This window comes from Bombus impatiens, unplaced genomic scaffold (assembly GCF_000188095.3).
Source record: "Bombus impatiens unplaced genomic scaffold, BIMP_2.2 scf_0089, whole genome shotgun sequence".
Lineage (NCBI taxonomy): Eukaryota > Metazoa > Arthropoda > Insecta > Hymenoptera > Apidae > Bombus > Bombus impatiens.
In genome coordinates, this window is record NT_176508.1 from 124,975 (window position 1) to 339,926 (window position 214,952).

At 36.5% G+C, this 214,952-nt stretch overlaps 22 protein-coding genes, 3 long non-coding RNA genes and 1 other non-coding gene across 53 annotated transcripts in view; 14 read left to right on the forward strand and 12 right to left on the reverse strand.

The window, feature by feature from the left end:
* The window catches only part of LOC112214129, a 136,345-nt gene extending 105,971 nt beyond the window's left edge, over window positions 1-30,374 (reverse strand). Inside the window, exon 1 of the long non-coding RNA XR_002948045.2 lies at window positions 30,230-30,374. This is a non-coding gene — a long non-coding RNA (uncharacterized LOC112214129). The remainder of the gene's footprint in view (window positions 1-30,229) is intronic.
* Window positions 30,375-45,168: 14,794 nt separating this feature from the next.
* On the forward strand, window positions 45,169-47,498 carry LOC112214132. 9 transcript variants are annotated; one of them, XR_002948050.2, is made up of 4 exons: window positions 45,177-46,006; window positions 46,083-46,161; window positions 47,042-47,182; window positions 47,281-47,498. XR_002948050.2 is itself a non-coding variant. In XM_033324982.1 (2 exons), exons 1-2 carry the CDS (start codon window positions 45,701-45,703, stop codon window positions 47,314-47,316), a joined length of 309 nt encoding a protein of 102 aa, XP_033180873.1. In that variant the 5' UTR covers window positions 45,169-45,700; the 3' UTR covers window positions 47,317-47,498. The 9 variants fall into 9 exon arrangements, 2 of the variants coding, with proteins under 2 accessions (XP_033180873.1, XP_024228418.1); XR_002948051.2 differs by having other exon boundaries at window positions 45,169-46,161; window positions 47,042-47,132; XR_004463011.1 differs by lacking the exon at window positions 47,042-47,182 and having other exon boundaries at window positions 45,169-46,006.
* On the forward strand, window positions 46,419-46,500 carry TRNAL-AAG. The gene has a single exon. It is a non-coding gene; the product is annotated as a tRNA-Leu (tRNA).
* A 1,777-nt stretch (window positions 47,499-49,275) lies between the features above and the next one.
* Window positions 49,276-51,622, forward strand: LOC100749277 (epoxide hydrolase 4). Its single transcript, XM_003485918.4, has 6 exons — window positions 49,276-49,523; window positions 50,006-50,130; window positions 50,212-50,487; window positions 50,569-50,726; window positions 50,806-51,060; window positions 51,122-51,622. The coding sequence occupies exons 1-6, from the start codon at window positions 49,311-49,313 to the stop codon at window positions 51,298-51,300; spliced, it is 1,206 nt and encodes a 401-aa protein (XP_003485966.1). The 5' UTR covers window positions 49,276-49,310; the 3' UTR covers window positions 51,301-51,622.
* A 305-nt stretch (window positions 51,623-51,927) lies between these two features.
* On the reverse strand, window positions 51,928-56,304 carry LOC105682133 (organic cation transporter protein). Of its 2 annotated transcripts, none has more exons than XM_012394491.2 (9): window positions 56,009-56,163; window positions 53,928-54,211; window positions 53,749-53,852; window positions 53,525-53,679; window positions 53,274-53,442; window positions 52,832-53,157; window positions 52,458-52,762; window positions 52,230-52,366; window positions 51,928-52,117 (listed from the first exon to the last, which is right to left on the reverse strand). In XM_012394491.2, exons 1-9 carry the CDS (start codon window positions 56,028-56,030, stop codon window positions 52,087-52,089), a joined length of 1,533 nt encoding a protein of 510 aa, XP_012249914.1. In that variant the 5' UTR covers window positions 56,031-56,163; the 3' UTR covers window positions 51,928-52,086. The 2 variants fall into 2 exon arrangements, with proteins under 2 accessions (XP_012249914.1, XP_024228436.1); XM_024372668.2 differs by having other exon boundaries at window positions 51,932-52,145; window positions 56,009-56,304.
* On the forward strand, window positions 54,209-55,995 carry LOC117151126. The gene is made up of 2 exons (XR_004460812.1): window positions 54,209-54,832; window positions 55,580-55,995. It is a non-coding gene; the product is annotated as an uncharacterized LOC117151126 (long non-coding RNA).
* Window positions 56,305-56,463: 159 nt separating the features above from the next.
* On the reverse strand, window positions 56,464-60,816 carry LOC100742169 (WD repeat and HMG-box DNA-binding protein 1). Of its 3 annotated transcripts, XM_033318352.1 has the most exons (16): window positions 60,675-60,816; window positions 60,536-60,600; window positions 60,402-60,438; window positions 60,034-60,148; window positions 59,788-59,939; window positions 59,608-59,716; window positions 59,295-59,537; window positions 59,007-59,222; window positions 58,638-58,931; window positions 58,330-58,546; window positions 58,029-58,253; window positions 57,741-57,961; window positions 57,439-57,681; window positions 56,985-57,357; window positions 56,522-56,899; window positions 56,464-56,489 (listed from the first exon to the last, which is right to left on the reverse strand). In XM_033318352.1, exons 4-15 carry the CDS (start codon window positions 60,091-60,093, stop codon window positions 56,544-56,546), a joined length of 2,709 nt encoding a protein of 902 aa, XP_033174243.1. In that variant the 5' UTR covers window positions 60,094-60,148; window positions 60,402-60,438; window positions 60,536-60,600; window positions 60,675-60,816; the 3' UTR covers window positions 56,464-56,489; window positions 56,522-56,543. The 3 variants fall into 3 exon arrangements, with proteins under 3 accessions (XP_033174243.1, XP_024228435.1, XP_012249890.1); XM_024372667.2 differs by having other exon boundaries at window positions 60,402-60,758; XM_012394467.3 differs by lacking the exon at window positions 56,464-56,489 and having other exon boundaries at window positions 56,544-56,899; window positions 60,402-60,600.
* A 32-nt stretch (window positions 60,817-60,848) lies between these two features.
* On the forward strand, window positions 60,849-62,781 carry LOC100743583 (mitochondrial import receptor subunit TOM20 homolog). Its single transcript, XM_003485871.4, has 4 exons — window positions 60,849-61,083; window positions 61,406-61,497; window positions 61,579-61,752; window positions 61,825-62,781. The coding sequence occupies exons 1-4, from the start codon at window positions 60,957-60,959 to the stop codon at window positions 61,867-61,869; spliced, it is 438 nt and encodes a 145-aa protein (XP_003485919.1). The 5' UTR covers window positions 60,849-60,956; the 3' UTR covers window positions 61,870-62,781.
* Window positions 62,782-63,677: 896 nt separating this feature from the next.
* Window positions 63,678-67,174, reverse strand: LOC100744759 (porphobilinogen deaminase). Its single transcript, XM_003485881.4, has 6 exons — window positions 66,487-67,174; window positions 65,918-65,990; window positions 65,380-65,563; window positions 64,693-64,963; window positions 64,257-64,573; window positions 63,678-64,178 (listed from the first exon to the last, which is right to left on the reverse strand). Exons 1-6 carry the CDS (start codon window positions 66,538-66,540, stop codon window positions 64,004-64,006), a joined length of 1,074 nt encoding a protein of 357 aa, XP_003485929.1. The 5' UTR covers window positions 66,541-67,174; the 3' UTR covers window positions 63,678-64,003.
* An 853-nt stretch (window positions 67,175-68,027) lies between these two features.
* LOC100745844 (BRO1 domain-containing protein BROX) lies at window positions 68,028-70,176 on the reverse strand. Its single transcript, XM_003485890.4, has 7 exons — window positions 70,037-70,176; window positions 69,650-69,880; window positions 69,485-69,580; window positions 69,225-69,403; window positions 68,953-69,128; window positions 68,653-68,885; window positions 68,028-68,482 (listed from the first exon to the last, which is right to left on the reverse strand). The coding sequence occupies exons 1-7, from the start codon at window positions 70,135-70,137 to the stop codon at window positions 68,236-68,238; spliced, it is 1,263 nt and encodes a 420-aa protein (XP_003485938.1). The 5' UTR covers window positions 70,138-70,176; the 3' UTR covers window positions 68,028-68,235.
* A 55-nt stretch (window positions 70,177-70,231) lies between these two features.
* LOC105682132 (lactoylglutathione lyase) lies at window positions 70,232-72,591 on the forward strand. 2 transcript variants are annotated; one of them, XM_012394489.3, is made up of 4 exons: window positions 70,232-70,370; window positions 71,585-71,880; window positions 71,956-72,023; window positions 72,113-72,591. In XM_012394489.3, exons 1-4 carry the CDS (start codon window positions 70,272-70,274, stop codon window positions 72,298-72,300), a joined length of 651 nt encoding a protein of 216 aa, XP_012249912.1. In that variant the 5' UTR covers window positions 70,232-70,271; the 3' UTR covers window positions 72,301-72,591. The 2 variants fall into 2 exon arrangements, with proteins under 2 accessions (XP_012249912.1, XP_012249911.1); XM_012394488.2 differs by lacking the exon at window positions 70,232-70,370 and adding an exon at window positions 70,866-71,269.
* Window positions 72,592-72,785: 194 nt separating this feature from the next.
* Window positions 72,786-75,589, forward strand: LOC100745720 (tubulin-specific chaperone E). Of its 3 annotated transcripts, none has more exons than XM_012394475.3 (8): window positions 72,786-72,897; window positions 73,188-73,370; window positions 73,445-73,834; window positions 73,915-74,196; window positions 74,306-74,435; window positions 74,503-74,791; window positions 74,874-75,091; window positions 75,405-75,589. In XM_012394475.3, exons 2-8 carry the CDS (start codon window positions 73,189-73,191, stop codon window positions 75,495-75,497), a joined length of 1,584 nt encoding a protein of 527 aa, XP_012249898.1. In that variant the 5' UTR covers window positions 72,786-72,897; window position 73,188; the 3' UTR covers window positions 75,498-75,589. The 3 variants fall into 3 exon arrangements, with proteins under 3 accessions (XP_012249898.1, XP_012249899.1, XP_012249900.1); XM_012394476.3 differs by having other exon boundaries at window positions 72,810-73,024; XM_012394477.2 differs by having other exon boundaries at window positions 72,810-72,828.
* Window positions 75,590-75,682: 93 nt separating this feature from the next.
* On the reverse strand, window positions 75,683-79,127 carry LOC100743697 (general transcription and DNA repair factor IIH helicase subunit XPD). The gene is made up of 13 exons (XM_012394474.2): window positions 78,975-79,127; window positions 78,799-78,898; window positions 78,475-78,729; window positions 78,163-78,396; window positions 77,964-78,087; window positions 77,797-77,893; window positions 77,592-77,725; window positions 76,997-77,526; window positions 76,761-76,936; window positions 76,415-76,694; window positions 76,222-76,332; window positions 76,054-76,152; window positions 75,683-75,991 (listed from the first exon to the last, which is right to left on the reverse strand). The coding sequence occupies exons 1-13, from the start codon at window positions 78,977-78,979 to the stop codon at window positions 75,857-75,859; spliced, it is 2,280 nt and encodes a 759-aa protein (XP_012249897.1). The 5' UTR covers window positions 78,980-79,127; the 3' UTR covers window positions 75,683-75,856.
* A 697-nt stretch (window positions 79,128-79,824) lies between these two features.
* Window positions 79,825-82,103, forward strand: LOC100745964 (rRNA 2'-O-methyltransferase fibrillarin). 2 transcript variants are annotated; one of them, XM_003485891.4, is made up of 5 exons: window positions 79,825-79,961; window positions 80,421-80,758; window positions 80,834-81,007; window positions 81,287-81,532; window positions 81,626-82,103. In XM_003485891.4, exons 1-5 carry the CDS (start codon window positions 79,949-79,951, stop codon window positions 81,794-81,796), a joined length of 942 nt encoding a protein of 313 aa, XP_003485939.1. In that variant the 5' UTR covers window positions 79,825-79,948; the 3' UTR covers window positions 81,797-82,103. The 2 variants fall into 2 exon arrangements, with proteins under 2 accessions (XP_003485939.1, XP_033180878.1); XM_033324987.1 differs by lacking the exon at window positions 79,825-79,961 and adding an exon at window positions 80,042-80,136.
* Window positions 82,104-82,148: 45 nt separating this feature from the next.
* Window positions 82,149-84,692, forward strand: LOC100743818. Its single transcript, XM_024372659.2, has 7 exons — window positions 82,149-82,377; window positions 82,435-82,723; window positions 82,846-82,948; window positions 83,203-83,370; window positions 83,433-83,696; window positions 83,787-83,977; window positions 84,215-84,692. Exons 1-7 carry the CDS (start codon window positions 82,344-82,346, stop codon window positions 84,531-84,533), a joined length of 1,368 nt encoding a protein of 455 aa, XP_024228427.1. The 5' UTR covers window positions 82,149-82,343; the 3' UTR covers window positions 84,534-84,692.
* Window positions 84,693-85,075: 383 nt separating this feature from the next.
* Window positions 85,076-101,337, reverse strand: LOC105682126 (GTP cyclohydrolase 1). Of its 3 annotated transcripts, none has more exons than XM_012394431.3 (6): window positions 97,485-98,103; window positions 96,285-96,530; window positions 92,576-92,785; window positions 89,370-89,535; window positions 87,357-87,473; window positions 85,076-86,407 (listed from the first exon to the last, which is right to left on the reverse strand). In XM_012394431.3, the coding sequence occupies exons 2-6, from the start codon at window positions 96,469-96,471 to the stop codon at window positions 86,278-86,280; spliced, it is 810 nt and encodes a 269-aa protein (XP_012249854.1). In that variant the 5' UTR covers window positions 96,472-96,530; window positions 97,485-98,103; the 3' UTR covers window positions 85,076-86,277. The 3 variants fall into 3 exon arrangements, with proteins under 3 accessions (XP_012249854.1, XP_024228428.1, XP_012249855.1); XM_024372660.2 differs by having other exon boundaries at window positions 96,285-96,575; window positions 97,485-98,099; XM_012394432.3 differs by lacking the exons at window positions 96,285-96,530; window positions 97,485-98,103 and adding an exon at window positions 101,202-101,337.
* On the reverse strand, window positions 91,467-123,533 carry LOC100746205 (chromodomain-helicase-DNA-binding protein 1). 4 transcript variants are annotated; one of them, XM_024372658.2, is made up of 21 exons: window positions 122,329-123,533; window positions 119,673-119,785; window positions 118,506-118,787; window positions 117,129-117,317; window positions 116,819-116,988; window positions 116,079-116,715; window positions 115,796-116,003; window positions 115,403-115,680; window positions 114,598-115,324; window positions 114,274-114,519; window positions 114,018-114,185; window positions 113,801-113,927; window positions 113,573-113,730; window positions 113,141-113,499; window positions 112,818-113,052; window positions 110,080-110,199; window positions 109,750-109,977; window positions 109,332-109,658; window positions 108,778-109,256; window positions 108,583-108,696; window positions 106,872-108,512 (listed from the first exon to the last, which is right to left on the reverse strand). In XM_024372658.2, exons 1-21 carry the CDS (start codon window positions 122,335-122,337, stop codon window positions 108,293-108,295), a joined length of 5,394 nt encoding a protein of 1,797 aa, XP_024228426.1. In that variant the 5' UTR covers window positions 122,338-123,533; the 3' UTR covers window positions 106,872-108,292. The 4 variants fall into 4 exon arrangements, with proteins under 4 accessions (XP_033180876.1, XP_033180875.1, XP_024228426.1 ...); XM_033324983.1 differs by having other exon boundaries at window positions 108,583-108,711; XM_033324985.1 differs by lacking the exons at window positions 106,872-108,512; window positions 108,583-108,696; window positions 108,778-109,256 and adding exons at window positions 91,467-91,477; window positions 106,219-106,232.
* LOC105682127 lies at window positions 98,288-100,586 on the forward strand. Of its 4 annotated transcripts, none has more exons than XR_004460809.1 (3): window positions 98,288-98,435; window positions 98,582-98,712; window positions 98,774-100,586. It is a non-coding gene; the product is annotated as an uncharacterized LOC105682127 (long non-coding RNA). The 4 variants fall into 4 exon arrangements; XR_004460810.1 differs by having other exon boundaries at window positions 98,903-100,586; XR_004460811.1 differs by having other exon boundaries at window positions 98,582-99,466; window positions 99,632-100,583.
* LOC100743929 (hsp90 co-chaperone Cdc37) lies at window positions 101,343-127,307 on the reverse strand. 4 transcript variants are annotated; one of them, XR_004463013.1, is made up of 6 exons: window positions 127,014-127,307; window positions 126,501-126,634; window positions 125,959-126,400; window positions 125,570-125,875; window positions 125,131-125,491; window positions 101,343-101,382 (listed from the first exon to the last, which is right to left on the reverse strand). XR_004463013.1 is itself a non-coding variant. In XM_003485874.4 (5 exons), exons 1-5 carry the CDS (start codon window positions 127,044-127,046, stop codon window positions 125,198-125,200), a joined length of 1,209 nt encoding a protein of 402 aa, XP_003485922.1. In that variant the 5' UTR covers window positions 127,047-127,307; the 3' UTR covers window positions 125,013-125,197. The 4 variants fall into 4 exon arrangements, 1 of the variants encoding a protein (XP_003485922.1); XR_004463014.1 differs by lacking the exon at window positions 101,343-101,382 and adding an exon at window positions 102,044-102,303 and having other exon boundaries at window positions 125,133-125,491; XR_004463012.1 differs by lacking the exon at window positions 101,343-101,382 and adding an exon at window positions 102,044-102,311.
* Window positions 102,488-105,826, reverse strand: LOC100746084 (saccharopine dehydrogenase-like oxidoreductase). Of its 2 annotated transcripts, none has more exons than XM_012394429.3 (8): window positions 105,684-105,826; window positions 104,510-104,692; window positions 104,265-104,437; window positions 103,834-104,150; window positions 103,570-103,716; window positions 103,377-103,467; window positions 103,012-103,274; window positions 102,488-102,934 (listed from the first exon to the last, which is right to left on the reverse strand). In XM_012394429.3, exons 2-8 carry the CDS (start codon window positions 104,679-104,681, stop codon window positions 102,829-102,831), a joined length of 1,269 nt encoding a protein of 422 aa, XP_012249852.1. In that variant the 5' UTR covers window positions 104,682-104,692; window positions 105,684-105,826; the 3' UTR covers window positions 102,488-102,828. The 2 variants fall into 2 exon arrangements, with proteins under 2 accessions (XP_012249852.1, XP_012249851.1); XM_012394428.3 differs by having other exon boundaries at window positions 104,265-104,440; window positions 105,684-105,825.
* On the forward strand, window positions 111,181-112,177 carry LOC117151125. The gene has a single exon (XM_033318351.1). It carries the CDS (start codon window positions 111,591-111,593, stop codon window positions 112,020-112,022), a length of 432 nt encoding a protein of 143 aa, XP_033174242.1. The 5' UTR covers window positions 111,181-111,590; the 3' UTR covers window positions 112,023-112,177.
* Window positions 127,308-127,477: 170 nt separating the features above from the next.
* Window positions 127,478-131,617, forward strand: LOC100746441 (integrator complex subunit 7). The gene is made up of 13 exons (XM_012394480.3): window positions 127,478-127,798; window positions 127,874-128,193; window positions 128,279-128,503; window positions 128,573-128,822; window positions 128,892-128,965; window positions 129,056-129,201; window positions 129,304-129,649; window positions 129,721-129,980; window positions 130,049-130,249; window positions 130,325-130,418; window positions 130,491-130,594; window positions 130,674-131,169; window positions 131,257-131,617. The coding sequence occupies exons 1-13, from the start codon at window positions 127,708-127,710 to the stop codon at window positions 131,533-131,535; spliced, it is 2,886 nt and encodes a 961-aa protein (XP_012249903.1). The 5' UTR covers window positions 127,478-127,707; the 3' UTR covers window positions 131,536-131,617.
* A 139-nt stretch (window positions 131,618-131,756) lies between these two features.
* On the forward strand, window positions 131,757-156,841 carry LOC100746564 (lachesin-like). Its single transcript, XM_003485895.4, has 9 exons — window positions 131,757-132,042; window positions 146,502-146,592; window positions 147,652-147,773; window positions 150,842-151,027; window positions 151,684-151,876; window positions 153,577-153,705; window positions 153,791-153,910; window positions 154,582-154,752; window positions 155,598-156,841. The coding sequence occupies exons 2-9, from the start codon at window positions 146,514-146,516 to the stop codon at window positions 155,969-155,971; spliced, it is 1,374 nt and encodes a 457-aa protein (XP_003485943.1). The 5' UTR covers window positions 131,757-132,042; window positions 146,502-146,513; the 3' UTR covers window positions 155,972-156,841.
* Window positions 156,842-157,573: 732 nt separating this feature from the next.
* On the forward strand, window positions 157,574-160,262 carry LOC100744048 (toll-like receptor 3). Its single transcript, XM_012394499.2, has 3 exons — window positions 157,574-157,864; window positions 158,745-159,107; window positions 159,546-160,262. Exons 1-3 carry the CDS (start codon window positions 157,656-157,658, stop codon window positions 159,922-159,924), a joined length of 951 nt encoding a protein of 316 aa, XP_012249922.1. The 5' UTR covers window positions 157,574-157,655; the 3' UTR covers window positions 159,925-160,262.
* Window positions 160,263-160,682: 420 nt separating this feature from the next.
* LOC100746687 (APOBEC1 complementation factor-like) lies at window positions 160,683-163,624 on the reverse strand. The gene is made up of 5 exons (XM_003485896.4): window positions 162,779-163,624; window positions 162,472-162,646; window positions 162,071-162,393; window positions 161,832-161,961; window positions 160,683-161,433 (listed from the first exon to the last, which is right to left on the reverse strand). The coding sequence occupies exons 1-5, from the start codon at window positions 163,472-163,474 to the stop codon at window positions 161,333-161,335; spliced, it is 1,425 nt and encodes a 474-aa protein (XP_003485944.2). The 5' UTR covers window positions 163,475-163,624; the 3' UTR covers window positions 160,683-161,332.
* Window positions 163,625-171,374: 7,750 nt separating this feature from the next.
* LOC100744164 (neurotrimin) overlaps window positions 171,375-214,952 on the reverse strand; it is a 69,022-nt gene continuing 25,444 nt past the window's right edge. The window contains exons 2-10 of the mRNA XM_012394481.3: window positions 176,209-176,412; window positions 175,241-175,611; window positions 174,315-174,462; window positions 173,924-174,199; window positions 173,519-173,625; window positions 173,235-173,424; window positions 173,120-173,146; window positions 172,921-173,036; window positions 171,375-172,636 (exon numbers count right to left, since the gene is read on the reverse strand). Of these exons, the coding sequence (XP_012249904.1) occupies window positions 172,948-173,036; window positions 173,120-173,146; window positions 173,235-173,424; window positions 173,519-173,625; window positions 173,924-174,199; window positions 174,315-174,462; window positions 175,241-175,611; window positions 176,209-176,412 (1,412 nt within the window). The 3' untranslated portion in view covers window positions 171,375-172,636; window positions 172,921-172,947. The remainder of the gene's footprint in view (window positions 172,637-172,920; window positions 173,037-173,119; window positions 173,147-173,234; window positions 173,425-173,518; window positions 173,626-173,923; window positions 174,200-174,314; window positions 174,463-175,240; window positions 175,612-176,208; window positions 176,413-214,952) is intronic.

The window sequence follows — 214,952 nt, forward strand, 5'->3', positions numbered from 1 at the left end:
CCCCCTCTCTCTCTCTCTCTCTGTGCACGTATTTCCGCTATCGGTACTCGTGGAACGTTCGTTAACGACACGTATGTACGTTTCCACGAACAATTACCGAGCAACGTCATTAATTTCATTCGAAGTGAAAATATCTACTTGGTTGCAGGGTAGAATCAAAGTTTCCCTTCGTCGCGTGGCTTCGTGGCAAGAGTAAGAGATAAAGAGGTAGGCGAGACGTTGCTCTAGGAAACCGTTCGATCGCCAATCCAAACGAAATCGCAGGAAAGAAACGTGACGAGAGGAGGATTCCTAATTCAACGTACGTGACTTGTGCTTCTACGTCGACAGCTTTTTAACCCTTTTCCCCTGCCTGCGCGGCGGCGAAAAAGTTTAAGTATCCCCGGGTTGACTTAAATACAGACAGCGAGATGTGGTTAATGCAACCGCGAAATAAAGGGCGTGGTTTTAACGCGCAGCCGAGGATTGGCTGTTGAACTTGGCTACCCGGTCGATACTGGCCGACTATATCTGCTCGACCTGTATACTTGATACTTATCCGGCAAGCGTGTATGTACATCTGATCTCTCACCGCTGCTGAAGAGGTGTTGGTATCCCCAGGCCAGGATCGACACGGCAAGATTCAGCGGTAGAAGGTAGACGAGCAAACTGCGAATCTTCGTTTCGCTGTGTCTATCGACCGCTTCAACGTGAAACTATTGCCCAATGGTAACATTCGTAAGAACGGTCTCATTGATGGCGAACAATCGAATTTCTTAACATATACGCATAATGGTAGCAAAAGGAAGAATATAATTTCGTGGATAATCCGGTAGCGACACACTGATAACGATCTGACAGATTTTACGAGATTCTCGGAAGACAACGATTTCGTTTTTACGTATAATTATCATAGGAAGATAGTAAGAGAAAATAACGATCTACAGGTAAATAATTGAAAGTAAATTTGAAATAATAATATTCGGAATATCGTCGCTTTCTTTTGTTCTTGCAAGTATAAAGTTGATCGTACGGTAGGATGGTAAAGTGGCTTCTTCGCGGCTCGTATAATCGCGATCCTAATTAATTTCTATTGGTATAAGCCTGGACGTTCCGTGAAAGTGATCGAGTATTCTTTTATTACACGGCTATTATTGTATCGCGTGGTCGTTTATATTAATCTTACTAGCGAGCGTTCGTTGTGTTAACGACGATTAGTCCTCAAACTATTATATCCCCTCGGTGCAAACGCGTTCCATCGCGTCGAGACAGAGAAAGACGTTTTGTATCATCGGATGAAGCAATCTCGGCCGCGTTATACTAATATAGAGTATGAAAAAAGAGATCTACGGAAGGCTGAACGAGCCCGAGCAGACGATCAATCTTGATTTCTTAATGCGACATTAATAGGCGGTGATTAAAATCTTCTTAATGATACCGCGACTTTCGTCATACGGATTGCAGATTAAATCACGCGATTGCCTGCAATTTTCAACAGTAAGCGAAGATTCGTCTCTTAATAATGCCGCTGTACCAGCGGATTATTTCGTCGAAGGGAAAGTACGTATCTCCCGGCGATCATGCGATTGCTTATGGGTCAAGTGCTAGGTTAATCATAATAATCGAGTAATATGTTTTTGCACACGTAATTTTATACAATATCTTAGACGTTATCTAATTGCGATAGTTGTACTTATTTTCAAATTCCAACGAAATTACCCGTAATTACGTAGAAATTACAATACGGCAGTCGTAAGATAGCGAGAAAATGTCGTTGACTTGTTCTGCGTGGATTTATACAGATTTATAAAGACGACGTTAATCGGAAGTCTAATGAATTGGACGAATTTTTATTACTATAAATCATAAAAATGTTATATCAGCTATGATATTCATTTTTCATCAAATCATACAACGAAATCGTAATTATGTTTATATGATATATATAAGTGTAATAATATGATATAATAATGATATATATAGGTACGTTTAAAATCACTATTATTTCCCATTTTATCTTTTCTTCGAAATTACACATTACCCACGAGGTCCTTTTCATAAACCACAACTTTTCCAACTTCTCCTTTACTCTATTAACATTAGGACTTTATTAACGTTACTTTGAAAATCCCGGTTTTACTCGAATTTCCTGAAATTCTATAAAGCGTGTACCTAATTATTTTGAGAATGTAAATGTGTTTAGAAAATATTGTCCGATTATCGAATAATTAATTCCTATGTATCTTCGATGGATCTATCGCTATAAAAGCGATCTCGGTGACGTTCACCGATGCTGCCCCTATGGTCAGTCGACGAACAACCGACCGGAAAACTTATATCGCCGCACAAAAGCGAGTAGGTTAGTATAATAACGCGATATCCATAATAAACGCGACCGGTATCCTCTCATTGAGGGCAACAATGCCTCTGATAGATGAGTTAATCGGTAAGTTCCTCCCCGGTGGGGCGAGGAGCCCGACTCGACGTTTCATGTTTCATTGTGAGGCATCGTTGTTCGAGGACGTCGACGACGTCGCCGTCGACGATGTCGACCGTTTTTACACGGTGCGCTCTACCATCGAACGGCGTGAAAAACGCACAGCATGTCCAAGAGGATGTATATTCAACGAGGAAAGAGTAAACTCGACGTGATTCTAATCAGTGACACTGCGTGATTTTTAACCTTGATTCATGGCTTTTAGAGAGTATCGATCGGGCGATTTGAAAAAAAAAGGATTCCAAGTTTAAGATGAATAATGATAATTCTCATTTAGACAAATAGTTTCGATTCTTTGCGTCAGTCGATATAACGGATACGAACAAAAGCAAAGTAATGTAAAAAGCTGGAAAATTTTAAGTGTTGCAAACAAGATATTAAAAATAATTAATAATTGTTACATAGATGGAGGTAATTTTGATCTTCCGCCTCGATTCGTAAATACATCATGGTCGAACAAAATCAACAAAATTGGGTAATTACGAATTGGTAATTTAAAAATTTTCCTGATATTAAAAACTAATTCTTCTCTAAATAGATAATTTCGATTCTTGCTGCATCGAACACGGATAAAACCAGGTATTGCGCGTAAATATTTCCAGAGTAAAATATACACTCTCCATTTTGTATTTGTACATTGTACGGGCACAAGGAAGTGTGCGGAACATTGCCTCGAAGGATTCAGGACTCCTATTATCCGGATCAGTATTTGCCAGTGGTTCCCAATGTAACTTCCAATCGAATATTTTTCCTTGTCGATATCTAGCGATCGAAGGGAGGAACAGTTGGGAACTACTGATCGCCAGAGGAGTAATTCATCAGAGAGGATGCTGGGACTGGCGGACCTCCGCCTCCCTCTTCTTCTTCTTCGAGGTTTTCTATCGTTTCTCATTTTCTATCCTCGTTTCTCTCGTCGTATCCCTGTTGTATTCTAACTTCGACGACGACCAACGAGGTCAAGCCGCCGCAGTCTGTGGTTAATTTGTCGCTTCTTTCGTTCTTATCCTGGCGTTAAACGTCGTTGGTCACCTCGTTTCGAACGTTTATAAAACGAAATCGATGGCCGACCTATCGCTGACTGAGGAAGATCGTCGACCGATAACGAGCTTAAATCCAACGTGTCGTGGTTTCAAGGAAATTCGAGCGACGTTCGAAGATAGTTTGGCATTTCTTTTCTTCCTCTTTTAAATCACTTAAAATCCGGGAGAATTCAATAATGGCAGACGTTCGCTCTCATCAACGTAACTGCACGCAAGCCACGACTGACTGCAACCTAAACGACAAGAGGGGAGGCAGGCTATATTAAGGATTGATTGACAAACAGGCTGACCCACATTTGCGAACGAACGCGAACCAGCACACGCGTTCATAACCAAGTCCTTAAAAGATACATTTCGTGCGGATAATTATACGGCAACTGTTCGAGGAAGCAGAAACGGCACGTGTCCGGTTAATTTCTGAATTTCAGGCTTGCAAAAAGGAGTGAAATTGTTCTTGGAAAATGGCCGTCTCTTTTTTTGCCAAATTACTCGGTCGCGTGAACGAAAGACAAGCACGGAGGCTTGTTAAAACGATGATTAAACGATGCGATCCTCGCGCGATTCCTTTCCACCTACCGGGAAGAAGAATATACGCGTATATCTTTATCGTCGATATCGACGCCAACTAAAGCAATACTGCGGCTTTTAAAATCGTCCAACAGCGAATGGTTTCTCTAATGGATTCCGAGAACCGTCAGACGTCGTTGCTTTTCTTTCTTTTTCTCCCCTTTTTCTCCCCTTTTCTCTTTCTTTTTTCTTTTTCTTTATTTCATTTTACCGTCGAACCGAGCGAATAAATCTCAACCTCGATGATCCTGCCAGCCACTCGATTTCCTGTGTACATGTAAATCCACTTGAGAAATAAACTTTCCCGATAAATCGGTCCTTCGAAGCATCCAGGTTATCCTGTAATCAATTATAACGCTCTTCCCGAACCGGTGAAACGAATCCAAACGATTCCGAGGAGCGAAAGGGTTCATGATTGCGGAAGTTGCAGCAGCAGGTCCTTCTCACCGCGAGGCCTCTCGCCTCTCTTTCCCTTACCATCCGTGGAGGCAGAGCAAATTGCCTCATTCCGCACGAAGAAACGGAACGTTTTGTCCTGGCAGGCGTCTCTAGTCGATATTAACTCGAGCCACGGACGATCTGGCGCGTCCTGATGATTTCATCAGGCCCGTCTCCGCAGGATCATCATACTTTGTAACCGCGCGGCAAAAAGCAACTGCTCGGGCCAGGACACGCCAGGAAATATATGCCCGTAATACGGCGTGGATTCAACGCGTCCGCGCGCAACGGGTGACGTATGATGATAGTGTAGCCCAGGAGAATCAAGATGGCCGTAATAATATCATTATCCCAGTGGTCTCCATCGGTCGTTCGGGGCCTCGAGTAAGACATTTACCGTAACGACCGGCCATTCGTTATCGAGTCCCCGGCTTGCCTAACCTCTGTAGGAACCGCGACACCGACAGAATTCTCAACAGAGAGAAGGTCGTAGATACCATCAACCCGTTGATGCCTCTCTCGATCTCTTTCGATGCCCGCTAACGTTTGCTTCGAGACTCAGACACTTGGAATTCGGGTAAATGACGAACGAACCACGAACTATATACGCCTATATAGAAAGTTCGTCGTATTATAGTAAGTTCGATAACTACCGTTCGTTGGCGAGCCTGATCTACCAATTACCAAGAGAACCTGATTCTTCCACCAGTGGTCGACGCGACGAACGCAAGGCAAACATTTGCTTTGCTACATAGATTATAACGTGATTTTTATTCCCAGCTACGAGACATCTTCCGCTTGGCGGATAAAATTATTGAATCCATGAACGCGTCTGTACCACGGACCGATAACTCGAATTGATCGCTTCGACTCAGCAATCAGTCAAGCGAGGCTGCGTCAACAGGCTTAACCGAGCGCTACAGAGGCTTGCCTATACTTCATCCGTTTCCACACATGCTCCAGCGTCAGTTTTTCTGAAGACCCATAAAGCCTCTATCACCATCATCATTATCGCCATTACTGTGCATCCGCTAACAGTCAGCTGGATTCGAGAGCCACGCGTTGGCACGCAGGTAGTCGGGAAAGAGAGTTGTTTCTTTTAGAGTCGTAGAGAGGAGAAACGCGGGTACCTATGTCGATAGCGTTCGAAGCGTCATAAACGAGCGACATTTGTTTAGCGAATTTCACGGTGCATGCTGCATTCATCTCTCGGCTTGGCCACACGATCATCTCGTCAGGTCGTTTCATTGTCGGCTTAGAGGTTAGGTTTAACATGGCCGAATGACGGTGTATGGCTTCATTAAGGCTTTCCACGGTACACCGTTGGTGGCGCTAGTGATGTATATTAGCGATATCTCATAAGCGGGAACGGGAATTAAAAAACAAGGGATACGAATAAGAGGAAGAAAGGCAAAAAGGCTAATGACGTCAGCGTCAGGGCAGCTGCCTCGGTTATTAATTAAGAATACGGACAGACGAACGGACCAAGTGATCGTACCAGCCTGAAATTTGCCCAGGGGACCCCGGGAAATTAATCGTGCACGATGGATTCTGAACTTAGGAGACCGACCGGGCCGAGATATGGATACCTCTAGGCTACGACTACGCGTGCTAGCAACACCAAAACTTAATTACCGTCGAACGCACGGCATGGAACCCACAGAAGCTTACGGGATAGACAGAGAAGCAGGAAAAAGTGTTTTACGGCTGCTAATTAATACGAAACCGTCTAATGGTGAAATTCATCAAAGAATCATCACCGATAAACTTGATGCGGCTACCTTCGCAGACGAATCGTTTTCGAACGACCTTACGACTCGAACGTTCGAGTTTCGTGCTTGATCCTTCGGATTGGAAAATTTACGATTATACAATTTTTATAACGTCGAATGCCAATTTAATTTCTCTCGACCGACCAGATTTTAACGAGCTCTAACAGCGTGCTCGGAGCGCATTAAAAAAAAAAGAATTCAAATACCAAGCGATACAAACTTTATTCCGCCACGCGATAATTAACGACATGGCAATATCATCGGACACGGCGGCTGAAAACCAGCAGGGAAACAAGGGAAATCAACGAGTCACAATGAACGTAATCACGGGAAACGTTGAAGTTTATTTCTGCCGGATAATTCATAGGATAAATTAGAATTCTAGCCTGATGAAGCGGTAAAGAGCGCGGAGCGGTGGCGACCGCTGTAGCAGACGCGCGCGGCATCCTTTTAGCGGCAATCCCACCTCCGCCCGGTGGCGATGGTGCTGGAAGTTGAGCGCGGCTCAAACTGGAAAGCGCCGCCGTTGCTTCTCCAAGAATTATAATAACGAATGCTTAAATCAGCTTAGCCACACTAACTTCGCTTTTGCGACTACCTCCCATGTAAATATGGAAGTAGCTCTCTACAAAGTGGAAGAGTGGGAGCCCCGTCGGCCGATTGGGTAAACCGGGTAAGCTGGTAGGGAGTAGTAGTACCACGGCGTCGCTGGTGAATGAGGAGGTAGCAAAAGAGGTGGCGGAGGTGGAGGGCGGCAGAAGTGCGACGCGTGGAAGAGTCAGAGGGATTCATGAATCGCAGATGCGGTGGATTAGACCGTCTTTGCCGTATTTCTGTTTTCGAGGAAGACGGCAACGGGCGGCAGCCAGATTATTGCGAAAGTAGCGCCGTCGGCGAAGCTGCAGCCACGGTTGGATTAGGAATTAAATAGCCATTAAGTACCCTTAACGGACCCTATACATACTGGTTGGAACGTGCAAGTACACGAGTTTTCTCAGCGGAAGTGAGTTCGATGTGCAAGTGCACCTGGGCAAATTGATCCCGAAGCAGACCGGTCGAGTCTCCTTCTTAAAGGATAATCGATATTATCGTAACATATTCGTTTAATTTAACTTAAAACTATGATCGGAGTGAATGCTCTCTGCGACGTGTTTCTGCGACAAACTGTCGTTTTCATAGATAAGGTAGTTGGAGAACAATGTAGCTATTCGCGTATGAATCTGGATATGAAGTCACCGTTTAGAAGTCACATCGTCGATCGACTCCATAGATTGGAAAATGGAGAAAAATAATGTTACGAATGTTATGTTTTAAATTGACTTTGCCACTTATCGTTGTCTGCGCCATTTCCTTGTACCGTAGTAAGTCGACGTACAGAAGTAAATCATCCGTTTCTTCAGAACTGGACACTGATCGTGTTATCTGCGTAACGAAATTGAGAAATTTGCAAAAGATGAACTTCAAAACGTTAATTCCTCAGAGAACATATTCGCTCTAACCATAGCGCGATTCGTTTAACCGCGGACAGCTTTTTTCTTTTTTCTTGTTCGTTTGTAACGCGTTTCACGCATGCGAGTGTACGTTCGTTGGTGAATATTTGTTTTCCTTTTTAACAACAGGAGCGTAATACGTCTGAACATAACGTGCGATCGCGAGTGGCCGATGAATTTTTTAATACGATAGGAGCAAAATCTTGGATCTATCGATATTTCACTATACAGTTATCGGATTCCATTTGAGCACCTCTGATACGACGGGTTCAGCTATAGAGAGCTCTAAACCGAATCCAATCCTGATTGACGTGAGGGAAAGAAGAGGGGAAACTATCGCGAGGATTATCTTTGGCGCCACTAACACCACCTACGGACGCCCACCAGATCTAGACGAAGTCTTCTCATATTATATTCTAACAAGGGATGGTGAGACGGTGGTCCGAGAAACCTTCTCGGTCATCATCATCATCCATCGAGTAAAACAAAAGGCCAGCTGTCAAAATGGATCTCGAGGGTATCGCTGGATCTCTCTCTCTCGTTGCATGGATACACTGATCCGCATTAAACAGTTCGTCCAGAACGATGTTGCGCCTACGCTTATCGAAGTATGACACGTATAATCTGTAAAGAGCCCCTAATAATGGATGAGTTGATCGTATGGTTAGCTACCTTCGAAGGGATCTGATCCATGCTTATCTCACAAAATACACCGAGTTCTTCTGCTTTAACGTCTACAAATAGTCTCGGCCAGAATCTGGTTTAGTTGTTCAGATTCGGTGATTTAATAATCGAAAGATAATTCGATGATCGTCGGAACAGATTGGACTGCTGCACGTGGGAAAATGCGTTTGTTCGAAGACGTCTACGTTCGGCTAACTTGCTTCGACTGTGTCGTAGACAAGGACGCAACGATGGGAAGGATCGAAGTGGAAGGATCGTAGGAGAGGGAGGAAATGCTTATAAGAGACGTAGCTTATGTTGAAGTGGATTGTTTGTAGGCAAACACGACTGACTCTTCGCTCAAGATCTCGGTGTGTTAGTCGAAATGTGGTTGATACGTGTATGGCCAACGCTCAGGTACGATGTAGCCAGAATGACGCTGACTGCGACCGAGGCGAAGTAGGACCACGAAGATGATGATGATGGCGATGGCAACGAAGGTAGTGGCTCGTAAAATAAAAAAGGAAAGAGAAGGAGGCACCACGCCAGGGATGAAATTACCAAGTCGCAAGTCACTGCTGTAACACGTTAACCCGAGACTCGTCCAGGCTCTGGTATTATAAGTAAGACGTCCTGGGAGAAGGTGGGTTCCAGATATCCGATCGCTGGAATGTACGTAAGCTGGTGCTGTTTCTTGTGCTCGTTTCCAGTTCTCGTGTTACCTAAGTTACCTGCTGCTGTGCTATCTTGCATTATCAAGAACAAGACGCGATTGATCGATGCAAAACGCATTAACTCCGCGAGCTTTTTTTACGAAACCCTCTGTTTCTTCTTTGTTTTTTCGTAATGAAAAGTACCTTCGCCAGACTGGGTTATAATTAAAGCTAAATATACACCTATATTTCATCGCGCTTTATCTAGAAGTTTATAGAACGCTCAGCTGCATCAGGACACGTATCAACGTTAAAACGTAATCGAGTCAGCTTTACTATACACGGAACAACTATGTCAATGTCGCGGATTTGTAAACATCGTTAACTCGTTTGCAACCAACGGTGGTCTGATTATCGAAAGGCCGAGGTTTTTTCCACACCGACCAATATTTGAGTTGAATCGTCGATTAAACACCTCTCTTAAACAGTCCGAACAGAAGTTCCGCAATACCTGCATTCATAAACGTCACAAGCAGGCGCAACCGCACTTGCTATCGTCGCTAGAGTTGTTCTTTCGCGGTGTCGAAAGACAAATAGGGGACCATAGGGTATAGGGACCGAAAAGAGAGCGAAAGAGATGAAAGACGACGAGCACAATGGTAGCAGAAGGTGAGTGACGAAGAGAGCGTAAGAGCGGGTTGGAGCGAGAACAGGACTGGGAGATGCACGGTTAGTTAGGGCTCGTGTTTGCCGAGCGAGTTACCCTAACCCAACTCAGGCGGTTGGCGGAATTAAACGTTCGACGGAGGCTCGTTAACGTCATGAATATGTACCCTCCTACTCTGGCACTCGCTACTCCAACGTGGTCCACTCTCACCACGCTCTGGCTACGCTTCATTCCAACAGCAGACTCTGGCCAGCGCTGTTTGCTGGTTAATATTCATCGGTTACTGCCATACACCCAGTCAGATCCGGGGATGATTTTCGATGGGTTCTGATTACAATCGATTTGATCGCTAGTCGGCCAAGATCTTAACACGAACCAGAGGAATAATCGTACGCGATTCAGGCAATCCCAGGATGTCTTTTTCCACTAACGGGATTCAGACACGTATCGTGTCCTTCCCCCTCCGCCCCTGCCCCCAAAAGGAAATTTTCGATACAGGTCTACGTACATCGACGAAAACGAAAACGAAAACGAAAAGGAACAAGCCAATTCCTCCGTGAATGAAAAGTAAATGGGGTTAACCAAGCTCGCTGGTTCAGCGGCCTATTATTTCCAGGGTAGATACACACAATGAAGACACGAATCTTTCGCGCATCTTCGCGGAAAGAAACGTAAAGAGGAGTTTTGTATGGGTTACTCGTAGCTCGTGGATTTGATATTCGGGTAGCGGTACCTATATATATATATATTAGAGTATCGTCAAAGATTCGAAAGGAATGAATAGAAGAGAAATTGTGTGCGGTAGAATGCTGAAAGAGGAAGAAACAAATTTATAACCACTTAAACACAGCTGGATTTTTGTATGCTTTTTATTCCTGCTAATTAACCGAGAGGTGAACGATGAAAAGCAGAATGCGATTCTTGAGCCACCGGTAGCCCGCGAATCCAACGTGACAAGTTATGGCGCTTTTAAACAGGAAGACGTCTCTTGAAAAGCGTGACGAGTCAACAATGAATACCATAGTCGGATCCGTCCACAATATCGCTTGAGCATACGAGTAACCAGTTATCGATTCACGGCACCGGTAACTGTGATATATTTCTATTAAAGGAATGATTGCTTCCAAAACATTAAACGATTATCCATATTATTTCCTATGTAAAAAAGAAAGAATAATTGAAAAAACCAATATCACGGTAACAAAGGTATAAATTGAATTCTAGGTGGATTGAAAATAATGCAGGGGAGAAAAAGAAACCGGTTGAAAACTGAATCTCGACATTAACCATAACACAACCGTTCCCTTCCACAATTAATTTATCATCGAGTCGACACGTTAGCGGAGCATTCAACTTGGCAATAGGCTTGCGTTAGTCTTCGGCTGCTGCGAGTTATGCGTTGGTCATTTATATAAATAAGAAGCAGAAGCGATACCTGACTACCATCCACAGGGTGACTCCACACTTTGCATTATTCCCGAACGGCCACGTTCGGCCAAGAATCAGACACCGCGACCGGGGGGATTACGAATACAGAAGAGAGCGCGAACCGAGTATTCAGAACACGTTCACGAGCGGTATCGTTAGCGTATTTTTCTTCGAGCAACGAGCAGACTCGTATATACGCTTTTAATGAACGGCTACTGTCCCGTGCACGTCGACGATTATAATTGATGAAAGGAATTTTCACGATTGAAACGTCTTCATTTCCAGTCCCAATCTATACCTATCCCTTTCCATGATACGAACATCGAGAACATAGGCCAACTCGACAACCAAGTCGTATCTTTTTAATTTAATAGCCCAAATCGAGACAAAATTTAGGTAATTGATATTACGACTTCCAAAATTATCGAAACATCCGACTTTTACTTTCCGTAGAAATGGTGTAGATTCACAAAGGTTCCAACGAAGGAATCGTTTAAAGGATTTCCTATGATTTTTTAAAAGTAAATAATTATACCTTTCGTTCGAATTTCTTTGATATTAATTTTTACGCCGTGATCGTGCCAAATAATTTCGCTTGTCGCAAAATTTGAACAATTTCGTCAAACTAGGAAAAGAAAGATTTGAATACTCTATTATTCCATTATGAGCAAACTGTGCAGCTTAACGTAGATTACCAACTAGACGGACCAGAATTGGGAAGTCGACATTTTTTTCGACAGATTTGTCTTGGAGAAACGTGAGATTTTTTTCAGAAAGACCGCCAGAATAGCTGAAAGACGTCCGTTGTGCTCACGAAACATATGCGACGAAGAGAAACCGGGGACGGTAACAGGTCGTCATAACATTAGTCGAAGGCCTGACAAAAGATCCCTAAGCAAATAAACATTCTAACGAACCAGTTACTTAACCACTGTGCTGACCATCGTCCATCGTATAGCAGCAGAGGGGAAGGAAGCAAAGAAAAACAGAGGAGCAAAGACAAACTGGTCCAGGAACCTGATGCAGAACCATCTCATTACCGGATGCTGTCGCAAGCTGCGGAAACACTGAATTCATTGGGTGGATGAACCAGTCTCAAGGACGCTAAAATTCGACTACTGATCACAATTAACGGTTTCTGATGACCCGAAAAGGTTCAACTAGGGTCCAGTTCAAGAGGATTTTTAGCTTTCTTTTTAGCTTCGGATAGAATGAAATATTCATGTTGTTATTACAGCTTTCTCGTACAGACAACGAGGTAGAACAGGCTGTTCTATCTGTTGGAATATTCTCCTTAAAAAGCGTAAATACGTTCGGCCGACCATTATACTAACAGAGATACAAAGATAACAGATAACGCTGAATTGACAACAAACATAAAAAAAGAAAGTGGCAATGGTCGTTCTGGTTTTCCAAGCGATGAAACGTGACACAAAGACGTGTATACTATGTGAGCGCAATTCGTCATCGCATTCACGTTGTTCCGTGAAAGGCCTTTGTATCTAAGGGCTAGTTCGACTCTCAATTAACCCATCAGCTACCGAATGGCTCCCGCGTTTAAGTTACCACGAAATCTCCACGTGAAAAAAAGAAGAGAACGAATACGAGAAGTCGACGCGAAGTGAAGCACCGAGGAGGAGCAGGAGGAGGAAGTAAAGAAAAGAAAAAGAGAAAGAGAGAGAAATAAGAGGGCGGAGGATAAAGCGATGGAACGAGAAAGAGAAACGATTGAAAGTCTAGTCCGAAACCGCTTAATTAATTCAGATTTATCCGAGGCATGACGGGCCAAAATTTTATTCAATTCTCCCTTTTATGCCAGCTTCCTTTTTCTCTGTGTCCCGAGGAGACAGGAACCTCCGCCGGTTGTGCGAAGCACGTAGCCAACGTGACAACTTCGTGATTATTATTCCCGCAATTAAGAAGTAACCAGAAGGAGGAAAGAAAATACGAGCTCGCGCGACGAATGGTCGCGAACTAAAATGCTCGCCGCGTCACGTCGACCGTCTTACTTTTCCACACCTTTTTTCCCCCTTTCTCTTCTTTTTTCTCTCTCCTCCCTCTCCCTCCCTCTCCCCCTCTCTCTGTCTGTCTCTTTCTCTCTGTCGCTGTTGAAAAGAACACGTTTGTTTTATTATCCGGCGTAACCATCACTCTGGAGGAAATCACTGATACACAAAGCGTAGCCGGTTGCGCGGTGAATTTCTCACGATCCGCTGGACGTTCTTTTAGTGGAAAAATGAAAATACATACAATGGTGCAGGGAACGGTGGCTCGTAAAATATGTGAGAAGACGACAAAGATCTTTCGTAAAAACTTACAGTTTCTTACGATACGTGTTACTTCACTGAACAACGGTTTAGAGGATTTCATTTCTATCAAGTACGTTCGCGACACGCACGAACGATCTTTAAATCCAGACCTCTTCATCAAACTATCCAATCTGTCTCAGTAACTATACCCGCGATGTATAATATGTCTACGGTGTATAATACGCTTTTTCTCCATTCAGTTTTATACAAAACGCTCCTTTAAGACGCGCTGCGAGTCTTATTTTCTTCCATCCACTCGGCCGGTTAAAGTCGACTACCAATAGTAGTCGTAATTTTACGGTTACGCATGGCTCGCGTAGCCATCGATGAGCATCGGTTTCTGACTTCTAGACGTGGCTGCTGAATATATCGCATCCTTCTCGAATAAAAGTTGAATTACTACCGTTTGACGTGCGAGAGAAGTCGTCTCTCGTGTCAGGTGGCTGGCGTTCTCGTTCCCGTCCGTCCGTTTCTACGAGTCACACCTTGCAGGAAACACTTCAGGCTTAATTGCTCCTTCAGGACCCTCCCCCGGCGGCCCGTGAAACGCAGAATCAGCATCGAAGCCAAGGATATATCCAAACGAGTTCTTAGCATTCCACCTGCACGAAACCGAGTTTCCAGCCAAGATAAAGCGAAATTCTCAACCATACGCGTTATCACGGAGGTAAACGGTGTAAAATGTGAAAAGCGGTAGGAAGAAGTTTGTCGAGAACGTTTTGTAACTTCGATATCATGGAAATGAAAATTCCATCGTGGATGGCTAGTTATTGAATGCCGAACTTTTACGCTACATCATTTTGGTAGCGAGCGAAGAAGAGTTTAAAATGCGCGCGAAGGGATTTGTCTGTACCATGACAAGAACGTGTACTGTGCATCCAACGTCTCTAACGTTAAAACTACGGAGTTAGTTAAAATGATAATTCCGTAATATTTCACAGAAACTTTCCGGTTTGCGTTACGGTGAATTTTTGAGATACTTCAGATGGAAGCTTGTTTTTCCCTTACATTAGATACTTTTCCACGTTTTATTTCAATTCTTTCCCGACTTATTTCCAAGTAAAAGCTTCCTATAAAGCTGCTATCCTCGCTTACTTTCTAATTACTCTTACCACGCTAATCGTTTCTAATAAGTAAGTGTAAAAATCTATTTGCAACCCAACATACTTACAACATTCCCCGTTATTCAATCCAACGATCGAAACATCTGCAAGTACAATATCCACGGAAGGAGATCGGCAATAGCTTCCATCTAGATCTAGCGAAGCTGGCACACGTGATAAGTCCAGAGAATTAATCCGCCCTTCAGGAAGATTACGGATTTCGGGGAAAGTAAGGATTTCCGTAGGATGGAAGGGTGGTGGTTGCAACGCAGAAACGGCAATCTTCTGAAGTGTTTGCTCTGTGTGTCCAACAACGCTTACCCTCCCCATACCCTTAACTCTCCCATCTACCAACTCTCTCTCTCTCTCTCTCTCTTTATCCAACTCTCTCTATCCAACTCTACCCCGAAGTTTCCTCAAGTTTATCACGCGTCACTGTCGCTTCTATCTAGGAGAACGCGTGCTCCCGTCTTCGTTCATCCTGGCTGTGGAAAGCTCACGCGTTCGAATCTCACTCGACACGGGCCATCGTTCATCTCCGAATCGTCGATAGGTGGATTCGTTGGGTGAATTTCGCGAAAATCGCCGAGGGCGAGTGGCCCGATGTGGCGGCGATGTTTGCCGCCTACACGTCGAGTATTGTTGAATCACGGCCAGCCCCGTAAGGAAAAGGGAACAAATAAAGGGTTATTGTATTTACACCGAAGCTTCGGGCGATGGCTCTGACACGTGTGTACGCTATGGGAAACGCTTGTTCTTATTCACACGGACAAATCTGTATGATCTTCGAATTTGATATTTGTATCGTAATCGAAGATTTTCAATCGTCCGTTTCTTGGCGATGAATTACGCTGACCAATAGATAACCTTTAATATTCTTGGTTTGGAGAATTAGAGCGATAGAAGAATAGTAAACAGTCTTAATTGATCTTATATAACTTTATAACCACCTAGCACATTATTTGATCTGCACTTGATATTTACTCTTAGATATACGTAGCTATCCTGTTTTTATTACAACTCTCTTTTAGATTCTTGAATAGCTAACCTATTGTACGTTCAAATACACCATAGAGATACGAATCATTTATACCTGATAGAAGAGCGTAAGAGGAGGAGAACCTTGAATCTTAAAATGTAAAAGACTCTTGTAAATTAATATATCGAATTTCTTCATATCTATGCATCCTGCGAAAAGTAGCACGTTGTGCGTTTCTAGGATCTGGTATTTCAGATTGCATGCTGCATTTTTTAACGTACTACAGAGAAATAAATAATCGGAAATTAACTCCGTAAGTATCGGTCAGGCTACCAACTACAATTCCAATAAAATTTCAATAAAACAAGAAGCTTTAAATAGACAAATTTAGCAGCATCGTGAACATCGTCGATGAATCCTCGGTTTGTCTCGTGCTATCGTCTGACACGGTAAACGCCTGCGAAGCTTCTCGCATTAGCATTTCACACGGCGTAATGGCGAGCACGGCTGGACAACGTTGTTCCTCATGGTCAGGGGGCGTTGGTACGCGGAAGCGGTGCGACAAGGACGAGGAGGTAGCTGGTGGTGGATAGCCAGGGGTGGTGGGTTACACAGCACCAGGAACGAGCCATCATGCCTTGTGATTACCGGTAACCCCTGGTACGGGGCAAGAGGCGGGTGCTGGGTGCAGAGAACATAGCCTCTCATTAGGACTCGCGTGGCGCGATGCGAAATAAGGGTGTATCGCCAGTCGGGAAAATTGTAAGTGTCGCGAGATCAAAGCCGGCTCTAGTAACGCGATATCGCCCCCGCATGATAGGGCACGACTTACCCTCTCCCACTCCCCCCTTTTATCCCGACACCCAGCGTAGGCGACCGTGTCAAACGACCATCCCTTTCACGGGACCGAGAGAGAACGAGCACTTGCTCTGCTTACAAGCCGATGGGTGGGGCACGTAAGGAAATATAGCCTCGCAGAAGGTGTCAACTGCAGCACGACGAACACGAGTAATCGTGTATCAGCCATTAAGAGTAGGGAGAGCGTTGGTCGCTTAATGTTAAAGAGAAGTTCGTAGTTGAACGAAATCGAGTAAGAAACCTTTCCTTCGGTCCTTATTTCATCTTTAGGAAGTAGGAAGATGAATATCGCTGGAACGGCAGAAATTTTACACAGAGACAAACTTCTTAACGAACGACAAACTCTTTTTCACGCAGGATAAACGAGATACTTTAATTTTAAATTTGCAAATCAGGAAATTAATTAGATGAATGATCTATGCTGTTATACGTAAGTATAAGATCCGCGTGGGATATGAAACACAGTGTCAACAGGGCGTTCTGCGACGTGGGAAATTCATCGGTTATTCGCGAACGATATCGTTTGACGAATCGACGATTGGAATTCGACGAAAGATTTCTAAAAGCACAGTATCGAAACGAAGAGTCGCTGTTCCACGTCATCCGTTTAAGTTGGTCGAACTTGTGGTATTCGTCGGACACGTTCTTTGAACACGGCCAAAGAAACTGGCGTGCAACTGTATCAAGACAAAAATCGATACCGCGTTCCCCGTCGGCTATCTACGAAGCATTCGTCCAACCTGGCAGCGCAATACGTAAATTAAACCGCTACGGAGCTATCAAGAGGATTAAACGCGAATGATCAAAACCGTCTCCCTTTCGATCTGTCTTCGATTCAACGTATTAGATTAGATTAGATTTTATAAAGTCCCGTCCGGTAATATCCGTTCGATTACGCGAGTCCAACCGCCAGTCCATTACCTTATCGAACTCGTAAACAACGGCGACGCTGGACAGAAGAGCAATAGGTAGCTAGAGGAACGGGCCGATATCGCCAAAGGGCTATTTATACTTTGCTAGACAGGCTAGCATTCAGGATCGTACATTAAACGTGCGAGCTCCGATTTTCTCTGAAAAGGAGGCCACCGCTATCGGAATGAGAATCGATACGGGAACGTTTTACAGAGTAGCCATGTATGCGTGTCGCGGCACCGTAGAGAACCGTGCCAGGTAGCCGTTTTGCTTCCCGCGGGAGCACAAATCACACGTTTCGAGCCGGTGGGCCTCTTGCCCGCAATTATAACCGCGTACAAGTTGTAATAACCGTGCACGAGCACCGTTTGTAATATATCCAAGCCACCCTGAGAGGCGACTGCACACCCAAGAGAACGACGTTAGAGTGGTCAGGAGGGACCTGTTCCTCCGACGTTCGGCCAACCCCGTTTTAGAGGCGACTCGGCACATAGCACCTATATCATCGAAAGACTGCGGAACACGAGGGGGGATGAAACCGGCCGAAGGACCGATAGGATCGGGCTGCCGTGCGCCCCGCGACGTTATTTACGATCGATAATTAGCGGTATCTATCGCTGGCGGCGCCAACTTCACGCCGTACTCCGCCCAACCCGAGCCAATGATATAGGTACCATACGCGAGGCCAGAGAGTGTCAGAACTCTTCTGTGTCTCTACGTTGCTGCCGCGGTTTTGCTGTCGTTGCTGTTGGCCAGTCCGAGTTATGATCGACGCCCAGGACCGCTCCGAGCTCGTGCTTCGACTCCAGACCGGATGGAAATTACTCGCGGGGTTAATTACTCATATCTGCGTCAGCAAAAGTAAAAGTTCGCGTTCCATGGATAAGTGGAAGAGACTTTTAGACGCAGAGTTGGCACAGTTGTGGCTGATATATGAACGTAGAGCGCGTATTTCTCTATTTAATTGCGTCTGGCGAGGGAAACTGGTTCGTTTTCATACGATCATTTTTTCCTCGTACGATCATAATGATAGAGCACGTGCATTTTTCGCTATCGATCGCAACTGTTTCATCTACGAATCGCAACGTAGATAACAGCTGAGATCAGAATTATATAGCCGCGACTATAGAGATGCCAGAATGGTCAAAATGACCAATTCGATAGCCTTTCGTTTCACTGGATTTTTAGGAATTTTAACGATCTATCGTGAAACGCACGGCCCAAAGTTAGTTTCTTCTCTCGAATTATTATCTTTCCACATGCTGCTCACTCTGATTTCTTTGGTACGTATTTCATAGTACATGATCGTTGCCTACTCTAATATTAGACTCCTTCAGCGTGACGAACTGAACTTCTTCGTTCACATCGTCGCTCCTAAGCTAGGGTTCTTCATGAATTTTTCAGCAAGTTTTCAGCGATTTCTCGGTTTTTTTCACGGATCTTGCTATGTAATTTACCAAGATCATATTTGTGATGAAATAACGAACACGGAGGACGAGATTCGCGTAAGGATGATGTTAGAGATATCAAACGGGTTAACGGAATTCGCTTAGGTAAAATTCAATTAAGAATTGATAATGAGGTGCGAAGTGGATGCATGTGTGTACAAAAGGTAGCGAGGTTGCCTCGATAAGATTACCGAACATCTACCAAGCATGGCGTTACAACGCGAATTTGAATAATTAACAATATTGCAATGTGTCGAGTCACTTGGCGGAACAGATGGCGATTAGCAGCGTACAAACCGTTGGCATTCGCCGCCCTGTGAGCGTTCGAGCTCGCGCGCGCGCGCGCACCAGCGACCGCGAGTTTGTACGTGTACGAAACAATCAACACCTGAGCCACCATTGGAGCCTTCCATTTTTCAGAACACGTTCGTTAGTTTGACACTTCTCGGCACACAGCTTTCGAGGTCCGAAACGTAGAACGAACACTTGAGAAAAATTAATTAAGTTAATGGACGTGAGAGGGCGGTAGAAACTGATAAATTGGTGAGGAAAATGGCCGGAAGGACGAGCCGTAAATGGAAAAAGAAAAATAAATAACGCTGTATAACGGACGACTGCTTCGAAATAATTGCAGAAATTATATTCGAATTAATAACTACGAAGCGTCTCGCGGGACGTTGATTGCTGATCGTCATTTTCAAAGTAACGAAAAGCTAAAATTATACGACGATCGTCGACGATGCTGCATCGTGAAAGATTTACAGACGATGCGTAAAGCGAGTCTCGACGAATCGATGGAATTTGGCAAAATGGAAAATTGGGAATTCGTGCATGACGAATACAAGGAACGTTCCTCACGAGGGAGACCAGCGACAGACGACAGCGTGGTGTAAACACATTTACGCGGTCAGAAACGGAACGAAGTCAAGAGCGCTCGACGGAAACGGAAGTGCCTGTCATAGCTGGATACATAAACACGCCACGCTATTATATATTCACGCAACGGGTGCCGCGAATAATCTCTTAGTCGCCTTGAATTTCCTAGCGGGATGCCTGAACAAATATCGTTTCCTACCTCGCAAAGCCGATGTAACCGTGGCGAGGTAAACACACCGGCGCGCAACGTACAGATTTTCCTCCCCGTCGAAACGCCATTTCTCTATTGTCTTTAAAATTGCCACAGAGAGATACAACGTGAAGCATTTGCGAAGATTATCGCGTTGTTCGTTAATGTTCATTGCACAGACGAAACAATGAAATTAATAATAAATTATTTGGTGTTTGGCTATGTTTCGGCTATGGTTAAATCTTTCGGTTAGCCTGCGGAAACGCAGTACGCAAGCACGCACATTATTCAGGGCCGTATCTGTGCCATGTGGTCAGCAGGGCTCTTGGCAATATTTATGCCGGCGTAACTGTCCGCCTACCAGTAAAGGGGTTCCTAAACGCATCAATTTCACGCCGCGGCGCGAAAAGGGCGTGAATATTTGAAACGGATATCCATCTTCGGTTACTTTGTTATTTGGCCGGCGCGATCGTGGAAAGGACCTTCATTTCCTATTATTATTTTTTCAGTCGGCTTTTCGTGACCCATCGATATCAGTTTCCTGAGTTTCGCGTTTGAAATTTTACCCTTTGACCCTCGTGTCGTAGCCACGTCGAACGTAACGTCACGTTCGTAAGTGTATTCGCTCGTATCTACACGGTCGTAATAAAAGATCGTGATATTAAAGAATATAGAAGATACTCGATGTAAAAAATGTTCGTTGCAATGTTCAAAGGGCGAAACAAATTCCATTGAGAAAAATATAAATTTGCCTATACAACCGCGTTCCATGGCATTTCGTAATTATAAATGTGGAAACGCAATGTGGTAGCGAAATCGACGCAGTCTCGACATCGAGTCGCATTCGTAATCGATTCGTACGTACGGCTACGTCGTTCCCCGGGAACACGAATTTGCCTTACGGACGATTTGTTTTCTATTCATGGACAATTTGACGAGGCTGCTGCCGTTGCAGCGGCGCCAGCTTTGTTCGCAATTCGGTATAATGTCGCATGTATTTGGATCACGTTCCACGATATGTCAATATAAAGGAGTTACTCGTGGGTCTCTGCATACCAATTCAGGGGCGGAGCAGCTTGTTATCCTAAATACACGAAATCCTTTGGAGATGCTGGGTCCGCCTTTGCTCCCACCCCTCCCTCCTTTCCTTAGTTCGCCACCCCTCTACAATTCGACCCTCCATCCTTTCCTTACGTTCTGGATAATGCTAGACAAATTGACGATTCAGTCGAACACTAAAGGACACACTGCGTCAATGCCAGCGTCGCCTAAAGGATCAATTTAAGCGTATTATAGAAATTGACGATCCAGAATATCGTGCGTTACAGCGACGACGAAAGGGGATCTTCAAACTTGGAATATTCTAACGTCATTAAGAATTTCAAGAAACGATAGACGGGAAAGAAATATACTCGTCGAATTGATACACCTGCTTCTTCTTCGAGATCGGTGTAAGAAGCGACGACACGGTTTCGTATCATTCTACTAACAGCGATTATCCTACAATGAGAGTACCGGACGAGTCTCGTATTTCTTCCACGCGTCTATTCGCAGGACGACTAGACCCCACTGTCTCAACTAAATCTCGACATGTAAAACACAAGCTAAAACGCTTGTCCCCGGTATATCCAGTCGAGCAGAAGGTATCGCGATTTTTTAGTTCCGACGAAACTCATCCTACGATTGATCCAAACTAAACGAAGAACGTAGTGAAGCTAAGCTTACGTTGTCATAATAGTATCATCGACTTCGTTTCACGCAGACGTGCACGGTAAGAAGAAAGAGATTCCATCTCCGTGGTTCCCGTTTCCATCTTTCAGTCAACTTCGCGGCAAGCACGGAAACAGGGGCGAAGAGGGTGAAGAGAGGCCGCGCGACCTATCTAATTTTTAACGCCGATCGTTTCACGTCGGAATATCGACGACTCGAGAGGACAAGGAAGAGCCGACAGTGGATATAAAACAAGCGAGTTGAAAAGTAAATCGGGGAGAGCCAGTGAAAAGAGAGATTCCTCTTTCTATTTTCTTTCTCTTCCTCCCCTGTCGTTTCCCGCCGCCTACGGAGCGAGGTCGGAGCCAGGGGGTTCGGTCGAGGACAGAGATTGGAAGACAGGAAAAAGGAACTCGCGCTTTATTCGAGGCCTTTTTTTACATCGATTCCGGCAGCATCTCGCCTCCTTCAGATTCTTGCTCGAGTCGTCACCGAGGGCTCGTCTATAAAATATTTGCTTTGGTAATGAGGCCATGGTTGAGCAAGGGGGTTTGTGCCGTTGCACCCCTGTCGAAAGGACTCAAACGGCAAATAGAAGAGTGCCGAGTTTGAGTTCCAGTAACACCTTCGAATACTCCGCGAATCTCGCCGACAGATCTACCCGATAGTCTTTGCCAAGAAACTCCTTCGCCACTTTTTTCGCAAACAAGACGTATACACCTTCGACACTGACCTTTATCGAATGAGTACTATTATAATACCAGCCTTTTTATACGAGAAATTCCACGGAGTAATCTTATCGAACGTAAACTTAATCGTCCTGATCTTTTGAAAAGGAAAAGGTAATTATGTATAGGTAAATGAGCGATTAGTTAAATATTTGTAGAATAAACTCGACTCAGTTCGTGATAGCTATTTTCATTCGTTTCGTTGTTCTAGATTCAATTTGGTTAAGAAAAGAAAACTAGCAGACATCGTGAAACACTTGAAAGAAGAACAGAAAAGCTTGCGATGTTGTTATACGCGTTTTCAAGATATTTAAATATTTAGAGTTAATAGAAAAAATGTACGCTTTTCCGGGGCTGTCGTCGCCTTTCTAATAATTAATTGGTTCCCACGCACGTATTAACCACAGGATTATTTTCCCTCGACGAACCCGCACGATCCAATTAAACATTTACATCGGCCACGAACCACAGCTTCCATCCCCCTATTTGCATATGGTGGCTCGAAATCAATTACTCCGCGTCTTCGACAACGAATCGAAGGCTCGTAAAGTCTCGCTCGGCCGCGTTTCGAGTGAAATGACGATCGGGCAGGGCCCAGGGTTCGTGGCAACGCGTTAACGCACAATACCGTAACGAGCTAATCACGATATCAAATTCTTTGCCTGTCAGCGCGGCATTTCGATGCTAAGATATCCGGGCGTAGAGACAGCGGGGGGTATGCTCCGTAGAAAAACGTTGGATGACCGATTATGATGAAGCGATTCTCCCAGTGTGGACCAAGAAGACAACGGGAAGAGAAGGATGGAAGCAATCCCAATATACCTCGGAGCGAGCCTTCTCATAATTGAAACACGCAATCTTGTACTTACGATAATGCATTTTGCCCGGGCGAGGGCCGTGCTCTCGCGTTAGCGAGAACACCGCGTGTGTCGCGGTTCGTTTCGTCATTTTTCTAATTAACACGTCTCACGTTCTCGCTCGCGTTTTTGTCGCGGCACCACGTATGGACGACGAGACCGACCGACCAAGTAGACCGCAGGGGAACAAGCGGGGGATAATTGAAGCTCTCTGAAAAGGTGTCATTAACGTAGGATGAAACCAATTTCGGTCTATCAACGTTATCGAACGATCAGCAACAACCGTGGAAATTCACGAAACGATTCCTCCAAGGTCTAATTATCCCAGGACGCGCACACGCGAGCAAACACGCTTCACGGCCTTGCAACCGAGACACGATCGTTAGGTACAAGATCCTTTGGATTTCCATTGTAAACGCGTGACGATGCGTGGTTTGCAATATCGACAAACGGTTCGCGAACAAAGATGGAAAGAGGATCCAAGGCGAAGGGTTGCTGAACGAATCGAAGTACCAGGTACGTGCGACCAGACCACGGTGCCCCCACTACGTGTCAGATCAATCATACACCGTGCATTCAGACATCCCGCTGCGATACAGGACAACTAGCCCCGCAATTCGTTTCTTCTCTGTGGCTGCTGGCCTGAAAGAACGTGCCCGCAGCCCTCTCTCCTTCGGAACCTGGCCCCCAACTGGTATCCACGTTCGATATGTTACAATAAAACCACTATCCTAGCGCCGACACGTGATGACTCTATCGGACGGGCCGAAGGCAGACCTGGCCTTTTCTGAGAATCACGCGTCTCTCGTTCGCGTCTCTCGAGCAGGATGCACCAGTCATCGTCGAGACGTCGTCGACACGTTACATGCCCCCTTCTATGGCCCCTCCACCATCGGCTGTTTCATCATGGAAATGGTACGAGCAATCGTTGCGTCGCGGCGAAAGGATGAGAAAGAGGTAAAAAGAGGAAGAAAAAGGAAGGGACGAAACACTTCCCCTCTAACTAGTTACGAGTCCTTACGGCACTGCTGTGCCCTCCGGGAAGATCGAGCAGGCGCGAAATGGATCTGGCATTTCGAATGGATTGGACCCCTCTCTTCTTTGAATTTATCGATAGTATCGGGATGATCCCGGCGCCCTCGTGTTTGCTTGCTTGCCTCGACAACGTTAGGCGTTATAATTTAAACGAATCACGGCCTGAGATTCTCTTCCGTAAGAATTATTGTCAGAGAACCGATTCCGATCTAGTCGCGCGAGAATTACGTGTTACGAATATTCGATGAGTGAGAATTATTTTTATATTCTTCGTTCAACAGGACGATATCTTTCCCCCTTGTCGTTCATCGTATTCGATACTAAGATGATTCTAGTAATTATCGATGTACTATTAATGGAATAACCGAAGACCGAAAGAAGAACACGATACGCGGTTGTCCTTTTCTTTGATTTCACGACGATCTAAGAAAATACGTCCTTTTAACTAAATACATTCTTTCCTCGCGAATATTTTAAGCATGCTCCATTAGCGCAACGTTAAATATCTATTTTAATCTCGTCTTTAATAATATTTAAATCTCGGCTATATCTTATCTTTAAACCTAACAGACCGTATTAAAATACTATTTATGTCACATTGAAATACTTTCTGCTAATCGTGAAGTAAAATCAAACTCGCAGAATCGATTCAAGAGGAATGAACTCCTTTCGGAAAAATGAAATTCGGAACGGTTTGTTCCAGCAAGCGTACAAACGGATTAAAGCCGTATCAAGCGAACGGGAGAACGAAATAATCAAAATGGCAGAAAGCCGGCATTATACCGGCATCTAATTCAACGAGCTCGAAACGAAATGCAGTCATGACGAGAACTTTTTTCCCCCGCGGGAAGTTTCCACGGCGGAACTCCGTGCTTAAGTGGGTTCCGCGTTCGATCGCATGCAAATTAGATTTGGCGAATTGCACTCGTGAGTGCCGCTCGATTCCCTCGAATCTTATATTCCAGGGACTTTCACGTAGCTCCGTGGATCCGTGGCAGGTAAGGGCAAATAAATTTTTTCACCATCAATCGTATTACACCGGTTCGTTGTGTAACGTTATTACAAGCTCGTACTACATTCCTATTAGATACTTATCGCTCGAACCTCCTACGGTTGAGCCGGCTGCTATCGACTGGTTCGCTCTCCCGTTTTCTACTCTCCGACCATTTTTCCCCCCTTCTGTTGTCGTTATTGCACGTGGCCGAGATTACAGGGTTCGCCACCCTTGCCAGATCGACTTTCGTCTGAAGATTATTCAAATTTCGCGTGTCTCGAATTTAACCTCGAAGATTTTCACCTTCTCACCCCAACTCGTTGCCAAATTACCGAAGAGCTTTGTTTCGACGTTCGGATCGTTACGTGACCGACATGTTTCGCGTCTTTCTCTCGTAATTGCGTCGAAACAGTCAGCGAATAAGTAATTTTATAACACGGGTGATAATCGACGAAGGTCTCCGATATTTCTCTTCCGTTCGAAAAGGTAATATTCTACACGATCTGATGCAACCACGTTACATAATTGACACGAGGTTCCATATTATGCGGTTACTAACTGGAAACAATGCAAAGATGTTCCATTTACGATCCAATCACGCATCCGCGAATCTCGTTCGAATTATGCAACGTCCAGTTATTAGTGCAAAAGAAACATCGGTCGATGCGACGTCCTTTAAAGACGCGCATTAAATTGTCCACCGCAAGACCGCAGGAATAACCGACGATTTCATCAATCTGCCGTCTCGTAACAGCGGCGTTAAACGAAGCACCGTCGTCTGTTTGCTCGAATCGTTCCCAAGAACCATGGAAAATCGTCACCGTGTATCTCGTGTACATGAACTGATCGAACGTCGCGCACAGGGAACACTCGATTTCTCCAGCGAGAATCCTTAATTCCCACCAGCCAGTGCCCATTTACTTTGCGGTCGGCATATGCAATTGCATCGGCCGTGCAAGTGAGTCCCTGATGCGTCCTGCGGTCAAACATCATCACCGTAGCTCACGCGCCCTGACGCAGGATGCACCTACCCTGCGGGACCTTCTAATATACGAAATTGCTCGTCCTGGCATGTTTATTTGACGTCGGGGCTGCCGTACTCGACCCGTACTTCCAATTTACCGGCTGACATTTTTCAACTTCCTCCGCCGCATCGCGACGTTTCTACTTTTCTTTCTTTTCTCTTCCTCCCTCTTCTTTTTTTTTTTCTATTTTCGTCAGCGTCCCTATTTCACCCATTTCTCTTTTACAGTCGTGCTTCTCTCGCTTCTTCGTCGTTCTTTTTCGTACGCCTTTTCGGTCTTTTACGCTTCTTCGCGGCGATTTTTCGTTGGTCGAAGCCAACAACTAACGGTTTCACAGAGGCAAAGAGGCAAGGCTCGATGAACGGTTAGGCCGATGGTTAAAAGCGTGCTAACGTCCCCCAGCAAACTCACGTGCGCGTGAAGCTTGAAACGTTTAATTCGCCGATTTGCAACGGGAATAAGGTGGTGTTTTAACAAGAATTCTTGTCTCTTTGGCAAACTCCTCGATAGTATACTTGAACATCTAATCTAGTTCGTGTTGGAAAATAGGAACAGCTGCGATACACAGAAGATTCGAAGTTTATCGAATTCTGATCAAATTAATCAGCTATTCGTCGGTATTTTCTAGCCGTCGCTTTAAGAAACATTTTCGTGGCTCTTTAAACAAGGAAATTCTTTACGCGCTGTAACAAACAGTATCTATCCATTTGCCGAATTTGTTATTAAACAATTAGAGGATATCGTGTTACGGTAGCTGTCTACATATTAACTTTACATTATTTACAAGACGTACGTATTTGTTTGCTTGATTAGTTAACTAAACACACTTATAATACTAATCCTATCGAATGTGTCTTTTCATATTTAAATCTGATCCGTAAACCTCCTCACGAGCCCCGCAATGTGAAAGGTTAACGGGACAATAACTTAACTATTCACGACACATTTATCTTTAGCTTTGTAGTATTCGAGATATCGATTCGAATTTAATGTATTATACAGGGTGATTGGTAACTGGTGGTACAAGCGGAAAGGGGGTGATTCTACGCGAAAAATGAAGTTGAAAATACAGAACAAACATTTTTTTTTTTAATTTTTCCATCGAGACAACGATCTACAGTGAGATCCGTTATAACGAGACGCGATAAAGTGCACGCGTACCGATCGAAAATTCAAAGTCGATTTTCTCGAAAACAAAGCCTCGAACGAAAAATTGTTATTCTATATTTTCGACTTCTTTTTTCGCGTAGAATCACCCCCTTTTCGCTTGTACCACCAGTTACCTACCACCCTGTATGTAACGAAATACGAGTTGACGAATTTTTCAATCGAAAATGCGACGAAGAATGCAAGAAAGTGACTTTGCGAACTCGCAAACACGACGCATTATGCAGCGTGCACAACAGTGCGTATCCGTTCAAACGTCCGCCGGCGATAAATCGGATAATGCACGGAGGCGCGTCGCACGATGTATCGGCGAACATATAATTAACACGGACCGGCGTTCTACACAATCATTCGCATTATCGTGCTGATTATCGTCTTCGGCTTGCATCATCACCTCTGGCCGAGCGGCAACCGCTAAATCGCTCGATACTAGGCCTGATTCAAAGGAAAATGCTACCCCGATAATTACTGCGGCTAATCTCCGCTCTAACTGCGAATGTAGCTGCCGAAATATACTTACTCCGTGAGAAACAACTATCCAATTATCTTATCCCATCGATTTTCCCGCGTTTTGCACTCTATACAATATTCCTAAGATATTGTCAGATAATTGGTCTTGTCGTAACGAACGATTTATTATTACTTCGAATTATTATTGCCGCTTCTTGCCGAACGACGTGCGAATACGACGAAGCTGTAAAAGTATCGCCCATTTAATAGCACAGAATAGCATCAGACTAGCATCGACATATTCATACTATCGTAAATTGTTATAAACGTCTTACTCATTTTCATGGCACAAACACATACACCATCTTCACAGGTGACGTGTATTGTTATGCAAATGTTAAAATTTGATTATCTAGATATTATTTCAACAGCGATGAACGACGTATCACGAAGAATAAACGTTATCCGGTTCGTGCTGAAATGCTAGAATTCGAAGGATCGGTTAATCGGAATTTAATAAAGTTCCTCAATTGCAATGCATCGTATGAAACAAACTCGGGATGATACCGTTGCGGATAGACGAAAGTACCAGTTATATTATTACTTCGTTTATTCAGTTACATTCAATCTATATTTTACACGCCCATAAACGTAACATCGAAGCCAGATATTTTATACAACTATGAATCAAGCTTAACCTAACATGTTTCACCTCAATAACTATCTATCTATCTATCTCTTCTATTTAACTTTCAAAAACTGAATTTTTCATTTTCATACATGTTAACGAATAAAGATAATTTGAACAGTGGCGAAAAGAAGTTTCGTACAAAACAAAAAAAAAAAAAAAAAAAAAACAGAACGGTAAAACGTGAAACGAGCACATTCGAGTGAAGTGTTTTCCCGTTTCGCGTTGTAACGAGGATCGAGTCGATTAAACGGAACACAGGCCGAACGACAGCTTGTATAATACATTTTTAATTCCGACGGACGCATTGTTGAGCCACGCTCGATATCGCTGACGGATCTGTGACGAGATATCGTATAGGTGCATCTTGGTCATTAAGCCCCGCGCTTTTTGCGAGACGAGCAACGATCCCTATCAGTACAAATGAGTGTCATTTGTACCCCGGACCCAGCAATAGGATACAAAAGTATGGACGCGTCTCTACAAGTGTCGTCATTTTTTTATATTCTCTTTTTTCCACCTAACACTATGTTTTACTACGCTCGCGTCTTTCTCTGCTTTTCTTTCTTTCCATTTCTCTCCCTCCCGCTTTCTCTAGCTGGATGTTCTATACACGCACACGCACGCCTTGTATCGACGCTTCGTGCGTTCATACACGAGACAATAAGCGAATGCGCTCGGCTATACAAAATGGGATATTGTCCGCGAAAATAGAAAATATTAATTTCGATTCGACCACGTGACACGCTTTCTTTCAACGCTGCACAATGCAACGCAATATACCGCGGCAAGCACCAGACAATTAAAAGTCCGTTGTGGAAAATATTGGCACTCTTGGCCAGCCAACTGTATCGATTAACGACGAAAACACGTTTCGTCTGGAAGCCGCGGCCACGTCGAACATTATCGGGCGAATATCAATATTAAATAAGCTTTTTGAAAACTACGATTAAACACGCGTTTCGAAAATCCTATATTTCGAATACTTTCCAGTCTTTCTTTTTCTGACTAAACTTGATCCGAACGTTATATAGATACAAATGGGAGAATAATATTATATAAATTTAGATCGTTTAAAAAGTTGCAAGAAAAATATATAAAATACGAAGAAGTTATTCGAATGTTATTATACAATAAGATAAAAATAGATCGATGTAGATATAAAGTATGTTTGCATAACCTCTCGTTTATTTACATCGTTAGACAGTTCTCGCAAAGTAACGCCAAAATTCTTGAATATCTTATGTAAACACCTGTTTCTAAACATTTTCTTTACGTGTACGCGTAATCAACGATATCGATGTAATTACATGTTGCATGTAATTTCGGAATAGAACGAACGTATAATACGTTCGATTCCAATATGGCCGATCTGCGGGCATTAATTTCTGAACGTACGATTCTGAGGACTGCGGAAGCTGTCTGTCACGATTGGTCGTTCCGATATGTTCCGAGAATCCATTTCGTTGAGGTTAAAATATCCCTATGCGCGGTACAGAGTTAGTCCCGAAATGTGCCTGTATTAACCACGACTCGGCAATTTGCGCTTATTAATTCGAATTATCGCTGCCAAGTGGGTGTCCAACACAGGATATTAAAACCTCTGACCTTTGACAGGATGAATCGTGCCGAAGTTCACTCGGCTCCGCTTTCTGACATGGCGTATTTCTTTCAGCTGGATCGACACGCATGCGAAATTCACTTACCCGTTAAGGACACTGGGCTCCCACGATCAACAGGCAGCAGATCGAAGCCTCGACGTCGATAAATTACGACGCTGTAAACTCTACCGAATACTCTCTCTCTCTCTCTCTCTCTCTCTCTCTCTCTCTCTCTCTCTCTCTCTCTCTCTCTCTCTCTCTCTCTCTCTCTCTCTCTCTCTCTCTCTCTCTCTCTCTCTCTCTCTCTCTCTCTCTCTCTCTCTCTCTCTCTCTCTCTCTCTCTCTCTCTCTCTCTCTCTCTCTCTCTCTCTCTCTCTCTCTCTCTCTCTCTCTCTCTCTCTCTCTCTCTCTCTCTCTCTCTCTCTCTCTCTCTCTCTCTCTCTCTCTCTCTCTCTCTCTCTCTCTCTCTCTCTCTCTCTCTCTCTCTCTCTCTCTCTCTCTCTCTCTCTCTCTCTCTCTCTCTCTCTCTCTCTCTCTCTCTCTCTCTCTCTCTCTCTCTCTCTCTCTCTCTCTCTCTCTCTCTCTCTCTCTCTCTCTCTCTCTCTCTCTCTCTCTCTCTCTCTCTCTCTCTCTCTCTCTCTCTCTCTCTCTCTCTCTCTCTCTCTCTCTCTCTCTCTCTTCCTTTCTCTCGCTCTCTCCCAGGGCCACGTGAAATTAGATGCCATTAAACGATCCGCACGAGAACACTAAAAGCGATTAACGTCATTCAACGAACCCCGAGCGCGTTGTTCCTCTCCGTTTTTTAAAAATATGCCCGTCAACGCGACCAACGTGATCGCGACGTTCGACGAAAATTGCATTTACCACGGAACTTTCAGCCACTTCAGTACTCTAAACGCACTCGAATTTACTCGCGCGATACTTCAGCCCGACATAGACCAGGGATAAAACGGCCGGTTTCGCTAATTCGTTGTAATTTTTATCGTTGTAAAACAAGAGCACGTCACCGTGCACCGCCGTTTTGTAACAACTACGAGTTACATAGATGGCGAGATGACCGTTAATTTTTTGACATAACCGCGGGAAACATCGTCATGAAAATTTCCATAAATGGACGTTTACATATGTGTATTTAATATTCGAATAACGACTATAATGAGAAACGTGATGTATTTTTCTAAAGATTGAATTAACATCTTACAGTATTAATATCTACGTATTTTACATACGTATCGTTATATGCGTATTATTCTACAGACGTATTAATGCAACGTTAATCGAAAGTAAAATGTCCTATCCCCTTATAAACGCGATAAACTCATTATTCTCGTCAATCTGCCACAGTAATTTTATCTTACAAGAGATTTCAATCTTCGATAAAATCTACTTTTAATATCAAAATAATTAATAATCCATTAATATCAATATCGTTATAGATTATAAACATGTTTCTATCAAACGCCAACAAACATGTAACTATCGCCACCTAGCAGGTAGTGGCGGAAGCGCCACATAGGAGTGGCGTTACCGACGTTGCGGGTTCGGCCGGAAACTCATAAAGGTGTACGTCCAACGAACCACGATGATAATAATAATAATGATGACAACAGCGACAGATGTAGGACGCGTTTGAATCCCCGCCCAGGAACGCCCTCGAGGAGACTATTGGCCCGATAACCCTAGTCCGGGAAAAGGCTGCCATGGCCGGCAGTACCTGGCGAACGATCCAATCAGAATTCGTGTCGGCCAAAACAAAAGGCACGCACAGTCCTCGAGAGGGTTGCAAGTTTGAACAAATGAATACCGTGGTACCCCCAGGGGTGTCGCGACGGTAAGGAGGACCGAGAGGGTAGACGATGGATTCCCGAGTTTTTGATGTATTAAACCGTGGGCTCTACGTGACACCGAATGCTAAGTAGACCTTTGAAATAACCACACGGCGTATTCGAATAGCAGAGAGTGGCCCTCCACTGGCTCTTTATTATTACGACCGGCACCGTTATTATTATCGTCATCGTCATCATCGACCGCCCTTGTTCGTTCCGCAGCGTCGAAACCCGTGCCGTGAGTTATTATCGTCACGCTCGATAAATTAAACAGCCAACTCGAGTGTGACCCACAGCGTCTATGATCGCCATCGCCGATAAGATTTCGATCGACCCTTAAATGTGGCCAACTTTATCTAGATACCATTTTCAATCGTTCCTCGAACCTAGTCGAATCCCATTGTGAACGCCTTTGACCCGCCAAATCGTTGGCACCGTTTCGGTCAGAATGTTTCATGTATATATAGCTACGTACACCGATATGTGGATATTGATTTAATTCGACAAATGAAGTTATCAAAATTTTGATTGCACAAACAGAAGAGTGAATTTATTTGAAATCGTTAAATAACGTGCGAGTTTGTAGATATAGCCTCTTCTGTTACGTGTTCTTCCTTTGCCGGAACTCGAAATTATTATCGTTTGTTTATAGTCTAGCGTTCGACTAATAATCGTTATCCTTTCCCTGAGACCTATAATTTACCACTCGATTGACTGGCAACGTTGGTCAATTAGAAAGGAAAGGAAGCAGAAACAGCGGTGCGACGGTTGCACTTACGCTCCTCGATCTTCATTCTCCAACATATATTCCAAAAGTGATCCGTCACGTCCTGTGCTCGAGCCTTATATTCTGGCTACCGTTTCTAGTTCTACCAGCCATTTACGTGCAACATCTATAGAGAAAAATACACGTTGCCCATGATCCGTTCTGAACAGTGAAATGACCTGGACCCGAAGGATGCTTATTTGCCAGAAATCAGCGAATACCATCTAACGTAATCTTTCTGGCTCGAAGTACGCTTAAAGGCCAGGCTCAGCAACTAAAAATGTTATCTTAGTTTGCTTTTTTTTTTTTGAAAAATACGATTACAATCTGACATTGATAATTACGATAATACCATGCCATTTAGCGTTATTAACAGTATCGACGTTTCAGAAAATTTGACTAAGATCTTGATCGTTTCAACATATGTACTTATTTCGAAACATACTTTAAGGATCACTTTCAAACACTATATACAGGGTGGTTGGTAACTGGTGGTACAAGCGGAATTCTACGCGAAAAAAGAAGTTGAAAATATAAAACAAACATTTTTTTTTTTTTTTTAATTTGTCCATCGAGACAACGATCTACAGTGAGGTCCGTTATAACGAGACGAGATAAAGTGCACGCGTACCGATCGAAAATTCAAAGTCGATTTTCTCGAAAACAAAGCATCAAAAGAAAAATTTTTATTCTATATTTTCGACTTCTTTTTTCGCGTAGTACCACCAGTTACCAACCATCTTTGTTTCATTTAATGGTTAATTAAATTGTTGATTGTGTATATATTGTTGAATTAAAAAGGAAAGAGTACATATTTTTATAGTTCGATGTGTGTGTATAGGTAGAATTTTTTCCAATTTAGATAATTACAGTTCTTCTGTCTTCTTCTTAAAAATTCGATTACGGTCTCGTGTTGATGATAATAACGGTATAACGAGATTGGAAAGACAATCACGCCTCGATGGGAGTAAAAAAAAATTTGTCAATGTTCTCGTTATTTGCCAACGATGTTGCATTACCCAACGTCCGGCAAACGTGACGAAATAAACGTGTTGGTAAGGACGCAGAGTGTGGAAATCAATTTGATAGACGAGTGTACGCGTGCCGAATTACCTCTACGTGATGTCGGACCGTTTCACCATTTTCGTCATTATATTAACGACGAGACGAACACGCCAGTCTCGACTTCCCAGTCCCGCAATGGTTACACGCGTATCGCAATGTTACCATGACGAACAATGGTAACATCGCGATCCAGGGCACGTTTCCACCCCGTGGTGAGGCAAATCGCGGAGGCGGCGGTGGCGGTAGAGGCACAGGCACACTGTACCTCGTTAATTGAAGTCCGGCGGAAGACGACCATTTTCCAAATTTCATACTTTAGGTGCTCGTCTTTCTGCGACGCGCGATAACGTTGCGTAAAAAATGGAATTTTTTTGATTGAATAATTGCCAGCACGGAATTGTAGAATTTTCACGAACCTAAATGCTTCCGTTTCTCGGTTCGTTCCGCGATCGAACAACGATTTATTTAAATTACGCATCGAATTGCGCCGGTGGATACGTGCGTCGATTTAACCGATGAATTAAGAAGGAGGAAAAGCAAGCATCTCTCGACGATATCGAACGAGAATTGTTCATCTTGCTGATTATTGCTTTTGTCGATAATAAACACCGACACCGATTCTTTGCGTTTTACGCGAACGCGGAATGGTCCCAGGGGTAACTTCATTAAAAGTATGGTGGCAGCCTGCTAAACTAGAAATATCGATTAATCTTTTTTTTCGCGCTCGATATAATCCTTGACGGAACAAGGCACTAATCCGGGCTCCTGTCATCCGTCCTGGGGTCCTGCTGCTCTATCCGACGGATGAGACGGATTACAGCTCGTACCAAATTAACCTTTGTCTCCGCTTTGCCCCGCTTCACCACCCCGGCAGAGCTGATATGTCGAGTTTACACGAAAACTCACTCAACCGGTCGCGATAACGCGAAACTAAAACTATCCTTGGTGACACAACAGGTGTCCATAGAAGCCGCGATATGGATCGACAAATCTTCCGGTTTACACGGTACGCTCCGTCGAATCCATTTGCCGCGATCAGTCCTGTCGTTTCAGCACTTCGAGCCGTGAAAGCGAATCCTTCCAGATGATCTTGGACGATTCGAGGAAGACACAAGCTCCGGTTATAGCAGTCCTTTCTCTTCTCTCGTCGTAGCTAATAGATATAGAAAGATAATAGCGAAAATGATTCCCTGGAACGTTTAAAACGACTCGATCTTAACGAACTCTTACGGACCAAGGTACTTAAGATTCCTTAGATCCTTCCGGAATATAAAAGACGAAGCAACGACGGTTGCCGTTCGAACGCAAGTAAAGATATTTCGAGAGATCTTGACTTCGATAAAGTCCACACATCGACGACCACGAAGGCCTGAAACCTCGAATAGAAAAATGTCCGTCCGACGTTCATGCTGAACATACAAAATGGCGTTTCTACCCTCGAGGGGTGGTAACGCGTGTATATTCCAACCCTCGGTTCCAGCCCCTTCAGATCCATGGGGTAACAAGCACGTAACGTTATGTAACCGTATACATGCCTAAGATCCTGGAGGGTTGGCAGAAAATCGGGCTTTGTCGCCTGGCCATGTGTCCCTAATGCGACTCCCGTGGGGGGTCATTTCTATTCTATTTCCCTTTCATGGGGTGTGTCGACGGTTCCCTAACCCATCCCGTACCGCCCTTATCGCGTATGGTAAATGCATCACGGAGACCCCACAAGGGTGCTCTCCACAGATTGACGTAAAATCAATGAACGAAGTCAATGGGTCTCTCGTTCGGTTATCCAAAGAGCAAGGAATGGAGAATGGAGCAGTATTGTATAGGGTTGCAACACGTCCTATACCCTGGATAATACGCTTGTTAATTACTTAGTATCACGGATCGAAAACATCGATGAATGGCAGGTATAAAGAAGTTCTCTCGGTAGATTTCCATGATTATCGTGAAACTTTAGAGATTACGTTTCCTTTTAACGAGTTCTGAAGCACACCTATACATCCGATATTCGAATTAATATAAAAATTGTAATTTGCAATTTTGCGTGACATTATCAGAAATTTTCTTTGATAATTATTATCCATGAGCGATACGAAGAAAGTGTCCGCAATTATCACGAGAATTTAAAGATCATATTTCTGTTTCTTTCTCTCGAAGAAGTCGTGAAAACGGTGCGAAAGTGGATGCGTTAAACGTTTAATTTTAACGAGTTCTGAAGTACACCCATACATCCGATATTCGAATTAATATAAAAATTGTAATTTGGAATTTTGCGTGACATTATCAGAAATTTTCTTTGATAATTATTATCCATGAGCGATACGAAGAAAGTGTCCGCAATTATCACGAGAATTTAAAGATCATATTTCTGTTTCTTTCTCTCGAAGAAGTCGTGAAAACGATGCGAAAGCGGATGCGTCAAAATAAAACTGGTATTTATAATTTTCTATACTTGGAAAATTGATCACTTTCCGATTCCATTCGTTGATCGTTTCGAGCCAATGAAACTAAAATAATTGTTTAACAGCACAGATTTCCACTGTAGGTGGATCTCATTAACGAAAATCGCAACTGTGAATGTAGGAACATATGTTTTATTTTAATTAAAATAGTAATTTAAAAAATTACGATAATTACGAATGTAGCTGCAGAAGCTTTTATCGTAGCCAAACGTTTCGATGGAACGGAAAAAACATTTGTGTAACTGACGGAAATCGTCGGGCGAAAGTAAGTCTCTCGTTCAATTAAATGTACGAATAAAGACAGCTCGTTATTCGAAAACTTTGTCGGTAGTTAAAAATAAACAACTCTCCGCTCCTAGATAAATTCCATTGGTGGAGAAAAGTTTGCACGATCTCGTTTGGAATCGTGTAACGATTGTGAACGAGGTAAAACAGACGTAAAAAATAATTACTTAATGGTCGTATTAGAATCGAATTCCTTCCCTTACTAGCGCGAACGAACGAGACAAGCGATATAATTAAAGTGGAAATCATTGCACAAGCGTCTATTTAAAATTGTGACTGTCAGCGACGAGAAAGAAACTGACGGCTAATCCAAGATCGTATATGTGAAAGAAACGCTCCATAAACTAATTTCTACGCGGGTTTATTTATAACCACGGCGTGTGTAATCGACACTCGGCTACCGTGAGACGAAAAGGAATAGTTTCGAAGCGTAGCCGTTCGGATCTAAAAAGTGGAAGAGTCATCGTTGCTAACGAGACGACGACGGCCAACCGTAGTCATTATTGACGTTCTTCCTTCGAGAATACCTTCGTTCTTAGCGACAGATATTATCGCCATTGTTAAGATCCCATGATGCAGATCACCAACGTTATAATACAGCGCGATCATTACCGTTAAATTGCTCGGCCGCGAAACCTTTTTAAATATATGGTTGACACGTTGCTATCACGCGAACCTGCTCGAAGTGAAATAATAATATAGTTGGTACTCTGTAACTGAAATAATATTTTTTTCATTAATATGTAATTCACAAAATATACTAAATCGCACAATCTTTCATTCCGTATCACGTGTTTCGGATCTTGCACTTCTATTTTCTATACGGATACACATATCTATCCTTTGGACGTCGCTTTGGTACTCGATGTATACTCGCTGCTAACATCCTTTTACTTACATCTAAACTTATATCTAAACTTACTTATTAGATCCTGATAGTCTAAACCCTTTCGAAACTAATCTACTCCGATCTATGAACCTGTAACTGAAAAAATATTGGTATATCGTATAAGAAGTATCAGTAGCTAAGATTTGAGAGTTCTACGAGTGAACATTCATAAGAAATTTCTTTTTATTTCCACGATTACGAAATTCTCGAGCCTAATAACGTCTTTATTTTATTATCTATTGTATATTAGTTATCTATTTATGGGAAAAAGGGAGTATCTCGCTGGTCACATTGCAATCGATCAGCTACTTCCTTTGTTCCATTCACAGCAACGTATTTCGTAAAGATATCACGCTGTTTGTAATATTAATACTATTCTTTACGCTTAACGATATCGAACGACCTTGCCGGGAACATTTTCTTTCCTCGTCTCTTCTTGCATCGTTCTTATCCCATCTTCGGATGTCCGTGTAACGTAGAACCTCTTGTAAAAAGTGTAAAACCCTTGCTACAAATATAGGAACTCGTTCCTACCAATGTTATTCCGTGCTACCAATATTTCCTTCGGTCGAAGACGTATCAAACGAGATAACCGCGCGCAAACAGCCTGAGCTGCGACGACGAGTGTCACGATCGTATCTCTTGACGATTTACATTTAGATAAAAAATCTATCAAAGTTTTACGAGATCAGGAAAATGCACATTCCGCGACATTTCCTCAATCTCCCGAGAACCGATGGCATCGCTCGATCGGCTCGATCGTGGCAAGGATCCGCCAGAGGATGTTCCGCCGCGCCGGTCGGCGAGTTTTCCGCGGAAATGAAATAAAAATGAGGACGAAATGCTCTCTTCCGAACAGGTAATTCCCGATATTTCACTCTCTCTCCCTCCTACCTACCTACACAAGCTTCGTCGCGGTCGGCCCCATCGCGTCATCCCTCTATTCCTCCACCGTAGGCAACAACAACGGTTGTCCCCCATCAACCTACCAACCGTACCACCCCCTCGATGCTTTTCGCGCTTGCTCGCCCGTCGCTGCCGGATTGCTTTTTGTTTCGCGCTTTGTGCCTCGTCCTTTGTTTCCGCGAGTCGCCGCGAGGAAATGACAAACAAATGAGCGCCGCACTCTATAACGTCTACGCTCGTCGCCATGGCGATGGGACGCGGCCGATCGGCATTTTTAACTCGAGAGACGCCACCGTGAAACGCTTCGAACACCATCGACGAGGATCGTGATTGGAAAATTTATTTCTTCGAGAAAAGTTGTTACAAAGAAATGTCCAGCACCTACGTCGATGAATTCTAATTACTGTGAACTGTTTCTTCATCGATGGATTTAAATAAATGCACTTGTGTCGTATATATTTAGCGTTCTTCTATTTAGTTACAATTGGAAGAGATCGTTTCGTTGAATTTACAAATGTTGGTACGTATGTAAGTCGGAACCTCGATGAGTCAGCCGTCTCTGACGGGGATGTGAATGTTTGAATGGAATGGTCCTTCGTTCGGAGAACAGCTTCTTGGCAAGCTTTACGTAAATTGGAAGAACCGATACAGATGTGTACGTAAGTAGCAGATACTCGGGGAATGAAATACGAAATGAATATTTAATTACTATGGTATATAAATATAATAATTCTTCGATCGAAGTTGAATGATAATGGAGATTCTTATTGAAAAATCATTGTGATTAATATTTTCGTATCGAATGCTTTCGTATCGAAAACAAAATGGTGAACAGGACAAAGCTACTCGCGCAACGATAATGCTTCTATTGCAATTCTAGCGCAACCGTAGGGGGAATTGCTTCGACCATGGGGGTGGCTCCGTGTGTGCCATTCAAAGTCGACGAGTAGATGAGCCATGAATTTTTCTCTCGGTGGTCTCTGTAACTATCGATTGTGTTTCAAAGTCGATTGTGTTTCCATTATGTTGGCAACCGAGAGAGGAATAAAGCGAGAGAAAGTAGAGAAGAGCCGGGTGCTCGAGAAGCAGAAACTGGATGGGGGAGAGAAAGGAGAGAGAGAGAGAGAAAGAGAAAGGAAGAACCCCAAAGTACGGAACGTCCAATTGACTCCGCCATATTGAGTTTGGTTCTATGGGCTCTCGAGTATACAGGGCTCTTGGAATCGAGACACGTTATACGATGGTCCGCCCGTAGAAGGAGCTTCTAGGCTAACTTCGTTATGGGGTTTCTACGTGACCAAAATCCGGCTGGATATGGAACTAGCGTACGATACGCGCTACAAAAATGTACATTGCCAGAAGTATCGGATAATGTATTCCTTAAGTTCGCTTCTTTTTCAAGATAAACAAGAGAGGAACATATAAATTTTCAGGAACGTACGCTTGCTATCTCAAAGTTATCGCTTTTAATATGTTACACTGAGTTACGTTAAATTACACAGAACACACATAATACGCAGAAAGATATAAAATATCCTGGAGACTGGAGAACATTTAGCAGAACTGAAAGCAATAATAGAGAAGAGACGGACAAACGACAAGAAGGAGGCACAGCAAGGAGGCTAAAGACCAAAGTTGCAATAGTTTTTGGTCATTAGTGGCTAATTTATAGTTCCCAATTTTTAGTGTTTACAGGTAGAATAAGTAAGGTAGTGCAATAGAATAGAGTGGAAAAGAGGGGAGGTAGACATATAAGAAGAGAAATAGACATAAGAGATGTAAAACCGAAAGTTCGTCCAAAGCCAAGAGGCACGGACTAAGCAATAATAATAATAATAATAATAATAATAATAATAATAATAATAATAATAATAATAATATAAGATATCCAAAGAACACGTTGTAATTTTTAGTGGATGAAACAAATCTCTCCTTAGGCCCCATTTCTTTGGTCGTAATCGTAAAAACACGAATTCGCAAGAAAGCATATTTTTAAAGCAAACATCCACGGTTTAGTAACAAAATGTACCTACGATGTAGCGTTAATAGAATTTGACCAAATAAAGGTATACGTCAATGAATGCGTATTGTAAGTAAATCTTTTTTAAGAACCGCAGCATCTGATCAAGATTACCGTATACCGCAACTATCGTATACCGAAGACGTATCGCCACGAATTTACCACCGGAAACTTAGGAGAATCCCGGAGGGACCATTGTGACACCCTGTTCGCGATATGTATCAAATTATCCTTATAATAGAAAATGGCGGCAACGTTACACCTACCAGGTGTTGTGCTAGGCGCCAAAGAACGGTCCACACTGTAAGAACACAATGAATTATAATGCACTCCGTGTCGCGCACAATAATATCTTCACAATGCCGTTTCTGGCTACAAAAGGTGTTGCTTTAATGGGAATCTGGTTACACCGAAACCTTTTAACCAACGTCGTCGCTTTTCCCGCGCGTGTAAACAGTCACAGCGACCACTGATCGAATCTTTTCCCCTGGAAAACACATTTTTGCCAGTTAGGTCGGGAATATGATATTCGATGCTGCAGGGTAAAACGACGGTTTTCGATATTTCTGTATCGTCTTTATCTGCGCTGATTTCGAAATATGCTCCAGCTACTTAAAGTGGAATAGGATTACACAAGAAAAATGTAGGATAGGTCGTTCCTTGGGGATCTCGTAAGAATATGAAAAACACAATTCGTATCTCAACGTCGGTCACGAAGAACGTGGATTGTAATTGATCGTTACGAATTAATGACGGTTTCCGATATTTCTGAACAGTTTTCACCAGCAACTATTCATCCTCGAGTCTAAACACGCGTCAGCCAAGTACTTGAGCCTGCTACGATCTTCGAATTTTTCAATCTTTTTAAATAAACACGAAGGATTTTTAATATTTTAAGGTGTTTAAACACAGAATTTTGTTGAAACTGAATACGTTTTTTTTTTTAACGTTAGAAACATATAATTCGATCAAAGATGACTGAAAGAACGTAGCAAAGTTAGAGTAAGTAGAATAGAATTACGCGGAAAAAATTTCGGATAACTCGTTTTTAAAAAATCTCGTGAAAGTTTGACAAACACGATCCGTGTCTTTACCTGGCTACCAAAAATAAAGATTGTAATTGTAGGTAGAAGAACTTGACTTGGCCACCAGAGATGCAGATTATAGTTGCAGATAAAAGGACTCGACCTGGCTACGAAAAATACAGATCGTAATTATAGGTAAAAGGAGGAAATTCGGATTGAAACAGAAGCTACGCGTTAGTTTGGCGATACATTTTTCTTTCCGTCGGATGAGCGCTTGTGCTATTGGATAACTACGGGCGTAAAACATTAACGAGCGCTCGTCTCTCTTCGCCAGTTTAATTACGAAAATTCGTTTCGTTTCTCCGATCAATTAACTTAATGCTTCTCAAACGTGAAATCTACCGTATTATTACAAAGTGGCGTGCAGTTCGTTGCACGAGCAAGAATGGGGCAAGTCAGTCCGAGAAAGATAAAAGAGTGACCGTTGTAGTAATGTTCGTTGGTTTGTGTGAACTTGCACTTTAAGGAAGCACAGTGAAGCACAAATCAAAATGCAGTCGCTACCGGAAGAGTACTCGAGCAGTTGAAGAGCCCTTCGCTATTACTGTGGAGGACTTCGCAGTGCTTGACGAATCACTCACTAATTGCGTTCGTGACATGGCCCAGAACTAACAAATGGTTTCTTCGCTTGGAAAGTGTCGATTATTTTTTCTTTTCTTTTTTTTTTCGCAATCTCTTTCACCGTATTTTTCCAGCCGTATACACATCCGTGAATTGTACGCGAAGGTTGCGAAACTTTGTGAAAAAAATGCGGAAAATGCAAAAAATTGAGTGAACTGTTAAATATTATTAATAGTATGAAATCTGTCGATACAGGGAGAGGAAAAGTTGATGTTTTGCAATTCGATTTTGGAAGTAAAATTACGTTACTTTTCGAATGAAACGCCCGCTAGACTGGCTTACTATTATTCTCTCTATTGTCCTAATGGGGGATAATCATAAGATTCTCCTTGAGAGTCTCATTACGAATCAAGGACCCCTTAATGGCTCCTATGAAACTCATTGGCCATTTAACGGCGAGGACGCGCCGATAAACGCCGAAGGATTGACGAGCTCGAGTGCGAATTTTCTCGTCAATCATTCTCTTCTCCTTTGCGACATTTTCTACTCGCAAACTCGCAAATTACGCGAAAAGATTATAATTACGAATTCAGAAGCTGGTTTAATCCGTGGTTTCTTCTGCTTTACGAATAATCGTGGGAAAGGAGCAACTGTAACATTTAGGGGAAGATAATAGAAACAAAATTAAAAATATACCTATTAGAGTTAGGTATGTACACGAAGATGAGACACGTCGCGTACGTTATGCTCGCAACTGTATCGTATTTTCATTATCATCAAATTGGACACGTAGTACAGCCACGAATTTTAACAATGGTAGCCTCACCATACTTGCCTACGTACGCCCGACACCCTTTATACGTTCCCCTTGCGGAAACGCGACGTCTCCATGGTTACAACATTGAAACCCCGCTAGGGGATGACAAAATGGAGAGGCGCAATACTCGGTCTGACAAAAGCGAAGTAGAATCGAAGAAGTTCTTCGGCTACGTGTAACTTGTACCTGAAAAGTCGAAATCTATATAGAAGCAAATAAGCAAACTCGCAAAGTTTCGCGCTAATGCATCCGCCCGATGATTAAAATTCTTTTAAACGAATTCGAAAAAGGAAAACATCTCTTGCTACAGGTAGAAATGGTCGATATCTTTACGAAAGTATCGACGATAATTATTAACAGTCTAATATGCCCGATAGATTAAACCATAAGTAACAGTTTAACGACTACGATAGAACTTTGGTCGCGTGAACACCATTTATATAAATGAAATTTTAATTAGCGAACTACCGATTCGATCCACTTACTTCGACGTAACTTTCTATTATATGAATTTCAGCTAATACGAACAGGTGCGGATAATTGGAATTCTATGTATATTCCAAATTTATAAAATTACAAATATATCGTACGAAGATATATTCTAATGATCGTTGTATGATTTACTAAACTCTGTAGGAATTAAATGCGATATATATTTTACTAGCGCAACCAGTTTCTTTTGACGACAAAGGGAAACAGAATTACGATCGCGTCATGTCCACGCGATTTGCGTTAACGTCGTTCAATAATAGCGCCCGCATCGACGCTATCTGTCATCGGAGACCATTCAACCCATGCGTACCCACGACAGAGCATTTGACGATGTTCAACCTGAAAAAGAAACCCGAAGATCTTATCTTCGCGGTTCCTGCTGAATGGCAGACTATCTTTTTGTCATCTAAGTCTGATAGACTTCCAATGATTCCAATACGACACTTAATCTGATTACGTACGATATACAATATGAGGAGAAATAGAGTTCGAGAATAGAATAAGTGAAAGCATAAATAATATCGAAGTGTCGATAAATTTTACATAATGCTGCAATTTAAAAGAGCGACGCATTCGTATCTAATAATACGCGACAATTTATCAATATACGGCCCTAAATCAACTTACAACTTGCAACCTTAAGATATCCTCAGGTAATGTATAATATCGTCGATATTTCAAGATTCTCAACGTCATTGTATAATATTGAATATTGACGATATCGTATCAACAATACATACTGATTTTTCTACTTGAGAACATTAAAATACAACAGTCCAAGAGGATATCGCTCTTGCATTTCAGTCAAAATCAGACTCTAATCGAACACTGCTGTATGTATACACTGCCAACTATATTTACCGATTGTAGAATTTTTCTCTCTCGTTACGTGGATTAATAAAGTTCGGTAGGATAAGATAAGATAAGGTAAAGTAAAGTAAAGCAAACAAAAGGTAAGATCTATAAACAAAAGAGGATCATCGAGTAAAATGGCGACCTGATACACAAGCGTCTAATCCCGGATGAGACGACGGATGTGACGGTGGCAGCAAAGGATGACGGTGACGAAGGTGGTAGCGGGAGGCGACGCAGACGCATCTCTCGGATTACGTCTTAACAAGCTCCACGACGTTCATTTGTCTTATCCGCTCTCGCTAATGCGACAGCAGCTGTTGAAATGATTAATTCACCACGAGGATGTTCCTACGCCTTATTCAGACTCGTACACGCGGTCGAGCTTGCGCTACCACTGCTACACTCCGACTTTCCATTATGATTCCCATCTCGATTAATCAACCGCCTTATCGTTACTATAAATACCATCGAATGTTTAATTAAACATCGTTCACCATGACGGTCGTTTGATATGAACGCGTCACACGTACTATATTTAGAATAGAGATAAAAGTAACATCGTGTACGTGTTCTTTGGGCGAAGAACGGTTCAAATTATAAAATGTCCTTTTGATTTAGATCGGCTAGAAAAATATATTTATAAATTTGTATATTACATTTAAAATCTAAAAGATGAAAATATGTACGTGGTACGTATCATCGGAGTAATATTTACGGTATTTTGTCGCGTGGTGGTTCCTCAACTCGGTTTCAAACGATCATTTCATTGCTTTACTTTTTGTGATACACTGACACGTTGACGAAAGTGTTCGAACACGTGTAAACAGCTCTTATGATTACATCTACCTCGTTATGTGTGCCGGGTTAGCGTTAAATGGTAGATAGCAACGCATACAATCATGACAATCATGTCTCGTTACAGTGCTGATAAAATTTTATAATATTTCGTGTAACATAGATGTAGTATGTAATACAATATGGCCATAAAAGTTTTCTATGGTAAGTATACAAATACCTTCATGACCGACGCTTTCATTATTGAGCTAGTGTACGTCAAAATATTTGTAGATCCTTCGTACTTTTTATCTTTCAAGTAGCTAGAGCTATATTACACAAGCTATTTATTATGAAATAACATCGGTGTTTCAAATAGATTGAAGGAGAAACGAAAATAGCACAATTATAAAACTTCAGTTGTCTCCAGTTTTGAAATGGTAAGAAGAGCAGTATGTACATTAAGAAACCTTATTACAACTGTTTATACTTTGTCAAAACAACGTTCGATCGTTGCGATCTGAATGGATTAACTTTCAATTTCCATAACTTATCTGTTGCGAAGGAAGACGAGGGATCGGTTATTGTTACCGATCGATGACTAATCCGCTCTGGAATCGTTAGTATTCGCTACGTAAGGGCGCTAACTGACTCGATTATGGTTCAGGGCCCGCGAGAACAAAGGACCACCAACGTGACAATTGAGCTTCATCGCGCTGATATAAAGTTACAGATGCGAAGGGAGAAAATGAGAGGCGAATATTAAGTCGGCATACAAAATGGCCGTCGCGAAGTGTGGAAAAAATAGGGATGCGTTAGCTCCTCTCGCTTCTGTGTACCACATGCTGGTTCACAGAATGCAATGCGCGTGGGGGACGAAAGACGTGACGCGCATGCGTCAACTACACGGATCGAAAGCTCCGCCCGGTGACTGCCTTTGTTTAATCCATGGTACCTACGCCCACGACATGTGGCCAACAAACTACGAATTTGTCTCTCGACGGGATCCTAATCTTGGATTGCAATACGCCACAGATGCTAAAAAGCATGACGTGAGTGGGAATTCGATGGCGCGAAATATGCCAGTAAGCTCAGGACATTTTTTGTCGTGCTAACCTCAATTAAGGTTAGATAATAATGTTTTATTTACACGTTCTACAGACGTTTATGAGTGTGTTGTTGTTCTTTTTTTAATAATAAAGAATATATATAATGATGAGAATGTACATTAAACGAAAAGGTAATAAGAAATTGTAATTACAGAGATTAGTAAATATGTAATAATTATGTATATATCGGGAATTTATAAGCTAGATTGAAACGAAGCATAAGGCTTTAGAAGACTCAAACATAAATTTAGATAAATTTACACTCGTATTATTTTACTTTTAATAAATATGGAAATATATGAAAAATATCGTACATATTAACTGCTTATAGCTATTTAATTCTGTAAGTTGAACGAAATTATTAGTTATAAAAAATTATTCGGCATGTGGTAGCGTGGCCGAGCGGTCTAAGGCGCTGGTTTAAGGCACCAGTCTCATCTGGGGCGTGGGTTCGAATCCCACCGCTGCCAAATTTTTTTTATATGTCAATAATTTAAAACATTTTTTAATTGCCAATAGAAAATATACATATTATAAAATTAACGCAGTTGAAATGAAAATAAAATAATAACCATAGTAGTTAATTGAGTCATTCTAACCAGATATATTAGAAATAACTTTAATATTAATAGTGAAAGTACTAGAATAATTGTATATTTATTATACAATTAATGTAGAATTACTATGTACGTATATAAATAAAATAATAGAGATAATAATAGAAGTTCTGCTTTACCGATAAATATATAGATATTATCTAGCATCAATAAGGAAGCAATCTGTAATAGCATTTACAGAAATGCTAAATTACAGACAGATATACAGTCATCGACCAAGAATAGGATAGACTTCTCATGTAATGTAAAAATGTGTCACACGATCCGAGGGCTACGTAGCTGCTCATGCCATTTTACTGTCACATACGACATTATCGATTCAGTATAAGATAAGATAACGGCACTATTGGAACAGTATGAATTACAATTAAATTAATGTTCGATATAATTACAGTAGAGAAGAAATTTTCCCTCTAATTACAATCGGAATCGATCTATGTTTTACATAAATCATTCAGTTTCACCTTAAATTCTTCACCTTCTAGGTTAGTATCCCATCCAATGTACAAATCACTGGAGATAACGTGCTTTTAATGTAATTCATTTTTCATTCAATTTTGTAGTTCATAGAAATTAATCATTGTATTATTAATTCTGAAGAACAATACCATTTTCATTTTCCATCCACTGCAGACTGCAGCAAAGTTTCGTCATTACTTGAAAGCATAATTAGCAGAAAGGAAGTATAAATGCAAATCAATCAGTAAATCAAAACATTGCTCATGTCGGAAATATGAAACTCTCTGTAAACAGAAATGCCCGTGCACCCTGGAAATCTGCAGCAGACGCAATGCATAAACATGTAACCTGGTAATTGAAATGAAAATATATGATGAAATGACAAAAGAAAATATTTTCTTCTGTCGTTTATTATCGTATAAAATTATTTTATGATCTAATATTGTTATGCAGTTAATTTTAACTGAACCCTGATATTTTATTAAAAAAATATGAATCTGAAAAGAAACTAAAGTAATTTAAATTATATTTTTATAACTTCATCTATATAATTATGTGTTACTAAAATCTTATTTTTTGTGTTCAAATAAGATGGTGATGTCAATTTCTACACTTTATGATCAAAATATTTTAGAAATTAACTCTAAAAAATTTTCTTTATTTTTTATTATTTCTTTATTTATTATAACAATTGTTTTATTTACATAAATTTTATGTTATGACCAACGAGGAACAACCTGAAGAGTCCAAAAAAGTCCATTTTTATAAAAAAAGTAATTCTGTAACTACTAACAGTGTGTTCAAAACCAGTTGAAATTGATTCAGAGTAGCTATGAAAAATTTAGCAGGTCTTTTAAATTAACATAAAAGATAGTAAGAGCAACCGAAGACAAAAGTTGATGAAGTAAAGTAGATGGAAATGGGAAACACAAGTATTTGCTGATTTTATGTTCTGTGCTATTTTTGTGTAGAAATAAACAAGGGACTTTGTTTGCTCAGATGCACACTCTGTACAAAAAGGTTCAAGATATATTTGATTAAATTAAATGAGATGGTAAGTATTGATATTGAAATATAAATTTCATTTTACAGACATTGTTATTGTAAAAAAATGGTCTAAGATATAAAAGTGAGTTATAACATTTATATACTATATATTTATTTATAATTCACAGTCATTTATGTAATATACATATTACTTTTGTATAGAAATGAGTATTCTATTCTTAGTCAATGGTTCATCTAAATCATTTCTGTTTTCCAATTTATTCAAAAGTGAAATAAATGTTTCCTTACAGATATTTTGTCATTATGAAACATGTATCTAAAACTTTATTTATCTTAGATAAGGAAAATTATAACAGTCGAATATTAACAAAATATAAACCACTTCTGATCCTACTAAACAATATATATGTACATATATTAGTTAATATTAGCCATCTTGTGAAACATATGATTAATTTCTTTGGATGTACTTTTGTTTTAACAAAATCAATATAAAAATGTTCATAGATTTCATTATCTATTATGAAAGAAAATGAAATCAAAGTAAACCTAATATGTACATATGTATTTAAAATCAGACTTAAAATAATTGTTTGACCGGAAAAATTTTAATAAATAATATTTTAGAGAAATATATTTAATATTATAAGATAATTTTGTACGATCGCGTATTTTAGACATTGTATTACTGTAATATCTGACAAAACATTAAAGTGCAAACTCATAGCTTTTCGTAAATATGTCACGTAAGCATTTTTAGAAGATATAATTTCTAGGAACATTTGATTGTAGGCTTTAGTAAAATTCATTTTGACGTTGAACACAGATCCGATAAGGAGTTATACTTCGCTTCTCATGATGACCTCTACTCTCATCTATATGGAGATGAAAACTTTCGTCAGTAATACATTGTCAACTTCACTGAAAGCGCGGAATTTTATGTATGACTAACGTCATAAACGATATCGATTTATATCTTTAAATTAAACTTAAGAATTATTTGATTATCTTCTTCGGTTTGACTAGCACAACACATATATTTTTAAAACGTACATTTGTACGTAAATATGTATACACACATATATACAAAAATTTAAAAGCCAAATCTGTTTTAGTGCATAATTGGAATAAAATTAACACGTACAAATTAAAAAAAAATTTTCTACGTATATTATTAATCATTATTATTAATAATCATGATTACAAATGATAAAATTGTTTATCTATCAGTTTTTGAGATAATTAAATTACATTTTCTCTCTTTTGTGTATGGCTTATATTTAATAGTGAAAAGATTTCCTAAGTGGGTCTGGGATCCTAAGAAGTTTTTTATGATGCAACAGCGAGATAAACCTCCACCTTGTCTTGTGGACAATAATTTAGGAACTCATTCTTACGTAAAAATCAAGGTAATTATGTATATAATTATAAAGTCTATTATAATCTAATAGGGTAACTACATAACGTAAAATCGAATTTCGATTGTAAACGTTCAAAAGTGTATTATGGTCGACCTCTGATAACACTTGACAATCTAATAGTCTGATGCACATCCGATTTTGATTGATAGATACGATTATAATACATATATTTTTAACGGATGTCGAAAACAGCTGTGTCAATTTCTTTTAGAACACAGTCCAATTTATCTCGTATCAATCTTTTTCTTATCGTTGTTTGTTTTTATTTATCATTAATTTTTTTATTGCTCACATCTATACATGAAAACTTAAAACTTCTTCTTGTCAAACGAAATGCATCTATTTCTAATTTAATAATACTAAAATATCTTTAAATAGTAATAATTGATTGAATAATAAAATAATAGAAAGATAGGAAGCAATAGAAACAAGAATTTGTTCTAAGAGGAAAATTTTCATTTCTTTTACAGGGTGTAAAGTTCCATTATGTAGAAGCTGGAAATAAAAATGATCCACTTATATTACTTTTACATGGATTTCCTGATTGTTGGTTATCTTGGAGAAAACAAATACCATGTCTTACTCAACATTATAGGTTTAAAATTCATTCTTTTTAATATTTTAATAAAATCATAAGATTACTTTTTTTATATTAATTATGTCTTTATTCATCCAGAGTAATAGCAATAGATTTGAAGGGGTTTGGAGATAGTGATAAACCAGCAGCTAAAAGTTGTTACAGAATACAAGTACTAATTGAGGAATTGAAACAATTTATTTTAACTCTTGGAGTAAAGCAATGCAGTATAATCGGTCATGATTTAGGAGGACTTTTAGGATGGTATATGGTAGCCCTATATGGGGACATGATTCATAAATTTGTTGCAATTTCATGCCCACATCCTAATTTGTATTGGAATGGGAGACCTGGAGATTCTATTTTTGATTTAAAGTAAATCTATTATATCTATAAGTTTTCTAACGTATTTTATTTCTAAGATATATATGTTCATTTTTTTACGTTAATGTTTAGATGGATACATTTCAGTAGATTACCATTTTTGCCTGAAATTGATGCTCTTAAAGAAGACTTATCAATAATAAATGATGCATTTCAACATCTTCAACTGAATAATGCAAACAATGAGAAGGATTATGTAGAAGCATATAAATATGCATTTAGTAGGAAAGGTAAATAAACTCAAAAAAATTTAAATAATGCCTGTTATGTGTATATAAAAGATGACAAAATTAAAATGGTTAATTACAGAGGACTGGACAGGTGCAATCAATTATTATAGAAACCTTCCTTTAATAAGACTTAATACAGATACTCGTGATCAAATTTCTACTCGAACCTTGCTTATAATTGGAAATATGGATCCAATTGTAACGATAGAAAGTGTTGTACAAAGTTCTGAATATGTTGAGAAATTTAATGTGAAAGTAATCTCTGAAGCTCAACATTTTCCACACCAACAAAAACCAGATACAGTAAATGAAGCAATCTTGAAGTTTTTTATGGGTAAGTCATTTTATAAACTTTTGCAAATACTAAGTTATGCAATGAATAAATCGTGTTCTAGGTGCGATAAATCATGTAGAAAAACCATCATCCAAAAACATTATGTCTTCATGGTTTGGATCTCTTGGTAATACTGTCAAGTATGGTAACCATATGTTTGATGCTGTCCATAAAAAGACCAGTGGAGTAGTTAGTGCTTTACCCAGTAAAGTATTTTATTTAGGTCAAACTACAAATTGAATTATATTTTTATCTATATTAAAATATAGGACTTATCAGAGCCTGAATTTTTCTACTTTCTTTATTTAAGTTTTAGGCTCTCAGTGCAACAAAAAATATCTAGTTACTTTTCATCACAAAACAGAAAAGACTACAAAATATGTTGCCATATATATAATAATTAAATGTTTTTATAGCTTAACTATAGCATTACATATATACTATAATTTAATTACTACAGAACAACTCAAATGAACCTCTTTATCTTAATGACTGTCTGTATCAACAAATGTAAAAAAGGCTGATTTATTTTAACATGTTTTGTCTAATATTATTTACATTTTAACGAATGAGATAGTTTTAAGTAAAAAATTTTATCACTTTTTTAATAAACATGTATACATATTTTTTTCATTTAATAACGTAAATATACATATATATACATAAATTTTAAATATAGTATTAGATAACATGAAAAATCTGTTTTTTCATAAAGTAAGTGTATATTATAAAGCTAGTATAAAAAGATATATTCAGACATTCACATTATATTAAATACTATATTAATAATTGTTAAAATTATTTTTGATAAAATATTTATATATTTACTAAAATAATTTAATATAATGTAAAGAATAAATTAAATTGTTAATTATAAAGCATTATATATTTATTATAATAAAAAAAAGTATATATATACAGTTACAGTTTTTAATATAAAATTTGTAAATTTATTGTTTTAAGAGGCAGGATCTGTTTCATTATCTTATTGTGGGCTTCCCTCTTATTGTTAATTTTAAATAAATATTATTTTGTCGCAGCTTTTTTAGTCTGTTTTCTGTAATAACGATCGAAATTTGTAATAGCTATTTAAAAATAAAGAAATTAATACATATTATTTAAAATCATTTTACTTTATACCAGAGAATTTCCTCTCTGTATATACTTACTTCCCAAAATTTTCACCATCTTCAATAGTTTCTGGTAATTCACAGTTCATTGTTTCTGGTAATAGAAAACATAATAAAGCACCAAGTAATGGTCCAGTTCCAAATATTAATGGTGGTAACCATGGTGCAACTTTTCCCTAAATATACATACAATTCAATAAAGAGTTATTATACTACAGTCATAAAATACATATGGATTAAGCATATAATATGAAAAAAAAATATTACCATTGTTGCAATATATGGAGCAATCATACTCCCAACCCTTGCACAAACACTTCCTAAACCAACACCAACATTTCTAATTACAGTTGGAAATACCTCACTGCTATACAGATATATTGTTGGAAAACTAAGTGACATTCCTGCAAGACCTAATGTAGCCAAAAGTACTGTGAAATTTGAATTTGATATCACAGCTAGTAATAGCAAACTTGCAGCAGATAGAAGATTTCCACTTATTAGAATTCTTAAACGTGATACACGTGATATTAAAAATAAAACTACTATAGTTCCAGGCAGTTCAACAGCAGCTGAAAATATTATATCAAATTTTAAATATGTATCTTTGTTGAATGAAAATAGGTATTATATAGACTTACCTGATACAGCAACATTTACAAAAATGTTACCATCAATATAACCCATATACTGTGCTAATCCAAAAAAGCAAGTACCACACACAAACCAATTAAAACATACACAAATAGTTTTTAATCTTAAATTGGGAGTTCTAAACAAGTGTGTTATATTATATTTTTCTTTGCTTTGCTTATGACGAAATCCAATATTGCTTTCATATGTTTCAATTGCTATTTTAACATTTTCTATTGGTATTTTATTTCTGCCAGCTGCTTTGACTAAAATTTGTTCTGCTTTCGATAGCTTGCCAACAGCAAGTAACCACCTTGGTGATTCAGGTATAATCCTACAATATATAAAAATGTGTTTAAACTCTATTCCAACTTAATGACACATAAATGTTTAATATTAATAATGTTCCTAAATTAATATCGTTAGTGTTCAATGATTAATATTACGTACCAATAATATGATAATAAAAAAAGGGATGGTATGGAAACTGCCATTTGAAAACCATCCCACGTATGTGTTAAATATGAAATTAAAGGATTCATTAGGTGACCCAGTAAGAATGGCACATGGAAAAGGACTGACATAATTGAACGCCATTCTATTCCTACAATCTCCATAACTATAATTTATTACGTATTAAATTATATTCTTTCATAAATCTATATATTATGTTACTTATATAATTTATCAGTTATACTTACGTAAAACAAAACTAACAAGCATAGTACCACCTGTAGCTACAGCAGAAATAAATTTAAATATCACAAATAATTCAAACCACGGAACAAATGCACTTATAAATCCAGTTAACGATTGTAATCCTATGGCAATCATCAAAGGCTTTTTTCTACCAATTCTGAAAAAGGAACAAAGATTATTTTTATTATTTATGCTTTTTATTACATCGTAATAATATTTAGCATACCGATCGGCCATTATACTGAATACTAAGTTACCAATAAGAACTCCAAACATTATACAAGATTGTACAAAATTTGCTAATTGTTCTCTATCACAGACCAGGTCCCACTGAAAATAATTATGTGCAGTAATTTGTAAACTCATTTCTTGGAAGTACGATAATAAATTGAAAGTTCAATTTACTTGAGTTATTATACTCTCTTTAAATGTGCGCCTATCATATTTAAAACTTGTACACTTCTCCATTGTACCATTCCCTACATCTATATAACATTTCATTATTGTGGATACATTAGTGGCTGAGATTGGAGCAGCACATGTAAAATTAGTTGGAGGTGCAAGAAATACAATGGAAAGTTGATGCCAAGCAACCGGAAATTTTACAAGAGACAATGCCACAGCAATAACAATGTGCCATGGGCCCATCACACCCATAGCATTTTGTATAACATCTAATGGTGCATGTTCTGAAACAGAGCATTCTTAATTATCAATTATTACATGTAAATAATTCTACATCTTAGTACATAATTCCATAATAATAAAATTGAAATTAGAATGATAACAATTAAATTAGATTGAAATAAAAGAAATACTACTATCATACATATGTAAGTGCACACGTATAATTTAAATTATGATTGCCGCCAATCATTTCTACATTATCGACGGATGGAAAATATTAATACTTTTGCGTTATATATAATGTCTATGGTAAAACTAGTATTTATTTTTAACTCATGTATATACATATTTATTAATTTTTACTACGAGACTCAATAATATTAATGAAAAACTGATATTATTAATAACGTTAAAAGCGTTACTACATGTAAAAGTTATTAACAAGTATAAAACAATTTGCAAACATATTACAAAACTACAGAAAAGCTATCGTAACTTATCATTATTAAACACACTTATAACTGAATAATTGTAACATACAACTTTCCAAGTATAATAACGATATTTATATGACATATATATTACTCAGGTTACAGCAACCTGAGTAATATAATATTTGAAATCCGAGAAAAATTTATCCGAGTTAGTAACATATTTATCGAAGTACAGTGTCTAATTATATCGTAAGTAAATATTATTTTTATACAGTAATATTAAAACGTTATAATCTTTAGAAAATCATGACAGAAATATATATATGTACATTTAAATTTCTAATACGCAAATTACGTACGCGTCTAAAATAAAATTCAAAAGGATTTGATTAAATATGTATAAATAGATAGAAGGAAAATAACAGCAAATTTTATGAATATATTGTTAAATATTTGCAATTCAAAAAAATTCTTTTTTAATTCTTTTTTTTCTAATCACGTCGATTCTAATGTATTCCGAAGTATGTATTATTTGTAAATTAGTCAAGTAAGTCTTTACATAAAAATAATTCGTGTCATTAAGAAATAAAATTCTATCTGTTAATAAATACGTATTTTTCCTATTCTAATATATTTCGATCAGTTTGAAGATTTAGAAATCTGTTTAATTGCATAAAAAATATATAACTAGTAGCATAGGTCATTTATTAATAGATCATTGATAAAGCATTTCAAAACAAACAGAATTTTTATATTAACTGCATTCCTATAATTTATACGTTATGCTTCTAAATTTCCATACAAAAAATATTAAAATGCAGAATGTTGAAATTTAATTGAACGGTTGAAGATTAAAATTGAAATTTTCATGTAGTGATAAATGTATCATTTCTTAACAAATTTTTATCCTTTTTATTTTCTCAACAAAGAAATGTTATCTTTCGATTTCTAAATTATATTTTCTAGGGTAAAAAACATATATTTTATTTTATTTAGATAAACAAATGACAAGTACATATCACAGAAAAGATTTTAGTTTATCAAAATCTAGAACATTAAAGAATTTCGCTGTGATTTTAAAACCCATATATTTCATTATTAATTATTATTCATAAGTGGAAACTGTAAAAAGGAAAAAGATATTCGCTCTTTGGAATTAAGTAAGTAAATCTCTATATTTCTCTATATTACGATATTAGATTATATGAATAAAACATATGTCCAAAAATTGTCTCTGATTACTGATTTTTTATCTTTGTAGATTCGGCATAATTAATTTTTCAAGTACACATGTCGATGATGTAATTGCAGACGTGCGGATTATACCACAAAATTGAATGTATATTTAGACTCATGTTGTGTTTCAAATGTTAACAGGAATAAATATAGTAGATGTAACCGTGCTAAATATATATATTGCCTTACCTTTTATCGCTTTTTCAAGCATTGTATTTTAAAATTTCTGTCAATTTTATGTTAAAATTCTATTTCAATTTATACAATTACTATCTACACAATACCACGCGTGTCTAAATGTTTGAAAGCCTCAACTTTTGTTGAGTGGCTGAGGCAAACTGAAAGAGCCTAGACCCTGTTCTTTATCTGTTTTATCGATGTAGATCACAAGCAAAGCTATCAAGTTAATAAATATCTACCTTATCGATACTTTTGATCGTTATGTTATCACCATACCTCTGTATTGTATCTAACAGTAAGTAATGATTGTAATGATTACTACAATGATTGGGGTTAGGTTAATCTAACATTGTACTACAAATATTAGTAGATATAAATAAATAAGCTCTTTTTAAAACAGAATATTTTTACGTTCATTTTGTATAACATAATAAAAAATATTGATGGAAGATAATAAATATTAATTGTATAAAATTATAAAATTATATTTTTTTACATTTTACATTTAAAACAAATTATAATTTTTTACATTTTAAATAGGTATTCATTTGTCAAATGCAAACGAGCTAAGTATTTTACTTGAGGAACGTTTTGGTTCGTTATGTTGTTCATTCTCCAGACTTAATTTTCTTTTTTTCGATTCCGAGGTCTCCGAAGTATTATTGTTTTGTGAACCTGTACTCTCTTCTTTGTATCTTGCCAAGGCAGTTTTTGTTAAATCTGCAGCACTCAACTCGGGAAATTCCTCCTGCAAACTTTTTTTATTTCTAGCATACCAACTGATAAACGTTTCTTTCTTTGGTCCATCTTTTGCCTCTTTTGTTTTCGACTTTAAAGGTATAGGTGTTAGTGCTGTTAACTTCTGTGGTTTTTCTGGAGTTATTTCTAACCCAGCTAATCCTATTTTACATTAAAAATAAAATTTGAAAATATAATTAAACTAAGATAACTCTCCCCATTTCACCCCCCATTTTAGTAATAATACCTTTCGTCGCCGGAGAATTTCCACTTTTTAAAAAAGGATTACTTCTTCTTATTGATAATGATTCAGTCATAGATAACGGTTTAATTTCTATATCTGGCTTTTTCGTAATAGTTAATGAAGGTGTGGGCTCTTCAATATCATTATTCGATTCTTCATCGTCACTTTTATTGACATTTTCATCATTGTTGTCATTATTTTCTATGTCCTCCTTCTTTTCTTCTACCTTTATATCAGCAATCGACTCCAATTTATTGGATAAAGCTATTCGATTTATTCTTCGTGCATATTTAATTGCCAATTCTATAACTTTTTCTGAAGCGATTTGTTCGCATAATTCTACCGCTCGATACTCCAAATTACTTCGGCAAGCAAGCTAATTAAATAAAATTAATAAATACGTAGAAAGATACATCAATAATATATAAATTTAATAAACCACAAATATTAAATTTACCGCAATAAGAGACAGCACTGCTTCGTTCTCTTCTGGAGGACTGGTTCCTAACTTCCATAATTTTAGTTCTTTTTCCGTTTTCTCAGTTTCAGGTTCACAAAGCGGCAGACGTAACGATACTTCTGTTATTACTGGGCGAGGTGTAGTTGGCGGATAATGACTTCCCTTGCATAAAATGCAACGAGCGATACTTTGTTGTTCGTTTATCCCAATTATAAAATAATGATCTGCTTTACCCTTAGACTGTTCCAAATTTATTAATGTAATATAACGGATGTAATGTAGTGAAATATATTTCTTACTTGTTCACTCATATCACTGGCCACTTTCCATAAAGAAGACTTTTTATTATATACTCTTATAACATCATCAGCATCCATTGTTACGGGGGATCCAAAATCGGTAATTCCTAACCACATTAATTCTGATGATGATGACAAAGGGAGACATAGTGTTCGACTAATTAAATTTACTCCCCGAATTTGAATTGACAGTAAATTCATACACTGATCTCCTGACGCCCCTATTTAAATATCTCATTTTTTAACAAAAACTTGTTAAAAAATAAAAAGTAAAAATGATCAAAATACCTGTTCCAGTATGATAAGCAAGTACTAAATTATTTTTCAGTCCATTCATTGCTACTACAGGACCCGGCAGAGCTACAATTTCACGCTGGGTGCCTCCTACAGTAAAAATTCTTAAATGTCTCCTGGATGTTGCAAGTGCTACAAAATTATCACCAGCTGCAATACAATGTCCTTCTTCATCTTCAGGAAGATCTAATGACCATTCTTTATTTCCAGAACCCCAACCTATTTTTCATTTAATTATACTTTTTAAATAAATTGAATAAATCTGGTTCAAGCAATAATTATGTATAGTATTAACCTTGTAATGCTATTACAACAAGTTTGCTTCGTGTATCACTACTTGATGGACAATTTAATGCAAATGCTTCTGGTGATAAAGCAGCTATTGTGTGTCTTAAGTAATTATTGATATGCATACTACGATGTACTGCCGCATCATGAAATTCTACTTCAATACTAGATTCGTCTCCATCTTCAGATGTAAAGCATCTTACCATACCCGTATCATTCCACACCTATATATTATGAAAACTAACATTTTAATATATGTATGTATATATTTGTACATATATAATGATTCATATTAAAATTTACAAAAAATTTTACCATAAATCGAGATAACAAATGTACTGGTGATGAACCAGGTTGAAATGGTGGTTGTAAATGAATTTCAGGTATAAAAACATTTGCACCATGTTGTGATTTTTCAGAATCTACTACATCAGAATGACTTTTTTGGTCATCTTCAAGTTCTATTGATGCTTTAATTTTGTTTAAAGATATAACATTTTCGCCGTCATCATCGTCATCATCATCTTCTGGAATATCAACATTACTATCTTCGACATCTCCATTTGTTTCTAAAGGTAATTCATTACTTGTTGTTCTATTGGGAATTATCTAAACATATAAAAATGATATATTTATTTTTAAAGTTTTAAAAATAATATATATGTTTTACATATATGTACCTACAACATCAATACATCCCAATTGGCCTAAAGAGTCACAGAATGCAATTTCATCTGATTTATCAATATTCCAAGATAATGCAGTAATTTTAGCATTCTGTTGATGCCCAATATAGCCAATTAATTCTTTACTTTTTACATCCCAAACAACTATTTCTCCTTGTACTGAACTAGCAGCTAATAACGTGCCACATTCGGAAAACTTACATATATTAATTTCCTTAAATGAAGATAATAATATAATAGAATACATATTATATTAAATAAAATATTTAGATAAAAAACAGCATACAGTTTTCATATTAATACATTTTAAACGGAACAATTCCTTCCAAGAAGATCTTTCAACTATAACTACATCTTTTGCACAAGGATATGCAAGGTAACTTCCATCCTTAGGATGAAATGAAGGCACATTATACATTTTAGCTGTAAAAAATGAATTACATTTGGGCACAACATTGGCCCAAATATTTGCAACACGTTTTTCTTTAATATTCCATACTCGTATTGTACCATCTGCACTTGATGATGCCTACATAAATCAAATATTATAAAAGGTATCATTACATAAAAACAGAAAACACATCGAGTATATATTTTACCACAAACTCTTCTTTTGGATCCAAAGACAAACCTAGTATAGGAGCTTCATGACCTATTAGTTCTATGTTATCTGATGTATTAATATCCGTAACTTGTATTCTCATATCACTACAATGTAATATGTATTAAATATATATTAATTAAAAATTATTAAAATGCTTTATGCATATTTTACATACCACCCTCCTGAGACTATAATATTACTATTTTTTGTCGTTGCTAATGCTGAAACAGGTGCTGAAAATCTAGTAACTATTCCTTCTTTTTCAAGATCTGGATAACTAAGAACTTGAATTGTATTATTATCATTGCCAACAAATATTTTTCCATTCTGAAATCATTGAAAGATTTTTTAAAAAATTATGAATATCAGTAAGTATATAAAAATAGATTTCATAATTAATATTTTCATTTAATATTTCTACCTTTGATACAACTGATATAGCTTGTTCTGAGACACAACATGCACTTGGATCATCATCCATTAGATTTAACCAGGATCGAACATCTCCATCAGATCCACAAGTAACAAGCCCTCCTCTAAAAATATAAATATTATTTTTCTAATTACATGTTTTCTTGTATTCTTAAAAGATTGCTTTGAATGCATTGAGCTTTCCTTTAATGTTTCCTTTTATATCACTAAAAAGTTCTAAACAAAGGAAATAGTTAAAAAATGTGCAAAAATTGCAAACATACTTATGTAATAAAATATATTTATATTAAAAGTGTTAGCAAAAAATATCATAAAGTGTATGAAAAAATGTTGATTAGTATTTATATCTTTACTTACTTTTCACCAGTAAAATAACAAACATCTGTGTGTCCCTCTGGATGTGCATAACGCATAGGTTTTTTTATTAATGGCATTTTTCAATAGATTAATTAATAACTTTACATATAGTTGAATATAATATATTAACTAACTTTCTAAAATCTTTCATTAGAAAATTGTGATCCTCTACACCCGTATTTTGGCGCGCATTCTCCAACTGTACACGTTGTACCTCTTTGATTAGAAATTTTACAAATGTAAATTTAAATATTATTTACATTAATCACTTACATTAACCTTACACTAATATTACTTTACTTAATTTAATTTAATATATATACAAAATAATATGTAAAGCTAGAATAAAGGCTGGTGAAGGTTTTCATAGGAAGTATTTATGGACTTAGGGAATTTTTTTATATTAATGTATCAGTCTGGAACCTATGTTAAGATGCTGTTTCTGCAGCTAAATTCTATACGTTTGATAGCAGACGCAGCCTTTTCTAGACTGGCCTATGTTCAGCAAGGAGTTTGTAAATTTCGTCATTGTAAGATATAAATTTCTCTATTAGGATGACCATGATTTCAAAGGCTGCAGTGGGTATTGCTGTTGGCATAGCTGGAATTTTTGTTGGATATTGCTTTTATTTCGATCAAAAGCGTCGTAGTGATCCAGATTTCAAAAAGAAATTGCGTGAACGTAAGTCAAGCTATTAGGTAGTTTTTCCAAACCATGTGATACATAGCTTATTCATGCTATTTATGATTCTGTATAAAAAACACTTGTAATATTTGTCAATTATTTTAATGACATAATAATAAATTCATAAAGATAATTCATTATTTTCAGAAAATTATATTTTTTTATTTTATTAAATTTCATATCATTGTTAATATTTTAGAGTCTCTTATCAATATACTTTAAGATTTGGAAATAGTATTTCAATATATAAATTACTTGGTATATTGGTATTATATATACTAGATATATAAAGCTTAATATTATTATTTCATGCTTGTAGGTAGAAAAGCAAAGAAACAAGCCCAGAGTTCTACTTCAAAAATACAAGATTTGAAAGACCATGAAGTAGTACAAAGATTTTTCTTACAAGAGGTAATATTATATTTGTTAACTGTTTATCAAATATTAGACGATTAGTTTTCTTTTATTATATTACCATAATATGTTTTAAAGGTCCAACTAGGAGAAGAAATGCTTACTTGTGGTGATGTAGAAGGAGGAATTGAACACTTAGGAAATGCAGTTGCAGTTTGTGGACAACCTGCACAGTTGTTACAAGTTCTTCAAAAGACACTGCCACCACAAATTTTTCACCTTTTATTACAACGATTACAACCTATTAGTCAGGTATGCAACAAAACTAATCTTTTAATAGGGACAATGAAAGGGGAAAATTTGGTTTCTCACTTATTGTTACAGAAACTATCAACTCAAATTGCAATGGCTGAGGAAGATGTTGAGTGAAATACTATACAAATTGCGTTGAATATTCCAAAAAATAAAATCAAACCATTAGTAGAAAGTGTATGTTTTTTTGCTGAAGTAGACATTTGTGTGTCTTTAATCTGGTCAAGCTTTTTAATTATATGTTTTGTTCTCCTTAACTAAACTTCCATATTCCTCAATTGTATATTATTAACTAAAAACGTGATTACTTATATGCATTTAAATTATAAATGGAAGAAATTCTTGTATTCATTTCTAAATACAATCTCTATTTAAAAATTTTCATTAGCTATTTTTAAAATTGTGACTGCCACAATAATGATTTATAGTGTGCAGACCAAGTATGTATTAATTAAAATGGCAGAAGATACGTATATATATCACACAGACTCTAGAAAGATCTCTAGTCACACAAGATTTTCTTTATACGATATGAATATAATAAATTGTTCATATTTGTTAAATGTTTCACAATTTTAAGAGTGAGCAGAAGTATAAAAGTAATTAAGGAGTGCATTGATCTTATTATAAAAGCTAATATAATTAGTGCTATAGAAGTTTCAGAATAATTTTATGTATTGGTTGTTGTAACATGTTGAAATATTATACTCCCTTAAAAAGGAATTCATGTGAAATGTGATCCTAAATAACATGTTATTTCCTAGAAGCATTTACAAATGGCTAAAAGAATACTATTATGACTATATATTCATAATGAATATATTTTATAAAATTTGCACAAATTTATCCAAATATATATTCTACCTTGTGAATATAAAATTAATATCCTTGTAATAGATGTATCATTATAAGCATATGTACATGACATTATTTTCAACGGTACTCACTAGCATACTAAACACTTTATAATTATTTTTTGTATAAAAAAATGTTCTATTCTTATAAAGTAAAGGCAATAATAAGAAAGAATCTGTTTATATCTTAGTATTTAGCAAAAACTGTTTTTCTTAAAAAACTGTATCATGCGGAATTAAATAAATGTTATTAATAAAAAAAGGAATACGTTCAGTAATACCTTCTGCATTAAAAAATTTTAATGAATATAATGTAATTTATGTAATTATTTAAAAAGAGAGATGGAATATCAAAATTAAGATTTGAAAGTATTTTTTATAAAGAAATTATCAAACATATTTTTTTTTAATAAAACAAAATATAATATAATATGTTATGTCCTTTAATTCCCCTCAACATAACTACATTATACAATGTTTTACAAATATTATTTCTATTAACTATAGAGTTATCTGATCAGTCACTACCGCTATACAGTTAGCTCCCAATCAATATACAAATGTACAATTTCGTCTCTCAGACAGCAAAATGAATGAACACATGCCCTTGATATAACGGATAAAAGTAAAAGGAAGCAAAAAAAATATCAAAACAGTGCCCACAGTAAGAATAAAAAACGAGAAATACATATGTATAGGTGTAATGATCAAATGTTTGAATCGAGATAAATCGTCTTACAATGCTTTGCAATGATAAATTAACTCGTTATCATCGTTATAATCATTTAACAAATTAAAATATGAACGCTAGATTTTTAGATATTTTAGATATTTTTCATGATATAATATTCTGTAAACATATTTCATCCTAATACCTATGTTAATATAATTAGTTTTCTTGATAATGATATTTGTATTAAAAAAATAGGCAATATTTACATGTATATATAAAGTTTCCAAATATAGCTCCTTTGTATTTATAACTTTATTTCAACATGTTAAATGGTGCATATTATTATAAATAATGCAGTAACATTTTGCATAATTTGAAAATTATAATACGGCAGTGTATAGCTTTTACTTAAATTGTATTTAATATTATAATCAGTTCTGTACAATTCTTTTTACATTTACAAAGCGACAAACGAGATACAATTTGAGCAATTAAATATAGTTATCACAATGAACATTGTGAAATATATGATATATGATAAACCTTCTTAATCATTTTAAATTATGATAAAGTGTACAATAATATACTATGAAACTTTTATAAGTTAGGTTTTATATCTTTCTAAATTAATGGAATATCAGAATTAAAATTTTTGAATTCCGTACTTTTTTAATTTGTTTTCATCATCAAGAAAAACTAATTTTTATATCGCAGTTTAGGAGCGCTACTTTGAGTTTAAAATTTCATTCCTTGCTTCCGCCATAACATCCAGAGCGTTTTTTTGTATAAGAATTTTCCCAAGATCTTTACCGAGCTCTTCAGCACCCAAAAGACTTAAATTGCTTACTTTACCAGGTGCAACACTACAGTACAGTTTTGGTTCTCGATATGGACATTTTCTATCATGCAACAAATGAAAATTTTATGAATAACATATATATTCATTATAATATAATCTATTTAACTTATTTGCTTACTTTGAAGGTTCTCCATCATCATCAGGTATATAAAGCTTACTTTCAGAAGTACATTTGACAATTTTCTGCCCATCTAAAGACCACACAGCACCAGTAAGCATAAGAGTTTTGTCTTTTAAATTTGAAGAAACAGCAACTGGTGCTGAACATCCACCACCTAATGTCTTTAGAAAAGAACGTTCACATACACATCTTAAAGTTGTTTCCACATCATATAATGGCTCTAAAAGAGACAATATTTTCCAATCTGTCTCTCGACATTCAACCCCTAATGCACCTTGTCCAACAGCATACAATGCTTCTTCTGGTTCCAGTATCTATCAGAATAAAATGTAATAAAAAATGCAAAAATTTTTATTATGAAATTATTATAATTTCAATATATAATGAAAAATAAAATTATTATAATTTCATACAAAACTGTAGTAAAACTCACCTGATTTATTCTATTCTCCCAATTCAACCTTTTTAAACCAGCAACTGCCAAAATAATTGCTGCAAAAGGTCCATTTTCATCATCTAGTTTTCTTAATCTAGTATTTAAATTGCCACGAATATTTTCCACTTTTAAGTGTGGCATATTTCTAGCTAACTGGGCTGTTCTACGCAATGAACTAGTACCAATCACACTACCTTTTGGTAAAGTAGATAATGTTTCATTTTTGTACTTCTTAGACATAACAACTGCATCACGTGGATCTTCACGTCTATAAAAATATTTACTTAAAATTTCAAAACCTTTACTTTATCGAATATAAACTTAATGAAATGTATAAAATATACACAGTAAAATTATAAGATTATAAATTATAAGAGTATTTTGAAAACATATTATATATTGTCAGATATTATAGTAACATTTTTTGCCATTAAACATAAACACAAGAAAGAGATATTAAAGTTAAATAATATATATGAAAGTGCTCCACTTAATAAAATTTAACCAGAATGATCTACATAGACTATAGACAATACGTATTTTACATATGTAGTACGTGCCTTTCATGAATATGATAATTTTATTACAAATTTAAATTCTAAATAAACCACCATTTTGAAGTAGCAGAACATGAATAGAATATTACATTTGCTTGCAATATCATTAACTTTATTTTATACTCACTTTAATATGGCACCTAATGCCATTCCTTCTGGTAATGATGTTGGTAAATCTTTTAATGAATGTACCACAAAATCAACACGACCACTTTCAAGGGCAAGTTCTAATTCCTCTGTAAATAAAGATTTTTCCCCAATTTTAGGTAAAGATTTATCTAAGATTTTATCTCCTTTGGTCACCATTGTAACTGTAAATAAAATGTACAGTTTGTCATTCGAAAGTTCATTAAAAAATTCCATAGAAACAAATTATCTACAGATAAATACATATACAAAAAGTCATATAGGTATTTCTTATATAAGTTTGTATATAATGTTTACTATGATTTATATATTATATAAGAGTTTTAATCTTAATGTGTATGTGTGTATGTCTGTGTATGTGCGTAGTGATTATTTATTAACAATGACAATATAAAAACATTTAAAAACATATATATACATGCTACGTATATTATAATAAATAAATGTTTAATAAATTATTAATAAACAAATTTTAGAATTTTAAATAAATAAAAATTTGTATATATAATTTTACTTACTTATTTTAAATTCTTTTGTTGGATGATATTCTTTTAAACATTCTATTACATATTTTGTTTGTTTCAAAGCCAACTGAAATAATTATAATGATATTTAAAATTTAGTATAAAATATGCAGTTATACTTGTACTATATATATTTGATAAGGCATACTGCATACTACAGATTCAAAATACATAGTATGAAATAAATACTAAATATTTTCCAATACATAAAGCATCAGGATACAATATTAAAAACTGCTGACTAATGTACATTCAAGAACAATAATTATCTTATGACATGTTATAAATCATATATTATGTCATTTGTGTGTCAAGTATAATTTATAACTTTTTAAAATGGATGAGAAGAGCTATTTTAAGATAAAGCTATGGAAAGAATATTGTTTTTTATCCTTTTTACATTCTGAAGAATAATAACAGAGCGTATTTATCTAATTATTATTATTATTTCCAACCATATAAAATTTTGCAAATTACAGCAGTAATTAATGGCAAGCTATAAGAATTAACAAAATCATACTTTTTTCTTTTCTTATAAAAAATTAACGTATTTCTACATTTACCTCGCTTTTCCGAGACCCAACTCGGATTACGTCACGTGCGTCCGCATTCGTCATTATGGCAACTCAAATTTCTGTTCTTTTCGTATGTTAATTACCATATAATATTATTAACAATAATTATTATATAACAAGCTTATTTTATTTTGGAATGTTGCAAATGTACATTTATGCCCAAGGGACATAAGAAATTGAATTAGGTCAAAGATACGAACAACTTTCACTATACTTGCAAGTAATGTCTGACGCGGACATATAGCAACTTTAATATTTAAAAGAAAGAGTTGTATATTTCAGAATTCTCATGGCTATTACGTAAATGTTTGGAGTTTATTTCACAGTTACTGACACTGCAGCAGAAGGTGAATATAATTAAAAATATATATATGGAAGAAACTACATCCTTATGCACGTCATACTTCTACTACATAAAGACACTACAGAATGTGAATAATATGACTTAAGTGGAAGCGACGATACACGACCGACAACTGACAATGAGTAGAAGCAGTGTTACCAGATTCGAGTTAGGTTTGGGTTAGGTTCGGGTTAGGTTCGGGTTAGGTTCGGGTTAGGTTCGGGTTAAGTGTGGAAGTGGAATCCATTTATCAATAGTAGTGTAGAATCGTGAAGTAGAATGCTTCTTAATGCGTATAACAAATGTAACATTCGATAAAGATAGCGCAATATTTGAAAAGTTTATTTCATAAAATTAAATATTTTGACTTTTAAATAAAAATATTTTTAATTTACATTTTTATTTCTGATATGTATTTATGAAAGATTAACCGGAAATCACAACACTGTTTTGGTAAATAGCATTATATATTTTACGAATTTTAATTCATAATATTTAAAAAATAAATTTAGTTTACATGTAAAAACAAACATATATACATAATTAGGTACATTGATAAAATTTTAATTAACGATATATATGTATACATAATTATATACATGTATATATGAAAATTAGAAATAAATATTTTATATATAACATAATTGCACTTTTCTATATAGTTTTAATAAATATAAAACATAATTTCACAAAGTATTTATCATTATGTACAATATTAATATTATATTGTAGATACATAAGATACTTTTTTGGAAAAATAGATTTCATAAAAAATATTTTATGGAAAACAACTATATTTTCTTATTAATTATATTTCCATGAAACGTAGTTTTTGTTACTATATTATTATGCTCTAACCTGCCGAACATTGACTAGCTTCATAGGGATGTAAAAATTAAAAAAAAGAAAAATAATTTTATCTCTAATATGTCTAATTTTTTATACAAATAAAATGATATGAATATCTTATGTATTCAATATGAAAACGGGACAATTACATTACATGTATAATATTTTCGTATTTTAAATTGCACAAATGTAAATTATAATTAATTAATATTAGTAAAATAAAATAAGGATATTAGAAATATATAAAGATGTATTTCTTTTTATGGATGTGAAAATATTTTTGCTTATGTTAATATGTAACTTAGTTCGTGCAGAAATTTTTAATTAAGACTAGTTATATATATATGTAATATTCAATGCATAAGCAAAACCAATTAAGTTTTAAATGCTAGTTGAATACTATATTGTCAGCTTGCACTTTACTAAACGCATAAGCGAATTTTTAAATATAAATTAATAGATTAATTTCATGATAACATTGTATGTTTCAATGATAAAAAAAGCGCTAAACTTAATTTACCACCTGTATTTTTGCATTAAACAATTTATTGCAATAAACATCCACTTGTATTCTTTGGATCTTTGGTAGTTTGATGAATTGAATCTTCTTTAACAGGAGGTAAATTTTGTTCTTTTTCTAGTTTAGCAGGGTTTAATCCAGACAATGTTCTATATACATCCAAGTTCCATATAGGATGATGCGATTGCATTTGAAAATCAATTGGACTCACTAAACCAAAAGTAGCTTTTGTATCCAATGTTGGAACCTCCCCTGGTATTGTATGATGATAACTTTTAAAGTACAAATTATTAAAATTAAATTTTATTCAGAAGTTGCTTCCTTTAATCTGAGAGAGTGAGAGAGAGGGAGAGTGAGAGAGAGAGAGGGAGAGTGAGAGAGAGAGAGAGAGAGAGAGAGAGAGAGAGACAGTGAGTGTGTGTGAGAGAGATATGATACTTACATTAAACCATTTTCACGGTTACATTTATCAAGAGTAAGTTTTACTATAGGTGTTAGGCGTTTAAATACAGCATGTTGATCTGGCTTTACTCTAGGTGCTGGTCCATTTATTTTTCCATACTCCTGACATAATGTCTTTGCTTTCTTTAAACACGCTTCACTTTCCTGTAAGGCTTTAATTGCTTCTCCACACTTATCCATAGATAATAAATTCTCACCACAATAATTATAAGCCTATAAAGTTTAATTGTGTAAGAAATTTGTATTTTTTCATATTTATATTTTTTAATAATTTGTTTACATAGGATTGATAAAATGCTGCCTTGAGTTCCAGATATTTAATCCACTGTGCTGATATCTCTGCTTTAAATGGACGTAAGGTATTAGCAGCATCCAGAAATAATTTACTTGTTTCATTAGCTAGTGCTGATATTAAATTAGCATTATGTTTTAGTTCCACTGCTCTGGCTACTGTCACTATAACATAATGTGAGTAGAAAAATATACATTCATTAACATCTGAATAATGACAAATGATGTTGCATAATATTATGAATTTATTCATTGTTCAACCTTCCTGTGCTTCCGCTGTACATTGATTCACATATGCATTTATTATTCTTGGATCTAGATCACTTCCTAATGGTGGAGGATTTGCCAATTGTGGTAAAAATTCTGTTTGTACAAAAGTAAATATTCCTGCAGCCCGTCTTAGCATAGTATGTACATCTTTTGCTTCATTCATATTTATACTAAATTGTAGTGATGGTACTTCTTGTAATATTACTTATTTTACATTTCTGGTTATTTTATATCTTATTGCTTATACTTACTCATCCTTGGCAGCAATCATTGCAGCATGTTTCATGAACCAAAGTCCTACATTCATGCTCATATTAGCTGCTTCATAAACAGAATCAGCACTAGAACTATAATAGATATTTTAAATTATATGGTAAAACTATTTTGGATTAAATAAATGTAAAAGAATATATTACTAGGTACTTGATCCCAGTAAAGTATGTGTCCACTTATATACAATAACATTTCTAAGTTTGCTAGGATTAGGTCTGCCAACATGTTCAGATTGTTCTGCAGCAGAATTTATTTCCCATATAAATCCATACACTAAGCTTAAATAGCTATGAAAGGCTGGTTCTATAGTATCACTTGAATTATTTGCATTTTTTATTAACTCTAAAAGACGACTTCTTGATAATCTTAGATCACTATAATGAACAATATAATACAATGTAACATTGATAATATTATATTTTATTATTTGAAATAAATTTTTTATAATATAATGAGAATATTTGAAATATTCATCAAGCATATGTAGAATTAAATGCGTTTAATTTAATTTCTTCATAAATATAGCTAACCTGCATAGTTTTCTTGTAGCATCAGTAGGATCAGTTATTTTTAATTCGAATTTTTGATTTGTCGTGGCTTTTAGCACGTTACGATGAAACCAATGTGCCATTTTACTAACAATTTAAATTAACGTGTTCTCTTTGATATTCTCAGAGTACTTATAACCAATCTCTTCGATTTGACAGATAAAGGAAATCGAAGTAAAGCAGACAGCACAACACGACTACATAAACGTTATACTCAATGAAAGATATTCCACTTTTTGCGCAAATCTTCGCACACTTCCGCTCTGTGTGTCAGCGTGTAACCAAGAGTCGGCCGTCATATTTATTTTCTAAAAAGGTAAAAAATATATCAAAAAACAATGTATGTATAGCAGTAGATAATATTTTAGATACATAATAATATATGTCGTATCTCATTATTGGTATGATAATTGTGTCTTAACAAAATTCACACATTTGTTATTTAACCTATACAATTTTGGTGAAATATATAACATATACAGTGGCTCGCGAAAGTATTCGAACATTTACACTTGCAAATTTCAATTAACAAAATGAGGTACTAAACTAATTTGTTAAAACAATTTGGTATCTATAGTGACGGGAAAGTCTCAAGATTACATCAGTAAAATTTGAAAACGATTCAATATAGACAGGAGTTGTGATAGATTTGTTAGAAACATTCATGATAAGTGTCTCACAAAAGTATTCGAACATTGTAACGTTGTTGATAGTTTTTCATCTTCCTTTGCACCGAATGTAAACATCGTTGCTAAATGAAAATATTGGTCATTCACTTGATGTTAGGATATCGTTTCAGTAACAGGAACGTAAAAGTGTGCACAATGGTATTTAAAATGAATACCAAAAAATCTGAAACAAAAAAGTGTGAAAGAAAAAAAAAATATTCCGATTACATGAAAACAGCAAATCATATAACGAGATTGCCGGAATTGTGAGCAGAAGTCTACAATGCATTATATAATAAAAAAGTCAAAGAATGAGGGAACACTTGAAAACAAAGATCGATCAGGTCGGCAAAAGAAATTGACTGGAAGAAAGGAGAAAGTTATTATTCGCGAATTAAAAAAAAATCCTACTAAATCCGCTCCTCAACTCGCAAGTATGGTAGCTAGTATATTTCATAAAAAAGTTTACCCGGAATTATGTCAACGAATCTTACGAAACAATGGTTTTCATAGCAGAGTACCGCGAAAGAAGTCATATATTAATGCGGTAAATCATAAAAAAGATTGACTTTTGTAAAAACCTATATTAATAAAGATATCAAATTTTTATTTATTAGGATAGTTTTTCTCGTTTTTAAATTAGTTATATTTTAATTTTCTTATCAACTTTTCGATCTTTTGTAAAAATATTCTTACAATATGTGATGTCCTTGAAATCTAATGATATTTTATCTACAGGCTGATAAAATTGAGAGATATCACAAAGAAATGTAACTGCAGAGTTTCTTTTATATAAATTTATTATTATCATTAATCATGATGTAATACTTAAATAAATCTGTTATTATTTTTCTTTTTTTAGATGGGTGAACACACAGGCTTAACAAACTGTGAGGCTCGGGAACTTTGCAAAAAGCCTGACCCAGCGACAAATGGTTATATAATGCAACAAACAATGTATCGTATTAAAGATCCAAGAAAATCATTACCTTTTTATACTGAAGTACTCGGTATGCAGTTATTACAGAAACTTGACTTTCCTGAAATGAAATTCTCTCTGTACTTTTTGGGATATGAAGATCCAAAAGACATACCTACTGATAAGAGAGAAAGTATTGAATGGACATTTAGTCGCAAAGCTACTTTAGAACTTACTCAGTATGTTTAAAAATATATATAGTCTAACATATTAACTTAAATTTATTAGAATTAATTTTGGCTGCTTTTTTGTAGTAATTGGGGTACAGAAACTGACCCTGATCCCAAGTACCATAATGGGAATACTGAACCTAGAGGATTTGGTAATATACTCTTTAACTATTATATAATTGTTGAGATACAAAATAAAAAATTATTATATACATGTACAACATATTCCCTTAATTTGTAGGTCACATTGGAATCACAGTACCTGATGTAGAAAAAGCATGTGAAAGATTTGAAAAGTTAAATGTGGAATTTGTAAAGAAGCCTAATGATGGTAACATGAAAGGAATTGCTTTTATCAAAGATCCAGATGGTTATTGGATTGAAATTTTAAATCCAGTAAATATTGCAAATTTAATACCAAATCAATAAAGGATTTGGTATAATGTAATTCTTTTGAATACTCACAAATGTATAAATTTCATTAAACAAAACAATCAGAACTAAACCAAACCATTTTTATGCATATGTATATTTAATTTTATATGTACATGTACATGTGCATAGTAAAATTGTAAGATTGTAATTATTCATATTTATGTATATTTTATAGCACCTGTACATTATTATATTACATTGTGTTATATGTATAATTTATGTATAATGTAACATCTAATTATTCTTTAGTAAATAAAATCAAAATATTTATTTTTAAACAATCAACTTTTTTTAAAAATAGGTTCACATAAATTTTCCCCCGTTTTATATATAAGTATATATAGTTTTAAATATGATTTCATTCTATTTGACTATCGTTCATGCATGAAATCGAGTGAATGGAAAGTATAGAAAATTACTATTGGTTCATCTATGTATAGTAACATGTCAACATATACACACATGCATAAAGGTAATACTATTTGAGTGGAGTATCTTACGCTACAGAGTTCCTAGTCCTAGGTATCTTAGCTGTATACAACAGAGAAATGTCATATTACCGTATATGACTTTTAATTTTGATTAAATCATGTCTGTATAGCCACTTATATTTGACCTAAGTATTATTTGCAATAGTATCCTGTGATAATCTTTTCTCGTTTATATCATTAATATTTTGTTAGTCTCATAATTTTCAATGATCATCTATTACATTGAGGTTAGGTTTTGAACCGCAACATGATATACATCAGTATTTATTATTAAAAATTATATCGTAAAGAAATTAGAATGATATTTTTCGAATTGTGTCTTTGAAATAAAAAGGATGTACAATTCAAATATATTTTATGATTAATATCATTCAAATTTTTCTCTTTTAGTATGGTAGAAGATAAAAAATATGAAATTGACAGCCGAATTGAGTGTGATGGACATCAAGGTACATTAAAGTACGTTGGTCCTGTTGGTAAAACTAAAGGTTTGTGGCTTGGTATAGATTGGGATGATCCAACACGTGGAAAACACAATGGTACATATGAAGGAGTAAAATATTTTAAAGCTAGGTAAAACCATACAAAAATATAATTATATAATTAATTTAGTTATATATAAATAACATATTTTTGTTTTGTAATAGGCATCCTACATCAGGTTCATTTATACGACCAGGTAAAGCAAAATTTGGGATTTCTTGTCCTGAAGCTATTAAAATTCGTTATGGCCTTATCAATGATGAATTAGCTGGCATTGATAGAGACACCTTAACAAGCTTACAGAAAGAAATTAATGCACCTTTTTTGGAAGTTGTTGGTTTTTCCAAAGTAAATAAGAAGCAAAGCAAATTTGATCAATTAAAAATTGTGTGGTTAAGAGAACAATGTGTTAGTACTACTGGTAATCCTGGAGAATTAAAAGAATTATGTCCAAATTTGGAAGAATTAGATTTATCTAAAAATTTAATAAATAGTTGGCAAATTATAGCAGATATCTGTTGTCAACTTGACTGTCTTGTTCGGCTTAATCTGAGGTAGATTACCAAAATCTTATTTAAATATGTTAATAATAAGTAATTGCCATTGTTAATATCTATTTTTATTATTTATTTAGCGAAAATTATTTACCAACTGAAGAAAATATGGAAATATTAAAAGATTCATTTTTTATGCTTAAATATTTAACTATAGCAAGAATGAACTATAATTGGTTTGACATTCAACGATGTATGAGTATGTTTCCATCTTTGCAAGAACTTTCAGTTTCTTTCAACATTGTGAACATCATACACAAGCCAATAAAAGATGAAAATTTAATGAAAATATGTAAATTAACTCTTGAAGGAAATTTGATATCTAATTGGGATGATATTCTTAAATTGGGATCGCTTCCACGGCAAGTTAATAACATTAATTTTGTGTGTGTGTGTGTGTGTACCATTGATTATAATTTGTATTAATATATTATTTATTAGTAAGATATTTATATTGAAGATTTTTTACAGTTTAGAGTACCTTAATTTAAATTCCAATAAGATAGACAAAATAAGGTTCCTAACTGTTGAACCAACAGCAAAAACCACAGCCTTTTTTAATCTGCGGCAATTACATATATCGCAAAACAACATATCAGAGGTAAAATAAATATTTATATGATATAGATAAATTATAAAGTAAAATAATTTGATAATATAATTTATAGTGGCAATCTGTATCAGAATTAGAAAAGCTAAATAATTTGGAAGATTTGAAATTTAGAGAAAATCCTATTTTGAAAAATGAAAATTTAGAAACTGCACGTCAGTTAATCATAGCGAGAATTTCAAAATTAAAATCATTAAATGGCACTGAAATCTTACAAGATGAAAGACGTGGTGCTGAGTATGATTATTTGAAATTATTTCTATCGAAATGGACCGAAACGGAAAATGATGCAGACAAGAGAAATAGGTTCATAATAGAACACCCTCGATATCCAACATTAGTTGCAAGTAAATAAAAAATACAATGAATACGTTTAAAAGTTAGTACTTCTTTAACTTTTAATCATGATATATTGTTCAAAATTTTTAGAATGTGGAATTTCTGATATTCCATCACCTAAAGTGAAAGTGGAAATGGTTTCTAACGTCATAACAGTAGAGTTTGTATGCCCAGATCATCCAAATCAACCTAGAGGAATTAAAAGAAAACTATTAAAAGATATGGAAGTTCAAAAAGTTATAGGACTTGCACAACGACTTTTTAGAACTGGAGGAAAAATTCCAAGACTTTCATTTATACAACAAAATGTAATTATAACATTTTACAATTTATATATGTATATTGGGGTATACTTGAGCGAAATAACAAGTTTGCGTTATCGTGTACTTTTTACGTGGAAGAAATCTTTTAAAGACACCCTACTCGGGGAGGGAAGACGGAGTAGTGTGGGATATTTATCCATTACGGTGGCCGCCGTCGGGTGCGACAGGATAACGTCGCAAACTCATATCGTGCACCTAAATGTATTTACGTGATCATAAACTTACGGGACTCATACACCCTCAATATATATTTGGATTTATTATATATTTTTTATACTACTTTTATGTAATTTTTTAGCTTTCGAAAGATGAAATACTTCTTGATAAACCGCTTCAGGAACTCCGATACTATTCAATACAAGATGGAGACCAAGTTATTGTAAGATGGTGATATTAAATGAATTTCATAGATGTAATTGTATTTTGTACACTGTTAAGATTTCATCACCATACTTTGTTATTAAACTTTTTTAATTGCATAGATATATTTTCTGTACCCTTAGTGATTTGCTGTACTTTGTTAATTTTTACTGTTAGTTGTGATTAAATTTTTAAATATTAATTCTATTAATTTATAAAAATCGTATATTATTGGAAAAAATATTTTTCATTGCAAAAATTAATACATTTTATATGTACTATAATATAAATACTATACAAAACACAAGTTGCAGTATGTTTTTATACACTATACGTTATCATATTTGTTAAAAATGGCACAAACTTTGTTATAAATGTCATATTAAATATCTAATTTTGTTGCGCCTTCTGTTCAATTTTGCCATATTCTTCTTTTTCAAGTTGTTCTCGTGTCAATAGGGATAATCCCAATTGATTTTCACGTGTAAATGGTTGGGCCATTTGTCGTAACCAACGTTTACTTATCTAAAAGTTACGATTAATAATTACTAATATTTATTTTAGGCGTTCTAAATTTTGAGTTTTACCTGCACAGCTTCCTCGGTTGATAAATTACATAAACTATCAGTTAAATGTTCTTGTATCCATTTTGGTAACTTACTTCGTTTATCCATTCTCGAAAATCTCTAAAAAAATAAATATCGTCAAAGAAATGATTGTAAAAAACTAGAATTATTTGTCATAATTTTTGTTACCTTGTCTGCAAATACCATTATACCATAATCAGTTTTTCCTCTAATTGCTCTTCCAACACATTGTGCTGCGTGTCTCATTGCATCAAAAGTTAAAAAATCATTTTCTCTGATCTGTGAGAAGAAAGAAATGGTCATATTATTGATACTATTAATATAAATATTTATAAATCTACAATTTTGTTTAATAACCTACTTGAAATTGATCACGAAGATATTCTAGTCGTGCTTTTAAAATACGCGATTGTGTATACACATAAGGAATTCCAAACATCAAAACAGCTCTTCCCAAATGATGATCAAAATCAACTCCTTCTGATACTTTACCACGTGCCACAGAAAGGAGAACAGCACCTCTTCCATTTTCACATGCTCGTATGTAATTTATAAGAGCTAAACTCGTTTCTGCGGAATCCTGAGTTTCAATAAATAGTAATTTGTGTCTTTGAAGTTGATCTACCACACCTTGATCATACCTATAAAAATAAACTATAATTATATTATTATAATGATATTATCAGTATAAATTAATTGAAACAAACCATGCAGCAACGACAGATTCCATGTATAAGTAGGAGGTAAAAAAACAGACTAAACCATCAGGAACAGTAGCTGCAAATTCAACTAATAGTTGACCATAATTTCTTATAACAGCAACATCTTCTCTTGTTTCATACTTTGACGAAATTGCAACTTGGTCATTACCTTTCGCTACAATCTGACATTATTTTTGAATTAATTTTTTAGTAATTAATATTCTAAACAATATCACACTTACCATTGGTAAGAGACAAGGTCTGGCTAATGTCATAGTAAAAGATGACATTATGACTGGATGAAAATTTAAAATTTTAGGATACATGTCTAATGGAGACAATGTTCCTGAAGTAATTACTACTGACTGAAATCTATCAAATATAGGTTTTATTGCAATAGACGAATCTAAACAAACAAAATGAAGAATTGGATTTAAAACATTAGGTGTTTTGTCATCAAATGGCTCCACAATAATTGTAAATCCTTTTGTATATGTAGATACTAATGTTGCCAGATGTGTCACTAATATAACTGGTGAAAAATCGGTTAAATCGGTTATCTCCATAGTACGTAAAAGAGAAGCTAGTCGTTCTGCACAAAATCTTAATGGTTTACGTTCTATTGAAACTTTTGTTTGAACATCTCTCAGAAACGCAGCAGGTGATTCTTGAACTACGTGTTGCACACGTAGACGCGTTTTTAAATATTCTACAAATCGTCTTAAAAAACCGACAAAATGTTCTGCATTCCTAATATTACCAGGAACCACCTCTATAACAAATATATATAAATTAAATTCATAATTATTCTAAACAGATATAGAATTAAGAATTTACCTTGCAAAATTTCATCTGGTAAGACAGGATTAGCTAAGATAATATCTGTTTCTCTTGCAACATGTGCATCTTTTAATCCTTCTACTAATCTCTCATATTCTTCTTTTAATTTATTTACATCATCCTCTCTCATCCTAAATCACAAATATTTATAATGGCTTTATAATTATATATTAGTCAATATAACATTTAAAACATAACTTACTCAGCCACTGTTTTTTCAAGAAGTTGTATATTGGCTGAACTTTTTTCTAAAGTTCTTCTATTAATTTTTACACTCATTGAATCAATGCATACATTATCTAAAATTAATTAAGTAGTTAGACTTTATTTAATTTTTGCCACATAACTAATGTATTAGCTGCATTGTACCTATATTGTGAGCTTCATCAAATACTACTACAGAACTTTTGCTTAATTCTTTTGACACAGTTTCTGCAATCTTGGGATCTAATAAATAATGATAACTGTACACTACAATCTGGGCATGTAAAATCTAGAATTACATGATAAAAAACATTAGTGCTTTATATTGTCTTAAAATAAACAATCTGCTTACTGAAATGCTTACTGTAAACCTTGCAAGAAAATATGGACACCAATTGCGGTCTCTTCCATATTCTTTCAAATCATCAATAGAATATATGCCTGGTGGCATAAATTGTTCTTTACCTTCCATATCAAATCCTTCATAAAAATTACAAATTGGTGTTGATTCATCATAGTTATGTCTCTCACGAACATATGATGCTGTGAGAGAATGACAACGACCATCAACAATTTTGCCTTCACGTTCTCTGCTTACCTAATTTAAATCTATTGTTAATATACTCATTCATATAAGGTACATTTATTAAAAGCAATTAAGTTTGAAATTAATTACCTCTGGATGAATACACATATTTTTTCGTGAACTAAGAACTAAGCCAACAATTTTAGGTTTACTTTCTGTTTCTTTTTCATAATAATCCATAAGCTTTTTTAATTCTTCTATGACTTTTTCTATTTCTGGTACAGTACGGGAACAATAAATTAATTTTGTCACATCCAATGGATTTTCCAACATATATGCTACAATTAATGATAACAAAGTTATAGTTTTTCCAGTGCCTGATGGCATTTCCAATAAACAGTGCCCCTAAAATTATAAATAAAATTTAAATGTTAATTAGTAATCATATGACACAAAAGTGTTGAAAATACATACTTTAGCATCCAGGCCACGTTTGAGCTCGAGCATATATGCATATTGTTCTGGATAAATGTAATCGTAAGGAAAATATACAAGTAAGCCGTCAACGCTGATTCTGTAAATGTAAACATATAGTTAAACTTTATACTTTAAATAACTAAGAATATTGTTAAATGGAAATTTATGATTACTTCATATTTCTATATTTGTTATTAAATAAATAACAATATTATACACAACAAATATCATTTATTTATTAATATAAAAATCATTAAGTTTCAAACAACGGATAAGGTTATATATATAACGTTATTTGAACTGGTTATTGCACAGGAAAACGAATACATTACGTTTATACGCTTCATAGATCAACTACGAAACTTGTGTTCGTAAAACAATGAATATGTAACAAGAAATTTTTAATGTTCTAAAAGAATAATTGTTTAATTTATTTCAATACAAAACATTCTATATTTCAATATATGCATTCAATATGTTGTATAATTGATATTGTATTATTATAATATAGTAATATAAGACTTGGTATATAAGTTACAAAAATTACATTGAAACACTGCAATATATTACAATTTTGAGATTTTTAATTATATATATTACATAATTTATATTTTATAATTTTATAATCGTTGTTTTGTACTAAACCGGAAGAGAAATAAACCATAACAAATAACGAGCACTACAATATAGATATAGGTAACACATTAAAAAGCTAACGAAATCCTACTAATGTGCACTTATGTAAGTAAAGATCATACTAGAATTAATAAGGTTTAGTTATATTAGGTTTAATTTATATTATGCGTAAGATAGAAAAAAGTATATAAATTTTTTTATGTACTCTAAAAATAATCAATATTTGAAATAATTATAATCATATTGTAATCGTAATATGTAAATAATTTTAAATTTCAATAATATTTGAAGATTTTATACTAAATTATTCGTAAATTTTTAATATTTTCGAAGTGTGAATCGATCTTTACGTATCGATATATATTTAAATCGATATGCTGGTCTAAACCGGAAGATGTTCGCTACTTAATGTCGTTTCCGTGAGGATTTAGCGTCTGTACTGCTACACGTGCATGGACAGTCATAACTTAAAATAAATTAGGAACGTAAATTTACATACCTAATTTTTAAAATGGGAAAGCCAGGTAAATAGTAATCGTTTAAAAATATTATTCTTATATTTAATATCTTACAAAATGAAGGTTTTTTGACTACAACACGATTTCTACAATATAACTTAACTACAATAATAACTTATTTTATACTCATGGAGTATAAGACTATTTAATTTATAAAATATATACATGGATCTATTTGAACGTAATTAATCATTTTTTATACGAATATGTTGGGCATTCAGTCAGATAAACTATAATTTTTGTATTTGTGTGATAGTATGTTACATTAACCTATATTTGTATATTTAAGATGTTTTTGAATTTATTTTCTGCTTCAAATGGTTTACGTACTGAAACAATTAAACCAATATAAGTTTTTATAACAATGCTCTCGTATATATATGTTATTTAATATCATGTATCGTATCAATATTTTATATCAATGCTACTGTATCCACTGTTGTTACAAAATTTATTTCATTACAGGATTTTCACCAGGTGGTGGTGGATTTAGAGGAGGTCGAGGAGGTGGACGAGGAGGAGGTGGACGAGGAGGTGGTGGTGGACGTGGTGGAGGCAGAGGAGGAGGAGGAGGAGGAGGTGGTCGAGGTGGTGGTAGAGGTGGAGGTACTCCACGGGGACGTGGAGGTAGAGGTGGAAGAGGAGGACGTGGTGGAGGCAGTTTTAAAGGTGGCAAAACTGTAGTCATAGAACCACATCGTCACGAAGGTGTCTTTATAGCAAGAGGAAAAGAGGATGCATTAGTTACTTTAAATTTGGTACCAGGTTCAGAAGTATATGGTGAAAAGAGAATAAGCGTGGAGGTACATAAGCAAGTTACTATAATTTGTTATGTTAATATGGAAAATATAATAATTACTCATATATGAATATTACAGGGAGAGAATGGTGAAAAAATTGAATATAGAGTTTGGAACCCTTTTAGATCAAAGTTAGCTGCAGCTATACTTGGAGGAGTGGATCAAATTCACATGCCTCCTGGAAGCAAAGTTTTATATTTAGGTGCTGCATCTGGGACTACAGTATCACATGTAGCAGATGTTGTTGGTCCAGTGAGTTTATATAAGTATTTTGTTTAATATGTATAAATTGCATACATTAGAGCCACTTTAGTATATTATTGCTAATTTGGTGTCGGAGTTATGCTACAGAAATCACATTGCCGTTTTTCTGATTGAGTAAGATAAGTTATATCTTGCTCCAAAAAGACGTTTGTACAAAATTAACAGTTTACCTTTTTATTTAATCTATGAATTGCAATTAGACCTACATTATGCCTACAAATCATTTGTAATACACGATGATAAATTTATTCCTTCTTCTTATTTTAGGAAGGATTAGTATATGCTGTAGAATTTTCTCACAGATCTGGTAGAGATCTTATAAATGTTGCTAAGAAACGAACAAATATTATTCCCATAATTGAAGACGCGAGGCATCCTCACAAGTATAGAATGCTTATTGGAATGGTAGATACAATATTCGCTGATGTGGCGCAACCTGATCAAGCTAGGATAGTAGCTTTGAATGCCCAATATTTCCTGAAGAACGGAGGTCATTTTGTTATTTCTATTAAGGCAAGTATATTAATTAGTATTTTAATAGATTTCAAATATTGTATTATTTTTTATTTGTATCTTTAAGTTTATATAGTCATTATTTTGATTTAGGCGAGCTGTATAGATTCTACAGCTCAACCTGAAGCAGTATTTGCTTTGGAAGTAAAAAAATTAATTGCTGATAAACTGAAACCACAGGAGCAAATCACATTGGAACCATATGAAAGAGATCATGCTGTTGTAGTTGGAGTTTATAGGCCGCCACCTAAAAAAGCTACCTAAAATTATGCATATGTATATATGTTTTATTTAATTGTTAAGATAACATTATAATGACTACGAATATATGCGATAAATTTTAATTACGAATGAAGATATGAAAATAATCTGTAATATAATGTAAAGTAGACAGTTATTCAGATGATTCGAACATTTTCTACAAACAGAATTTATTTCATTATTGTACCTGTGTATTTTGTATACAGAAAAAGACATACACGTACGAATGTTTAATACAAAATTTATATTTTAAATATCATATGATCAGTTCACTTATACTTTCATACAAATAAACGAATTTTAAAAGCCATATAGTATATTTAATTGTATACAGCATTTATTTTTATTTTAAATGTTACCCAACTTTAAGAGATATGCTTTATATGTTTTTAGTACTGCAAAAACAAATGAAAATTACAATTACATCTTATAAATTCTTTTATTCAGATAAACTCTTCAAAACTAAATTTTTCAACTTATGTAAAAATTATTTAAATTAGTTTGTATTATATTCTCACATTTCATTATGTTACACATGAACTAAACAAAAATGACTCGTCCACCATTAAATACATCCAAAAGCGGTAAGATGCTTTCATGAATAATTATAACCATAAGTAACGGTAGAAAATTATTTTTAGGAAATGTTATCGATGAAAATCGTAGACCATCAAATAAAGCGCTCAAATTTAAAAAGTCGATAACTACAGCAAGCCGTAAATTTAATTCAACTGTGAAAACTCTAGATCGTTTAGTAGGAGGAGCAGATGTTCCCGAAGAAAGCGGAGACGTATCGAAACCATCGGAAGAAACTGTAGAGCAAACTGTTGTAGTGGAATCAACATCTAGTGTGAAAACTGAAGATGGAAAACTTATTCGTACAGCTGGACCATGCTGTACTTGTATGTCACAAGTACCAGGATCAACCGGGTATAAATATTATTTTTTACATCCAATTTTTAAAAGGGAGTGAATTTATATTGGAGGAACGTTTAGACGAATCGAAACGTTAAGAAATCATGTTTATACAAAATATTGTCTTGTAAATGCAGAGATAAGAAGGTGGATGAAATGATCGACTATGTGCATCAAAATTTACAAGAAGCGGGTAAAGCACTGGCTACCTTAGGCGAGAACTTTGAGCACGATTCAAAGGTTGAGCCCTGTACGCAAGTAGAACCGTCATGAAATTGGGAAAATGGGGGTACAATAAATAAATAAAGTTTCTTTATAAGATTGAATATGCGAATAAATAAAAATGAATGAATTGGACTGTCCTTTAAAACTCCCAATTTCGTAATACGAATAAACTCGTAATCCGTTATTTAAAGAAAATTTAGCCCTGTAATATTATAAAACATAAATATATATAAGGTAATACACGCAAATTGAATTTATTTTTACAAAAGTTAATGTTCGCTGACATATTTGGTCGAATACAACAATGGATTGGTTTGGTTCAAAATAAATTGGACATTTGTAAGAACGAGATCGAATCATTGCGTAAAGAATTGATAGCACGAGCTTGTGAAATCGACAATCTGAGAAGACTATTGGCAGAATGCGAGGAACGAGAGGCAAGTTTATTAATTAAAATCTTTATTTCTCTGTAATTTTTAACATAATAATATTATTATAGAAATCAGTGGCAACTACTCAAACGGTTGAACCTAAAATAAATCTCGGATCACCTGAAGTTCCAGTTCCAGAAGTAGTGACAATGGCAAATCCAGCCTATGAATCTGTTACTGAGGGAATACCAGCAGGAAATACTGAAAGAGAGCCTACCGTAATAAAGGAGTCTGTCGCAATGAAAGAACCTGAAAACATCGAAATTATTTGTACCGACGTAGCTATACAATCAATTTTGAAAGACAAAGACAGAATGAGACGAGAAATTGAAGTAAATTAATAATCTTAATCTTTTACATTTATCCTCGAGTTTGAACGAAATATATTCTTTTATTAAAATGTGAAAATTCAATTGTAATAGCTGGAAGCTGAGATAGCAAGGCTTCGCAAAGAAAATGAGCGTATAATAAAAGAACGTGCCGAATATGAGAATGCCATACAACGAGCATTGTTACGAGGTGTTTCCTCATTGAATGTCGAAGCATTGAGAGTTATGCGTTGTCCACCAATTCCATGTTGTACTCCTTGTGCACCTTGTCCTGCTTCCGCTATGTAAGATTTTATATTTCATATTCTACAATTAAATTAATAATTGGGAATCGAAGGATACAAACGAGAAAATTAATTTCAAAGGCATTAAGCAAAAAATGTTCTACGATGATAATCTGTATGCCACGCTTGAATACTTTTTAAACACTTGCGATCCTTTCACTTCGAAATAAAGAAAAAACATTTATTGATCTATATCTAAGCAAGGTCAATCTTGACTCATTCAAGTTTCACTCTCAGGGAACCGATTGTGTCTTGTAAGAAGGAAGGCGCGTCGGCTGCGATCGCCAAAGGTTGCGTCACTCAACGTAGTGGCACTTGTGGAAAGACTGCTGTTCGCGAACAAGGTTGTTATACTGTAAAACGACCTTGTGCCAGTCCTTGTTGTTCTGTTGGAAAAAGTCGAAAATCTGCATCAAACAATAGCATGGTTTTTCTTCTTCATCAGGGAGACACAGAGAATATTTGTGACTCGAATAACACGCCAATGTCTCGAGTTTGCGGTTCACCGGTCATGAAAAAGATTGAAATACCACCGTGTCCTAGATTCATTATATAATAACGTTCATAGTATATAATAGTAATAAGCACTTGCTTCTTGGGACTTGATGAAAGTCCCCCAAATTGTTTGAAATAAAACAGACGAACCACTTAAATTTAAAGTTATTGATGATTTTTCAGTTTATGATGTGGAAATAATAAAGAAACATGATATTGAAAGTATAAATATAACTTTATATAATATCGTCAGAAAATATTATAAATATTAAACATCCATTCTCATAAATAACATTAAGATATTTTCCATTATTCAATGTAAGATAGAATTGGAGGACATAGCAAAGGTTGCGTGATATCGTATCGAACCTCGAACATCATCGACACATCGCAATCCAATTCCAATGATTTAAATACGAAGTTAGTTTGATTACTTAAAGCAATTAATTCGATAAGATGAAACTATATCAAACGACGACAAAAGTGAATGTGTTAAAACATTTCGAAGTTGTGCATTAATAATAATCATACATAATTCATTGAAAAAATTTCGCAATTTTTTCTATCGATTCTTTTAGATTCTTAAACGTTTTTCGGCACACATTGTATGGCTGAAAAATTGTGCGTCGAAACCACTGCTTTCTTTTACGAAATTTTTTATACATTCTTAATAAAGATTACAGAGATATAAATGTCAATCGAGTATTAAAATTCGTTAAGTAACGAGTAGTTGCACTTCTTTGATAAGACACTCAAAAATAGTAGAAGGAATCACGATAACAGAATGTAAAGACAAGTACGAAACTTTTTAAAACGTTTCGTGTTGTAAGACGTATGGCTGTTAACGTTTTACAAGCTGGAAACGGAAACGAAATCGGAGGAATTTATTATTTGTTCGCCGTGAGCATTTGCTTTCAAGATATAATAGGGCTAATCTGTGTTTCTCGATCAGCATGCTGCATCACGATGCGAACATTTTTTTACACAGAATCGCTAGTATAGAATCTAAAATACGTATTGTCACGAGTCACGAGGCCATTGGTTGAAAGCGTCCTGGCAATCGTTCAGTTCATGCCGATCGAAAAGCCTCGATTTCGGTATTTCATAAGTGCATTTTCATATTTGACGCAGTTGCATTACCGAAGGACGCCGAATCGAATGTTATTCGCCTATTTCCTGAATACATCAATAACATTACAAAAATATTTGCAAAGTATAACATTAATCGAACGGATAATTACAGCTGATCCAGCAGCATGGTAATGTTATTAATATGTTTTTAGTGAAGTTTCGGGTTCCCTTAAGGAAAATATCACACGCTTTCTCAAGCATATGCGTTGTCGTTTTGCGAAACGATCTGTAAGTTCCTTTTTTCTCTCACGTACTAGAAGTATTACCAGCAGTTTGTAGAACTTACGTAAAGTTTCGGTATGTAACTACCATATTGTCTCTGTGTCATTCGATCAGCAGTTTAAGAACGCCTTGTTCAAAGACGTCTTAGACAACATCGTCCAATCTGTGTTATTAGTCGTTCCGTTACGATAACTATGGTCGACAGTTAATCCTGTTAATTTTTTATAACGTTGGCGCATACAAAATAATGTTTTCCTTAAAAAAATAAAAGGAATGTTACAAAGAAGCTTGCCGTCAAATCAACAATTGTCTTTTCTTTTTTGGACGACTTTTGTAGTGAGGTAGCAGTATGACAAAAACGTTTGAACAAGAATCGTATCGGGGCCATTCTAGACTGGTCCCTTGGCCAATAACGAAAAAGATATATGCTTCGACGGTCCGATGAAAGAAGTTTATTTGTTGTGGATCAAATTAAGGAATTCCTCGCGAGTCTTTGGATCGTCCCGGAACACGCCGAGCATCGTTGACGTAACCGTCTTGCTGTTTATTTTCTGAACTCCTCTCATTACCATACACATGTGCCTGTAACGTAAACAAAGTATTTTTAAGTTATTCACTGCTGCTATATATCGAATAATTATTCATGTCTCACCGTTAAAATTGACAGTAATTAATACACTATGTATATATTAAACGGAATTTGAAATTTCGCTATAATCTATGTTAACAAAGATACTGTTATCTAATGGGCAAGAAATAAAATAAATACTATAATCAAGATACGTTACGTTGTACATTTTAAACACAATCTACGTTCGTTCTAATGTACATACTTAATCTCGGAGTTGCGAAAAAAGTATTGGTACTAAAACCGGTTGGTAATCTTTTTATTAGTTTCCTCATTTTTGTAAGCTCTCAAGGCGACGCTTAACATTTAATCGACATAGTTTTTTAATTACCAATTATTCAAGCACCATCGCTCTCTTTTTCCCTCCCACTGAACCTGTTTTTCCTCTTTTGTTGCACGCAAGTTAGGTAATTCGTTCGCAATTTATGATTACGTTGATTATGTATAACACAAATTATGATATTTGAATTATTGAACATTCGGTATACGTAATTTAGATGATCATTAACGATTGCAACTCCTTATTTCATATTACAGATACATCCTGTTCACAAGAATCTTAATTGATTTGTTCGCAGCTAGTACACGATCGAATCGTTACGTGAACGATTTATACATAATTATTAAACGCCTTTATGTATACGTTCTTAAGTATGGAATGAAGCGTTTTCTATTGAGTGATAGCACCTTGTTAGTACAAGGTCGTATTCCTATATACGATTAATCCTTGCGAAAACTATTGCTCAAGATCCGAGCGTATTGGAACGAAACCGAAGGCAATATAAAAATACGAAGAAAATATCTTGCCAGCCTACGTCTATCATATTTCTTTGCTCTGTTCAATTGTAAGTTTATTATAAGAATAGCGAATGAATTTTTTTCGTTAAATTAAAAAATACGTACACTCCTTCGACGACCACAGCCACTCCCGCTGGTTGCACCGCTTTCGTTACAGCTAATGCAATTTGTTTGGTAAGACGTTCTTGAACCTGAAGTCGTCGGCTGAAGACCTCTACGATTCTGTAAGAAATCAGACAGGAAAACAGAGATGAATATAGTAGAAAAGATTTGGCTATTAAAAAGGGAAAAGGAAAGAATAAAGATATAAAGAAGACGACTTTACATAGAACGTAATATGGAATAAAGGATAGGTAACGAAAAGTGAAAGTTCCTGCTACGACCCTGGCTCGAATGTCTGAAAATCTACTAGTTGCTTACCGTTTGAAGGCTAATGTTAAGTTCATAACATTTAACAAGTAAGTGGACACCGGTCGATTAAGTCTAGCAATGCGTGAAAGTGGTCGGCGTGCCAACGATCGGCGTATTCTTTTCTTCTCGCTTTAATATTCCTCTAATCAAGGCCGATAACTATTGCCGGCTATTACCGCCGATGCAATTTGTTATCGCGAAATTGTGAAATGCGATATCACAGTATTGCTTATTATTTTAATTAAGTTTTATCTATCAACATTTTAACGAATCTTTTTGCACCATGATCATGACCACGTAAAAATATCGAACTAAATTCGATAACGAAACTGTTTATACCGAATAAAATAATTTTTATTATTTTTAATAGTTATTTTAATGATCTACGAGAATCGATCTAAGAGCGAATCCGTCTAATCGCGTTTAAGCGAGAACAGTGCAGTATCTCATAACGGCTCGAAGTTATTGAAAAAACTCAGCACGTTTCCTTCCTTTTATTTCATGGGGTTTGTTGCGTGCTATGATTGTCGTGAAAAACCCGCGGAATTCCCGTGCAGGCCCTCACAGGTCGCTCCGTACTCTCAAGTGCCGGTAACGTAGGGGTGATCAGAATAATTTTCACAAATCATATTCTTCAGCTTCTTACAAGCTCAAATGCATAAACAACCGATTCGTGTGCTCCTCCCCTCTCAACAACCCTCGTATGAGGGACTATGAAAACCTCATCTCGAGTAGTTTAGATTTAGCGTACATCGATACCTCCACGTTATCGGAGTGGATCATATCAGACCATCGGACTATCATTTGAGGGAAAAGTCCTGAGTCTCTGCTCACTGACAGGCAGCTACTAATGACGAGGTAAATGCTTCATGGCTTCATAAAGTTAGAATTTCTTAGATTTATAAACATAAACGTGTACAGACATACAGAAGACATAAACGTTAGAAACTATAAATGAGTACAAGAATAATAACATAAATTTTGAATATAGGATGAGCATAAGGAGAAATTCTGACTTGGTATCTAAAATGTTACATATGATAAAACGTGCGTAACAAAAAACAAAGAAAGACCCGAAGCGGTATTCTTGTGTCTACGTTGTCTTGATGTATCATACGTTACAACGTAAACGTGTAGGGAATGCCGAGATGAATATCGATTAATATATCAAAAAATATATGGTTCTATTCAAAAAAGTGGAATTGAGCTTAAAATCTGCCCTGTAAAAAAATGATTTGCGCCATAATATGTCATCCTTCGAATCGATCGACTTTCGTTAAAACAGTTTTTTTAATAACTTCAACTCCTTATGAGATATTCCACTGTTCTCACTTAAGCGAAACAGACTGTAGAATACAGCATGTAATAATTCCTATATGAAGTTAATTATGTCGACTATGATCAAGTTCGTTAATCTCTGAAGGAGGCTCGCTTTAATTACGTCAAAAATAAATCAGTACGTATCGGTTAATAGCGTTAATAAAACGTCGCGCAATGATGACAGTTCAATCAACGCGATTTAATTGATCGCTGGTACAAATAATCTAGCATCAATTAATCTCCATTTCCGCGAGACAAGATATTAGCTGTCTTAATCTGACGAACGATTCAGCTGCTCTCACGGGATTCAATTGCACCAGCACGATGTCTCGTGTTAATTCAATTTACGATAAACGCTGCCTTCTAGTAAAGAAAATTCCTCGTTACCTGGCCAATTTGCTCAGCCCAAGGATCTTCTTGCATGGTAGGTAGCCGATCGAGACTTTTCCGTAGAACGGTACCAAGTGATGCTCGCACATGGAGAACATCTCGATATCCTTCACTACAACCATCTCGTCGTGATCTTCATCGTATATCGCGTCGTTTATAACGTCTGGAATAAATATGTAAATATTATAAAAAGATCACAGGAAAGAAACATGATAAATATATATTCCGTAGCACTTGGGTGAAGTAATTACAACGTTATGTTACGATTAAGCAAAATTAGAATTATAACGTCATACAATTGAATATTAAAATAACCTGTTGATTCCAAAGGTGTAAATTCTTTAAAAACAGTTGACCAGTGATAAGTTCCGTGAAACTGGATGATAATACTAGGACGAACAACGTTTTTATATTTAGTTTCAAAAACCAAATAAAAGGATAGCTTTGATAACACGCGATTGATTGATAACGCAATGGATTGCAAACCTGTTCTTTCGTGATTTATCGCGTTGACTTATCCTCCCGCAGCCTTCGTATGTATATAAAAAAAAAAAAAAAAAAAAAAAAAAAAAAAAGATATTGCATGAAAAAATCTTGTATATATATTTATTTATATATTTCGTTTACTGAGATCGCGTGATCGTTACACAATTTTAATGACTCCGTTGGCGCAAAAAACAACCAACCTTGTACAAAGGTGGGAAAATGGTTGTCGTTTAAATTGTTCTGCGAAAGAACATCTTGCACGTGGGTTAAGGTCCTCGCGATCCTAGCTGTGATTTACTCGATATTGACCTACTTACTACAACATTCGTACTAGTGATGGTGTATAGGTATGAATCGGTGGTTGGTAGGTGTCGGTGGGAAATGGAGGGTGCTCTCCACGGTTTCCACGGCAACCTTAACAAGAAACACCTTCACAATGACCGGCAATGATGAAACGAATTCGCGCCCCGGTTAACCAAGTGTATTTTTCCATACGTAATAAGATGCTCCTGTCCGCTGTAAAGAAAGATATTGCATGAAAAAATCTTGTATATATATTTATTTATATATTTCGTTTACTGAGATCGCGTGATCGTTACACAATTTTAATGACTCCGTTGGCGCAAAAAACAACCAACCTTGTACAAAGGTGGGAAAATGGTTGTCGTTTAAATTGTTCTGCGAAAGAACATCTTGCACGTGGGTTAAGGTCCTCGCGATCCTAGCTGTGATTTACTCGATATTGACCTACTTACTACAACATTCGTACTAGTGATGGTGTATAGGTATGAATCGGTGGTTGGTAGGTGTCGGTGGGAAATGGAGGGTGCTCTCCACGGTTTCCACGGCAACCTTAACAAGAAACACCTTCACAATGACCGGCAATGATGAAACGAATTCGCGCCCCGGTTAACCAAGTGTATTTTTCCATACGTAATAAGATGCTCCTGTCCGCTGTAAATAAATGACCCCTCGAAACCTTTTAACGTGACGAAACAATGATATATAAATTCCAAACGCTTTGGCGGTGGAAATTCATTTCAACGAGCTTTTACGTGCACACCTCCATTTCTATACTAGACTAAACTCGAGCAATTTCCTCTCTTCTATACGAGCTACCTTTGAAGGAGATGCTGAAAGCGTACAGTTTAATTTTTCCACCTGGTGATCTGACGCGATCAACCTTCGACCGAGATTTGTGTTATCGATCAAAACAACTATGCAGAATATTATTAACCAAATGGAGCATCATCGATCCGATAGTTTTTATATATTTTTTTTTATTGGCAACCTTTATCTGACAACAGTGGAATCATCGAAAAAGGGAAAGTGCAATCGCAAACATATGGCACAGAAACGTCAGACAACAGGCTATATCGATTTTGACATTGTATTTGTAGAACCATGTGTTATATGCAATATCTTTTGCGTGGTATAATCTAGAATTAACTATCACGTTAATTATCGTTAATTAGAGTATCAGTGCATTAAAACAGGTAGTAGCACTTAAACATGATTTTGACTCGATCGTTGCTCACGATCCTACAAAAATAAATCAACGAAGAACAGAGGATTAATGGTTTCATGGAATGTATACTATAGATATACCACTATATGTCCTGATACATTATCGATAAGAATGGAAGGTAAAGGGAACTTATTATAGGGGAATGGTTCCGTAGGAGTTGGTGGTGGGTGACTAAAAGAGAGCGTGGGTTGAGCTTTCGTAGGAAAGTGCTCTGGACTCGTTTCAAATTCACTGGGGCGAGTAGAACTGCCGTTAACCAGGCTTATCTCGAGGGCAGTTGCACTCTAGGTGGATGGAGAGCTAAGTCGAAATGAATTAAAGGGACACCACCACCTGTAGCTGCTGTTTCACCTACATCAACGTTGTGTTAGATCGTACTATTTATCGAGAGCCATTTCGTACAAGCGAAAGTAAAATATAAAAACGGATTATATAGCGCATCAATTAGATCAATTCGACGGATTCTCGACATGACTAACAAATTGTTTCTTAATTAAGATTCTAATATAAATTATAAGTTATATACGTATATCCGAATAATACAATATTATGTGGAGGAAATAAATTGAAATTTAGATATCGAATTAAAGCGGTATATCAGGGCATCTTTAATGGGCATGTCGCTTTTACTTTACTTGGCTATTCGTGGAATCATAATTACCGGGGAGCAGCAGCATTTCTACGCGATACGCGACAAATGGAAGAGAAAGATGAAAGGTATTTTCTTCGAGTCGCTGTACGTTCCTGAGACCCATTTATATCACGAGCTTTACGCCTTCTTTTTTTCGAATTGTACTTAAGACTTCCTCTCTTTTCCCCTGTGACGGATCTCGAGTAACTCGAAGGAGGGAGGAAAGAAATGGACGGCACTTTCCTCGAGTGGGTATATTCATGGTTTTATCTGTTCTATCGACCCTATACCTTAAGAGAATCATGATTAAATGGCCGTATTATTTTCAGTAAGATAAAAGATCTTTTATGATTAGAAAATCGGACGACTTCTTATCTGATTTATGGAAAATTACGTTATATTATATTCTCTTATCTTTACCTAGTTATTTTATTTTTCGTTCCTATTGTACGATATCTTTTTATTCTTAATTATTTAATTATTTTCGTTCAACTTATTTCCTCGTACATTTCTTATACAAGGTAATAAAAACGTGATAGCCAATGATAAGTGACTTACCATCGATGCTTTGATCGTAACCTTTGGTGAAAAACAGCATGGCTTTCGCAGCACGTTCCGGAGTCTTTAAAAGACCTGGTCGATCAGGATCCTCGCCAAGTGAGCTCAAAAGTAGCTTGTAACTCCGTGACATTTCCGGAAGTAGAGCCTCGCGCGTGGGTGGCCTATGGTCTAGCTCCAAATCGTGATGAAAGGTACATTTTTCATGTCCTGGTAAAGCAAACACTTTAAAGTATCTCTATCAACTGTTCATCGTACTTTTCAATGTTTATTAAATTCACTGAACTCTATTTAAATTTAATTTTATCTCGCATATACGTAAACGTCAATGTTTACTAGATCCTGTTCTTGGCGATTATGAAACCTGATTTCATTTTTTTAAACATCATCGTTATCGTTGGCAATGACCCGCGCTGACGGAAGACTCACGATTCGATAGGTTTGCTCGCGTGTGATAACGAAGAACAAATTTGTTGCCTTCCTATGAGAAGCACATATTCGATATTGATAACAAGTACAAGCACGTATTTGCTATTTTTAATACATGCTACGATAAGTCTGCCAGCAAACACCTGTTCGCAAATTTTGACGAACAAAGATTTTTCTAATGCGTCTTTTGTCTCTCGATACTCTTTGCAAAGTATAGAAGAAGGTGCGCAATAAGATTTCTAGACAAAGACACGATCGATCGGCAAACAAAGTTGAATCACGAGTTTCACGGATACAAGTTTAATAAAAGTAGATGTCTAACAAAGTGACACGATTTTAATTGGCAAGTGGAACAAATCAAAGGAACAACATAAAAGGAATTAATAACGTAATAACGAAACGTAACGTAAGGCAACCTTAATCCGTGCTTATTACTTTGGACCAGTTCTTTTTTTCTTCTTCCTCGCTTCCTTTAACGGGTACGAAACATTGTATATTCATAAACGTTAAATGTTTCCATTCACGATTAGCATAACGCTTTAATTCACATTCGCAAATGTAGATCGATCGATGGATCGATCGTCCGGCGAGGGTCCCACGCTACTCTTCGAACGATGCCTGTAATATTCCAAAGTGTTCTGATCCACGACGAGGTTTGTCGTTGACGGTCGTCTTGCATGCATTGCCGAACTTATTGCATAACGATTAACGATGGCGTTACATCAAGCAGAAGGCGAGATTTCTATCGATAGCCATAATTTATCACTTGTATAACGCTTCATTCGCGAGCAATCTAGAACGTATTAAATTAAAGAGAATCAGTTCTCGGGACTTCTCTCGGCATAGATTTGTTCTTGCAAGCGCGGTAGATAGAATCTAACACTGGAATTGACGTATTCAAGATGGAAAACTAAGTTAAACCATGCTCTTGCTAATGAACGGTATCGCGTAATTCAATCGAGTAACGGCACTGCTCCAATACGCTGTATCAATATGCACGCATATTGTACGCATTCCTGGAAATTGGTAGCCAGGTTCAACTTTATTACACGTACGTGATATAGTTACGTTAGTTATCATGAATCGCATGATTTTTGTTTTATAGAAGGCTAAATATCGATTCGATAACTATACGCTGAATTACGAGGGCAGACTGAGAAGTTTCCAGAATGACAATGACAGTAAGACAAATAAAGCAAATCTTAGCGCGGATGCCGCAAACTTTTCAATCTGCTCCTGTAAATAGACGAACGTTAATGTTTCCAAATTCGGTAAATTGAGTTAATTATTAACGCTTTGGTTCTATTTGATTTAATCAACATTTTTCGTAATCTTAAGACCTTTTCCCGAGAAAGGAAATTAAAGAAGGTTTAACAAGAAAGAGATATTATTACGAAACATAGCACACGTTGCTTTGCACTCTACAGCAGAGGTGGCCAACTTCATTATATAATACATGACGACTATTTTTCTTAAAAATGTGTTCGCGATCTACCTATTAAAATCTTCACGTTTAACACATTCGAACATGTGCCTTGTGTACTAATAAATGAAAAAGAGAGAAGAGGTATTAAACGAACATGGCATTTTATTAATATTAATATTTACTAACAAGTCGACCGACCGATCGTGGTCCACTTGTTGGCCATTCCTACAGCACGTACGACACTTCGTTATTATGTAAATATTGATCTCTTCAATATTTACGATTATGTGGAAAGATCGCACGTGCAAAAACCCATCGATTCTTCGTAATCTATTTTAGCGAGCAAAGATATTATATTTGGAAGAAATCGAAGAAGCAGGAAAGCAAATACACGAAAGCAGCGATTGAAAGATCATCGACGCACGTTTTATTCAAAACGATGAAGTCATTCTTGTTTCTAAAGTTATAAATTCGTGGCGAATGAAAGTGTACGAAATTATGTCAACCTTTTTCACCGAAAAATAAAAGATGCTCTCCGTTCCTTCAGAAAGTTGATAGTCGCGTTACGAGGGATCGTACATTCGTAACATTACAGTTATGAGTTACGTTCCATCATAACTGTACCCCAACAGTTCCCAGGGTCTTTTATCATTTTACGATCAGCAGGTTACAGTTGACCTGGAAACGGGAACTATGACCACAGTGCTCTCCAAATCTTTGTCACGGATCACGGTTTGATCAATGACAGCGACGCTGCCCGAAATAAAATTAAAAGTCGGTGAGATGACCGAGATTAGACTAACAACAATGGAGAGTGGAGAATAAAACGAGCATCAGGTGTATGAATGTTTTGTCACGGTCCTTAATACGTAAATGATACCGTAACGTAATTCCCTCTTTTTCTTCCTTCTTCTTTTTACGGAAAGTGCAACAGGCTACGGTTACTTATGTTCGTGCAATCGATTAGGCACGCAATTAACGGCAGAAGATTCCGTCGTTTTGAGAAAATTGAAATAATTGTTCTTCGAATTTGCAGATAAAGCGCATAACAGAGTTAATAACGATCAATGTTACAGAAAAATTTAATGGCGCGTTGCTGCAATTTACGGAGCGTAGATAATATCAAAACCTGAATGGAAATTGTTCAATTATCACAAATATCCAAGTCAACAAAGTAGCTGCCACTTGTTGTAACAAGTATATCTAATAGCTCGATGGAAAAAGAAGCATTCCAAATTTTCCAATCAAAAAACGTCTGATCCGGCAAAGTTGTAAAGTCTCGAATCTGGGACCCTTTGCACGATCAACGTTGCGAATGAAATTTAACGAATCAGGTGTTACAGATTCTTGCTACTAAAGCAGTGTTACACAGTAACAGGTTTTATTGGCAATGAAGTAGAACTTTTATAAATCGCAAACCCTACGCGACATAAAAATGTATCTAATGTCGAAGAAGATAAATCTATAGCCTATCAGTTAACTATAACGCAAGTAGACTATAATGCAAGGTGGCCCTGGAGAAACGATTTTGTGTATCTATCTAATTTATACAACTTTCAAACGATTATTTATCGTATGAACATTCCCGTTCCATCTATTACGCAAAGTACCAGCACGAGAACTGCCTTTCAGCTAATAGGTTTCGCTATGTAATAATAACGTATATATGTTATATTATTTAACTCGAAAATTTGTAAATTCAAATGAACTTCGTAGCCGACTAATCGTGGTAACACGATAACATTCGTCGCATTCCACGGTTCGTTACTTGTTTTTAATCTCGGAAATTTCCTGTGACGCGAACGTGGCAAAATCCCTAATCGGAGGACTGCTAATCATACATGGAAACGATACCTGGCGTGGTGGAAGTTCGTGGAGTTCTGGGCGTCCCCGGTACATCCAAATTGCTCTCCTCGACGCTCTCCGACCAGGAAACAGTTCTTATTGGTCCCGGCTTTTTTATTTTCATCTTGTGGTCGTCTTCGTCGTCGTATATACTTAGGTCCTTGATTTTCGCGCACTGATTGGAAATCCCGTTCATGACTGCGTCTTCCGATCCTGTTCGCCACTCGAACTATAGTAGCAATAGTAAGACGGCCTCTTCTCAATCCGATAGATGATCGATCAATGAGGAACACAAACGCTCTATCAAAATTGGTTGAAGGTGTTTTTCAAACGAATGGCACACAGCAAGCAGAAAGTAAACGTAATAAACGGTAGAGAATCGAAGCGATTGACGCTAAACGTGCCGAGTTTATAATAATAATTGTATTATTAAATTATTTACTAATACACATACACATCGCCGCAATAGTGGTTTAAATTCGTCGAATCGTGGTAAAAAGAGAATCTGTTCCATTTTTAATTCTGGAATGTTGATAATTGATACTTCGTTAATTGGCCACCGTTACCCCCACCAGTTCTTGGAACTGACTTGGAAGAGCCTCTGATATTACGTATGTAAAATAAATAGATGTGTCAGGTATATATACCGGGTAATTATTGCGACGGTGAATGAGTATTGCCACTTTCTATTGTAGGAATACTTTTGTTGACGAGGAAATATCGTTCTGTCGTTTGACAAGAGACTCCTTCTTTAAGGATTGTGGAACCACGTAACAAATGACGCGCGATTTTCTCTTAATGCCTCTAAGTATTTCAATATGAATTTCGAAGCAATTTGAAACTTCTAAAATATCAAATATGATTTTATGTTTAAAATTTTTTAGTCCCGATGATTTTTAAATCTTGTGTCTTGACAGAGTTCGAGTCTGTTTTACATTTTCGTGACTCATATAAAATATCGAAGATAGAACACACTGTACAGATAAAATATAATATATATTAAGATGTATTAAGATTTATACAAGTACAGAGACTTTCAAGATTTATCAAGTTTCTCAAAAGCTTTAAATATCAAATCATATTGAAAGCGATTCAAAGTGTTTCAGCACATCCTCTACCACGTGATTCACGAACAATACGCGTGTTATGTGTATAGTACTCGGCAAGTTTCAGCGAATCGGGTTCTACCATCAAACTGATGAAACTTACTCGCAGTCGGATTGACTCTGTCGGTTCACGTGCACCCCTTGGATGTTCGTCGAACACCGGTACGAAAAAAGTGAAACGTCGTTAAAAACGTCCGACGTCGCTTTCCCAAGATTAAACGTTCGTACTCATGAGAGAACAATCGCGAATATTATTATATTCTTTAGACAAAATGAACGAAAACGAAAGGGGAAATAAAGGAATGAGACAGGTTTGAAACACGGGAGAAGACAGAAATAAGAAAATAAAAAAGAGAGTGGTCAACGAGTCCGAAAGGAAAGAGAAACGACCGCGAACTCGCTCGGTTAAGTGACGCAGTGTGACTGAACCGACGGAACTGTGGAGAGTACGAATGTTCCCTATGGTTCTTCCGTCTCTATCTCTTTCCCCCTCTGTCTTTGTTCCGCCCTAATCGCACCGTGTCTCCGTCTCTCTTTTTCCCAACAAGTACTTTTTTCCCTCTCGTTTTTTTTTTTTAACCTTTATTTCGTTTTATGTAGAAAACTGTAGTGACCGTAGCCGTTGAAGCGTGGTATCACTACTCGACCCCCAAAAAGCAAATTCTCGCGACTGATGAGCAAAATCTCGCGTCACGTTCAGTATATATCGGGAGAATGCAAGTACTGCACGGTGAGAGTGACATAGAAGTGAGAATACCTCCCTCCAAGCGAACGATCCTCCCGCTACAGCGTTCGAGAGGGAAATACCCAACTTTGCCCGGACTACACACTGCGAGATGTGCAGTGTCGAGTGACAAGTAGCGCCTCGCCATAGGAAAGTGTCGAGATATCCGTAACTTGCGATTGCGAGGTCGACATGGCACACGGTTACGCTTTTAGCGTGCAAAGATACCGTGAGAATTATCGTTTCTAGATACATATAATTAAGATTCACAATGAAACATACTAAATGAAAATGATATAGAGCTGCAATGATATTAGTGAAACAGTAAAGGTAACCCCTTCCATTGTCAAGCATATAATTTTCCAAGATATTTTTGCACAGATTAAGAACCTCGAGTCATTTTCAGAGCCATCAATATCAATTTGGAATTATGTATTTCTTTCGAGAGTACGAATTCTAATCTTTAACAATTACAGGTCAACTTTTACTAATTATCGTTTGAGCAGAGGGGACTTAATACCGCAGGAATATAAATTTATTAAATAACTTCCATTAATATGTATAGCTTCTTAACTCTAAAATAACCAGCTTTTATAGTGAAGATAAAGTAGGTATATTTTCCGATCTTAATAAAAATCAACACTAATTTGCTTATATAATGTTCTTAGTTATTGCAAGATAAAAAAGAAAAGTAAAATCCATCGCCACAAGCATTTTGATTTTTCTATGGTTTAATTTATGATTGCACGATACATAGATACATATATTGTACTCATCTAATATCGGAGTAACCACAGATTGATTACAAGGAAAATTTATGATAGAGCAACAGGAAAGCACAGAAGGAAAGGAAACACTATCCTTTATGGGTTTTCAGAACGCGAGTCAGAATTTACGTCATTGTGATTTCCAAGAGACCGGTTCCTCGGTACTGATCTTTCTTAGTACACGTTTTACGCGTACGTCAAACACCAATTTCGCGAGATCATACTTAATTTTGACTTTTATACATTCTATCTTCTCTACGTAAGCATCATGAAAGATGCACAACTCGAAGAAACCTATATATTTTTATTTCCTATTTATCAAGACATTCCTAAAACGCTATGGAAATATAGTAGAGTTATTATGAAAACACACGTATAATCGTCATTTTCAGATGCAAGCGATGACCTTGAAAACAGCGACATAACAAGATCTCGATAGCCCTATAAGTACTGTTGGTAATTAATAGCGACAATGATAAAAGCGATGGTGGTCGCATGCAACTGGCCATTCCCTGTTTCAGTAATTAAGTTTCAACGTCGATGAGGTTATCATGATATTCCGGCTAGGCTATTAGTCTACAAGGGGACCTGAAGGTGGAATGAGTAAAGTTACTATACGTCTATTATAGTTTGTGATAATATATTAGAATCCGTTAACTGACTAGCAAGTTACATATGACTTACACTTACTTATTGCCTCCTACTCGTTACTTGTTCTATTCTCCTACTATTTCTGTTAATTGTACAATACTTTTACAGGACTGCCTTTCGAACTACGCTTTTTTAAAATAAGGAACTATGACAAAAATAAATTATGATTAATAAGTTAGTCAATTCAAGCTGCAATGACATTGTACCTATATATATATATATATATGTATCGAAAAGTATACTTTAAACGAGTCTTTGCAGTTTGCATTACTGAATGAATAAAGCATAAATCTTTGTTTTATCTAAACGATCTACGCGAAAAAATAATGCGTTGGCTCATATTATTTTCTATACGACGATAGCGTATCTATCGAACTGTACAAAAGCGCGCAAAGTTACATTTCTCGTCCGTATTCATAGTTGCACTACTGAAACTCGTCTGATTGTGAGATCAATTGACCTTCACTACTTGCAATCAATACAAAGCTGCTGTTGGTACATCGCGAAGTATCTGACATCCCAAAAACCTCGCTGAATATGTTCAACGAAACGATAAAATTTCGCCTTGTTACAAGAGTCTACTTGAAATCCATGAAGAAGGAAAATACTCTCGACGTTCCATTGTGCGGATTTTATTAACGTTCGTCTAACGATTTAACGAGCGTGAAGCTTTTTGCACCGGTTTAGAGGTTGCGTTATAAAGAGGGAAAAACTAAAGGAAAGGCGACGTATAGAAAACTAAAGTGTATCGGTGAAGAATTCGAGGTCATTCTCATGTAACAACAACAGCGAATCAATGCCAGAGGAATGTACGATGATAGGCACGCGAAGAATGGATCTACCCCGAATCATTTAAGCATAGAGTCATAAAAGCGAGAGCTCTCTAGCAAAAATCACTGTTCCATCATAATTTACTTCTTTATGTAATAGCAATAGATAGGAGATAATCAATACAATATCTTTCTTTTAATAATTATTTTAATTATTTAAAAATCGATCTCGGAGATAGTAAGATTTCATTTCTACAAATGATAATTTTTAAATAAATAATAAACAGTAAGGACCTATATTTTGTGATATCGTGAACCAGAAACTCTATATCCAAGTTCTTTGCTCTATCTTAATACCGCATGCTTTACCCTAATACAAAGTATAGAGTACGCAGATACTTGATATGATTATATAGTCTCATGTCGATATCGACGATATCGTTTTATCGTTATTTAATATGATTGGCAAATATAAATCTATTATAACATGACATCGAGCCGTATGCTGAAAAGAAATGCAATGAATATGAGAAGATATAATCCCTCATAGATGTTATGTACTCGTTCTAGTCTAATAATTGAGGAAGTCGCGATGAAATTAAAAAGTCATGATAAATTCTAACTAACATATCTATGTGTATATGTGTGCAATGGCTATTAATTTATAATTAATTCATAATGCTTGTAATTACAAGCATTTACAAGCATTTAATTTCTATTCCGTTTATAAGACCGATTCCATGTCCAATACACTTTTTATCATTAAAGTATTAAACAAAAGAATAACTGAACTTAAAATGTTAATAAACTCTGCAAAAGTAAATATAAGGTTTACAACTTTATGTAGATATAAAGAGTTCAGTGAATTGGTAGAAATACAAAAATTACGATATTAACATGATACTTACCGCTTTTTGCTATGCAATTCATTTTATCTCTAAGATGATCTTCGATGTATTTCTTCATGAAAATCGAGGATTACTTATGCAGGACTTATATTCTTTAAAAAATAAAAGAAAGATTAATGTTTTCTCTGTACAATTTCTATGATATATATATTATGTATTATATATATATATATATATATATGATAACTGTACAATGACGTCTCAAGGAATGATGAGGAAAAACGCGACGGTTAAGACTGTAGTATGAATCGTTCACTAACGATTCTCTTTCCAACTACAGATTTATATATCTCTACTCAGATCGAAAAACCTTTGTCAAGCTGATTCCCCTTCCATCTCTTGCCACTTTGATATTACAGCAGGAAATACGAGCACTTCTTTTCGAAACTAAGAATAAAGAAAGTTGTAACAAAGATATTTTCATTATAATACGAAGGCGAATAATCTCTTTTTAATTTTGTAAAAATGAACAGTAATGAAATCGTAGATAGATGATATTAGAATTGTGAAAATCATTTATAGTGTCGACATAACATTCTAAATTATGATCATTAATAAAAATAGAAAAATAATTTAGTTTTTTTTTGCGGTAAGTTATATAAATGAATGACATACACTCATTTGGATTTTATGGAAAATCAAAACAATAATTAAAATCTTATACAATACTGAATAAATACTTAAGAGTACAGTTATATAAAGCAATTGCATCAAAATCTCCATTTCATCTCCATTTGAAAAACGAAGTGACTGAATATGTCTATTGCGGACGATGAATAGTTATCTAAACAAAGTCAATTTTCATCCTATCATATAGTGGTTTGGTTTAAATGTAAACGTAAATTTATTTGTAATGAAAAGCAGTTTTATTAAGGAGATAATACAAATGATTAACATCTATTAAAGTATAAGAAATAAAATATAAAGCATTAACATTAACTCATTCATCAATTAGAAATATAAAGATTTATATGATGTGCGTTAATCGAGCACATATACATAGTTTCAATAATCAATAAATATATTTTCTTTGTGTTATACTTTATATAATGATACATTTATAGAAAATGTAAATGGATTATATATATATATATATACATATGTATATATCACGTATTATTGTTTTTACCAAAACAAGTAGTTATTTTATTATATCAGCATTATTATCATATGTTAAATTACGACAATTACGAAGACTCATAAAAAAATTAATTTTGTCAACTAAATACAAAAGAAATGCAGTATCATCATAGATAAGTATGTTTTGCATTTTTTTCTTCGATATATATATATATATTTAGTTATATATATGAATATATTTTTATGTGCATATTCAAAGCACGTTTCAAATAATCTTTGCAAACTCAAACTTGTTATTTAGTATTCAAAAATACTTAAAAATATAATTTAACGTCTGCAAATTGTTTTAAATGCGATTATGTAGATAAAAATATTTCTATAAAAAATAGCTATCTGTGGAGTGTTAATTAGTTGGAAAATTGAAAATATTAGTATCAAATTTAAATATAACTACAAAACAAAAATGCAATGTTCCCCATTCCTATATTTTTGTTTTCGCTATAATAGAGCAAAGTTGTACCTGTAACCTGTAAGTATATAAAAGACTTTATGTTTCAATGGAAGAAACAACTTCGAATTTTATATCCTTCTTTATCAACTCATCGATCAATGATGTTTTATTAAATGCAGCACCAGCAGATAAAACACCACCACTAAAACAGTATAATAAAAATTATAAAATAATATGTATATGGAATAATATACATTCAAGTAAAAGCTATAAACGTACGTTACAGGTATTTTATCGGATTCCTTAAGTATTGTTATAGCAGAAAGTAGTAACATAACGCATGTAGCGCCATATGCAGGATCGGTTCCACTAACTTTAGTAATCATTACTTTGTTTGGTAAATTGTCATGTTTATCAGTAGGTTCAACTAATCTTTCAGTCCATCCATCTGCTTTAAAGGTTATGGAGAAACGAGTGTTATCCAGTATCTCCGGCTTAGGGCCTTCGCGGCTTATATATCCACCGGAAAAGAAAGTGGGATACTAAACAGAATCAAATAAATTTTGCAAAACTTGCATTACTTTTTGTTTCAAGTATCAAACCGATATGAAATATATATTTTATAATAAAAAAATAGGACATACCTTTAGCAACAAATTACGACCAAATTCATATTTAGATAACATTACAAATATTAAACCAAAAATAGCAGTTGTCAACACAGAGAAAAGAGATCTATCATTAAAAAAGAAAGAGATATATTTAATATGAAATTTTTAATATAATTCTTATGATTGACTTTAAGTAGCTTAATAATAAGATAAATATAAATTTTACTTGAGTGTAAAATAAGTTTGAACTTGAGCTGGCCGTTGTTTATATTTTTCATACAAAAATCGCTGGGTACGCAGGGCTACAGAACGGTCAGATCCTGGAAATACCATAGACCAACCTTCTGATATAGAAGATTTGTGGAGGAAACCCCTAAAAGATTATTAAGATTATTAAGATTAGGAAACATAAACAATGCAGAAATGTATTTAATATATTTATAATTAATTTATATAATTATAATTATGTTATGTTTATTTTATTGTTAACCTTGGTTTAAGCTTTGGCCAGAATTGAGGTAATCTCTCAGGATAGAGCTTGGAGCGCAACTCGCGTAATTCGTGAAAATTTGCAATACCATAAATTGCTGATTCATATGTTCCATAATGAATGAGAGCTCCGCTAACTTTTGTAGTTACCCATGTATTTAGATAAGTTTCGATAGAATTGACTTCACCATTAAATTTTTGTTGTGTAAAAATGATACCAAGATCACATGGTATGCTATCAAATCCACATGCACTTATGATATAGATACCAGCTTCTTCTGCTGCCTTATTATATTTTAATTGAATACTTTCTATATACTGTAATACAAAAATAAAAGGATAAATAATGTAAAAATATATAACACAAGTAACAAGTAGAATTAATATCAAGTTATTAACTTTAATAATTTTGAAACATTTTGAAAAAATTACCTGTGGTTCACCACTGACATCAACTTGATGAGTATGTGTAGCAATACATGCTTTAATTACTGGTTCTCCATAAAATCTATATGGGCCACAACAATTAACAAGCACTTTAGCTTGTGCTGTCATTTTTTTTAAAGACTCTTCATCTTTCAAATCAGCAATCAATATAGGTACATCTTCTAAAGTTAATTCATCATATTATTATAATATAAGCAATATTATGCAACAACTTAATGATCTAATGTTACCAATATCAGAAGCAAATTCTTTAACAACTGCTTGTAAAGCTTGCTTTCTGCGTCCAGATACTCCAAATTTCATTTCTTTTTCTTTAGCTAGTTGTGCTGCTACTTTTACAGCATATTTTCCAGTATATCCAGTAGCTCCAAATATCACAAAGTCTAATCGTTCGTCTGTCATAATGATAACACCTAAAAATAATAAAATATATCTCTGGTTTGGTATAAGAAATGCCAATGTCATATTTTTGCAAAAATGAGTTAAACCTGATATTAAGTTTGCAAACAATTGTATATTATATATAACAAAAGACAATTTCAAATTCTATGTAGAAATGACTAAAATAACATTTGTATATACCAATGTTAAAATGTTAAAATAAACCTTCTGTAGAAAATAGCAAAGTCAACATAAAAAACAAAAACAACATAAATTTTATTGTCTCTTTCTATCAAAAAAGAAATTTGGAACACTGGAAACATCTGTGTCAGAAATTATTTGAACATAAATTTTTTTAACATATCTTTAAGTGCTAATATTTGAATTTAATAAATGCTGAGAGTGGTACTTGCATCAAACCACAGACATGTATATGATCATGTCAGTCTCTTATTAAGACTATAATTACCGTATGATTGATTTAACTTTTAAATATTCAAAGGTAAAAAACTAATATTTCATGGTCAGACTATTTATATACACATATGCAAATTTATATTTCTATGAATATAAAAAAATTGAATATGCTCAGGTAGAAAATTACTTTATACTTTATTATGTTGTATTATTGCATGTAATAATTTTACAATTATATAATGAATTTAAATAAAGTACATGTTTTTACTTAAATGTCATCAGTATATAAATTATTATGAACTAGATCTGGTTTGAAGTTCTTTAATTAATAAATATGAATTATTTATATATATGTATATATAAGTGCGAATTATATATAAGAAATAAGATATGAACAATAATAATCCTTGAATATACTTCTTTAAGATGTGCATTGGGAAATATCAAATAAAAACAAAAGACACGCCTTTTAGTATACTATCTTGAATATTGCTGTAGACTGAAATGTCATTTCGCCGGTAATTTGATATAATTATAATTCTCAAGAGTTTACTATATCTTTAGCAAAATTATAAAATTTTTATATCCTGTCGACAAAATACATACCTTGTATAAACGTTGATAAACAGGATCACAACCTTTTTCCGTGCTAACTTTAGTAACGTTGCACTCTTCCTCACAATTACGTCTTTCTATCCGTATGTTGATAGAATCGAATTGAGCTTGACCAGAGTACATACATACATATGCATACATATGTATACTGAATACCAATAGAGAGGGGATTTTATTACGTAATGTTCAATGGTCTGCTGTTTTTATACATCAAATACAAACTTTTAACTATAAAAATTATTTTTAAAAATTGAAAATATAATATTATCTTATACAGAGATACTTACTTCGACGCATTTGCATTTGGTAATGTGTTTTATTAGTACAATACGTTTTCCTTTCATCTCCGACATATATTATGAATAAAATGAGTAAAATGTTAACAACCAACCGTTGTTATATTTCCATTATTTAAATACATATTTAAAGGATCTCCCTCGTTTATACTAATAAATGTGTTAAAAAATAATTCTTGCAAATAGTCAAACGAATTAATTTTCAGAATGACTTATATGTCATCAAAAACTTTCATTTATGTTTCTAAAAAGTAATAAAATGCATTACCGTAATTGCCCTATTTCAATTATACAATATTAAATTATTCTACTACATCATTTATTTTTCTTAATTTATATTTACAACAATCTTTTGTTTTATTACTTGTAGTCTGTATTCGGCTAGTAATAAATTATATGTAAATAGCTCACTGTTTAGAATATCACTTTGCAATTAAAAACCTAAACTAGCAAATTTCTATTGTGATTTAATTTCAATGTACTTTGTTTTATGTATACGTAAGACACGAAGTATCGTTAACGTGTGTACAATTCCGCTTTCTCTTGGCTATATATCATCACATGTATACACTATTATTTACAGAAATGCACGCTAAAATTATAAATTTTTAGTGTTAAGAAATTCACCTTATATGAATAAAATAATCTATAAAATAATTGTTATTATTTTATAGCCCAATAAAGGCGATCCAAGCAATCTCAGACGATGAAAAAAAAAATTACGTTACTGAAAAAAAATATTTAGCGTTTACGTGATTTTTAGGTTGAAAAAAAATTAATGCATACATACAAAAAGCTTATGACTTTCATTTTTTTTATGAATATAAAATTCGTAAATATTTCTTACGAAAATGGAGCGCAATTAATATTTTTGATAATGTTCTAATGGAAAAAGTGATAAAATACAAAGTTTTCGCAAAAACTTATGTACTTTACAAATCCTTATCATAACTTAAGATCGAGAAATATGTTCATACTCTTTTAGAGATATTGATCGTTGAATAATTAAAAACTCATATCCTTTCCTTTTAATTACAATATATAGTTATATTCAATAACTTTTAACTGATGCAAGACTGAGGGGTCTAGCCTTTTGTTTATTCTTTCTACAAGAAAGCAGAATACTATTCCATTAATTCCAGAGTTAAATATACATCGAATATAACTATCTCCTTATTCTAATATTTACAATATTTCACATTGTTTTTGATAAAGTACAAAACTATAGTACTTTAAAAGAATGAACGGAAAAATAGAATTCTTATCTACCTATTCAATTGCGAAAGTATAAATTCTATAAAAGAGGAGAAAGTTAATATTTGTTTTCTCTTTTAAGAATGTAATCATCCGTTAGCAAATATCATATTTGTAGTTTTGTTCTTAATTTTACAATAAATACATAAGACAATATAGCTCGCGTACGCTGCGTATCACCACAAAATGATGTCATTCTAGATATTTCTTTTGATGTAAAATTTTTTTGGGTTTTCAGTTAATAGAAAATTTATATAATGTTGAATATATAATTTGTACAATTTTTGCAGACATCATATGAAATAAGACATCATTACTTTAATACCTATCGCAGTGCAATAAAATATCAGTTAATGTAAGATTAATTATTAAACGATAAATCAATCATTAAAGTTTGAAGACTTTTATGTTGAAACGTAGTATAGTTTGAAGTGGTGAATAACTGTATATAAGCTACACATCTATTGAACATACATGATCAGTATCGAAAATGCAAAATATGTTACATGCGATTTAGGAAGGCATACATTTTGAAGTACGTATTTAAACATTGTACGTAATAATATACCCTACAAACACATTAATTTGATCTTAGTTCGTTATCAAATCTTACAATAATTGCACTGTAATAAAAGAGACACAGATACGTAAACATAATTTCTTACATATCGGAAATATTAACGAATAGAAACTTAAAATTTTAGCATCACTTTTTTTCAAGAAACCCGATATATTTAAAAAAATTATTAACTATATGTTAAGAATAAACTGGTTATTTTCACACCTCTCCTAAAAGATCTTAAAAAGATCATTCAATCCAGATAGAATTCTTGCATATTAAATAAGCAATGGAATAAACTTTATACATAGGTACAAGTCACAAGTAGTACTAAATCACAGAATAAACTGTGTAAAGAACTTCACGCTTAAACAATAACCATGTTTAAAGGAGCATAATATAAAATGCTCAGTCAGGTAAAACAACACAAGGCTCCATCGAAATTACAGTTGTTTAACAACGCATTCAAGGACGGTAATAAGGAAGGAGCACTAGGAATTAGCATTTGGCGGAGGTGGTCTTCTATCATAGTCTCGTCTATAATCTTTGTTTGGTCGCCATTCGCTAGGATAATTATCTCCAGGGTAACCTCGACCTCTAAAGTGGCTCGGAGGAATATCAGATGGAGGATAACCACCGCCACCTCCACCTCCATATCCTCCTGGACCGTATCCATAACTGGGTGGTCCTGATGGATATCTATAATAATCACTGAACACGAATTTTATTAATATTATTTTTATTCAAAATCTTGTTTCATTCTTTTAAATTTATAACTTACCTCCGTTTGTCATTCATATGGATATTACGGTCGCGATCTCGATCTCTGTCACGATGATATCCACTAGACATTCGTCCATAAGAATCAAACCGGTCACGTTTGTGATCTCCAAATCTAGGTATTGATAATCTAAATTATATATTGTATTATACAAAAACGAATTTGTACTGTTTCTATCACACTGATTATACATACCTTCCATCTCGCATATCTCTTCCATCACGGGATAACCAATGGTCATCCTCTCTGCTTCCACTGTAGTGTCCACTTATACTGTAACCGCCGCTATCTCTCCTAATTCGCTCATCTTTACTTCCACTCATCCTGTCCATACTTCTATCACCATGCGCTCTATCTCTGTCCCTATCACGTTCTCGATCTCTCTTCATGTCTTTGTATTTTGATTCTTTCTCCTTGTGTCGTGGCGTGTCCACACTATTAGTGGTACTTGAAGTAGAATTTGGCGTCGACGTAATGGGAGTAATGGTGGTAGCACCAATAGTAACTGCAGATGTATTGCTGATACTGTTTACAGCAGATATAATCGAGAGATGTTTCTTACTCATTGTGCTGCTACTATTTGAATTTTCTTCCGTATCTTCGATCTTTCGTTTTTGTGTTCTACTCTCTTTAATATTTTCTACTTGCTTTTCGATATGTTTTTCGGTATGCTTCTATAAAATAAATTACATTGATGATATTTCTTACATTGTAATAATATTAAAATAAGAACAAATCTCTTATTATACCTTTACATTAGTTGATTCTTCTTTCTTTTCTGGGCTAGACGTAGCACTTGTATTACTTTCACCTCCTTTTTTCGTCGCATGTTTATACAATTTATAAAGTTTCTTCGCATCGAATTCTGTAAATTTAGACACAAAATACCATAAATTACTTCTCCATTCTTTGATTTGTTCAGGATCTCTATATTCTTCTAGACAAGTGTTAATTTGGTTTCCAATTTGTACAAGACACTGTCTCGTGTGAGCGACTTGTTCCGCTTCACTCAAAGACTGGTCTGGTCTATCTAAAGCCTTAAGCGCCTTCTTTACTGGTCTCATCTTTTCTTTGCACTGCATAGTAGAAAATACAATATTCAAACTATTGTGTAAATTTGATATATAAAAGTAACATTAAATTTTTAAAATAAATTAAATTAATAACCTCATTAAATATAGAAGGATCCAAATCACCAAGAACATCAAGAGCTCTTGGTTCATTATTAGCAGTAAAATGCATCGGACCCGCTGCTTGTTTTGCTTTTTTAGCCCTCTTATTTTCTTTTTTCTCCCTTTTAGCTTTCTTTTCCTTTTTTTTTTCTTCTACTATCTCTTCTACTTCTTCTTTAGTTTCTTTCTTTACGACAATCTCTTCTTCTTTCTTTGTAGATGGCTTTAAGTAAAATAAGCATGAAAACATTTGTGTATAGAATATTTCTGAGAGTTAAATGTAAATATGTAACACAAATATACTTTTAATTGTATATAAATTTACCTTTTCGACTTTGGATTTAGATTTATTACTTTCTTCACCTGAACTATCATTTTCCTCTATAATTTCTTTTGTAATTGCAGTTTTTGTTTCTTTTGGTTTTCTTGGTTTTCTTGCTTTAGTCTAAAATTAATATTTAAATATATTAAAATACAAATGTGAAATGGAAGATGACAAGGTTTAGGAAAGGAAAATGCAGCAGAGAAGCGCTCATAGAGGAAAAAAAAGCATTCAAACAGTGATGTAATGAAAGAAAGGAAAGGCACGAAGAAGAAGAAATGGAGAAGATAAAGATGATCAAAACAGAACAAGAAGCGTGGAAATACATTAACAGATATAGAAGAAATAGGGAAGGCATAGATGAGGATATAAGCGAAGAAGAGTGGAAAAATCATTTCATGGAAATTTCGGAAGGGACAGAGCACAAAGAGAGCCGAGAAACAGGGGGGCATAGAGAGGAAGAGAAAGCAACGGAGGGGAGAGAAGATAATATAAGGAAGGAAGAGGTGTGATTTATCAGCTAAGGAATTTGAAGGAAAAGAAAGCAACGGGGGAAGACGGGTTAAAAAATGAGATATGGAAGTATGCACCGAAGGAAGTGGGGGGAGGAGGCGTTATGGGAGTTATTAAAGAAGATATAGAAAGGGGAGGGGATACCAGAGGACTGGAAAAAAAGGGGTGATATGCCCGATATATAAGAAGGGGGACAAGAGAATAGCGAAGAGCTACAGAGGGATAACGCTGATGGATACTGCAAGATCTACGCAGGGATATTGGACGAACGTCTGAAAGCAGAGATTGAAGACAAATTGGAAGAGAGCCAATTTGGATTCAGAAAAGAAAGAGGAGTGACCGATGAGGTTTACATGATAAAGCACATCATAGACAAACAGCTAAGCAAAGAAAGAGGAAAATTATATGCCTGCTTTGCGGGCTTAAGAGCGGCGTTCGACAGGCTAAACAGAGGGAAATTGGAGGAGAAAATGAGGAAAATGGAGATTAGAGAAAAGCTAATCCAGAGGATTACAGAAATATACGAAGAAACGAGGAATATAGTGAGAGTCAAGAACCACAACACAAGAGAATTTTGGACTGTGAGGAGAGTCAAACAAGGATCCCCATTGAACCCGATGTTATTCAACATCTACATGGCAGGACTAGAAGAAGAATTAAGGAAAGGACAAGCCGGGGGCATAGTGGTAGGATAAAGAAAGGTATGGTTATTGACATACACAGATGATATTGTGCTGATGGCGGATAGAGAAGAGGAGCTGAAGGAGATATTGAAGAGACTCAAAAAATTTTTGGAGGAAGCCGATTTGGAGCTGAGCACGGAAAAGACTAAAATAGTAGTCTTTGAAAAAAGAAGGAGCAAATGGAGGCAAAAAAAATGAAAGTGGGGGAAGCAAGAATTAGAAGAGGTGGACAAGATAAGATACCTAGGGTATATACTGCAGAAAAACGGAAGTGATGAGAAGCGCATACAAGACAGGAAAAAGAGAGCAACAATTGCAATGAAGAAAACATGGAGCGTGGGAGAAAGAATATTCAAACAGGACTACAAAAGGGGAATGAAGATGTTTGGAGCACTGGTAGAGAGCGTGGCGCTGTTTGGAGCAAAGGTATGGGGATGGAACATGGAAGAAAGACTGGACAGAGTTCAAAGGGGATATGTGAAATGGATATTAGGCTTAGATATGACAACACCAAACTATATACTGGTAGAGGTATGCAAATTAATAGAAATGAAAGAGAAAGCATTAAAAAGAGCAGCAAGGTATGAAGAGAAAGCCCTAGAATCAAAAAAGGAATTAGTGAAGGAGTGCATAAAGGAAAGAGAGAGAGAATGGGGGAATGGTCAGGAAGGGAAAAGAGCAAGAAAGAGAAAGAAGGGACTAGAAGAGCTAAGAAAAGGAGGGACGCAGATAGAAACAAGAGAGGAGTAAGAAAGGATGACAGTAGACCAAATTATAGAAGAAAGAAGAAAAAGAGAAACAGAAAAGAGGGGGAAAAGGATAAGGGAATCCAAGTATAACATACACTACAGAAACATAGCCAAAGAGAAATTACCAAAGTACTTAGAAGGGAGGATGAAGTGGAAGGACAGAAGAATACTGGCAAGATTCAGATGCGGAAACGAGACCAAAGCAAGGGAATACTGGAAAGAAGAGAGGGGAAAAAGATGCAGACTATGCAAAAGGAAAGAAGAAGATCCAAGACATGTAATAGAATATGAAATAGCGGGAGGACCAAAAGACATAGGAAAAACGCTGAACGAGACTGGAGAAGGTTTAGCAGAACTGAAAGCAATAATAGAGAAGAGAAGGGCAAACGACAAGGAGGAGTTATATAGTTTTTAGTCATTAGTTGATAATTTATAGTTCCTAATGCTTAGTTTTTAGAGTAGTAGAATAAGCAAGGTAGTGCAATAGAATAGAGTGGAAAAGAGAGGAGGTAGACATGTAAGAAGGGAATTAGATGTAAGAGATGTAAAACCGAAAGTTCGTCCAAAGCCGAAAGGCACGGACTAAACAATAATAAATACAAATATGAAATGAATAATCTATAAATTATAAATCTATATATCGTCACCATACAAAGATGAAAGCCATCAGGAATTTGGAAATTACCTTAAATTGATATTCAGGATGTGGGATAAGGACATAACCCTGCCAAGATAGATTACAACGATAAAAGGGATTTTTATGGGAATACAATAAAAGTAAAATAATATATCTTACCACTCCTAATTTGGAGTCAATTTGTTTTTTGAGTACTTTTAATAGATATTCGGCTCGAGTGTTTATTTTTTTTAATTGAAGTTTGCTACCATTTGGGAGAAGTTTATCACCCAGTTTCAAATTATTATCCATTTTTATGATTTCCCATGAACCCATGCCATGTTGGTATATACCTCTTAAAAGCCTAGAATCATCTTCGGAGCTCCAATCACAATCAAAATTTGCCGGTTTCAATCTGTGTAGTAGCATTTATAATAATATAAATACGTATGTGTGTATATAAATATATCTTAATGCAAAAATTCGATAAAAAATATACTCACTTAATATCAATATGCCAATTAGATCGTTGTTCCGAATCCGATGGTAAAGCTTGTTCTAGAGGCTCTAATTCCTTTACCGCGGCAGAGAAAGATTTTGCGTTGACCATAACTCCCCCAATTTTAAATGTAGGACCTCTACCCCTCTTACGACCAGGACCTTTACCCTCTTCTTCACCTTTATTCTCTTTCGCGGTACTTTCAAACTCAGATAAACAAGCTTCACATCTAGATTTTAGTTGATCTCCTAAGAAGCGTAATTCTGACATTGGCTTTTCTTGCAATTCTGCATCCGCCGCAATATCATCTAATCGTTTCAATGGTGCAGGGAATTTTTTATAGCTTTTAACAAACCTTCGTATCTGTGTAATAAAAGAGTTTAAATTTACTCAAACACATGTAAATTATTATAGAGTACAAAACCTAAGTACATACCTCTGCATCAGTGAAACTTTTAATATTTTCTCGTGGCGTAACCCTTGGTCTACCTCTTTTCTTAGGTCGCTCATCATCGCTACCATCAACCTCACTTCCGGAATCCTCTCCTTCTTCACTATCATCGGCAGATAGCTTTTTCCGCTTTCTTCCTCTTCCTTAATAATGAAGCAAACATTGGATAATATATAATATATAATATATAATATAATTTAACGCGTTACATACCTTCTCCACTTTGATTAATTTGCTGCAATGTTTTTCGACTTCTTGGAGGTAAATATAAATCTTCCATTTCTTTTGACTTCTCTTCTTCTTCAACTTTTTTTCTGAAATTTTCAGGAATAATTTCGGCCTAAAATCAATCAGAATACAAATGTTTTAGTTATTTTTTTATACATAGAAATATTATAAAGTATATTTGATATCAAAAAATTAGATTTACCCAATCTTTACTCTCATCATCATTATCATTGGGTTGATTAACTGGTTCGGATTCTTCTTCGAATGCTGCAAAACTAGCAACTTTGAATGCTGATAACAGTTCATCTCCAACTGTTGAAGGCCCTTCATCTCTCGTTTCTGCTCTCCTCAGAATTTCATCAATATCACACTAATAAAATAAAAATAATAAGAACTAATCTTTTCATCTATACATATAGTCTTAAATTAGAATAATTTAAATTCTTTAGAATAATTACAGTGGGTTCTTCATCTCCGTCCTCTTCATCTTTAAATAAATCTTCAGCCCCAAATTTTAAAATAGCATTTAAATCTTCTTTATTAAATGGATTGTTATTGGTCCCTGCACTTTTTTTATCTAATACTGTTCGACCAGTTGTATCCATTCGTTGAATTACAAGATGATCCAGAACCATTTTTTGCTTTGCTCTTTCTACTATTTCCTCCTCTACAGAATTTTTTGTTACTAAACGGTAAATATTTACCTATATAAAATGAAACATTCTTTTTAATAAAATGTTTACTATTTATGATTATAATGTCGATACAAAATATTGAAATACCTGATTCTTTTGTCCAATACGATGTGCTCTAGCTTGTGCTTGTAAATCATTTTGTGGATTCCAATCTGAATCAAAAATAATGACGGTATCAGCGGTAGCAAGGTTGATACCAAGACCACCTGCTCTTGTTGATAATAAAAAGCAAAAATCTTGCGATCCTTCAGCATTAAAATGATCTAATGCTTGTTTTCGTAATTCTCCTTTTATACTTCCATCTAATCTTTGGAATGGAAAATGTTTCTTTTGTAGATATTCTCCAAGAATATCTAACATCCTGACCATTTGACTAAATATTAAGACCCTATGACCTGTTTCTCGTAATCTCACCAATAATTTATCAAGAAGAACTAATTTTCCAGAACCGCGAATTAGTTGCTGTAAATAATCTTCGTTATTGTCCTTCCTTTCACTTTCAGTAGGTTTTGTAAGGAAAGCATGGTTACAGCATTTTTTTAATTCAATAACAATATTCAAGAACGTCATAGTAGAACCTTTAACACCTTTCCGTAATGCATTATAATTCTTGGTTAATATCCATTTATAATATTGTTTTTGCAAAGATGTCATTTCTACTCGTAATATTTGTTCAACTTTAGCGGGCAAAGATTTTTCTACATCTTTCTTAACACGTCGCAAAATAAATGGTTCTAATTGTTTATGTAGTTTAGAATATCCCTTTTGAGCTGCATTATCATGCTCTTTTTCAAATTCCTCCCATGAATTAAATCTATATAAACAAAAAGGACGGTTATAGAAAACTATTATGACTAAGAGAAAATTTGTAAAATCATAACAAGTTATTAACTTAGTAGGCATTATAAAGTGTAGTAAGGCCCATAATTCCTTTAAACTGTTTTGTAATGGTGTACCAGTTATTAGGAGGCGGTGATTCGTATGAAATTCAGCGAGAGCTTTATACAAGAGCGAATCATCGTTCTTTAATCGATGAGCTTCATCTACTAACAGTACGGCCCAATTTAAGGCACCCAGAAACGCTTTATCCTTAAGTACTATTTCATATGTCGTGAGTATGGCGTTAAATTTTAATCTCTTTGAGCTATAACACCACTCATACTCTCTAATCTACACAAAAACAAAATTAAATTTTTAATATGTGATAAATATATTTATAATATGCAACTCTTTTAAATATTGCAAAAGAAATTCGAATTTATAAGAATAAGAAGATACTACATACAACATTACGGGAAGTAACGTCACCCAGATATGTAACAAAATTCATATCTGGTGCCCATTGTGACATTTCTCTTTGCCAGGAAGTCATTGTCGAAAGGGGCACCACTAATAAAAATGGCCCATAAAGCTGATGTGTGTGGAATAAATAATAAAGGAAGCATATTGTTTGTATAGTTTTTCCAAGCCCCATTTCATCTGCTAAAATAACACTGTAAACGAATAAAATTCATTATAATATAATATGTATATTGAGAGATTATATAAAATAGTGAAATATAATCTACCTATTCTCTTTGCACCAAGAATGGATCATCCAGTTCAATCCATCCATTTGATAGTCTCTAAGAGTCAAATCCCGACCTTTTCCCATATAGTCTGGTTGTCCTTTTAACTGATGGAATTTGGGCCTAGACTTAAGAACTTTGCAATGTTTACTTGGTGTTCTTTTTGACTCTTCTCTTTCACGAAATTCTTTTATCTTCTCTGGCCATTTTTTAACAATCAATGCTCCATCTTCCCATGTAGCCTCAGCATAGGGTAAACTTTCCCATTTACAATAATAATCTGGATGATCTGAATCAGGTTTGTTATATTCAGCAATAATTCTTTCAACATTATTGTAACTTTTCAGGAGATCTTGTTGAAGTTCTAATTGGCATTCAAAGTAATCTATATCTTCGGGTCCAGCATAATCCCGCCACTGTTTGATTTCCCGTTCTCGTTTAATAAAATTATCTAATTTTTTTAATCCCTTTACTTTTTGTGCTTTCAATGACTCTTCTGATTCCCATGTATTATGTATATGAGACCATCCCTTCCATTTTATTGAATATTGCAGTTCAGTTTCTTCATTAGACAGATCCTCTGGATTTGGATTGCCATTTTCTTCTATAGCATAAATTGTTGTGACATTACCTGTAACTAAAAGAGGATATGCTATAGAAGAATATCTGAGAAAATAAGGATATGATCACGTTTGTGATTATTTCGCAATTTACAGTTTGCAATTATTTGATAGACTAACCTCCCTTTTTACCAACTCTTTGTCCCAAAATTCGTTCAATTGTTTCTGTATTATCTGGTTCTGGATTTGCAATGTTACCTTCTTCAATTTCTACAAGATCTTCACTATCAGTTCTCTCTTCACTTTCCTCTTTGTAACTAATAGCAGTTCCACTTCTTCTTGTAACTTGCCTAACAGATTTAAATTAACATTAATTTATCAGTATTATATGGTATTAAAGTATTTTATGGTATTTTATTTTTGAAAAATTATATATATATATTTTTCAAAAATAAAATACCATACCAATACCTCCATACAATAGTAATACCTCCTGTTATCATCACTATCAAAAGAAGAATTTTCAGATGATTCTGAAATTCGTTTTTTCCTTATCCTTCCTTTTTCTTTGGCTTTTTGTGCCGCGCGTCTATTCAACGACTTACTAGGTGGTGGTCTCCTGCTTTCAACATTATCAGATTCAGAATCTGAACTGTCTGAGTTCCATGAATTATGTGAACTGCAAAAAAAAAGACAATGCTAGCACATGTGTATTTAATAATATAAGAAATATTATAATAATGAAAAAATGAAATACATTTATAAACTTCATTGTTTGATACTTTTATCACATAATATAAGTTTATTATTTCAATGATATATTTAAATTATACTTATTAAAATCTTGCTTCTACTTTTCAATAATAAATACAGATTAATTCACATGCTTGATATAAAAATGTCCTCTTCTATAAAATATTAATGAATAATTAACTAATAATTAATACAGCAATTTAATGTGTAATTTATTAAAACTGTAATATATAATAAGGAAAAAATGTTCTTTTTCTGGTGTAATAATTTTTACTTACTTTTAGTAATAAGAACATAAGGTTTCTAAGTGGTATTTTGCTATAGCATATTGATAAGATTTTGTATATATACATGCAGATAATCTAACACAAATTCAGGTGAAAGATTTCATACTTATTAAATAGTTCTTTTTGAGTAAAAATTTTAATGAATCACATAAGTGCATATGAATAAATATATAGCACAAACTTAAAGTGCAATAAATAATAAAATTATTTAATGCAATGCAATAGTTTACTCAACAAAACAAAATTGTAGATAAGATAGAAAACAAACAATAGTGCTATAGTGGAAAAATTTATTTGAAGCACTAAGCTTATTAAACACAAATATAAACATCAAGAATGAAAAATATAAAAGCACATTGATACACAATATATGCAATACAGAAAAGTGCATACATGATTAACATAAAAGCTTCATAGAATTATTATCACAGCTGAAGTTGCAAGGTACAAACGTACTACATAACAGCTACTTGTATATTATATTATCCAAATTCATTTTTCTAATAAATATCACTTTTCTAAATTATAAAAATTAAGACTTATAATATTTTTGATTTTATGATTATGATTCTACACACTTTTGAAATATAATTGAATGTTAAAAAATAAAGAGCTTCATTTTTTATATTTGCTCAAGTAGATATATCATAAATTTATAAAATACTCTTTTAAAAAATGCAAATTCTGAATTACCATTGTCTAAATAATAAAACTGCATTTATTTATTATATGTAGTTATATTAATTCAATTCATAAGGAACTGGGAGGATTATAGAGTTTATAATTTCAATTTCCGATAATTACTTGAATTTTTTCATATTACTTACCCCTTTTTTTTAAATTTCTTGCGACTATCGCTATCGCTTTCACGTTGTGTAGCAAGCCTTTCAGGCTCTTTCCTAGAACGGCTAGATCTTCTGATTCCATAAATGTCAGGATTCTCATCCCACTCGCGACTAGACTCATTCTTAAGCCTAACTTTTGTTTCTGTACTGTGATTTGAACTTTTGCTCTGGAAGCTATCACTTTGTGCAGGTGCATCCGACTTCTCTGATTTATCAGAATCAGAACCTGATCCAGACCCGGAACCACTTGAGGAGCTAGAGTCACTGCATTTGCAGTTGGGCAATGTTTTATTTCACTATCATTGTTTATAATTCACAAAATATATAAACATCAAATTTTCCAAATATAAAATATCGGCTGTTAACTTAAAACAACAATTGATTGCAAACCCAAATTTTATTGATGATTTCATTCATAATGATTATTGAATATTGAACTATAATTTTGTAATCTTTCATTATAGAATGGTCTGGAGTGAAAAATATAGATAATAAACTCAAAGGCGTTATATATTTAATAAAGTAAATGTTGATTTGTCAATGCATATTAATTAATTGCAATAAATTTAGATAATTTGAAATAACTTTAGATACTTTAATATTAGTAATTTTATTCTTGAGCATTTATATTTCAATATATGTATTTGTGAAAATATTCCCGTTTTTTACCTTTCTGTACAATCTAAATTAACATACACTATGTATAATATTATTAGGACAAATTATCATAAGAAGTAAAATGAGTAGAAGCAGTAGGATACTAGCTCACCTAGTGTTTAAATTGTTTCAATATACAAGAAAACATTGCATGAGTAACAGAAACTTGAACATTGTGCTTATATAAAATTCAAGGGATACATTAAATTAGCATGATTGTCAAAGCAATGTTAATGCTATATAAAGCTATAGCAATACACAAAGTTAAGTAATTCATGTCAAATAATCCCTTACATATCAGAAAGTCAAATACACATTATATAAAGGAATAATATCTTACTATTATTAGCTGTTTTAGATTACTATTATTAGCATATTATATCGGTAACAATTGTGTAATACTTTATTGGAATAATAAAATATAAACACATTGCCTTATGTCTTGGACTTTCTGAAAGGAAGAGATTAGATAATAGTAGTTTCAATACCAACCTTTCTGATCCAGAACCAGATCCTGTATTGCTTCCAGAAGAAGAACTATCACTTTTACTTTCATTTTCAGAATCAGATCCAGATTCTTTACCAGACTCAGACTCTAACGTTTTCTGTAATTTAATAAGACAAATCTAACAATATCCTATCTTTAAAAATATATAAGTCGCAATGTGTTGTTTGGAATAGTTTTTACTCATTAATGCTAATATAAGTAATTTTCTGAATGTATTATTTATGTCTTTTAATATAGCAGTCCTTTAAATTTATTTTAGCATATTTTTAACATAATAGTACAACATCTTTCCCATATCTTGGCATATTTTTAATGTTCAGAACATAGCTTGCAGATAAATTAACAATGCCATCTATCAGGAAGATCTTTCCTCCATTTTATAATTCTTGACCACCATTTTGTAGTTAAGAAATGCTTAATTTTCAGGGTCTTCAGAAAGCTTTCTAAGTACACTTCAATAAAATATTAGGAACCTAGCATATTTGATCTTACATCTTTGGATTACATTCAATTATATATTAGTAAAGAAAACATATAATTAGGTATCTACATTAATATAGATTAAACTACTAAAGACTAAATATCAAACAGAAAGATAGTTACATACATGTACTAAAGATTCTATTCTTTAAGAAAAATATTCTTCGACCAAAAGAAAGTTCACAAGCTTTGAACAAATGAAGTATTCTTTCTACATTTGCTATGCATTGTATGTAACTATCTTAAGCCATGAATTGATAGAAGAGTATTACAGAATTTCCTGTAAATGATTAATTTAAGGAACATATACTTCTCTGTAAATAACTAGTATAAGGTATAATGGGTATTACAGAATAATGTAATTCAACATTTTAAGTACTATACAGATTTATTGAACATTTCAGCAAGTACATTATGCACAATACTTGATTAAACTTACATCTGTTTCTTGAACAACATATAAGTTAAGAAAGAAACTGTTCACACTCACTTCACAATAATTCTATACCATCATTAATTTCAATATCAAAATAATATTTGTGATCTGCACCTACAGTTAAATATTTTTAGCATTAAAAGATTGACAAAGATAAATAATACCAAATCTATGTTGGAGACAATATAAAATACAACTCTGTCATGTGAAACACAATATTGTTTGAAAACAAACCCTATATTACATTCCATCTTATGAAAACAATCTATATCTACAGTTATACAGCAACACCATGTGCTTCTATATAACAGAAACAAAACTTTTGTAGATGAAAACTACTGTTATTTTGACCAAGTTTTGTTTCTTCAATAGGTTCCAAAACTTTACCTTTTTCAAAACTATCTATAAGATTAAGAAATGTTTGAAATGTTAAAATTGTGCGTATTTTGCTGCTATGTAGCAATATGAAAACCAAAATACAGTTACTTCAAATATCATACCATACTTAATTCATTAACGATGATATAAACGTCAATGAATAACTCTTATATATAATAAACATATACTTCAGTATATAATATGTATGTAAAAATTATATCATATCTTACGAACTTAAGAAACAATAAATTTTAAATACTCATTGCATAGAAAGTTTTATATTTTACTTCTTCAGATTTAAGTAACACAAGCGGATATAAGCTTGTTTATGATATTTATATAATCAATCCTTGTTCTTGAAAGTTTCAGTATTATGTTTTGTTATGTAGATCTTGGTAAAATGCATTATCCAATATTATATATTAAATATTATACAACTATAAAAATGTATCTAATATAGGATAAATGTAAGGCCTGCATTTATAAGAATCATTGTCCCCCTTAATTTTATACCTTATTTGTATACAATTCTAGTAAAAATGACATTCAAAGTTACAAATGTATTATCTTGCGGTTATTTGTAAACAGAAAATAAATGTATGATGTACTTGTGTCCATACAAATTCAAATTTTATGGAAAACATATCATAAATAAAGAATCAGATATTATTCATAATATATAAAAATTCTTGAAATACAGAGAAATGATTCCTCCTAAAGGAAAAAGCTCAGTATATATGAAATATTTTCCATGTGAAAAGCATGTAATTGTTAGAGCTTTTGCAGGTGATTGTGCTACACAGTCTCAACTATAATACAGAGAATGTGTATCAATCTTTGAGCTTAATTTGCAAAAATGGGTCTATTTAAAATTTTTGAATAAGCATGGACCCAAGGTAAAGGAGAATGCAAGGAATCATTTTTAACGAAAATTAGGGTGGAACAATGACATTTTAAGTGATAAATGTCAAAATGAATGAATGTAAACAAACTTATAGGTTATTAAGAAGCTAGAAACTATGTAAAATTGCAGAAAATTGTGATTTAGTGAAGACAAGTCCCTGAGCTCATAAGGTCAGTAAGACCCCGCCCTATACGCAAAAACCTTTTAAACAAATTTCCAGTGGTTTTTTTCGTTTTTACGAGGATTTTTCTCCTTGTAGATCAATGAAACGCATGTGACAACGCGATTTTTCCCTACTCCAAACAACACCACTGCTATATCACGCAAATTGTTCTTTAAAACAACATTGACGCTCGTATTGGCAACGGAAACAAACAATTATTGCTAAAAAAAAATTGACGAAAAGCTAAAACTTAAACAATTTTCGAACCCGACCACTCACCTGCATCATTCCGTCTGCGCGTCGCACCGATATCTCGATATAACATGCACCACGCACAATATCACGTTAATTTAATAATTAAACTGTCGTGTATACACGTATCCGTTGTATTAATCGACTATTGATACACAAAGTCGCGACATCGTACAAAATTATCGAATTTCCACGTACTATATGTTCACAGGCCTGAGCTTGGCCGCCATTTTGTGAACTAGTCTCGTTCTTTCGCCCTCCCCGACCGTCCTCCGTCTACCGTTCCAACATGCAGCGCGCGCGCACCTCTCCCCTCCCCTTCTTCCATCTACACCCCTTAGTAAAATGAACGCCCTGTAAATCTGATAAAAATTAGATCTTTTATCAACATAATTTCAAAATCTGTAAAAAGACCGTCCTTTACAAAAATAAACATTTACATTCTACAATTTTATTCCCCAATTTTTCAAAGAAATATCGTTTTAATGAATTATATTAAAACGCAGTCAGAAAACGGAAATCGTTGTATGCCAGCCATTTTGATTACTCACAGAAATTTTACCCAGAATGCCTGGTGAGTTTTTCTGTTGCTCTGTATATGCGCAATTATAGTGATCGAGTAATCATGCAATGAAATCCGTTTACTTATATAATTCGTTATAACAATTTTTTCTCATTTTATAGAAAATATCCTTTAAAATGTAGAAGAAAATGTAATTATTCAGTTGTAGTAGTTAAATATAATGTTCACTTAATCCACTTTAAGAATAAAGACATTATATAGGAAAAATTTTTACAGAAATATGTTTTTGTGTACATATAGAAATCATGAATATATAATATTATTTTCGAGCTCAGAGACTTAATCTTATTTCTTAGGACGTTATTATGAAGCTATGTATGATATCTTGGATACTGTATGAAAGTTAATGATGTTACCATGCAAAGTGAATAAGCGATTTTATAAAGCAACATAATATGTAAAAGCTGTCGTTTTACATCAGATTGGGTAGAGACAAAAGACAAATTTGATCGAATTGAAACTATAAAAATATTAAGTACATTAAATAGAAAAAAATATTTTTAATAAAACAAATAGTTTTACCCGGTCCAATGAAAACCAGCTTGCATTTTCGCAGGCGTTGTAACTAACGTATTATGACGAGAATGAAAGACGAAAAATATTACCCAGACACCCGTGGCACGTCATATCGGAAAAGGAAGAAAAGCCAGCGGGTTCGATATACGATTATTTACGATTTCCGGTTGAAAGTCGATTTCTTGCCTTATCACTCCATTCCACATATCGATATCTCGTTTGGCGATGGGCGCGTAAAATAATTATATGAAACTGCTACAGGTTAGCACAATATTAAAAATTAATAAAAGTAATATATACATATATTTAAAGTAAATTCTTAAACTTAAAAAATTAATTCTTCATTGTATTTGATCTATGTGTATTATTAATATCCTAAATATGCTATATATTCATAGTTTTATACATTTATCTTTATTGTAAGAAAGAAATTAAAAATAAAATACGAAATGGATAAATTTTCGCGGGAGCGTATAAGTTATTTCGGAAATTCGTAAAAGAGACAGTGAAATGTATTTTCTTTATTTACATTACAACTTTAGGTTGTTTACAGTTTTCAATGTACATATGACATAATTCAAAGAAAAAGATAAAAAATGTTTAAGTAACGCAACAAATTATGATTTATATATATATGTCGGAGGTGAAAGGTCACCGGATAATTAAACGATTTGTCGTCACTCTACCCAATCCTACCTGTTTGCGATTTACGATAATAAACTTGGGCTCAAGGCGACCATCAGTCGCCGAACGTAGCCGCGGTCAACGGGACGGACGTTTCGTCTAACGAAGGCGTGGAGTTATAGTATGACCCTCATTAAAAGAAATACCCATAGAGGTATACCAGATGATGAGGAATACCAGATATCGAGGCACGTACACAGCACAAGTCCAGCCAGTCCGGGGACCCGCTATAAAGCCTGGGTTTTTTAGGCAATTAAGATTTTTGCAAACGGACAGGCAGCTTTTGTCCCAAATCGACCAATCGACAGCGACGCCGATCGGGGGAGCTGGCGTACCTAAACACCCCACCAGAGGTTGTCTCGGTGGCGACGTTGGGACAAAGATTCATTCCTTCTGGAGACCTCATCGACGAAGGGACTAGCACCGCTTGATCCGCGAGTAGTACACGTTTGAGCTAGGGCAAGTCTATCTCTCATCCCGTTGACCGCGGATTTGTTACCGGACCTAAGACCAGCGTCATTAGCACTACAAGTTATACACCGCTGCTGTTGATTGTCGCGTCGGGAGTGTTCATTCGCGTGCGAGCAGACTGTATCCGCGCGACACCACAACGATGGCCAATTCCAAGGAAGATCCACCGAACGCTCACAACCCTGCTTGTGACCATTCTACGACATATATATATACACACACACACACACACGCATATATATATACATGTGTATATATGCATTCTACATGCATTAGTACATATAAATATTAATATTTGTAAATATTCATATCAGAAGTAACCTTTAATTATTCAATTTAAATATAAGATAAAGTGCATCACGTTTTACTAGATAATTATCATGTTTAATTAACAAATTGCAATATTCACACCTCCTATAATAACTCGAAATTATGTGACAATTCAGTCTTAAAGTAATTCAAGGCATAACCATAGTATAATATTATTATAATAAGAAAAAGACAACGAAGATAAGAATGTTGTATTCATTGTCTAATGACAATATTTTATTATAACATATTCACGATACTAAAGAATATATATATATATATACTTGCATAAATGAGTCATGAAAGTCAACATATGTAATTTACAGACACGCGTTATTCAGGATTGGCCGCCGAGGTTTCTTCTACATCGTCCGCAGTTACTCCTTCCTCTATCAAATCTTTAGCTTCTACATTGTCTGCAGCTACTCCTCCCTCTATCAATTCTTTAGCCTCTGCATCATCCGCAGTTACTCCTGCCTCTATCAATTCTTTAGCTATTGCATCTGGTAACCAAAGACCACTATCAACACATCGTTTCATGTGATAGAATGCTTCTTTTCGTGGCATCACTGCTAACGTTTCTTGCAATAAAGCATGATCTTGGGTTTCAAAGCATTTTTGTAGAGGCTAAAAAGAATATATTGCAGTAAACACATGCTATATCAAAATAATAAGCAGAAATATTTACAATAAATTTGCTTGTACCTCTGGTAGACTTTCAAATACTTCAAGAGGGTCAAGACCACCTGGACCTCGACGCGCTTTTTTCTCCTCTTCCTCAGCTTCTTTAAGGGCATCTGCTACTTTTTCAACAGCTCTTTTACGTATTCTTTCTTTAAATGCTCTCAATTCATCTTCGAAAGAATTTCTATGTTCTAACTCAGCATTTTGAATACGACTAAAGAAGGAACCTACACATGCTCTTGGATCAACATCTAGTTGTTTTGATAATTCTAAAATATATTGCATACATATACATTGATGCGCGACGTGTTCCATTAGATCATGTTTCTGAAATTAATAACATATTGATAAAACAGATTCATGTCATTATCTATTATCTATTACAAACATTCAACTGTATATATACTTACTTCTTCTATTTCTAGGTTAATACACCAGATAACCAAGTAATTTGCAGTATTTTCGCATACTAACTGGGGATTATCTTGTAAAAATTTCTTACTATCTTCATACCTTCCGAGCATACCAAATTCTTTCAACTTCTTCTCGTTTTCTTTTGCAAATTCTTTCATTTTTTTTTCTTTCTCTTCATCTGACAACCCATTGTCATCTCCTTTACGTGGTGATCTCTTATTAATCACTGTTTTTGTAAAACCATCTTGTCCAATAGTATCAACATTCCAAGGTGTTAATTTCTCTTTTTTCTTCATTTCCTCTTCCCTTTCTTTAATCTTTAAATCTTCTTTTTCAAGATCTTGCAAAATTTTTTTTAGTTCGGTTAAATCTGCTTCCTTTTGTTCATTTTCTAATTTTTTAATTTTTTCCTCTGTTTCTTTCATTTTTTGTCGAGTTCTATAAATAATATAAGTTTTTAAATTAATGATGATGAAATATACATATTACTATTGTGGATAATTTATGTATGTAACTTTATGTTTAAAAATTAACATACTCTGTCTTTTTCCTTTGATGCTCCTCTTGCTCACGTCTCCTTTCTTCCATTCTTTCAACCCTTGCTTGATGACGCCATCTAAATAATGATGGTGTATCAATGTTTGGGTGAGTATCATCCTCATCGTCTGAAATCTGGCAAGTATAAATTTTAACATCATACATACATATCATTGTTTATACATATAATATACTTCATAAATTATTTTAGGTACATAAATATACTAATTATAAACAAGTACACTCAATGAGAAAAATAGAAAAAAAGACAAATATTAAACAAAAAAATGATATTAGATTTAGTATAATAAGCTTGTACTGAAGAATGTACTCTATTTTTTCTCAATTTATAAACAATAAATACCTAGATAAAAAAATTTTCTTCTAGACAGCTTCTAAATTTCATAATTATTTTATATTTTTGTCAAGTATATAAATAAAAAATTGCTTCGGAATTTCTACTATTACTCTAGAATATTCCATAAGTATACTGGACCAAAACTAGGGTTCCTACCTCAATATCTTTCCATTTGCTATAATCCACCATCGTTCAGCCGGTTAAACGTACTTTCTATTCAATAATGTATCCTTATGGAACTGATTAGTTTATAAATATGACTTGTGTATAAAGTTTCTTTTATTTTTTTATTTTTATAAAAGCAGAAATACGACGCCCTTACTTGTCGAAGTTTAATTGTCAACTACATTGGTGTGAACATAGAACATATTCGCACGAGATAATCGTTCGATGTATCATACCAGTGACTCTCAATTATTTAAATTAATTCGTACGAAATTAATAAACATATACGATATACGTAATTAACTTTTATTAATAGTATTAATAATATAAATTTCATGACATTAGTGATAATAAAAAATATTTGTATACCTCTTTACCACAGAAAATGCAACTTGTTAAAACAGTATATGATAGTTTAATTCAAAAATGCATGATTAAATACTGTAGAAGTTTATACGATAGCCGTATGCGGCAATTTCTTTAAATTTTATTGATTGTAATCCTTCATTCAAAGATATGGTTTTGCTTTCTACGTATAATATATACATAAAGATTAGACATAAGCACGTGTACTCCAAATACGCTGAATTTGGCGTTATATACAGGCACTCTAGATTTGTTGATCTTCAATGAAAACGTTTCATTTAATTCTTTCTTATTCACTGAATTTTATACCTTGAAAATAATGATTGGTATGCGAATGAACGCGTTTAATGATACAGGACTTGGTGAACCAGAACAAGATGCAAATACCGCACTTATAGAATTAGATAAAGGTATGTTTATAGTCTTCAAGTTAACCTCGAATCAATTTTTCTACAGTTCTTATTGTAGTAAAAGATATTTTTTAGGTCTACGATCAACAAAAATTGGCGAACAATGTGAAGCCATAGTGCGATTTCCTCGATTATTCGAGAAATATCCTTTTCCTATATTAATAAATTCTTCTTTATTAAAATTGGCAGAAGTTTTTCGTACTGGCAGTAATTTTTTACGTGTTTGGGTCCTTAGAGTATGCCAGCAAAGTGAGAAGCATTTAGATAAAATTTTAAATGTTGATGAGTTTGTGAGACGTATTTATAGTGTTATACATTCTAATGATCCTGTTGCTAGAGCTTTGACTCTGCGAACATTAGGTAGTGTGGCTGGTATTATACCAGAAAGACAACAGGTATAATTTTATTAACTTTTATACCTTAATTTGTATCTTTTGTTACGTACAAACTTTAAAGCTGAAACATTATTTAATTTATAAGGTACATCATAGTATAAGAAGATCATTAGACTCTCACGATTCAGTTGAAGTTGGAGCTGCAATATATGCTGCCCAAATGTTTGCTGCACAATCAAAATTATTTGCTGTTTCCATGTGTAGCAAAATATCTGACATGATTAGAGGTCAAGCAACGCCAGCATCAATGAAATTACAACTTATACCTATTTTACAATATATGCATCATGATACTTTCACAGCTTCAATGGTATGTAAATGTAAACTTTAAACTTGTAAATAGAATTCAAATATTTTTTTAATAATAAGTTTGTTAAAGGTAAATGAGCTTTGTATGGAACTCCTTGGTAGCTATCCAGCCGTTGAATTTGTGAGAGTCACATTAAGCGCTTTAAGTACACTAGCTTCTGCAACATTAATTGACGTTCCACAACAAGTTGCTCTTTTATTACGTTACCTGCAAGACGATCCGAGATTGACTATCAAACGCCATGCTTTACATCTACTGCATTCGTTAGCAAGAAGAGGAGCACATTTATGGCCGCAGGGCGCACTTAATAATTTGATAGGTAAATATAATAAATAGATAATTTTATGTGATAAATAAAGATAGGTGTTTAATGAATTTTATATTTTAGAAAGTACTACAACACTTCTACAAGATGGTGCTGGGAATAAAGACCTTCTTATACGAACGTTAGACGTAATCGAGGTTATTACTCATTCATAAAATAGTAATGAAGGAAGAAAATTTGTTAAATATTAGGATTTATAAATAAACTTTTAATATTATTTAATTTAGGTACTTAGTCAGAGTGCAGTAACATGTGACGCAAACAGGGAAGAAGGAAATCCCCTACTATCATTATGTGTAAATGCTTGCTATTCTCCTGATCCTTTCATTGCAGTGAAAGCAATTACTATTTTAGCTAGAGTTGCATGTTATTGGTATGTAATTAATAACTTTTTTATCTGTGATGTTAGAATATAGAATAGCTTGAATTATGTATAACTGAATTTTTAACCAAAATCTTAACTTTTTACTCATAGCTATGAAGAAAATTTGCCAGCTTATGGTATACAAGATGTTGTATCTTGTCTAGAATCTTTGATTGTACTATTAGCATTGGATGACAAGTATTTATATCAGTTGAAAGTTTGTTTACGTTCGACAGTAAAACTATGTCAAGCTCAACCTAGCCATTGTGCAATATTTGTCGATGCTATAGGTAGTACACTCTTCAATACTCATGCAGAAGGTGGACAAAGTGAAAAACAAGCCCTTGCTTTATGCGAAGCATTGGGTGCTATTGGAAGTTTAGGTGAAAATACATTACTTCCACTTTTACCAGACATATTAATAAAACTTGAACAAACTGTGCATGTACATACAAAGGTAAAGTTAAACGAAATATATATATGCATACTTCGTAAAAGGTGAATAAAATAAAACAAGTTTTTTCAAAGGTAATGTTATGTACGCTACTTTTTCAAATGATAACGGGAGGATATGAATGGAATTCAGAATGTTTGGAAGCAGTAGAAGAGGTTATTAAAAATGTAGATGGTTGGGCCAAATATCGAATTGCACGTAGTGCTGCAAGATATGGTCATCATACGATAGCAACTCAAATATTTAGGAGTTTAAAGGAAACAGTTGCGTCTGAACAATTACACTTTTGGTTATGTGGTTTGGAATTAGTTACGAAAGCTGAAAGTTTTCTCATGTTAGTTTCTATTTGTTGTCTATAACTCATTTTATGGAAGTATATTCCTATTCCTCAAATCATTACAGTGAAAAAGCAGGAGAAATAGAGGGCAGAGAAAGAATTCATACGGTGGAGAAGTTAAACAAAGCTATTGCGCGTTACGCGAGTGCATGCGCTTCATTAAAAGCTGCTAGTACGCCATTACGAAGTTTACAATTTGCTAGCGAATATTCGAAATTACGGTGTGAATTTCTTCAAGCCATTGTGCAACTTTTACATTCATGCAGGTGCTTTGAATAAATATCATAAAATTACTGTTACTCTTAAGTTTTAAAAATTACATAAATATAAATATGTTTTAGATCCCTTTGCACAGCTCCACCACCTGCTATTACATGTACAGTAGTTTTAAGTACAAAAGATGACCTACAGCGATACGGACGTGTTACTAATCAGGTACTTTATTCTATCTTACATTTTCAGTCCCATCTTGAATATAATACTTACAAAATGATGTATATTTAAAAGTTGAGGAAATCAGCTCAAGAACTTAAAAACTGTGCGGAGAACTACCAGAAACTTTATCAATCAGCTTTTGATGCTGATCCTGGATCATTAATAAACATACGAGCGTATCCTTTTCAATACGTATTTGATTTCTAATTTATAGTTAACTTTAGTATGATTTTTGACTTGACTTACCGTATACAGATTACAAGAAATTTGTCGTTTGTTAGCGAACAGCATCGAGCGTGTTTGCAGCAGTACAGGAATTCAAACGCATCAACAAAACGAAGTCAATTTTAATTTTGGCGATACCGTAGAAATGCGTCAACTGGCTCGCTGTTGCACCGAGTTACGTCGTTTAGCGCCAAGCTGTATAGATGAAAAGAAGACAACTACACTTAATCATTCGAGAATAAACTGCTTAGTCTCACAGGTGATGTTATTAGCTGGACCAAAAATGAGATTACCTATACCTCGATATTATTTCCAAGCTTTGCAAGCAACCAGTGTCAAGTTGTCTGTCTCACCGCAACCACGTGTTCTTGGTGAACCAGTATCCGTTCCTCAAGGAAGTCAATTAGCGTTAAAAGTTGAAGGAGTGTTACGACATGGTCGACGCGCTTCTCTTTATCGTTCTGTCGCTGCTGTTTGTATTTCTATTTCTACTTCGCCTCCATCTAAGATTAATTCGGATCAGAAGGTATGAATAAATATATTCGTTATGGTAAATTTTTTTTATACATATCTATATTGATACCAAGTCCATAAAAATAATGTTTACTAGCAGGATTCTAATACCAACGAACTACAGCAAACGGTTACGCCACATCGCGATTTCTTCGCTTGTGAATTCTTACTTTCGTTAGGAAGTCCGGGTACAACTACGACACAGTGTGTAAGTAATACCACTAATGTCAACAATAACGTAAACAGTAGTGGTGGACAATATCAAGTCACGGCAAGCGCGAGTATACTTGACAAGGATGGCAATGTGTGGAAATGCGGACCGCGTTCCACGCTTCAAGTCAGGGTACACGAAGAGCCAGCTAAAAGAAAGTTACCATAACAATGTGATCGTGTATTTTTTATTATACAACATTGTGCATACACAGCATATAGAATAAAAAATTGTTTTACTTTAATCAAAATTATCATAGTGTTTTATTTTTAATTATCCCCTTATAAAAAAATGTCTTATTTTTTGTAAAAATTGGATTTGTTTTTGTAGCACACATGGCGTTGAGTTAGATAAAAATAATTATATTAAGTAATAAAGTAGAAAGTTGCAACAGCTATGATTCGATGAGAGGTAGAGGAGGACCGAGTAGAGGAGCAGCGATAGTCGATGTACGAGTGGACGCGCCGTGAGAAAGCCCATGAAAGGGAGATTGCGAGGGTGTTCAGCGCACAGTCGTGCACCGTCTGCCCGTTAGTACGGTACGCGCCACATCTTGACATTTGTGCTACGCTTGATTCGAGCATCATCTCGAGAAGAGCAACAGTTATGCCCTCAGATCATTGTGTCATTGGCTGACAACGTCTAATATTAAATTTCGTCACGCGTTTAAGCGCGGTGAGTAACGTGATTTTTCTTTTCAATTTTAAACCGTTTTTTCCTACTTATACGTAAAAGAAGTTTGATAATTCAATTTTGCCGGATAGTATACAACTTTTTATTCAAACTATAAACTACGAATTGTTATAGGAGAAAGTGCAATTTTTATTAAGAAAAAGTTATTTTATCGTAAGAGCCAACAGCCATGATAATATTGCACACTTTTAAAATTTTATTTTTATAATATAACTACTACCTTAATAAATTAGATGTTGTGAGAAGAAGCATATAGAGATCCAAATATGGCTCGATAATTTATACCGAATTTGAATCAATCAATGCGCCGTTAAATAATAGGTTGAAAAAAGCGCGAAGGAGGAAGAATTGAAATTTTATTTCTTATAATAATTTACGTCTTCTTATTAATTACCCGATTACTTCTTGAAACTCTACAATGATATTTAATATCAGCAAACCCCAAGAACATATTATTTTCGCTAGGTAAAATTAATATACCGGTAGCGAGGGGTAATTAATATTTCTAGAAAGACGTACTAACTCCTACATTTACGGTAATTAACTAACATAAGAGTTGCTTTTAAGGGATTACGCGTAACGTGAAATTGCGCTCTTTTCCTATATCAAAAGAACTGCGTGGTTTATTCGAAGCTGGCTCACTTTTATACCTTCTTAAAAAATTACAAAAGTCATATACACGCGTGTCATCATACGGAATATCATTAATTAAAGATAAAAGAAAGATCTTCATTTCCAAGTATCTGTACCGTTCAATAATTACAAATCCCTTAAAGACAACAGCGTATTTTATTAAATATACAACACGTATTTATTATCGCAAAAGTTTCGTTGAGCGAAGTTTTCCAATAAAATTAGCTGTCACAGGATATCGATCATGCCTTATTCAACTAGCCAATCTTCTAATTATGCATGTTGAGTACCATGGGCATCATAGCTTTTACAGTTTTTACTCTTATCGTCCTCGCTGTATGTGTACGGTACTCGATTCTTTTTCCAATTATCTTCGCGCATGTCCCGCGAATGCTATTATACGCTTTGCCACAGTGATGAAGACTCGCCAAGCATAATGTACAATAACTGTACCGGCGAGCACTATGGTACTAAGTATTGCGGTTTAAGTTGCACGCCGATGCATGTGCTGTGATTCGAACTACACTCGCAAGCACCGAGTAGTTGTGCTAAATGGTTCGCAAACTAATGTTCAAAATTCGGGCAATGTCGCGATGATAGTGGAAGTGCGAGGCCGAAAATGTGGAAAGGGGATAGAATGAGAATAGGGAAATAGAAGGGACGATGATGGTATAGGGTGGAGAAGGATAGAAAGAAAGGGTGGCAGTAAGCGATGTCTACGAAGTCTTCCTTAGTTAAAAGTTTTCAAGATTGAATTAAATAAAACTGCTACGATGTTTCCGTTATCCTGTTTCTCTTTGCCCGCCTTTTTTTTTATCGCTCTCTATCATCAAGTAGCGTTGCAATGGAACGACTTTCGAAATAAGCGGCACAGGGAATTCGAAAATCTATGATATTCAGCAATTGACATTAACGGTGCTAATGATCGTGTCGTATTCTGTTTTATCCGTTCTCCCTCTTTTTACCACATTCTTCATTTAATTGCGAAGATTGGAACAGGATTGAGAAGAATTTGATATTTCTATGGAAACGGATAAATCCCTACCATTCGAATACCGTTATGTACCCTGTTGAACGCCTATTGGATTTTATATAGTTGTAACAGGAAATGGAAACAAGGTTCAGTTTATTTTTCTATGCATAGCAAATCTCATTTCCTTCGTACGTATCGTACGTATGTGTACGCGAAACAGATATCTTATTTCTATCCCTGCAATCAAAATAGAGGATTCCTAGATATTTCTCGATCGACATATGCAATACCATGAATGTAATTCTTTTGTTTTACATTAGTTGTACGTAGGGATAATTCGCAAACAGATTTTAAATATGCTATGAACGAATCTTATAGATTTCGACTTTAATGCTTTTTTGTATCGATTGTTAATTTTTCGTTTCTTAAAGGGTGAAAGTGGATGGAAAGGTAGTAGTTCAAATAGTTGATGTTTTAACGTGAGCTTCAGCTCACAACAGGTGCCATTAACGTATTCTGTACAACGTCTATGCTTATCCTTTTTTCTAACCAGTCTTCTATCCAGTAATAGCTTTTGTATGTAAACCGGTGTTGTTATACATTCTGTAAACTGAACTCATTTTATTAACATTTCACCGTTCGCTGTATCTTTGAACAAAGGAAAACGTCCAGAAGATATATTAAAAACTAGACATAGTCCAGGGGGATTGAATAAGAATGTGACTACAGGGATATTGCATTTGCACAGGGGTGAGTAGATATTACACGAGCGGGCGGAAAATTTCTGACCATTAGAAAAAAGATCCAACAGTTATAAACAGGAAGAACGTAAAACGTATGAAAAGCTTTGAAAGCTGTTGTAAAAAGATAAACTGTTTTTTTACTTTTGTTTCCTATTTTCGAATCGGCTACGCTCATGGTTATTCTCCAATTAAAGGTAGCTTTAGTTTCATCGAGCTTCGCTACGATGTTTGTTCCGATTCGATCACGTTCATTGGTGTAAACATAAGGTCCTTCAAAAGTTCCGATTCGGGTACTCGATAAAAGAAATTCAGGAAACGAATATCGCAGGGATAAGCGAAACTGTAGCGAAGAAAGGATTTTGAAAAAGGAAATGACCGAAAAAAGAAGCAGGAAAAGAAGAAGAAGGAGAAGAGAAAATGGAACAAATCTCTACGATAATCCACGCTTAATCAACGAGGTTTTCCCCAGTGCACCGTAAAAATCGAACTGCCTTATTGCAATCCACTTCTAATTTCAACAGTGGCGCGCTTGTTTCTGCACCCTTTCATCGTGGCACACGTTGCATCGTGACGAGGGATGTTATATGGGGGAAGTGACGAAAGTGAACGACAGGAATAATGGACAGGTTTGGCTAGAGTGGCTTTCCGTTCGGTAGAGGCATTTGTTCCACCGACAGTAACTCGTGCCCGTAATAAACATGCCGTGCCAGTAGATTGACTGATGATACCGTTCTCCGTTAGATGTTATTGGTATGCCCCTATTACCTTTCACCATCGACTGCTATTTAATATATCGACGGATGTCGGTAATTATTATAGTCACACCTCTTCTTCTTCTTCTTCTTCTTCTTCTTCTTCTTCTTGCCACCCTTAGTCAGCCGTACAGATTTATCTTCGAGACACGTATACTTGCCCGTAGTTGTAAGCGTTGCTCGTCGAGTGGGCTTGGAGGGAAGATAAAAAAAGAAAAGATTGAAGTCAACGGAAGTAGAGGTTCAGCGAGGCAGCTGGTTCCATGGGTAAAGTGACGATAGTTGGCCGGAAGTTGAGACGCGAGAGCAACTAGTCGAATTCAATTTCGCCCCACGAAAGGGGAAGAAAATAGTGAAATTTCGCATTACAGAGTCGTATCGCGTCTGATTGAATAAGAACGACAAGCACGTATAATTAGGTTCTAACCAACGAGAAATACAATTTTTCTTGATATCAAGCTTCCTATGTGGCGCGGAAAACTCGAGCGACTATGTTCTTGTACCGAAAAAAGCGGAAAAAATAAAAATACAAAGAACTGGGTAAGTGAAAGAGAAAAAGAAAAATCTCTACGCGTTTGTGTTTTTTACGCTCAGCTCCGCCAATCGAATCATTTAGAGGTTATTTATCTAGAGATAGAAATCCGTGGCTGGCGATACGGATTTATATCGTGGCTGTTCGAAATTTTTTATTTAGCCGGAGAGAACGGTTGAATGCTTTGGCGGGGCTTCGCCGCTAGGCCAGAATAGAGTCGTCTCGCTCGGTATTCGAGGGAAAACACAGAGAGAGAGAGAGAGAGAGAGGGAGAGAAAGAGAGAGAGGGACAGAGAGAGGAAGAAGAGGAAAGCACTCGAATCTCGGAGAAAACGCAGTGCGGAAATTCCCTCGGGCACGATCGTCATTATCATAATTTTTTCTCAATGTCGCCTAACGAAGGTGACACTGAATGCGTAGAAGGCGTGCGTCGCGCATCCAGGCAAACAACAGACCAGGCGAAACAGGTGGGGATTCTTCGAGCGTACTGAAGGGGGTAAAAGGGGCACCTGGTGTATCTCTCTGTGCACGGCTCAGCCGCGGGGTGCAACTTAATGAGCTTCCTGTGTTGGTTCCGCTTGTAGCGCATAACTCGCGTCTCTCGCTCTTTCGTTTTCGTCTTTCGCGTTTTCCACCATTGCTCCTTTATCCCTCGGGCTCGGTTCCGTGTCTGAACCTGATCCTTTCGAAATCCGAGTGCTAAGTTGTTGTTTAGGATGCAGACGTTTATGATTGAAAGCAATTCGAGCGTAATGCTTATTAAAATACAATCAGCCCACCTCGTCCTTCTTTGGAAGATAATCTTTGTTTCTGCGAATTCGTCTAGTATCTTTTTAGTAGAAATTTTTCATCAAAGGGTCTCTTACTCTCGCTCATTTCGCTTCCCTAGCAATTATCGGTGGATTCTGTCAGTATGACTCGTGGCTGTTTCGGCACTGCATTACGTTCGCGCGGAGCCGCTTCGCCAATAATTTGGTCGCCACTTGACATATTATTGTATTAGAATTCATAATGGCCTATTTCCACGGTTGATGTTCGCTAAAATCAATTTACCGCATTGTATGTATGAAAATTCGATCGATCCACACTATGCGAATTGATGCCCGAATGTTGCAAAGTTACCGCATGAAAATACCCGAAATCATCGTATCTTCTGTAAGTTTCTCTCTAACCGCAACCTGTTACGAATCCATCGAGTCTTATTACCACGGGGGATCGGTAGAGCGCATGAGTAGAAGCATACTTGATGCTCAAATGTTAGATAAATCCCTAGGCTCCACTTATGGCAAGCAGGAAAACAAGGATTTTGCGGTCTTGCAAAGTGCTACGATGCACTATGTGCCAAGTTTATCGCTTCTAAGCCTCTTTACGTATGTGCCTTTTTTTCCTGCTAATTTACTCTAAACCCTGTTTCGTTACTCTTCAGGAAGCTGACCTGATTCGCCGACTTGTATCTCTGATCGCTGTAATCTCTAGCAAATTTACATATAATTAAGGATAGTCGTAAACGACAGGGAATACATGCTGTTGCATGTTTTTATTTTAAACTGAAGCTACTTTGGAATTCGATCGTAGAAATTGGAATTCTTTATCGTACGTGTCAATGACGCGACTGAACAAATTTCACATGTTTCAATAATTCACTCAATTCAGTCTGATATTAATATAACGTTGCTTAATTACTTGTTACAAACGAATTGATTTAGCTATTATTCTGGCACTGAAATGACGCGCGTAACAAATATTTGATGACGAAGAACAGCCAACGTTAACCGCAAGAATTCTGCTACCGATACAATTTTTGTCAAGTCATTTCTACACGTCGAATTAGCACGTTTCTATATAATGTACGATATAACGTGTAGCGTCAGATAAATTCTTATTTAGTAAATATTATCTCCGCGCATTTTAATACGTCGACAAATTGATCGAATCAATCTGAATGAATAATATCGAACGTTAAATAATTCATTTAACTGCAAACAGTGCCGATTGTGCTTTCCGTTATTTAGATCTGGTCAGTATTATCTAGTTAGTTGTATTTTAAATTTGTTTTTCTATGACGTATGCTATCTCGATTATCGAAATATAATTTTCCATCGATCTACAGAGAATACAAGATGCGGGTAAACATTTTCTTCCGTAAGCGATCCTTTGATACAATGACCGCAAGATTCTGCCCATGGAGATAACTTGGCTCCACGGAGAGTAGGGGAGTCGGAGGATCTTCGAACTCTCCGAGAATTTACAGCGCTATGCATGCACAGTAATCTAACCAGTGTCATAATTGAATCTATGAGAAACACAGTGCGAGTGAGATTAGAAGCTCTACGATGTTTCTGGTACATCTTGACCGGTTCGCGTGCTTACACATCGTCATTGTTCGACGCTCCCCTACGCAGCAGTTTGGAAACTGTTCCTTGATAAACATCAGGGATCAGTCAGAGAGCACTACGCGTACAAGTATTTCAGCGTGGAAAGCGAGAAGAACGCATTCAACTGACACGAAACGCGTCCTGCGTATTGACATCTTCATCTCGAGTGATTAATGAACGCGTCAGACCTAACATTTGGCGCCATGACAAAATACGAAGCGAGGCTCCGACTTTCCAAGGCAAAACGTACCGGAACAAAACGGTGTACGGTATAGAACAAAAACCGATGTTAACGCAGTTAGACCGTGAATAACAAACAGTATGAATATTTCGTGCTCAAAACGCATTTTCGCCACCGAGAGCTTATTTATTCACGAATTCATCAAGAAAGGATAAACATACAGACACAATGGATATTACGACCCTCGTTAGAAAACCGCAAATACACGACGACTGGTTTACCAACACGTGTCATTACATCAAGTGAGCGCCGTTCTCTCTTCTCTCGGCGAGATTGAAGCATCAATTCTTAAACTCTATTCATCCGATATTTTCCATGCTAGTTCGTGCATCCGAGTTATGGAGTCCAATGTCACGATGTTGGAAATTCTTGGTCGAAATTCCACGGACAGTCAGGACCGCCGGAAGGAGAGATCGGCAGCGACGCATGGCAGCCAGACCTAGGGGCGGCATATACGACTTTAAATCCCTGGCTCGTTCGTAATTCTATCAATCTTGTTTGACTTACTTTTCTACCGGCTTCGATCGGTGGATTCGCGTCTAGTGCATCGGCGAGACTCTTCCATATCGTTACCGTCCAGTGGTCGTGTGCCTCATTTCCCTCGATTCAATTTACGGCATGACGGAAGTGCATAAGTGAATTTTCGTCCCCGTCTAGCCGGAGCTGCTGTAATATTTTCGCGCCACGTTCCGCTGATATCCATGACAGTGGCATGGTATATGCAACCGGGTGGAATCGTTCGTGAAAGTCTCGGGGAGCGAGTATCGCGGGTACGTACATACGCGGGTCTCGAACTATGGCCTGTCGTTGCTTCAGAAAGCCATAGGAGGCGAAGTCAAGGTGCAGCCAACTTTACAGACAGTTTAAACCACAATCCTTAAGTTCTGTCGTTCTACTCGAGGGAGAAGAGAAGAGACAGAGAATAGGATAGGAGAGGGTAACCCAGCAGCAGCAGCACAGAAAGCAGCACGCGGAGAAACTCGAATTCTCGTGCAAACCTAACTGCGGCTATTACTCTGGTGGCAGTCTCTGCTCATCGATAGTCAATTTGCCATTTCGTGGTACGTTACGTGTGCTTCTGCCGCGTTTCGTTGAACGATCCGCGGTGCTACGTGGATACCGTGGGAGCCAGTTCGAAGACGTTCGATCGATAAGCCTCGATATATACCTAGGCTACGTAAGACCTATTCGAAGATCCGATTTCACGCGGGGGGAAATCATTTTTCATTTCTTTCTTTCCCGTTCGATTTCGACGGACGCAGACGGGAAGAAGAAAATGATTAAGGAAAGATGCCTCCGCGGAAGGAAAACGATGGCAATTGAATGGTTTTCTGGAACGCGGATGCCACCGTTCGCGTACCCACAATCCCGCGATATCTCATCAAAAATGAAATATTACCGGTCTGGCTATTAGCAGGAGCGTGCGAACGCGTGCATGGTAACGAGGATGAAGATAAAATTGCTTTTGAGTATTCGTTCGGATCAACGGGTTGCCAGGAAAATTTAATAAAGCGAGAATTTTCTCTGTGCGAAAGTTAGGAAGGCCTGACTCTACGCGTTCCCTTTTTTTTTTAACGCTACCTGCTAGTGCTAATTATTACTTCTCGCGTGAGACGCGTGCAAAATTTTAACGATTCACATCATCGCACCCTGTTTCGTTAACAAAGAAAGTTGATGGATCTCTCGGCCTCTATCGGAGCACGATTACGTTTGCCCAGAAATCCGACGAGAGTTTGAAGTATCGAAGTTCGCCGATGAAGGGTGCCTCTCCCGGTGTACCGCTGTGTGTCACCCTCCTCCGAGTCAGGTAAAAAAAATGTTATTTCTGGACACATGTGTTACGCAGTAGTGACTCGTGTTAGCACAGATTAAAGGGTATATAGGATTCGAGGACGTTCGAGGTCTTTCTTCTTTTCGGACGTGTGACGCTGCTTTCGTCGAACGACTCTACATCATCGAATCGAACTTTCCTGATTTCCATTGACCGTGCCGTTTAATGGCTTATAGAAACTTTCACGGTTATCCTCCGCCCTCCACCCTCGTATACAAGGAATTTCAAACGTTCTCTTAAGTGACACCGAACTTTTATCGCGGATGAACTCGCGCTAATCGATAATAAAGTCGAGACTGGCTGACTTTTTCGAGAAAAGAATCCCAAGTATCCATATCGTTCGAATAGACCGATCGCTTGCTAAAACGCTTAGTAAACGTTCTATCGGAATTCCAATGCAAATTGGAATCCATATTTCGCGGCGATATCGATCGTTTCTGATCCAGTCGAATTCGATGGACGATTACTAGCGAATATACGCGAAGACAAAAGCGGCTGTCTCCGGCCGCCACGGTAGATTAAATATAAGGATGCCACGTGTACCTTTTATCGCGAACAATCAGGTTCCAAGTAACGTTAAACCAACGCGTATGCAAATACGTATCGAGTTCGGTCGAAACTGCGAAAAGTTGTTTGCATCCTCCGGCAACGGTCGGACTCTCATCGATAGTCAATCGCCATTTCCCTGTACCTTTTCGGTACATTAACGAGCACTGAGCGTTGAAGAGGGAGAAAGCCGGGAGCGTAGGGAAAATGGAGGGATAAAAGGAAGGAGAAAGGAAGCGAAAAGGCGAGCCTAGGAGATGGGAAGGAACACGTTCGAGAGGACTACACAGTTGCACTTTCCCAGATCACTGGAGAAGAGGGGAAAATGAATATGCTAGAGAACTTTTGTTGCTCGTATTCCGGGTACGGGGGCTTTTTAAGGAATAAAAATTTCCCCAATTAAGGATTATAGGTCGACTTAAAGAAGGCAAATCGTTAAGATCTTTTGTACACTTCGTTGCGATGGAGGGATATAATCGATTTTCGTTTTTATCAGAAGGATCGGTTATGCACGTGACAACCGCTTCGCCGTATTCTATGCAAATTTCATAATCATCCGAATGCTTCGTTATAACGCACCTGCTTGGCCTTAAACAACAGCTTTCACATCGATCGAGCGTTACATATATGGGTATGCCCAGATGGCGTTAAAATCGATCGAGATGCCTACTTAAGTCGTATTAGCCAAATGCCTGATTCACAGGATAGTCTGAGTGTGGTATTTAGCTGGAGCTCTAGCAAGTGTACCATGTAAACTGGCCTAATGGAGGCACGCTGCCGGTCGTGCAAAAGTGCAGGAATTATCTATCGGGAGTTGCTCGAATTGCGAGCCGAATTGAATTACGAGTTTGTAACACTTTGTGACGGGTTTTGCAGATACCCGTGGCTCTCTATCCTTCGCCCGACCTTTTGACCCTTGCTAATTCAACTACGGTTGTTCTCCAAGTAAAAGGCGACCGCAAAAATCGATCCTTCAGGAACCCGTAAAAGGAGACACTGTTTTGTTTTTCTTCTTTTCTCCCGGTTTTCCACCGCGGAAAGATTCGTGGCACTTAGTTAGGACGGAGGTTGCTTGTTCTTGCTGGCAAAAACGAGAAACTCGACGAAGTAAATCCGGTGAGAAGATTAGCTGAATGCAAAGGAACCGGCGCTCGACGAACCTAAGGAGCTTCGGCCGACGGAATTCGATGAGAGTGCTCGAAAACTGTGTACGGTTTTTAACTGTACGGTAGAACGATACCTGAACGAACGAGAGAAAGAGGCCAGGGATAAGGGAAAGAGGAGAAAACGGGAAGAAAGTGGAAACTCGTAAGTAATAGCTCCGACAGCAAACCTGGTAAAATGAACGGATAGACGATGCCATGGAGCGACTCTTATTTCCTTTCGCGCTTCAGAAGTCAGGATAGCGAGGGAAAGAAAAGAAAAAAAAAAGACAGAGAAGAACAGCGAAAAGCCAGTAGAAGAGTAAGAGGAACGGGTATTAGACAAAGAGGCGGAAAGAAACGAAAGAAAAGACGAGTCGTAGCCGCTGCTGTGTGTGGAAGAACCGAAGTTACCTTTCTCTTCCCTCTCCCTCGCCTTACTTTCTTTTTGCCTACACATCTTGGTACTCTCTTACCGTGGCGTTCTTCTTGTACTGCTGTGGGTGTCGGTTAAACTCTAACGTTTAAGATCTCCCAAACAGACTTCGAAGCTTTCCGGACGCACTTTACGTTCAGGGAACTCCCAGTCGTTCTCATGCGCGAGATATTTTTTACCGTATCTAAGGGACGTTGTCCAGCTTAAATACCACTCAAAATTAACGAAGATGAAATTAATCGAACTCTTCTACAGACTTCTTTCGTCCCAATTTTCGTATTACGTATGAAAGGGCCAGAACGAATTTTGAACGAACGTCGTTCTCTATGTCCAGAGATATTTTGAATGCAATGAAACGCGTACGTGTATCGTTTGGCGTATTAAACTCTTCTGATGTGCTCGTATCTGTTGGAAAATACATTAAGGTGTTGATATACGGTAGTAATTGTGCATGGAAAGATTTTCCGTGATATTCAGACGAAGAAAGAGAGAGCGAGAGGAAGAGAGAGAGAGAGAGAGACCGAGGGGCGGGAGGGAGGAAGAGAGAGATGGACTTTATATGGAGAATCAAAGACGCTTTTGGTTAGCCAAACCACGTCCAGTTTCCTTCGAGTCAAAAGTGACCAACAGAACAGCTTATTGGACCTCTCAGAGAGGCACTCGTTGCCTGTTATTCATTCTCTCGGTAATACAGCATGCAATTCTCGTGCGCGCGTTTATAATACTCTGTGCATACACTTTGGATAGATGTGCAAATGTATGCTCTGCGCGGAAATTGGTGTTTCGATGTTTAATTTGCTATGGTACAGCTAATGACGGACATTCAAAAGATCGCGTGATACTGTTTTGCATTTAATTATATTCACGTTCCAGATAAATAGCAACGTTCAAAACACCTAGATTCCATATTCTCGACTGTGATACCAGCTCGCGAGATGCTCGGAAATTCTCTATCGAATAATCGAAACAATTGTTCAGTTTGATTACAATAAAAATCGAGTCGGTTTGTACAATGTTGTACGCGTTCGCATAAAAGCACCGATGAAAAGATTCGTGCAAACTAATTAAAAAGAGAAACAGAATAATATTTACACGAGCGTAAAAGTTTTAAGTTTATTCAGACTACGCTACGATTACATTCGTATTTATTAACCGATAGACAATCGTAACTTTCAGTTCGATTAATTGCTTAGTTTTGCAGCTCTGAAATTCTTCTCGTCTTTCGCTTTTTTCCATTGGAAGCCGCGAGACGATCGCTAATTGCGCTTAGTACCTCAGTACAGAACCATCCTTCTTCGCAACGATTCGCCTTCTCGGAATCAACACGCGACAATGTAATCGCTAAAAGCTTTTTTCTCCTGTCATGGTTACGATGTTGTCCCCATGTAAATATTGTAAAAACAACGAAAAAGAGGCAACAAAAGCGGTCGCCGGCTGATGGCCACCACTCGACTGCCTCGTATATCCGCCTAAAAAGCAGCAGTCCAGTGAAACGCGATGCACTTTCGCAGGACTGTTTAACGGGAATATGTATGCATGTCGGCCGTCGTGGTTCACAGCGTCGGCGCTGCCGTAATTTTCGTCGGTCCGAGTTACGTACGAGGAAAAGCGCGGGCGAATTTTTAGAGGTCTAACTTCGTACTTTCTAGCTCGCGCACATTCGTTTGCTTCTCTCCATGATTTCGTCAAATATACGCGTGCCGCTGCATTTGACATTGACGTACCTTGATTCCTTGACCCCATCTGTCCCGTGTTTCCGATATGCATGAAAAATTCCTTTTAACGTTTCAGACAATATTAACACCCTCGATGCGTGCGATTTTTCGCGAGGATAGGTATCTTACTCTAGTAAACGCGAAACGCGTAATTCCATAAATAACAAACCGAATTTTAGAGTTAATAATAAAATTCCTCGCCTATCCATATATAATAAAAACCAACGTGCGCTATCATTGGTAGATAAAGCTTGAACTAAAAGATTCGCGAAAACGGCGCGGTACCAGGCGTGTTAAAGTCTGCGATAATATCCATCTTGGGGGTGTTAATAACACTCGCTCTATAAACGATCAATTATACATTCACGTAGGTACCTATATCTATCCATAATGCTAGCCACTTAACGAGCTTTTTATCCCCTCTATATAACTTCCGGATATGTAGCCCAGTAGCCTTTCTTTCCGGACAACTGGACCGGTCATCGAACCTTGAAAGATATTAAACGCGTATCGTGCTTTCCCGGGGGTCTCTATCCCTCCCAAAATCACCCTTTGTCTGTCTTTGTCTCTTGAAATTGTCGGTTAAAAGAGGGGATAGGGGGATGGTTATTTAAGTTAAATACCGCAGTCGCGGCGTAATTTTCGGCGATGCAAAGAGAACGTGGCCCGAAGTCATAAAGGCCAGGCTTCGGCACGAGCGAAATTTTCATTTGACCGGCCTCTAGTCGCGCGAGTGTGCGTATTTCGCGCGGGCCTCGCTTCGCCTCGGCTCGTAGTGGGGTCGCGGAGGATACTCGGCGAAGGGTAGCGGCTGAAAAGGGAAGAGCAGAGGCGGCAGTCACCCACTATTCGAGTATTATTGCGGTGCTGGCTGCAGGAGGGTGAGGATGGGATATATCAACGGTTGGCGTTTATGTGGCGACCAACTGTCGAGTTAATATTCACGCGATTCAGCTTGACCCCGTGCCACCCCGTCAAACCCGCGCCCATGAACGGCCATGCGAAATTCTTCACTTCGCCTTACCGACCAAAGCATTATGCGTCTTTCCTTCACTGGCTCTTTTTCCACCGATTGCCGTATATTGGTATATTGTATGTTTCTGTATGCTCTCTCACGAGGGGCCAGGAAGTTATGGTAATCGCGGTAGACTACGGCCGAGTCAGAGAATTCGATAGATTCTCGTAATAAGCTATTGTGTTTGTTAACCGAATCGATCGATGCAGTTAGATCGGGCGTGATTCTGAAGTACTATGTCTCTATTTATATTTATGTTTTATATTTATTATTATTTATATTTATTTAGATAAATGCCATTAATGACGAATACAAACTGCATTTAAATACAGCAGAGCTCTTCCGTCCGAGCTAATAGGGAAACAAAACTGTTCGGATAATGGAATTTTCGAATCACAGAATAAAATCACTTTTCTCATATGAAATTACATTTATTCGAATACAGATTAATATTAATCGATAGTTTCTTTAAATACTGATGCATTCCATATCTTCTTTGGCTACTGAGTCACATAATCATTTCAACGTAAGTAAACCTATAGAGCCATAATTTTCTTGTACTTCGAATCATCCGAACGCTTTTTCGAATATCGCGGATGCTTCGGCTTGAGAAATACCGTTTCCACTTGTGTAAAATCGTCGTCGTTATTGTCCTTATTTCAACGAAACTATTTCGTCACATCGGTAAATTTAAGGTTGTCCTGTCGTTGTCAACGTCAGAGGAATGTACGAGCTTTGGATGATTCTCAATATCATGTTTTGTTTTATAATCCTTGCGATTTTGGCTTTCCCAATACCATGTATTTTTGCTAATTCTGTTGCATTTGTACCATCTTAAAGTTTTTTAATTATGTCGTATTTTATTTCGCTCATTAACGCTCGTTATTTAACGCTCATTAAACGCTAAAAGGAAAGAATACCTGAACACTGATACAATCAAATATGTGTATATTTGAAATGGAAAGGAACATCCGTTACTGAGAAATATTATGTTCGGTTAATAGAATCTACCGTGGTCTAAAAATCATGTAAAATTAGGTAACCTAAATTAAATTCACATCAAATTCCATTATAATTGTTTATGAACTGATCGATGGTTGATATTTCAATCGGATCATTTCTTAACCAAAAATTTCTATAATTAAAAATCGAACAAAACGAGTTAATTGCAATTAGTTTAATTTTAATCTTCGCAAATGTAAATATGATCTAATTTATCTTCAACAAAAATGATAAGTATTAAACCATAGCGTTAAAACGTATTAAACAATAGGATATTTATAAATAGAGAACTCGTCATATTTTCAAGAGACTGGGATTTGAATAACGAGTTAATTCGCTCCCCCTTTCTCGGTTAATAGGTTCATTAAAACTTTTTGACGTTCTTGTACCTTTTTTATATCACTAAAAACAGGATGGACGAAGATTTTTACGTTCGCGAGATAAATATACTAATTCTGAAAGATTGCCTTTCGTCCAAAAAACGAATAAATCATTTTTGTTGCAGTACGTATGGCGTATGGCATTGCTCTATGGTATGGCATCGCGGGACATTGTTCTCTGCTTCTTCCTTGCTGCCTTCCTGTATTCGAGTTTCGGTAAGAATCAAATGAGATATTCTCGCTCTCCTTAGAATCAGAAGTAGCACTCTTCATCCAATCGTAGCGGCGAGAAGAGGCGTAGAAGAACAAGTTTGAATTGGTCGGAACACGGGGCACAAAAGTTACAAGTTTTTTAATCCGTACAAAATGATACGAACGAATCTCTTGTATCGTAATAGCATCGTGCCGTAGCTACTTTTCCTTCTCTCCGTGTTTCTTTGCTCCACTTTTCGGTAAGAATCAAATAAAATGCTCCTAAAAGCACTATCGGAAGTCTGCAGAGCTTCCGTAAAAGCATTCCCGTTCGCAAGGTGAACGCGAAGCAGAAATTACAAGAGCGAAGCTCGGCTAAACGTTACTCCGTCCTCTAGTTTCTCCCGAAATATTCGTTTAATATCTAATTTCTCGTTTCATCGTCCGGTAACGCGTGACAAAGGCATAACGCTCTCTTCGAATTCATCTTTCCCGCGCGTCTCACCGCAGGGAACGTTTATTATTTAATAAGGTGTCAGAGGCTGCGACGCTCTGATATAATTTACTCTGATATAGTTAATAAACATTTCTCTACGCGACACCCTGGTCTTCCTTGTCTTTTTTTCTTTCGTTTCTTCCATTTCTCGCCGATGCGACGTTCAGACGACACGCGTCACACGCGTACCTCTACGGACAAAAAGCTCGTTGAACGAAGAAGAGAAACTAAATCTGAATAGCTCAGTGGAAAAAGAATTATTGCCCCATAACTTTGCCTCGTACACTCGCTATGAATCTATAGAGGAGCGATATGCATGACGAGCTAGATTAAGCTGGTCGTGTTAAGAGAGATGTAAAAGATTAAAGAAATCAATATCGAGCCCGGCGGAATATATGGAGAAAGGCAAACGTCCAATGAAATTGTAGAATTCGTGACTGTCATCCGAACGCTACGATCCATTCTCCCGTTGAAGCACATTGTTTTCGTTCGAGGAGCGTAACGCTTAAAATTAATTAGATGTAACGTTGCTGGATCATTAATCCCACGATCGTTAATTATACCCGGTATAATTCCCCTTGGCCTAGGTCAAGCGATGCCAAAGTCCGAGATCCAGCCAGAATTTCTAGCACTTCTGGAGAACCATACGGTCATTCAAGGTCGTGACGTCTCCTTCACCTGCGTCGTTAATCATCTTCAATCTTACAAGGTAATTGCATTCACGTGTCGGTGTAATTAGTAAGTCGATTAGGAGCAACGCTTCGAAATCGTAAGTAATGACTTAAATCGTATTTCCGTAAATGTTTGGCCACGACTCGAAACGCGATCGTGTCGAATCGAACAATGTAGCTATGGTTGCGTAACCAAGCTGCTTAACAGAGTATAATATTTACAAACGTTCCCTGATATTTCCACCTTATACGTGTTTGTACGTAAAAGAAATCAACGGGGCATATGTAAGTGGCGAAATACAGTTGAAATGGACACGTATGACGTCGATTATGGTAAAGCACGTAGGTTTGCACTTTCGTCAGTCCACATCCAGACTTCTGTCCGGAGCCCCACGCGGGACAGACCTGCCGAGTAATTCACTTTCGAGAAGAAGTCCAAGTTTGATTGCGCGCTCGAATCGACAATCGCTTCTATCGCGAGATGAAACGCTCTTGGCGGGTGTTCAGAGGATTTCGTCCTGCCGGATTCGAGGGATGGAAAAGGACACAAGAGAGTGGAGGAAAAGAAAAAGGAGAAGCGGAGAAAGAAGAAGAAGAAAAAGAAGTGGAAGAAGTGGAAGCATAGGGAATTCGAATGTTACAGCGAGCAGGCGAGTACCGGGAGAAAAGAAAGGAAGCTCGAAAGAAGAGACATAAATCAGAGTCGCTAATATACCGTACAACGTGAATGGGTCTGATTTCTACCAGTCCAAGAGCACCGTATCCTTTCCCTTTCTCTTCCCTTCGCGGCATTTGCTTCTGTTTTAAAAGTGCAATAACTCTATATGAGATTTTTCGTAGGGAAAGCGAAATATCGCGATGCAAAACAATTTATCGTGTCGAATATCAAAAATGGGAAAAAACATGTTTGAAGAGGCCATAACGAAAACAACCCTTGGCGAATTTTGTTGATTTTTTAGATAAATTCTAGTAGTCAGACTCGCAACATGATGAAACCGATATCGTTGAAAACGATCTGTGCTCTGATTTATTGCGGAATGAAAATTGACCGGTTTTACAGGAATAACTTTTTTTTTTTTTATTTGAACCGTTTCTCACCAAACGAGCGGATCTATTTCTTCCGTTCTTGTTAATAACACTTTTATTTCAACTTAATTTCCAACTTCGTAAATTGACTAGATACCATTTTTTCGGTAAAACATTACAGAGAACAGTCACGATGGTTATACGTAACACGATGAATATTTTGTTAAAATAAAATGGAAATTCATGAAACAAAAGATAAACATGCTACGGTATACCTTTTATTCTGCTGAAAAAAGCATAAAAATCGGTAAGGGTAATTTTGATTACGAAAGCTTCTATTTCACAGATTCTGCGTATACCATAATATTTGACGGCGTGTCACAAACGTATCGAGATGAAGATTCGTTCAAATTCAGCGGAGAAACGATGCGTCAAAAGTAATTACTCTAAACGATCGGAGCATCGATCGGCATACGTTTTAGAGTACCATCGAAAACGCGAGATGTATGTATTGGACGATTCAATGTCATTCTAAACGCGTGAGATATAACAGATGCCATACGCGTAAAGCCACCATTCGATCGCTTATTGTTTGCGTAGAGAGAAAAAAAATTTTTTCCCGCCAACACGTAGAATTATTCTGTCGGGCAGAACGGTCCATCAGCGTTATTTATGCACACCTTAAATTCCATTGCCGCTCGATCAAAACGCCGCTTTTGTTCTACCGATTTAAAATCCCTTTCACCCGTTCAATAGAACCGTCGTTTGAAATACGACAGATCGAGCACGCAGGACGTATGTTCGTACAAACGGGACCAAACGGGGAAGTACGATCACCGATCGGAATTTGAATCCTGGAATCCAATAACAGTGTTCATTCACTCGCGTCAGGATACTCTAGTAAATAATTACGCTTCATTGGGGCGTGGAAGGAGGTGGTGAACGTACAAACGAAATTTCAAACTCATACAACGAGCAGATCGCGATTGATGCCCGTTTAGTTGGCGAAATTCGTCTAACGTTACCCCATCGTTTCATTTTCCTTTTTTCCTTCACGAGACAACCGCAGAATACGTTCCTTTAATTTCGACATTGTTCGTTTCCAGGGAGCAACAAATGGAAAATAAGAGTTGAATTACGCCGTAATACGACTCTTTTTTCTCCAGTTCCTTTCTTATTGCGGTATAATATTTACGTTCCGAGTCTTAACGGGCGCATTTATGTCGGAATTCATGAATGCAGAAGGAAATCGGAGAGAACATTTTACGTTCGCGCAGGGAGAAACTTGTTCTCATATATCGCTTGAAATATATAATTCGCGTGCGTGTAAATAATATTCTTTTATCTTAACGTAATAGCTTGCGAAAGGTAAATTATCTGCATTTTTTTCCTACCGTAATTTCCCTCTTTTTTTCATGTCTATTTTTTCGTTCACGCGTGACCATAACAGGGACAACAGCAACAGAAAAAAAGGTATGTTAAACAGAATTCTATCCATTCGTATTCCTTATTTCCTGCCTTCGACCCACTGGAACACTCGTCCAACGAGGAACGTTTCTTTCGAAATTTATTATTCATACCTCGTAAACGAGTGCAAGGTCCGAAAGAAAGGCAAAGAAAAGAGCGTAATAAGAAGAATACCTTGAAACGAAGAATGCCTTGGCCGCTCTAACCGGGCAGGTTTAACTGCCTAATCAAGAAAGTAACCAAGGTAATACCTAGGAACGTTCAATAGACAGTAAAGCGGCAGCATTTACAACTCCAGTAATCAGTCTTGGTACATTCGAGCGAGGAACGCATTATTCTTATTGCAGGGTTCGCCCACGTGAACCTTATTGAACCGGAGAATGTATTACAAGCGAGAATGTACATATACATATATATATATACATATGCACTACGTTATATTCGCTATGTTACTGACTAGGCAGAACAAGATACATCATTCATAACAAACTAATTCTAAAACGACGGTATTATAAGGGGGTGAGCAGTGTAAGTAATGCGGGCAGCGAGTTGCGGTTTATAATCGGTTGCTGAAACTGCGAGAACATTCATGCTCCGTGATTGTATTATGCAGGTCGCTTGGATGAAGTCCGACTCGAAAGCTATCCTGGCCATTCATACGCACATGGTCGCTCAAAACCCACGGTTGTCTGTCACTCACAATGGACATAACACGTGGAAACTGCACGTGACCAACGTCCAACCGAACGACTCTGGCACGTACATGTGTCAAGTTAATACGGATCCTATGAGGAGTCAGGTTAGTACGTACGTTCATCTTCGTACGTTCATCTGATTATTATTAAACCAGCGTACTTGGTTCCATATTTTGGTTCTACCTAAAAGTAGATACACGTATCTATATACGTGATATGTTACAAACGATTATTATTTTGGTATGTTGCTTTTATTAAATCGTCTCGATATCGTATATACGATACAATACGGACGAAGGGAGACGAGTTAATAGATAACGTTTGTTGCATTACCGTCGATTCCAGCTAACGCGGTTGACACGTCGAAAATATTACTATCGAAGGGATAGCCGTTGATAAAATCGACAAAATTGAATATAAAATTTCGTCGCGAAAGGGCGAACGAAAACACGCGAAATAAAACGAAGCAGATATAAAATATGAGACGATTCGTTTCATTGTGTTTTTCAGTGTTATCGTTACGATTGGTCAATTGGTATATATCGTATATATATTTTTTCCGATGATAAACCTAGATTAAAGGGAAGTCTCAATGTTGGAACAGCCGTATTTGTTGAGGTTTGAATCCGCGAGTTAAGCTTGATTTAAATGTTTCGAGGGAGAAACGGGAAAGAGTAGGTTGGCACAGTATGGTCAGACTAGACTTCTCCGCATACAGACAAATGGTGGTATACGATAGTCCGTAACGATCTTTGCGTAGATTGGTCACATGAAGGTAGTGATACCGCCCGATATCATGGATTTGGACGATTCGGCCGATCTCCTAACGGCGAAAGAGAACAGTGATCTGCGACTACGGTGTCGCGCCACAGGAACACCGAAACCTGTGGTCACTTGGCGACGAGAAGATGGACGAAATATTACTCTTCGAACGGAGCATGGTGTTCAACGAGGTAACATTTTCCAGAATTATTTCTGACAGTTTATACCGACGATACTACCAATTTCACTGATCTCGATCAATCAGTGATTCAAGCAAGCTTTAGGTCCGACATCACCGATGATTTTTATCTTTAATCGCGTAGATTATTAAAAACTTGGATTTTTCGTTGGAAACGGATGAATATTTGATATTATAGATATACACTTTTGAATATTTCTATTATTCTAGCTGCGATTGCAGAAATTCTTACGCCGTATTAAAATAATTTCGAATTGAAATGTTCTATAATGCCGGAAATTTACTTAAACTTTACCGTTTGCAAAACTGACAGTAGAATAAAAGAAGCTTTTAATAAATCCTGTTAAAAGCAAAAAAATAGTGAACAATACTATTTGTTATTTCTTTCATAAATCATAAATATTAGGAAACACGGCAAACTTTTCAACAATAACGGAGTCATGATCGTTTTAAAGAGAATCAATATGTATTTTTATCATTAAGCAGTTAAGGGCGCCTGATTTGCATGAATTAAATCTTGTTCCTGGTGCTTATAAAAAAGATGCATACATGAATAAGTACATAAGTGTAATGTGCCTCGAGTATTTCAATGCAGTTCCGTTCCACGCAACCAGATATTCGTTGAACGTATCAACGTGAAAGCGCGATCCTGTCTGGTCCATCGCGTTCCGCAGAAAATCAACCAGCCGATTAGCCTTTCTAACAGTGAGTGATGGATGTTGACTTTACATATATTTCCTCTTCGCCGACCCCATCGATTCGCATACCCGATTGCAATATTCGCTGTGTACATTGCGCCGCAAAAGTGTCTACCACTCAGAATCTATATCGTGCCGGCGTTTCGACGATCTTTCCGTAAAACGCATCATAGGGGAGTATTCTGGTTGTTTCGGCTTCCTTAATGAGCTCAATTCGGATCCACCGTCGTTCCCCATACGTTACGTTCCCCGGAAACCGCAATAAAAATGTTATATGGAATATTCAAACGGGATACGATTCGTATACAACAGGTACGCAATATGACCTGTTGGGAAATTTTCAAAAGGACAAAATATAATAGTCTACGAACGAAATACTTTAAAATTATTGAGAAAGAATGAAATTAACTTCATAACGAGGGTAATATTCATCCTTATGCTGTATACGTATCATAGAAAGACGTTATGCTTGTAGGAACATGTAAAGAATTTTATTTACACTTCGATTTGTTTATCATAGCTAACGTTATAAATTGACATTTAAATATAACATAAAAAAATTTGATGATGCAAAAAATACACATAATACGTAGAAAAGCGCAAAATATCCATAATATAGTTTTTTTTATAATATTAAAGAAATAAAACGAATTTCTTAAATCCTATTTTTTTAATCGTATTCACAAGAATATGAATCGCCGTAAACAGTCAAATAATGTTGAGAAAATTGCATCCAATCCATTTCGACATAAAGTAGAAACATGAAAATTACATGTGAAGTACAATATCTTTCAAATATCCTTCCAGACTTCTAAGGATTTAGAATAGAAATATCAATAGGATTCCTGAAGGAGACTTTACAATCGTCGGAATAGGGTAAAATTACCGTCTAAACGACGGCAGTAAAATAGAATAGGAATATCGATATAACATATATGTGCCTAGAGAGTCTGACCCGACGTTTCATATGACCCGTTGATAATGCTTGACGCAGTAAAGTCGTACGAAGGGGAGCAACTTCATCTGACGGGCATTCTGCGGCAGGAGATGGGCTCTTACCTTTGCATCGCCTCGAACGGCGTGCCGCCAACGGTCAGCAAACGATATTACGTGAACGTACGATGTAAGTGAAGCGGCGGGTCCGTTAAATTGGCGGGCACCTCGACGAAGAAACTTCCAGTGATTAATTATAGTTTTCTCCGATGCAGTTAAACCGCTGATTAAAGTCTCGAACCAATTAGTAGCGGCACCTGTTAACAGCGACGTCGTTCTTCATTGCTACGTCGAGTCCTGGCCGAAAGCTCTGAATACATGGTACAGGGAGAATGGTGAGCATTATAATATTGAATCTCACGTGTTATTTCTCAATATCGTTCTCAGTGTGACCATTATCCCGCGTCTTGTTATGTGAATTCTATCGTCTATCCTCCAACCAATGTTAATGGTTATATAGGTTGGTTCGTATTATCTATTCAGACTCGGAGCAGTAACAGCATGGTTCCATTCAGACAAATATATATATACATAATATACTGGCTTTTTCAGATACGTTACGCTGACCATCATTCTCAGCAAATTCAAATAGCTCAGATTCGATCGATTCGAGATAAACCAGAATTACAGTCGGGTACTAGAGAGCCAGGATTCAGAAGTTTTAGTTAGGCAAGCTTTAAGTTATTCGTGTTTGAAGTTTGAAAATCAGGAGTGAAAATTAGTATGTACTTCAAGTTCTCTTCTCCTTTTTCTCTTCTTTTTCCCTGTTTTTACCTTTTTTTCCTTGTTTAATAATTTTGTAGTCATTTAAGAAAAAATTATTTGATAATAAACGCAAAAAAATTGTTCAAACGATAGCTACTATAAGGAAAGATATTGCTCTTATATCCATCAGACATTAGACTGATAATATAAACACTAAAGATATTGATCCGAATGGGATCGTTGCCGTTTTGTGTTTGAACGGATAATATTAAACCAATCTTACGACGGACAATTGTTATAGGTATGAAATTACTGTCGGATGAGAAACATGATCTAACGGAGATTCCGTTGAACGATTATGCGTATCAGTTGAACTTGACCATCAGAAGACTGAATAGGGACGACTTCGGTAGTTACAGCTGCTCGGCGGAAAATTTGCTTGGCAATGCCGAAGGGACGATACGACTACAAGGTAATCTTTCCACATTCGATTACTATATCGCTTCATACATACAGTCAGTTATCAAATATTATCAAAGTCTACGCACTTCATAAATGTGAAATATTTTGATGAAAATACAGTAGTTCGACCAATCTTTTTGGAAATTTTGTATTAATTCTACATGGACACGTATTTAACGCTAGAGGATTCTTCATCGCTTAAAATAATAGCAAATTATTTTCACCAGAGAAAGATCTTTTCCACGATTGTTTCGGAGGTATAAGAAAAACATGTTTAATAGAATCGAACGATACATTGATAGGTACATCTAACATTAAAAAAATAACACTATTTATTTAACTTATTAAGAAGAAGAAATATATATAGTTAGCTTTGCGCCGTTCACGCTTGAAAAACTTTACCGCGGCTTTCTCTGACACGTACCCACGGAAAGCAATTATATTCGTTGATATATGTTCCTCATATATAAACCGATATCGGTTCGCCTCCATGTGCTAGACCGAGGGAGTTGTAAAGGCAAAAGCTTGCAGAAGCTTAAAGATTTTAAAAGATCATAACCGTATATTCTTCAAAGTATTCTTCGTTTATATCATCGGAATGTGATCGAAAATTTAATTCCTCCCGTTAGAAGATCGATGTAAACGCGTTGTTTCTTTTTCTTTCTTTTTTTCGGTAACTCGTTCGATCGGACACGTACAACACATGTTTGATCGAAATGTGCGGACGCGATACCTAAATTATTATATTTTCTTTTCGCTTTATATTTTTTTGCTCTTTCAAGAAATAAATATACCGTTTCGTAAATCGAATTCTCTACATCGTTGACAAATGATATGAAAATAAAATGGTTACAGAGTTGCATTTGACGCGAACCACGTCGATACCTATTCGCCACAACACGGACTTCTTAGACAAGTACGGCTCGAAGAAGCAAATGGACAGAACAGGGAACCATGGATTCGGACGGGAAGGTGGTTCATTGTCGAAAAATGGAAACATGGGTCACACAAAGCCGATGTTAAGGAGAAACAGTTCGAACACGTTGACGGATGTCACGATGAAAAAATCGAAAGTTTCATCATATCCGGCACCTGCACCTGCGCCAGCGCATTCTACACCGACTCAACTGAGCGTTCAGAATAGCGTCACATCGCTGCGACAACACTCGCGATTAAACTGCGTAGGATTAATGTTCGCTTTCCTAGTGATAGTGATCTGTAACTCGTAAACAATCGGCTGTTTCGTATGTACGGAAGAGTACAAATCACCTTTCACAGGGATTAAACGAGAACAGGGATTAAAGAAAAGGAGCTAAAAGAAAAAAAATGAGGGAAAAGCAGGAAGCAAAAATATCTTTGAAAACAAGAGTCCATTTTATCCTAACTAACGTTCGTTATGTTTTGCGTTGAATATTCATACTTTCGATTCATAGACAATGTTTTTATATTCTTTTTTATCTCCAACGCGGGAAATGGTCAGCGACGCTTCTATCGTGTAGAAAAGTACACGCACAACCTTTAGGACTATAGATGTTGTCGTTCACACATGTGTGATTATGTCAAACGCATCGATATACATCGTTTTGTGGTGAAAAAAATAACGAACGGTTTTTTATGACAATAACTGTAGTTGTATACGGTAAATCGGTAGAACAATCATCCATCACCGATAAAACGCTCGCGGACTGTTGTCGTTGCCAGATACACGTGTAGAAAGCGTGTATGTGAATTTACCGAATCGATGGATGTTCATTTTTAGACCAATCTCTCGTGTCACACTGCCGAACACAGATATGATGTACAGTTATTTTCGAATATACGTTCGAACGCGAACGTAGACGTTAATTGTTTATACATATTTTGTGCGTGTGCATGTTGGGGAACCGTTATTCGCCGCTTTCCACAAATTTTATTTCGAAAAATCGGTTGCTCAGGCATGAATGTGATCGAACGAACGGAACGAGATCTACTTTTGCACACCCGATCATCGGTTCATGAACGTTCTCATTAGTAACAAATGAATGTATTGTTTATCGATGTTAACGTCTGAGTTGTGTATCTGTGTATGTATGTACGACAATAAACGTTGTTTTTACCAATGGCTTTTTTCGCTATCTCTTCTAGTGAATATCAGCGATCCTTTCAAACAATGCAACTTGTCTTAAAAGGAAAACTTTTTCCATCAAAGTAAGAATCAATACGTTCTTTGCAAATGTACGAATTTATTGTTTCGCAAGAACGCGATATTTTTGCTGTTTCGTGACAACTTGGATCGCTTTATATCCGTAATGAAAATTGATTCGAAAATCGTGTCTCTACATGTTGTACTTTGAAAGAAATAGGACACGGTTGTCTTAGGAATATTATCGAACCAGTAAACTAATATATAACTTAATATCTCGCGTATCTTACCATTAATATTTGTTATTTAGTGACGTGAGATTTAACTAAAAATCAATTTGCAAAGCATGTTGCAGGTAAATGCAAGGAATATTCCTAAAGTAATACTAGGTAAAAAATGTGCCACATTTTTAGATACGAAATTTTTTAATTTTTCTTTTATACGAATATTGAAAAACCGAGATTTCTCATCGAACGAACGACATTGAATCGTGAGATATTTTATCCGCAGACGCAAAGAAGTTGCACTCGAATTTTTTTAATTATCGGCTAACTTTAAAGCTAAAATAAAGAGGCACGATAGCGTGTTCTTTTATTTTTCATGGAGTATGAAACGACTTTTTCGATCGGTTACAAAGAGTCCGATTCTCTTATCAAAAGAGGAAAACGTAGCAAGAGTCGAAGGATACGCCGCACCGCCCACACGATTCAGTTGCTCATCGCCCGGGATGTCAGAAACGTACAGTTAATTAAACGCTCGTGTTCAACGTCGGTTCCTGTCTCGCGTGAATCATGAAACGTCTGCTACATGCACTTTTCATTTTTAATCTATTGGCAAACGTCGTAACGGAGCGGGCCAATTGTCGAATCATCAACAAATGGCAAGATAAGACAGTCACGTTGATCTGCACGGGACTCACGAACTTAACGATATTGAAAGAAGGGTATAGCAATAGTACGTCCATCACGATTTCAGATTCGAGAATATATAATATACCAGGGTAAGAAAAGGTCATACTTCGGAACTACAAAAGTCATATTTCAGTCGAAATTGTTCGAGTTTTAGACATTTAATAATCTGAAAAATGTATATTTCTATTTTATCGAAACAGAGATATTCTGGACTCAGATAGAATCTATAAATATATGTAGTTACAATCGCTTTAGAAACTGCGAAACTTTAGGTCAATTTATTACAAACTGTTTATTCAACAGATGCTATTCTTCTTTATAATTGGACAGTATAGATATAAGATTTTACAACGATAGGTTTTCCTACATGATTATATCCTGACGTTATTAGGTCATTTCATAACAAATGTCGTTTCCTATTTTTCTTCAGATAAACGCGCGTACCATGTTTCGCTGATATGTTTGTAGGAATTTCTCCTTGTGTTCCTTAAACAATATCCTCTTGATGGTTTTTGATACGAGTCCGAAGCAATTAGATCGGCTTTTTCGTATTAAAAGAAGTTATAAAATGAGTGTCAGCGAAAACAATTTGCGGCCTTGTATGCTATACAAATTTAAAAAGACAGTAAAATTAAACATACTGTTAGAAACATTGGTAAAGTGTACTTTCAAAAAATCAGGATGATCATCGGTGATTAAAAATAAACGTAAGTATTAATTTTTTTCACTGAAAAAATGTCGCTTAATAGAGTTCAAAAAACGACATTATTTATGAGATGACCTAATATTTCATTGAAAATATTGAGTATGAAATTTGTAACTAGTTGATATCGAATTGTGTTGAGACTATTGAACATTAGAGTCGTTACGATGTCAGCTTCCTAACAAGTACGTATTTGATAACATGAAAACCAGACAGAAGATAATGACGACAAAGAAACTCTGATGAAACGTGTCGTTTGTTTATAGATACAGTTTTGAAAGATTTGGCGCGAGCCTCGTAACTTTGGATCTACACGGGTCAGACATACAGACTATAAGTCCTGCTGCGTTCGGAAATCTCACCAAATTAGAGAACTTGCTACTATGGGGTAACAAGTTGACCACCGTAAACTACGAATGGTTCCTGAACATGAATGTATACAGTTTAAAAACTCTAGACGTGTCGTTCAACGATATCTCTATGATCTATGATATGGTATTTACAATGCTTCCCAATTTGGAGAACTTCTATTTCGATTACAATAAAATAGAAATCATCAACTTTCAAATGTTCGACTACTTGAGAAACCTTAAAAATGTAAAGTTTGAGAAGAACCCGTGGTTCTGGGGGTAAGTAATTCTGGAACTTTATCATTTGCGGCTTCTAGTTTAAATGAGTTACGGAAAAATATAAGAGGCAGTCGGCTCTTCTTCGATCTCACTGTCAAGCGTATTCTTAAAAAGCTGCGCTACTTACGTAGATATAACTACGTTCTTAAAATAATTAATGGATAATTGATCGACGTGATACAAAATGTGATATTTAAAAGCAAATTCCTTAAATCCTTATCTGTATTTCAATAGTAGAAACTTGTGGTTTTCCATTTCAAGATTTCCGTATAAATACTACGCTAGAACTCTTTCGTAGTATTGTAAAACTATTTTTTTTACAATGTATATGTACATGTGAAAATATTGATATTTTACACACGAGACGTACTACATTCCAACGTGTATCTATAAGGAATAAATTATTTTAAAGCAGTTAATTTGTTTTATAATATATAGATATCGTGCACATTTAACATGGAAGTTTGAAACTATGAATGTGAATTATGGTAAAGATTGGGACGAATGGGAATGGATGAACGCCGCCATCAAAGAGTGCTCCCAAAATGGCTACGGAGTAATACCGCAAGATACAGTTCTCGATTGCATCGTTGAAAACTTACTGAATTACACGTACGAACTGTTTTCTACAGAACAGCAAGACACCAAATGTATCAGGGAAGCCCAACAGTTGGTACGCTGTATGAGACCTAAAAATATTACTGGGAATACGGACAACGAGACTGCGAGAAGAATACTCGAAGATTACACAGCGATTCTACCGACAATGTTCAGATCAAACGTTTTATTTAAACCGCCGCAAATTAGAATTCCTTAAATCTATGAAACACTTAATTAAATCTCAAAATACATATATCTATATGTTTCTTCTAAACGTATATGTAAGTTATATCAAAGTAATGGGAAGTTAGGTACGAGTAGAAAATCTATTTGAGTGCGCGATGTATCTACTTTCTTGTGTATCTTAACCCTAATAAAATTACTCAAAATTGTAGTTTACGTGAATTACTGTAAGCTGCTTGTGATGTGAAGATTTTTTGTTACTAAAATTGTAGTTAAATGGATTACAATTAAAATTACATGGCATAATGTCCCGTAAACATGGTAATAATATGTAAACCCATTTTCGAATGATAAAAAAATGCATTCTTTTTATGTAAGAAATATTTAATTAGCATGCAGGTGTCATCCAATTATAACAATATATAGGCTAGAAGGTCCACGATTAGAAGTTCCAATTTCACATTCAGAAACGGTTGGATATTTAAAGCAAATGATATCTAAACTTTTGGATGAGAGAGATCAAAATTGGAAACCGGAGAGAATGAGATTATGGCTTCGAGGACTTTACATGGAGGATAATCATATGATTTCTGATTATAAATTAAGTTCTACAGATCGAATAACGCTGCTTCTTAATAATTGTTAATATAAATTTTTGAGCTAGGTAAACGCGTTCATGGTTTTTTCGCTTTTTAATATGTTTAAGGAAAAGGATCGTAAACAGACGATTAAATGTGTCCGTTTATTTGAACGTTTATGTAGATACAATTTAGTGAATTGATTGTGGAAACAACTAAACATAATACATCATTATCATTACTAATGCTTCTGTACAATTTTAAAAGTAAAAAAATTATTACGTTAAATCTGAAAGTCGAACCAATTAATATATAATTTTATTGATTTTCACAGATTATTATCACATATTCGATTAACTTTTTAACGAGAAGTACGTATATAGTTTAACTCGTACCGGCAGAGTAAAATTAACTTAATATGTATTTAAACTATATATTTAACGTAGAGAACCTGCAGTTGCTAGATTTTCTAAATTCAATCTTCTAGTAGATTACTTTAAAAAAAATATGCTTATTGTTCAACTTCATTTGTGATAGGTATTACAATTAAAATTTTCACAACATTTCACGGTATTTTAAACGATCATTAAAAATGCACTTTATATCATAATTGAATAAAACTGTAAATATACTCCGATCGATCTTTTTGTACAAATATATTTTGAAAATTTGGTTAAAATTCATTTCAATTGTAAAAATTTACCGTTAAAATCTCAATTTTGTGTCAGAAATGCAAAAGTTAATTTACATTTGGAATATTTCCTTAATACTTTTGTTATCATGCTTTTGGATCTCTACGTTATAAATAATATCAATGATCTTTGCATGTTTCACTATAAAAATCATTCAACGAAAGTAATTTCTTTAATTATAATGTATTTCCCTATTCCAGCTGACTGCCGACCCAACCGCAGGATTAATGCCTAGCTTTTGTTCCATGCAATAGTGCTCATTTTCCCGTAGCACTGTTTGAAAACAGACAAAAAATATTCATAAATCATAGCTACATACTTACCACCGTCTCTCTTTCACTAATGTTTTACAAGCTTCCAAAATATTCGTTAAATAAAATTCGTTAGATTATCGTTAATTAATTATTGATGTAATATCCATGTTACTTGTTTCTAAGTCGAGTTACGAAACAAAGAAATACAGAAATAAATTTTCGTATATCCGAAACTTCGAGAAGAATGGAGACATCAAGATAAAGAATTATACGAAACGTGAAATTGATATCAATTACATTCATGGAAAACGTATCATGTATTGAATTACGTTCATTCGTCTCCCCATGAATTCGAACGCGAAAATTAGCTGGATATATATGTTATTTTTAGAAAATATTTTTATTTCATATACTCACCGAGATCCTGGAACGTAGAAGCTATGAGTTGATACATCTTTGTGCACGCAGCAACAATAGCGTTTTGCTTCGTTGGCATTGATTCTCCGTGATATTCGAACAGAGTAAGGGCTTGTCTAACAATAGTTATCTAAGAAAATGAAAGAAAAGGAAACAGACAATAAATAATCAGAAACTAAAAAAAAAATATGTTGAGAAAATAAAAACAAATATAAATGAATATAATCATATACACTTACTTTACACATAAAAGTGGACCCATTCGCTACGCGCAAACAGTTAAAGTAACAAGTACCGCCAAACTTTTCTCTAATGAAGTTTTGTAAAGCAGTTGTGTGTATTGAGGTTATATCGAGTATATTGTTGGCGTTCATGTCCACGATATTCTTATGATCAGACTTTTTCACTGGTGCGCGTTTAACGTAACTTGCTTCGAGATTACGTGAGTTTGCATTTGCTAGAGCTTCGTTGATACATCGTTGTCTTTCTAAGACTTTCGTGGCTCCGATTGGTTTTGCCCAACGTATTTCCCATCCTTCAGCCTCAGCGACGCCATTATGTCCTATTTTGTTCTTATTTTAATAAAGTGTGTACAACGATTAAAGACGAAATGAAACATGACATGAAATAATAAGCATACTTGTCATAATGTCCATTACACTCTGTGCTGCTTTACGATTTTCATAATGTACAAACGCGAAATGATTAATTTTTTTTAATTTTAAGATAGGAATTTTTGTATTTTTCTGAAAGATATCTCGAATTTTTTGTTGTGGCATGTTCAAAGATAGATTTCGTACAAATAAAGCAGTAACCTATAAATAATAGCAAATGCTATAAATACTTTTTATCTTATATCATTAATATAGAAAATTTATATGTATTTTTCTAATAACATAAGATTCTACATCTTTTTTTTATTTTTCACACAGCTTAAAATAGCTTACATTTTCCATAACTTCTTCGTCGATAGGATCACCAGGTTCAGGGTCGGCCCAATCAACCGCGATTTCATGGTCCCATAACATGACTCTTCCAGGTATTAACTTTCGTCTTGCCATCGCGGCTGCTCTATGATCTTTGAATTCGACGAATATGAAACCACGATTCAGCGTCTTGTCATGTGCACTTGGATACAGATAGATATCAATGATGCCCTCAAGAATCTTATTCAACTCTTGCATAAATTCTTCTTTGCATTTGTTCTTGGGTACACCACCGAAGAACAATCGACAATTATCAACCGATTTAACGACGCCGATACGATGTCCATGTCTGATTTCGTAACCGTCAAGTTTTGCGCACGCGCTTCTTGCTATTTTTGAATTTTCAAACAAGGCGAATGCATATCCGCGAGTTGATCCAGAAAAATCGAGCATCAATCGTAATTCAATCAAACGACCGACTGTTTCCAGCATCGGCATTAATTCGTCCTCGTAACAATCTCGCGGAAGACGGCCAAGAAAAATTTCAGCACCTTTCACGCGTTGCTTCTCGCCACGAATGATTTCTGGAGCAGTTAAACGGCGTTGTCCATTTTCTTGCACCAATTCGTATTTCGTTCTTTGCAACATTTCCAGCAATCTGATCGTCAACTGGCACTCTCCCATAGCATTCTCCCGCGTGTTCTTAGTTATATCCATTATGACGCAAAATAAAGTACTTTTATCACAAATTTATGCACAACGAAAACAACGATCTAAATAAGCGGACTGTCGACAACTAACTGATCCTCCTAAGCTTTTTTCCTTATCCCCTTCTTTCTTCTGCTTACCCCCACAACCATACAGAATTCGTAGATATACTCATGTGAAACGTTATTCCTCAAATGGACCAATCGCAGTGATCGATGTGTCACTGCCAATACAGCTATATGTTCTCAGGTAAAGGAAGATAACGAAGCATCTATAGTTGACTCGGGTAGAAAATGTAGGTATATATCTCAGGGGAGAGAACACGCATCCTATATTATATTTCATATTGTCTATAGACTATAGTGTTAAACAAGTAAATAGGTTAGCTGTAGATTTACTACTTGCTTACTATGGAATTACTATGGTAATTAGCATTATGGAAATATGAATGTAATTCTGACCTCTAAAAAACATAAGAATTAATGAATTATAAGTAAATAATTATAATAGAAAAGTCATTGACTGTGACAATGATAACTTGGTAACAGTTATCTATTTCTGTATATATGAACTTCCGAAAATATTTGTTGCAATTTATATAAGCAGTATCGGAAATTATGAGAGGAATTTATTTGTATCAAATAAATTACAAAATTAATTAACATAGTTGTAGAATATGAATAGAATGAACAAGGACTATTAATTAGGATTCTACCTAATCGGCGGTCTCTGTCCGTTTTATTTTATTATTTTTTTTTATTTGCCTCTCTATTCCAAGTATTTTATTACCTGATTATTAATAAGTACTGAATATTCTTATGTTAATTTGGATATGATTATCAGATTTCAAACATGAGCTCGATTGCTTATTACAAAATAAATTTTATTCCGTTTCTACGTAAATTTATTTCATTTTAATCCTCTCTTTCATTGTTCCATGAAAGGGGCCATCCCTGAACCAATAGTTCCGGGCCTCAAAAACATTAATTCGGTTCTGCTGATCCACCGTCTTCGGACAATACGCCCGCACCATCGCACGCTTGCGCGGAAAGGTCTATATACGGACCTCGTGAATTTAAAAAATTGAACATACGTGGGTTATTAAAAATAGAAGTATTCATGTAAAATTCAAATTGTGAATACTTTAATACATTCAATGCGGTATGCAAAATCAAAAGGGGTCCGTGGTGGCAGAAATCAATTTTTTTATAACTGGTAGCCATAGTAATAGAAGTTCGTTTCGAGGGAGCCATGATTTTTATTTAATATTCATATTTTTGAATCTATTTTTTAAAGGAAGTTAAGCATTTTGTGGTTATTATATATTTCGTTCGAAATTAAAGAGATCAGTGTTGCGGAAGTAAAGTTATATGTATAGTTCAGTATATCGAACCGAATATTGCTTTACAAGTTACAGAATTCAGAATAGTGTCAATATCATAATATTCTTTTTTCTTTGTTCTAAACTGGATAAAAGTGTCTTTTACACGGAATGCTGCTAGTAGGATTGCGGATTGATATATAACTTCCTTGTAAGATTCCGCTGTACGGAGATAAATGTCTCGCAGCTTAGATCACGAAATATCTATTTCTTTATGCAGGTTTATGGTCAAATAGAACTCGAATAGAATGTTCTTGTTAATATCGTGAATTTCGAGATTTATACGTAATGTCGAGTAGCTCATGAGCGGTTCTCATGCGTAGTCATTTCCACGCGCTTTACATTATTTTTATATTAATCGATTAATCTTTGGGAATTGATGCTAAGCTAAGAACTAGCTCTCTGCATACTCGAGTCTACACTATTGAAAATTTCCATAGGGATTTTGGATGATCTAGATTGAATTGCAAATACATACTCGTTAATAAGTGAATTATTAGCATCCTTCATGGGATGTCGTTGAACATTGCAAGGGCATCATGGGATGTCGTGCGTTTTTGTTTTAACTAATTATAAGATAGATATACATGTAGATGCAATTAAAGAAATATGTTTTAAAAATAAGTACATGTATAGAATCCAATTTTATCCTACTTTATCCTATTCTATCGTATTCTATTCTATACCTATGAAATTAAAAGTAATAAAAAATAATGAGAATACATAATACATCTGTATAAATACTTACTTATATATATATAATACATAAGAAATATATAAGATATATATATATATATAAGATATATTTAATTATAATTTTTTGACCTAAGATATATATTATTTTATTTCAAACTAAACGTTATCATCTTTTCTATTTTTCAACCAACTTTATTTAATCAAATGACATTATGACACGCGTGCTAAATTTTTAAACACAGATATCCAGGTTTCGAATTCATAAATTTTGTTCACCCAGATTGTATTAGCTTATGCTTACACCAGTTTAACGTATTATTTCTTTATTTGAAACATAATACCCTCCTATCGAAAATATATCCTTTCCAGGAATTGAACGATTCTTATCGCATAAGTATATATATGTATATGTTCGACTTGCCAGAGAGCCCCAAACACTTCTTACCAACTGAAATTGCTTATGTAAACAGAGACGCGGGGGGCAGTCTAGTGCCGAAAGTCGAAGCGATAGGACACCTTTCAGTATTACTCCGTAACAGGTGTCGATTTGTGTGATAAATATTTTACAATCATTCTTCCACCATTGAAACTTCGTTTAACGAAGGTACATTTTTATTCCATAATTTATTAAAATCTTTTGTAATCTAATATTAGATTATCTTTTTTTCTGTTTATTCCAGTAGCTTTGTTCCAGTAGCTCGTATATTAAGCTTTTAAGATACAATTTAGGTTTGATTGTTTCATTTTCGTACAATTTGCTCTTTTTATACATTTATTTTAATATTTCTTTTTTGGTGCAAATCGTTGTTTGATTGCGAGGGAAACTTCGAAGTATTAAAGGGATGCTGTGAAATTCGAAAAATTTGACGAATTGTTTCGTTGTTTCGATCTACATATGTCTTAAATAGTATCCTGTACAGTTAGAATGAATGTTCTTGATAGATGTTTCTACTTCTTTCGTACTTTTTTAATTTAATTTAATTTAAAGTCGATTGAGTTCATTTTATTGTATATGTGTAGTCTCCTTTAAGAGATTGCAGTTAGTTATACATTGTTGCATTTCCCGCGTGAATTTTCTATAGCACTGCCATCTCACGAGTTTTATCAATAATTTTTATTGTTTCTGAAGAAGACGCCATTACAAGTTCAGCCTTTGGCGCGTAATATTATCGTGTTCTTCAAGCAACTGTTTTGCCAAGGAATTCTTGATTTGTTGCGAGGATTTTCGAGTATTTATAAAATGTGATACAGTTTATTGCTAGAAGATATATCTCAGTCTTCGGTAACACAATATAATCTCTAAAATTACATATATTGCATTTAGAATATTCGTTAGTGTTCAATGTAGAGATACATTTTTATAAAATTAGCAAATAAAACTTTAAAATTCTTATTTTTCCCTATTACATTAATAAACTATAAAATTTTGTCCTCAACAATAAATTATATATATACACACATGCACACACTATTTTATCTTTTGTTACAGATATTTCACAACCAATACTTCTACCATAAGGTTTGATGATTCTTCCGAGATGACGGTCTTCATGATGGTTTCTTCTGAGCTACGTTGACATTGTCCACATCGTTCTTCATATGTAACTGTGAGTCGCATGCTTTTTTGTTTCTCCAATCAGTCACTCATGCCGTAGGATGAAAGATCCGAATCGACACGGGAGACTGGTTGTATTACGTAGAATTTTTTACAAGCATAGTGACAGCGGGTATCTAATATATCCGTAAGTGGTAATACATATTTTTATTGTATGTGTTTTATTTATTAGTTCAGGATAGATCTTCTTGCATATTGCATTTTTTATTAGCATGAATAATATTACGTAATGTTAGTAATTGATTGATTAATTATGAATGATCATAAGTGGATTTATACGGATGTAAGTACGCGTATGAATAAAATATGAATGTTTGGATAAATGATAAATGTTAAAATTACTTACTGAATTGATTATTTTGAGACGGAGAAGTTAAATACTGCAGTATCGTGGAAAAATTATTTCGAAAATTCCGATGAGCTACAGATAGAAAACAAATCGCGATGGGCCATATGCTCGTAGCCCTTTAGGGCAATGGGTGACAATACATATTATACATAACTTGTTTGTAAAAGTATTAAAGTCCACTTCCTTCCGGACAAAAATGTATTTTCTATGTGCAAGAAGAAACTTCGCGGTAGGCAGATTTTGGAATCAAAGCAACAAATTTTGAATATTTTTTCATGATTTCGAAAATATGCTTTGACGAAGAGATCACCTTAAATTATTTAACATTAATGTTTACACTGCAGTCTATTATTACATTGCATTGAGTTTTAATGTTTTCTTTCATAAATAAATTCTTTCTCGTAAATAAGTTCTTTGCCCACTTTTTTTACAATACTAGAATTTCAATAATTTCTTACGCTATTAAATTCAGTAAATTAATGTAGATTCACAATAATTTCAAATATAATGAATAAATAAAAATGCAGGAACAGTAGTCCGTTAGATACATATAAATCATCTTTTAGATCAGGATTTTCAGGTTTAATCCTTTCCGTACCCATTTCCAGGATCTCATTCGCGTGCCCAGGTGCTACGCGGGTGAAGGAAAGGCAATGGGTACGATGACCATAAACTTAATAATTTATTAGCGACTGACGATAATTGGTGTATCGTGAACGATGTAATTTCCACATTGTGTGTGTGTGGTTAGGCTGTGGAATTGCATCGTCGTTTCGATTTTTATTAATATTCAAGAAATTCACAAATATAGATAATAATATCCTTTGTTCTACAATAACATTCAAATAACAATGTAATGGTACCAAATTTCGTACCATTTATTCGAAAGTCTTCACTTCTTTAGAAAATACAATACATATATATCTTCAATTGTAAATTTATTTTTAGTTAAAACTAAAATGTGTATGTACTTGTATTGCACAATGGTCGCTAGCTATCGTCAGTTGATTTCAGGAAAACGGTACGTACATTAGAGTGTGAAAGTTGAATGTCAAACTCGGGTGTCGGAGGCGTCCCGGGACGTTCTCTCTAGTGTAGGCTCTTGCGCCCGGGTGTTATGTGTGAGAACCGTGGAGTGAGTGTGTTGGTGTACTTGTGTTGCCATCTTTTAAATATAGGGTTAGGTAGGATAGGTAGTATACTTTCTGGTGTGTCTGTTAATTATAAGTAGGTAGGGCCGGGCAGGTTGGCACAGTCTCCGGTCGGGTAGGCGCGTTTTCGTGTGACAAACCTGTTTCTGGAAATCTGATTTGAAAAATCGACGGTGAAACTGACACGGGTAGAGCATGCTCTCGTCTCTGGTTTTGGCTATCGATTTTTCGAATTTCGCGGTCGCGGTCGCGAGTAAGCTCGAAACGAACGTTTATTGCTCGAGCACGCACATGCGACTGGGCAACGATCATAATGATCGTTTGTCGTCTATGTGCACGGGGGATAGCATCCGCGATTTATATTTTTATTTTATCCTTATATTTTTTTTTTTATTTTGCGATTAGAAAGACTCGAGCCTAGGTTTAAGTTTCAGCGGGCATTGCGCCCGAAGAAAGAAGAGGCCACGAGCCGAAGAGGCCCGACAAATTGTCATGGAAGAGGGCAACTACTAATGTATTATAATTATATATAATATAGTGTTTCTTGTTACTACTATGTCACTATGCTCGTTGTTAGTATTTTTTTTTTGTCTTGGCCGATCTGCATGCCGGCCCTCTACCACATTGGGCAAATCGCCTGTCATTGAAGAGGGCAACTACTCATGGCTCTTCATCCTCTGGATCATCCAGAGCATGGAAAGTCATTCGTATTATCATTTTGTCACTATGCTTGTCTTTAGTATTTGTAGTAGTAATAGTATGTACTTCTCTCCTGGCCGATTTACGATGTCGGCCCTTCGTTACATCGGGCAAATCGTTGTTTTTTCTTAGTGTTGCGAATGATAATACCGGTTTGAATCAGAGTTGCGAGAAAATGGTGACTACGGTTTGAGTTAGCGTTGCAACGAAATATCGGTCGTGTTTGCTGTAGTATTGAAAACTATAATAGATCGTTCTTAGCATTTCTTATTACCAATTATTAGAATTTCTTAAAGTGTTATATCTCTTCTATTTAAATGTTAATTAATTGTTTACTATTGTGATTTTTAATTATTGCGAATAATTAAAGTAGCTTTTACAATAGTTCAATCAGAAATAGTAATTTTTATTTGATTCAGTTTAAGAATTAGTGTTGCGATATTATTCAATCGCGGCTATCTTGCTTACTTTTACAATTAGCGTTGCGTTGATGAATAGTCGCGTTTCTTTAATTAGTGTTGCGTTGATAAAACGCGATGCCCAAGCCTCTTTCACTGCGAGTGTGGAAGTATGTTCCCGGTTCCTGGATCATCTGATGCAACTGATACAGTTGTGTTCGATATTACTAAATATTTTTTAATTTGTTGTAATACTATTGGTATAATTTTTAAATAATTTTATTAACAATTTACTTGATACTTAAATATATTAGTCTGATAGGCATTTAAATTACCCGAGAATAGTTAAAATTGTGTAGAATCGATACGTGATACAATTATTAATTATATAAAAAATAATACGAGCTGATTGGTTGTGATCGCGATTGTAATTAGCTTTATTAAATATGTTTCATTGCTTTCTGTATGAGTAAAGATGGCATAGGTTCCTACCTTCCAGTTTCTTCTTTTTTTTTAGTAAAATATCATTTCGAAAAGTTTAAACAGTTATCATTAATTTTGTGTTAGGACGAATAAGTATCGCAAGGACATTCATATCGCAATTTTAGGATACCATTCCTTGTATGTCGTTTATAATTTCATAGCAAAATTAATTTTATCTCAAACCATGACTAGTGTTGTAATTTTCATCTATGGACGATTAAAAGTTCATGAATTCAAAGTTAGATAGCGACTTCTGCGTTGCCGCTTTCGGTTTAAGTTGAATATAATTCCTATTTATGCCGTAGCAAATCGTAGAGGGCGTAAAAAACACTCTGATTTTTTGAGGTCGGTATTTCAGGATATTAGGCACAAAATCCCATACACTGTCGGTATCTTGTACTTAATCACTATTAACAGCTTGGGGGATCTCGTGTCACATGTTCTGAAATACCGGCCGGTGAAAAGAAGAGATGTTTTATCGTTAATTAGATACCGTTAAAAAATTGGATACGATATAAACGACGAAATTATGGAAGGAGAAATATGTAGTTTTAATATATTTTAAATGAATTAACACCTTATAAAATATTATTAATTATTAGGTCCAAGTATATTAAGTTTCATTTTATTTATTAGTACCTCTATATGACTAAAAAAATGTACTATGCAAATAAAATGTGTAGAACCAGATAGAAAGAAACGCTTCATTGGAAGATAAGGATATGTCCAAATGCTTTTTGTAGCTATCGTAGTAGCTTTCTTCTATTTATCGTGTAGCATTCGTTTAATCGGTTATCAGATCACATAGGAAGTTTTTGGGTATAGAGTGTAACAGAGTAATGGTTCGTTTTAATTAAATGATTTTATTGGTCAAAATATCTTCTATTATATTTAACAACCTTGCTTTACAATAAGTTTGATAAAAGAATTAGGCAACTGTCCAAATCGTATGGAATAAAAAAGTAGTTACATATTAAGTATATTCTGTAATTCATCTGTGATAATAAAATCTTACGCAAATAAAACGTGATAAGGACATAAAATCGAGTTATCAAAATCGGAACTAATAAATTTATTTAGATGGTCCAAAGGTAGTAATGAATTTCTTTTAAAAATGTCGAACAACTATCCGTATAATGCGTTTAACATTATGCAACGAATTTATTATCAAACGAATAAATGCAACGAACGCTATACAAAAGTAATATGTAGTTGTCCTATACAGAGCGTCGAGTTAAGCGTGACTGAAATTCCTACGCGTAAACGTTTACATAATGTGCACCATTTGTTGGAACCGACTGTATTTTTGTACAATATTTATTTGTTAATCTATTAATTGTAACGGTTGTTATAAATCAATGCAACGACGTGTCTCTGTACTAGAAGCTACGAAGCTATTTTGGAAAACGATACATCATTTCTTGCATTCTCCATCAGGCATTCATTTCCACTCATAACATTATACATTGAAATCTGAATTGAAAGCACATATAGAAAATTTGTCATATTATAGATTTCGAAAAGGTGCCAGTGCGGTGTATATGTGCTTCCAACCCGCGTGTTTTCGTCGACTAACTACGGCGGTCCTTAATAACATTATTTCTTTGCTATTACACATTAGGTACCTACATGTCCTTCGTTCGCGATAGAAGGATGGCTTATCAGTGCCAGTTTCTGTACACGATCGATAGTTAAAATAAACCTGCGTACATGGCACTAAACAACATTATAGAACATTATAGAACACGGATCTAGTAATCTTAAGCATACAAAAATAAATTATAATAATAATCATGTATCTTTGAACTTATACATGTACAATGAATACTATATTATGTGTACGTATATATATAATATATATAGATATATAAATATATTTTAAAGTACAGTATCCCTTATAATTATTCTTGATTTAGAATACAACGAAAATGCTCTTTTTCTTTTTCAATAATACGTACCAGAACATCTAGGAGAATTACCTAATGCATGTCAAATAATCTGAAACTACTTTTTTATACACAAGGAATGCCCACAATTGAATTTCGACAAATTTTTGTAAAAAAAAAAAATGAGAAAAAAAGAAAGCGGCATACTGATATAAAACAAGTATCCGTGTTCGTTGTACTTGCATAGAAATGACGATATAATTCTTTTCTTTGTACCATCGTGAAATTTTACTCCAGCAACAAGCAGGGATAGAAATCGTAGATAACGTGCTATCGCAAATATTATTTTCCTACAGGGAACACATCGATCGTTTAGCGCTTGCTTAAAACATTAATTAATACATTATTTTAAAAAATATATTACACCAGCAATTTACAGTTCTCCTAGACATTCTTGTTTCACTAAACCCACCATTGCATTTGCTGGTGTATGCTTTGGCTGTAGCAAATTACCTGTACATAGAAAAATTTTTATGAAATAAATTTTTAATTAAATTCTATGAATATCTTTTAACGTAGAAAAATCAGATTGGAAATATTTGTAGGAAAGATTATTACACAGTGAGACAAAATATGTATTTTCTTTCGTAAAAGAATAATAAATATTTCTATAGATTTTTAAAGAAAACATTTCCAAAATCGTCAGTTTTGAAATTCTTGGATCCATTATTTTATGTTCTTGAGAGATACGAATATTTTTGTAAAACAGTATTTCTGTCTGTGAATTGCATACGTACCTATTATAGTTTAAGGAGTTCAGTAAATTACAGACTTAGAGCATAGGACGAAACGACTAGGAATAAGGTTGCAATGTCTAACGCGAATCGATATGCGCTTGATGACGACCCTTTAACTGAAAACGCATTAAATATTCGTAAGAATCATACTTATTTACAAAGAGATACTATTACTCAATGTATATATCGCGATATTTACCATTCTCAGCTTGCTCACCCGCGTATACTGTAAAGCAATGGAAAAAAAACTTTAGTAAACCAGCAACTTCATTATACAACGAACGATTACAAAAGTCATCTTTCCATCTTCTTACCTCCTACAAACATGTGTGGTTTTGATGGCGGGGACCATCCGAAATCGTTTCTGGCCATAAGGATCGCTTCATACGATCCAGGTTCAAGCCCTTCGAATTTATATTCCACGGTAAATTGATTTCCTTTACCATTCGTTACCGTCGGCTTCAGAATTGTCCAATTATCGTCTCCTTTGCAACGATATTGTAGCTACATTATGCAATTAATACTTTTATATTATCATATGAAAAGAGATACTAATAGATACGAAGATAGTAGAGAATGGTAATACGTATTTAATTACCTTGTATTCGGTAATTGGCGAATAACTCTCCAATTGCCATTTTAAAATCAATCCCGAATCGGTCTTTGTCATCTCACCACCAAAAATCATCGCTTGAGAGGGAAGACCTGTAAAGCGAATTAATGGGCGTTTCATTGTAGCACATTATTTTCGAGTATAAAATATCCAAATTCTCGAAATTTTAGCTTTACAAATTTTCGAATTTTCCGGTCTTGAAATTTTCATACTTTGCGACTCTTAAATCCTCGAACTATCAAATTTTCGAATATTCAAATTTTAGAATCTTTTTCAAACTTTTGTACGTTAAAAATTTCCAAACATCGAAACATTTGAGTCGCTCTCTAACGTGTTTTATTTCATTTTTCAAATTTTTCCTTCTAATTGAAAAAAAGAAGAAACTCATACCGGTAAGGGAAATAGTTTTCTCTGCTCGTCCTAATTTATTTTGCGCGATGCACGTATAATTTCCCAAGTGTTCCTTTTCGGTATGCAGAATCTCGAGGATATGCCGTGTTTTGTTCCCCTTGATCTCTATGCTTCCTTTTTTCGGTATTACTTCCTTTTCATCTTTCATCCACGTCACTTTAGCATGCGGATGAGCATGCACGTTACACATCAACTGTGATTCAACACCGAGACCGGTATGCACCCATTTCCCCTTTGTCTCTATTTCGGGAGCGTCTACGAAAACAAATTGTACACGTTCTTTTATGTTTGATTTATTCCATTGAGGCAACATTTAAATATAGAATAGTAGGTCACTGTAACAACGAGAACGTGTACCACAAATTCTTACAGTTAACAACGACGTTAATGGCTTCTACAGGTGGATTCTCCATTCCGTTCTCGATCAAACACTGATAACGACCACCATCGTGTTTGTTAATGTTTATTATAGTTATACGGTTGCCAGTGACGATTACGTTATTGTGCACTCTTTCGTTCTGTAATAAAAAATAAAAAGAAAAAGGTGAGAAACGTATGAACCACATTTACTAGACTTTTGTCGAATAAACGTCTTTAATACGTTCTATAAATAAGAATCGCGATTTCTTGCGATCATTACTTTTCCTTAATTAAACGTTCCAATGAAACTTTTTCGTTTATCTTTAACCCATTAAAGACCAAGCAGTGAAACGATACGTAAAAGTTGTGTAAACGCAATATTATTGGAAATGCGAATAAAGTAATTTACATGCTGTTTTCTGGAAGTAGAACAAACGTATTGAAATAGCGAATACTTCATAAAAATCCACTATATACAAATCAGGGAAACTAAAAAGTAAGAAGATGATCGCGTTAATTTTTCCTATTTTCACGAGAGACTACGCTTTAGGTAGAAGCATTAATCTAAATATATCATATCATTCTTCTAAAAGGATAATCTAAGAGGTACGTTATTTTATTTTCTGATCTCAAACATTGTTCAAGTTCCTCGACATCCTTCGCCAAGCCATTTCTCAGCCAGTTTTTTAACAATTTACTTTTTGAAAAGTATCGAGCAATATTTAATTTGTATCCTAAATAAAGGGAAAATTCAATTATTCTGGAAAATATTTTTAAAATATTTCTCTTTACAAGATACAATGCTTTAGAGTCTTTTTTACAATCAAAATGTTAAGACGTCCTGACTTCGGAGAAATATTGCAAATGAAATAAATAAATTTTTGCCAGAGTTCACGTTCCTTCGCGCACGGAATACGAGTAAAAATATCATCTTACCTCGTGATACCACTTTATCTCACTTATCGGTTCTATCCTTGTTTCACAACCGAGGGTAATGTTTTGACCGACATTGACTTCTACTCTTTTCGCAGGGATGACCTGTATCAGGGGTGGTTTATGCTGCTGCGTTGGCGGCGATGTTGATGGAACCGGTGCTTGCTCAGAAACTAACACTCTATGCTTAATCGTAATGGGCGGCTTGTTCAAAATACTGCACTCGTAATCGTTGGAAGTATCATTGAGCGTTGCATTGTAGATCACTAATGTATTATTCCATAGTCGAACCATCCTCTCCTTGTCTGCGTTCATCGGATTCGAGTCGTAGTAGAGAAATTCGTCGTCTTTCTTCCACATGACAGCGAAGTTTTCTAAGATATTACAGTTTGGTCAAATCTCTGTACACATTTAGATTTAACTCCTTGCACTGGAGAAGCATTTTAACGTTTTTGTCTTTTAACGTTTTGTCAATTCGATAATCAAAAATTGAAATCGCGAGATAAAATGTTCAGTTACTTGTTTTGTTATAAAATAAATATTTTATATTTTGAACTGTGATATTTCCTGTTCAGTTAATCACTCGAAAGAGTCATAACCGGAAATATCATCCTCTGAATCTTACCATGGTATCATTAAAATTGATAAAACGAAGCATTTCGTGAATTTCTTATTGAGAAAGTCAAGATAGCTGATTAAGATTACTTGATCGTTCACCATTTTCATATTTAATTTCTGATTTCTAAATACAGTGGCAAAGAAATTTATATTATACATATGTAATAATGGATTACGAAGAATATCTCTGATGAAAAAAGAAGGTACTTTTTGACAAAATATTCACGGTTAGCAATTTTGCGAACTGACACGATACATTAAAATGATCGTATCAGAACGCTTGTATTCCGGATGCAAGGGGTTAAGAAAAACATAAAAAATGTAGAAATTCTACATGTTGATTTCGTACCAACCTGCATTTTTTAATAGACAATGTAGATATATGGTGCCTCCATTTCTCACGTGTATACTCTGTGGCTTAGATATGATTTGTGGTGGTTCCTCAAGAGCTCCAGTATCATCTTCGTTATCGATGGTATCATCGTCGTTGTAATCAGACGGTGGATTGTCTTCGATGTAATCAACACTCTCGGAACTTTTAGCCGGTTTGCACCAAGCTGTAATCAGAAGGAATACGTTACCGTAACACGCATTTTCTTTCTGAATTTCGTTTTAAAATTCTTTGAACACGCGCCGTTTTCTTCGGTTCCCGTGAATCTTGTACGCTTTATTAACATGGCAAAGAATATGCTAAGAAGGTGAAGAGAATTTTTATCCTTTATTCAAACACGAATGCAAAAATCGCGATCTCGCGTTCACGATCGCTAGTAGAGTTAGGACCTTTAATGTAAATGTTATTTACGATTTACCGAGTGAAATCTGTTTGTATACTTAAAACTTTCGATTTAGTACTTTCTTGTTAGTACATAGTTGATACATATATTAATTTAGACTCGTTATAATAATGACGCCAATAAAGATAACAATATCGACATTAAAAATTAATTGCCTCGATTATGCGAATTTTTCAAAATTATATAGTAAAAGTAATTAACGAAGAACGAAACGTTCGAAATACCGACAGTACGCGCACTGATATTCGTAATAGTATTAAAAATTAATTACACGTGTGTAACTGCTTCAAAATTTAATCCTCGCTCGAACGATTAATCATCCGAAATCTGGGCACCGACCTCGCGTACCACGCAAAGAAGAACGAATCTATTGTTATAGACCGATCGCTAACAGCTGTTACCTAGTTCTTTCTCAAAGGAAACACCTAAGATTTATATCCAGGAGAGGCCTCGAACAACGATCGAAAAGAAGGACACGCCAGTTGCAATTAGATTTCTAGTGCACGACATGCGCTTAATTTCAGGCCAGCGTATGTAAGCACACTGTTTTCTAATAATACACGGCCCTATACTTGTCTGTCTTTCCCAACAATGCTCTTTTCCGCTTGTTTGCGTGTGACTTGCGTGTGACGGCGGCTATCGGGAGGCCACGGTTTAACAGGATAAAAAATTTCAGGGTGAACAGTGGAACGAATGAAATAAGAGGTCCACACCCTCGTTGGCTGCGTGTCTATGCTCACTTTGCCCTATTTTCAGCCACGTTCGTTTTATGTTCATCGTTTACGTATCCACGCTACGATCGCCTTCGATGTCAACTAAAACCACCACACCTCTGTCCATGGACAGACGAAGATAATAGCGAAAATTTGAGATGAAATAAAAGTAAAATATGCTAAACGTCGAATAATTTTAGACCAGTTTCCTTGGACCAGAAACAGCACATCATTGTCGATGGAAAGATGAAGTGACGTTGCATCCGAGATGGGTTACTGGATAAAATAAAAATGAAAACAATTTTGATGAATTTTGAATAATTGATCCATGTCCTTTGGAGCTTTTGATTTCGTTATCGGACACTCGAGAAGCAGGTAAAAGCGTCGACGGCTGACCCACTTCCGGTCCCCACTTAAGGTCCACTACGCTCGCGTGAGCTTCGCATTGTCGATACGCCCGAGATCTCGCGGTATCCTTTACTTCAGCCTTCGTGAATTTATGCTTGATTCGAGAATAGCTAGTTAGTCTAGATCTGAAAAGCTTTCGGATTTAGGACACCGTGAACGCCTCTTTGATAAGCTTTGATTACATTGCGAGTTTCAAAAGAACCTTCAATGTCTTTGTATTCCGATGAAACATGATTGCTTTTGCACGATTAAAGACATTAAGGCGCGATATTAATGAAAGATGTTCGAGATTGAAATAGGAATTTGCAATTCTTGCGAATGTTACGTGTAATTTGCCGCAAGAACGTTGAAAGAGGTGCAAAACGTTTATACGAGTATTATTGCACGAAAGGATTGAATTATTTGGAATAATAACTGCGATTATATCAAGAACGACCTATAAATCTAGGTTAATGGCTGACCACTACGGTAGCCAGTTCTGTTTCCACTTAGCCTGTAACCCCTTGCTAGCGACTCAGCGTCGACATCCCTTGGCAACGGCCTAGAAAAGTCGCCACGGTGTCCCATTGCTCAATTTATTCTCACCATGGGGTGCTTAACGTACTCTTCCCTTTTTGTCGACCTTCGATGACCAATCGAAGCGAACACATATGTTTCGCTTAACAGACATCCTTGAAAATCGAAATTCAGGTTTCATCGATAGTAACACCGTTCAATTTTTATAATTGTTTTATATCATAAAGTTCGATAAATTCTTTTATCGATTAATTTTATAAATAGTCTACGGTTTTTATATATTTATGGAAATATTGAATATGCAACAACGTACTAGGTGTACGTAATACGTAAAAATAATAAAATCGCCAGAATATTCGTTAGATTTTTGCGTATCTTCGTAGTTTCTTGAAATCGAGTATTTCGTCAGTCGTATCTGTCGAGAATTTGGCAAGAACAAAGGGAAATTTGTTCTATCGCGACGTGTTGCGATTAAACGTCACTACAAGAAATCCGATAAAGCGACGACTTTAAATCTTTTCTCGCAAAATTTACGACTGTCCTTGGCGATTATATTGAATTCTAAATCTTCTCCCTCGAATTTCAGCAGAATGACAGGGACAAAGGTAAGGACATCTCGGCGACGATCTGGACATCCGGCGTCCAAGGTGAAAGAGACTGCAATACGCAATGCATCATAAACCAGGCATTCGAACAAACGCAACGTAAGACGCAAGCACAGCTCGATGCATTTGTTCATCGCGGAGATCTTGCGAAATCGAAAAGAAATCCAAAGAAATCCAATTCCCTCTTGTTTCTTCCTCTTCGTCGTCCGCCTTCCTTTGTTCTCTCTTTTCTATTGGAATTCGAACGGTGACTCGGTACAAACACGAAAGAATAACGGACGTGCTTGAAAACCGCAAAATCGTTTTGCATTAGGCGCACGCGTAACAAACGATGATGTCATCCCAGCGACATGTCCAAAAAAAGGACCTGCCTCATGTTCGCGATTCATCCTAACAGTACACGTCATCCTGTTTATGCGTTTGCCCTTACGCGATCACGGTTTCTTACGTGTCTTCGCCGTGTTCCGCGGCCGACCGCCACAAATCAAAAGGATACAGACTGTAAATCGACCGGGTGAGATCGGCTAGAACCGCATCGAGTGGTCGATGCGGCGTGCAAAATGTCAGGGTGTTGTTGCAGGTTGCAATTACGTTCACGGCCTGACACATACTGCAAGGAAATTTATTCAACTTGTAAACGTAACATCCCGCCTTTTATGCCCCATTTTATAATTGTTCTTAGCGCGAAGAAGCGTACAGACGATCGATATCATCGTCAGTACTCAGGATCCTCGGTATTATCGTACGTGAGAGAACCTTTACATGTCCAATATATATCGTCGGTACAATATGGGGAACCCTGAATACGTCGAATAATATCGATCGTCTGAACATTCTCTTAAAGAACGACGATGATGCGTTTCGAGCGTATAAAACGATCGGTCACTTTTCCATTACCATCGAATCTGGAAGCACAACGTCTCTTACTCCGTTGTGATTTTAAAACCGATGAGATATAGTTTCAAGAGAAGGTAATATTTGCAACATTTAGAACGATCAATCTGGATCTGAAGAAGAAGTAACAAATAGTTGAGAACCTTGTAAAATTAAATTATCGAATACTATTCCGCAGAATTGTTGAAAGTGACGACTGTGTGAGTAATACTGACTAATGTTATGGAAATAATCAGGATCGAAATCCCAACTCTCGTAAATGACGCATAGATGTCAGATTAACGATGATGTTACGTTCGAGATACATTTCCTGTTGAATGTAGCTTGCATCAATTATACTGCAACAGTAGCAACTAAGATTTTATATCTCATTCGTTTCGTATCTCTCATCACGTATGGACAGAAATGCAAAATGTCCGTGAATATATAAATGTTTGCGAATATATATGTCGGAGAGGGAAGGACAGCGGGACTTTCCGTTGGGAATGCTGGGAAAAACCTCCCATCACCATAGTCAAGATTTTAATGTTTAAGCCATAAAAATAAGGAAAACAGCTTTTAATGTTCCAACCTGGCGTTACGACGATGGGTTCAGGTTTAAGGTGACATAACGGGTCACCAGACGTAGCCACGGTCACGGGAGGGCCGCGTACCTGACAGTGGTACGGAATGATTTTATGACTCTCCTTAAAAACAAGGATTGACCCGAGAAGCGGGGACAGGAGTATATAAGGATAGGTTCATCTGGATTCAGGGAGTTTTTAGTTAATTAGTCGTTGAGCGAATTGCCGAGTAAGTCACGCTGATACTGGTCATCCCGTGGACCGTGGATTCGTTATCGAACCTGGATTCGTTGTCACCATCATCTCGGGCATCCTATTGCCGTTACTCATAGCCTCTTGTAGTGCCCACATTCGCACTGATAAACACTAACCACATCCGCGACGGTAAAGTAAATAAAGGTTCATAGAACGCCCCAAAGTACCAACCTGACTCCGACCTATAAGTGTACGATTAAACCGCATACAGGTTTCTTACATCATAAACATCCAGCCGGATTTTCCGCGATTATTCATCGAATTTTAATTTCTATGCCAACAAAACATGGTTTCGTAGAAACGAAATATTACCAGAGGATAAAGACCGACCACGCATTGACATTTCGAATATTTCTCTGTGGTCATACTACCAATTTAGATCGACGTCATGTTCCTCCTATACACAGACCTACAGCTTTTTTCGTGCAAGCAAAAGTATTCTCGATTACGCTGTTCCCATCCGCACAAACGCAACGGAGCCGTTTTTGCAATTACACTCTGTATCCTTCTTTTTCTGCTCATATCCCTTCAAGTAACTCACACACGCGACACACACAGTGGATAATAGTAACAGTAGATACAAGAAGACACCAGTAGCCAATTCCGATGAAAACGTTTCGAGAGAAGAAAACGATGATGAACGAGAAACCGTAATGCAATTACAACTGTTCTCCGCTTTGTACATCGGCAGTTACAAGGTGCAAGGAATGCCAGTTGCATCGATAAATCTCAATCGGCCGTTTCTCATCGATACGAAAGAAAGGTCATCGGATCTATGATACATCCGTTTCGACGAGCTGCCCTTTAATCGTATCTTTCCTCTCTGTCGTAGAACTAAACGCGGATTTGAAATGTTAAGTCTTTGTGGTTTTCTTTCAAGTTTTAATTATGAAACGTGTCTTTCGTATCGTATATTAATTTTACGGAAATACGTCGATATATTATCGGTTACGAAGACCAACCTGACTCCGACCTATAAGTGTACGATTAAACCGCATACAGGTTTCTTACATCATAAACATCCAGCCGGATTTTCCGCGATTATTCATCGAATTTTAATTTCTATGCCAACAAAACATGGTTTCGTAGAAACGAAATATTACCAGAGGATAAAGACCGACCACGCATTGACATTTCGAATATTTCTCTGTGGTCATACTACCAATTTAGATCGACGTCATGTTCCTCCTATACACAGACCTACAGCTTTTTTCGTGCAAGCAAAAGTATTCTCGATTACGCTGTTCCCATCCGCACAAACGCAACGGAGCCGTTTTTGCAATTACACTCTGTATCCTTCTTTTTCTGCTCATATCCCTTCAAGTAACTCACACACGCGACACACACAGTGGATAATAGTAACAGTAGATACAAGAAGACACCAGTAGCCAATTCCGATGAAAACGTTTCGAGAGAAGAAAACGATGATGAACGAGAAACCGTAATGCAATTACAACTGTTCTCCGCTTTGTACATCGGCAGTTACAAGGTGCAAGGAATGCCAGTTGCATCGATAAATCTCAATCGGCCGTTTCTCATCGATACGAAAGAAAGGTCATCGGATCTATGATACATCCGTTTCGACGAGCTGCCCTTTAATCGTATCTTTCCTCTCTGTCGTAGAACTAAACGCGGATTTGAAATGTTAAGTCTTTGTGGTTTTCTTTCAAGTTTTAATTATGAAACGTGTCTTTCGTATCGTATATTAATTTTACGGAAATACGTCGATATATTATCGGTTACGAAGGAAGAATTTTAAACAACTTTTCCAAGTAACTTATTGGCTATAAATTAGTTGGAATTAAATGGCAAATTCTGCTTGGATCGCAAATTGCCAAAGAATGTGAAAAGCTACCTTTTTGGTAAGAACGATATAAATTCTACGTGAAATACGATAAAAAATGCTATGAGCGGTAAAATAATCTTTCTTAGCTTCTGGAACTATCAAAAGATAGAACGTACGATCGAGTCTCGAAGAAACTAGATCCATTAAAGATAAATAAATACTTAATTCGTATAAACTTGAATATTAACAATTGCGAAAATAAAAAATTCTTAACCCAAGGGAAAATCTCGTTAAGAAATACGAAGACGAGACGGTGTAACAACCATCTCGAGTTTTTCCCTTATCGATCGTTTTCCTCCTCCATGAAACTTGCGTCTGTTTGCCTCGGCGAGCCTTCCTTTCCTCGCGGAAGTGTCGTCGCCTCATAGGGTAGAAAAGCCACCATAGCTTTCCCCAGTTATCGATGGTTGGCGTCTTCGTAAGGCAAACACGATCGCCCTCTTCAATTATCATAATGCATCACGATGTCTGAATCATCCAGTCGTGTTTTCCTTGAATACTTTCTACCTACCTGACTCGCAGCAACGTTCAACTTACATGCTATATATTTTATGTTAAAACCGACCGCAAACGTAATGACGATCGAACGAGGAAATCTCAAGCATGGCCGTTAATTTTCTGACTTATTGCGCAACTACCGTCTTATATCATGGTTAACGAAGAACCAAGAGGAAGTCCGGGTGTGCAGAAATTCTCAAGAGATTACCATAGAGAACGTCGTGTTGGAAAACGATCGAAAATATCGGCGAGATATTAACATTCAGAATTTATCGTGCGAAGGCTGAAGTTGACAGTGTTCGATGGATCACGAATGTTGAATGGGCTGACGTCACCTCTCGCATTCCCTCACGCCTTAATGGTTATTATTGCTAAGAGGCACGCACTCTTATTCCAAGAGGGAACCTCTCGTTTCACGTATGCCACGTTGAACACGTGTGCGCCTGTAAACATCGGCCCTCACATTCGTGGGTGCGCGTAAAATACCACGAAAGGAGGTAGGGGTCGTTGCGTGTCCACGTATGTATACACCAACGATGTACGTGTGTCATGGAATGTGCAACACGACGTGCATTGTACACTGGTGTTGGAACATGGATAATAAAACTGGGAGTGCCATTTGGCCGAATTGACCCGTGTTAGCACACAACGCTGGCGTATAGCACGAACCTCCGAAAAAGTCTTTGGTCTCCTAAAGAATCGACGATATCGTTCGTTTCGTAAATACCGAGGACGATGTTTTCGAGGCGAAGAGTTTCATCCTACTCCTTCTTCGTCGTCTTCTTCTTCTTCTTCTTCGTGCATCGCCGTATATGGCGAATGCGAATCTCTTCTCCTACGAGTTAACTATGGAGGATCTGAACGAAACATTACGGCGTAACGATTCGAAAGCGGTTCGACAAGTTTGCAGTCGCCGTCGATTAACGTTGGCACGCGGCGAGAACAACGCTTTCCGAAGTTCCCTCGAAGGGGATGGATTCATGATTAATCGTCCGTATCACGTTAGCTTCGATAACACGTTAGATCGAGTCATAAGTTGTTTGTCTCTCTCTCTTTTTTAATCTTTCAAATGCTACTTGCAATTTGCTTGTGTAAAGTATTATACTTGAAAAATTGATTTAGCGCGTTGATAACAATGGCATTGAGGTATTTTCGAGTGATACGTAACTTGAACAGGTTAGGCTAGGTTATTTCGATCCTTTCTGCGTGCTCTCCTTGATATAAGCTTTCCAAGAATATATACGAGGTATCTATTAACGTTTTTTCGAATGAAAGTCTTTTAGTTGTTGATGTAAAAGAGATTTTGATGAAAACGCGTTGTATTCATTGCACGACAATGTATGTATATTAGAATTAATAAAAGACGATACTTGGAAACATCTTCTAGGATTTGCTTGAAACGTGACATTAATCGTGCCTAGTAAAATTGTTCGTGTAAATTCAGATTTGCGTGAATGTAACAAAAGAAACGAAATTCAAATATAGATTCATTTTGTTCCAAACATTATCGTAATCACGGTACTTTGTTTTAGATACTTTGTAAATTCTTGCATATTATATTCATTCTCTATACTTTTTTGCGCATTTAATTGCATATCTACTTATGACTCGATCCAATTAGTCAGATCCGATAAAATACAACTTATTGTCCTCGTACAACAATTTTCCCAGTAGCCTGTTAGCGATAATTTCATAACCGGAAATAAAGACACCTTGGTAATTAATACAATTCCGTCTAACAATAGCTTGGAAAGTTCTAAAGGGCGACGTTCTAATTCGCTCGAACTAACGACTAATGGTCTAATTCTCACAGCGTCGTATTTCAGCTAATGCAACGTCGCTCCTTCTCTTTTCTCCGGACTAATGAATTGCGTCACAGTTTTTCGAATGAAACAGAGAAGAAGACTCGCTGCTGACTTGCCCCTCGACGATGTCATCTTTTCCACTCTAGGGGAACCAACTATGTATTGCGCAACCTGGCCGACGAAGAAGAGCCATCGCTGCGTGGAGAAACGGAGAACGCGATTCGAAATAATCCGTAGATTGCAGCTGGTTCTCACCACGCGAAAATAACCGTGTGCGGCTGCAAGGAATATAACGTCCCGCGTGCGGCGAAATGGCAAAAGGGAGGACGAGACATCGTGCGGATGGCGAGCTGCCAAACGGGAAGATAACATAGGATCGCAGATGCTGCTCCCTCTTTCCCCTGGCTCGGGATCTAAGAACCGAGCTAAACTGCTGTGACCAGAGAGAAAGAGAGAGAGAGAGAGGAGAGCGTGAACGGAGCGGAGCAAAATGAAACCACGAAGAAGATACCGTGACTACGCCCGGATTTTTTACCAAGTCCCAAAGCCGCCTGATTTAGACGCAGCTCCGTTGACGGAGGAACGAAAGCGTCTCTCGCTCTCTCCAGAAACCTCCGCAGCGTTGCTTAGCCTCCTCTGCTCCGATTTCGCCTCACGCCTCTATACGATACAGGAAGGGAAGCAGTTTTGGGGGATAGCATAGCATAGGAAATAATTTATACCGAGCGTCTAAAGATAATTTCCACGGAGAGGGATATCTAATAGAGAGACAGACAGAGAGAGAGAGAGAGAGAGAGAGGAGGCAGTGTAGGCGTAAATTGGGTTGTATAGAGATTCGATGGATACTTTCTTATGTTCGTTTATACGCTTATGTTATTATCGCAGTGGATATGTTAACTAACAAATACGTCGGAACAATCAAATATTTAAATTCTTGCGAGACATCGTTTTTCAGATGTTCCATTCGTTAGAACGATAGATCAGATTTTTGATGTTTTAAAAATATCGAAAGTGCTCCTTGTATAATATTTAGTAGATGCAACGAATGTTTCTTTAATTTCCCCTTCTTTTGTTGTGTTCGTACAGATATAAATTTGCCTAAACATCCGCGATCTAGTCACGGTGAACTATCATAGAAATAGAAAATAATTAGAAGATACAGCCTACAGTAGATATTTCCCTTTTAAATAATTTAAAGAGAGCTTCTTTACAAAAGTAGCTAGGAGAATGTTTTTAGAAACCACGCGCTCCATCATAGCCAGGCAAGCTTGCATTGAAACGAATGATGATCATTCCGAGTGATAACCTTGCAGTTTTGTTCGTTATTACACGGGCTAATAAATTCTAATTAGTCGCACATCCTAACTCTTTCCGTATTTTACGATTATAATATGTATCCGTAAGGGATTTACGAAAAATTGATTTCATCACCATTCACGTATTTGTATGTTTATACGTCGTTACAAGTCAGTAGCTCTCGCGTAATTTCACGTTTATACTTCGCTATAAGTCAAGAATCATTCGCGTAATTTTACATTTACTATTTTCGCAATCTAATGTACATTTATTGTTTTTCGATATGATATAACGCGTCTAAGTGTTGAGCAGATACAAATATGTAACAACGGTGACCAAAATATTCAAAAATTTCAGTTTCGTCCATCTTCACATTCGATGTATACGTTTTATTTCGGAGTAAGAAAGTCACATATCGTAGAAACTATGAGAAAAAGATGTGACACGGATCGAAAAAAGGAGATTCTGCGCGAAGCTCTGTTAATCGACAATATCAAACGTAAAAAGTTTCATAATAGCTTAAAACGGTCAGGGTTCTCAAGACCTTCGGTATGGCGGCAAGCAGGATGTGGTAATTATTATTTGTTGACCGCGTACTCATCTTGCGTTAGTAGGCGAATGTCAACAGTTTATCGTTCATTGTGTAAACGATGACTACCTTTGCTCTTACAGCGTAATGAGCGAACTTGGAGCAGAATTTACATTTATAGAGACATATAGCTGAAAAATATTCGCGAGATCGAGTGCTAGCGTTTTAACGTACGCAGATGGAATGGAATTAAAATATAACGCGTTTACTCGATATCTTTCAATATTTCTTGCGTGAAATTGTTTTTCTTGCAAAAACGAGAAAGTAATACACGAGATTTGCACAAATTTTTACGAGCTTGAAATCACAGAGATTCTTCTGTCGAAGCTTTTAATTGTATTTAGTATTATTTAATAGCTATTGATTTCATTAATTTTATTTTAATAGTTTACTACTTTAACGTTAAACATAAAAGATAACCAATCGTAGTAAGATAACAATTGTATACAAACCGTCTAAATAGATAGTTGCGTTGATAGTTAAATCATGGAGTTAAAAAAATAAAACAGAAAGAGAAAACAAACAAAGAATTAGTTGTTCGCTAAAGAAGGGTGTAGATTCTATGCAGAGTGCGATAGCGAACGCCGTAAGCGACAAAATAATTTGTTTTAACCTTTAGAACGATGCCAGGCTAGCGCTAAAATCGCACGATGCACGTAACGAAATTAACAAACACTTCGTTCTTCGTTCACGCTTGAAGTCCTCACCTCTGACACCGCCGACATCACCAAGCGCGTCGACTCTTCGACGATTCTTCGTATCGTACCAATGGAATTAAATAAACATCGTGGAACACGACTCGAGAAGCATCCCCCTTCACCCTTTTACTTGGAAAAGTCATGGATGCGAGATTTGGTAACGCGATACGTATAAACACGAGAGGGAAACCAATCAAGGGTTTTCAACGCTGATATTCGCCCTCGCGGAACGACGAACTTGAACCACGGAATCGATCGTGTAATCCGGTCACGTAGACATTTAACCCTACGCACGTTCCCCCGTTGCAGGATCTAATACTTTCCCTTGTTTGGAAACGATATTTCTGGGAATCGTCTTCGCCTCGAGAGAAACCCACGCGTGCATCTTAAAAAAAGACTAAGAAAAAGAGAATATCTCTTGTAGCGAAGCATCGAAGCATCGGCTGAACCTATAAAAATCGCCGTTCGTTTGATTTATACCGACAATTACACGGGGACGAAGCCACATGGGCCATTGTACGTTCCCCATTCTCGATCTTCGTGTCGTGGATCATCCGACGACGCATTGTGCGAGACGACTCTCGGCCACCAGAGGATCCTTCCTCTGTGGACACGGTTAAACAGTCGTTAAACGGTGAGTCACGATCGTAAGCTGGAAGGTGATCGCGTTATGGAAAGTTTGTAGGAACTTCGTCGAACGTGTTTGATGGACAGAGAAAGTTTTAGAATATCGTAATCGTAAATACGATTAGTCGATCTTCAGATATGGCCGTTCTTCCGTACATAATTCTGTAAATGTATGTTGCGAAGATGAAGTATCGGATAGTGTGGTGGATAGATGGCTGGTGTGTACACCCCTGACACGACTAACGTTCCGTGTAATGGCATTATATCTCGTTCATTACCATTGATAAAGCCTTAAGTAGTATGAATGTCGGGTTACCGTGAACCGTATCTTTACTTGCTTTCTACCTACCACGTAGGTGAGATAGAATTATATCTACTCTGCAAACTAATTTCCAATAGCTCGCATTAGGCGAATTTGTGCAATCTTGTTTGCCAACAATGTTGTAAATCTTGCTGCCAGAATTTTTCTCTCTACTCGATGCTACGTTTAAAAGAGTAGACAAAACGAGATTAGCCGGTAATTTTGTATAGAAATTTTATGCATTTACGACGGTGTATCTTTATCGGTACCAGTTTCCTACTCTAGTCATACACTAGTTAATATTTTCAATATTACGATATTCTTGTGATTTTGACGAAAAACGTAGCGCAGTTTTTTATCAAATTTATCGTTGCTACCTATCAAGATTACTCGATTCGGACATTTCCAAATTTTTTGCTGGCACTTTTCAATATAAAATCATTTTTAACGTTCGTTAAGTTTTTGTATCGTTGTTGCGTGCAATTTTAGAGAATATTTGACAATTTAATAGAATTATCTTCCAATAGTCCTTTTGGAAATATGAAAATCGCATTTAAATTAATAGGATTGGAAGCATATATTTGTGACATGTAAATATGGAGATATCATGCCACCATTATGGTACAGCGATCTGACAATTGCGTTATAGACAAACACGGGCGGGCAGATTCCTTTACTCTAGAAATTAGTGGCGGTAACCGATAATAGTTGTCAGTGTGCTTTCCCCTACGCAATATTGACAAGTCGTCGGTAGACTCATTTGCGCTACCTCACTGAATCTTGACCACGTGCCACACGCTGTATTATGGCCATCGTGAAATCATCGTTTCTCTGCTTAGCTATTCCCGTTTAAGTATAACGAACGCGTAATTACTCTCAATTAGGGCAGCAGGCGTATCGCAGTCTACCGTTTCTTCGTACAACTTTTTTATCCATCCTTCATTCATGATTTACGTTGCTTCTTCGCAGAGTTAATCGCGGCTCGTTCCGTTGCTAATTAAAGATATAACGTTATCAGAAATGTTTTTCGTCTAAAGCACTTCGTTTTAATTCACAGAGTAATCTCGAGATAAGCGATTTAAGCTAAGAAATAGGTTACTCAGTGGTGCGCCAGTGTCGTTCGAAGAGCTATTAATTGTCGATAAGTTATCGATAATTTTTTGATACTTATTAATACGTCGATAACATTATCACTGTATCGACGCAACGAATAAACAGAAAAATACAACTCTCTAAAGATTTTGAGGAAAACAACTGAATGAATTTATCAGTCAGGTTTGAAGTTATTTGTATACTACGAAAGTACACAAATGTACAAACAAATACACAGGAAATACACAAAATTCCACAAACATAATGGAGAAGAGAGAGAAGTACACGATGTGTAAGTAAGCTCACAGTCTTCCTATTCAAATCTAATCTTACATTTGTAAGAATTGTATAAAAATTAACTGTTTATGCGTATATTTTTTCCGAGTTAAATTCTCTTTACGAAAATGTTTTTCATCCTTAGATTTTTAAGGATATCTGAACGAAAGAGTTAAGAGTAAATTCAGCTTGTCAATACCGAATGAATAAGATTGTAACAGTATCGATATGTATCAATAACGTTATCAGTGATAGCACCTTTAGTAAATCCAAAGACGAATATTGCAGTGCGTATGGCATTTCCAAGAAAGAAGGAAATGTCATGACCCAATGGTACTCGGTATGGCAGAGCAACATACGCTTGTAATACCGTGTGACGCGGGCTTTTCACTTATCGTGACAGAAACGAGATGTAAATCGTGGAAAAAAGCGGCGACCACGACTCAATAAACCTACAGTTAGTCACGGTTGACCTACTTACGAGTGTCTTCGGTAAATCATGAGCAAGACAACACACGCCACGGAGAACACGGTGGATTTCCGTGAATCCTCAATGAAGCCGACGAGCCGTGACTGGTGTAGATAAGCAGCTGCGGTTCCTTGACACTGCGGAATCGACGTATGTTGCTCCATGACACTTGGGCGTATCGTGGACTATATTAATTGATCGGTTGCCTGTTCTCTACGTGACTATTCCAGTTTATTCACGATCTCGTCGAAAGTTCATATTTTGATGCGTCTTGGGTGCAATTAAATCGGAATCATTAAACAATGAAAAGATTATATACTCGAAGAAAGGCAAAATAATCGAGCAAAAAGAGGACACTATACTTCTGAATGTGATTATCTTATCTAGGTTCTCTCGAGCTTTCCCTTTTCATCGATTCTAATTCTCGACGTTTTAACGAATCCGTAAAAATTCAAAATTGTTTGACGTGTACGATACAATGCACAGTTTTATGAAGATGGATTCTCTTTATAGTCATTTGAGATCATTATTTCCACTTAATTCGATACTACGTACGGTATAAACACGTTATTTCATTCTTCGAGAATTACGTATAAAATGATTGATTGTTCATTATATTTCCATGATGCATCCGACGTTTCGACGGAAATGATTAATCGATTAAGAAACTAGAAAAAAATATGATCAAATACGTCACATTTGACAGCAATGATTGCTAAAAACATGTACAAAGCGAAGAAAATGACATACCGTCAAAACAGTCACCAATGATATTCTAGATCGAATAAAATACCAAAGATCAGGATGCCGACGTTAAACAAATCGTGTGTTTCCGACATAAAGAAGAACGACGAAGGCGAGCTTTTACCGTTTCCATAAATCTCGACGGATTCTTATCGAAAGCCGCGTGACAGATTCTTTTTTTAATTCAGGTAGCTGGCCTGTTACACGAACGCTTCTCCACAAAGACTCAATCGACCAGTTTGTCGAGTTTCGTATATGGAGAGGCAAGCCTTATTGGAGAGAAGTCCGGGCTCCCTCGGAGGAAGGATAAAGAGATGTCCTGATACCGATCGTGCCCGTGAACGCAAAGAGTTTCATCGACCTTTTCCCGATCCGTGCAAACCAATACACAGGACAATGAATCGAACTTGCTCCTACGAGGAACGCGATCGTCTGTTATCGAACGACTGTGAATAACTTGCGAATCTTATTGATCCATTTAGCTCTTTACGGCGCCAAACCGTTCGACTCGTTCTGGGTACGGGCCACATTAATTGACTAGTCAGTCGGGTTACATAAATGGCATGAACGCGTGCACAAGTTTCTCTATAGATCGTACAAGCGAGCAGTCCTCGAAGAAATGCCAGCGTCTCTATCGATTTACGATCGCGCGTCGACATTGACCTTTACGCCACCGTCGTCGCTAAGAATCTTCTCGTGGGTCTCTAGGGTCTCTAGTTGAATCGAGACGGTTTTCTCGATCCGTTCGTTGTTATTTCCCGTGCATCGTCCGTACACCTTAAAGTATTTCGTTCTCATCTTTGATTAATATTTTTTTACTTTAGATATGTATATGATAATATTCATACGTTAACTATACTATCGCATATTAGATAATTATAGTTTGAAATACCTCGGGGGCATTGATCAATCAAAGAAACGTTGAATTAATAAAGCCTAGCTTAATAAGTTTGATCGAACGATAAGGCAGCTTGAATTTAAGTAACTCGACTAATTTGAACAAGGTTTTACACAGACGTGAGACACGCATCGGACAATACTTTTGAAATGCCATTGCTGCATTATTCGTGCCATACGATGAGTAAAGTTACGATAAAGACAATGTGTTGGTGCGTAGGATCGAGCTGTGTCATTTTTTATCTATCTGCGTTTTATATATTTACGTTTTTCGATATGTCTTACTCATACTGTAATATTTTCCAAACAACGATTCTATGTATATTAGTTTCGTTAACGACACAAAGTAGTCATAAAATTGGAAAATTGCCATCGACGACTAGGTGGAGCGCAGTTTTGCATCAGAAGATAGCGATTGTCTGGGATATATATCTTCATGTTAGTTTTCGCGATAAAAAGTATTGGTATGCTTATACTCGGCTAGGTCTATCGAGACTGATAGTACGTTTCAAACAATTATACTTCATAAACAGTACAACTGCAATGATAAATACCGCCGCGGCGTATCTTTTCAAGGACAGATAGCTGATAAAGTAGCAAGTACAGTACGAACCAACAAAAATAATAGTCTGCAATTTTTAGCGAAGTTTAGTGAGCCAGCCTGACGCAAACACGTCCTCGCTGACTTTTTTTTAGCCACTTTCGATGTTAGATCCTTTCAACAACACAAAGTTGAAACACCGTTTTAAGCAGCCCAGCTTTTATCTTCGCTTTCTTTTGTATCATATTTCTTATTCACAAGTAATATTTTAATAGGATTTTAATGCAAAATTCAGAGCGTATCTGAAACAGTACACGTGGCGCGTAACGCGTCAACCACTTTCCATTCTCTGTTCGCTGCGCGAAAGGAAAGAAGGCGCCAGGTTCGATGCGGAGGCTGGTTTGTTTTCTTCTTTCTTTAAATCTTAATCTCGGCGGGGCTTGTTCAGTTTTTCATCCACCCTTGAAACGAAAAGGTCCGCAGCATCTTTTGTTCCCCCGAGATACTCAGCTCGCCGCTATAAATCACCTCCGGTGTACTCCAGTGCATATATTATCCGGCAACAGCCGAATGCGCTTCCGCTTATGCAACCAGTTGCGCTTACGCGCCGGATCCATTGTGCCGTCTTTTACATTTACATCTTGAGAATTCATCCTGCACTCTTTGGCTCATTCACAACGACAAAAACGACCAGCATTCATGGATCGAACTTCCCTAATATTCTCGCGACTTACGTAATGCTGTCCTTGAATTATGGAACGAATATGACGAGTGCCGCGTTAGTTCGTTCACCGTCAATCGACGCTTATTCTATTTGTCATTCGAGTTACGTATACGAACTTTTTAATGAGAATCTTATAAAGGTGTACAGGATATTATACAATGATTGGAAAAAGTATCTGCATATATTCTTGTTTATCAATGAAGCGTTCTTTCATCGGTATCAAATTGTAGACATATGAAAGTACTATAAATGATACGAAATTTAACGCACTTGGACCGAATTGATTTAGTGTGTAAATGTTGTAATAAATACATACGATGACGCGCAAATACTTTTTGCAATCACTGTAGGTACCTAATAATAACTTGATCAAAATTCTTATGGATAACAGACTTTTCAGAGATACTGATTTTACGTAATTCAATGAAATTGATTACCGAGATTATTTCGATCGATACGAAAGAAAATGATCTATGAGATTCAAAGATAATCTACTCGTGTAATATTGTATAAATGTACGGTGAAAAAATCACGTTGAGACAGAAAAAGGAAATATGTCTCGAATTGTAAACGATAACAATTAATAGATAAAACAATCGATGGAAAAAAGGCATTTCTATTGTACCTAATGCAATTAACGTAGATCCAGAACGGGAATAATTAAATAATTCCGTCGAATTTTTACAGAAAATTGACAAATACGAGGAAAAGTGATATCAAGTTTAACAATTTGCTTACCCCTGTACATCTCAAAGTATTCTATAAATATTTGCCAGATATCAGGTTCGATAAACTTATCGAGTCGCGTAATGGACTGGAGAAAGAAAGACACGATCTGTAAATGAAAGAACTACTCTATCCTATTGTATCGTGTACACGAGATAAATCTTGCACGAGTCGCTCGCGCTTCCATTTAAATAATTCGTTCAACGAGCTCCTTTAATTCATCCGCTTGAAAGCTCCGATGGTCTTTTATATACCAGCAGCCTGATAGTAGTTAGGTCTCTTAAGTTTCTCTTTGAGCCGAAGCCTCCCGAGAGCGAGAAGCATTCTGTAAATAATTTTTGAACGCGTCGAGGATTCAGGACCGTTTTTGCTCGCAAGACCGTTCGAAATTTCACTATACGAAACGATGATGATATTCGGTTGGCCTCTTCTCGAAAACTTGGTTGACCGATGAATAAGGTTTGCCATTAAAAGCGGGCAAATATTTGCCAGCCGTCCTTAAGTGCTCTTCATCGTCGTATCTCGTAACATCCTGGCCCGTTCAGGTAGAGGATCGGGTAAATAAGAAATGATTTCAGAATTCTAAGGAGCTAGTCACCAAGTTAAACAGACATTCTCGATGGTTCTTGCCGCTTCTGGTTATTCATCATTGAATCGGAGCTGACTGTACAACTCGCGGTTAAATCAAGAAACTTTGGCGTATAAGGCGAACTGTCCACTGAAATTTGAAACGCGACATTCGTCTTCCTACAGTTTTATAATTTCGAATCGTTTCAGAATAGGATAGAGTCGAGTGACATAGTAGCGATTTTGCGGCAGTGACTTCACACGATTTCGTAGTTTCGTATTTTTAAAACCTGGTGCACACGAACATTGTTGCGATTTGGTAGTTTTATATTTCCAATATACGAGTCGTTATCACGCAACGTTCAGAGTGCGCAATTTTCCCGGTTTATATTTATAACGCACGCGAACATACGATCTCGTTATTGGAAAAGTTTTCTGTTAACGAACGATGCAATGCCGATGCAATTTTTTGAATATTGACATTGTACGGATCGGCAACTTTACACTTCCGATAGCAGCATTTCACTTTCTCTGTACATCGTCGTATTAGGAACACGATCGCTGAGTCGCGCAGTGTCAGCGCTGCGAAATCACAACATCGAACCGCCCCTCTGCAACAAGCTCGAAATTGCTGAATCGCAGTGTCACCATTGCACGATCGCAACGATGTTGTACCTCTCGTCTGCTCCAACCTTATTTAGAATCTCGAACACCGTCATTCGTCGAGAACGATTATTTCGAAAAGATCGAGGAACTCGTGACAAAGACGACCCTTGTCAAGTATTACAGAAACTGACCTATAACTTGATTCGCGTTATCGAACGAATATCAATCGGTTTTATAAAACCTTTATCGCAAGGTCCGCAACTTTATGATTAAATTAGATATAGTTGGTCTGCGTTATAATTATCCATTTATAAGAACCGTGTAATACGATGAATATTTTGTCTGGAAAAAATTGAAGTACACGATTAGAAGCCGATACTTTTGGCGTTAGAACATTCTTTCGCTCTCTCTCGTTTAGTTAAAATTGCTGGAATATTGTTTTGCCTTTCCGAAGAAAGGCGAGCTCTTCGACTTTTCCCGTTGAAACGAACGTTTTCTTCGTCCTGTGACGAGGCACCGCGTCAGCTTCGTGATCACCGTTTATAATGGTGACGTAATTATTTCGATCCCACGCACGACATCTCGTAAAGCTGCGCGAAACGTGCATGCCATGCCGGCATACACACGACGACAGACACATATATAGCTGGTAAGCATTGGTACGGTATCCATAAACCACAGGGAGAAAGTTATGCGCTCTTGGAATAGAGGGTCGCGTCATACTGATATCCGATACCGCAAAAACGACATCCGCAGTACATACATACTACGTCCTGTTACTCCGATTTAGGTTGGGATTAATTGGTCCTGTGTTAGCCATTGATAAACCGTCTACGCCTCTCCGGCAATAAAGCGCACGAACGTAAAAACCGCAAAGACTTGATATATAGAACAGGAGTTACGTCTTGCACTGCCGACAGTTAGAAAACGATACGCTTTCGTCTCGATGATACGTAATCTCGAAATATTTATCGAGTGGTTGATCCAGCTACACCGATATCGCTACAAAACGTTATTTTTCCTTCGCCAGTATGATCAAACAACGAAAGAGTCGATAATCCTTTGCTTCGCGATTTTATTCGTCGTTATCTTCAGCCAAGATACAACCAGACATCGCAATTTTACATTTCTTTTAACAATTTGCTTTATTCTTTGTTGAAAATGACAACGCGAGTTCGTGCTCGCCATCCATATGCAGATGCGTTAGTTATAAGAAATAATAACTGGAAGGTAGCCCTAGTTACAATCGATAGGCTTAAGATGCTTCTTTATTTATATTTTATATTTATCCATTTTTGATTTATCCATTCAATAAAATAATAACTATCGTGATCCTACCTCCGAGTATAGAAATAACAACGTTCTTTAATGACAAATTCAAAGCGAATTCAAATAGAATTCTTTGATATTAGAATTAATAGAAATTGAAATAGCGATTGTAATCCTATACCACGATTTTTGGCTCGATATTAGAAGGCGAGAGGTTTAGTTACCCAGTGTGAAAGAATTTCAAGGAGAACGTCAGCCGGACAATGTTCGTCAGTGACATTGCACGACAGCGTAGCTCGCGGATGGTTTATGAAACGCGACAACGGGTTATCGATATACAAATCATGATATGGAACAACGTGGTCTGTCAAACGCGTTATAAATATTCATCCGACGGTTATTCTGTGATTCACGTTGCCTCGCGTCTCGTTACTCTTCGGTTCCAGCGACGATTACTCTTCGGTAGCGCGTCTATCGTTTAATTGACACTGAGGCGCTAAGAATTTATGACAAAACTACTTAACCAAATGCATGAGTCACCAATTAAACCTGTCATCGCTCGAGGAAGTCGTTCTGCGTGAGCTTTTCGAGTGGCTCACCGACAACTTTCATGACGCGTTCCCTCTTTCGCGTTTGTATACACCGTGACTTCTCTCTCGACACGTGCTGAAACTTTCCCCGTTCTACCAGCACGCCGAGGAAAATGGAGGAGGAAAATGGAGGAGCAAAAGAGCGTGGCACAAATTGACGCGTCTTCCACCGTCGGCGTGTCCTTCCTTCCGTTTAACACACGGCATAAAATGGCGCACCGTACGAAACACGTTTACCGGAGAGTAAAAGGACTCGCATAATAACGCCGGCTATATCTGGTATACGGGGGCTTGCATGTTATTTTCGATGGTAAGTGCGCCCGGCCCGTTGTTCCGCAGGCCATCGACCCGAAAACCGACCAACTAACGAACGAGTCTCGTTTATTCTCTTAATAACGCCGAACTTTGCGCCGATTGTTAAACAAGTTTGTTCGCTGTCTCGGCGTTTCCATCAACGAGCCTCGTTGTCGGCAAATTCGCGCGAACTCGTTGAGTAAATACGAATGGAGGAAGTTAAACGGTATCGTGGCTCGATCGATTTAATTATTGGCTGTGTAAATTAAATCGGTGCGTTGGTAACTAAAATTTTGGTTTCGTTCGTGAAGCGTGTAACGTAACGGTAACTTTGTACTTTAAGCGATGAATTTGGAACAAAAGCGATGGAACGAAAAGGGGTGAGTTTGTTTTAGAACAACGTGTGATCTCGCCGCGATGATTACGAAGCGCGTAACTTTTAATCCTAGTTGCGAAATTCCGTCACACGCGTTATATTCTCCGAACTTGGTTCCACCTGATTTTTAATCTTTTTGATTAACTTGATTTTAATTTAAATTTTACGACAATTTTTAAAGCCCAGTATTCGGTACGAAAGTAAACCGAACTTAAGAGGAAAATAACGAGAACATTGTTTCGACGATGTCCACGAATAAACTTGAAATTTTACCGAAAAATTAGAAAAAAAGAAACACGTAGCGCGCGATATCGTATTTACCTTCCCTTTCTCGATAAAATGCAGCGTTTTAAACGAGTAAACCAGACTTACAGAACAGATGCGCCGCGTGTGTATTTTGATAATACTAAATTTACATGTCTCGTAAACAAGTGGCTAAACTAAGCAAGTCATATAGATGTAGATGAAATTCCTGTAAACTTTCTATAACGCGGGAATTTAGCATAGCCATTACTAAATTACGGATCATTAGAGAGCGAAAGAAATGAAAACAGAATAGAGATTTATTTCATCCTGTACATATTAATATCTCGTAGTGAAAGGAGAAGAATAGGCTGTAGGAATAGAAAGGAGGGAGCGCGAGAACAAAGAAAGAGGAAGTGAAAGGAAACGAGGAAGAACGAGGAGGAAAATGAATGCGAGTATAGAAAACCGAAACAATGCAAATGGAATGTAAAATATTTGGAACAACTTGTAATGAAGCATTTATTCCTTGGCTGAAATAAATTACAATATTTATCTATCTATCTACCTCGTACATTTTCTATATTTTTACATGTTATTTGCATTCTGTACATTAGAATTCTTCCATAAATGCATAAATATCCTTGAACGATTAGGACAGATTAAATTCTAAACGAACGAACGAAATAAAAATTAAGCGACAATCGGTGAGTCACCGTCGGCACGTTGGCGTTTAAAGACGACGTTAAAAGCGACATTAAAAGCCGATATAACAGACTGATCCCGATTAATTTGACGAAACCTAACTCGTCCTCGGACAACAAAGGGTACAATAGAAGCGCACGGTAGCCTTAATTGATCCACATAGAAGCACACATGGGCAAAACCGTTAAACACGGCCGTGCACACCAGTACGAAACCGATGCCGACGCAACAATCGGATATGGGACGATTCGAACAAGAGGCCCTTTCATCGTTGATTTCCTTGTTTTCACGTGGCGGCTGTGTTCCACCCACGAGGTCTATCGTACACCGAAAAACTCGTCGTGCGTGACGCCCTGCTACGCTTTTTTCATTTCCTATCTCTTTCTACGTATATCGTACGCGTACACGCATACACGCGTGTAACCGTGTATCGTGGAAGACTCGCTGCATTTTTAACAGCCACCACGCGAGTATACTCGTGGAAATAGGCCCTATTATTAGAAGCGGCAGAGAATTCACAACAAAGGAAGCGGAGCCACCCCCTCCGGCGTTCGATGTTATTTCGTTTGGGGAAAATTTCCTGTGAAACAACTGGCAACTCGTTTACGTTCGTGTAAATGTTTCCTCCTCCGTAGAATGGGAAGTTTACTCGCTTAGCGTATAATAACGTAAAAGAGGAAAAAGAAATCGATGATAAAAACAAGTGACAGTATCGAATCCAGTTAAAGCCTCTTGCATGAATAGTCTGTGTGGCGTCGAGTTTGCAATTAATTCTTGCGAATCACTCGCACGACGGAGTCCGATCGAAATTGATGAGCACAGACGGTAAATACCGAACGTCGAGGTCGTTAATTAGGTTCGCACGGTTCGACGTTACTTCGAAATTCCCCGACGAGGAAATTCTTCTCCATCGTTTTACGTTTATCTTACTGTCTTTATCGCTTTCCTTCTTCTTTTTTCCGAATATTCCTATATCTTTTATGACTTTTGCCCGCTTTCGCGAAGAACGCCCACGATCGAAATTCGCGATTGACAATCCACCGTGTACGGAATGGTCGGGCGAGATCGTTAATTAGCTTGCCGAAACCGACAATATCCTCTTAATTGAGAATCGTTCTCCCCATAGGCGACGCTCAAGAAGAAGAAGAAAAAGAAGAAGTTTCCTCCGCGAAAGTAGCTGGCTATTGCGTGCGCGTCTATGTAAATTATGCGCGCACTTAGACCTCTGGCGATAATGCAAATGAGAGCATCGTTGCCCTGCCAATGCCGGAATTCAGTAGCGGCAATAGTTCCACGTATTATCTCGAATGCATCCTCGAGGCTAAATCCGTGCCTATCCCCGAGTCAGATCCTGTATCTACGTACGTTTCTCGATCGTAGCATTACCGTATTGGATATACGTAACGATATAACGTTAACCCATTTCCGTTGGACTTTTTATTTCGCTACTGGAAATGTTAGTAGAAAATTACCCTCTCATCCACGACCACTGTAATTACCACACCTGTGTATTTTATCACGTTTGGCGCGATCTATCAATCATATTGATCACGCTGATCTTAAAACATATAAAATACTTTTCACCATACTATCGTTACAACGTTCCTTTCACCAACCGATGACCGTTCGATAAAGAGGCGCTACTATTTAACCTCGGTACTCTTGTCAACACGCAACGCGCCACGATATTTATGAAACCCGCCACGGAATCTCCATTATACGAGCTCCTACTATTCGAACAGGCACGCAGACACCCGTCAAAGATCGTATAACGGGGAATCCGCGTTGGCAATCCTAACAAAAGTTTCGTGCAACAATACACGGACGAGCCCTGAAATTTTAAGCACGCGTACACGCCTAACTCGAAATTTAACGACCAGAAAAAATGTTCCAGGTAAGAAATGAACGTTAGCGTAGAGACGTGTGCGGTGTGGGCAGGTGCCCGGAAAAGCGGGTTAGAACCCACGTTTCCTTCGAAAAGATCGCCCTTGTCCAGCTGTGGCCTGATTCGTGATCGTTGCGGTCTCTAGAACGTAGAATGTAGAACACGGACGTATATAACAGGCACACGCTGTTAACGCGTAAATTATTATATCGACGACGTGACACGCGAGTTTCAATTTTCATCCGAACTCTTTTAGGATGGCCACGAAACCACGTTATCGCGATAACGTTGGTCCGTGATAAATTTTATCAGCAAATCCGAACGTACCAAGGATCGATCGATCTTCGTGTTAGCCAGCTAATGATTCGACAACTATCTTTTTTCTTCTTTCGTGTAGTTACCTTTTTCTATTTGGCTTTTTGTCCTTCGTTAAGAGTGTCCATCGAGAAACTAATTGACTCGATGTAACGGCTCCCACGAGCGACAGTTAATTTCCGTATTTCGTGGCGAAGGATTAAATTGAATTACGGACTACGGGTTTAGCGTGATTACTGTCGGGGAGATTGGAGTTCTACACGAAGTACCGTGATTATTATGGCTCGTGTCGGTAGCAATCTGTGTGTTAAAAAGGTATTAATTTGGAAAGTTACATTAACCTATTTGGAAACGAATTTTTATTAAGGTCGAAAGAAGATAATTATCTGTTTTCTTGAGAGTGATAAATAACGTTAAGATAGCATAATTGAGTTTCATGGTTGGTCAAGTTACAACTTCGCTCTATAGCGTATATTTTCGCGACGTTGAAAGAAATGTGAAAGTTGTCGTAACAACTGTGGAAACACTTTACGAAACGATTTTCCATAAATGCCAATATTCCACGAGAAACGAAAGGATATTTTCTACCAAACGTTTTCGCGCTTTAATCTTTGGTAAGATTAATCAACGGGGAAAGATGATTTTGCACATACACGTAAGCATCTGTGGTAATACACTCGGCGACGCCAGTTGCGTGTTTACTGTTTAACTTCGACACGATTGAGTATACGACAACGAAAGCGGCTTTAATTCACCGCTGACATAATTTTCCCTGACCCAGAAACAGCTAAAATATTCAATGTGTCGGCGACCCTCTTCTTGCCTCTATGTCACCATTTTCCAAGCGTTCCTTTCCGAGGCATGCTTGAAATATTTAATTGCAGTTGACGTATAAATCTCCTCGTCGTTTTTTTTTTCTCTCCCCCTTTTTTTAAACACGCGGTTAATCCCTTCCAGCGATAAAATCCTGCATGCATATATCTCACGATCGAAAGAGAAGAAAAAAGAGAAAGAAAAAAAGAAATCAGCGACCCGTTACGACCAGCCGAAAAACTGTCAGATAAAAGCAAGCCGATAAAACACGATGTCAAGGAACATCAAAGAAATCCCCGAGATCTTACGGTCTCGTTACTCGTGCAGTCACACTTGCAACCAGCCGTCTCACGAATTATAAAGCCTGGACGGAGGAGCTTGTGCCAAACTTACACGCACATCTCGAAGCATTTCCTAGTATCACGTGGTCAACGAGCAACACGTGCTTTCACGCGATGTACGTGCACGCGTACGAAGAGAGACGGCTGCTCTGTATTCGTTCGGTGATCCATCGTCTACGCCTAAAAATTCATCTATGCGTTCTCGAGGTCAGAAGAGAGGGGTAAAGCAAAGGAAGACGAAGAAGAAGAAGAAGAAGCAATACGACGACGGAATGCCGCGGCCAGTTCAACGCCCTGGGTGTCTTCGTCTTCCCGTGATCCCAATACACCGCATCCTTCTGCCGTTGCAGTACGCCACCGTCTTGGAAATAATGGCCGTACTGTCGCCAAACCCGAGCAGCCAGGGCCATCGAGTCTCCAGCTACATGCAAAGGAACAAGTAGGCGGACAACGATATCAAGTGCGAGCGTGCTCGTTGATGATTTATGGAACTGTATCTCGCCGCTGACACCCTATCGAGTCCATTGTTGCTCCCTGATGAATTTTCATTCGGAACTCTCGTGACACGATATCGATTTTTGATTAATCCGTCGCGGCAAAGTTGAGGTCGTTGACGATTTAGGATTTTTCTAGGAATCTTGTCACTCTGAATCTTTCCCCTCGAATGTTTATTTCGATCGAAAGATAAATCCGAGGGTTGTGTAACGTATACATCGATAGATAGAATGGAATTTCTCGAGATTTTTTGACAACTTACAAATTAGGGAGAATTAACCCTTTCGAGAAGAATTTCTCTTTTAACGATGAACGCGATTAATCGTAATTTTTCAAATTGGATATGTAGTTCCATTCATAGCGGGATCTTATGGGCCAATAAGGCTCGATGGTGTTAAAAAAAATTATAATTCGGTAATTTTCCCAAGTCTCCTCGAGGCATCACGATTAATGATAATATAAGGGTTAAAACTCATCGAGGATTTCGAAAGACAACAGAGGTTCGTTTATCGGAGCGAAATTTTACTAGTTACCGCTCAATTAACCAAACCTAACCCAAACTCCTGCCAATTGAATCCACTTATTTGACTGTGAACTCTCGTTTGAACGAGAAACCATAATAGAGTCGGAGCCGAGAATCAGCGAACTCCTATTGTACGAACAATTCAGTTACATAAACTTTTTATCTTCCATGGATCCGAATAAACGAAGTTGTACCGTATATAAGAGAAACTCGCGTAGAGCATTTCTGCTAAGTGCTCCCATCGATATTTTAGTAATGCGAGTCGCACAGGCGGTGGTCTCAAGAATGATCTTTCGTTTCGCTGGTTCGCAACATTGAAACCATTAGCTGTTGTCGAATATAACGAAGGAAAGCGTGGTAGAGATTATTCCGACCAAATGGTTTCTTATGCCACCACAATTAGAAAAGGAATCAAACGGTACAGAAAACTTGGCATTCGATTCCTTCCGGGAATTTCTGTTGTAAACGCTTCGACGGTTTACAAAATTGTAACAAGGAAAAATATAAATATTAGAATATTTAGACGATTATTAGTTGCAAAATTATTAGAGTTGTTTGAAAATACAAAAAATCCTTGTCTTCGACGGAGTCGGCATAATATCGCCGTTCGGAAAAACGATTCCGGAAGAAGCGTTAGACGCGCGTGCGAACTATGTTACGCAAATAAAAGACGTCGAATGGAGCGAACAAAGACACAAAAGAATTTGAAGAAAACAACAACTTATTGTCCAAATTGTCCCGACCAACCTCAACTATGTATAGAATGCTTCGAAGCTTTACATTCTGAATAATTTTTTTAGTAAACCATTTTCGTATCTTTATTTTATAACAATTCAACTGTTATTACATTAATTATTAATTAACAATTTATTATTATGGAATATCTCTTCAAATACCTACGACGATCCTTCGCGAGTAGTCAAATAAGCGACACCCGAATATGGGTTACGCGGCCTGATCAGAAACTTTGCTGACATCCGAATACGAGTGTCGTGGCAGTCAACGTGTTAAAGAACGAAGGGAAAATCGAATTTCCTTCTTCCACGGGGTAACGATGTATCTCTAGATGACTAAGAACGAACGCCTTTTTCGTCCGAGTCGAGACAACGAATGTGACTGGAAACGGCAATGCCGATTTGGAATGGCGCCTGTTACGATTCGTGACGAAGTTTAATGAATCGAGAGCGTTGTTCACGAGACAATTCGATAGCCCGTTAGAAGCGCGCGTACATCATAATAATTATTCATAGTCGTCGGCGCGGTTCAATACCGATTTTGTGCTCACGTATACGAAACCCGTGAAATATAACGGGGCCGCGAAACTCGAGAGAGACGAAGAATACTGATGTAAAAATTTGAATAATTATCAGCAATAAATTCGTTGGAACTATGTGCACGTTGTTGTCCTTATATAATAAGCGACGTAGTCTCGCGAGGGATTATAATGTGCTAATTTCAATACCAACACACGGATTTACAATTCAATGTCGTGCTTGCACATAACGAAATTCAAATGACGACGACGCTTTAGAGAGGATGTTCGCAACGATCCCTGTTCGATCTTTCGCGCTGATAAGTATACCTTGACACTTGTTAACCCTAGCAATTACGTAAATCACCATAGACACGTCTATAGGTACGTACGTTTCTTCCTGTATTTTTCCCAGTCAGATTGGTAACCCTTATTTGGTAAATGACGAAGCGCGAGAAATAACGTTTAATTTGTACGAAAACGTTCGTATAATAAACAGATGTGTAATACCGTTGTGTTATTCGTGTTTCTTACATCAAGAAATGCGTTTTTTCGTCGTAACGTATAAGGGAAACACGATGGAGCACTGACATAAACAATTGTCGCTATAAATCAGTCAGTGCGCTCTATGAGTCGTAATACCGTATCGAACCACTGACAAAATCAATCCATAAAAATAAAATCTTAATGCTAAACCTGCTGCGATAAATCTTCGGATAAATCATTTGATCGATTTGATTTTCGCAACAAAATCGATCCTAACGAAAGATACTAAATATTTTACAACGAGTACATTCAAAAATTTGACCATTGACGATATGGGCCAAAAATAGACCCAAGCACAGAAGGCTAAAGTAAAATCCGGAAACTAGACATTGGCCAGACAAAGAGATTCTTTGCACCAACGAGTGAGCTGTCTTTCAATTTTATCGCGTTTACGATCTACGTGGCCAGGTACAATGTTGAGAAAAATTTAATACCGAGGCTTGTTAAAAGCCACAAAAGAGGGAAGAAGGATGATGAATTATCGAATGCCGCTACGAAAGTGTAAACTCGAGACGGCGAGGTGAGATACGTCTCCGCTGTCTGATGACACAATATGGCCAGGTGCTTTAAAAATCCCAAGCTGGAGGAGAAGCGAGCGTGCATTCTTTCGAGCAGGTGTCCCAGCAGGTTAGACGTACCTGAACCTATATCCAACGAGAGAACGGTCCGTTAGACCCGCTGGACTAATTAATTGCTGTTCACCGATCGCAACACTCTCGATGCTCCTGGTGTTCTACGATGTTACACGACACGACAAATCTCTCGGTCGAAATGACGTAAATCTTATCTAAGACTTTCGATTGAAACCACTGTCGGCGCTGCTTGCTGACGATGAAAATTCGACGATTATTCAACGTCGAGCAATTAAGGTTCTACGATAAAAATTTGTTTTAAGCAAGAGAATACGATGTGAGTTTAATGTATCAAACGTTGTACGCAACGAGCCAACGTTGTATTGAAATTGCACTATTTTATTCGTCAGTTTTCTCTCGGTCAATTTACTTTGCTAAATTCTGTTTTTCTCTCTGTTATATTTCTTTGTAATAATTTGTTTCTTTTCTACCTGGTATTAGGGAAATTTGAAGAAATCGGAGAATATTTTGTAATTGTCCGATCCGTGTAACGAGCTTCTGTAAAAAGGATCTATTTTTCTAATAAAGCAATAGAAAGCAATAAAAAGCAAAATGAAACAAGATTTAAAAAATCTTATCTAACTTTCCCCTACGTGACGCCACAGAAGATCGAGAATGTTTCGTGATAAACACCAGATTATTTGAACGGTAAATATCAAACGACGTTTTAATAAGCTGCATCTTGAGATTCTAGAATGTAGAGTCCCTATTCCCTAGAAATTAAACTGTAATCCCTTATGAGTTTATCGCGTAATGAAGAACGGTCATCCGGAGAGTTTAACCCAGAATCTCGCGCGACTGCTTTATCAACGAATTCTAGAAAGTCTGGAACGAGAAACTGGTGCAGTTTTCGAATAACTTTTGCCTTGCCGCGGACATATGAGACGTATCGAGAATTCACTAACGCCAAGATCTCTATTCAGGACATATTTTTATCGTACGGAATGTTTGCTATATGAATATACACGCATGCCCTATATAGGACACGATTAATTGTAAGGAAAGTAAGATTGAAAATAGAAGAAAATAGGAGGAAATTGAAATAGAAAGTTTGGAATGGAAGATTGTCAATTACTCAATCATCTAGGCGATAGAAAGATTTTTCTTGGCGGTTTAATCGCGATACTTTCATCCAAGCAAATAGCTCGCTTACGGCCTTCATTTCTACAATCAATTAAAAATTAACGATGTTTTAAATTTATCGCTCTTCTAAAAAAAACCGATGATATAGAACAAATTATATATACACGTAAGCAATTAACTGACAAAAAATGCGGGTAATTACAATAAAAGCCAAGTACGAGACAACAGTGAGCGCGTTCGACTTTTCCCCAAATGGCACACGTACTTTTACCGTCGTCGCGATCTCATTTTGCACCGATATTAAAATCGTGGTGCAATTAAAATTGTTTATCGCAAAAATCCAGCGAACGTTGTACCCTCCATCGAGTTCCAATCACGTGCCATCGCTTGTGGAACTTAGGGCGAGAGCGACTATCTTGAAAGAACCTATAGTTTGTAAAACTAACAGGTTCGAAATCAAGAAATTGACAAGACTGGATTTGTCATGTTTTTTTTGCTCGCGCGTAGTTCTATAAAGTACAACCTCGCTGACTCAAATTCAAATTTTCACATTTCAAATTTATATCTTAAATGACTTATTTCGCCATTTTTCATATACTTTTCGATTCACTGAACTCAGAAAAACAAGTTATTTTTTTTTTATTCTCTCGTTAAATACCGAAAACGTTTTCACAATGTGCGACGTGTTTGATTATTCTTACAAAAAGTTCAAGTTTAAAATTTAAGACGTCGAAGCGTAACCAACTGAAATGGACCTATAATCCTACAAAGAAGACCGCCACGAGACGCAGGAAACTATCGCATAGTCGAGTAAACGGGTAGAATCGTTTCTCTGTGCTGGCATTCATCCCTCGAAAGATAATTAGTCTCCTTTCCTTCTTCCTATCCGGCGCCCTGACACTGATAATAAATCCCATGGCATGTGAGTAAACGAAAGACTCGGTTGTCAACGGACGTAGGTGATGTAGGCATTTGCTCGGGTCTGTTTTAACGATTACAGGCTGCACCGAAAACACCCATAGACGGCAGTGCTCTGTGAAAAGTCCACAAACAGACCTAGCCGCGGGTTTAGAGAGAGGGTTCGCCGCCGCGAGTGTCTCATGGAACACGTTCTATTCCCAGATACCAATCGAAAGTGCTAGTTTACAAAAGTTTCCGGCGACTGTCTACTGTTCTCGCCGTAAAGATAAAACGAAGGTGGCGAGGTATGACCCGAAGATAGAAAATGTGGCCGATAGATCGGATGTAAAGGATGCGCGGTCCCAAGCGAGGAATCTCGGAAGAGGAAGGACGGATTCTGACTAATGTGCTCGTCGATAGGATGCTCCATCTATTTGCATTCTCTTCTCCTGCACTTTGTCAGCCTGTATACTTTCCTCTAAAAGAAAAAAAGAGAAAAATAAAAATTCGAAAGGATAACGGATGGTGGTAAAGGGTAGTGGGACTCGATAAAGGGAAAACACAGACGGCGAAAGTCCGTTTCACTTGGAATACCAGGAGAGATATTCGAAAAACGATGCTAAATATAAAGAGAGTTTGGTAAATTGGAAAGGAGCACTTAGGACGCGAAAGCGTTGGAAACGTTTCACTTGCAGCCACGTATTCGATAAGATCAGCCGTCGCATTCCGTCCATCTATTGTTGCGTCGCGTCGCGTCATTTGTTAAACGTTACAATGCGGCAGAGGAAGGAACAGCGAGTAACGACACAGAGGGGGCGGCGTGAAAGAACCTCTGGTCCGCTTACGATCTCACATCGTTATCTAGATAACGATATATTCCGTCGAGAACAGCCACGGTTGTATACATTATGTGCGTGTCTTGAGTTTCGACCAGTGAAAGTATATACATATGTACGTACGTACGTACATGCGATGCCGCCGCCCTCGATATACTTTAATCCCTTCACAGAATGATAAAATAAAAAAGAAATGTAAAACGAACGATTCGGAGGAGAGAGATTTATATACGATTATCTTTCTTTATTTCTTCCAAAGATATTTTGTTTCCGACGAGTATTTTTCAATAAGCGTGTTACGCGTGGTAATGTTTAAAACGTGGGATTTATAATACCGCATTTAACAGATAATCATACGAAAGGATTCAGTCTGATTTATGTTATCTGTTGAAGCGTGGGACGATAGCGAGACGTTCATTATTTGAGATACCACGTATCAGTTCACATGCGACAGTAGTTACATTGTATATAGAAGTAATACAATTTTTATATCTCAGCCTTTTTCTCCTTTTAACAAACAAGAACACCTTTTATATCCGAGAATAGACCTTTGTGTATTATTGTAATCGAAACAAGCCACAAGTACGTTAGATTTATCATACGATTCCTCCAAATTTGTCTCGGACTTGGAGAATTCTGTTAACGATGGAAAATCAAAATTCCATCAAACACGATGCAAAGAACGTACTGGAATTAATCGTGTACGATAACGTTGGTTTGAAAGGAACCGCGCTCTATCGCTTGCTGTCTGGATAGGCTCTGTAAAGTAACCTTAATCGTGCATTCCTTTCCACCGGCCGAAGGCCTCTTAGATTCACGCTTTTTAAATTCCCGCTCGCGAGAATGCGGTTTCGTTGTATCCGCGTGGATCCGCCAGCCATCGATCCGTGGCGTGGATGCTCGTGCTTTAACGGCTTATCGCCATCGACGACTCAACGAGAGAAAGAGACCAAGAGAAAGTGAAAGAGATCGCTCCTATTTCCGATACGACAGCCGGTTTGCGGTGCAGGAAAAGTTTGGATAAGTGTGGAAGGTGCGCGTCTCTCGCGTATGCATGACTCGCGCCTCGTGTCGGTAATCTCAAGACGCCAATAGGATTGAAACGACTGCATATTCATAATGCCTCATCCCCGAGAGCACGTGACGGTAAAAGCACTTCGGAAGAAGGCCTGTAATACACGAGCATGTAATGCACACGTTGAAGAATAACGATGGAACAAAGAGAAAAACGTCTGGCAAGATATTCGGTACGAATACGTCGGAGTCCTCGTTTGTCTGCGGCTTCTTCTCTTCTTCGACGATTACGGCCGAGCCTTTAACAATGTTTTTGTCTGAACGACGGACCGTTGATGGCGCGTGGATTGTGAAACCTTTCGCGCCGTGTTGGTTAGTTATCGCTTTTTCGACAGGTACATTTGTACAGGGTCAGGTTTTAACCTTTGCCGCTAGCCAAGTGAAAAACGTGGAAACGAAACACCTGATATTTAACTTGTGCAGACGTGTTTCGTACGAACAGTTTGACGCGCATTTAAATGCATAGAGGTTTGTCTGTCGATGTAGAAATATATTGGTAACACGCGGTGTCTATTTGAAAAATATATCACTTGCCTGGAGAATGATTTATATAGAATTCAGAGATTTATACTTTTCCTCTTTTCTTTTTCCTTTTGCTTTTTTTTCTGCGAAATTGCATTGGAAATTTCTTTTGTGTATTTTTTTTGAGATATAAACGCACGAGATTATTCTACTTGCTCTAATAAAAAGAAAACAGAAGGATCGATCGATAACGATTATTCTTTTCGATCGAAAAAGCGAACGTTTAACACGTTACAGCGCAATAAAACGATACTGGATATATTTCAATACCTCGAGTTTAAATTAGTCATCTAAAACGAATCGGATAAGAAACAGATAAAGGTTAAGAAACACAACGGCGGAAATTTATTTTCTTCCTATTTATCTAGCATCGCTCTATGTTACTAAACCTGATTTTAATGATACGTTCGCGGAAAAGGATCTAGCCGGATACTAACACTTTCGTTGCAAACTGGCTTACAAGCGTCACGCAGAGCAGAAACGAACCAGCTCGAGTGGTCGGCTTAAGAAAATAATGTATAGCGATAACCACTGAAATAATTCCTCGCAGACTCGTTTTAAACGCCTCGATGGTTAACTTATTTGCACCGTAATGCACCCGGTTTGTAATCGATCGATCGAACAACCGCTGTGCAGCTTGCGATATTGGTCTATAGAGCTCGCAAACTGGAAAAAAAAACTCGATTTCCACGAAATTCAAAAGGGACGGATCGTTCGCTGTAGCGCTGGCATGCGACGATATATCGTCAAAGTTCAGCTCGTCAAACACGGTTCAAATTTCTTCTGACCTGCGGGTGACAGTTTAATCGCAAAAGAGCATCGGTTTACTTGCGTAAAGGTTGCATAAACGCGATATTACTAAAAAAAAAAAAGTTTTATCGAGAAACGTATCGTGGAAACACACTGCGAGCAAACAAAATAAACAGCTTGGTAGCGACCATAGCGCGACACAAGATACTCCAATTTCCTCGAAGTTGATAAAATCGTAGAATTTGGATAGAAGGAGACGACAAAGCCATTGATCATTCTTGGAATTCCTTTCCATACATTTTTTCTATATTTATCCTAACATCAGCGTCCTGTCGTTCGACTCATAAACAATTAGAAAATCCAACGTACTTTAATCGGTTCTTTGTATCTCCTCTGATAAGCGATCGAGTGAGGACAAATTAATTAAATCGATCGCTCGGTTGAGTAAGTATCCGCGCGGCAACCAAGAACTCGAAGCTCGCCCGCATGTAATCATAGTAATTTCCTGGTGTCAACTGGTTAGCCCTGTCGTTCTCTGACTTTTTAACGACACTCCGACCGTGGAATCTTTGGATCGTTGCACACGCAATCGGCACATGCAACCGACTAACGCGACGTAACGTTGCTGCCATCGCAGTCGGTGTATGGAGAAAAAAGGAAAAGGGGGAAATATGGTCGAGACGGAAGAAGACAAGGAAGAGAGACTTTATACCATGATTTAAACATGCGAATATTTATCAAAGAGTTGTTGGTTAACGGGCAAGTTTGATTTTGTAATTATAATTGTCAAGAACCATTGCATTTCGTTCTACAGAGGTTTAAAGGTAATTTAAAGGTAGAAGACTACAACAGTCACCAAGGGAAACGAACAATGGTCAATCGATGTAGATAATTTCTAAAATTAATAATTTTGAAAGAAAATATAATTTTTCATCTTTTTGCAACATGTATTTTCTTTCATATTTTAAAATATTTCCAAATCAGTCCCTCTATTTTCATTTAATATATCGATCAAAGAGTTATTTACGCTGCACTCGACTCCGAAAAATATGATCGCAGCTCTCGTATTAATTAAAATGTTATTTACCCTTCGGAATATCTACGATTCGTCTGACGAAGTGTTAGATCACGTTCTTTAATAATAACGCGCTATATTTATATTATAGGCGTGCTATTAATCGGGCATTAAGCATTTACTTTCTACGAAGAAAATTGCCGACAGCTGCTTCAACGAAGATAATGATTTGAATACAGGAAAAAGACTCATTCGTGAGTCATTCGTTTAATTATTCCTATTGATGATTATTCCTATCGATGATAATGACGTATATAAATAAAAAATAATTCGACTCTGTGACCATTTTTTCGTCAAACATCACACGTACAGCGAAGATCGTATAGATAGAGAAAATTTGTGTACCAAATTTCATTTAACTTCTACGTTTGTGATTATTGTAAATTATAATACTTCAAAAAATAAGAAATGTATTTTCAAATTCTATATTACAGAGAAAAATAGAAATAACATTTTTTATATTACGATTCGTTGAATTTACGGACCACTATTCTCTTATTTGTACCCTCGGCGCTATACGTAATCATGGCATTAGTCACACAGAGTACTCGTTATCTCGATCAATTCGATAGAACATCGATCTGGAAACCTGAACTGTGTTATTAACTGGAGGCAAAGTTCAACGAAACCTAGCGTGACCTCACGAACATTCGCTGGCTAGGAAGTCGCCTAATTACCAAACTGTGTTGGGTCGGATATTTGAAATTTTACTCGGTTGCGTACACGATACCACGTATTCTCGTGTATGAATCACGTGAGCCAGAAATACCAATGAAAGATCGGCTTACTATTGGACGATTCTTCGAAATGTGGGTCGACGTTGCCTCCGTTTGACCCACCTCTATGACCGAACGGATTTAATTATTCGACGTTTACGAAATTGTTTCGACAGTCGACAGAAGCATCGTCGATAGCTGTCGGCTGGATAACGAAAAAGACAAAGGGACGATTTCCGTTGTTGGTGGTTCGCAAGGTATGACCAGAGGTTGGCTCGCGATTCTATGACACGAATACCAACATCCACTGTCACGAGTCACCGTTTCAGCACGATTACGTAACATCCACGTCCTGCGCGAGGAATGGAAGAAAGTTACAAAGTGGAATTCTCTCGACTTTCAGTTCCCACGAGACTGGAGATAGTACGTACCGTGGACATTGGCAGATATCTCACTGGCAAAACGGCCAGGCATATCGCGTTGCGAACATCCTACCAACGATCAATTATCCTAATAAAGTTATTAAGTTACCTGCAATCAAACGTAATCGTTCACCGAGAGTAAAATAATGCACCTTAATGATTTTCCAGCAAACGCCATTATACAGATTGTTTCAAAAAGTTGGAACTAAATCGAAATACTTGCGAGAAGAAGTCAAAAGTCTCGATAGACGTAGAGCCAGATATCGTTAGTTTCAAAGTTATAAACGGTTTCGAAGTACGAGTATGTAACAGTTTAGGAGACTTTACCGCAAAAGTATTCGTCATCTCGCGTCATACTTACCGAAGAAGCTTTCCCAAGCAGCAAACGTTCGACCAGTAACGCGTTCTGTGTCACGCGTTACCAGCTAAGAGAAACTGGTACATCGAAGGGTAACTTTCAAAATCGTAAAAGATCGACAGCATTTCGCGCCTAAAACTTCAACAAAATAGTTCTGCAAATAGTTGAGAAACTGTTTTTTTATCGTATCCATAACACTCGTAAGTATCGTAGATAATACTTCAGCGATGAAAACGTCTTGTAACTTTAAAACTAAAACGACACCTGAATCCGTGTTTCTCGAAACATTTTTGCCTCTTTCGACAAATACTACGTGCTGCCGAAGTTTATCCCTAGCCCTTTGAAACGCCGTGTACACTCGTTTCCCTCGAAGGTGAGCTTTAATCTTGATTCCGATCTCATCGCGAGAAGATCGTAACGAGGATGACCCGAAAGGTTTACCAGCTTCCTCCTCGAGTGTCCAGGACAAATAGTAGCGATTAATCAGCGTGTTCAGTTAAATTTCAACGGAGAAACCTCTGCAACTGTTAGACAACACGTCACAGGGAAGATAACTCGCAAACTCGATCCGTACGGGTAAGTGGAAAATTACCAGAGGAATTCTATAACCACGATTCGTTCTCGAGGAATCTAAGCTCGATAACGTTAAGCAACCGCGATTAATCTCCTTGGTGCATATATAAAATTTCACGGTACATATAATCTTGCGTTTGTTGCATGCGATGCACCGTTGTGCACAAGGGTGTGTTATCGTCCAACCGAGCCTTGACTGTGTAAATATCACACACTCGACATTTCCTGGATTCATGATAATCAAGGTAAACAACGGCGCGACGAGGTGAAATCTCGCGATATCTAGACCTCTCCCTTCGCCCTTTCCGACACCGTCGCCTCCCTCGACCAACTTACAGCCAGGCGTCCGTAGCCACTTGTCTGTGTTTTCAAGGTGCACGTTGCACTTTTTACGCGGTCGTAAATTTAGCGGTAAGATACGCCTTGAGATCGGGCCGCGAGATGCTCGCGACCACACCGAGGAGAACACCGTCGCGTTCACCTCGCAAGTATATAAGTAGAGTCTGTTAGATTCGGAGTATACGCTCTCAACGATACTGTTTTTTCCAATAATCGACAGCTAAAGCAATTTGTATCTCTTAGAAGCATCTTGTTAAATTTCATTACGTAAGTTGTATCCTCAAACAAATAACTTACTTGCTTAAGCTCGTTTAACAAATACTTAATGGTTCGTTTAGCAGCTATAGCTATATCTACTTGTATACTATATGGATAGTTACAGTATTTGGAATGTCAAAGGCAAGAAATATCGCAACAGAGAATTAAAAACACGATCTTCACGGATCGATCGATCGCCATATCGATTAAGCGGAAAAGAACGGTCGAACGTTTCTGCGATCTCGTATCGTAAACGCGTATACCGATATTCTTGTACCGTGCGTTATATATAGTTGAAAAAATTACTGCAAAGTAATAATAGCAAATAAGTACGCAACAAGAGGACCATCGAACGCGTAACAATACATTAAATAACTAGAAGGCCACGACAAGGTCCATCGATAGTTTAAGTTTTATCGTTTCAATTTCAAACGCTGCCGAGATTGAACGAAAACACGCGTTTATTACGAAAGAATTCACCGGTTAAAACGGCGAAGATAGCTCGACCTCGGTTCACGTTAGCAGCTCAATTTTACGTTATTTGCCTGTTAACTTTTATGAATTATTCGCGAGCCACTTGTCCTTGATGATAAATTCTATGATAGGCCTATGATGGTGGTCTGCTACGTGTTGGTCCACACGAACATTGGATAACGTCGCTCGCCAGTTCCTCCGCGTTCTGTTCGAATCTTACGAGATACTTTCGAAACAGTATACGCCTTTGTGAAAGTCATCGTTGATGATGTTACAGCGCAGAATCATACTGACAGAGAGGAAAGAAGGTTAATAAATGCAGCGAATGCATAACGGTTTCGACTTTCCTCCTCTCTCTCTCTCTCTCTTTCTCTTTCTCTCCCCCCCC

Coding starts and splice junctions, on each gene's coding strand:
- LOC112214132 (XM_024372650.2), top strand. CDS start 45,701: ATGGCCGTCGCGAAGTGTGGAAAAAATAGGGATGCGTTAGCTCCTCTC. Junction 46,007..47,280: donor CGATGGCGCGAAATATGCCA/GTAAGCTCAGGA, acceptor CATCCACTGCAG/ACTGCAGCAAAGTTTCGTCA.
- LOC100749277 (XM_003485918.4), top strand. CDS start 49,311: ATGATTACAAATGATAAAATTGTTTATCTATCAGTTTTTGAGATAATT. Junction 50,488..50,568: donor GATTCTATTTTTGATTTAAA/GTAAATCTATTA, acceptor GTTAATGTTTAG/ATGGATACATTTCAGTAGAT. Junction 51,061..51,121: donor AATCTTGAAGTTTTTTATGG/GTAAGTCATTTT, acceptor ATCGTGTTCTAG/GTGCGATAAATCATGTAGAA.
- LOC105682133 (XM_024372668.2), bottom strand. CDS start 56,030: ATGCTTGAAAAAGCGATAAAAG. Junction 53,853..53,927: donor AAGAGAGTATAATAACTCAA/GTAAATTGAACT, acceptor AATTATTTTCAG/TGGGACCTGGTCTGTGATAG. Junction 52,146..52,229: donor GATGGTGAAAATTTTGGGAA/GTAAGTATATAC, acceptor ATTTTTAAATAG/CTATTACAAATTTCGATCGT.
- LOC100742169 (XM_024372667.2), bottom strand. CDS start 60,478: ATGCCATTAATAAAAAAACCTATGCGTTATGCACATCCAGAGGGACAC. Junction 58,547..58,637: donor ATTTGTTATCTCGATTTATG/GTAAAATTTTTT, acceptor CATAATATATAG/GTGTGGAATGATACGGGTAT. Junction 56,900..56,984: donor AAATTCTCCGGCGACGAAAG/GTATTATTACTA, acceptor AATGTAAAATAG/GATTAGCTGGGTTAGAAATA.
- LOC100743583 (XM_003485871.4), top strand. CDS start 60,957: ATGACCATGATTTCAAAGGCTGCAGTGGGTATTGCTGTTGGCATAGCT. Junction 61,498..61,578: donor AAAGATTTTTCTTACAAGAG/GTAATATTATAT, acceptor TATGTTTTAAAG/GTCCAACTAGGAGAAGAAAT. Junction 61,753..61,824: donor GATTACAACCTATTAGTCAG/GTATGCAACAAA, acceptor TTATTGTTACAG/AAACTATCAACTCAAATTGC.
- LOC100744759 (XM_003485881.4), bottom strand. CDS start 66,540: ATGACGAATGCGGACGCACGTGACGTAATCCGAGTTGGGTCTCGGAAA. Junction 65,991..66,486: donor TTGGGTCTCGGAAAAGCGAG/GTAAATGTAGAA, acceptor TAATTATTTCAG/TTGGCTTTGAAACAAACAAA. Junction 64,574..64,692: donor GGGAGAATAGAATAAATCAG/GTGAGTTTTACT, acceptor TTATTCTGATAG/ATACTGGAACCAGAAGAAGC.
- LOC100745844 (XM_003485890.4), bottom strand. CDS start 70,137: ATGGCACATTGGTTTCATCGTAACGTGCTAAAAGCCACGACAAATCAA. Junction 69,881..70,036: donor GCTACAAGAAAACTATGCAG/GTTAGCTATATT, acceptor TGTTCATTATAG/TGATCTAAGATTATCAAGAA. Junction 69,404..69,484: donor ATGATTGCTGCCAAGGATGA/GTAAGTATAAGC, acceptor ACTACAATTTAG/TATAAATATGAATGAAGCAA.
- LOC105682132 (XM_012394488.2), top strand. CDS start 71,006: ATGCATTATATAATAAAAAAGTCAAAGAATGAGGGAACACTTGAAAAC. Junction 71,270..71,584: donor AGAAGTCATATATTAATGCG/GTAAATCATAAA, acceptor TTCTTTTTTTAG/ATGGGTGAACACACAGGCTT. Junction 71,881..71,955: donor GCTACTTTAGAACTTACTCA/GTATGTTTAAAA, acceptor GCTTTTTTGTAG/TAATTGGGGTACAGAAACTG.
- LOC100745720 (XM_012394475.3), top strand. CDS start 73,189: ATGGTAGAAGATAAAAAATATGAAATTGACAGCCGAATTGAGTGTGAT. Junction 74,436..74,502: donor CGCAAAACAACATATCAGAG/GTAAAATAAATA, acceptor TATAATTTATAG/TGGCAATCTGTATCAGAATT. Junction 75,092..75,404: donor TTTCATTTATACAACAAAAT/GTAATTATAACA, acceptor GTAATTTTTTAG/CTTTCGAAAGATGAAATACT.
- LOC100743697 (XM_012394474.2), bottom strand. Junction 77,894..77,963: donor TGATGAAGCTCACAATATAG/GTACAATGCAGC, acceptor AATTAATTTTAG/ATAATGTATGCATTGATTCA. Junction 77,726..77,796: donor CTTGAAAAAACAGTGGCTGA/GTAAGTTATGTT, acceptor TTTGTGATTTAG/GATGAGAGAGGATGATGTAA.
- LOC100745964 (XM_033324987.1), top strand. Junction 80,759..80,833: donor AAAAGAGAATAAGCGTGGAG/GTACATAAGCAA, acceptor TGAATATTACAG/GGAGAGAATGGTGAAAAAAT. Junction 81,008..81,286: donor TAGCAGATGTTGTTGGTCCA/GTGAGTTTATAT, acceptor TTCTTATTTTAG/GAAGGATTAGTATATGCTGT.
- LOC100743818 (XM_024372659.2), top strand. CDS start 82,344: ATGACTCGTCCACCATTAAATACATCCAAAAGCG. Junction 82,724..82,845: donor CAAGTACCAGGATCAACCGG/GTATAAATATTA, acceptor TTGTAAATGCAG/AGATAAGAAGGTGGATGAAA. Junction 83,371..83,432: donor CAGAATGCGAGGAACGAGAG/GCAAGTTTATTA, acceptor ATATTATTATAG/AAATCAGTGGCAACTACTCA.
- LOC105682126 (XM_012394431.3), bottom strand. CDS start 96,471: ATGAACGGGATTTCCAATCAGTGCGCGAAAATCAAGGACCTAAGTATA. Junction 92,786..96,284: donor ACGAACTTCCACCACGCCAG/GTATCGTTTCCA, acceptor TTGCTTTACCAG/GACATGAAAAATGTACCTTT. Junction 89,536..92,575: donor TTACGATCAAAGCATCGATG/GTAAGTCACTTA, acceptor TATTTATTCCAG/ACGTTATAAACGACGCGATA.
- LOC100746084 (XM_012394428.3), bottom strand. CDS start 104,681: ATGACAGACGAACGATTAGACTTTGTGATATTTGGAGCTACTGGATAT. Junction 103,717..103,833: donor TGGCCAAAGCTTAAACCAAG/GTTAACAATAAA, acceptor ATAATCTTTTAG/GGGTTTCCTCCACAAATCTT. Junction 103,468..103,569: donor CAAACTTATTTTACACTCAA/GTAAAATTTATA, acceptor TTTTAATGATAG/ATCTCTTTTCTCTGTGTTGA.
- LOC117151125 (XM_033318351.1), top strand. CDS start 111,591: ATGAAGAAAACATGGAGCGTGGGAGAAAGAATATTCAAACAGGACTAC.
- LOC100746205 (XM_033324983.1), bottom strand. Junction 116,004..116,078: donor TCTTGGTGCAAAGAGAATAG/GTAGATTATATT, acceptor ATTCGTTTACAG/TGTTATTTTAGCAGATGAAA. Junction 114,520..114,597: donor GTATTGGACAAAAGAATCAG/GTATTTCAATAT, acceptor CATTTTATATAG/GTAAATATTTACCGTTTAGT.
- LOC100743929 (XM_003485874.4), bottom strand. CDS start 127,046: ATGGTGGATTATAGCAAATGGAAAGATATTGAG. Junction 126,401..126,500: donor CATCAAAGGAAAAAGACAGA/GTATGTTAATTT, acceptor TATTATTTATAG/AACTCGACAAAAAATGAAAG. Junction 125,876..125,958: donor TTAACCTAGAAATAGAAGAA/GTAAGTATATAT, acceptor TATTAATTTCAG/AAACATGATCTAATGGAACA.
- LOC100746441 (XM_012394480.3), top strand. CDS start 127,708: ATGATTGGTATGCGAATGAACGCGTTTAATGATACAGGACTTGGTGAA. Junction 127,799..127,873: donor ACTTATAGAATTAGATAAAG/GTATGTTTATAG, acceptor GATATTTTTTAG/GTCTACGATCAACAAAAATT. Junction 128,823..128,891: donor CGCACTTAATAATTTGATAG/GTAAATATAATA, acceptor TTTATATTTTAG/AAAGTACTACAACACTTCTA.
- LOC100746564 (XM_003485895.4), top strand. CDS start 146,514: ATGGCATTGCTCTATGGTATGGCATCGCGGGACATTGTTCTCTGCTTC. Junction 146,593..147,651: donor CTTCCTGTATTCGAGTTTCG/GTAAGAATCAAA, acceptor CCCTTGGCCTAG/GTCAAGCGATGCCAAAGTCC. Junction 153,706..153,790: donor ATATTACGTGAACGTACGAT/GTAAGTGAAGCG, acceptor TCTCCGATGCAG/TTAAACCGCTGATTAAAGTC.
- LOC100744048 (XM_012394499.2), top strand. CDS start 157,656: ATGAAACGTCTGCTACATGCACTTTTCATTTTTAATCTATTGGCAAAC. Junction 157,865..158,744: donor AGAATATATAATATACCAGG/GTAAGAAAAGGT, acceptor GTTTGTTTATAG/ATACAGTTTTGAAAGATTTG. Junction 159,108..159,545: donor AAGAACCCGTGGTTCTGGGG/GTAAGTAATTCT, acceptor TATAATATATAG/ATATCGTGCACATTTAACAT.
- LOC100746687 (XM_003485896.4), bottom strand. CDS start 163,474: ATGGATATAACTAAGAACACGCGGGAGAATGCTATGGGAGAGTGCCAG. Junction 162,394..162,471: donor TGTAATGGACATTATGACAA/GTATGCTTATTA, acceptor AGAACAAAATAG/GACATAATGGCGTCGCTGAG. Junction 161,962..162,070: donor GGTCCACTTTTATGTGTAAA/GTAAGTGTATAT, acceptor TCATTTTCTTAG/ATAACTATTGTTAGACAAGC.